The 288,358-nt window shown below is 33.6% G+C and overlaps 23 protein-coding genes, 1 long non-coding RNA gene, 2 other non-coding genes and 2 pseudogenes across 32 annotated transcripts; 17 read left to right on the plus strand and 11 right to left on the minus strand.

The window, feature by feature from the left end:
- The first annotated feature begins 12,189 nt into the window (after positions 1 to 12,189).
- LOC108202447 (disease resistance protein RPV1) lies at positions 12,190 to 16,578 on the plus strand. Of its 2 annotated transcripts, none has more exons than XM_017370829.2 (4): positions 12,190 to 12,816; positions 13,300 to 14,407; positions 14,524 to 14,805; positions 14,883 to 16,578. In XM_017370829.2, the coding sequence occupies exons 1-4, from the start codon at positions 12,317 to 12,319 to the stop codon at positions 16,389 to 16,391; spliced, it is 3,399 nt and encodes a 1,132-aa protein (XP_017226318.1). In that variant the 5' UTR covers positions 12,190 to 12,316; the 3' UTR covers positions 16,392 to 16,578. The 2 variants fall into 2 exon arrangements, with proteins under 2 accessions (XP_017226318.1, XP_017226319.1); XM_017370830.2 differs by having other exon boundaries at positions 14,524 to 14,796.
- Positions 16,579 to 16,982: 404 nt separating this feature from the next.
- LOC108202450 (uncharacterized) lies at positions 16,983 to 18,715 on the minus strand. 2 transcript variants are annotated; one of them, XM_017370833.2, is made up of 4 exons: positions 18,408 to 18,715; positions 17,782 to 17,888; positions 17,394 to 17,512; positions 16,983 to 17,250 (listed from the first exon to the last, which is right to left on the minus strand). In XM_017370833.2, the coding sequence occupies exons 1-4, from the start codon at positions 18,562 to 18,564 to the stop codon at positions 17,106 to 17,108; spliced, it is 528 nt and encodes a 175-aa protein (XP_017226322.1). In that variant the 5' UTR covers positions 18,565 to 18,715; the 3' UTR covers positions 16,983 to 17,105. The 2 variants fall into 2 exon arrangements, with proteins under 2 accessions (XP_017226322.1, XP_017226321.1); XM_017370832.2 differs by having other exon boundaries at positions 18,378 to 18,696.
- A 4,273-nt stretch (positions 18,716 to 22,988) lies between these two features.
- On the plus strand, positions 22,989 to 30,841 carry LOC108202449 (dihydrolipoyl dehydrogenase 2, chloroplastic). 2 transcript variants are annotated; one of them, XM_064084717.1, is made up of 16 exons: positions 23,067 to 23,507; positions 24,312 to 24,458; positions 25,288 to 25,422; positions 25,593 to 25,710; positions 26,367 to 26,491; positions 26,784 to 26,909; positions 27,002 to 27,082; positions 28,119 to 28,181; positions 28,274 to 28,348; positions 28,439 to 28,517; positions 28,609 to 28,709; positions 29,269 to 29,382; positions 29,454 to 29,567; positions 29,899 to 29,970; positions 30,267 to 30,322; positions 30,469 to 30,786. In XM_064084717.1, the coding sequence occupies exons 1-16, from the start codon at positions 23,202 to 23,204 to the stop codon at positions 30,545 to 30,547; spliced, it is 1,791 nt and encodes a 596-aa protein (XP_063940787.1). In that variant the 5' UTR covers positions 23,067 to 23,201; the 3' UTR covers positions 30,548 to 30,786. The 2 variants fall into 2 exon arrangements, with proteins under 2 accessions (XP_017226320.1, XP_063940787.1); XM_017370831.2 differs by lacking the exon at positions 30,267 to 30,322 and having other exon boundaries at positions 22,989 to 23,507; positions 30,469 to 30,841.
- An 834-nt stretch (positions 30,842 to 31,675) lies between these two features.
- LOC108200375 (GTP-binding protein SAR1A) lies at positions 31,676 to 34,143 on the plus strand. The gene is made up of 3 exons (XM_017368499.2): positions 31,676 to 32,008; positions 32,612 to 32,743; positions 33,733 to 34,143. Exons 1-3 carry the CDS (start codon positions 31,880 to 31,882, stop codon positions 34,048 to 34,050), a joined length of 579 nt encoding a protein of 192 aa, XP_017223988.1. The 5' UTR covers positions 31,676 to 31,879; the 3' UTR covers positions 34,051 to 34,143.
- On the plus strand, positions 33,419 to 33,538 carry LOC135149825 (small nucleolar RNA snoR83). Its single transcript, XR_010288035.1, has one exon. It is a non-coding gene; the product is annotated as a small nucleolar RNA snoR83 (small nucleolar RNA).
- Positions 34,144 to 35,721: 1,578 nt separating the features above from the next.
- On the plus strand, positions 35,722 to 41,542 carry LOC108200332 (probable protein disulfide-isomerase A6). The gene is made up of 11 exons (XM_017368442.2): positions 35,722 to 36,018; positions 36,985 to 37,069; positions 37,185 to 37,282; positions 37,647 to 37,702; positions 38,230 to 38,347; positions 38,529 to 38,556; positions 38,635 to 38,726; positions 38,938 to 39,094; positions 39,172 to 39,296; positions 39,527 to 39,626; positions 41,240 to 41,542. Exons 1-11 carry the CDS (start codon positions 35,858 to 35,860, stop codon positions 41,303 to 41,305), a joined length of 1,086 nt encoding a protein of 361 aa, XP_017223931.1. The 5' UTR covers positions 35,722 to 35,857; the 3' UTR covers positions 41,306 to 41,542.
- Positions 41,543 to 46,972: 5,430 nt separating this feature from the next.
- LOC108201910 (protein CURLY FLAG LEAF 1) lies at positions 46,973 to 48,176 on the plus strand. Its single transcript, XM_017370248.2, has 2 exons — positions 46,973 to 47,326; positions 47,519 to 48,176. The coding sequence occupies exons 1-2, from the start codon at positions 47,102 to 47,104 to the stop codon at positions 47,897 to 47,899; spliced, it is 606 nt and encodes a 201-aa protein (XP_017225737.1). The 5' UTR covers positions 46,973 to 47,101; the 3' UTR covers positions 47,900 to 48,176.
- A 1,546-nt stretch (positions 48,177 to 49,722) lies between these two features.
- Positions 49,723 to 56,099, minus strand: LOC108202940 (uncharacterized). 2 transcript variants are annotated; one of them, XM_017371580.2, is made up of 6 exons: positions 55,962 to 56,099; positions 54,961 to 55,092; positions 54,751 to 54,809; positions 52,871 to 54,643; positions 50,791 to 50,941; positions 49,723 to 50,521 (listed from the first exon to the last, which is right to left on the minus strand). In XM_017371580.2, the coding sequence occupies exons 2-6, from the start codon at positions 55,061 to 55,063 to the stop codon at positions 49,860 to 49,862; spliced, it is 2,748 nt and encodes a 915-aa protein (XP_017227069.1). In that variant the 5' UTR covers positions 55,064 to 55,092; positions 55,962 to 56,099; the 3' UTR covers positions 49,723 to 49,859. The 2 variants fall into 2 exon arrangements, with proteins under 2 accessions (XP_017227069.1, XP_017227068.1); XM_017371579.2 differs by having other exon boundaries at positions 55,935 to 56,093.
- A 1,283-nt stretch (positions 56,100 to 57,382) lies between these two features.
- On the minus strand, positions 57,383 to 62,613 carry LOC108203154 (uncharacterized). The gene is made up of 14 exons (XM_017371918.2): positions 62,365 to 62,613; positions 61,919 to 62,078; positions 61,536 to 61,793; positions 61,121 to 61,295; positions 60,442 to 60,503; positions 60,163 to 60,326; positions 59,881 to 59,978; positions 59,572 to 59,630; positions 59,358 to 59,492; positions 59,028 to 59,281; positions 58,780 to 58,939; positions 58,337 to 58,412; positions 58,199 to 58,249; positions 57,383 to 57,746 (listed from the first exon to the last, which is right to left on the minus strand). The coding sequence occupies exons 1-14, from the start codon at positions 62,415 to 62,417 to the stop codon at positions 57,526 to 57,528; spliced, it is 1,926 nt and encodes a 641-aa protein (XP_017227407.1). The 5' UTR covers positions 62,418 to 62,613; the 3' UTR covers positions 57,383 to 57,525.
- Positions 62,614 to 64,285: 1,672 nt separating this feature from the next.
- On the minus strand, positions 64,286 to 68,446 carry LOC108201140 (disease resistance protein RPV1-like). The gene is made up of 4 exons (XM_017369442.2): positions 67,105 to 68,446; positions 66,734 to 67,015; positions 65,716 to 66,627; positions 64,286 to 65,309 (listed from the first exon to the last, which is right to left on the minus strand). Exons 1-4 carry the CDS (start codon positions 67,993 to 67,995, stop codon positions 64,656 to 64,658), a joined length of 2,739 nt encoding a protein of 912 aa, XP_017224931.2. The 5' UTR covers positions 67,996 to 68,446; the 3' UTR covers positions 64,286 to 64,655.
- A 9-nt stretch (positions 68,447 to 68,455) lies between these two features.
- LOC135149394 (TMV resistance protein N-like) lies at positions 68,456 to 68,983 on the minus strand. The gene has a single exon (XM_064085094.1). It carries the CDS (start codon positions 68,981 to 68,983, stop codon positions 68,456 to 68,458), a length of 528 nt encoding a protein of 175 aa, XP_063941164.1.
- Positions 68,984 to 70,159: 1,176 nt separating this feature from the next.
- Positions 70,160 to 77,325, minus strand: LOC108200320 (protein PECTIC ARABINOGALACTAN SYNTHESIS-RELATED). The gene is made up of 11 exons (XM_017368432.2): positions 76,961 to 77,325; positions 76,076 to 76,126; positions 75,847 to 75,937; positions 75,487 to 75,563; positions 73,986 to 74,074; positions 73,000 to 73,119; positions 72,729 to 72,845; positions 72,494 to 72,637; positions 72,268 to 72,391; positions 71,627 to 71,818; positions 70,160 to 71,020 (listed from the first exon to the last, which is right to left on the minus strand). The coding sequence occupies exons 1-11, from the start codon at positions 77,225 to 77,227 to the stop codon at positions 70,661 to 70,663; spliced, it is 1,632 nt and encodes a 543-aa protein (XP_017223921.1). The 5' UTR covers positions 77,228 to 77,325; the 3' UTR covers positions 70,160 to 70,660.
- Positions 77,326 to 80,848: 3,523 nt separating this feature from the next.
- Positions 80,849 to 87,420, plus strand: LOC108202971 (uncharacterized). Its single transcript, XM_017371620.2, has 6 exons — positions 80,849 to 81,017; positions 82,026 to 82,297; positions 82,390 to 83,041; positions 83,144 to 83,343; positions 83,595 to 83,839; positions 85,323 to 87,420. Exons 2-6 carry the CDS (start codon positions 82,026 to 82,028, stop codon positions 86,777 to 86,779), a joined length of 2,826 nt encoding a protein of 941 aa, XP_017227109.1. The 5' UTR covers positions 80,849 to 81,017; the 3' UTR covers positions 86,780 to 87,420.
- Positions 87,421 to 88,816: 1,396 nt separating this feature from the next.
- On the plus strand, positions 88,817 to 93,657 carry LOC108201141 (calmodulin-binding protein 60 B-like). The gene is made up of 9 exons (XM_017369443.2): positions 88,817 to 88,910; positions 89,478 to 89,536; positions 89,623 to 89,698; positions 90,455 to 90,507; positions 91,050 to 91,504; positions 91,758 to 91,921; positions 92,020 to 92,229; positions 92,584 to 92,749; positions 92,906 to 93,657. Exons 2-9 carry the CDS (start codon positions 89,529 to 89,531, stop codon positions 93,361 to 93,363), a joined length of 1,590 nt encoding a protein of 529 aa, XP_017224932.2. The 5' UTR covers positions 88,817 to 88,910; positions 89,478 to 89,528; the 3' UTR covers positions 93,364 to 93,657.
- Positions 93,658 to 95,890: 2,233 nt separating this feature from the next.
- On the plus strand, positions 95,891 to 98,802 carry LOC108201955 (chaperone protein dnaJ 6). The gene is made up of 6 exons (XM_017370304.2): positions 95,891 to 96,193; positions 96,434 to 96,521; positions 96,625 to 96,698; positions 96,845 to 96,916; positions 97,724 to 97,805; positions 98,411 to 98,802. The coding sequence occupies exons 1-6, from the start codon at positions 96,083 to 96,085 to the stop codon at positions 98,446 to 98,448; spliced, it is 465 nt and encodes a 154-aa protein (XP_017225793.2). The 5' UTR covers positions 95,891 to 96,082; the 3' UTR covers positions 98,449 to 98,802.
- A 4,991-nt stretch (positions 98,803 to 103,793) lies between these two features.
- On the plus strand, positions 103,794 to 110,034 carry LOC108202626 (importin subunit alpha-1a). Its single transcript, XM_017371115.2, has 11 exons — positions 103,794 to 104,092; positions 106,031 to 106,127; positions 106,230 to 106,321; positions 106,409 to 106,540; positions 106,634 to 106,819; positions 107,166 to 107,329; positions 107,426 to 107,504; positions 108,261 to 108,389; positions 108,486 to 108,613; positions 108,926 to 109,339; positions 109,491 to 110,034. Exons 1-10 carry the CDS (start codon positions 103,877 to 103,879, stop codon positions 109,305 to 109,307), a joined length of 1,605 nt encoding a protein of 534 aa, XP_017226604.1. The 5' UTR covers positions 103,794 to 103,876; the 3' UTR covers positions 109,308 to 109,339; positions 109,491 to 110,034.
- Positions 110,035 to 120,446: 10,412 nt separating this feature from the next.
- On the minus strand, positions 120,447 to 123,717 carry LOC108201143 (amino acid permease 6). Its single transcript, XM_017369444.2, has 7 exons — positions 123,633 to 123,717; positions 123,292 to 123,516; positions 123,045 to 123,138; positions 121,769 to 121,962; positions 121,508 to 121,635; positions 121,169 to 121,396; positions 120,447 to 120,946 (listed from the first exon to the last, which is right to left on the minus strand). Exons 1-7 carry the CDS (start codon positions 123,715 to 123,717, stop codon positions 120,551 to 120,553), a joined length of 1,350 nt encoding a protein of 449 aa, XP_017224933.1. The 3' UTR covers positions 120,447 to 120,550.
- A 4,391-nt stretch (positions 123,718 to 128,108) lies between these two features.
- Positions 128,109 to 137,950, minus strand: LOC108202212 (amino acid permease 6). Of its 3 annotated transcripts, XM_017370607.2 has the most exons (12): positions 137,636 to 137,950; positions 136,154 to 136,351; positions 134,907 to 135,014; positions 134,323 to 134,471; positions 132,708 to 132,843; positions 131,058 to 131,921; positions 130,623 to 130,850; positions 130,024 to 130,117; positions 129,447 to 129,643; positions 129,190 to 129,335; positions 128,872 to 129,099; positions 128,109 to 128,661 (listed from the first exon to the last, which is right to left on the minus strand). In XM_017370607.2, exons 6-12 carry the CDS (start codon positions 131,239 to 131,241, stop codon positions 128,245 to 128,247), a joined length of 1,494 nt encoding a protein of 497 aa, XP_017226096.1. In that variant the 5' UTR covers positions 131,242 to 131,921; positions 132,708 to 132,843; positions 134,323 to 134,471; positions 134,907 to 135,014; positions 136,154 to 136,351; positions 137,636 to 137,950; the 3' UTR covers positions 128,109 to 128,244. The 3 variants fall into 3 exon arrangements, with proteins under 3 accessions (XP_017226096.1, XP_017226097.1, XP_063940257.1); XM_017370608.2 differs by having other exon boundaries at positions 131,058 to 132,843; positions 136,154 to 136,224; XM_064084187.1 differs by having other exon boundaries at positions 131,058 to 132,843.
- Positions 134,535 to 134,608, plus strand: TRNAT-AGU (transfer RNA threonine (anticodon AGU)). The gene has a single exon. It is a non-coding gene; the product is annotated as a tRNA-Thr (tRNA).
- A 2,307-nt stretch (positions 137,951 to 140,257) lies between the features above and the next one.
- Positions 140,258 to 141,751, plus strand: LOC135149195 (uncharacterized). Its single transcript, XR_010287428.1, has 2 exons — positions 140,258 to 141,266; positions 141,508 to 141,751. It is a non-coding gene; the product is annotated as an uncharacterized LOC135149195 (long non-coding RNA).
- A 2,841-nt stretch (positions 141,752 to 144,592) lies between these two features.
- LOC108201144 (kinesin-like protein KIN-14I) lies at positions 144,593 to 152,253 on the plus strand. Its single transcript, XM_017369445.2, has 21 exons — positions 144,593 to 144,827; positions 145,104 to 145,270; positions 145,383 to 145,526; positions 145,654 to 145,887; positions 145,979 to 146,050; positions 146,518 to 146,619; positions 146,711 to 146,797; positions 146,889 to 146,975; positions 147,067 to 147,144; positions 147,276 to 147,449; positions 147,532 to 147,613; positions 147,992 to 148,087; positions 148,171 to 148,350; positions 148,449 to 148,555; positions 148,658 to 148,836; positions 148,939 to 149,100; positions 149,220 to 149,473; positions 149,553 to 149,716; positions 150,255 to 150,407; positions 150,882 to 151,222; positions 151,874 to 152,253. Exons 1-21 carry the CDS (start codon positions 144,710 to 144,712, stop codon positions 151,986 to 151,988), a joined length of 3,096 nt encoding a protein of 1,031 aa, XP_017224934.2. The 5' UTR covers positions 144,593 to 144,709; the 3' UTR covers positions 151,989 to 152,253.
- A 651-nt stretch (positions 152,254 to 152,904) lies between these two features.
- Positions 152,905 to 155,488, plus strand: LOC108201145 (cytochrome P450 72A397-like; annotated as a pseudogene).
- A 708-nt stretch (positions 155,489 to 156,196) lies between these two features.
- LOC108203084 (probable protein phosphatase 2C 5) lies at positions 156,197 to 163,249 on the plus strand. Its single transcript, XM_017371810.2, has 8 exons — positions 156,197 to 156,398; positions 158,706 to 158,955; positions 159,070 to 159,241; positions 159,337 to 159,554; positions 159,622 to 159,729; positions 159,808 to 159,933; positions 160,016 to 160,248; positions 162,741 to 163,249. The coding sequence occupies exons 2-8, from the start codon at positions 158,737 to 158,739 to the stop codon at positions 162,958 to 162,960; spliced, it is 1,296 nt and encodes a 431-aa protein (XP_017227299.1). The 5' UTR covers positions 156,197 to 156,398; positions 158,706 to 158,736; the 3' UTR covers positions 162,961 to 163,249.
- Positions 163,250 to 171,081: 7,832 nt separating this feature from the next.
- Positions 171,082 to 176,207, plus strand: LOC135149395 (probable protein phosphatase 2C 5). The gene is made up of 8 exons (XM_064085095.1): positions 171,082 to 171,145; positions 171,822 to 171,913; positions 172,028 to 172,199; positions 172,295 to 172,512; positions 172,580 to 172,687; positions 172,766 to 172,891; positions 172,974 to 173,206; positions 175,699 to 176,207. Exons 1-8 carry the CDS (start codon positions 171,082 to 171,084, stop codon positions 175,916 to 175,918), a joined length of 1,233 nt encoding a protein of 410 aa, XP_063941165.1. The 3' UTR covers positions 175,919 to 176,207.
- Positions 176,208 to 204,254: 28,047 nt separating this feature from the next.
- On the minus strand, positions 204,255 to 206,971 carry LOC135149396 (uncharacterized). The gene is made up of 2 exons (XM_064085096.1): positions 206,171 to 206,971; positions 204,255 to 206,105 (listed from the first exon to the last, which is right to left on the minus strand). The coding sequence occupies exons 1-2, from the start codon at positions 206,969 to 206,971 to the stop codon at positions 204,255 to 204,257; spliced, it is 2,652 nt and encodes an 883-aa protein (XP_063941166.1).
- Positions 206,346 to 206,460, plus strand: LOC135149820 (small nucleolar RNA R71; annotated as a pseudogene).
- A 10,020-nt stretch (positions 206,972 to 216,991) lies between the features above and the next one.
- Positions 216,992 to 221,186, minus strand: LOC108201146 (topless-related protein 3-like). The gene is made up of 16 exons (XM_017369448.2): positions 221,107 to 221,186; positions 220,753 to 220,932; positions 220,317 to 220,430; positions 220,033 to 220,191; positions 219,780 to 219,957; positions 219,638 to 219,692; positions 219,404 to 219,501; positions 219,281 to 219,313; positions 218,939 to 219,094; positions 218,747 to 218,857; positions 218,465 to 218,644; positions 218,241 to 218,369; positions 218,052 to 218,147; positions 217,766 to 217,957; positions 217,526 to 217,692; positions 216,992 to 217,205 (listed from the first exon to the last, which is right to left on the minus strand). The coding sequence occupies exons 1-16, from the start codon at positions 221,184 to 221,186 to the stop codon at positions 216,992 to 216,994; spliced, it is 2,142 nt and encodes a 713-aa protein (XP_017224937.2).
- Positions 221,187 to 242,708: 21,522 nt separating this feature from the next.
- On the minus strand, positions 242,709 to 246,891 carry LOC108201148 (topless-related protein 3-like). The gene is made up of 16 exons (XM_017369450.2): positions 246,812 to 246,891; positions 246,458 to 246,637; positions 246,007 to 246,120; positions 245,750 to 245,908; positions 245,497 to 245,674; positions 245,355 to 245,409; positions 245,121 to 245,218; positions 244,998 to 245,030; positions 244,656 to 244,811; positions 244,464 to 244,574; positions 244,182 to 244,361; positions 243,958 to 244,086; positions 243,769 to 243,864; positions 243,483 to 243,674; positions 243,243 to 243,409; positions 242,709 to 242,922 (listed from the first exon to the last, which is right to left on the minus strand). Exons 1-16 carry the CDS (start codon positions 246,889 to 246,891, stop codon positions 242,709 to 242,711), a joined length of 2,142 nt encoding a protein of 713 aa, XP_017224939.2.
- Between the last annotated feature and the right edge of the window lie 41,467 nt (positions 246,892 to 288,358).

Raw genomic sequence — 288,358 nt, forward strand, 5'->3', positions numbered from 1 at the left:
ACAGTGAGGTTGCACACACAGTTGAAGAATTGACGGTTGCGAACACTTTGTCGTCCATGTCAGGGATAGACACTGTTGTTTCTGATCCTTTTAAGGGTCAAGTGCCTTCACAGGCTTCTGGGGGAAACTTGGATGAAATGCCACATTCTACATCCTTGTCTACCCCCCTGGGAGGAACATTCCCAGATCCTTCAAAGGACTCTTCACCTCTCGAAGGTGAACGGCAATCTGTTTCTGAGCCCTTCGTATCAGGAAGTGTGCCAGTTATCGAGGACTTGTCACAAAGTCATTCGCCGTCAAAGGCAGTTGTGGGAAACCAGGGTGCTTCGCCTATTCAAGGATCACATCCTTCGAGCCCTGTGTCTACCCACCCTGAGATTCCAACTCAGGATCCAACAAAGGACTCACTACTTTCGAGTAGTCGGCAACTTGTTTCTTATGACTCAGATTCATCTGACGAGGAAACCGAGGACGAAGGCTTACGAACCTTCATTGCACCTTCTGTGACCTCTCTAGAAGAGGCTAAGAAGATTTCACTTGCAGGTACATCAACTGATGCTGGGACTTCTTTGAGTGAGAGGGAAACACCAACAGAACTTGATATACAGAAACCCTCTGACCCACTGAGTGTTCTGGCTTTGAGTGAAACGAGAGAAACACCTACAGAACGAACAAGTGAGAACCCCACATCCCAACCTACAATTGAATCTGCTATTCCAACTGTATCTGTGACAGAATTTGAAGCTCTGAAATTCAAAGTTCAACACTTAGAAGCTGAGAATCTTGTTCTACGGGAGGAATTGGTAGAAATCAAATCAACAATGGAACAAAGGTTGGCTACCCTGGAGGCTAAATTGCTGGCATCTCAACCTTCCAGAGAGGATTACTCAACTGAGGGGGAGAGAGCAGCAGAAAAAGCAAAGGGAAAAAGGGTGATAACAGGGGTGTCTGAAGAACTAATTGATTCTGCTCTTAGGCATCAATTCAGTTACAGTCATCATGATGAATACATCCCTGAGTTTGTGGATGACAGGGTGATAAGAATGGTTGGTGCTGAGAATGATGATCTGGAAGAAGGAGAAATCCCAGACAATGAAGTCTTTGCTGATGAACTTGCATATCATAATGACATCTTCCCTCCTCAAGAATTTGAAATTGCTAATCCACAAGACATTGCTGAAGTTTCTAAGGATTATGCTGAGCAAAGGAAAGTAAGGGAGAAGTTAGAAAATCAGAGACGGATTCGAAGGGAAAGGAGACTTGCCAACTTACATAAAGATGGAGCTGAATGGGATGCTGCTAGATCTGTGTTTGACTTTCCAGAGGTCACTCAAGAAAACAATGATGACGAAGTGAAAGATATCTTTGACTCCTTCAGGAACAATTACAAGGACTTACATGATTATCACGAGGTGTTAAATGATATCATTTCTACTGTGTCTGTTGCTGTGCTTCCCAGAAGGGGATGGATGGTAAACATGTCATTTGAGCTACATAGAGAAGGCCATGGACTCAAGCATGTGTCAAGTCAGTTTCTCAGAGATCTATCTTTAACTGAGCTGTTTGTGGTAAGAAACAAGATCATCTCTACCGGCAGAAAGCATAATGAAGTATTCAGAGATATGGTGGAAGAATGGATCACTGATATTGGAGTTGAAATTCATGACAAGCCCTCAGTTATTAAGTACTTCAAGGATGGTATGATTCAGAGTATTGGACTCACTGATGAAGCACTATCAACATACAATCCTCGTATACTGAAATATCTGGAAGCTCAAGTCAGGGAGAAGTGCTCAAGGACTAGCAAGGGAAGACTAACTGCTGAATTGTTATATGCTTATCGTCTGAACTTTGCTGCTCTGAGAGATTTAGACTTATCAGCCATCAATCGTCAACCACCATATCCACTGCCTCCACTCAATCCTGAAATTCCTGAAAATCCAAAAGCACCTGTTGTAACCTACAATCCTACCTCTGTGATATTCAAAAAGAAGAAAGACTCTGAGGCCACTGCTATACCTCTGACAGAAATTGGAAAGTTCTCTTCCAAAAGAATCATTCGTGCTGTTGCTGCTGTCAAGTTATCAGTTGTGAAAGAAGATAAGAGTGTGCTCAAAGATTTAATTGATCTTCTGGAGATAAGGAAAGCTGTAGAGACTGTCCATAACACTTCAAGGGTTCGTGCTCATCCATCAAGAATCATCATGAAAATTGAAGGGATGGAGATGAATGTTACCTTTAAGAAGTTGAAGAAAATGGTTCATGTCCAGACTTTGGAGAAGATGAAGAAGAATCTAGAGCAACCTCCTCCTGAGAACACACTGGAGCAAGTGGCACTGAGTACCATCACTGCTAGGATTGAAGAAATTGAGAGCAAGCTCACTCAGAAGAAAGAGGAGGAAGCTGCAAAGAGAAAAGCAGAGCAGAAGCTGATTAATGCAAGAGCCAAGAAACCAAGGAGAGATTAGTTCAGACTAGAGGAACAATGGCTGCTTGTATTTACTTTTGATTTCTGGAAAATGTAAGATATAATCCAGACTGTACTTAGTATTATTTCCTGTTTAAAATAGTATGCTTTTTCATTGTGTCAGTTGAGTTATCCTCTTAAAGGATTTGCTTGTCGAACTCTAACAATCAAATAGGGGGAGATTGTAAAGCATAATGTAACGTAACTGTAATTACGATAACTCAACACAACGAAAGACAGGAAACAATACGTAAGTATAATACAGGAATCTACAGGTTGGAGATTCGATACGAACAGACAAAGACAATCAAGATATCTGAGACAAGCATCCGTCCACTGGAAGAAGTTCATTAATATGTTCAAGCCTCAGTGAAGAATAAAGTTCTATGTGTTTCTGCTATTAAGATTGCCTGAAGATCAAGTATCAAAGACCAGAAGATTCCAGTATATTTAATTTGATTATTTATAATCAAATTTATCGAAGCAACATCTAACCCGGATTGACTGATCAAGTATATTATCAAGCAAAGGATTCAAAGAATTATTTCAGTTCGAGTCGTTCGTGAACCAGACCAGTGCACAGGACGTCGGGACGTACGAAAGTATTCAGTGGATTCGATCAACGATTATTTGACCAAGTCAAATGAGCTATTCCTAAAAGTGGCTCAAAGGAATTAAAACTAAATTATATATTTATATATTTATATGTGATATTAATTTGATTATTACTTGAAGAAATAATTTATTCAAGTAATTATAAAATCAATTAATAAACTTATAAATATACATATATATATATGAAAAACATCTCCAGGTCAACTCTCAGTCTTATGAGAGATAACAAGGGACATCATAGATGGATGGCGCAAGTTGGTTTCTACACTTAGATTATTTCTAAGTGTCTTTGGCTGTGAACACTGAAGGAGGGTTCTTAGCGCAAGGTTTGACTTAGTCAAAACCTGCGCTAAGAGATCACCACTTGATACTGAGGGAAGCGCAAGTCCATCTCTGAATTTCTCTAAGTACTGCCTACAGTGAAGTTTCCAGTAGTGGAGCGCAACCTTTGACCAAGTCAAAGGTTGCGACTCTCATTCATATCCAAGCGCAACTTCATAATATGGCTAAGTCATTCACTGGGAGTTCAATACAGGCGCCAAGTTTGACTCCCTAGCGCAACCTTTGACCACAGTGGAGAAAATATGAATATAGAGCGCAACTTTCATATTCATATACTTATATATATATATGTGTATATGAAAGTGGCGCCATCTACTATATTCACTTGGAGTTAGTTTTATTTCTTCAAAACGAATTCGTCCAGGACGAACTCAAGTCGTCCAGGACGAACTCGTTAACCATGGTTAGTTGTTGGAAAGCCTATAAATAGAGGTTAATGTTTTCATTTGAAAACAACTACACACTTTGTAAGTGCACACACTATACACGTTCTCGAGAGTTAAATTAGAAGATCGTATTTATCGAGAGTTTGTAATAGAGTGATTGTAGTCTCTGCAGCCGACACTTGTGTTGGAATTTGTAGCACCCGAGGATTATTTCTAATACAAGAATATTCCCCGACTTGCTGGAGTTATTTATTTACGATTGATTTAACATGGACTGAAACAAAGATTATCCGCAATTAAATTAAATCGAAGAAAATTGGTACGACGTATTCAACCCCCCCTTCTACGTCTGATTGGACCTAACAACAATGATGCATGAAGCGGTGTGCAAGGCTCAATATGATTACAATCACTAAGAGAACCCGATGTAGTCATGGATACAGAGCCTAAAGAAAGTTAAATGGGCAATTTCTTTTAATATTAATATATAAAGCAAGATAGTTATCATTCTAAATTTTTTTGACTAATTAAATTTAATGTCTATATATATTTATAATCTTACTTATGACCTATTAACTTGTATTATTTATATTATTTTATAGTCACCGGTTCAAATTCATACTACACTAATAAAATTCAAAACTATTTCGATGACAAGTATACTTTGTCATTTAAGAGCTTCTTTAGCATATAACTTGTTTGAATAGGAATAAGTTTCGTTAATGTATAAGCGGCTAATGGTATAGTAGTAGATTGCATAACAGACATCATCAAAAATCACCATGATCAACTAGGTGTCGGACTTAGAACCGATGACAATGATGCACTAAGCAATGTGCAAGGATCAATATGAGTTCCATCACTAAGAGGAGCAAATGTAGATGGAACTATAAAACCCAAATAAATTTAAATGGAGGATTTTTATAGCTATTACTTAGTTTACCGTGAAAAATAAATTTTAATAGAGTTTTTTCTTTTTAATTTTATAGGATCATTGAATTTCGATAAAATCATTTATAGAATTTCAATAAAATTGATTGAATCCCAGCCTCTAGCCATATCTAAATATTCTAATCGATGTATGTGTTTGAAGCATTGAAATTTGAACTTATTATTGCCATATGACTAGTTCTTGAAATGAGATAGATATTGATCACTTTTATTCCATGTGCAGCTGTGAGCAAGTAGAGCCTTCATATACTTTTCAAGTTATAGTACCCTTGGACACGTGCTAAAGTAAGGATTTAGATGATATCTTTTGTAATATCTTGACCGCACTCACAATAAAGGTTGGCTCCTGACATAAGTAAATTTAAAAATAGTCTCGGCCTTCCCTTTGATTAAAAACAATTAGGATCTAACCCTATTTTTTTTACCATATATAAAAGTCATTATATATAATTTAATCACTAGGAGAGAACTTATGAAAAGTCAAGAGAGTTCCATGTACACACTTTTGAACCAGAAACCCTACAGTTGCATTCAGAGTAGAGTGTCCCCGGACAAAGACCGAGTCCGAGATCGTCATTTTCCATTCTTTACAAACACGTTTGTTCATACTCCTAAGGGTCAGGGCTGGTATCCCAAGAAATATATTATGCTATAATGATATGGGGGATATTGCATATTGGTATCATCACCTTTTTTCTTCTTATTTCTGCAAGCAATGAACAAAGTGGTACCACCCATGGAGGAACAAGAGATTTCTTTTCATCAAAGCCCAAGCTAATAAGGAATAGCAAAAACTAAACCTATCGATCACCATAAGAAGTGGAACAATGATTAGAGCTAAAGTTAAAACGACAATACTTTAGCTCTAATCATAACTTGTAAAACATGGAAAAAGAAAAGCTTGGTACACACAATAAAGTAAAACTCCAGGCATTACATAGAAATCACACTTTGGAAAGTAGCTCTCCTATCATACTTGATTAAGAGATTAAGGAACAATAACTAGCTTGGACACTACCAGCATCAATAGTACACAAATGTTTTTCACCAATAAAATGATTTCATTGAGGCTATCAAGTGAGATGGGGGGGACAGACTTAAGGCTTGTTGAGGGAAAATATTTCACTGATATTAAAGTATACCGTTTTTCCGGTATCCCCATCATCTGGAAACTCAAACCAAAATGAATCCCCTTTCCCCACATCATAAGCGATGCAGCACTGGGATGGATAAGTCAGGCGAAAAAGGATCAACTCACCATTCCTCAACCAGGCTATTGGTTTAATGAAGACATCGCCTTTTGAAAGTTCTCTCTCAATCAAAAGTCTTTGCTCTGACAAATCAATCTTATAAATCCTTTCCCAAACATGAGGATTAGAGATATTGAATCTCCACACTTTCCATTTGTAATTTCTGTTGCAAGACATTAATGACAGGGAATCTTCCATCCGAAGCAAAGTGTAGTCATAACCAATCTTTACATATGTTGTAGGGAAGTAATATATTGATTCAGTTTCTGCGTCGAAGGTAATGATGTCAAAGTAACAAGAGCCTGACCTTGTTGCGCAGTAAACATATCTTCCAGCACAGATTGTCATTGTCTTGAAGGATTTGCAGTAAAAAGACCGAACATCTATAGGTCTCCACTGATGTTCGACACCAAGTGATAAGACAAAACAAAAATTATCACTAGCGACAGTATATAAGCGCACAACCTTGTATATTCCAGTACTTCGATCCTGTGCGAAACCAGAAAACAGAAGCCATGCTCTTGGTTGTGGTGAAGGTGGTAGGTTCAGCTTTTTTCCACTTACAGCTTCCATAATTGACAATTTTGAAGTTCCTCTACTTTCTTTCACATATAGAAAACCTCCAGAAGTGGCAATAACGGTTTCAAACACTAGGTTTGTTGGATGGATGGTTACCGCATTAGTGTCATCACGGATCTCAACCAAATAGGACTGTGAAGTTTTACCATGTACACACTTTTGAACCAGAAACCCTCCACTTGCATTACGAGTAGAGTGATCCTTGACAAAGTTTGAGTTAGAGATTATGTAATTCCATTCTTTACAGACAAGTTTGGTCATACTCCGAAGGGTCAGGGCTGGTATCAAAAGAAATATATTATGCAATAATGAAGTGGGGATATTGCATATAGTGGTATCATCGGCCTTTCTCTTCCTGTTTCTGCTAGCAATGACCGAAGTGGTACCACCCAGGGAGGAACAAGAGAAGGAACAAGAGACTTCAACCATCTGAAGATTTAATAACAGCAAATCATACTTCTACTTTATAATTGTAACAAAATCACAATGAAATTTGATGAACACATTATTATGGACGCCTAAATTTATTCTTTACAGAATGAAACCCTAACATGGCAATAATATTAGTAGTCCAATTAATTGTTGCAGGGCATGAGAGAGGGACAAGGCCGTACTAAATCCTGGTATGGTTACTATAACAAAGATAATATCAGTCTGAATCATTTTTTACACTATAAGAAACTTTGAACTACAGATTTGCAAAATTATATTTGGGCTTACAAATCCGAGGCCTTGATTTCAGTAATCAAATGTTAGGGTATAGAAAACAAGATTGAACACCTTAATCTAGGATTTCCTTTTCAATAACTCAGGAAAATTTGAGTGAATAATAGCCATATGTACATACAGTTGGTAATAATCTATGAATTAAAGGGAAATTAAAATCCACATCTCATAACTAGATCGAGCTAAATTGAACATTATAGACCTAAAATATATGGAAGACTTCTTACCCTGGATGCTATTAAAGCGCGGTCAGTATCATTGAGAATTGGTGGTAGAGGTGGAGCTGGAGGTGGAGACCAAACCCTAGATGGATGCCTAACTGGGGATGGAGGTGGGGATGGAGATGGAGATGGCGATGGGGATGGAGATGGAGTTGGTGATCTAGACGGAACATACCTAGAGGGTCGTTCTTGTTTTAATTTCATGTTGTTGTGGGGCTTGAAATCTACAAACAATGAATTTGAAGGATGATAGAAATGTATGGAAGAACCTGGGTTTGTTGTGAAAGGTACAAGAGGTGTTTGGATTGCGATTTGGGTGTTTTATGAAGCCTACTAAAAGTTATACTCAGGGTAAGTGACAATAGCATATTATTGTGGTATATTTGTATATATTCATGTTTAACTTTTAAAATTGATAATGCTTAATCCATTATCATAAAACTAACGAGATTACATAATTAAATATTTTTTATATTTCAATTTAAATTGAGGTCATTAGTTGGCGTCTACATTTATTTTACGAAAAACTTTCTAATAATAGTCTTTATAATATTATATTGTTAATAATAATATATATCCTTACAAATACTAAATTTGTTCAAAACTGAATAATATTAATACATAAAACAACATAATTATAATTCAAATTTTTTGAATTATTAACTTGTAATATTTATATAATTTTATAATCTTACTTATGATCTATTAACTTGTATTGTAAATATTATTTAATAATCACACCTTTGAAATATATACTACACACTAATAAAACTCAAACATGTAACACTCTTTATCTTATAACTTATATTTCGGAGCCACTCTATTTAATTGTAACCATCTTAAATATTGTCATTGAATATATCTCTTTTTTCTATTACTATATCTCTTGTAAATATCCGTCGTATGTTCTCGTTAGTACGACATATCCACCTTCCGTCGTATGTACTCTGTTTATTAGCTAGAATTCAGGCCCAAACTAATAAAATATAATAAATCTTTTCCTATGAAAAGAACCATCGTGAGTTAACATATTTAGGTAATTAAAGACAAAAAATAAACGAAAAGAAAATGGTTTTCGATTCCGTCGTAACTACGCCGTCGTAACTTCACATAATTATATAATTATAGCCGTTTAAAAATGGAAAATAAATGAGAATGAAAAGTTTTATTTTTCCGTCATAATTAAACTGTCGTAATTTAACATACTTAGCTAATTAAAAAGAAAAATAAATGAAAATATAATAGTTTTCATTTTCGTCGTAACTACTCCGTCGTAAGTACACATAATTATATAATTATAGATATTTAAAAACATAAATAAATGAGAATGATTTTTTTAATTTTTCCGTCGTAAGTTTACATATTTCTCTAATTAAAAAAATAAATGAAAATAAAATAGTTTCCGGTTTCATCGTAACTACGCCGCCGTCGTAAGTTCACATAATTATATAATTATAGCCATTTCAAAATGGAATATAAATGAGAATGATATGTTTTATTTTTTTGTCGTAACTAGACCGTCGTAAGTTAACATATTTACCTAATTAAAACCCAAAAAATAAATGAAAACAAAATAGTTTTCATTTCTGTCGTAAGTTCACATGATTATATAATTATAGCTATTTAAAAATGGAAAATTAATGAAAATGATATACGTTTTACGGAATGGTCATAACTTAATAAAATTTCTGAACAGTTCACGAAGAACGGTTCTTGAGTGTGGCCCCGAGACAGAGAAAAGATACCACATTTTGAGTCCTCAATCTCATACTCACTAAAGACTTAGAATTTTTAAATCACCGTTGTTCGTGAACTCATCCAACGGTGGGAAAGGTGTGTGTTGGTTACCGGTTCCCCAGCAATCATATGCTGGGGACCTGGACCCTAAATAGAGAGTACACTATGAAAAGTAGCTCGATCTGCCATCATAATTGATTAAGTACAAAGAGCTAGCTAGCTAGGCCTTTACCACCATCAACATCTTCCATCTCATTGTAGGAAAAGAACATGCATTTGCTGCAGAAGCATGCAGAAGGATGAGAAAGTTAAGATTACTACTTCAGTTCACGGGTGTAAATCTCATTGCAGGCTTTGAAGGCACACTTTATAAATAGATTTGGCTTTGTTGGGAATATTGTCCCTTAAAGTGTTTCCCTTTTGAATTTAACCCGCACAACTGGTTCTACTTGAGTTGCCTAGCTTGCAGCAGAATGATGCACATGTGGGAATCAGGCAATGTTGGTACTATGAGTATGTTTTTTTTTAAGTATAAAATTTCGAGGGCTGTGACAGCTTGGTGGAGCTTGACGTATCAATTGGAAGTTTAGGGAGGCTTGTCTTTTTGAAATTGAGGGTTGTAGAAAGCTAAGAAGTCTTCCAGACACCATTTGCAACTTGAGAGCCTTGGAAGTTTTAAATATTGGTGGATGCTTTAGCGTCGAAGCATTGCCAGAACAATTGGGGAACATTGAATCCCTGAAAGAGCTCGATGCACATAATGTAGCTCTATCAAAATTACCAGATTCGACAGGACGTCTTAGTAAGCTTGCTAAGTTGATATTAACTTGTCACAGGAAGCCTATGACAATATATCATAAAGACCATCAGAAGCATAAAACACTAAAAACTCTTCCGGACACCATTTGCAACTTAAGAGAACTGGAAGTTCTTAGTGTTGGTTATTCAAGATGTCTGGCAGCATTGCCAGTAGAATTGGGGAACATTGAATCCCTGAAAGAGCAATATGAAATGTTTTGTACTCAAATAAACCAAACTATAGCTCACAATTTCCTACATTATATAATAAATTTTGGAAAATAATCAAATCGCCAATTTATTTATTTAAAATCTATCACTCATAACTCTAAAGTTATGCAAGATTAATTTTTAAGTTTTTGTAATTGGGATTGGACAAAAGACTACAGTTAAAAGTAAAGCATGAAAATAAAAATAAGCATGTTAGTAAAAAAATGAATATATATGGCATTATGATAAATTAGTCAAAGTCTATGACATTTAAAATAATTAATTAAATCTAGCTACGCTAATAGCAATAAAATTGAAATATAAAAATGAGCAGTTAATTGTTAACATGAAACATATAGTTGAGTTAGAAAATTTGAAATTTAAAATTATACGTAATATAAAATTGCATCGTATATTTCTATTAAATCATTATTTATTTTAATATATACTAAAAAAATTTTATGTAAAAATTAACTTAGTGATGTCCAGTTAACCTACTAACCAAATATATTATATTAATATATCATACATGATTAGAATTGATAAACAAGTTTTACTCTAGAAAAAGTGATAAACAAATCTGTTATAAACGTGTTTTTACCGTTTGTTGATATTATCAGAGGTTAAGCATACATTTTGGTAGTATGTTTGAAATATTTATGAAAAATATATGACGAAGATAAAGACACATAAGAAAAATTATCATTTCAAAAAAATTATATAAGAAAAAATATAACTAAAATAGAATAACATAGGGCTTTTTTGATAAATACCCAAGTTAAGGAAGATTTTTTTGGAAATACTATATCTTTTTAAAGAAATTGTAAAAATACAAATTTTCTAAAAAAAAAATTACAAAAATACAATTCTGCATCTGCAACCAAATCTGCAACTACGAGCAACCATACCTGCAACTACATATATAATTTTTAGAAAACAATTACTAGAATTATATTAAATTGCATAATAAGTTGCAACTAAAAGCTAGAAAAATAAGTGGACGATACTAATGTCGCAAAATCAACAAGTATGGTAACCAAAAGCAACCGACACCAGCCAAAACTTACGCTTCATCTCTCTATTTCTCGATTTCACTTCTCTTCCTCCTCCGCCTAAGCAACTACAAAACTACAAAATCAAAATCAACAACCATTGCAACCAGCAATCAATCTCATCAACCGAAAGTTTGAGAAAGAAGGCGATGAGAAAGACGAGATCGAGAGAATATAGGAGAGGATAATGAGGAGAGAGAGGAAAGGGAGAAAGAGACCAAGGAGAGAGGCAGGAGAGGCTAGGGCTGTAATTCGGGCCGAGTCAATCGAATTTCGAGCCGAGCCTAATTTGAGCCAAGTTTAATCGAGTCGAGCCGAGCCGGCTCGTTTAACTAAAGGAGTCTAAATCTCTGCCCGAACTCGACTCGTTTAATTTCATGAGTCGAGTCGAGCCGGCATGTTTAGCTAAACGAACCGGTTTTAACGAGTCGAGCGAGCCAACACGTATAATATTAGATTTAATTAAGCTTAAACCTCTACCAAAACTCGGCTCGTTTAGTTTCATGAGTTCAGTCGAGCCGGCTCGTTTAATTAAACGAGCCGGAACCTTTGCCTGAATTCGGCTCTTTTAACGAGTCGAGTCGAGTCGGGCCGAGCCCAATTAAACGAGTTCGAGCTGAGCGAGCTTGCAAGCCGTCCGACTCGAATTACAACTTTAGGAAAGAGAACGTATATTTGCAAATAAATTGTAGATTCTTAAAAAAGAAAGTAAATATGTAATTTTGGGAGAAGGTTATATTATTACAATTAAATTGTTAAGTATGTTTGATAAATATATAAAAATATTAAATTAAGCTACAGCCCAAGTCTCCCACAATTGTCAACAAGATAAGACCCTTGTTGATGTTTCTTTTATAGCCACTCAGTTGAGTCAATTGACTAAATCAAACCTCTAAAATATTCCTCATCTTCTATAAAGAAATCTTCTCTGTGCTTCAATATTTGTTATAATTGAAGCTCTGAAATTCTGTTCACTTAAATAATGGCTTCCACAAGTTATAATCAAACTCCTTCATCTGCTACTTCAGCTTCACTCCCCACTACGTGGGACGTTTTCTTAAGCTTCAGAGGCATTGATACACGATATACCTTCACTGATCATCTATACAATGCTCTAGATCGCAATGGCATTCGGACATTTAGGGATGATCCTGAGTTACGTAGCGGAGAAGTAATCTCAGATGGATTGCTCCAAGCTATTCACAAGTCCAAGACTTATGTTATTGTTCTGTCTGAAAATTACGCTTCTTCGCGCTGGTGCCTTGACGAGCTGGTAGAGATTCTGAATTGTTACAGCACCACGCAAAGATCGGTGATTCCTATATTTTATAACGTCGATCCATCGGCCGCGGGGCACCAAACTGGAAGTTTTAGGGAAGCGTTTGAGAAACATGAAACTCGTTTTGGCAAGGAAAGATTGGACAAGTGGCGAGTTGCATTGACCATGTTGGGGAAGCTCTCAGGCAAAGTGTGTAAAAATATGTAAGTACTACTCCATCCACCTTTGACGTTTTCGGATAATTTATTAACAGATATTTCCCGGAACTACTTTTTAGTTAGGTGGTGAAATTCTTTAAATTTAGTGTAACTGACTATGATGATCCCATCCATGACTCCATGTACTTAAAAATTGTCACCGATCAAAATTTCTTACTTGTTAAAGTAGTTGTTTTAGAAAGACCCTTTTATCAATTATTTCTTAAAAAATAATCTGATGAATAATTTGAATGTTAAATTCTAATTCAGCAAAAAAAAAAAAAAAGACAATAGTTTAGAGATATATCGGGTCAATTTATTTTAAAAAAATGTGCACAAAAGTTAAAATGAACAACTATTGTGAAACGGAGGTAGTACATATTCTGAGTTGGGTATAACTACTAAAACAGAGTTCTTGTGTTTGTTAAAAAAGGGAAAGTAGGTAAAAGGTTATTCAATGCAATTGCTCTAATAAGAATCGCGTTACAGGTATGAAGCTCAATTTATTGAAGAGATTGTTGGTGAGATTTTACTAGAAATAAACCCCAAGACTTTAGATGTTGCCAAATATCCAGTTGGGTTGGTTCCCCGTGTTAAAGAATTAGCAGCATTGTTGGGCAATGGTACCGAAGGTGTGATCAGAATTGGTCTATATGGTATGGGTGGAGTGGGGAAAACAACTCTTGCCAAAGCGTTTTATAATCACCTTTTGCAACGAAGCTTTGAAGGATGCTGCTTCCTAGCCAACATTAGGGAGGTTTCGGGAACAAGAAGAGGTCTAGAATCTTTACAACAGCAACTTATCAATGATGTTCTAAGAAGTAAGAGACAGACTAGAGTTTACAATGTTGAAGAAGGAACTATGTTAATTAGAGAGAGAATTTGTTCCGCAAAAATTTTGGTTCTTATTGATGATCTAGATGACATTAACCAATATGAGTCTTTGGTGGGACCTTTTGCTTCTGGAAGTGTTGTTATTATAACTACAAGGGATGAAGAAATACTTGAAAAAATTGATGTAGAGTCCAGATACCGATACAGAGTTAATGAGCTAGATGATGCGGAGTCACTGACACTATTTACCCGACATGCATTCGAAAATGCAGATGCTGACAACAGTTTCAAGCTATTGTCTACAGAAATTCTACGCCTTGCTGGTGGGCTTCCCCTGGCTCTGAAAGTTTTTGGCTCACATTTGTATAAGCGATCCAAGGTAGGATGGTTAGCTTACATCAAGAAACTGCAGAAAGTTACCGATAGCAGTATTCAGCAAAGACTAATGATTAGCTTGGATGCCCTGGAATCGGATGATCCTATGCTAAAAAAATTATTCCTTGACATTTCATGTCTTTTCCTTGGATGGGAGATAGAGAAAGTGGTTGAAATATTGGAAACTTATTATTCGGATGCAGATTATTATATTGATATTTTAAGGAAAAGATGTTTACTGTATATCAATAATAGAGTGTTGGGGATGCATGATCTGCTTCGAGATATAGGAAGGGAGATTAATGGAAACAACTCACCTGATGAGCCTGGAAAACATAGTAGATTGTGGGTATCGAAGGATATAGAAGATGTTTTGAAAAATCACGAGGTAATAATTTCATAATGTGTATCCAGAAATGCTTTTAAGTGAACCTGATGGTTTCACGTAATTTTATACAACTCATTTATTTGCTATGTTTTTATCTTGATCTATAAATTTGTTAGGGAACAGAAGCAATTGAAGTTATCTTCCATCGCAACGTAGGAAAAGAACATGCATTTGCTGCAGAAACATTCAGAAGGATAAGAAAATTAAGATTTCTTCAGCTCACCGGTGTAAATCTCATTGGAGGCTTTGAAGGCACACTTGAAAAATTGAGGTGGCTTTGTTGGGAATATTGTCCCTTAAAGTGTTTCCCTTCTGAATTTAACCCGCAACAACTGGTTGTACTTCAGTTGCCTTGCAGCAGTATGATACAGATGTGGAAATCAGACAATGTTGGTACTGTGAGTATGTTTTTTGCAAGTATGAAATTCGAATTAAAATTATGACTGAATTCTTCCCGTTTGCATTGCTTTTACAGACTTCACGGGTTTATGATAACCTAAAGACTCTGAACATGTCAAATTCTTCTTACTTGATAACAACTCCAGATTTTTCTGCGTTGCCGAGTCTTGAAACTTTAAATTTCGAGGGCTGTGACAGCTTGGTGGAGCTCGACATATCAATTGGAAGTTTAGGGAGGCTTGTTTTCTTGAAATTGACAGGCTGTAGAAAGCTAAGAAGTCTTCCGGACACCATTTGCAACTTGAGAGCATTGGAAGTTTTAAATATTGGTGGATGCTTCAGTGTCGAAGCATTGCCAGAACAATTGGGGAACATTGAATCCCTCAAAGAGCTCGATGCACATAATGTAGCTCTTTCAAAATTACCAGATTCGACAGGACGCCTTAGTAAGCTTGTTAAGCTGATATTAACTTGTCACAGGAAGCCTATGACAATATATCATAAGGACCATCAGAAGCATAAAACTCTAAAAACTCTTCCGGACACCATTTGCAACTTAAGAGAACTGGAAGTTCTTAGTGTTGGTTATTCAAGAGGTCTGGCAGCATTGCCAGTAGAATTGGGGAACATTGAATCCCTGAAAGAGCTCGATGTACATGATGTTATTGTTTCAAAAATACCAGATTCTATCGGATGTCTTATTAACCTTGTTAAGCTGAGATTTACCCACAACAAGAACCTTGAAACTCTGCCAAAAACCATTGGATGCCTGAGATCACTGAAAATTCTGGATATTTCTTACTGCAGGAGACTTATTGCATTGCCAGTAGAACTGGGAAACATGGAATCCTTGAAAGAACTCTATGCACAAAGTTTGGCTGTTTCAGAATTACCAGATTCAATTGGACACCTTAGTAAACTTGTTGAGCTGAGACTAAGTGACAACACAAAGCTTAAAACTCTCCCAGACGCCATCTGCAACTTGAGATCACTGGAAATTCTTGATATTTCTTATTGCAGGAGTCTTATTGCATTACCGGTAGAATTGGGAAACATGGAATCTTTGAAAGAGCTCGATGCACATGGTCTGGCTGTCTCTGAATTACCAAATTCGATTGGACACCTTAGTAAACTTGTTGAGCTGAGATTAAGTAACAACAAGGAGCTTACAACTCTCCCGGACACCATCTGCCACTTGAGATCACTTGAAATTCTGTACATTGATTCTTGCAGTAGTCTGACAGCATTGCCAGCAGACTTGGGGATGATTGATTCTCTAAAAGAGTTGCATGCAAGGTGTATATCGGTTTCAAAAATACCGGATTCAGTTGGACGTCTGACTAAGCTTGTTAAACTGATATTACGGGGAAACAAGAATCTTAAAACTCTGCCACACACCATGAGCAACATGAGATCACTGGAAACACTGGATATTGATGATTGCAGTGATCTGGAAGCATTGCCAGCAGAACTGGGCAACATTGACTCCCTGAAAGAGCTGAATATGAAAAATGTTGCTGTTTCGATAGTACCCGAATCAATCAGATATCTGCCCAGGGCTGGCTCGAGATATTCTATGACCTAAAGTGAACTTCAGATTTATTATAAATATTGTAGACCATCTATTTAGTTTAGTAACATTGTCAATTTATAGTTTATTAGTAAGACAATAAGCATTGTGGAACTTATATATTATTTCTGTAATTCTTTGTGGATGTAAGATCTATGAGAGATCAAATGACTATTCTTTTAATCAATTGTGTTCATGCTCATATTTCTTGTTGGGGTTCTTATTAGTTTTAGAACTTGCAACTACAAATAATGGCTTTGATGAAGACTGGTGTTATTCCTCTGTTCGATGTCGATGGCACACTCACAGCCCCGCGGAAGGTACTCCATTATTCCCCACAAACTTGTCCCAAATTTGTCATTCTCTCTGGAGTTTCAACATTTTACCTGTTTGGGCAACGAAGCTTCTGACTTCTTTTCATAAAAAACCGACTTTGTTTTTCTTGACTTGTTGTGTAAACAGCCCGAAGCACTTATAAAAAACTGAGAAAGCTAACTTTTGTTTCAGGACTTTTGTTTCTTTCTCAAACAGTTTAATTACTTATAAGTCTTAATTTACTTCTCACTTCTAATCCTTTACTTTAAGCATTATTAGATCAAGCCAAGGTAATTAAAGAAATTATTATTGATATATCGTATGTGCAAACACCTACATCACATAAACCCCATAAACAAACAAAATAAATTGAAGACAACAAAGTGTTGAGATATTAAAGAGCTTGATGTAGATTTATTCCTGTTTTCCACCAGCTGAACTAGCAGCCATGGCAGCCACCGGAGTTGACGACGGAGAGGCTTTCTTGGGTCGCTTAACGATTAAAACCGGACACTTGATGTTTTGTGCACAATGGTTGCTCACACTTCCAAGAAATGCCCTGCATTTCATATATCACATCATACATATGAATCTTCAAGACTGTTATGGCAATGACATTAATCATAATTTGACAAAAATATTTATCAAAATTTAACAAGGGAAAGAGAAAATTAAGTGCAAGAAAATGAGTTAGAATTTCACCTCTTCAAAGCACCGTAGCCATGACTGCCCAACACCACCATATCAACCTTGAGCTTCTCCGCCGCCTCGCAGATCACATCCCTTGCATCTCCACACTCTACTTTCGTCTCCACCTTAACCTTTTCATCATTCAATTCCACATTCCACAATCAATTAGACTATCATAAAAATCGTCCCATTTTTTTAACAAGCAAGCTCATAACCTTACAAACTAGTATCCGTTCTAATAATAATTCTCGAAATGAGCCAGACATGACTCGTTCACCCAATTATTGCCATAAAATACAGAAAATGACATGAATATGATTCGAGATGACCCGAATCCTGACACAAATAAAATCAAAAATAACACAAGGTACCAAAAAAACTCAGAAATTTCAAATTTTACCTGAGGATAGTCTTGGCAAAGTTTTTTAGCCTTGCGGATCACGGACTCCGCCACCTCATTACCATACCTCTCCATAGTATCCACAATATCTTGCGAAAACAAATACCCTGTTCCCATCATAAAAAAAAAAAAAAAAAAAAAACCTCAGCATCCAACATACTTATTTACCAAAAACACACTTCAAACCACTGAAAACATGCTCCCTCCGACCTGATTTTGTTGTCAACAAATTTTACGTGTAATTTATTACATTAACCTAAGGGTCCTGGTCCACAGCCATCGATGGCTGTGGACTGATTAACTAGCCTATAGTTTCTAGCGGTTAAGATTATAACAAAATTTTAACACGTCTAGCGGTTTTTAACTGCTAGACGGGAAAAATCTGTCTAGCGCTTTAACCGCTAGACGTCTTAAGAAAAATGTTATAAGTTTGGTCGCAGGATATTCATCCAACTGCCAGAAAACCATTGTTACTTAACCCCTCCCTGGCAATCATATGCCAGGGACCAGCACCCTTAACTTAATATCAACACCTTTCCAAAACAGAGAAATAAGAAAACAGAGACTAGAAAATCGGAGGGATCAAAAAACAATACCTTGACGCAACAAAATATCGGAGGGCCTACCTGTACCATCAACAGAAGGATAGACAGTTCTCGGAGGCTTAGCATAGAGAAGTATAAGCGTATCACTGGAAGAACAAAAGATGTTCTTCAAGCTCCAGGACAGCGCATAGCTGCTCTCTTCCCCCTCGTCTACGGCTACTATTATTTTCCTCTCCATCTTCACAAACTATTACCAACTGACTAACTGTGTGTTTTTTGTGTGTGTTTTTGTTGATTTGGATAAGCTTAGACCGGGAACTGGTGTTTATATACAAGTTGATGGTGGTGGTAATAAGGGAGTAGTGTTAGTTATATGAATACAGGGGGAGTATGAGTGTGGGCTGAAGGAAACTGCTGGCTGAATCGTGGTTTTGATGGACGGGTCCCACCAGGAACGTGTCCGCGGAGTGTAGTTTATCTTTATCATAAATGTTTCGCTTTCATGTCTATCATCTCTTATCCATTGCTGTACAAATTTAAGATATAAAAATATTAAGGTAATTCATCGAGCATACTACTTTTTGCATCTTATTTGCAAATATATTATTTTTTTCTAAAATTTTATAAATATATACTATTTTTCGGATATTATTTATAAATATATTTATTCACACAATCAATCAAGCAGGTTGCTTTTTAGATTGCAATATTTGGTCCCGCAAGGGTATTTGTTTTTCGGTCTTTGCAACAAGTTGCAACTTATTATGCAAATAAATATAATCTTCAAGATTGCAAACATAGTTGCATATGCAACCACCGTATTTTTGCAAATATTTTTTAGAACATGGTATTTTTGCAATTTGTTTTGAAAAGTGACAGTATTTTTGCAAAATATTCTATTAAACTTAGTTATTTATAAAAAAAATATCCTAATATCTATTATCAATTATAGTAATTTTCATTTTCTATATTTCATTGCTCTAAAATTATTATATATATTAAATCAGTATGATGAATTAAGTGTTATTTATATTTATTTAATTATAAATTAAAATTTTATAACTACTAACTTTTTTTTTGCTAGAATTATAACTACTAACTTAGTTAATTTAATTAAATAAATTTGTTGAATGTTGATAAATGAGTATGGTAATACAAAACCCCATTAAGTAGCAAAAGGACATTGTAGGATATACAATCGGTTAAATGAATTTTTAAATAGAATTTTAGACGATTTATACATATATGTGTGTGTATTATAAATAATTCAGGGATAGAATCTCTGCGTTATATGTTCATAAATAATAAAAAGATCTTATCTTATTATTGACATTTATAGTAAATATTATTAGTTTAAATTTAAAAATTAGCATGTCAAACTACTTAATCTTCTTGAGGTCTACTGGGGAGTGTTGTTAAAAATTGTTGTGCTGTCAGAAAAAACGTTGGTAAAAAAATGATGTTGTGGAAATCAGATAATTGTTTCGTAATTTATTTGGATATTTGCATATATTGAGTTATAATATAAAAAATAATATTTTTGATTAAGTTTGATAGTGAAATCTATGAAAGCACTCTGCAAAAGCTAAAAAGCATCTTTTTGCAAATGCACGAGAGCACATGATTTTTCTAAAAGCAGTTTTTGAACTAAAAGCTGATGTTCAAAATAGCTATTTTTAAATTTACCAAACAGTTTTTCAACTATTTTTCAGCAAAAAATATTGTTACCACTATAATAGCAATACCAAACGGTACTTTGATATGTTTAAAGGATGTGGTTGAATCTTTAAAATATGTAATCATCTAATTAGAATAAAATTAAAATATTTTATGATCCGATTTTGTTTACACAATCCCTTAGGGGTTGTTTGGTTCGCGGAGTGACGTCTGGGATTAGAATGAGAAATCGGGTTAGAATGGTATGGGTTTAATATATCATATCTGATATTACGTCTTTGGATGAGTGCTGGAATATATTCAGTTTTAAAAAATTAAATTATTAATTTATATTAATTAAAATTATTATTATTGTATATTTTGTATCATTGATTATTCTTGTATTAAACATTAATATTTAATTTTTTAAATAGAGATAAGAAAATCAAAAATAAAATTGATTCTCATACCTCCATCTTATACTCACCTCTCCCTTTGGGTATTAAAAATCTATATCTTAGAGATTTGAGGTATGGGTTTGAAAATTTATATTGTTTTAACCAAACACCATATATGGGTTTGGATGAATAAAACACATACCTAATTTCAGATATAATCCCATGGACCAAACGACCCCTTAATATGATTTTTTAAAATACATGAATAGATGAATGAAGTTCTTAATGTATTTTATTAAGATAATAATAATCTGCACTATGTAAATTATATATCATTATAATCCAAGTAATAATATCAAAAGTATAAAACTATGATCTAAGTCTCTGCTTCTTTGTCACACCATCCTTGATGACAGAAGTTGTTTGATTGAGATGATTTCATGTTTCAGTTTCAAGCACAATTTTTGACGAGAACCTTTAATTTCCATAACCAGATCCATCCTAGTGAACTCTTGATTACTTTGTACTAGCATTTATTGGAGGAGAAGGGACTATTAACCTACAGCGTATGTCCGGTGATAAAATTAATACTGTCAAGAATATCATCCGGAGCTTCTCAAACATACTAAAGAATCTACTCTGTTTTCCCAAGGTTTAGACCATTTCTATATTCATGAGGCATCAGAATTTTGAGAGTGAAAAGAGCTACGAAATGAGACTATTAGAGGTATCGAGGACCAATCCTGGTCTAATCTAAATTTGAATTTTGTCACAAATCATGCGACTTGAAAAGTAAAATCCGAATGCAAGATTTTTTTAAATTACTCCCAACGTGAATTCTCGACTCCCACTGCTTATATTTCTTAGTTCCCAAACAATCTATTATTTCTAGAATGACGAGCTCCTTAAGCACTTAACTCTTAGATCCGGTGTCATTAATTCAGCAACAAATAATAGAACTCGAACAATACATATAATTTGTAAAAGAAATCTTCTGACATCACAACTCTTCTCTGCAATCCACCTCCAAGCACACTTAAGTTTCATCTTATTATTCTCTTCTTCTCTTATTAATTATTTTTGTTAGGCAAATTATAATTAGTCATTATAAGTCAAAACACTTAGTATAATTTTGTATAAGTAAATGTAATTGATCAAAGGATAGCATACTATATGCAGTTTCTTTGATAAAGTAACCCATCAACGGACGAGGTATTTTATAACAAGTTTAGCTCTTTTCGTTTTAGTAGTTGATAAAATAGTTGATCAACAAATCTAGTTATATTTTTTATTAATAGATGTGTAATTAGGATGACAAATTATAAACATTATAAGTCATGAAATTTAATTAAGTGAAGTGAAGATCAACTACTAAATTTAAGTTATCAACGGATGAAGAATAATAGTTCATCAACTACTTTGAAGATCAATCAACAGCTAGTGAAGGTTGAGCTATCAACTGTTACTGTATGAAGCCATCCACATCTAGTCTAATAAGCTATCAATGGTTACTCAAATAACTTATCGATGATTGTTTTAAAATTTAGCAGTTGACAGCAACAATAGAGTTGAATAAGACAAGAGTCACATGGGTTGATTAGTGCAGAATAATTTGGAAGTCAAGACAAATTGTTTGACTTGATAATATTTTTGAAGAAATCGAAATTTTTCATTTCTACTCATATAAATTTAGAGTATTCTAACCCCCGACAATATAACTTGGTTGTATTGTAAATGACAATTGGTATCAGAGAAGTCTTCAAATATAGATTAAGTAAAAGGTCTCAACAATCAGCAATGGGTAGAAAATATGAAGGTATCAAGATTCCAATAATAGGAAAAGAACGCTACTTTCATTGTAAAGTAAAGATGATGATGTATATCTTGTCTCTTGATGCAAGTTATATTAACTACATTGACAAGAGCTTTCATGTTCTAGTAAAATATTAACATTGCATCAGACTAAATTGGTAAAAAGTCAAAAGATGAAGAGGTTCCCAAATCAATTGCAAAGTACACAAAAGAAGATGAAAAGGAAGTGTGTAAACATAATAATAGCAATGCACATTTTGTTTTAATGATTTGGATGCTGATATTTTTGAAAAGGTATTATCTTTTGTAAATTATCACAGCCAATAATATTTATATCAAAACAATCATAAGAAGCTGGTATTATAATTTCAGAAACGGTGTCAAAATTCTAAATCATTTTTTACTATAATTTAAAAGGGAATTTAACAAAAATACCATTTTTTGTAAGTTTTTTTTTTGCGATTTTACTATCTTTTAGAAATATTTGCAAAATATAACTTTTTAGAAAATATTTGCAAAAAATACGATCTGCAACTAGATACAATCAGATGCAACTTCGGTTAATTGGCCCCGTAGGGGTTGAAAGTATGGTTGCATCCGTTAGTAAGTATAATTGTATGCGGTTGCAACGAGTTGCATACAGTATTTTTGCAAATATTCTCATAAATTTAATATTTTTATAAAATATTTTAAAAAAATAGTATTTTTACGAAAAATATTTTCAAATTGAGTATTCACGAGGAAACCCATAATTTAAATGTATGTTAAATTGAAATAAACATACCGACAACACCACATAACTACCCAAAGTAGTTCGCCAGTTGATCAACTCTCATAAACCCCCAAAACATTCACATACGAAACTACAAAACCAAGCTGTACACTCCTCTCACTTTGTTCTCTCCGCCCATTTCTTTCTCTCCGGCGGACATCTCAAAGCCCCTCTCTCTCTATATCTCCATCTCTCTCCGCATCAAAAACCTAATCTCTCTCCCTCTCTCTCTCAAAAATGGCTTCACTCTCCATCTCTCTCTCCTCAAATCTCTCCGCCACAAGATCCTCAAACTCAATCTCTGATCTCTATCTCTCCTCCTCCATCTCTCCGCAATCGCTTCGCTTTTGCGGTCTGAGGAGAGCTGCCTTCACGCCTCTCAAGTCTTCCAGCTCGAAGCAATTGGTTTCGAAGCAATGTAGGGGGAAGTTGAGTGTGTGCGCCTCTGCGAATGGGACGGTTTCTGGTGGTTTTGATTATGATTTGGTTATTATCGGCGCCGGTGTTGGCGGCCACGGTGCTGCTCTTCACGCCGTCGAGAAGGTAGAATTACACAATTTTTGTGAATGTGATTCTGGAATTTAGGTGATTATGTATATTATACTGCTTGATTTTGTCATGTGTTTAGGTTGTTATCGGTTTAATTTTCGAATGCTAAATTTGATGGTTGTTGCATGATAGTGTTGGGAGGTGATCATGAGCTTAGATTTCGTAATTGCACTTAATTGAATGGTGTGTAGATGAATTATTAATTATTGTTCTTATCAGTTCAGCATTAGAGAGGTCCTTTTCGACTTTCTTTTATTTTTAATATGAAAATTTTAGTACGAATAGTGAAATGTACGTTTTATATTTATTGTTAATTTAGCTGTTTTTACTATTAAGCATTGCTGCATTAGTACAGATATTGAGTCTGGATATCGATGGTACTTTTAAGTTTAAAATACATATAATCTTTTTTTTTTTTTTGTGAAAATATAAACATTGAAGATTTATTATATTCCATTTCTTATTAACAGGAATAAGATATTATATATTAATACAATTATAGATATTGAAGTTATGGTTGTAAAATTTACTAGATTGTGTCATGCTATACACATTTTATATAGAAGAGTTTGTTTTGGGAGCAGAGTAGTATTTGTGTTTTGGGAAACTTAATTGGTAGTTGATCAAAGAAATAACAAAATTGCAGTATAGTCCATTAGTCCTAGTTAGTGACGATTGGAACAGATCCAGATTGACTGTGTCTAATTAATTGGATATGGATGATGACATTTGCACTGTTAGTCTGTTATATAGGCATGGACATTGAACAATAATCAGTAAGTGATCTATCCTTTTCAGGGTTTGAAAACTGCCATCATTGAGGGTGATGTGGTGGGAGGAACATGTGTAAATCGCGGTTGTGTCCCTTCCAAAGCACTTCTTGCTGTCAGTGGTAGAATGAGAGAGCTTCAGAACGAACACCACATGAAAGCTTTTGGTTTACAGGTAAGTCCTGTCGTCATGAGCAGCCTTTGATGTTTAGTTCCTATAATCTGATCGATATACATTGTTCATCTTCAAGACATAACTGAACAAGTGGTACATTTAAATCATTAATAGTTACTAACTATTCAGCAATTACTACCAGTCTACCACGTGAAAGAAGGAATCATCACCTATGATCTAATCACATGACAGTAATTTAACTGTATACTTTGGACTTGCAAACATGAACTCAGATATCAACTTGTGGTTCTCTTTAAGATAGTATTACTATATTTTCTTGCAACAGTCAAACTGAACAACTGCAGATTTTTTCCTTTAATATCCATCACCAATCAAAAAAGGCTGTCATTGTTTAAAAAGCATTGTATCACTTATGACCCCATCACTCTTTCTTCATCAGTTATATACTCCTCCCCTATCCTCTTATAAATAATTATCCTCCACATGCATTTCTACTTGTTTACTCCCTGGAGGAATGCTTCAAGAATTTCATGCTATGTTTTAGACGGTATTAGGGTATGGTACCCGATAATGTCCTTTTCATCAGAAGCTCAGAGCTGTCTAAGTTATATTATTTCTTATCAATTATTCCAAACTAACAAGTTCAGATCACATATACTTACTAGAGGTGGAGAAGTTTATCCCTACAGAGGGTTCTGGTAGAAATTTAGAAAATTAAAAGTACATAAACTTGGTATGTAGTACATGATACAATTGTCTATTCTCCTTTTATATTATCTCAGACTTATAATTCTTTATCTAATCTTCAGGAAGTTCTATTTAAAATATATGTGAAGATAGTTGATTTGGGTTACATGCTCCATTGCAGGTTGCAGCTGCTGGATATGACAGACAGGCAGTAGCTGATCATGCCAACAATCTTGCTTCCAAAATCAGAAATAATTTAACAAATTCCATGAAAAATCTTGGCGTTGATATATTGACTGGTGTCGGTTCAGTTGTGGTAAGTTGTACATTCTGACAAGTTGGTTAAGTAAATTTGGAATGGAAATCTGTAATACTAATTTCTGTATTTCTGATTTTCTTATGATTTTAATAATTGTAATGTATTAGAAATCAGTGGATATAAATTGTGATTCCTGTCCTTTTATGCATCTGTTCGTGATTATTTAGGGTCCACAAAAGGTAAAATATGGAAAAGCTGGACTCCCTGATACTACGATAACAGCAAAAAACATAATTATTGCAACAGGCTCTGTTCCATTTGTGCCAAAAGGAGTTGAAGTTGATGGTAAGTCCTATTAATTTAATCAAGTTATAATCCTGATATTCTAGCCTAGCTGCCAAAGTAACTGTACTCGAAATTAGGAACCATGTATTAAACTTCTGCTTTGAATATCCTGCTGAGGAAGATTATTCTGATCTTTGGCTATTCTTCTCAAATTATATTTATATAAATTGCTGCCAGATCTACCTATTTTTCTGGTAATGAGTGTCACTAGTGCTAAGATACGAGATATAAACAATATACTTGAAAGGAAAACAGATGCTTGAAAACATGTTACAATTTTGTTTTCGACTTGCTAATGAAAATATCCGTAACTATGATTTCTCAGTGAATATATATTGCTTAGGGGAGGTCATAATTTACCAATGATTCGTATTGTATGAACTAACTGTGTGTGGATAGGAAATACTGATATGTAGGATAACAATGGACGCACTACCTTCTTTAGTAGTGGCTTTGTAATTTATCAACAAAATAAGATGACATTAATGCATCAGTAATTATTCTAATACTCTGACTTTATTAGAATATACCTAAATACCAAATGGAAATTTCCATGTTCAGCCAAGAACATGAAAGACCTATGACAGTGTTTCTTTCATAATCTATGTTAAGTCAATATCTATTGTTTTTAATGGTTATGTAACTGAATAATGCAGGCAAGACTGTAATAACCAGTGATCATGCGCTCAAACTGGAAACAGTTCCTGAATGGATAGTTATTGTTGGAAGTGGTTATATTGGTCTTGAATTTAGCGATGTGTATACAGCACTTGGTAGCGAGGTAGTCTCCAAACATACTGTATGCTATGTAAATTTAATTTTGTTGCTGCCAGTAGTCACATGTAGGAACTTTAACATGGCAGAGGAGAAATATTGGTATTAATATGTAACTTTGAAACAAACACAGTGGTATCTGCAGTCTAGCACACCCCCACATAATAGACACCTTCATTCATGACATTGTTGCCCCTTCCATTTTTTTCGTGTTCCAAATTAAAATTGGGAAAAATTGAAGGCAAATGGGCTCCATATTTATGCATGTCACTGAGCTCACCAGAGGATGCTCTTTACAGGTTACCTTCGTTGAAGCCCTTGACCAACTAATGCCTGGTTTTGATCCTGAGATTGGGAAATTGGCTCAAAGGGTTCTCATAAATCCTCGAAAAATTGATTATCACACAGGTGTATTTGCAAGCAAGGTGATTTTTACTCCCCTTGTCTATGACTCTTTATTCTGTAAATAGCATTTAGCAAATTTTTTCTCATCATTGATTTGTACTCCCTTAAACAGATCACTCCAGCAAAGGATGGAAAACCTGTATTGATTGAGCTTATTGATGCAAAGACAAAGGAGCCAAAGGATACCTTGGAGGTAAGCTTTTGATGCTAATGCTGAAAGAAATTAACTTGGCCTCGTAAATGCTGACTATTTTAATGTTTTGGCAATAGATGTCTCCCATGTATATAATATATCTGATAAATTCACAAGGTGTTCATACCAAGTTGCTGCTTGTGATTTGGTGTATAATTACACAAAATAAACATACCCACACACATACATGGGGAGCACTCTCCACATAAATCTTTGATGAGGTATTGAAGTTGCTTGTTTGTTTCTGTGAAAATATTACCTTTAATTCTTCTGCCAAAAGCAGGTGTTGTACTAATGTGCCTAGACAGTAGACATTAAAAACGTGCAGTTATTCAGCTGTTTGATATTCGTTGATGTGTGATTAGTTCTTTGATCTCCTCTATTGGGATTTTTTTTTACATTGTTAGTAATATTTCTTTTATTTTGTCAATATGGAACAACTATAGCCATTTTGTCTAGGGGTCTTGTTAGGTGCATCTATTTGAACAAATTTGCTTATATTTGACCCATAATTGACAATGAAAACTTGATGAATGATGTTCCATTATATTTTTGGCCAAGATGGTTCCCGTGGACACTTTTGGATGTAGCGACATAGTGCAATGATGGTTATGATGGGTAATACTAGGGTGTTTGGTTTTCCGTTTATTCAGAAATCAGAATATAAGCTCTTTTTTCTTGGAAAATGAAGATGGTACCTGTTGTGGTACCTATCCCAAAATAAGTGCTTATTATTTCCAAACATGCTAAACCAAACACCCCAAACATGTCATTCATTACGAATAGTGCTCCATGTTCACGAGATATTACATGTATTCTGATCTTTAGGCAGTTGGGTTGCCCAAGTATTCTTTCTTTAACACAACAAAGATTTTACCATGGCCTGCTGATGATAGATCGCAGAATAATCCTCTCTTTAGAATTATAACTGCTTCGATGAATTGTTTGGTTATGTAGAGGTGCGTTTATATGTGTGTGTGTGTGTGTTTGTCTTTTGCTATCATTTAATACTTTTGTGTATGCTAACTCAATATAGGTTGATGCTGCCCTCATTGCAACTGGAAGGGCTCCGTTCACTAAAGGGCTTGGCTTGGAGAATGTAAGTAAAGATCGAAAGAAATGTGGTCTTCTATTTACGATTTATATCAGCTGATTCTCACCTGGCATTTTACTATTGTTGCTCAAATTCAGATTAATGTAGAGACTCAACGTGGATTCATTCCTGTTGATGAACGGATGCAAGTGATTGATGCAAATGGGACACTGGTATTATATAACTCTCACATCTCATTTCTCGCTCATATATCTGGTATGTTTTTATTGCATAGTTCACTGACAAGGGTCTCCAATTATTAGGTCCCTCATTTGTATTGCATTGGTGATGCAAACGGGAAGTTGATGCTTGCACATGCAGCAAGTGCTCAAGGAATCTCTGGTAGGCTCACTAAGCATTAAGCATACATTTTTTTTTATGCAGCCTTTTTTTGTGCTAGTATATAACACCTGCAATTACCTTTCTGATATAGTTGTTGAGCAAGTTACTGGACATGACCATGTCCTCAATCATCTGAGCATCCCAGCAGCTTGTTTCACTCATCCTGAAATCAGCATGGTTGGATTAACAGAGGTATATACCTTTTCATATCTGTTGGTCTTTCATCCTCCTACTTCAGATAGTGGACACTACCCATTATATATTGCTTTCACGTAGTTATATATTAATAAGAGGAACAATTTTGGCCTTTTATAATATATAAAGAATCCAGTCAGTGAGTTTGTTAAAGTTCTGATAATTTAGTGAAGATAGTGTTTATTTCAGAACACTGGTTTGGTGATTTTTGAATCTTGTTAACTCTATGTGGTAGCTTTCTTTTGAAAATCACTCACTTGGCTAAACCATTACCAGGTTTTGAGCTTCATTATTGTGCCTAGAACCAACAACAGTAATAGATCTATTATTTCTAAAAATTGAAGACAATTATTTTACCTCAAATAATTACATCCGTAAGTGTACCTGTTTTTTAATTCAATTCTTTTTGCTGGACGAATGATGCTAAAAGATGCTTAACATTTCGACAGTATTGTTTGGCCAACATATAAAATTAGTTTCTTTTATACTCAGAACAGTTTTTGAACATAAGCCTCTTTCTGATATATAGTTGATCACTTGCTATCGTCTTTTTTAGCCTCAAGCAAGAGAAAAAGCTGAAAAGGAGGGATTTGAAGTTAGTATCGCAAAGACTAGCTTCAAGGCTAACACCAAAGCTCTTGCTGAAAATGAAGGGGAAGGAATTGCTAAGGTGTGCTATACTTTGAGTGTTGAAGCTTGGTGTAAATTAAATTAGCATTCTAAAGCATATTTTTCTTTCAGTTGATATACAGACCAGACAACGGTGAGATCCTTGGTGTCCATATATTTGGTTTACATGCTGCTGACCTCATACATGAAGCATCTAATGCAATGGCTTTGGGAACACGCATACAGGTAAAGATCTGTCTTTACAACAGAAAATAACTGTAGAATAAATAGCATTCACAATGTCAGAAACAAAAAATGTCAGTGAAGATAAGAATTTTTTTTGTTTATAAAGATAAAATTTTATAGCTGAAAATATTTTGAGCCTTCCACAATCATATCTGTCCGTATGTTGAATGCTTGTTACTAGGCTAGATAGCATATCTCGTGGAAGGATAGAAGTTAAAAATATCATTATTACTTCTTCATCATGCTCTCTTAAGCCGGCAGTTGAAGATCCATAGTCTATCTTATAACTTAAAAATGTTTCTCATCAACTTTATAAACTCGCCTTCTGCAGGACATTAAGTTCGCTGTTCACGCACATCCAACCTTATCTGAAGTGCTTGACGAACTTTTTAAATCAGCAAAGGTAGTACCTCCTATACTTTTATAAGCATTTACCTAAGAAATATGTGCAAAAGAGATCATATAAGGATATGTAATATATAGTTCCTTCATCCGTTCAAGTCTGTCTTGTTTAAGTTTTTCTAGTTGAACCTATTAAGACAGTATAAATGTTATAGGGTGTTGAATCCTTTTACTCTCCAGTACAGTAAATCATCAGATGGTATAGATCGTATCTAATGATTGATGGAGTATGTTAGACCACCAACTGCATAAAAGAACCCCTTTATCATCTTATATTTGTGCCTGTACGAATTGCAGGTAAGGGGGACAGCCTCCTTAGCTACTGAACTGAGATTCTCTCACATTTTGCACTGGTATAATAGACCACCATTATAACACATTAATATTTTCAAAAGAAATATATGGCGTGACTATACCATGTGTCTCAACTAGTAATAAAAAACATCTTCTAGAGTGTATGCAACTTTAATTTACTGCGGGGTTTTCTTTGCTTTTGCAGGTTAAAGCTGGGGTTTCTAGTCCAGTTGGTGAGCCAGTTTCTGTCTAAGATTCCCATATTAGTACAGAAACATACATGATAGTTGTGTGGATTTTCAAAAAGTTGCCCATATTCGAGGACGATGAAAGCAGTTACATTAGGAGCAGTAGCACCTGAATTTCTTGGTTGTGTTTCCATAGTTGTGTTATAAACCTAGAAGAGGTTTGGAGTTGAGCTAGCATATTCTAGTTTCCTCTTGGTTAACCAAGAATTCAGTTTTGTCTTGGATAGTATTTTGAACTGTAAAGGATGCTATGTAACAGTGTCTATTTAAAATTATCAGACTTTTAAGTAACAAAAATATATAAAAATGAGCATATGATTTGTGTTGGTATTCTCTTCCTTTCTATATCTAACAAGTAAAACCTACAGCGATTTGTGAAATTCAAGCTTCTAGAGGAGCTTCATTTTCATGTACATATGTTGTGCGGCTCGAAATTAGTATTTCAGAAATTTCTGAGTCTTTCAATAAAAGTTTGAGCCAAAACACTTTTATTGAAACATTCAGCAGAAGAGAAAAAAGGTTTGACCTAAACTATGCACACAAAAGCATCTCTAATGATGTAGAATTTTTTTAAAAATCATAAATATATGCTATTAATAATATATGTTTTTTTGATAAAATAAAATATGTTATAAATAAAAAAATTGCTACATTTTTCTTCTCCTAAGGGTCATGATCAAAAGAGAATCAATACTTAAAATAATCTCTACTGTATAAGTTAATCTACTATACATCCGTCTAACATGATATACGAGATATATAAGTTAATCTAGTGTACATCCGTCTAATATGATATACGAGAATTATACAGCAACAAAGTTCATTTTAATATCACACTCAAATTTAACAAAATTTGTGAAGTTTGATTTTCAATCAAAATTTCAATTCTTTCCGATAGCAATATAAGATATATACATATACAATATTTTTTTTAATTATATAAATTGAATACGGTTGTTTAATAGTTAAGGACATCTTTATGAATATGAAATCTTGATAGTTACAATCTCACGTAAAGTCATTTTAATCGAATCTGAAAATCTCACTTAAATTAAATTCCCCCAATACCGTCACACAAATGAATCTCAACCATTGAATAGAAATCCAACGGCCCCCATTCATCCGATGACAACATAAATTAAAATCCCCAAATCCTATTGGCCCAAACACAACAAAGCCCACAACACTTGATTTAACAGTTAAACACCTATAGATACAGACGAACTACACTCCAGAATGAGCCAAAAAGAATGACACAAGTTTGAAGAAAAAGAATATCACTTTGATCTTTATCTGTTCTGGGCTCTCTTTAATTCCTCTCTTTGGAATTGGGTCGATCTGGGTTTTTGATTTTGTGGGTGAAAAATCATGTTTCTTGTGGATTGGTTTTATGGGGTTCTTGCTTCATTAGGGCTGTGGCAGAAAGAAGCAAAGATCTTGTTTTTGGGGCTTGATAACGCTGGCAAAACCACCTTACTTCATATGTTGAAAGATGAGGTCTAATCTCTCTCTCTCTCTCTCATCTTTTATGTATGTATGTTTGTATGTGTGTTTCTAGTGCATGTTTAGATAGATTATGGATTAATTTTTTGAGAGATTCATGTTTGTAAGTATGATTGATCATGTTTTTATGTTGATTGGATTGATGTTTTGATGAGTTATTTGATTGAAGAAAAGATTGTTAATGGGTTTTTTTTTGTTAAATTGAAATTCTAATTTTAATATCTTTTCGCCTTGCTACAAAATCAGAAAAAAAATATATAGCTGGGTAAAAATTTTCAATTTTTAACTACGATATTATCTGTTTGGATGGTTTAGTATGAATGGTATGTTGAAATTCAATATTAGCACATCAAAACTATGAATTTTTATTTATAATATTATATTTGCGAGCTTACTTTTTAAATTTGAGCTGATGAGTTCAGATATTATAAATAAGCTCATATGAATAAGCAAGCTTATATAACTAGCCCTTTTTTATATATATTACTGCAAGTGCAAACTATGATTTTGAAACATTGAGCCATTGGTGTTAAAAATTTTGAATAGTCTTATTTTGGAGGAACTGAGGAATTTCTAATAATGTGTTGTGATTGACAGAGATTGGTCCAGCACCAGCCTACTCAGTATCCAACATCAGAGGAACTGAGTATTGGAAAAATTAAGTTCAAGGCTTTCGATTTGGGAGGGCATCAAATTGCTCGCAGAGTTTGGAAAGATTACTATGCTAAGGTATTTCGATTTTTTGGTTTATTTACTAGCCGATGGTGCAAATTTTTGCTCAAAATTGTTATTATTGACAAAGTGCTGGTCAAGTTACAGCTACTGTGTTGACTGTAACTATAAACCATTTATTCTTCTTTTTGGTCCTTTCCATGATTTCTAATTGATGCTGTACATGTTAGTATGGTTTCTTTACATGGAAATCTAATGCTCTTGCCATGTTTTTTTTTTTCACCTCCTTAATTATAAAACCTTTGTGTTTTTACGTTTCTACATTAATTTGGAATCTGATTTTTCTTTAACATGTCACTTTAAATCATACTAACCTGGCTTATTTGTATGTGTCTTAAAGAGTATTGTTTCTTCCATAGTTTTTACTGAACTTGTGTTACATGGGTTTTGTATCTGTTATGTTGTTTATTGTATTGCTCTCCCAATCTCCCATAGCTTTTCTTGGAGTTCCATTCTAGCAAGATTGTTGCCTTTTTGCACCGATGTTGTGTATCTCTATGGTTGCTCGAATGAAGCCCCTGTATGTATTTATTACCAGGCATGTATTCATTTCCGACTGTTTGTTTTTAACATAACAGAAGTCACTACACTTTAGATGTATTTATAATTATAAGTAATATTTGTAAAAATTCTTTTTAAATATATATTCTATACATTTGTGGTGCCTTCATAATCCCAAGTAAACTCTCTAGTGTTTATTTGATTCATGGGAGGCCAACATAGACGATGGGAGTTCGCTGGTAGCACCTTTACCATTCAAGAGGTGTTCCAATAGTACCTCACCATACACAGAGTCTTTCGACTATATATTAGCAGATACTATGTGGTTATTAACAATTAGAGGATTATTTTTGGATTTGCAAGAGTTGTCTTATCATATGACTCGTATGATGCCATTTTATCTATGTCTTCCTGCGATTATATCCAGGAGCCAAATATAGATCTTCTGCAAAGTATTAATATCGGATGTATGCATGTATTGATAGGTGGATGCAGTTGTGTACCTGGTGGATGCCTATGACAAGGAAAGGTTTGCGGAGTCGAAGAAAGAGCTTGATGCCCTTCTTTCCGATGAATCTTTGGCTAGTGTGCCCTTTCTCGTATTGGGGAACAAGATTGACATTCCTTATGCCGCATCCGAAGAAGAACTTAGGTTCCATTTGGGGCTGGATAACTTCACAACTGGTAAGGGCAGAGTAAATTTGGAAGAGTCGGGTGTTCGTCCACTCGAGGTGTTCATGTGCAGCATTGTCAGGAAAATGGGTTACGGAGATGGTTTCAAGTGGGTTTCACAATACATCTAGTGTAGGTTTTTAGTTTGAAAAGACATCTGGTTTTGTTTTTAAACTTATAATGTCACATTCTCTCTTTATAAGTTTAGTTTGACTGTTTGTACTGCTCTGTCTCTCCCTCTCTCTTTACATGCGTGTGTCTCGACGTAACAAAATTTTCCAGCTTAATATACTTGGTTGCGTTTCCTGATCTGTATCGGGGAAAGCCAGTGGTATTGCAAGAGAGATTCAACTCGGCATGTTAGACCAACAGGATGATAGTAGTTTGGGTTATATACCATAGCATTACTGGTAGACATCAAAGCATGTTCTGGCGAGGAAACACAGCTGAATCAAACATGTATTGCCATTTTATGACATTTCCGGTGTTTTTTTTAAGGTTGTTTGTCCCTGATTCAGACTAGTAAGTTCCTTTATAAAGCAGAAACCCCGACGGCACTTGCGTAGTGTTGATGAAGCTACTCACACATCTACCAGGTCGCTAAACAAAAACATCCAACAGATTGAGTTTTGGGACTAGAGATTTTTGGACAAATCGATGACTACACAACAAAAAAATCTCTATTTCAGATCCAAAAATCTGGTCCAACTTGAAAAAGTCTAACAAAATTGATAATTGATACCAGCATCTGAAAATGTCCAGTTCAGAGAAGCCTAACAAAATTGATAATTGGTACGAGCGTGGATAAGATATCTTGTCGCGTTAAGAATCTCGATTTCGGGCCCAAAAATCTGGTCCAGCCCGGAGAAGCCTAACAAAATTGATAATTGATATGAGCATTGATAATTGATATGAGCGTGGATAAGATATCTTGTCGCGTTAAGAATCTCGATTTTGGGTCCGAAAATCTGGTCCAGCTCAGAGAAGCCTAGCAAAATTGATAATTGACACTAGCGCGGATAAGAAATCTTATCGTCTTTAAGTCTCGAACAAGACAAGTCTGTAGACTTTTTAACATGTCTTTTATTTTGCGTAAAAAGAAGACTAACAAAATTAACTCTAGTGCGGATCTAAAATATGGCCTGAGTCTCGAAAAAATATTACAAAACTAGTATAAATTTTAACATGTCTTCTATTTTATGTAAAGTAACTTGTCCCGATTCAAGTTAAAATCAAGATAAATTAGCCTAATATTCTTTTTTTCATTGGTCAACAAATCATTTAGTATAATCATTTTTTAATCTTTTCATATTTATAATATTTATCAACTATTCTACATTTTCACTATTGTTCTAATAATAATATATAATGAAAAGCTTCTCACTAAAATAGGAATATTATAATAACATTGTATCAATTGGAAAACCAAAAATATAATAATTCCATTGAAAATCAGTCATCAATATACTTATATAAAGGAGAAGTGAGGGGCATGTAGGTGGTGCCTCTTAAATAGCTCCGTTCTATTTTTGAAATTTTTTGAAATTTTTGAATGAAAAATATCAAAAATTAAAACTATTTTTTTTAGTTTCGCGTTTTTAAAGCGCTGTACAGAGTTTCCCCGTTCAGCGCTTTTAAAGCGATGTATGTATTAAAAATATATTTTAATCTTGATTGCTGAATATTTATCCAACGACCAGAAACTTGAATTTAACCGGTTCCGGCATACATATGCTTGGGACCGAATTATTTTAAGATAGCAAGTGTTTTTAAATATTTGGAAAAACAAAAATGATTAAGAACATCTTAAAGTAGTTCAACCATGAGAAGTGAACTATACACATATCAACTCGCAGAGTGAGTCCAAGTTGAATACACTACTAGTGTTACTTTTATCGCCATATCAATTTGATTATCAATTCAACAACAGACACAACAATGTATGCTTCATCATTAGCATTCGGAACCCTAGCTGCTATAATCTGTGTGTTATCATGTTTACACACGGCTTCTGCTGATGTTGTTGTTTTGACTCAAGATAATTTTCACGACCAGGTCGGTGCTGATCGTGCCGCTCTCGTTGAGTTCTACGCTCCTTGGTGATACATCTCTCTCTCTCTCTCTCTCTCTCTCTCTCTCTCTCTCTCTCTCTCCCTCCCTCTCTCCCTCTCTCCCTCTCCCTCTCCCTCCCTCTCTCTCTCTCTCTCTCTCTCTCTCTCTCTCTCTCTCTCTCTCTCCCTCTCTCCCTCTCTGCCTCTCTCTGTGTGTTTTGATCTGCTTTTGTATATGAAAAATCTGTTTGATTGATACTCATTTAGTTAATGTGTCTGCTCTTCGAGCCTGTTGATGTTGTACTTAGTTATGGGTTCTGTGTTTTGATTGATCTGGATCTGTGGAATTCTGGGGGTTTATGTTTAGAATTGTTGTGATTATCAATTGGTTGGTTGCTGGATAACGAAATTGGCTTGTTTAATTATATGCGAAATGCCACAAGTTGTTTTATTTGTGGACACTTTGTTTGGTCGGTAATTCATGTATGTTTACATGAGATGGATAGGTGATGTGGAGTGACTTGAAGGATTTTTTTTATTATTGGCGGAGAATAGGTGGTTTCAATAACTTGTTTTGAGAGTCCTATGTGATGCCCTGTAAAGGCATGACGTATAAGTTATAACTGGAAATAAGTGGATTACCGATTTACTTTGTTTTTCATTCTTAATGCCTATTGATAGCAATTTTTGGTTATTTTAGGGCGTGTGTATGGAATTTTTAGTAACGCCTGTAAACGCTTTTTGAATCTGATATCCCAATTAAAATGTTATAGATGCTTAATTATACAGCTCTTGTTGCGAGTATTGAATAGCCATGCATTTCATTCCAGGCCCACCAATTTCAAGGTGGAATAGTGTTTGTGATGGAGCTGTTTTCTTACTTTTATAAGTTTATTCAGACAGTAAACGTATACTGTTTCAAAATCTCTATAACATGATTGGCTTGTAGCTAATTAAGTTATAATTTTATTTTTGGATCCACTTTCCACTAGAATTCTTATTTACCTGATGCAGGTGTGGGCACTGTAAAAAGCTTGCCCCGGAGTATGAAAAGCTTGCTGCAAGTTTCAAGAAGGCAAAATCTGTCTTGATTGGAAAGGTCAGATCTTGTGTTGTTGATAACGATTATTTTGTTCAATTATATTTCGTTGTGATGGATTTCTGGGAAATAAATGTCTGGTCCTTTATGTTTTATGACTGACTCTTCGGTGCAGGTTGATTGTGATGAACATAAAGGAGTTTGTGGCAAGTATGGAGTTTCTGGGTACCCCACAATTAAATGGTTTCCAAAGGGATCTCTAGAACCCAAAAAGTGAGTTGTTTTATCAGATATATAGTTCTTAACTTGTTTTAAGATTGTGTTTGGGAACATATAATAAATTTCAAATTTTCAGCTGATGAATCTTAAAGGACATGAATTGAGTAATCATTTCAGATTCATAAATTTATGCTTTGAATGACTTGGAATTGAATCAAACCCAAATTAAAAAAAAAATGGTTATCTAAGCATGTCGTTTGTCCAAATCCATGATTAAAATGACTTCCAAATTTTAAACAAGCCATAAATGCACTTCCTTACAATATGATTCTCCTCGATTTTTCTTCATTTTACGATCTAAATTTCATGAACCTATATTTATTATCTGCCTTTTCTTATTAACTCATTTATTAAAAAGGTATGAAGGACCAAGAACTGCTGAAGCCCTTGCCGAGTTTGTGAATAGCGAGGGAGGTAATAGTCTTCCTTATTGTTTATAAATCATTTTATGGCAAATGAAAGTTAATTAACCTTATTGTTGGTTTTATCAATTAGAGTAGATCAAACTACTAGGTCATCCTTTTTTCACTGTTAAGCATAACAAACAGCTGCACTAGGCTTTTGTAGTTATAAGGATTATAATAGTAAATATAAGGATTATAATAGATTGGTGATTGTCTGGGCCGTTGAATTCTGAACCAATTATATTTTGTCATAGTGGCTTTCCTTTATCTAGGTATATTTCACGAACTTGCTCTTTTTCTGGATATAATCACATATTTTTTCGGTTTACGAATTGGTTACGTTTTTAATGCATATTTATATTGTAATTTGATTATAAGCACTAGCATTGATAAAGTCTATATGACATGATTGATAAGGATATTTTGATAGTTATTAATTGGCTGATGAATTATTTCGCTTGCAGCATTATGAAACATGGACATTCCTTATATTGTTCCATGATAATTATTGACATTTAAATGGTATTTCATATTCAGGGACCAATGTTAAAATAACTTCAGTTCCCTCGAGTGTAGTAATACTGAGTTCAGATAACTTTGATGACGTTGTTATGGATACAACAAAGAATGTCCTGGTTGAGTTCTACGCACCATGGTAAGAATACATATCAATTTTGTTTGATACATTGTTTCCGTATATTGATTTAGAGATTAATAGCTCAGACCATTCAAAATTATTTGTACTAAGAATCTGTATATTTTCCTGCGAATAAAGTTTTGTGGTTTGATTTAGCTACAACGTGTATAATTGGGTTGTGGCATGATATATGTTTCAGGTGTGGTCATTGCAAAAACCTTGCTCCTGTAAGTACTTAAGTGTTGTATTAACCAATTTCAGCGTATTTTTATTCTTAATTGCTGAATATATCATCTGCCGCGCAGATTTATGAAAAAGTTGCAGCAGCCTTTCACATGGAGGATGATGTAGTTATTGCTAATCTTGATGCTGACAAGTATAAAAATATCGGAGAGAAGTGAGTTCCGTTTTTTGTTACTTTAACTTCGAGTTTAGAATATTATAAAGACTATTTCTAGAATTAAGAACGAGGAGTATAATATTTCACTTTTACTCTTGAAGCTTTTTAGCCGTATGGCTTTTACTGACTCTGAGAATTGTTGTGAATTACTATGACCATGCGTTCCACCGCTTACTTCTATGACATTTGCATAACTCTGCCTATGCAGGTATGGTGTAAGTGGTTTTCCAACTCTGAAATTCTTTCCTAAAGGCAACAAAGCTGGTGAAGATTATCATGGCGGGAGAGATTTGAATGACTTCGTGTCTTTCATCAACGAGAAGTGTGCTACTAGTCGTGATGCAAATGGACAACTCACCTCTGAGGTTATATGAATTATAATTCTTACTATCACAATCAGTTGTACCGTACCAGTTACTTACTTCGTTTCAATGGAATACAGGCTGGTATTGTTTCAAGTTTGGACAGCATTGTAAAGGAATTTGTATCTGCTGACAAGGATGAAAAGAAAGCAGTTTATGCCCGTCTGGAGGAAGAAGTTGGGAAACTTGATGGTTCTTCTGCAAGGTTATTTCACTTCTGTGTGCATGCTTGTATATATTGAATTTGAAAGCTATTATTATGTTTCTTTCAAGCACTGACCAGTTAAAGACTTGGTATTACATTAGTTCTAGTTTCCAAATTCATCCGTGCATTATTACTTGATTGCCATTAGTTATAGATATATGGCCAGATCTACCTAAAATCTTCCAGGAGCTGTATGGATAAATATTAATACTTGATTGCCTTTTTTATAGATATGGCCAGATCTACCTAAAATCTGCTAAGAGCTGTATGGATAAAGGTTCTGACTATCCTAAGAATGAAATAGAACGACTGGAACGTCTTCTTTCAAAGGTATTCCTTAAATCTATTGTTTTGAGCTAATAATGTGGTTTCATCTCTTAGGTTTTCTTAAGTACTTAATGTTATTAGCTTGAGTTTTTTACCTCATTTTATGTTACTCCTTTAACACCGTGCATGTATTTATTGACATGTATATTTACCTTATAAATCTGAAGCGGATTAGGGTCGCTGCTTTATAGGTTTTCTTCCTGATTCCACTCACTTTTTGATTGATAAATTTGGTTAGAAAGCTGGGGTATTTGCCATTTTTTCTCACCATTAGAATGCTTAGAAACAAGAAGGAAACTTTATAATATTGCTCCCTTGTTTTCTTCTCTTTCCATTTAAAACCCATCAATTGATGGCTCAGGAGGAAACAATATTTGGTTTAGTAAGGGAAAAGGAACGCAGCAATGTAGTAATATGTGGTTTGCATAATTAATGATCTGTGGAGTTAGCCATGGAGGATGCAATCCTGCGGTAAGAAGAAAAGTAAAAGAAAAAAACGCGAACAATATAGAAATGTGAACTTTGAATCTCAAATTCCTTGGATCTCCAGAAACTATGTAAATCAAATTTAACCCTAAAATAACTGAGTAATTGAAGTAAACTAATCATATATTCTCAAAGCAAAAAGCTGTATCGTAACATTCTATAAGACTACAAGTTATGGGTGTATATAGGCTAGCCAATAACCTAAAGCTAATAGGAAACCAAAACCAGCTAGGAATTAGCCAATGTCTGAACCCTCCGGGACACCTTTAGAAGCCCAATCCAATAGAAAAGTACATCAAAATCAAATCCAACTAGAATTCTACTTCTTCCAAACTTTTACATATTGTTCATAAATATGTATCTATCAAATATAATCATTTCTTTATCCAAATCAACAATATAATTGTTTGTGGCAAATGCATTGCTATCTTTGTTGTATATAGGTTGAGAAGGGTTGAGAATCTGAGGTGGTGGCATTTAATATATTTTTCATGGGTCCAAAACAATGCTCTAGAAATCTTTGACGGGGTATGCGGTCAAGTCAGGAACTAGGGTTTCAAGGCAACTCCCAAGAAACAGTTCTTGAGCAGATATAAACTTAAGAACCACATAGTTTCAGAAATACCAACCTATCCCAAAATGCAAAGAAGTCTTTTACTGTCAGGAATTTTTGGCACTAGTCTGGTTCCTTTCCATGAAGGCATTAACACAATTATTTCAAGCTTAGTAGTTGGGATATAATCCACTTGATAGAAAGCTACAACTTCAACAGTAACTAGTCTGCTCCCAGGCCTCAATCAATACAGTATCTAAATATTGACTTAATCAGGGGAAGAGCAAACAAGGTTTTGTCTTAAAAGGGGATGACCCTTGGGTCTTATAAGTTTACATGTATTTATATTTTTTCAATGTTGTCTAGGTGCAAGTGCCACAAGGATTTTGTGAAATAAATAATTCCTGGATGCCTTGGATCTATAGCTACTATAACAGCTTGTACTTCTTTCAATCACTTTAAACAAGTGTTGTTTCTTTTTTGTTTCTTGATTTATTAATAAGCATGCCATGTTTTTCCTGATAGATAGGTGCTATACTTGTATCTATAACACTATAATCTTAATTTTTCAATGCAGACAATAACTGCAGCTAAAGCTGATCAATTTACACTTAAGAAGAACATCCTATCAGCCTTTTCTTAATAGCCAGTCAAGAGGAACCAGGTTTCTATTGCTATATAGCTTGAATGTATTCTTGATTTGCATCCGCATTTTGTTAAAATATGTCAATCGTTTTTCAGTATATGTATGGATTAGCTGAACACAGTTTAGGCTATTGCACATTGTGCACCGAGAATTAAGTTTAGAAGAGAGAGGATTATGTTGACTGTAGTCAATAATGTAAAATTATTTATAAATAGGATTTACTCCTTTAGTGTCCATTTTCTTTAAGTTGAATGCAGCTAGTGACTGGGCCACCCTCTAAAATAAATGGCTTTTGTGTATTCTTATTGCAAATGGAGGGTTTTGATTGGTAAATCAATCTTGTGGAGTTTTATCTAAAGGTGTATATAGCATAAACTATAGCTCCTGCAATGGGCCTTGTAGTACTTCTTTATACTCATCACATATAAGCTACAGTCGGGTGTTGAACAGAGTGCATTTTTTTAATATGCATGAATTCACTCTATTTGCTGTCAAAGGCGGAGTCCTTGAGGGAAAAACCTGGTAATGTCTTCATGTATCTTGTTGTTTTACCCCTAGTGGTGTGTGGGTAGTTTGGTGTGGTATACCTTACTCTTACTTCTACAAGGTGTATATAGGTTTCTTGCCAAGTTTTTGAACAAATATTTAATAATAAACTGATATATTGATGTATGAATTTCTAATTCAATGTGATAAGATCGGAGTAGGGTTACTATCATGCTTGCATCTTCAGTTGTCATGATTAGTTATATAATATTGACTAGCTTATGACCTGTTAATTCAAAATTCATAATATATTAGAGCATCTCCAAAGGGGCTATAATGGTTGGCTAAATTGGAACTGTAAGACATTATGTAAAATATGTTGAACCCATAAGACATTTTATTTAGATCTATATTGATTGATTATATCTTAAAAATATTATTATTATTATTATTATTATTTCAAGTTGTTATCCATATATTATTTTAATATGATAATTGATGATGTGACATTTGCTACAGATCTGTAGCCCTTCAACAAATATAGTATACACAGGGGCATGGCTAAAATTATAGACCAGGGAACTGTAGCGTTGGAGTGTGAGATTTTGAAGAGATTATGTATATTTTTTTATTTTTGGTATGCGAACTCATTTTTTAGCCGAGGGTTTTTCATGGTTGGAGTTCTTATTTTAGCCGATGGTTTTTCATGGTTGGAGTTCTTATAAGATTAAATATTTAATTTTGTATTTATATTTAGGTTTGTTTAGTTACATGTTTTGATTATAATAAGATGTGTATCTTAATTTGTATGTGTTTTTTAGTTATTTGCCTTTTAAATTAGGTCTAAATTAGGCCCATGAATGTGTTTGGAATAAGATGTTTTCATTCCCGTTAATATAAATTTTAAAATAAATTGAACTAAGAGTTGTGTTTAAGTTAGAATGTTTACGTGTTTTAGACCGCATCCGACCGTCCCCTTTTCTCTTATTTTTAGAGCATCCTAAAACATATTCATTGATTAAGGAGCTTACCCTGGATTTCTATCATCGTTTTTTTGGTTGATGAAAAGCTCCAATATTTTTTTGTTTTAGTCTATTTTTCTTTCACTTATATTGAGAGTCTTTCTATCAGGTATTTAGATTTTTTTGAAACTTATATTTTGGGTTCCGATCTCACCTTGGTTGAGATTTGGTTTTTTCAATGTCTGGTATCATAGATCACAAGGGTTTGTACCAAATCGCATCTATAATCAATTTTCTTTTCTGGATATGTTTAGACAAATCATACATGCATATTACATATTGCTGCTACAAGCCGTTGGAGTCTATCCAAAAAATTGCATGTACATGCATATTACCCATTGCTGCTACAAGCCGTTGGAGTCTATCCAAAAAATTGCATGCTGCAGTTGTATAATTAATCGGAGCATTGCAAAATATACTCGATTATGGTAGTTTTGATAAAGTAAATCTTAATTTGATCAATTTATTACTCTCACCGCCCCAGCAGGTTCTTAACGTTACTTTCTGGCACACATTTTGAGGCTTCTATAAAATATAGTTTCATAATATTTTTTTTCCCTGAATAAAAGTTTGACATTTAAACTTTTATTCAAAGAAAAATATATATTAAAAAAATGTTATGGAATGTTTTATAGGAGTCTCAAAATACGTGCAAACAGTGAATGTGTATGTATTTGTTAAAGCTAGATTGTGTTTGTAGATGGTGTATGATCTTTATTTAATGAACGATTCTAGTTAAAATAGGTTTTAAACTATAAATTGGTTCAAATACTGATCGATCGAACAAATTTTTTGATGTTTCAGTTTTAATAAAATATTATATACAAGTGAATATAATATGGGAAAATATGTTATAGTATATCTAATGTGATATAACATCTCTTGTCATTCAACTGTGCATTTAAGTGAAGTGATATCAACATTCACCCTCTTGCCAATAAATTTTGCATTCAAGTTGGGTGGACATCCATTGAAACAAAAATTAGAAAGAAACCTCTTGCCACAAACATTTGTTTGGTTTTACAAAAGTCCAATTGAAGCTTAAATTGCAAGAATACAAAATTATGAGATAGGAACAAGTGAAATATATATGGAGAGAAGGGATGAATTAGTATGAATGATATCATGAGGTGATGGTGGTGGTTTTAAATGAGGCCAAGGAGGTAGGGGGTGCTGTGAAGTTTCGAAAAGAGGGAGGGGGGTTGTAGTTCAAAGAATTGAATTAATAGATGAGAGAGAGCGGAAAAAGAGAGCGTTGATTGCTTTTAAAGATTTCAGTTGCATGGGTGACCTAATTTTGGATGTTGGAGTTATTGTTTATTTCTTTCATTTAATACACCCCAGCCATGCAATGCAAATTTTTATTCACCGGTTTTACTTGCTTCCTTATTTAATACTCCCATCCGGTTTAAATTTTTTTGTTGTAAATTTCACATATAGTATTAAGAAATCTTAATATGATGTCATATTGTTATTATCATCAATAAAATTGTACTCCCTCCGTTTCAAATTACATGTCCACTTTAAAAAAATCACATAGTTTAAGAAAAGTGGATTGTAAGAAAAAAGAGATGTATTAAGTCATTAATTGCACATAATATGTGGTGTATGGTTGATCTTGGAAATATAAATTAGAAATATGTGAAGAAGAGTTGATTTTGGAAATATAGATTTACATTGAAAGTTAAAGTGGACAAGTATTTTGAAACAATTTTTTTTTCTAAGGTGGACATGTATTTTGAAACGGAGGGAGTATTAATTATATATGAATCTAGTCAAGTTTTCATCCATTTTATTAGAAATTTATAATGTTTATTTAATAATTTTTTAAAGTTGTTTAAGTTAATGATAGTCAATGTTGGAAATAGTGATACAAAAATTGCATTGAACAACGAAGAATACAAATATTATGAGACATTTTATTGTGACAAACAACATTATTAAAATGAGGATATTTTGGATATCAAAGAAAGAAAAATGGAACATTTTATCATGACAAACAAGATTATTAAAATGATTAACATATTTATCTCTCCTCCAAACCCTAAAAAAAACCTCTCAAGCTTCTTCCTTTTGCCTAGCCGTCGTGAGGGGCTTCCATCGGTTTTCACCGGTGGAAAGCCCCAAATCAATTATTTTCTTTGTTTTGCTCTTGTTTTTCAATAATACTCCTCCCCAGATAAGGGTTTCTATCTTTCAAGATTGTATCTTTGTTTGATAAAATCCTTTTTGGGTGAGTTTTGTTCCCAATTTATTTGGGTTTTGTTTATTCTCTCCTTGTGAGAGCTTGGTGTGTTTTTTGGTGTGTTTTGGTGTGATTCAATGTTCAGGACGTTAGATCTGCCAGATTTTCAAGGGATCGATTCAGAGGTAAAGATTTATATGGGATTGCAGTTACGATCGATAGCTCAAACGGGTTTTGATGAAGTTTTGATGAAAGCTATATGTGTATATATCAATTTCAACAAATCGCTTGATTGTGTCTTTATAAAGACTAGATTAATCAGCGATATGATCTGTTTTATGTTTGTTCGACTCGATTGTTCTTGTAGATGCCGTATGGCTTTCCATTATTGAATTAATTTCTTTTTTTCAAAAAAAAAAAGATTATTAAAATGAGAATGAAGGAGTACCTTATATATTCGATTTTTCTTATGCATATTTAAATTGTTTTTCTATTTTTTGATTTTTCATATGCATATTAAAATTGTTTATTTATTTCAAGTGTTTTTTTTCAGATATCAAAATTTTTATCTAAATTTTCGTGGGACGTTTTGACCTGCCCTCTAATTAGATTTTAATGGATGAAAAAAGCTCTTCCCATCTTTTCAATTTAACAGACTCACGAGAGGTGAGGAATTAATTTATCCAACTTTTCTTTTTGAGGTACATATTCTTTCCTCTCTCAAAAATGTTAAATAAGAGGGGATGGGAATAACATTCCGGACATATTTTCAGTGATATTCATTACGACTTCAGGCTACAAAGACTAATAGTAGTATATAATATTTTCACAAAGGCACTGATTTAAATCAACCAAAAAATTATCATCTATAAAAGAAAATAACTAGTAATTGTATAAAGTAAAATAATGGTCATATCATTTTGACAATTAAATATACTCCGATCTTTTCTTAACAGAAATTTTTAATCTATAAAACTCTAATTTTTCAACAAAAACGAAACTTCGTATCCGGAATCATTTCGTGAACTTTTAAGCTCACAGGCTTACATCATGATTATTATTATATTTTAACTAGATACGTGAATGTGACCCATCATTCATCAACCTACGGGAGAAAACATCTGCATGCAATGTTAAACATGCGGCTACGGATAAAATATAATCATAACCCCTTAACTTTTTTATTTACTGCCTTTGCAAGTATATACATCTTTGATTTTAGAAGTGGGCGACACTCATTTTTATACAATTTTTTATACACACACGATGAAAAAATATTTAGATTTAGATTTGAAAAATCTATTTAAAATTTAGAGTTTTGCAGTGAATCATAGTGGTTTTATGATTTATTTTAAAAACTGGTTCTTTCTTGAGCGCAACCCATAATATATATTTTTAAATATTTATAAAATTATAACTTATTTTCAAAAAAGTTGTTTCTAAACAAAAATTCATTTTTATTCAAAAAAAAATATTATTAAAATAGTGCATAACTATATATTATATGAATTTTAAAATACATGTCGAGTTTTTTCTCGCAAAAACTATAAAAGGACGAAGAGGAGGTGCAGAGGGGTGAATTCAAAATTGACCCATAATTTAGCATATTTTAATTTTAATTTTTACACATATTATAAGATGTATGTATTAAACTTATAATTTGTATTATATATCCTCTCCCCAATCTCCTGGATTTGATGCGGGAAGAATGAGTCCATGATCCTGGAGCATTTATAATGAATACTCACTGTTATCGGTAAAACTATTCTACGTATGCTGACTCCATGTAAAAATTGTTTAAAAGAGTTTCTGAGAAAATATACTAGTCACCCTTCTGAAGCGCAAATAATTAAAGCTAAGCACAAACTACTAGCATTGTAGTAATTAGATCCAAGGAAAAGTTGGTTAGAAAACTTAAATGTCCATGCTTTAAATTGAGGGAGTTATATCTGCACACACCACAATCATAATTGCAAACCCAACTTCACTTCAATTTCTCCAACGTCATGCACTCATGGCCTTTAAATTCACCCCCTCTGCACCTCCTCTTCTCATTTTTTACTTGCTACCAACAAACCATACACTCTTATCAACTTAGGCATGGTTTGCATTCCTAAGGACTTGTCGAAAACCCGAAAACAGGTCATGGAGGAGTTTGAGATTTCCAGCAGGAAAAGAAAGCGCGAGGTTGAGCTTGAGCAGCCTGGTGAGGCTGTTGAAAGGCCTTGCAAGGAGAGGAACCTGATGAAACCCATGTTTGATATCAAGAAGTCGCTCCGCGAGGCTCCCTTGCCTTTGGAGTGGCAGCGGTGTCTTGATATTAAGGTAACGTTTGGATCACGGGATTTGGGATTTCAACTCGGTTAATTATGAGGACGAGATCACACAGAAAAGACGTGTTAACAAATCTCGTTTTCATTTTTGTTAACCAGGTTCAAATCCCGTGATCCTGATAAACGAGCCTTATATATAATTTTTTACAAATTTATGCTAACAAAAATTCTTTGATTTTTGCAGTCAGGTCAGCTATACTTCTACAACACAAAGACTCATAAGAGGACATATAGTGATCCCAGGATGAGCACCGAGCCGCCTCCTGATTCCGGCTGCATGAGCTTAGACCTTAAACTCAACCTGAATTATGGTTCAGCTGGAAAAAAACATGATGATGACAATCACAGCTCCAGCAAAACCTCCAGACCATCCGATGATCTGTTCGTGGACTTGCACGGGGACAATTTCACGAGCAGTCTCAAACGATATCCGTCGTGGTTGACAATCGAAGGGGATCAGAGGGAAATGGTGACTGCAGTGTGCAAGAAGTGTCACATGCTGGTGATCATGTGCAAGTCTTATCCAACATGTCCCAACTGCAAATTTGTGCATCCACAAAACTAAAAGACTCTTTCGAGCCTTGTTCTTAGGAGCTGCAGAGGCATTGCAGGGGATATAAACTAGTTCTAAGGCTCCATGCATCTTGATCATGAAGAGATATAAACAGAGGAAGTCTACTATAATTATGTAATTAAATGTACTAGCACTACTAGTATTTGCAGGATATAAAAATAAATTTTGTAAATGTTGTGCTACTCTGCTAAGGAATAGTTAGTTTACTATAATTTGATGCCCCTGTGATCTAATTGAATTAATTTCGACTCGGGCCATATTTAACTTATTGAAACCGTCAAACCAAATCAGACGTATCCGGTATGAGAAGTGCACAGACGTTTTTGGAGACTGTTTCTCTAAAAACCCCGACTTTCAAAAAAAGATATATTTGAAAAGTTACTGAAGATATTCAATATTTCGGATTTTTCGGTTGAAGGCTACCATGTTCTAACGAAGGGAGTTGGGGTGAGTTGCAGGATTTTTCACTGCTAGTGTAATAAAGCTTTAGAGGAATAATATATGTATATATATCACTGACAGCATAAATAAACTAAGCATCCACTGACCAAATAAAGAGAGATTTCTCTATTATCTACATAAGATTGGTTCCTTTTTTCCCAGAAAAAATTTATCAAACATCTGACTGTTTTAAGAAAATCAGAATGGTCCCAAATAGTCCAAGTGGTCCAGTAGAATTAAAGCAATGAAATGACATGGGCTCAGCTAGCTAGATTTGAGTAGTTACATCTGACAAGATATCATGAATGTGCCATACACAATTGAATCTATACAGCAGCCACATGACCATATCTGGAAGAACCTACTCATAACTTGGCTCAACCAGTATAGCTTTCTTTGCTATTTTAGAGGATTGGTATTCAATCCATGTCTCTAGTTCCATAAGCCCAGCATGCAAGCTCCAAACACCACTTGACTTGTTTTTTTGTAAACAGTCCAGTTCATTGTAAGATGATATTTTGTCGTACCCGGTGCACAAAACTTCCGCACCAGCAGGGTCTGAGGAAGGTCCTGCTTACGCAGAGGCAGACTTTGTGACCTGGCGATATTCTACTTCACCTCCCTGGAAAATGGTATTCGAGCCAAAACAGAATTACATGACAGGAACACGAAATACATCCGAACTAAAACAGAAAAACAGTAGCAGCATGCAGTAGCAGTACAACAATATGCGAAAACAATATATGGTTGACCATATACTCCTCTCAATGTAAATCTCCATGGACTATTGCATCAACACACAAGCATGAGATTTTTATCATGTTGGGTGGTATGATAGGAACTATCAAAGAGAACATGTAGACTAAATGTACAAGAGAAATCTGTCAAGTGGTGTGCTTCTCCCTACAGATGTAAGTTTGGGTCTTCAAAACTTGAAACCATGTTAGTTGTTGGGCAATACAATTGCCACCCTGCCACACACACACACACACACACATGTGTGTGTGTGTGTGTGTGTGTGTGATAATCATGAATTTATGATACTACTAAGTATTAATAACTATTTGTTCATTGAACAAAGCCTCAAGAACTGATATTTCTTATGCATGCTTACAACTTACAATGAAATGTAAAAGAAGTTGCATTCTATGTCACAATCAATAGGGACTACATTAATTAAACATAATTATCTTCAACAAGAAAAAATACTGAGACACTTGCTTTTTTATTATAAAGCACAAACATACAATTAAACAGTGCAATAATAAACATTTAGGATCACAAGCTCCTTGGTCCACATGAACTCAGATCTATCATTTCAGTTAGGACATACAGCAAGAAGTTATAAATCTGATGCAAAACAGAGTAGCATATAAAGAAACATTCTTTCTTCCAGATATATATATATTCTTTTTGCTGCTTAAAGAAATTGGAAAGTAAGAAACAATAGATAGGATTAGTTTTGCCTATATGTAACAGATAATGAAAGAACCTAAGAGGGTTTATCAATTCAAGACAACAAATCTATCATTAATTCATCAACTAAAGAACTTAATATCTCATCGCCTAGATCTAAAACTTCTTCACATTCTTCGGTTTCGAAGTCGACCCATTTTCCATAATGAGAACTCATGTCCTTGTCCACAATCTCATCCGTGGGTAAGTCCTTCATGCTTGTCAACCTGCTCATTTCTCTATGAAATTCCTCTGCCAAGAGGTCCTTCTTTAGAAACAACATCGTCAATTTACTCCATGCTTTGTGATTTCCGACAGATATTTGCTCACACCTGAATTCTAAGCATTCATTTAAGAAATCGAAGACGAGCTTCTGTTCAAGTTTATAATACTCATCCTCAGCTTTATCCGATCCAGTTTTCTGATTCTCCCAGGATGTAAAGAAATCTGCAGTTAAACAGGCCTGACCCAATACATAATCATCTAGCTGAAAGTCAGCATTGCTAAGTACTTCTATAGCATATACCAATTCCCAGTTCGGTGATGGCTCAAAATTTCTATAACCTGATGTACAAGCTCTATTCTTCCTTTCCATGGCCCCGACAGATAAGGAAGAGGCGGAATCTGAAAATTCCAGTTCTTCAAGGGAATGAGGATGTCGCGATGAGATGAAAGAGACCGTCTCATATGATTCAAGTGATGAACACTGCCTGTTGCCTGAAAATGAGGTCTCTGTGTTACAAATACTGTATATATCACTTGAACGTGCATAAATACTTTACTATGAAAGAACCAAATATGATCCCATTACCACTTTATGTAACCAAACAACACGCACCTACAACTTTACATAAAGAATTATACTTCCAATGACGCAGAAGTTTAGTTAATATACTATTCCGCTTTGATGAATTTAGTGTCTACTGGCATGCCCGCTATGTTGGAAATTAAATAGCAAATGAAAAAAAAAGTAAAAGAATCTGTACCATTGCTGGTATAGCTGATTTTGCTATCCAACGAATTGCAACTTCCACCTGAAAAAGAAGTGGGACTTGAGATTGGACTATCAGTTTCTTGCCCATATTCAGTTTTCTTGTTATTTCTACTATTGCTAATTTCTTCAAAGTCTTCAGATTCCTGAAAAGGAAACGAAAATCTGAGTAAACAAAAATCATCGCAAGAATTGAAGTCGACAACCAGAAGATAACAAATGACGGTCACCACAGTTCAAAAACAAACAGCACCTAGACATAGAGATGCACCCTCAATACAATAAGCTAGGGACTATCCTATTAGGTACCAACTCAATGAATCACAAGATCTTCAGTTTGCTTACAAAAATCTGGCAACAAATATTAACTCTATGCATAACAGCATTCTTCACTTGCCATTAATATCATATTTCTCCATACGATGTTACCATATAGTACTACTTAATAGTGCCAGCTAAAGGTTGAGACCTTCTACAAAAAGTAATAATACATGTAAAACATAATAACTGGAGATGAATAGTATACATAGATAGATATAGTCAACGGACAAGAATTATTGCTCAGAGGGCTCAAAACTCATCTGATAACAGACTGCAAATGTTATGCCATCTTTACAACATGAGAAAGAAGGCCAGGAGCTAACATATCTTTAAGATGTTACAAGGATTTATACTTCAAAGACTAGTTACAGAAATGAAAAAACATCAAGCTTGACCGCTTGACATGAAGTGAAGTAGGTCATGAATATGCAAAAAAACTGGTGCAGAAGTATGGAAACATTTATAAGCTTGATATTATGTTCAAGTTGGACCCTGAATAAGCTTTTGGTCCGGTCCACTATCAAGTAATCCCTCTAAACTCCCAAAATAAAACATTAAAGTATGAGTGACTCAACAACCGTTCTCCCTAAAGTTCAACTAACAGAAAATTCCACAACTGTTGCAACGTTAAAGTATAAGTGACTCAACAAACAATTTAGTGATAAAACTCCGTAGGAATATGTAACTAAAAAATTAGTCATTCGTTGTCCAAACAAGAACCGTAGCATGTAAGAAGTTCCTCTTGCAGCGACTTTAGTGACATGTGAGTTCAGTATGGTTACAGGACATCATTCCTCGTGCTTTTAGTTGATATATACTATATAGTGAGATTAAAGAAATACTTTGACCCTATTAAAAGTCTATTTCAATTTCCACCATCTAAACTTTGTCCTGAAAGTTCTTGAGCTTCACGAGGTCGTCATGGTAATCATCATATCAATACAAGAGTTGAACTAGGACACAGTAATGTGCTGCATCTACTTGGAGCTTTCTGAAAAAGTTGCAAGAAGCCTAAAACCAAAAATATCCAGTAATTATCTGTAGAGCTCCACTATTAGAGAATCTAAGTAATGGGGAACACAAGTGCGAATTATAGGGAAATTGGTATATGTGTCGCTACATTTTAATTACATCTAGTATAGAGGTATTAAATACACGTAAGGTCTAGCAATATAGACACGTATTGTCATGTTCATTTAAATAATAATAAATAAATTCCTCCCTCCTAACATGTGTCCTCCATCACTAAATATATTATTAAATCTAAGGATGAAGACCTGAGACTATGAAGGAAATATAGCATGTAACGTTTCTGCCACTAAAAATACAGACATCTCCTGTAACAATAATTAATAAATATTTTGAGCAAGACTTGCAACTATTGTTAATCTTACTCATTCACTACAGATGCACAGGCGCAATCACTACAGATGCACAGGCGCAACACTAACAAAAATAACCTAGAGGCAAAACATGTAGGGGCATCTATGTAAATAAGTAAAAGAGAACAGCAAACTCAGAAAAAGTATCCAACAATAGCAACGCAAGTGACTTATGCTCTATAGATTATTGAACAGATAAAAACTCTGTTATTATTTGAGACCAAATTAAGCATTTGACACGTATAATAATGCAGCAAAACACATTTGGTTCATGTATTCACTAAATTTAGAAAACCATTCCTTTTTCACAGCTTCACACAGCCATAAAGAGAAAATATAGCTTCAAATGACAATTTTAAATTGAAGATTTACCTGCCACTTTTGTTTTGCATCCAAAATCATCCCGTCTACTGAAGAGTGACTAAAGTCTTGTTGCTTTTCTGAATTATGTTTATGCAGATCAAGGTGAGGGTTTTTCCCATGTTTAGCATATGTGGAGTCTGTCGCACTGAGGGATGATGCTGAATCATGCAAGCTGGAAGCAGGACCTGAAAACTGACTGTGTCTGACCAAATTATTATCTGACGGTTCAACCCTGTATGCTAATTCCTTAAGTTTCTCCTCCAATAATATGCTTAAAGCATCACTACCAATCACATTCAAACCCAAAGAAGATAAATATGATACATTAGCAGGCTTATCGTCAGCAGGTACAACAGACAGGCTGCTATCCTTTTCTCTAAAGTGACCAGATGCCTGGGAACCTGATAGTGACTTCTTAATGGGAGACGTGAACGTAAATGAGACGACATCCATCCCACTTTTTGCATCAACTGCATCCCAATTCTTTAATCCATCAACTGATACATTACATTTTACAGACCTATCATCTTTGTTGATCAAAACATCTTTAATAGCATTGCTGTTATTACGAGCAACTGCACTGACAGGTCGTTTCTTTGCTAGAAAGCTTTTTGAATTAGAAGATGGGGTTTCCTTTCTTGTATCAGCTGCCACAATATTCTTCTTTCTGGAACCAGTTGAAGAACTTTCAGCAATTTTGTTGACTGGTTTGTTCACTTTAGAGGAGTTTTTGCTTGACGCCACTTTCCTGTCTAGCTGGCATGAAGTCGTTTGAGGTTTCAAACATATTGTTTCTTTGCTGGATGCACAATTCTGCTTCTGGTTATTCTGCTTAAGAACATCAGAAGTTCCGCTTGCTGAAGTTCTCCTCTGTACACCCTTTTCCATATATACTTGTTTCTTTTCAAGATGGTTAGGTTTGACCCCATTATCTCCTTTTCTGTTCAAACTTCTGTTACCACTCCAAGACGGTCCTTCTCTCATCTGAAAATTGGTCTTTGTTCGACTTGAAGAAGGAGTCTTCTCTTTATTCTTCAAACTTCTTGATCCACCTTGCTTTAGAGCTACAGAATGCCTTAACTGTGTATTTTCTAATCCTCTCTGTCCCCTTTCATTAGGTTGTCCTTTCATACACTTTTCAGAATTATTGTCCTTAGTTCTTTGATATTGAACAGGAACCTGGGGTGCTTTCTGTGCAGCCTCTAGTCTCTCTTTTAGATCGCGAATTCTTAAAGGAACGGACGGAGACCCGAAGCTGGTCTTACCCTTGGTAGTTGATTGAGGACTTTGTTCAAATATTCTCGAGGCCGCTTCCATGATGGAAGCTGGATTCTTCGTCAAAATAAATCCAGGACTCTTAATAGGGGACAACAGCCTACTGTGGGTACTAGATATGGTTCTAGCTGATTTTGGAGGCAAGATTTCAGTTTGAAATCTATCAATTGATCTGTTCTGCACCTTGTGCATCCTAAAATCTACCGGATTCCTAGAAAATCCATCCAACTTATTTCTTGTGTTACCATAATCCATGATATGATGGTCACTTTGAGTATCAGGTTGAGTCCTTGGGAAATGAGAATCCCGAAATGAGTAAGAATCATAATATGAAGAATCATAGGAGAGCTCCGAAACATCTTTTTTTGGCAAGGATTCAAGTCCCATAAGTCTAGCAACCACTCCAGGCACTTTTGTTCCATGCCCTTCTTCACCACTGACGGATGAAATGCAATTGTAATCGTGTCCTTGAACACTTGGACTAGGTCCTACCTCATGCATATTCATCTAAATTAAAGGCAATAAAATACAGCTTTAGCATATGTTCAACATTCACAAAGAAATACACAGGAGTGAATATAGAATAAGCTAAAAAAACAACAAAGTGGCACCACCTGATGAAGCCGTGATGCCTCTGAACTGCTGAAATTTTCTTTTCCTTGGTTTGAACATTCTGAACTCAACATGTCATTAAATTATTTTTTTTATGAGGATCAAAATAGATTAAAATATAGATGGATGAGCATAATGATGAAAATCAATTTCCCTGTGTAAATAATATATTCCTCAAAAGAAAAACAAATAAATATGTTGAACTGAAGTACCTGGCAATGCAGACTTATTTGAGAACAGCTTCTTCTTTGATTTGGCATTCCAATCAAACAACTGAAAAAATCCTCCCTTTGAACTTCGCCTCTCAGCTTCCATTTTCTCATCTACTATTTATACCACTTAAACTGCAACAGAATCAAATTGGCCATGTGAAACAGCAAATAATACCATACTCATACAATAGAGTTATAAAGATCTGACATTATGACCGCCGTCAGCAATCTTAAAGATAATAACTTTATTTCATATCTTTATAACAACATTGCAGCTCCTTCACTTACAAACCATAAAGAACACATGAACACCCCAAATCATAACACTTAATAAACACACCTTGTGTCAATCAACGGACCCAATGTAGCAACCAATCTTTAACTCCTATTCAAAACCTAAAATTCACAAGTTATTGCCTTTGTAAAGGGATTGAGAGGGCACAATCATGCGCATTTATATTGGGCATCCAGTACCTACAAGATAGCGGTTTAAAATCCTGGCCATTATAACTTATGAGCACTAAGAAGCCAAGAAGCCAGGGATCGAGCCTAACTTATGCAATTGACCATCTCCAGTATGAATTACATAAATCAACTTCCTAACAAAGAAACCAATCTAACAAATCTATACATTATAGCAGCACTTTAGGTTGCATACATCTACTTCTAGCTTTCAGCTCACAAGCATCCCAACTTTCAATACAAAACAAATTCCACAGAAACTCACATTTACAAAACATAAACACAATCTTAAAAAAATCAAGAAATCTCTGACATTATCACATCACACCTACCCACAAAAACCCCAATTTCAAGATTTCCAAAAAAATCAAAACTTCAGTCAACAAAGTCAAACCCACCTTCCACAACAAACACACATATACAAACATCAAAATACTTACAAATCTTGCAATGTAAGCACATTGTAACAAATACCCATCGAGTAAATCAAAAGAAAGGCCTAAATCACTCACCAAAATCAAATCTTGGGAAGAACCCACCTTTCAAATCTTCAAGAACAGCCCTTTTATCCACTCAATCTGGCTTGTGTGAACAGATGGGAATACCAAGAAATGGGGTTTTGAAAATTAATTAGAGAGAGAAAAGAGCAAGAAAGAACTGAAGAAAACAAATGCAAGTATACTTGTGTGTGTATATATATGAGGATGTGGGAGCAGAGAGAGTGTGTGGATCAATTTTAAATTAAGGGTTGAAAAATGAAAAGTGAGTCAAATATGTTGTACAGATAGATACATACTCATTGTTAAAGTATAATATCACAATCACATACTCTCATGTTTTTTTTTTTTGAAATACATACTCTCATGTTTTTAAAATATATCAAATAATTAATTTAATCAGAAAATAATTTTATTCGAAATAGTATATTGAAACAAGCAAAATAATAGATAAGTATTGGTTTGGCATGAAGATTTTAGACTTATTTAATTAACATAAAAATATTTAAGAAGAAAGATAGTGTCAAATACTTGCTTGCTCAGTTGCTCTGTGCCTCTGTGGTATCTTTTAAAATAATAATGTGGATGAGAAAATAATAAACAATATATGGATAAGCATATACTGTATATTGTGTATGTTATTTCCAACAAACTACATACACCATGTACTACAACGTTTGGCAACAGAAATGGGGCTTTATGAAGAATACAAAACACACCCATTTTTGTTTCATGAATTTTATTTTTTTCCCAAAATTTTAAACACTTATTTTAATGTCATCCAAAATACTCCATTCACTTCCCTGCATTATACATGTAGTCTAAATGGGTAGCAACATCTCACATGGCTTAAATTATTTCAATATCGGAGCCAAACTACAATTTGTCCGGTATATCATCAAAATTGACTTGCATGTGCAATTTAGTCAACATTGATCCCATGTTATAGGAGTACATGATGATGGATTACTTTCAACTTCCTAGATCTTCAGATCTAGCAAATTATGTATAATTTCTGGGAATTCATGATTGAGCATGTTTCTCATTAACATATTTTAATATATGAGGGCATGACTTATTCACAGAAAAAGTAATTCAAAACAAATGTTTAAAATAAATTCTATGTAAAAAGGCCTTATGTTATTCGGACTGCTCTTTTGCTTTGAGATACGCCGAATCCCTACACATAAACACGTCCCTACACATAAACACGTATTCATATCAGACATTTCTAACCGAGTCTCACCTCAAATTGGTCTCAGATTTTTTCATTTTAGGCTGAAGAACGAGAAAGTCCAAACTCCTGAGTATGATGGGTCCTGCTTGTACCAGAAAATAGCCCACTACATGAAATACTTGACAAGGCCTTACTATAAATTTCAAAACCAGATGACATACCAATCTTGAAATTATGTTTTTGATGAGCAAATATGCTAAAAGTAAGCAAGCTTAACCAAAAAAGATTCAAAAAAACATCAAATATGTTTTATTATAATAGTGAATATACAGCTACATTTCTGGAGAGAGCTCATATGATACATATCAGATTCATCTTGACAATTTCAGACTCTCTTATAGAGCCATTACATAGCTGTGGACTTGTGGTTTATATACATCTCAACACAAATAGTGCACATCCATGAGTTTCGACTGCTACTGATAATGTCTTCTTTATAATTCCATAATATTTATCTCTCCATATTTCATAGGCACCGCATGAGGAAATGGTCCAGTTACTGTATGGAAGTCCCTTCGACAGGTCTGACATCTTCACCGATATGGTGGTTTCATCGGGATTTAAATTGAACAAAGCAAGAAATATTTCACCTGGATAAGAAAGGAGATGATTGTAAGAAATTAGAATGTAATATCATTTGTAATGTAACGAATCCTGTGTCCAGCAGCCTGATATGGTCTTTCATTTTTTCGAACAATTAATTACTGATGCCAAATGAGTACTATAAGAGATTCCAAAGTCCTAGCTAAATATATCTTATATAGCGACAATAAACTATGTAGATGCAGTGTAGCATCTTGGAAAATGGATTGCATACTCGCTAAAATTGCAAGGCATTGCCATTTTTGTGCTAAAATTTACTTTGATATCTACAGCAGAAAAAAAGATCTTTTATATAGAAAATTTTCACTGGCCCGTCTTAGAAGGAAGAGCTGCAGCAAGTCGTTTTATTTGTTTGCAAGTAGATATTTTCATAGATTAGACATGTATGTATATGATAATTTGATTAGACATTTATGAACGTTAAACCAGATCTTCTGACCTTTCCTTCCGGTAGAAATCCAAGATCGGGTTCCCATGGGAACGACATTATCTACAAGAAAGATGAGGTAGATTTAGATATAACGAAATTCTAACATAGTGTACTGCTTTTCTGTAAATTATAATATCAGCTTCTTACCTTTAATTTTGGACATAGATGCACATAAACCAGAATAACTGCTAACAAGAGTTCCATTCTCGTCAAAACTCCACAACTGCAAAAATAAGACAAGTCAAGTAACACTTAAGTTATTTTATCTAACAGAGCGAAACTGTTGCGTGAAACAAAACACATAAACTGTAAAACTGTCAAATTTCATACAACATAAATTGAAGTTGCAAAATCTACAGCTTTCTACATTTTTTAAAAATATCTATAATGTATGTGTATATTATTCTTAGGGAATCTTATAGTTCTTTCTTTCCAGGATTTAGCTTAGTCAACATATTTGGTGAAAGGGCAATATAGCATAATTTAAGGGCCTTACGAACAAGATATCAATGTTCTATAATCAAACAAGCATCATTAGAAATGCAGTTAAAAATTGTGAAATTAAGCATAATTAGAAATAGCTTTTATACTTGGTTTGTATGCGGTCTGCAGGGTGAAAATGAGATTCGCGAGATCTCTTTTGAAGTAAGCCTCCGGTTTTGAGAAGCACTCAAGCAAAGTTTTCTTGTGTTTTCTGCAAACAGATAAAAATGGTGTTGATATCTGCGCTTGAAGGTCATCTGCTCGCCCCTGCATCAACATCCTTGCACTGTCATATACTTAAATAACTGAAACAAATAAACAAGAAGTCAACAGCAAGAGAAAGTAATAATATTACGATGTAGAAAAAGCTCCTCTCTTGTTTAGGCAAAAAGGTGCCTGATATTTGCTTCCGACGTGTCCTTTCCAGCACACTTGTTCTGGTTCATTATTAAGATATCTAGTGAACCAACCTTTTGCCGAAGCATCTTTGCAGCTTGTTAGCCTTAAACCAATTGATCCTGATCTGCCCACATTTTTCAGACTTCTTGTTTGGAAGTTAAGTCCTTTATATTTTATTTGGGAGCTGGATTGACTAGTAATATAAGGAAACTGCATAACACACTATTATAAGGCACAGTTTTATACATGTTTCAGAAAGAGAAGTTTTTGGGGGGAGTATACAAACCTGCTTGTTGTTTGAGCTGAAGGAGTTTATTTCCGAAAGAACAGGATGTGCAATGATTCTAATTGTGCTTTTGTCAATACTTCTCATATCCCCTCCAAACATTAGAGGGGATCTGGCCATAGACCACAAAGTCATCTGTCAAATCAAACTCTAGTATAACATTATTTTAATTTTAATTACTTGAAGGAAACACTACAATCAAATAAACAAATACCTGAGTTTTCTGCTCATTTAGAGAGAGTTTACAGTTTCTATATGGACCGTGGTTCACCCCTGTGCATCCATATTCAATTACAAGAATAAAAAAAAGTTAACTATAACAAGTTATTGGCGTCTGTTTATTTTAGTAGAAGTCGGACTATTAAATGACTTCAAGTCAGCATTTACTTATAATCACAGAAACTCTGTGATATTCTTTTGCAGAGCTGAGTAGATAGAATTAACAAGAGACGCCTTTTGGGTAACATATTTATTATAATCTTAGCTAGTAAAGCTCATAAAGCTTAATTGGTCAAGATTTTACCTGGATCAGTGAGCCATCCTAGTGGCAGCATATCTAGGTCGGGCCATGATTTCCCTGACAAGGCCTTGGCTCCTGTCATATGCGCAGCAGCAAAGTCTCTGACATGTAAGTCAGAAAATAAAATTTATGAAAATTAACACGCATAAATTATCTGAACGCATAGAAAATAAGGAACATAACTTATGCGCTAGTATGAAAAATAGCACTGCTGACTGTAAGAATTGTTATTCAGGCTGAACTGACAAATCATTATCAAACTGAAGAATGGAGTATCTAATGCACCTTGAAATGTCAAAATGGGATGCTACATCTTGCCACAAATCCCAATCATCTCCTGTTATCCTATACATGTTGACCAGATTGTTTATCTCCTTTGCCATGGTTGGAGTGACACCAGTTCCAGGAGACAAGGAATATATGATTGAGCTATTACGTTCCCGCCAGAACTGCATAAGGTAAAAGGTACACCTTCCTGAGTCGCATTGTAGTATGAGCATGTGAACCCCACTACATTAATCGAAAGATATAATTTCGGAGGGATGCAATTGCAATTCTTCGTACCTTTGAAGCGACTCTTATCTCACTGATATCCAAGTCGTCACCAAAGACACAGTCATGCTTCACTAGAAGGAAAAAGTATGAAAAGGAAAATAAAAAATGCAAATATCAGCAACTAGGCCATAAAAAGCAAATCTGAGTTGCGCACAAAAATGAAATATTAGTCCCTTATCATTGTAAAAGTAGCTCATTTTTTACTACTACAGTGAGGAAAGAGTTTTATTTATCTAAGCTATATAGATTAAGAGATCAACAAATTAATCTAGTTAACAAAAGAAGAAAAAGAAGACGAAAACTACATGGCAATGCTTTGTAAATTGTAATTGAAAGAAATGGAAGAACTTGTAGAAATTGGAGCATACTGGAGATATTTCGGTTGCAATTGTGGTTGTTGAACTCTTTTAAAAACAGTGTTAAAGATTCAACATCTAGAGCACATTTCTCTACTTTCTATATGTTGAATATTATTATCCAAATGAAAATCAATTTATCTTTTAACCAAAGGAATCAGAACAAGGTGTTGTTAGAACACATAATATAAAAGATACAAAGGAAAAAGCCATTTTGAGATGCCAAGTGACAAATGAAGCTCGTCAAGAGAATAGGCTAAGCTTAGAGAAATGTTGCTTTATATATCCTTATTCCAGTGATATACTCAGATATGCTATTGCTAACATATTACCATAGTCAACACCCCAATCAGCATACTGTTGATAGAGCGACCTCAAGAATGCCCTTCCAGCACCCAACTTTGTGTCAACGCTCATGAATCCATTCTTCATCCACTTACAAGCCCTCTCTTTCATTCCTATATCCTTAGCGTACCACTTCCTACCAGATTCTTCATAAGCTTTCCCCTAACCAGAGAAAACCTGAAGATTTTAGCAACAGTTGCAAAAACCAATATTTACAATTCTAAGAAATTAAACTTAAACTGTGAAACCTATTTATTAGAAACCTTGATAGAGAAAAACGGGATTCCTAGATATGTGAAGTTTTCATACTTTTAGATTTCTTAAACAAACATAAAACATCAAATGATTCTCTAGTGTTGTTAAAAAAAGAAGTGGAGAAACTGAATAAGTTAAGATCAATACCGTTCTAATGTCGAGGATAGGGGTGTTTGCATTAACCGCTTGTGTACTTATACCTCTCATTATATGAATCCCGAATTTCAAACCCATCATATGAACTATCTTGGCCACTTCAGTAAACCCCTTCCCATCTCTAGCTGACGGCCATCGTACCGGATCAGGGATCATTCTTCCCCATGCATCAATCACATCAAAACCAAGAGAATCAACGTAGGCTCCAGGCACAAGCCTTCTATACCAAAGGTAATCCACCACAACATACTACAATTTACATGAAATTCAGCCTTAGAAACTGTTAAGCGCTTTGCATAAAGCGACTACATTACCAAATTTTCAAAAAAGAATGAAGCTTTTATACAATTTAATTAAGCTTAAAGATCAAAAACCTCATATCCCGAAGGCCGCAATAACTTGTCAACAAGCACAGCATTCTGAAGGAACTCTTCTTCTGAAATTGTCCAACAGAATGAATCATAAGAATTCCATCCCCTAGGAGGTGTAAGAGCAACCTCTGTTGCTTCTACAATTTGGGAAATAGTAAAAACCCTGAAACATTCAAGTCCAAAACTGCTAAATTAGTATCAAAATCCAGAAACAAATCATATGCACTGACTAACTCATTAATGAAAAATTCCAAAACAACCACAAAAACAGAAGAAAATATCAAATGGGGTCCAACAAAATTGTGCCTCAGATTAACAAAATGTCATATCAACATCTACAATCAAGCTCAAACTGTCAAACACATTACCATCAGTACATAATCAAGCTGAAAAGAAACCAAGATTCTTACTAAAACCACTGAAGATCAAAATCAAGAATGAAAAGAAACCTGTGGAGAAGAGTGAGAGTGAGGAACAAACAGAAGGAACTGAGCTTCATCATCCTCTGCAACACTGAATTCTCTTGAGTTCAACTATAAATTTTGTATCGAAAAACCATCAATAATGAGGTACAGTTGGATAGTGAGTAGTAGTTTGGATAGGATGATGTATTTGATATGCTCCTACTAGTATATGTATGTAGAAGTGTAGATAATCTAGGATAGAGATGTTGAGCCACTATATGTTGATTGCAGAATCACATGAGATGTTTTTTAAGGATAATCTAATCAACTTGAACAAGTCATCATCATAACCAGTACTATTTAACTAAGTAATAAAGTTACACAGCAAAACAGCTGTTGTTGTTACTATATTATTCTGATCTTCGTTCATTTCTAAACAGTTTTTTTCGAAACGTTCACTTAATTGTATGTATTTCTAAAATAGTAAAATTTTATAATAAAAAAATTTGATTACATCCATTCACATGAAATATTAATTAATTCCATCATTCTATCTTTTTCCATATTTTCCTAAATTAAATTATATTTTTTTCTTAATTTACGTACTCCATATCATATATATTCTACTTTATAGGGAGTAATAAAATAAGTATTAGTACAAATTAGATGGAATGAACAGTTAACTTGGAAAAAGTACACAACAAACAGTTACACTCAACTGAACGTGTGCAACAATGGGGTTGTCTAACTTTTTTTTGACCAGGTAAGTATTTTTACGAAAACTAATTGATAAAATCAGCGATTTTGGAAAAAACGAAAATCTAAATATTTTTATAAAAAAATTCGTGATTAAATAATGGTTGGAATTTGTTAAAAATGACAGGTAAAATAAATGGTGATTGGCAGTTGTTGAAAATGGCGGTAAAAAGCGGCAGTAAAGAGTCAAAAAGAGGGTAACAAGAAAAGGGTCAGTCGGCGTGCAAAATGGCACTAGTCATGTTTGTTTTGTTTGGCTCATATGATGACTGACTTCACGTGAGTGTTAGTGTGTTACCCTGCTTTAACCGATTCGGAATCAAGTGACCTCATCTCCACAGAAATACAAATCGCCCATCAGGTGAGCATCGGACTTAATCGACAAAGTCATGAAACAAGGATGGATCGAAAATTAATAAGACGATAAATCGAATAATCAGATATTTAATCAGTTTGACGAGTTACGAAATAGAGATTAATTGTGATTAATTACCGACTTTAGAACAAAGTCCACCATAAAAGATAAACAACTCTTTTCACGTAGTACCGGTATGTTCTTATTCCGTGTTCAAATTATTAATTTTTTACCTGTTTCAAGAATGTTGATTTTATATAAAAAATTATTCAACGGGAGAATTTTTAAAAAATTATATTTAGTTGTTAAGTTTAATCAGTTGAAAGCAACTCAGACTGTTATTATGAATAAGATTTATCATACATTTGACTAATTTTATAATTACTTCAACTATAGAAAGAGTCTAGCTAAAATATGAGTTTAGCATATCAAAAATAAAAAATATAGTCCACCTGTCAAAAAATTCACATTCCAACCGACCAACCATACCTATAGCTTGTCTATAATTTTAGCCAACCTTCTGTGGATGACTAATTTGTCGAACTTCTACAGGTCTGTAAGAAATTAATAAGAAGATTGCATCATTTGTTACCATATTGAACTGATATATTCTATTTTTACAATCTAAAATATTAATATCATACTATTTTTAAATTATAACCAACCAATATAATCAATATCATTGAAGCAAAATATCTTACCGGTTGAGCAAATTATACATAATGTCTTATATGTCCACTTTAGCGTTATAGCCAACGCCATTGGAAATACGCCTCACCGGCCGTCATGAAGTTCAATTCCCAGCATGAAGCGAGAATGCTTTGCAGACGATTTAAATACGTGATGGTGGGATACAGTAAGAGGCAGAGTTGCTGCCAGGATCCTCTCAGATATTCTGAAATTCGGCCTGCGCGGCTTAGATTTCAAAAAAAAACCCAAAAAAGCAATGCAGTAAAAAAAATTACAAAAGTGTGTTTGCCCACAACAGCCATAAACAGCTGCATGACTAATAGATAACGAGTCATAAACAGCTACGAAATAGACATGAGCCCTGTTATTTGGTACTTGAAATTTTGTACAATCAGTAGCAATACCGACGGGCGTTGTGTCACTTGAAGTACCTTGAAATTTTGTTTCTTTAGAGTACATGTATATGATCCAGTTAAGCCCTCCTTTTAAGCTCGGGTTTGAGGAGAGCTGATAACCGAACATCTCTCACTATTTCCTACACAATCAAGCCTTGAATGCTTTCCACAGACTCGACCTCTAATGTATTTTCTAGTACAGCCTTCGCTAAAAGATCAGTATATTCATTAATGCAGCCTAGGAAGTACACTTGTGTCGTTGCGCGATGTCCCTGCGGATTCTCTGCCACTGGGATGATGTACTCTGAACTTTCATCACAGGCTGGTTGGATTTTCAGTCGCTTGGCTGGATGAATGTCAGCATGTTCTTCCTCTTCGTACACGAGATGGACACCGACCTCTTTCACCTCAAAACTGGGATAAAAAGTATGCGTAAAAACTGAAATACTGACCTCGTCTCCAGAATCCAGGTCATGACTATTGAATTCCCAGTGGCTTAACCATGTCATGTAGTCATCTCCCCTGGGAATGCCATAACAACTTGGACGATAAATAGTTATTCTATGCTTGGTCCTGTTATTAATCACCATATAGAAATATTGTCTCCTGTCTGAGACAAGCTTGTAGATAATGCAGGTGTTTAAGTATCGCGGTTTGGAATGCGATACGACAAAGGATATTGAAGGCGCATGAGCCTGACTTGTGAACCATACTGGAACACTGCTCCCAGGGTAAAAAATGCTGAATGATTTGCCCCTAAATACTTCTGTGCTGCGATGATTTTCGTATACTCCCTGTATAGATATCAACTAGTCAATTTAATCCTTATAGTGTCATTCTAATAAACCGTTTATGCTATGTAAGCTGAGTATGAACAAAATTTTTAGGAAAAAGGAGATAATTTTAGCTAGAGACATATATAAAATAAAATTTATTAGCTTACATTCCAGAGCATTGCTAGTTTGATATACCTGCTTGGATTGCAAAGTTGAGTATATTCAATTACACAGAGGGAGGGGAGGGGAGGGAGAGGGAGGGATAGTGAATTACATAGAGGGAGGGGGAGGGAGGGGGAGGGGGGGGGAGAGGGAGGGAGGGAGGGAGAGAGAGAGAGAGAGAATACACAGAGGGAGGAGGGAGAGGGAGGGGGAGAGAGAGACAGGGAAGAGAGAGAGGGAGGGAGAGAGAGAGAGAGATCACCTGGATTAGGCAGCTTGTTTCTTTGTGTGTGTAATTGTTGAGTAATCTTATCCGGATTCTTTTTCTGGATTCGACATCATAAATACCACAATCGTTGATGAATTCTGGATCAATATTTCCTATTGGTACAAATTTAAATACTTTTCCCATCTCAAGTAGTTTATCGCATCCCCATGGAAAGGCCAACCCTTCCAAAGACATGCCTGACTCAAATGTAATTTTCTCCAGTAAAGGGCAATATAAAGCAGACAACATTTTTATGTTTGGCAAGTCTTCGAGTGCTTGAAGCCGATTGCATTCCTTTAATTTAAGCCACTTGACCACTTTGAGACCTTTAAAGCAATCTGGTAGAAAGCGGATGGGGTTCCTACTTAAGTTTAAATACTCAAGGGAAGGTACCACACAGAAATCTTTAGGAAAAGCATTATCATGTAGATTGCAGTTCACCAAACTCAAACTAGTAATGGAGCTGCTCGGTAAAGAAGTCAATGCGAGCTGGGGACTTACTATTGGTTTTGAAACCAAACCCCAGATGAATTCTCGCCATGATTCTTTTCTCTGAGCGTTATGGCTTGAATTACTAAAATCAAGTCCATCAGCATGAAAAACTTTCAGTAATTTCATCTCTCTCATCCCTGCAGGTAGCATACCAAGATTGCAACAACCTGAGATGACCAGTGTCTCCAGTAGCTTTAGTCTGCCAAAATTTTTTGGAAGCTTCTTCAAAAGTCTGCAGTCCTTCAAATTTAATAACACAAGTCCTTCAGCATATCCAATAGATTCATCAATCTCTATTAGATTTATACAATCTTCAAGGATCAATTGCTCAAGAGCAGAGAGGTTTTTGAAGTCCGGGGTTTTCACTAAGCTATGGCAGTGGCTAAGATCTAAAAACTTCAGTGATCCAAGAAGCTGCAAGACAAAGATTAGAAATACAACGTTAACTTGATAACATATTGCACAACATCTTTTTCTTAAATTATATTTTGAAGACTGGGAAGATACTAGCAAGGATTACCATGTGTCCCTGGCCCAGATTTTTCAAATTACTACTTTGCATGTCAAGTGCCACTAAGCTTCTACAAGGGAAGTCATTTGGTAAAGATCTTGATGGGCATCCATGCCAACATAACCATTTCAAATTTTTTGGGAAGTCCTTGTAACCTCCACGAAGCTCTACATTATTGATCTTAAGTAGTCTCAGCTTGTGCATTATGGCAAAAGCTTCAGTTCTCAACTCCGTCGTTTGTGCATTAGTCATATTCATGTCTAGTGCCAGGCCTTCAATGGCTCTAGTACCCTGAAAAAACAACAACATTAAAAATATCAAGTATGATTATATTTTGACATGATAAAAAAATATATATAGTTGGGTAGTAGGATCCTTACTGTCTCATCTTTCAGTACTTCAAGGGAGTCTCTAAAATGCCACAGTCTACTCCGTTTCCCTGGATCTTTAGGTGATTGTTGACGAATGATTTCTCTACCCATGCTTTGAATTGAGTGATGCATTCTGAGCTTTTTATATTTATCAATCTTCAACAGGCATCTATCAATAAGATTTTCAATTCCAATTACTGTGTAATATTTACACTCATCCAATATTCCGACCACATAAGACTTGGCTTCTCCATTAAAGAAACACCCAATCTCAAGAAATAAATCTCTATCATGATCATCTTGCAAAGAATCATAGCTTATTCTCAATATCTTCTGAATTTTGCAGTGAGGAATAATTTCTAATTTTTCTGTCGCACTTCTCCAAACTTCTACCTTCTTGCCTTGTAGAGAAGCACCTAGAACCTCAAGGGCTAAAGGCAGACCTTGACATTGCTTTACAATCCTCTCAGACTGCTCCTTGTAGTGTTCCGGGGGGTGACTCTCCCGGAATGCATGCCAACTGAACAGCTCCAATGAATCACTAAAATTCAATTTTTTCACAGCATATCTCCTACAATGTTCATAAGCTTTCAGTAAATGCACATTTCGAGTTGTTATGATTATTTTGCTTCCCTGATGAAACTTATCACGCATCATCCCAAAAATTGCATCTAATTGTTCAACTTCATCCACATCATCCAACACTATCAAGAGTTTTCTCTGACGAATGGCTATTGGTATCTGAAGAACGCCATCATTTAGCGTGTTGATGGTTGGTGCATTCCCTCTGCAAATATCAGAAAGTAGTTGTCTCTGTAAACTCACTAAACCATCAAATCGTTCTGAATATTCTCTTATATTTTCTAGAAAGCTGCCTCCTTCAAATAGATGGAGGTTCATATTATAAACGTACTTGGCAATGGTTGTCTTCCCCACTCCACCGATACCATACAGTGCAAACACTTCTACCTCTGTGGAGCGATTTCTTAACCATTTATTAACCACATGTACTGAAGCATTAATCCCAACAGGATGCGGGGTGATGCCTACAAATTTACAAGTCACTTTATCCTTGATGACATTAACTATTTTCTGGATAAATTTTGATTCGTACCTACATAGAGGGAAAAAAGATTTAGAAAAAAAAAAAAAGTAAAGAAGGAAAAAAAAGGAAAAATGGTCTCAGATCCGACAAAATGGAGAAGTAATGCCCAGAATAACAAATTTGAAAAAAAATGGCCTCAAATACCAGTTATTAACGCCAGATAATCTAGCGTGGGCCCTTTTTTTGGATCGTGATATTCAGGGCATTAATAATAGATATAGTGATAATGGGGCCAACACCCGAAAAAAGTAAGTACTACCCGTTGGCTATATTTTGCAGAGGCATGCCTTCTAAGCTGGCAAGCTGAGAAAGAGCACTTCTCCATCGCTTTAACTTGTCCATCAAAATCTTCCTTTTGGCATCATCCCTTTCCTTGTTGAACCTCTCTTCATGCATACAAAATGCTTCGGAAATCAATCCAGATTGCTTGCGAACATCAGAGGGATCAACATGGTAGAACACAGGCAACAGAAGGCGCTTCGACTTGTCCCTGCACTCAAAAATCATCACAAGTTCATCAAGGCACCAACTAGAGAAAGCATAGTCTTTCGACAACACAACTATCCAACTTCCTGACTGCCGGATGCCCTTTTCTATCTCATATTCTATATCCTCTCCCCTCTCAATCTCCTCATGATCTCTGAAGACGATCAGTCCTTCATCGCGTAAAGCCTTATAGAGGTGGTCAGTGAAGGTTTTCCGTGTATCTTCGCCTCTAAAGCTAAGGAAAACATCATAACAGTAGTTTTGAGATGATGAAGCACAGGATTTTGATGTGTGCATGGCTGAAAATGTGACAGCTCTGAGTTTTTTATTACTTGGGGGTGAAGCAGAGGAAATGAGAATGATATAGTATATGTTATGCTAATAAAATTCGGGGACATTTTAATATAGGTTCCCACTTCCGCAACAGCGTATCAAAACTGCCAACTCTTTTCTTCGGTGCGTTCTCAGCCTCAACCTCAAGATAACGCCATTTTATTATTTACATTACAAAAACATAACTGTTTTTCTTATAATTTAGTACCTCTCGGTTCTTAAATATTCATTTTTTGATTTTTTGAAACGTATATCAAAATGCTTTGACTAGATAGTTAAACGTGTTATTTTCAAAATTTTCTTTTTCTGAACAAAAATATTACATCAATACTTTTATTCATAAAAAAATCAAAAATAACAAATTTAACCATGTGGTCAGAACGTGTGCTAATATATTACCACGGCCCGATCATGGTTCGATTTCGATTACAAAGCTCAAAACGAACCAAATGAGTAATATTTTGATACGCTTTATCTGTTTTCAATTTAATTTTCCTGCTCACACCAGAGAAAACTACAAATTACAATGAAGCCCAAACCCAAAATATTTTGTGAATAGACGAACTTTTTTTAATAAACTTACCGAAAATATGAAAGATGATCATGACAAACACCTTCAAGCTCCTTTGATCAAAGTGCGTGGATAGGCCCCTAAGGCCAGGCAAAATATTCCCTAGCTTCCTGTTTCTTTCTTGTTTGGTTATTCCAGTGGCTAGCTTAAGAAGGAAGAAGAGAACGGAGAAGAACACTTGTACCCCTGGTACCTTCCACTCCTAAGGCACTGCATGCCACGACCATTGAGTGGCTTTAACCCAAGTGAAAGTGCCTACAAATATTGCCATCTTCCTCATATGACGTCCCTCGCAAACTCAGAACCATGATCAAGCAGCCACTGAAGACCAATGTGTGACCAGATTACAGATTTTCTAGCATATAAGAAAAGGATGAAAATAATTTAGTATCTGGGTCATTCCTGCCTCCAACTATAATATGTTTAAGAGAACAAACCTGACCAGAAAATTAGAATAAACGAGTCCAGCCAGTTGGGGGTGCTGCATACTGCAAGTGTAGTAGAGTCAAGAATATATGTTGCAGGCTGACAGAAATCTACAAGGTTAGATCAGAAATGAAGAAGAGAACTGCAGAACTCTAGACAAATATATATTCATCAAAATCGTTTAACAAATTACAAAAAAGATTATTTATGTAGAGATCTCACTTTTCGATCCATTCTCAAGGATAATTAATACCCAAGGTAGATGCACACACCGCACTTCACTTGTATAACTTAATTAATAATTTACATCGATAATTATAATGTGCGAGAATAAGCCTTGTTCAGAATACAAGAGTGAACTGCGTCACTTCATTATCTATAATGGAATACTTTATGACTTTATAAGCAGGTAGTAGCCCACACGCATTCTTCTCCATAGTCCATACTTCTGGAGCACCAAGAAATTTAATCCACCAGAGGTATAGAGTAGATTAGCATCCACGCAAGTTCAGTCCAAAAAAATGAGCTGGGAGAATTGCTTCAATCTTTTGCAAGTCAAAGGGCACACGAACTAAGTGATGAAGGAACACTCTCTTCTAACTATCCCTGGGGCAGGTTTAGCAACAAAAGCAACTATATATATGTCACGTCCTGCACATGCAAGGTGTCAATGGATTTTCCCATATGTCATAGTTGGGGAAAGTTTCCTCTGGCAATCCAGTTCGTGTTTGGTGTGTAACAACTACATCATCTACAAAGGTCGCCCAGCCCATATAGGGGTCCCCTAAAGATTTTGATAATAGCCCCTTATCGGGTTTGATGGACTTCTGGCTGTGACCCATGTACCTACGGGCACCAATAATAAGTTTAGCAAAATTGCCGCCATGAGTCATCACGAAAACATCAGACTTCAAGCAAACCAAGAAATCAAGGGCAGCTAGGCTTGTTACGTGCTTCCTAAATTCATCCAACTCCTCCTTTGCAGCTAACTCTTCCTTTGTGACCTGTAAGGAAGCCAAGACAATACGTTAAGTTCATTGTTTAATCGGAGAATTAATGACATGAGGAATGAGAACTATAATGAGGGCGCAGCTGTCAAAAAGTTAGAACAGCTTTAAATAAATAAGGCATGTGATTAGAAACTGTACCCAGAAGCACCTTGCAGTTATAAGTTGAAGAGAGACAAAGTATAAAAATAATCCTGATATTAAGCTTAAATTAAGAACTGATTTTTGGACACACACTTTTTAGTGCAAGTTTCCAAGGTGGACATAAATTTGATTATCTACAGCTCCATTGCTTTGAACACTGGATGTAGAGATCTGATATATTACCAAGTTAATTGTATCCTTATAGTAACTTTGACTAGACTCTGATTCTCATAGAATCTTATCTTACCCTTAAAGTTTCTTTTGCTTCTGATCCCCAACCTGCCTATTCTACTTCTATTTTTCCTCGCCGTTGTATAATCCAAGCAGTAGCAGTTTTAAGCACAGCAAAATCACGAAATAAATACAATTTAACAGATCCTTGTGTATGACAATTTTTGGTAACTATTAGACATCCTAAAACTAGGAGAAGTGAATATGAATATCAATCAACTGTCTTACAAGATTTGGGAACATGTTACGCAATGGAGCCATTCGGTTTTGCCCTCCATGAACCTGCCCAGAAGCAACATATATTTGAGTTTCTTTAGGATAGCCCATTGCTCGAAGCATCACAGCCACTTCACCAGGCTCAAGAGGGCATCGACCTTCCTTTCTCTTTTGCAGGGCTAATGACCACAAATGCGAACCATCCTAAAAATCATATTAAATAAAAAATCAGATTCCAAACGTGGGATGAGGAACACAATTGAAGAAAGAAAAAATGTTTCTTATTCAATATTCAGTGCTTTAATATATTTAATGTTGAGAGCATTGATATAGTCATTTACTTTATGTTACTGAAACTCGAAAGGATCTTTGATTCAGACTTATTTTGCTCTACATGACCGGAAAGTTTATTTATTATTGACTCTAAAATTTCCAACTAAAATTTCCCTTTTTATTGGTAGAAATTATTACATTTTCACGACCCTTTTGCATTACAGAAATCCTTGGATTAGGGAATCATTCTGCGGTTATTTACTATAGACGTCCTAATTTCCATCCTCTTTCCTTACATTACTGGTCTTATTTCTTGTCCTACCTTTAATTGTGTGCATATTTTTTTCTTAAGCTAAAATATAATCTAATACTTTGTTCACCTTGTACCGTCGAGGCCATTCTTTCTTTCTGTACATCCCCATTAAAACTTTCTCCAACCTTGTCGCCACAAAATCACAGAATGACAATCCTACCATCCCTTTCTCAAACCTAAGATGTAGAGCCCTATCGAAGAAGAGAGAGTTCGAAAATTTGAGGATTGTTATGAGTGAATTTGGAAGTATGAAGGCTATTACACTTGCAGAACAGAAATACTTGTTCACTAACATGAAAGGATTGGTACTGGCTGTACGGTTCCTCATTCTAGACACAAGTTGATCGGCCATCTGCTGAATCTTGGGAAGAAACTGCAAAGCGTGATAATTCACCTTGCACCTCAACTTGTTGATTTCAGGAGGAACATTATCATACCTGTACAAGATGAAAGTTGAATACATATATAATTGTATAACAGAAATCTGGACTTATAGATTAATTAATTTTTTGTACGTATACGACTTACCCAAGACGGTCAACAAATGGTTTTAGGGACATAATCTTCTTTTCCTTAATACGGGGTAGTACATTGTCAATATAGAACTGTGCAGGTGCGTACTTGGGAATGTTTTTCACAGTCCGTCTACAATCCATCAAAACAAAGTTCTTTTTAAAAGACTATATGATCTGTTGCTGCTCAAACAAAACCAGAATGCAAAACGAAAATTTCTATTTGACATTTCTGAATAAAATTGAGTAAGAAGCAGTAATAGGTAAATGATAGTAATTTATCAAACCTTATACTGGTGAATAGCTCTGACTTGTCGGTGAACCACTCGGGAATATCCCGTACAATTTGCACATCATCCTTTAAGTAATCAATAAAATGATCGACATCAAATATATCTTCAAATTTTCTGCATGCATTCATGTAATACTATTTATGTTAACTTCATATCAATTAATAATGTGAGCAAATAAATCTAGCATGAATGTTTTGTGAAACAGGGTCACTTTTGATAGAAGAAATTAAGAGTCCCTATATGGTCCATACAACTTAGCACCTGAGATTTTTCCTATCAAATAGGTGATGGAATTGAAATTCTAGCAACTCTACAGACAAACCCTTCATTCTCGCTCATAATTTTGAAAGTAAGACACCGGTCATCTATTTTTTGAAATAAATATATCAAATCCAGAAATAGCAGATCGCACTTGATATATTTTAGCTAAAACCAGGAAAACCCCAATCTTAGAAAAGGTTATGGACTTATGGTGGTAATCAAAAAAGATACTTGCAACTTTCTACATGTTTCTGAGTTCCACAATTTGTACAGTGATAAAAAATGTAGTGTATTCAGTAACATTGATATAACAATAGCAAAATAGTGTTAGGGTTGTAACATAGAGCACCCTTACATAGAAAAAAAGTAGTATCTTTAAATCTCCGGTTTGACTCGACTAATTTGAATGGAAAAAATATTCAAGTGTATATTAACTCGTGAGATATTGTGTCATGACTGCTCTCATTCTTTGACGGACTGTTTGTGTTCATTCCTATATTATTGGACATGCTCAAAAGGGACTTGCGTTAAGCGTTATATTACAAAAAAATGTTTTATCTTATTTTTTCCAAAATGGTCAACGGGAATATTTATTAATTCTACCCATGCCTCACGGCTCACGGCATAAATCCTCAACCTCTTACTACCAAAAGGAGGGGTAGGCCAAAGCCGGAGATAACAGAACAAAATTGCAAAAGTTCTAATACAATATCACTAACGTTTGGTCTTTCCAAATCTGATCCTGCTTTAACACTGGCAAAATAAGTGTGGCATTCATTATTTTGGCCACAGCAACAGCATTACATATCTGCACAAAAGAAATACAACTCTTGTAAATAACCCTCAGCTTAGTTATTATAAAAATGCTAAATATGCAAGAACTTCACTGATAATCTGACATTTGAATACATTTTGGGGTAAATTTGACTTCCCCAACGGTAGGCACTAGGCATATTACACATAATGACAACAATGACATTGGAGATGCTTGCAAATATTTCCTATTAACAGCATTCTATATTTGGTTTTTGTTTCATATCCCAGCTGAAATATTTGCTCACTTCTCTTTTCACCTCTCTTCCCCTCTCATTTGTCATGTAAATTTTTCTACCTTTAATTGCTTTCCCTTTATTTATATATCACTTTAACTACAAAATTTGTTAGTTGTCTTCTATTTTCGAATTCCCTAAATCATCCACATGACAAAAATGAAGACAAATACAAATCCTATACACAGTGTTGTATTTGCGGGCGCCGGAAGCACCAGTTCATCATTCATCAAGAATTAGCAAAGTATGAAATAAAGAATCAAGCCATAGTCCAAAAATTTGATAATTATTAAAATTATTTAAAAATTCCATGATGAATATTTTGCTTTGCAGATTAAGGAGGACGGAAACTTCATGAAGAAGGATATGCAGCCTTAACTTCAAGACCAGGGATGGATCAATCTTATCTCCAGATGATAAGTGAGAAAATGGATAGGATGGGGTGTATACCTTTTAAATCAAATTGTTTTGTTTAATGTCTCATAAACTAAAACTGGCTAAGATCAATGTGGTGGAGATGTAAAAAGTTAATCGTCATCCATCAACTTCCATGCTTTATGAAGAATTAACTATTAATATTACGTGCTTAAAGGAAGCTACCTACTTATCATTCTTCACTATGAAGTATGAACATTTAAAAACCTGAAGCTATAAAAAAAAACTCGAAAAATCTCCCTAGAACTTAGATATATGCATGTTTACAGTGAAAACAGTATAAGAAATGATGGTTATATACATGCTTGCAGTAATAAAGGTTAATATTATATATACTGACAGATATATAACATAATTATCTGCTAATATAAGATCCATAAGAGAAATAATGGAAGATGAAGAAGAAAGAAACACGGCAAAGGAAGAGTATCAACAAAGAGTGGGAATACAAAATATCACCAAAAAAGTAAGAAAGAGAAAACTGATGAGTTCTCCTAGTCAACTTTTTGCACAAAGACTAGATGTTTTACGCAATGCAGAAGAAGATAAGAGTATGGACAAAGAAACTAATTTCCCCTACCACACTTTGGTTTATTCCATCAATGCACCCCCACGAATATTTAAGAGTCAAACTCCACTATCTTCGAGACTAAAAGGCTAGATAATATATGCAACTTAAATTTAAACATACAACAAATCCAAAACTAATAAAGTTGATCTGACTATCAAAACTTACAGCAATTCGTTGCTGGTTTAGCCCACCCTCTGCATGTATAAATATATAGCCATTTGTTTCATTCGCGGATGGAAGATCTGCAAGGAGATAATGAAAATGTGAAGGATTGAATATTGATAAACTGGAGTTCAGAGATAAATGCCCAGCACATCTAACTATTTCCATTTTTTACTGTATAAAGAATATTTTTTGTTCATGATATTAGTATGATAAGAACAGAACCCAAACGAGCATTCTTTTTAACATTTCAGTAATGCAGATGGTACCCGAAATAAAAACAAAAGCGTCGGTAATATAGATCTTGATAGATGCCATAAAGAATGATATATGTACAGTGTTAACATATTAGAGGTTTAGTACCTGCTATTGCATCAACACGTCGCTCAGCACATGGCTTCCATGAAGTCGTGGCTGAATGAGGATTCTCCCACAATGAAGGAGGCTCCTTAACCTAATATAGAAGCAATAATATCTATATTCAAATTGTGTGTCTATCTGTCTGTTAAAAAAAATTAATAGCTGCAAGTGGTAGAGAGGAAAATAAAATAAATTAATATGTGAAAGGAAATGATACTCCACTATAACTTACTCGTGGACACCGAAGAGCAATGCCATCTTTAATGCACAGGTATGGAGCACTCTAAAATCAAATGACACAACAGATTAAGTAGTGCTTTTTGTTAGACTAAAATGAATTTAACGTGAAAGGAGTATATTAGTTAAAAATAATAATCACATTAGTAACAAGCATGATATATCATCTCTGCTAAAATGAATCTATAATAGGACATGAACATAGATCTAATAGGTAAAGAAACCGAACAATGTTATAGTGTAGAAGGAAACGCGAAGTTCCCTATATACTATTGTACAGACCAAAACAAGTGTTCAGATTGAGGTGGGCAAAAGATCCAAAGTAGTGAGTCGCGAAATGAAAATGATATAAGATATCCTATGTCCAACTAAAAGCCATTTTGGTTAGGAAGATATGTACCCTAATTAAGGAAAGCAACCAAGTCAGTCATATAAAGTTGACACACACTAGGTAAGGTTGTACTAAATTTATCTCTCATCTCCTAAAAGTGGGATATTTTGTAAGGAGGAAGGAGTTCTGAGCCGTTTTTTTTTTACAGTCTGCTCTCTCTCTCTCTCTAAGCAAAGTTGCAGTCTTCTCTAATGTCTCTCTCCCCCTCCTTCCCTCCCTCTCTGTCACTCTCTCTCTCCCCTCCCTCTCTCTCACTCTTCCTATCCCTCCTCCACCTCCTCTCTCTCTCTCTCAGAGACACATATTCTAGTAGCACAATGTAATTGCATAATTCAGACTAAAATGCAAAACAACTAGTTAACTTACTAATCAATCAAAAAACAAGCCTAAGACTTTCCCTAACTTAATCACACACAAAATGTACCAACAATTACACATCACCACACCACAATCCAGTCCAACAATCACAAAACAAACTAAAACACTCACTAATCGATCAACGAGCGACGACAAGGAGACCAACGCAGCCAGCATTATCGCAACAAGCAGGAAAACAGAGATCTTGGAGCTCAGAAAATGAGAATGAGTTAACCTAGTCTCGTCATTCACGAAAAAGAAGCGGAAGCGATCTCTAGAGTGACGGTCACGGCCAACGTCGTTGGAAATGTTGCCTGGGGCTGTTAGTGGTGTGGTGCCTTCGTGTGGAGACGGCGTCGTTCGGCTGCCCACTGATAACGAGTGGCGGAGCTCCGCCATGCGTGACGGTGGTGAAGTGGTGTTTGTGAGATTTGGGTGATGTGAGTGTGATGGATGGAGAGAGATTTTTTTATGAATTAAGAAAATATATGATAGATATTGTAAATTTGAAATTCTACCTATCAAAATAAAATTTGGCTACGGATGTATACTTTATTTTTCAATTTAATTTACAGATTATATAATAAATTTTATATACTATGTTATGTGCAAGAAAAAAGGAATTTTTTTTATAATTTTGATATTATATCCATGATAATTCTAAAGATTTTCTCTTTCGCATTAGTGATAGGAAAGATATCAATTTTTAAAATTGTTTTATAAAATATTATTTTTTGGGTTAATTGGCAGTTTGGTCACTCAACTGACCACAAACTTGCAAGTGAGTCATTCAACTGAAAAAACTTTCAGTCAAATAACTAAACTTTTTAAAACTTTCAATCAGGTCACTTGCCGTTAGTGACGTTAAAAACTTGACGGAAGGATGAGTTGGCAAGATGAGTTGTCCAAATCAGTACAAGTGGCATGTACACATCAGTTATGTATTTTCACTCGACCCATAACCCAATTATATATATGAAACCTTTTTCCTAATTAACAACATAGAGTAAACTAAAATTAATTAATATACATCAACATCATCATCTTCACGCACGCAAAGAGATGGCTTTGAATTTGTACATCCATCGGAAGTGAAGTTATCTCGTGGGTCTTAATCTACTGTACAAGCTCCTACAAATCACTCATATCAACAATCAACAAAGCCTCCAAGAAGCTTGAGACCATGAAGACCAATCCCACTGTCTCAAAAATCTCAGTGAAAGAATCGAAGAACAAGAAGATCGATAAAGTGGAGACTATGTTGAAAGAATCGAGTTGCGACTTGTATGGTGCAAGAGGAGAGAAGTACGGTGCTTGATAAGATAAGATTGAGGAGATTTTAAGGGTTTTTTAAGGAGAGTGGGGATGATGGTGTGGGGAAGAAGAGGGGTTTTGGGGTTGAGGAGCTGAGAATTAAGGAGAATATGGAAGTGAAAAGTAGGGATGTTGTGGTTAGGGATGCTTCCCAATGGTTTAGGTGATCAGGATGGTGGTATTGGGGAATGGATTCATTCTTATGCACACAATGTGTTTGCTGAAATGTTTAAAAGAGATGTGATTGTTTAGAAATTGAAGGTTTATGACCTGATTTAATGGAGTGGATCGGGTCAAGTTATATGGGTATTTGTTGATGTGGTTGCTTATTTGGATCTTGTCATATAACAATTTAACGCATTCTGTTAAAGTCAAAGGTGAATTAACGGCCGTGAAAATTTGTAAATGTTTAGTGACCTAATTGAAAGTTATAATGAGTTTAATGATTCGTTTGTAAGTTTTTTGAGTTTGATGATCCACTTGCAAGTTGGGTGTCAGTTGAGTGATGAAAACGCCATTTAACCCATTATTTTTTTGTCTGTCATGTTTAAAATTACTAATCTTTTTTAAGATGATTATATGAGAGGATGAAGGCCCAAAATAATTGTTTTTAATAGTTGTTGCCCAAATTAACCAGGGGCGCGGCCGGGGCCGAAATTAACCAGACAAACAAGCGTGTATCTCATTCTCCGCATACGCATCTTATAGATGCGTGATATACCCTTCCCAAATTCTCGGCCCAAATTCAGATGCCTCATACTCGCATTTGCAGGATGCGAGAAAGCCCATAACGAGACCTAAGTCTTACTTAACAAAACAATATCATCACTAAAATCAACACGAGCATCTGCATCAACACTAAAATCACTAAGATCTGGGTCAACAAATGATTCAAAGACGGGATCAATATAACAAATATCAATTAAAATTCACCAACAAAGCCTATAAATGTCACTATATCACAATATATTCAAGCCAATTCAATATGAAAAGCCCTAAAAATGATATTAAAACTTACATATAGTCGAAGTTGATCTCCTAAATTGATATAGTCTTCATTGACGGTAAAAAATCTTCGAAAAGCACTGGCGACGGAGAGGATATAAGAAGGCACTTTGTTCAATTGGGCGTGAATTGTGTGTATATGTTGGGTTTGTGTGTATATGTTGGGTTAGTAGGATAGCGAAATAGAAGGGAAGTAGAAGCTGGGTTTTATTTTACATCATACTCGCATTTCTTGGATGCGAGGTCGTGTAGATAAATTGGGCCCCTACAGCGACCTTGGTTATTTCGGGCATCAAGTATATAAAATTAAGATATATAGGGCAATTTCTCTATATGAGATGCGTATTTATTGGAATGAGTGTTACATACAATGCGTGTTTGGATAAGATACTTTTGGTTTAAAAGCGGTAAAAGTCAATTTCCTCTTATTCTATGCCCGTTTGGCAAATTTTGAAAAGAGATTAATTAAAATAAAAGAAGTCCATGAAAAAAGCTACCAAACCTAATTTTTTTTCAGGTGTCAACTTCTTGTTAACAGAAGATGAACTCACAACTCAGCTTCTTCTAATGTTCAGCAACCAGTGGCGGACTTAGAATTTTTTGCTAGTGGGTGCCTTATATAAATGTTAACGAATATCAGGAGAAGATTTAGAGTACTGAGAAGCAGGGAGACGGTTAACGTTTTCTTTTCCACTCTTATTTTTTACTGTATATAATAGATTTAGGAGCAGCCAGGTGGGTTCCTTGGCACCCAGTACCAAGGCTGTAGGTCCGCTCATGTCAACAACGCTTTTCCCCACCTCTGTTCTCGTTGCAGCTCTTTAATTAACAAATCACTGGTGAAGATCGATTTTGAATATGCATCAGTACACATAAAATTCAAATACATATCCAAATATAAATTCAAAACACGGGGTTCAATGATATGATCGAAAAAGATCAATATCCACGCGATCAGATCAGATTGTTTTGACATACCAGATCACAAATTAACTAATTAAATTTTCTCCACTTTACCTCAAATGTGAATGTAATGCCATATTATATAACCATATATGATACAAGTTCAATATTATATTCTTTATGAATATTTTTGTTAAATATAAAAAACATAGAACAAGAACAAAATGTTTTGAAACAATATCAAAAAATTCCTATTTGTTAAGAAATAATATTATTTTCCAAACAAGTAGTTAAATCTACTTTCAAAATAGTTGTATTATTATGAATAAGTTAAGTTCTATGGAGTACACAAAAATATTGGAGTATTAGAGTACAAGTCTTAATTTTTTAGTTTAATCATAAATAATATATTTGATTATACAAATTTATATACAATCTATCATTTATAAGTTGTCTTGCACATAATTGTCTATCAATCTTTAATATCTTTCAACTTTAACAAGTATTAACATTATTGTTCTGCTTATTAGTTATATTGCAGAACATACAGTACTGAAGTCATTATTCTACCTTTTGATTACAATGCTTATGTTGTGTATAACATAATGTGCAGTTTATTAAATGTTTATGAATATTATTGAACAAAAAAATTGAAATTTAGATGAATAGATTACATTTTATCCAACTTTGTACTCCAATACTCCAATATATTGTGTACTACATTGAACTTTACTCTATTATGAATATTTTATTCAAATGTCATATTCTAATCTTCATTTTTTGGATAAATGAAAAAGCTTGTAAGCTTAATATACACACGAACATACTCAAAGTTGTATGTATAATCATCAGTCCAAAACCCTGGCTATACCTCTTTCAGCACCCAGGCCATCTTATTTCTATCTCATATACATATCATTTGTGCTTCTATATATCTATATATCTCTTCCTCTTCTTCTTCTTCAAGGTACAGTCTTTACTCTTATATTAAACTTTTCAATTTGTTCTCGCAAGTGGTTTTTTTCCTGATTGAATTGTTTATCAGTCTTGTAATTGTTTGTCATTTTATGGGTTTTGTGTTAATTTTGTTATGTTGGGTTGTATGATATTTGATGATTTAATATAAGAATGATGTTTTTCTAATAAAGATTGTACCTTTCTTGTTAATTATGGTGGCCCTTTTGATTGTTTGGATTGTATACGAGATTTTTGTGGGTGTGGAAGCTATTGGTTTTGAGGTGTGGTTGATTAGTTTGTTTGTATTGAAATTTCGAGGCAAACCATTTTCAAGGGGGTGGACATATTGATTATTTGTTGAAGTGATATAGGGTTGTATTTCTGGGTTTTGGGCCGTCAATTTTGTATCATTTTAAATCTCGTGCGTTGATTCTGCACCACAATATAAGCTTAATTGGGTATTAGACGGGTCCGATTAATACTTCTGCGTTGGAATATAAAAACTTCAAGTTCATAATTTATTAGTTCATATGCTAAAGATTCATGATCGTAATAGCTATACTGTCACAACTGTGCTACATTGAACTGGTCTAGGACTTGAATTGACCATAGTATGCGGCAACTGCATATCCGTCCGAAGTTGGAGTTATTTTTGGCAAAAGTGATCGTGATAATATTACCCAGCTCTAATATCTCCGGATATATTACTAGTACATTTTTATGTATGTATCACATATCTGTAAAGTTGAAATGGCCAGAATTTGTGCAAGGCATTACTTTTCTCTATCTAAGGCACTGGGATCAAATGTTGCTAACTTGCTATAAACATGTATTTTGCACGCTTATGTTGTAGAGTATACTGGGAGTATTTCCTCTCTCTACTGTCTGTATGCACTATTCAAGTTCTTATATTTGCTTTGGAACACCTGGGATTTCCTTAGTAATTAACACATGGAATGCTAGAAATCCCTTGTAAGCCTGATCAGAGTTTGTGTAACACTTTAACTTCTGTATGTAGATGGCCAGATGGGATGAAATCATGTCCCTTCCCGTGCAGAACCCTCCTATCTTGGAGTTTTCCTCTTCTGATCTTGTGTGGTCGAAGGTGGAGGGTTGGCGTGACAACATAGATAGAGTAGCTCGAATTCCCTTTGCCAGAGTAGACAATTTTCTGACCGGTGAAGCCTCTAGAAAAGATTGCCCGACAAAATTTCACCGCGAGGCAAGGAGGGTGCGCCCACCTGAGACGGCCTACAAGCCCAAAGTTGACGGAGTTCTTGAATACATTCTGTAAGTGTTGGATCTAGAATTACTCTTTTTTTTATTATACATCTGTACTTCTACTATATCTCTGATTTTCAATTGATTTTTAAATTATGTAGCTATTGGTGCTCTTTTGGACCTGATGACCATCGAAAAGGTGGCATTGTTAGACCTAGTAGAAAATCGTATGTCACCAAAAAGAAATCTGCTGGGCGTCCGAACACTAAGAGAGGCTGTACATGTCATTTCATTGTGAAGCGTTTAATGGCTGAACCATCAGTAGCACTCATTATATATAACCAAGACAAGCACATTGATAAGAAAGGTTCACCATGCCATGGCCCACAGGACAAAAAAGCTGCTGGAACTCGTGCAATGTATGCTCCTTGCATCTCGGAAGACCTTCGGCTTCGTGTCTTGTCCCTTCTACATGTTGGGGTCTCAGTAGAAACAATAATGCAGCGACACAATGAATGTGTGGAGAAACAAGGAGGTCCAAGTAATCGTGATGATCTTTTAAATCACAGGTTTGTTCGCAGGCAAGAGAGGAGTATAAGACGTTCAACATACGAACTTGATGTGGATGACGCAGTGAGCATGAGCTTGTGGGTCGAAAGCCATCAGAACCAAGTTTTCTTTTATGAAGATTTCTCTGTTTCTAGTCCATTCACTTTAGGTATTCAGACAGAGTGGCAGTTGCAACAAATGATTCGATTTGGTAATTGCCGGCTTCTTGCTTCTGATTCTAGGTTTGGAACACACAAGTTAAAGGTATGCTCTGCTCTTTATATCTTGTAGCTGTTTTTTGTTGTCAATGATGACAGAATGAATACCTTCTTTAATTAATGTGTTAATTTCTGCAACTTTAACCAGTACCCAGTCCATAGTCTGGTTGTATTCAACTCAGACAACAAGGCAATACCAGTTGCCTGGATAATAGCACCAAAATTTGCAAGCACAGATGCACACAGATGGATGAGGGCTCTTTACAACAGGGTTTGCACGAAAGACCCTACATGGAGACTTGCTGGTTTCATTGTGGATGATCCTTTGATTGACGTCTCTGCGATCAGGTAGACTTTTGAGCCCTTTATCCCTGAATAGCTTTTAATTCAACATTCAATATTCCCTTTCTCCGTTTTTTTTTTCTAGTAATTTTGTATACAAATTTATGATGCCCATGTGCTAACAATTTGACATTCCAAAAACTTTAAATGAGAAGGCTATCACAGGAAGCAGTTACCACTTATTTTATAACTTTACTATTTTTCATTACATTTTTTGTTAATATTGCTGCATTATAATTACTACAATCTACTTGCAGGGAAGTGTTCCAGTGCTCTGTTTTGATTTGCTTATGGAGGGTACGTCATGCATGGCATAAAAACTTGATGAAGAAATGTCCAGAAATCGAGATGCGTGCTGAAATATCAAGACTGCTGAGTCAGTCGGTGCAAAAAATCTGCAGAGGATCCGGAACTGTGGGGTTGTTTGAAGATGTCATGGAAGATTTTGTTGATGCCTCAGAATTTGTAGATTACTTCAAGGCAGTTTGGTACCCCAGGATAGGTTAGTTGCACCCAACTTTTAAAAGAAGAATTAATCTGTTATTTTTCTATAATAATCATTATATTTAGTTTATCCAGAACAATAAGTAAAAATGATCTGATTGGTATGTCGGACTATATGGTATCACTCAGCGACCAGTGTGATTATAAAGCAGGTTAGCCACTTGATTGGTGCTTTACTACAACCACCCATGTTATAGTGAAAAATAGAAGAATTTTAATATGTTCTGAAGGATTTACAAAGTTAACATAACTATGGTCTCATTTGTTTAGTTCTTAATAGAACATTTTACAACAATTATACTAGTTCCGATCAAATGACTTTAGTTTTATGTCTTCCCAATTATTCCCTAATAGCTGAAGCTTTAAGATTAAGAAATGAAGCCTAACGATTCAGAAAATGGAAGGACAATTTATGTTATGTTGATTACTTGATTCTGATGTAACCATGTACGGGTTTATATAATTCTTATTAATACTTTACTTTAGTTATTGATTTTATATTATTTATTATTATTATTATCATCTATATTCAATTCCAACACCAAAAAATAGTTTTTTTTCTTTCAATAATAAATATTAAGTTAACTTTCGTAGTTGTGAGGGATCGAACGTTAGTCATTTACTTAGTTCCAACACGGAACATGGCTATTTTACCCTTGACAACCTTTGACCAACCACATTAACTCTCAGGCTAATTATATATAGGATATAATAATATTTATAATTTTTATTAAAGATATTAAATATCATGAGAAATACTAAAATTATGATAGTAATGATTATTTTTGAGTTTTAAATATATACAGAAAAACTAAAAGTTTCGATTATTATTAAATCTTCTTTTTCAATGCTATGGTAACAATCTTCTTTTTTGATGCCATAATTATTTTAAAATCTTGACATAAATATTATGTATTTGAATTTAAAATTTGTTTTGTGAAATTCAAAGAGAAATTTTTTAAATATACTAATTATAAACTTCATATCAAATTTAAAAAACAATTATCATCCCCAATTATATTGTTTGTATGTACAATTTTTATATTTCCAACATAAGTTATTTTTATATTTTTGGATAAGCAACATAAGTTATTTAACTATTATATTTTTTGTATTATTACGCGAAAACATATTATTATGTCATTCACATGTTTGAAAATGTTATTAATCAAATATTATTATTATTCATAATCACTCAGAAATTTTAGTTATTCGGATTTGTTCATAGAACAGCTTTGATTTCAATGTTTTTGTTCATCTGGATTATCGGTTATTTATTTAATACATTGAAGAGATGTGGGTGGTTGCTGTGGGCTTGGTGATATGGTGTAGGGGATATTGATTTGTGCTCCAACATTGTTATCCTGCGTGAATACTCTTTCTTATGCACATATTGTGAAAAGTAGTGTATCGTGATGGAATCATATGATGTTGAAGTTACGTCTACACGTAATTTATTAACACTTTTATCTTGGGTCCAGGGCTGTGGACAACTTTGCTTAAAACTCTTCCACTTGCAAGCCACGAAAGCTGTGCAGCAATGGAGTTCTACCACAACCAACTGAAGCTAAGATTATATAATGAGAAAGAGCCTAATGTGTATTCCCGAGCTGACTGGTTGATCGATAAGCTAAATACTAAAGTGCATTCCTACTTCTGGCTTGACGAGTATTCAGAGAAGGATGACTTTGCACGTTACAGGAAGGATGAGTGGTTGAGTGGTCTCACAGCTTGGCGCAAATCCTTAAATATTCCGGACTCGTGTGTTCTTTTAGATGGTAAAATTGCAAAGGTTTTTGATCAAGAAGATCGAGATAAGTTTCATACTGTATGGAACCCGGGCTCTGAGTTTGGAATCTGTGATTGCCAATTGGCAGATTTGGGCAACCTGTGTGAACATGTACTGAAAGTTATCAGAGTACTTTATGATAGAGGGCATACTATGTCATCAGCTAGCATGTCGAAGTACAGTGAGGCATTGCTTAACCTGCTACGCTGCCCTCATGATTCATTGATCCGTGATCATGCTGTTTCTTTAGCAGTCTGGGTGCAGAAGCAGTTGGCTGCACAAATAGATCCAGAAAACAACCAGATTATGCTGGATCTGCAAGCAGCTGCTGGTGATGTGGCACATAATACATTTGAGATTAATCATGCACATGAGAACATAGTATCTAATATGGAAACTGACCTTATTGGATCTGATGTGTCAAACAGTATTATCAATGATTCAGGTGGAGACTTGAATGGTCAAGTAGCTGATGGAAGTGTTGCTATTGATCCTTTTGCTGCCGATCCTGACAGATATAGAATAATTGGAAAGAAGCTTGCCAATGAGAACATATTACCTAACAATGAAAATGGATTGTCAGATTGTATTGCTGATGAGTTTAGTGAAGATCTGATGAGAATGGCAGATGACATTGACATTTGTGATCCAGAATCCGGCAGAGTAATATCTCATGCAGAGATGGAAGTTGATCCGACATCCAACTGTTCTTCTGCATCTGGATTAATTACCAGTAATGGGATTGCATCTGAGGATATCTTTATAAATGAAGGAAATAGAGCTGTGGGTGACAAAGGACCTGACGTAACAAAAAATTTTCCTTCAGCAGATGTTATATTGGAAAACCTAATGGCTTATGAAAAGGATTTATTGGATAAATATCAAGAAGGTGTCATGAATGTGGTTTCACAATGTAACATAATCTCCCCCACAGAACTCGAATCACCAGCTCGAGGCGCAGCTGGTCATCAGACTGGTTTTTGCAATGATCAGGCTGAGCCATCAGTCATTCATCAAATAGGAAATGAGAAGCCTGAAGCAAATTTGACAGAAAAATCTCATGGAAGTATTATGGATGTGGATTCACGATTCAACACCAATTCTGGCGCAGCACTCAACTCCTCGTATCAACACAAGGTACTGCATTAGAATGGTTTGTGCCCATCCCTCAGTACATGAAAAAGGAAATGAAGTGACAGAAGTGCCATCCAGTTGACTTGCATCTTGTTGATGGTATCAAAGCTTCAGATCCAATGAGAGGCTTTCAAGTGAGAACTATTCAGCGTTTTATAGCAAGGCTAGATTCTCAAATGGGGAGGGAATGCAAGTTCTATATGATCCTAACCCTCCCTCTCCCCCTACCGTCTTTTAACAATTTGGTGCAGTCTTTTGCAAATGAATTTGAAGAATGGTGAACTGTGAGCTCTGGTCAGAGCCTCAGAGGTTATGGTGTTTAGCAGTCTCAGCAGACAAAAGCCCGTCGCTGAGCTGAAATTCATGGAAACTGGTACCTCCGGAAATACTATGTTCACTTGTCTTTATCATTAAATTGAATTCGAAAGGGTCACACAGACATATTCAAAACTTAAGATGTCAGAATCACACAAGTTGACGTGAGGGGGTTGGCAGAAATGTTACCAGTTCTGTTTTGTCTCGTTTCTTGGAAAATTGATATATATGTTTGATGAATGTGTACATCCGATTCATGTTTTAAATATAGCCATGAACATACCACATACCAAGTGATTTCATTGTGTCCTAAATATATATGTAGTGTACCCTTTGGCTGAGTTATTGTGCAATAATGTACCTTACAATTCAACTCCGGGCACCCGCTGCACCTGGTGGATGCAGGGTAGAGATTTGAATGCCCGAGTATATATTGACAACATGATGCAGGTACAAAAAAATTTTGCAAAGCATTTCAAAGTTCTTAGGGATAATTGTATATTGATATTACATTGATTGTAACACAACCTTCGCCAGATCAATCATGCATGCATGCATGCATGCATGAAGAACTCGAACTTGACCATCGTCTCCGGGCACCTTTTCAATCTCTCTAAAAACCGTAGGCAAACTTGTGACATTTGTCGTTTATCCAACGAACCCCTCTCCTCCAACACGTCTTAACTTTCCCTTCCATGTCGTAAAATTTGTACTTGATGACCCGCTTTCTTCTCTTCATGTCGCAAGGTTCCAGCCATGAATATTTGGTTTTCTTAGATTTTGCAGGTTTTTTCTTGGTGTTATGCATAATGTTATGGAGTGCTGGTGTTGGCATCGAACGATCTGGAAAAGGGTTGGATCGTACAACGAAAACATTGCTCCCATTGTAAGGCTTTCCATCATTGATGTAAATGCTCTTCTCAGCAGTGGTTTTATATGCCCGATGAACCATATTGTTATCTTCGCTTACTCTCATCTGTGCCGCGGGGTTGACGGACAAGGGGAGGAGAAGGGCTTGAAGGAGAAACGGAAGAGAAGAAGCTTGATGTTTAGTTCTGGTGGTTATGGCTATTTGTATCATGAATGTGGAGGCACTGGACGGCAAGTAATTTTAGAAGGGAGGCTGAGAATGTTATGCCATATTGGCAATGCTGGTTATTTTGTAGATTTAAGAAAAAAAAATTAAATTAACACACCCGTCTGCCAAATCACATGAATTATTATGACATGACCTTAAGGTGGTGATTTTTATTTTCCAAAGTAGAAAATAATTTTCAGAAAATACTGTGATTCGGTCCCTTTTCAAAAAATAATTAACTAAAAATTAAATATTTAGAAACGAAAAATAGAAAAATGAAAATACAAATAGAGTATATTGTCAAAAACTAGCTATTGATATATTAGAATTTTGTATATTAATGTACAAAATATAACTTCATTTTTTTAAAATATAGGAAAATACAAATATTCCTTTCATCTTCAACTCACCACATTTACCCTGAACATTCCAAGAAACACACTTGTTGTCTCCAGATGTTTACTCCTATGAAGGAAAAAAGAACACAATCCAACCTCACTTTCCCAGAATGCAGGATGGACAATGACAGTACCTTCGGATACTGCCCCTTCGATCGTGGCAAAACCCGCACGGATTTATTTTTCAAAATACAATAAATGGATATGTAATTATGTACATACAAATATGCATGCACACATGCATTCATGACTTTGCTGTGAAATTCAGCTTCATGGGGTCTTCTCACTGAACCCCTCCACGCGCTTGTGTTCTTCCACTGTGTTGTTTGCACCTTCCATCTACCTTCCTGTCAAGGTCCCTTTCTTCTTCTTTATGCTCCATTTTGTTTCATTAAATTGCATTATCAATTTTCTAACTGCTTATCCATATATTTTATGCATAGATTCTGTGTGTACTCGTTGGGTACCTTGATTTCCATCATTACGCGCTTATTTAAATTATTATACCTGATTTATTTAATGGTGTTTGTACTTGTTAAATTTTTGTTTATGATGCAATCTATGCACTTTTCAACATTTTTGTTGATTCCAAATAGTGAGATATTGTTAAACTATAAAAGGGTTGTACTTAATTTTGATAATGATGCTGAAAATTCTCGCGACTTTCTTCATTTTGGGAATTTGTGTGTAAAGTAACTGGAAGCTCCTATGTGCTTTCCTCAATTGGGGGTTTTGTCATTTCATAGCTGTTTCTGTTTTTGGTTGGACATTCTTAGTGAGCTTTATAAGTGAGGGGTTTGGTTGTTTTGGGTTACTTGTTATCGTTAGTTTTTGATCAACTGATATTTCTTGAGCTTGTTAATTATAGTTGGTTTGTTGTTGTTTTGTGATGGTTCCACCGAAACGACCTTCTGATGTGCAGGGTGATGACGAGTCTGATGTTCCTCGACATGATCCTAGACAACGGGTACCAATGGCAAGGTAGGCTGTCGGTTTTGAATATTTGGTTTATCGTTTTTTATGTTTGTTCCTTTTCAGTTAAGTATGAGGGCATGTTTTATGTGCAGTATATTGGGAGATGTTATGAGGGGAGTATCACAGCATGAAATGGAGACAACTCTGGAACCTTTTATTCGTAGAGTGGTAAGATTTGTATATGCTTTCGAAGTTGAGGCTTATATTTCTGTTCTAGCAACATCGTTTTGGTCTCTATCATTCATAGTTTGCGAACTTTTCATTTAGACGGGTTTTAAGTTTATGCTTTCTGTACCTCACTTCTTCCGAATAATGTTCATGTTTGGATCTCATAAAATTTTTTGAAGTCTTTAATGGAACAGTGTTTTAGTTGTCTGAGAAGCGACCAAAGAGCTACGCTTCCTGACTCTTTGAACATTCTTAACCGCTTATGAATGCCAAAATAAATACCTCATAGTGGCACGACCGCATGAGTGCCTATATCTGCCTATTTATGCTCAACTCTCTCAGTCCCCTCCCCCCGCCATCTCCGCTTCCACATATATTTGTATGCGTATATGTTATTCAGAATTTGGACTTTTTGAAAGTACAATGATACCCGAAGTTCACTAATTATAAAAAAAAAAAAAAAAGTTTCCTGTGCGTACTAGTTTAAATTCTTTTTATCATGATGCCTCGGTTCACTTTCTGAACTAAAAAATACAGTTGTATTGTCGTATACATTCACCTTTTCATACCCTTTGATATTGTTACTTTACTATATTGAGCACTTCATTAACTTGAGGCTGGAATTTGGAAGTGGTGACTTTTTGTGGATGATTATATCCGATTTTATGCATATACTCCATAAAGAAGAAACCAAAGACATATAAAACATGCCTTTTCTACTCAAAATGTCGTAATGATTTCATTGTTTGTTTCTAGGTGCGGGATGAGGTACAACTCGCAATTCAACACTTTTATCACTCATCTACAAGGTTTGGGTTAACTCTCTGATGATCTTTTGAATATTAGGTCGTCTCAATATGTAGAATCAAACTATATATGATTATGATCTTTATGAGATTGGTCAATGTGATGATTGTCTCTTGGCTTGAAACGTAGCTAATCGTAAATGCCTAAAGGTTTATAAGTTTTAATCATAATTTTCTTTATGAAAAATTGGTTGGATTATATTTCTATAGTCTTATCCTATCTCACTTGAGGAAGACCCAACTCTTGACTTTGAATTGGCCCTCTTCATCCCATCAACATCTCCTTTCTATATTTCATATATTAATTTCTTTTGTCAATTGAATACCCTTAAGAAGATTTGAATAGTTTTCAAAACCATAGCAGGTTATTTATTTACTTATGCGACTTTGCAGTTAGCAATTTTTAGATGCACAGGACAACTATAAATCTGAGCTTTTAAGAAGAAGAAAATAATAATAAATAGTGAAGAAATTAAATACAAATTATGAAGAAAATTAAAACAATACGAATAAGTTTTACAGTTTTGGCTTCCATGTCACTGCAGATCAAGGGTTTGGCAATTGGACTTTCAGCATATGTTTCCCAATAAATTTTTTACTTGCACCAAGGTTGTTTCGGTGGATGGTGAACCTATCAAAGTAGTTCTAGTGGACCCCAGCTCCAGAAAGACAATTACTTCGGGACCTTTATCTTCAAGGAAGATTGAAATTGTCGTTCTTAATGGTGAATTTGTTGCTGATGAAAGAGAGAACTGGAGTGAGGAGGATTTTAATCGCAGTATCATAACAGAAAGAAAAGGAAAAAGACCGTTGGTGACAGGGGATCTTATAATAACCTTAAAGGATGGAGTTGCTGATCTGGACAACATCTGCTTTACTGATAATTCATGTTGGATGAGATGCAGGAAGTTTAGGTTAGGGGCAAGATTGCAAGGGGGTTCCGCTGAAGTCAGAGAAGCAAGAAGCGAAGCCTTTGTTGTTAAGGATCATCGTGGGGAAGGTAATTTCTTTTTTTTTGCTAGAATGTTTTATTATGTTATTCAGACTTGATTTCCAGTTTATCTTTTGTTCTGATGTCTTAACTTCAGTTTAAAGCATATTGTGGTTTCTTGTTCCCGTTTTATGACAAAATTGGAGGATGTGTTTATGCGATAACATTTCTGTGCTTGCACTATATTGGCCAACTAGTATTATAAATTAAGGGTAAAGGAAACCCAATGATTATTTTTGAAACTAACTGGTTTTTCATCCAGCATACAAGAAGCACCACCCTCCATTATTAGATGATGAAGTGTGGCGTATGGAAAAAATAGCAAAAGATGGTGAGTACCATAAGCGATTAGTGGCGCTTGCTGGAATATCCACAGTGAAAGAATTTCTTCAAATGTATGTCACTGATCCTTCCTCGCTGCGCAAAGTAAGATTTCTGTTGTACTATCACATTTCAGATTCTATGATTGACATTTAATTTAACTTCTAATAAGTATTAGTGTCCTTGTACCATAAACTATATAGGTAATTGGTGGTGACAGTGGCATTTCAAACAAAATCTGGGACAAAATCATCGAGCACGCTACAACTTGTGTTCTAGATGATAAGATGTACCTGTATACCGGAGCTGCACATAGGGTTATGCTCGTGTTCAATTCCATCTGGAAGGTTATAGGAGCAACCTTTGACGGGCAAAATTACCAAAATCTGGAAACTCTAAGCTTTGCTCAAATGGTGCGTGCTTTAATCTTGATAACATGAACTAGAAACTTACATGTGTGCCTTCCTATTAGCAAGTCCTTACTCTAAATCAACTCCTTGTAAACTGCATATTCAAAGCGTCTTTTTTTTTTTGTGTGCTTTATCTAGTAAACAAGCAACACTCCCCTTTGTCATTTAGGCTTTTTAATTTATCTCATTTGCTTCTATTAGTGAATCTAGTGTCCAGTTGCTTCAAAAAAATGAATGGGTGAGTAATATAAGACCTCTGAAGTTTGAACCTCTTTTTTTATATTATTATTGTTATTGTTATTATTGTTATTATTATTTTGTCCTGATGAACAAATCGCTCTGATGGAAATTTGACAGCGGTTGGTAGAAGAAGTGAAACAGCAGGCCTACGAAAATTTAGATGATTTGGTGCCATTAAGTGAACAGCCTTTTATCGACCCTGTAACACTACTGCCAGGCCTTCATGAACCTTTTTACAGTTGTAGCTCTATACTAGATGCGAACAACCCAGTTGCAGATCAAGGTATAGGAATTGGAAACTATCAAGGCTTACCTTTTCAGTTCTGATCTCATTTACTATTTTATGCTGAAACAAGTTTAATTGTTTATTCAAGTAGTCAATTATTTGTAGTTTTTCTCTTCTCTATACCCAAAATTTACGAACAATTTCTTTACCAAGGCCATGTTCATGTGACAACTTCGACACAATATGCTTTTGAACCGGGTAATGGAGGTTCCTTGGAAGTTTCCCGGACAAATAACTGTCATCAGGTGCAGGCATTATGTCCTACTTTAGTAAACAGTTTCGAGATGAAAGATATTGGCTACGGACTCTATAATGAAGGGTACGACACTGATACTCCAAGTGGATCGTTGAACTCAGTTTTAATGACTGGAAATTCAACCGCTGATGACATTTCTAAGGTCCGAAATTCAACAAGGCAAAGCAATGAGCTTTTCCTAGCCTCCAGCAGTCAGTCAGCTGACTTTCTTCGAGCTGATACTGATCATCGTACTCCAAGCAATCAAAGACCGAAGGCAAGGTGGTGTAAGTTACGAGCTGTCATAACATGGGGGATATTCATCAGGCGGAATGTAGCTGCTAAAAGAAGAGCCAAGTCTTTGGGTTTAGAATAGCTTTACTCATGTTACAAAAGTTGAGCTGGTAGAAGTATACTCTGAAGTTCAGTTTTGGAAACAACTTGTACATATTTGCATTTTTGTTTTCCCTTTAACATTGGGTGCCACTGGATCTTTTTGTGCTCACAAAGTTTCTTTGTTAAGTAAATTATGCTCTTGTAGTATAAAGTCAGTTCAGTCACCTGTTTTAATCAGATTTTATAAACACAATTAATCCAATAAAATATTAAACTCAGATACCAAATTCTGAATTTATATAGATGATGATACGATTATTATTGTTACGCCTTATATTGAATTCTATTCAGGATAATAGATCGTTTTGATTTTTGAAAGATAAATGTTAGATCGTGTTGTGTTTATATCTGAAAATCATTATAAAACATAACATGATATTACGTTTTAGAAGCAAAACACTACATAAAATAGCGTTTACAGTCTCAAAATACTAGATCGTGTAACGTTAAGAAGTGAAAGAGCATAAATGTTAGGTAATCTCACTTTTAAGTTGTAAAGTGTTAAGTCGGGGACTTTTTCCCTAATAGTGGTTTGGTCTGTGTCTTCAGTTGTGTAATCTTTTGGTGGCTGAGTCCACAGGTTGTAAAACGTATCGAGATTTTAATATAACTATGTCGCTTATCAAAGGGGAAAAAAAACAAGAGCGGTTAGAGATTATAGCTTCTCCCTTTATTTACATGTATCTTTTCCTCTGTACAGTTTCCTGTTATAGTTGTTTCTCGAGCTATTAACCAAAAAATCCAATCAATTTGTTATTTTTTTGCCAAAAAATTTTTAAACTTTTATTTTCACGAACAACCCCAATCAACTTCACTAAATCTTTGAAAAAAAGTAACTAGAGTTACTTATAACTGACCTGAACTATAATCATCACATATCTTATGTGACAACATGATTACAATTAATTAAAAAATAGTAAATCAAAAATAAATAAATAAATAAAATTTTTTATTCAAGCCGAATAAAATCAGAGAACCACCCTCTCCAAAGCTGCTCACCACAAAAGAACCAGAACCAAGCCTGAATTTGGTAAATAATCCACCCCACACTACAAGAACAGACTAAAATAAAAATGTGGGACACTATATTTTTTATCACGTAATTTTGATTAAATGGAGCTTAGGAATAACATAGATCTGCTGAGCTCTTCACGCACCTTCTGATTAACATATAACCCCATTAATTTATGATAGAGATATGAAAATCTTTATATCTTCTCTATAATATGGGTTTATGAAATTAAAATATTATAATTATTAGTATTATTGATGAATAAGCGCTATTTGACGCATAAATGTATAAAAAGGTGTGAATTACGGAAAGATATTTAGACAAGTCAGATTGGTATATTTTAACCATAGTTTATTTTGTATTTTTAATATGATCCAAATAAAATTCACTGGAGTTTTTAGTGAAAAGAAAAGTTAAAAGATTTTTTGGCAAAAAATGACAAGTTGGTTGGGTTTTTTTTCTATTTATATTATTCTCTGTCGGGCTTGGGCCATTCTATGTAGGTCTGGGCTTCCTCTTAATGGACTAGGCCCAACAAGGGTAAACACCCTCTATTAAAATTTAAAATATATATATTTTTTTGTTTTTTTGAAACGAAAATCTACGTATTTTATTAGTTCATTAAAATCATAGTTAAAGAAGATTATATTTTTTCACTTTTATTGTAACTTAAACCAGAGATCAACCCTTTAATTGGACATGAATGTTATATCGTACTTTGTTATTTAATTTTATTTTTTATCATTTAAATTAGTGCTATACATTCAATTCGTTCAACCGCATTAACCGCAACAACCACCCGCAACCAATCCACGTATTACGATAACCATAAAATGTGGGTGGTCATGGATAAATTTTTTATAATCACTAATTTGCGGTTTGGTTGCGGATTCATTTTCTCAAAAACTGTAAAAATCCAACCGCAATCGCCAACAACACATTACATAAATCAAATTATTTTTATTATATATATAGTTATATATTTACATAGAAAAATTCACATAAATAAATTAAAATTATTAAAAGTAATGAAACATGAACTCTCTAGACTAGACCCAATATCATTTGCAATATATAACTCGACTACAGAATATATTTGTTATTTTTCATAACAAGACTTATTGTATCGAAACTAATATACACGACGAATCTGATATACTAAGCCCAAACCATTTATCGACGAATCTGATATCCTATACGATATCATAATATATTCATAAAGATTATCTAATATTCATTACCTTATAAATTTTATCAAAAGCGAATCAATCCGAAATGCTACCAAAATTAGCCAAAAAATTCATACCAAAAAGCTCTGAATCTAATAAAAACCCAGCCCAACAACTAAACCAGCCCGGAAAACCCAACCCAACCCAATGGCAGTTCTGTAAATAACCCCAACTCAGTGCCCACAAATTGTAGTCTAGACAAAATATCCCCCAAATCCACGTCTGCAAGTTCTAAAAGTAGTCTACCATTCTCGAAGTTTCGAACTGCTTGCATAACATACGTTACAAACCTTAAATATCCTCAACTTTCTTCAACTTTTTGCATCAGCATTATTCTCTCTCTCCGCTCAGCACATTTATATACACCCTCTTTTTCATGCTACTGTTACTCATCTCTGTGGGCTTTGTTCACAGTTTCATACATAATTAAAATAAGAAGAGAGAGAGATAGAGACTGCATGATGGAGGGAGAAGGAGGGTCCGGCGATGCCTGCTATTATTCGGTTCTGGGGATTCGTAAGGATGCCTCCTTCTCGGATGTTCGTGCTGCGTACCGGAAACTGGCTATGGTACGTGACGGAACCAGGATTTCGAAACAGTTTGTTCTGTTCTGTTATGTGTAGGTTTGGGTCACGGGATTTAACCCGAGATGAAAATGAGATTTTAATATGAATTGTATTAAAATCTCATTTTCATGGGAATTGAAGTATGGGTTGATTCCGTGATCTAAATATCTGTTTAATTAATTGAATTGATTCTTTATTTTAGAATAATATGTTTTATGTGTTTTTTTTCTGTTTTTATTGAAGCAATGGCATCCGGACCGCTGTGAGAAGAATGGATTAAGCGCTGTGGAAGCGAAAGAGAGGTTCCAGAAGATTCAGGAAGCTTACTCTGGTAGGATGATTATTAATTAATAGTTGCGGTTTTTTAATTGGAATAGTTTTAATAGTTTTGTGTTTGATTGACGGAGAATTAACGGTGTTAATTTGTGTTGTAGTGTTATCGGATGAAACAAAGCGAGCCATGTACAATGCGGGGATGCTCGATTTATATGTTGACGAAGATGATGAGGTATCCGATACAAAAAAGCTTAGATTTTTTGAATTATTTATTTAATTTTGTAGTTGATAGTGCTATGGCAATGTTTTATAGTTTTTGTTATAATGACTTGATGCTTAGACATTTATATCCCGTATATGGTTGATTTTCTGTGCCAGGGAATGAAGGACTTCATGCGTGAGTTGTTCACCATGGCTGAGAACTACCGAAACGACAACCTGAATGCGCAGGTATATGATTTTCTCTGTGCAATTTGATTTCTGTTGAATGCTGATCTAGTTGTTTTTTGTTGATCGATATTTTTTCGGATTATTAGATAGAGGAAGTGAATATTGAACTTACAGTAATTTGCATCACATTATTGATTGTTTCTTACTAGATATATCATATAGATGCATGTTTGTGTGACACTTTAAAAGTATTTAGCACCTCATTGTGCGATATGTAACCATTGCACGGAATTTATAATCATGTTATTTATCATTAATTAGGCATAACATGTTGTTTATGTTAGTTTTGCTCCTGTCATAACATATTATCATTGTAGCTCTATTCCGTATATAGTGCCACAATTTTTTTAGCAACAAAAGCGCATTGCGAGTCATATTTGAAACGGATATTAATTACATCTTATCATTGTAGCTATAGTTCTGTATACAGCGATGTTATTTTTGTTTGCATAAAGAACGCATTGCGTGTCATTTGAAACAGATTTAAAGAACGCATTGCGCGTCATTTGAAACAGATTTAAAGAACGCATTGCGTGTCATTTGCCCCAGATATAAATTGAATGTTGTGTGACTTTTCTTAACAGTTGATATAAACTTTTTCTCAATTCCTTTGCAAAGCCTTTCATTGTATTGTTTTTAGAGAGTTGAGTTAGAGAGTTTGTAATCTGCAGTATTTTTCTTGATGCATATTGATTTTTCTTGATGCATATTGCGCTCATTGATTTGTAACAAATTATACCATAGACTCACAACTAGCATCTTCTCTTTCAATTTCACACTTTTTAATGAGATATATATTATGTGCAGGAGAGCTTTGAGGATCTGCAGAAGACGTTTATGGAGTTATTCGGTGATGATCTTGCAAAGATGGCAGGAAAAGACAACTGCAGCTCAAATCATGGTTGTCACGTCGATGAGTCGAGGCGAGTCGATAGACCTCCCGCTAGTCGACTAGTCGACTAGTCGTGGACTAGTCGTAGACTGGTCGCTAAAAATATATATATATTTATTATAAATTAAAAATATATTATATACATATAAACACATACATATATTTGTATTATGTACCTTCCATAATATTTCATTTCAGATTCTAAGGAATTAAGAACCGGACACTTAAAGAGAATGATGGAAAAGCGAAAATAGTTAACAACAAAGCAAAGTACTCACTATCACGTAAAATATGTATCAAGTTCAAGCTCACAATTGATAAATATCAATTATGTGATACTGATGTGATGTGGCAGTATAGTAAACAAATAACAAAAATTATGCTGAATTAATTATTCAGAATGCAAATTACAGTAAAACAGTCGACTAGTCGGTGGCCCAAACTCGACTAGTCGACTAGTCGTTGACTAGTCGACCGCTTAGTCGACCAAGCGACCGAAATATTGACATTCACCTAGTCGACATTTTGAGTCGACATCCATTCACCGCTTAGTCGACTAGTCGTCGACTAGTCGCGACTAGTCGACCGACATGACAACCATGGCTCAAATGAGTTCAGAACATCTGGTCGGTGCCAGTGATGTTCTTCAGCCACCGGTTGAGTGATGTTCTTCATCCGCCGGTTGCGTTAGATTAACTTTTAAGTGTCTGTTGTTTCTTTCGTGTAGAGACTTAAGCCTTTATGTCAGATTTCCTTAAGAACTTTTAAGTGGTCGTGTAAGATTAAACTTAAAGTGCTTGTTGTTTCTTTCAAGTAGAGACTTAAGCCTTTATGTCAGGCTTGTTAGAAAACTTTCAAGTTTTTATCTCTGTTAAGCGTTTTTTTTTTACTTTAATTCTGCTATCTGTGAGATGCTTTGATTTGTTTTGGTTGGTTGATGTGTCGGGTGAATAGGTGAACATTATTTTGAGTTTTTGTAGAGTGCAAACGAGTCAAGTTGTTAAAACAAAGCCCGCTCGACTTGATTAATTTACAGCAGAGAATGCTAAGAAACTTGAGTTGAGTATTATTAGTGTTTGGCTGGAGTCGAAGTTAAGAAACTTGAGTTGAGTATTATTAGTGTTTGGCTTGAGCTCGACTCGTAATTGATGTGAGCTCGTCTTTCAATTCAAACTCCTTGAAACAGAATATTTGTGTGTGTGTCAGATGTTAGTTATCAGATGTTAATAGGCAAAAAACACCGAACTGATGACCAACTTTTACTTGGGTTACTGAACTCAAAATATTTTCAAACGGATCATAGAATTATATTTAATAAAAGTTAATTATAATTTAACTTCTAGTCAAATAACTGAATTAATAAAAACTTGAATTTAGATAAATAAATTTAGCATAGTCGTTGATTATCAGTTGACTTTAACGGAACCTGTTAAAAAAATATGAAGAATTTGGGAAAAAAAAATATAAAATTTGATTTTTTTTAAAAATATTAAAAAATTCTTTAAACTTCAAAAAACCTGAAAATTTTGAAAAAAATATATAGAATTTTTAAAAATAATATTAAAAAGTACAAACTTCAAAAAAAGTTAAAATTTTTGAAGTTGATTAGTATTTATATGAATTGATCAAAAACATTCCAGATTTTTTATCAGTATTTTTATGACTCGATCTGTATATATATTTTAGATTTTTTTTTTGAAGTTTTAAATTTTCCCCCAAATGTTTCCGAAGTTTTAAATTTTATTAGAATTTATTTTAGATTTTTTCCGAAATGTTACATTTTTCATATTTTTTTAAATAAACTTCCATATTTTCTAAATTTTTTAAAGTTTTAAGAATTTTTTTAGATATTAAAAAAAACAAATTTTTATATTTTTCTTAATTTTTTAATCTTTTTAACGGATTCCGTTAAAATCAACTGATAATCAACGGTTGTGTTAACGCCAACTACTTAAATGCAAGTTTTTATGAATTCGTTTAGTTGACTGCAAGTGAAATTTAGTTCAGTGATCTGTTTGCAAGTTTTTTGAGTTCGATGACCCAATTGCAAGTTGGTCATGATTTTAGTGATCTTTTTGCCTATTAGCCCGTTATCAAATATAAATCGATCCTTAAATATAAACTAAAAACCAGTGCACGGAGAAACAAAAATCCTAGCCGCACTGCCCCCTCTCCTCTCTATTAGGTTTGTCCACGCTCAAGTAAATCGAGGGGCTTCCACTGGTTTTCTCCGGTGGAAAGCCCCAATCCCTTCATTATCTTTTACTCTTGTTAGTTTTCTTTCAATAAGAGCCAATTTTTTGGGTGTTTGTGTGTCTCTCCTTTTGGAGTGTGTGTTTTGTCTCTCCTGTTGGAGTGTTTGGTTATGTTTCCGTCTAGTTATGGTTGGGTCTATTTAGTGTTGGATCTGTTGAGAACGAGTTTATTGATATTTCTGGTGATCTGCAAAAACTGTATCGAATCTGGGATGGTGGTGATTATTGCAAGAGCTCATCATTCACGGGTTTACACTTTCGGCATGTCTATAGCTGGTATCCGGCATGTAGATAGCTGGGGTGTCTTCGGCATGTCTATAGCTGGTGTCCGGCATGTAGATAGCTGTGGTACCGCTTCTCCAATCTCAATTTATGCGATTGGTGTTTCTGAACATTGGGCTAACAATGGTTTTTATGTGATATGGTCAATTGCGATGTTATTATTTTCAGAGGTGTTGGTGCAATTTGGATCGCTTGGGATGTCTTTGATTTCGTTTTTAGCTTCAAGAATTGTTAAATTCTATGTGTTAAACGATCAGGAAACAAATCATCTAATTATTTTTAGTATGTTATTTGTTTTACCACCTGGTTGTATTGGCAATTGGGGGTTTGTCCCGACTGTATTATGTTCAAGTTAATGAAATTTTCTTGCATTTGTAAAAAAAAAAAAAAAACCAGTGCAATTTAGTGGGAAAAAAGGTCTTAAATATAAACATAAAATCTGTACAATTTAGTGAAAGGAAGTCAAACTTGAACTTGACTCGTTAAAGTAGAATATGTGTGTGTACACAACCAATTCTTCAATACAAATCAAAAATAGTAGAATATGATATTGTAGTTTAGAAAATAGTGATTTGTATAACAAAAATTAGTGAAATAATCTAGATATATATAGAACCAGCTTCAGGCAGGGTTTGCACCACTATAATCATCTACTCGACGGTGGTGGTGCTGACATGATAATCTACATCCACCACTCCTCTTCCATACTCCTCCTGATTTCTTCCGGATCATTAATTTAAATGTAGCAGCGCTGTTGTTAATGAGCCGGAGGAAACTCCATAAATCAATTGTGGTGGATTTGGCGATGGCAGAGATAATGAAGGTGGAGATGAAGATGACGAAAATGGAAGGGGCGGAGAGCATGGAAGAAGTGGGGATGGAAATGACAGAGGCGGGGTTTGAGAAAGCGAAGGTGGAGACTAAGATAACGGCATATGGGGAGGTGGGGATTGAGATAACAAAGTATGACTTTTTACGCATAATAATAATATATATTTAAATTTTAGAAACACTTAGGAAATCTTAGAAAATATTATGTAAAGACATAATAACACACCAAAATCTGTAAATATGAAAGGAATTTCTTTCCAATAATTATATATCTAATATGTAAAGACACAACACTACATGATCCGTAAAAATGGAAGAATTTTTCTCCAATAAATGTTATAAAATGTAGAATAAAATTGTATTTTAAAATTTGATATACTATCCTTATTTATATGATATGTACAAATACGTATATATATCCAAAGTAAATCTTGATCTTAGAATTAAAAACAAATCAACAGTTATGATCATTGTACTCTCGTTCGTTCGCCCGTATAGGACTGATCTCTCTAGAATCCAACCCTATATATATTAATTTAAGAAATATGTCAATGTATAAATTTAAAATTAATTCAAAATCACAATTGAGTAGGATGTATTATTTTAAACCAATTATTGTATTCCTATATTTTTTTTTACTAAAAGTCAATTTCATAACTCAAATGAATAACTCTTATATAAAATTATCCAAGCTCACCGTCTAACAATTTTACTTATTGTTTAAATCGTAAGTTCACGTTTTAAGTTTACTAGTTCAGGGGATTTTTAGCTAACCACTCTAGATCACGAGGAGAAAAAAAACAATAACAACGAATCAGACACATCATATACTACACAGGAGCAAGTCCAACAGTGCCCCAAAATAGTATACTAGAATAAAATTTAAGATATTTGGCATAAAAATGCAATCCAATAGTGTCCTAGTGCCTGATAAAAAAAAAGTGTCCTGGTGGTGCATTAAAACACTAGGACAAACAACAAACACTATCACATTTGTCCTAAACTATTTTTATTCTTAAAATATTCACTTTCTTCCTGTTTCACACCTTTTCACACTTGTCTTAAATATAGTTGTATTCAAATATATTAATATTTTAGTATTAGGGCATGAAGATAAGGTATGTTGTTGGAGTAGATGTACGCGTATAGTGTCCTAAATAAATAGGACATTATATTTTATTATATATTTAAACTTTATACTAAGACACTCTTAGACCTTCTCTAAGTTCATGATGCTATAAGTTCATGATGCTCTTTGGGTCCCTCAGATTATTTACGCGTTGAAGAATGTATTGGGCACGTATTGAGATTTCAATAAAATATAAATTAATTTTAGTTTTTTGTAAATAAAATTCTAATGTCTAACTTCTATATAAAAATTTTAAAAATAAATTATTAAATTATGTTTTATATATATCATAAATATATAAACAATAAAAAAATCGTGAGTGCATCTCCAATGGAGTTAGATATAATAGTTGGCTAAATTGGATCCACAGGATATTACGTAAAATTTGCTGAAACTCTAAAAACATTTGTTTGGATGGTATTGATTATATTGGTTGACTATAATTTAAAGATAATATGTTATTAATATTTTAGATTGTTATATATAAAATATATCACTTTAATATTATAACGACAAATATAGCCCATCTATAGGAGGATGACTATAATTATAGATAAAGGATATTTATGATTGAAGCATAATTTTTTGAAAAGATTAATTATATTTTTTAATTTTAATATATAAACTCAATTTTTAGTCAAGACTAGAGCTGTAAACGAACCAAACTGTTCGGTGTTTGGTTCGTGTTCGAGTTCGGTAAGCTCGTCCGATAAGCTTACCTACCACGAGTTCAAACAACATTTTCCGTCCGATAAGCTTGACGAACCGAACCGAACTTTTAGGGTGCTCGATTTGTGTTCGGTTCATTAAGCTCGTGTTCGGCTCGAATTCGAGAAGCTCGTGTTCGTTCGACAATAAATAAAAATATTTATAATATTATATGTAAATATAATATATAATATCCATAATTTAGGTATTAATATTATTTTATAATTGTAGATATATTTAAAATTGATATTGTATATGTTGTAAATATATAATAAAATATTTGGGTTAATTTTTTTCATTAAATTAATTTAAAAATAACCTAAATATTATTTTAAAATATACATTGTTCGCGAACTGTTCGTATTTGGTTCGTTACCAAACTCGAGTTCGGACAAGAAAATTTGTTCAATAAAATTATCGAACATTTTTCAGTTCGTTAAGATTTTGTTCGAGTTCGGTAAGAGTTCGTCCGAGTTCGGTTCGTTTACCGCTCTTGTCAAGATTTTACGGTCGGAGATGCTCTAATGAAATGGATGACACCAGCCCAGCATTAAACAAAACACCCCATCCGGCGGCTAGGCGGTGCTCAATTATCCGTTAAAGTTAAACATTACACCACACAAACAAACACTATTCCACATTAAAACCGAATAGAATAAAAGTATAAAACCATTGTCTCTATATAAAATTTTCAATTTCAAACCGCATGGCATTTCCGTAAATAACTCCTCATCGGTGCCCCATTTCCCAACACTCCCCAACAATATATACAAACTCACCCACTAAACACACACAAACACAATTACAATTACAAATCCAATTGAATTATCGTCGTTAATCGAGATCTAGCGAGTTCCGTAACCATGTCGCTGCGACCGAGCGCGAGAACCGAGGTTCGCCGGAACAGGTACAAGGTGGCGGTGGATGCCGACGAGGGACGGCGGCGGAGGGAGGATAATATGGTGGAGATCCGGAAGAGTAAGAGGGAGGAGAGTTTGTTGAAGAAGAGGCGTGAGGGGCTGCAAGCTAATCAGCAGTTTCCGGTGCCTTCGCAGTCTGTTTCGGGGCTCGAGAAGAAGGTAGGGGCTGTGTTGTGTTGAGTTGTGGTGGTTTGATTGCCGTTGATAGAATTTGATTTGATTGAGACTTGTTGAGGTGGTTGCGTGATGATTGTGAGATGAAGATGTGATTTTGATACTTGTTTGTGCGTGTGGAAATGATTTGTGTTTTTGTTGTGATTGAATTTTGATTTGATTGGGTTTTGCAGTTGAGGGTAGTTGTAAGGATTTTGGGGATTGAGTGTGATTGAGCTTAATTGAGATTGTTTGGTGATTCATTTTTCAAGAAATTTGTGTTTAATTAGACAGCTTTCCTGAACAGGCCCTTTATCTGGTTGATTAATTGCCAGAGATGGTTTGAAATTTGTTTGTTTATATTTTTTGTTAAATTATGTTTTTGTGTGTATATTTAGATTTTGATTTGTGTATAAATTGGGGATTTTTGAATTAAGTGTGTTTTGAGGGTAATTGAGGTGGTTTGGTAATGATATTGGTTGAGTTTAGGGGATTTTTTGGTTTTATTGTATGAAGTTTGTAAATTGAAGTATTGAGTTTATAACTGAAGGGAAAAAGCTAGGTTTTTACGAATAACTAGGGTTGGGGTAGTTGTATGGATTTTGTGATCGAGTGTCCGGGTGATTTTGGTGTGAGAAACTTTTTTTCCTATGTGGACGTATTTTTGATGATATATATTGATTTTTTATGGTTCTTGGCTTATATTAACTGGGGATATCGGGTTATATATAAATTGGGATTTTTTGGGTGATATTTGCTGGAGGTATTTTATGTTGTTAATTGGAATTTTCAGGTCATATTAATTGGGATAATGGGGTAATAATTATTGGATTCTGGGATTGAGTGTGATGAGCTTCATAGAAGTTTTTTGCTTATTGATTGGTGAGAAAGTTGTGCTCTATGTTTAAATACATTGATTATACTTGGTCAAGTTTGGGTTTTTGAGTTATATTTATTGTATAATGTGTGGAAATTGAAGTAGTGGTTTGATAACTGGAGAAAGAAAATTGGGAATCTGATATGTTTCTAAGGTTAGATTAGGATTACGGACCTATGTGCCGTTATTAATTGGAAATGTGGTGGGTTTTTTTTATTGGGTTGTTTTGCTGATTTGTTGTATGAGAAAGTTGTGCTGTGTTTTAATATGTTGATATTTTGTGTTTAATTGTATGAATTGTGCTAATATATATTTTGTGATTTTTTGGGTTCAATAGCATGAATTGTGCTAATAGAAGTCTTGAACTCATTGGGAAGAGAGTTTGGTTTTTTTATTCAGATTTGCACTATTAAATGTAGTGAACATTTGGAATTTTGATTGGTTTGATATATAAGGTAGTTTTACTGACTGATGTTTAGTTGGTGGTTTTGAAATGGAATGTGATTGAGCTTACTTGAAATGTTTAAATAATAGATTGCACCCTAAAGTAATGTTTTATATACCTAAATTTATGGTGGTTAAAGATTTCTACTTTATATTATTATATAATGTATGCCAATTGAAGTCTTGAACTGGTATAGGGGAAGAATTAAAAAGAAAAAGGAAAAGTTTATTATGTGAGATAGATATGATGTTTCTTTTGATGTATAGCTTGGATGTTCATTATTTTCCACCCCTCACTGATTTTTACCCAAGTTCTCAAAAGTATTTACCTGATAATAATTGACATTAATAGCATTTGTTTGGTATAAGTTTTTTGATGATGGGTTTATATCTGGTCTAGTGTTATTCTTCTACTGTAGTTGGTGGTAGCTACAGCATCTACTGTCTCGGTAATTATATTTATAGCACACTTTCTAGCTGTTCAACTTGCTGTAAGTAATTATGTTATGTTTTGCCATATAATAGTGTTTTGGTATTGTAGATACATGCTTTTAATGTAATGTTGTGATTGAGATGCAACAATTTTTTTGGTTGTTTTGTTGACTTCACATTGGTTGCTGCAGCTAGAAAATCTTCCGGGAATGATTGCAGGTGTTTGGTCCGATGATAGTAGCATGCAGCTTGAAGCTACCACTCAGTTTCGGAAATTGCTGTCAATAGGTGATAATATTATTTTTAAACAATCTGATGTCTGTTGCAGATTTGATCTCTTGATTATCATGATATAAAATAATAACGTTTGTGTTTTGAACTTAATAACAGAACGCAGTCCCCCGATTCAGGAAGTTATTCAATCTGGTGTTGTTCCCCGTTTTATTGAGTTCCTCATGAGAGCCGAATATCCACAGCTTCAGGTATGGTATCCATCACTTCATTTATTATTTGGCGCTATTGCAGTCCTTGTATGAATTTGTACAATTTTTTTAATTTTTGTATTATAGTTTGAAGCAGCCTGGGCACTCACAAACATTGCATCTGGTACATCTGAGCATACAAAGGTTGTAATTGATCATGGTGCTGTTCCAATATTTGTTCAACTACTGGGTTCTCCCAGTGATGATGTTAGGGAGCAGGTACCTTGTTATGAACTACACTAAGAATTTTAGATACCCAAGTTGTTTTTATCTTTTTCCTTCTTGTGTTATTATATTTAATGATTCATGTAGGCTGTGTGGGCTCTGGGGAATGTTGCTGGCGATTCTCCGAAATGTCGAGATTTTGTTCTAGGTAACGGGGCTCTGGTTCCTCTGCTATCTCAGCTAAATGAGCATGCTAAACTTTCTATGCTTAGAAATGCTACCTGGACACTTTCGAATTTCTGTAGGGGCAAGCCTCAGCCTGCTTTTGATCAGGTTAGTTGGATTACCCTCATGTGAAATTTATATTGTGAGATGCTTTTGTGTATATACCTGCATAAAAACCTTTAACATTAATGGTCATAAAGCTTGCAGTTGTCCTACCAATAGATTCACTTGTCTCAGTTCGTGTCCAGGAAAAGCATGCAACACTGTCAATATTTTTGCATATCTAGTTCCTGTTTTGTTAAAGAATAAAAAAAAAAAAAATTCAACATAAAGTTAACAAAAGCGATGGAAGTCCCTTGATATTTCGTTAATATATGCTGCTGGAACTGCAAGCTTCATATTTTTATGTTTATTTGTACTCTCATTATCCATGTTTCTAAAATTACCTTTATAGATGAGACCAGTGCTCCCAGCTCTTCAGCGTCTTATTCATTCAAATGATGAAGAGGTGTTAACTGATGCATGTTGGGCTCTTTCATATCTTTCTGATGGTACAAATGATAAAATTCAAGCTGTGATTGAAGCTGGAGTCTGTCCTAGACTTGTTGAACTCTTACTGTAAGCTGTTTAATGTTTATGTTTATTGTAATTTTGCTTTGGATATCTGCAAGTTTGCTGTCCCCTTTAAATGTCAAATAACTTTTCTTGTTTCAGTCATCCTTCTCCTTCAGTTTTGATTCCTGCTCTTCGCACAGTTGGGAACATTGTGACAGGAGATGATATGCAAACTCAGGTACCACGTTGTTTTTTACATATGTTTTTAGTGTTCTAAACTCTAAAGTTTGTGCTTATTGCAAAATATATTCATTGATTATGTCTTGAAAGAAAATTGCTTGCTTAATTGGTTATTGTTTGGCAAATATAAAATTATAAAGCTTCTCAGTATTTGATAGTACCTCTTGTGTTGTAGATTTAATAAATGATGCATTGTGTATAGTATATATGTTTCACTCTTAAATGCCAAGTAACTAGACAAAAAATATTATGCACATAAGGTAGCACTCAAGCTTTTCCTGGCTAAAGGTTTAAAAAACTAAAGACTTGACATGACTTATTTATGATAATGTGAACTTGTGGCTGTCAATCTCTAGGATGTCTGACTATGCTAGCTAGAATCAGTAAAGATGTATAAGTAGGGGTGAGAATTAAACCAATAATGTAAAATGTCCCTCAAAGATAGAAAATCATCTATAAGACAATGACAAGGGATTTCCCAAAAGTTGTTCTGTATTGATTTTATGGGTTCAAACTTTTGCGATGTTTAATTTGTTAGCAGATGGTGTGCGTGGCAGCGTGTATCTGGTTTAATATTGATGCTTGCCTTTCTGCTTTATAAGGGTTTTTCCTGTTTTTCTGATATTGTTTGTCTATCACTGTTCGTAAGTATACCAGGTTTCCACACAGTCTTTATTTATTTGTTGCAAAATTTCATGCTCAATTCCTAGCCACGATAGGAAGATATGATATAATCTGTTGGTAATCTTAACAGTTTATCATCAATCATCAAGCACTGCCCTGCCTTTTGACCTTACTGACCAACAATTATAAGAAGAGTATCAAGAAAGAAGCTTGCTGGACTATTTCAAACATCACAGCAGGAAATAAGGAGCAAATTCAGGTAAGAGAAGCTGCAAATATTTTGAGTTAGTATAAACAAGGATGTTGACTTCCCTTCATCAATGTTTGTTTGCTTACAATATATTATAATTTGCAGTCTGTCATTGAAGCCAATATTATTGGGCCGCTTGTGCAATTGCTTCAAAATGCGGAGTTTGATATTAAGAAGGAGGCTGCTTGGGCACTTTCAAATGCAACATCTGGGGGTACTCATGACCAAATCAAGTATGGTATCCAATATGTTATTTCCTTAGATTTTTGCCAATGTTCACAAAGTCCCCGGTTTATTGAAAAATCCTCGATTAATCCCCGATTAACTCTTATAAAATATTTTGCCGATTTACCGATTACATTCCGATTTGATTGAAAATCCCCGATTTTTCGAGACATCCCCGATTAATCCGGAATCGGCAGGTTAACCAATTAGTTCCGTTTCCCAATTTCTCCAACCATGATATTTTCTGTTAATAACTACTTGATGAACCTTTATTTTTGATAAATCATATATTTAGTGTACACATTTTGTGTGATTGACAGATATTTAGTTAGTCAAGGATGTATTAAGCCAATGTGTGATCTCCTTGTGTGCCCTGATCCAAGAATTGTGACCGTCTGTTTGGAGGGACTAGAAAATATTTTGAAAGTTGGGGAAGCAGAAAAGAATTTGGGCCAATCAGGAGATGTAAATGTTTATGCTCAAATGATTGATGATGCCGAGGGGTTAGAGAAGATTGAGAATTTACAGAGTCATGATAATAATGAGATTTATGAAAAAGCAGTGAAGATTCTTGAAACATATTGGTTGGAGGAAGATGATGAGACTGTGCCCCCTGGTGATGGTGCTGTCCAGCAGCAGCAGGGGTACAACTTTGGAGGTGGTGGTGTTCCAGTTCCTTCTGGAGGATTCAACTTTCAGTGAGGTGTTATGTCTATCCGTAATACAGTGATAAGGTTTAGTTTTCTAACCTCTTTTTTCCTTTATAATAAAGGATTCATTACCTCTGTTCTGTACATTTACATGTTAGTGCTAGTTTAACATGGCTTGTTTGTCTCCCTTTATCTGTTTGTGTAATTTAACTAGCTTTTAATTGCTACATTGCAGGGTCTTTAGTGGAATTCCCGTGTATTCCGCAGTGTCTGGTATAATGCGTCTCGTCATTATGTATGGGTCCAGTCTGGTCATGGTCTAGCGTGATTGAGGTCGGTGCGCTTTAAGGTTTCCAATAATGGGCGAAAGAGAGGAAAGAACCGACCTTATGGAGATGTAAAGTCAGGATTCTTTCGGTTGGTTGGATACCGGGGGTCTTGTAGTCGGTCAAGTCAATTGGAAGTCGGAGTCAGTTTCTTGTAGTTGTATATGTGATTTTCAAATATATGCCGGATGATTTCACACTTTTTAAGTTCACCCGGCTTAAAATAACAAGAGTGGGGATTTTCTTAGTCCTGTGAGGCGGTGATATCACGGTTTTTTCTATTATATTATTTGTGTCAAATATAGGTCGGTTTGGTTTTGTTATGGCAGGGGATGATGCTTTATTTTAATGGAAAGATGTAAATCCCCTGTTAGGTTTTTTGGATAGCTACTGTTTGCAAGTTTTTCTGTGGAACAGAAAGGTATTACAAATTTGTCTGGTATTTATTGCTTATTTGCCTGGGCATGAATTTACATGGTCCCCTAAGAAATATAGTTCATATGGTCCCCTAAGAAATATAGTTACGTAACTATTAAAAAAAATTGTCTGTTCTCAAACTTTGTTACCCACTGTATCTTTGCTTAGTTTAAACCTGGGTTTTTGATTCAGTCTTTGAGGTTGAGCCTCGTTAGGGTTTGGTTTGGTTTTTGATGTAAATCCCCTGTTAGTATCAAACAAGGGGAACTCAGATACTCTGTCACTCATACGTTCAGAGAGAAAGAAGTGGAACAAAGTCACTTGACGAAAGAACAGAGAAAATATATTAATTAGACTAAATAATAAATAAAAAGGCTTTTTTTAATTCATAATCACGTTTTCAATCTTATTTCCAAAAATACTACCTTATCCAATCTTATTTTCGAAAATACTACCTTTTCTAAAATATTTTCAAAAATACTGTGGTTGTATATGCAACCATATATGCAACTGAATTCCTGATTTTAAGTTCTACCTCATCGTTGGAATATATATATATATATAGGCTCATGATCAAATAGAAACCACTCTTAAAATAAAAACTAGAAACCAGTTTCCCTACCATTATTTATAACTACGGGTATCACTAATTTATACTGCACTAATCACTGTTTTTATACAGTATGTAAACAGCGATTTTTACTATCAAAATTGAGAAAATTTACTTATCTAAATTATTGATAATTGATTATAGATGATTAATTTCATCCGTAGGAAGGTTCTTGGTGGTAGGTAGCCGCAAGGAAAATTGTATGATGATGGTAAGTAGTCGTTAGTTTTGTAAGTTATGATGGAAAGTGTATGTGACTATTGGTGATGATAGACAATGGTGGCAAGTCATAGAAACATTTGGTAATGGTGGTAAGAGGTCCATTATTATGATTTGGGTGAAGATGATGGTCATATACGTTGCATATATGTGTATTTATATATTTATATTCGCGAGATATGCTATATATAAATTAGTGATATGTTATGTACAAATTAGTGATTTCTGTAGTTAAAAATAGTGATAAAAAACTGTCCAGAAACTGGTTTTTAGTTTTTAGGCTAATTTGGTTTCTATTGGAGTAGGACTATATATATATATATATATATATATATATATATATATATATATATATATATATATATATATATATATATATATATCTATATCTCATTATCCTTATAATCCAGTTTTTAGTCACCTATCTTGCTGTAGTCCACCTTGTTTGTCATAGCCAGGAGCCTTTGTAAGTCTCAAGAGAGTGAGCAGTTTAGGTAAGGGCATTTAAAACATAGGTATGAGCCTACTTAAGGTAAGAGGGTATGCATTTAAAAACTGAAATTAGAAAGATAATAAGTTCAGTCTAGATTTTAATGAATAAACTTTTTAGAACTAGTTCTTCAGTAAGCTCAAGGTCATCTATGTCTTCGATCCCTCCTATCCCAGATTTTATTAATCAGGAAGAACATAGTTATGAAAATATTAGTCAAGAATTAGGGAATTGGAATATTCCTAGTGTTAATCCAAAACAAATTTATGAGTCAACATTTACTGATAACTTTAAAACAAACTATAATGTTAAAACTGTTGAAAGAATTTATGCTATTAACAAAGAACATGAAAACTGTTCTCTCTTAGATAAAGAAATAATTAAAAAATATAGAAAAAAAGGTTACAATTATATTCACATAGGATTAATTCAAGTTGCGGTAAAACCATTAACTATTAAAGGTATTAATTCTAGTATATTATTATGCTTAAGAGATGCGAGATTTTTAAACTATGTTCCTAGTATATTAGGAATAATGGAATCTAGCCTTCATAATGGACCAATCCATTTTAATTGCTTCCCTGACTTTACCTTAAGTCTTAATGATCCCCATTTATTAAAAGCTTTAACACTAAATATTAAAACTGCAGGAGAGATAACCCAAATGATTGAAGGGTCACAACCTTTAGCTTTAATATATAGAATCCATTATAAAACTATGAAAACAGATTTAAATATTCATTCTTTAAACAAAAGTCCCAAAGATAAAACTGTTTTAATTCAAGGAAGTACTAGTGAAGCTAATATTCAAGTTCCAAAAACAATCCTTTGGAAAGATATTAATCTCCCCAGTCAATGGATTTTAGAAAATGAAACACCCCAAAGACCAATAAATAATAATATAATGAATTTAGAAAATGTTAGACAATATTTAGATGGTACAGTTAGAATAAGTTTTGATAATCCAAATAGACCTCTAATCTTAGAAGAGTTAGTTGATTCATCAACAGCCTCCAGGAAAGATTCAGAACTATTAAGTAAACATAAACTTAGAGAAATAAGAACAAAAGGTATAATAAATGAAGGTCAAACAAGTTGTCCTTTTTATTCTACCAACAGTCAAGTAATAGAAGAAGATGAACAAAATTTATCTCCTACACATTCAGATTTTGAACCAAAACCAACTAATAACCAACTTCTTGTTATTAATAAAGAATTTACAGTTAATTGGGAAAATTTAAATGAAGATTTTAATTCAAAAAATAATAAAGAAAAAAGACACCAATTTAGGAATAACCACAATCATAACGATAGAGAAAAAATAGTTAATAAATGGAAAAAATTTATAATAAAAGAAAAAATAAATATTACATTTTATATATGGTATGAAAAATATTATGGTAAGTGTAATGTAATTACTAAAACTCAATGGAATAAAGAAGATAGATCAAAAGTAACTTCTAGCCATCCACCTGTAGAAAACATAATTATTCCAGTAAAAAATGACTTTGTTACTGCTTCCCCTTTTAAAATATCTAATGGGAATAATAGTGAAGAAAAGAAAATCATTGAACAAAATAATTATACTAATCAATGTTTAATAACCATAGGAAAACAATTAGACAAAATTGAAGAAAAATTTGAAGATAAAACTTTAATCCAAAACCAAGAAATTAAACTAGAAAAACCTCTATTAAATTTAACAAATAATAGATATGGTAAGGGATTACCCAACAAAGACCAAGAACTGGTAAAATCTATTGATAGGTTAATTAAAAAATTAGATAAACCAGAAACTAAAACCGTAGCTGTTTTAGGAAGAAATGAAGATAGTAGTGATAGTGATGAGTCTATTATCAGTAACATTGAAAATCAATTTAAAAAATTAAGTTTTAAAAATCCTAATCCAACTAGCTTAACAAAAAATTGGTACTCTAGACCAACTCCCCCAGATCTACAGTTTGAAGAAAGAAATTTAGATAATCAATTTTCTGTTTCCTCTAGTCAAACTTACGAATGGAATATAGATGGTCTTAGCGAACACGAATTATTAATAAAACTAAATCACATGTCCATGGTAGCTAACAGTTATTTGACATCTTTTAATAACCTAGGACAACCAGAAATAGTAGCAATCCTAGCCGGAGGATTTACTGGAACTATTAGAGCATGGTGGGATAAGCATCTTACTACAGAAACTAGAGATAGTATTATGTATGCTATTCAGAAAGATGATGAAGGGAATCCTATATTCGACATAGATATAGGAATGGGACCACCTGATGGAATAAATACATTAATATACACTATAATAAAACATTTTATAGGAACACCTAGTAATATCACAGAAAGAATTCATGATCAGTTAAGTAATTTAACTTGTCCTACTTTAAGTGATTTTAGATGGTATAAAGATGTTTTTACCTCAAGAGTAATGATGAGAGATGACAGTAATAATTCTTTCTGGAAAGAAAAATTTGTTAATGGATTACCAAATCTTTTTGCACACAAAATTAGAGAAGAATTAAGTAAAAACTTAGGATTCATTGACTATGATAATTTAACATATGGTGATATAATAAGTCAAATTCAAAAGACAGGATTAAAAATGTGCATTGATTCTAAGATCAATAAACAAATTAATAAAGATAAGGATAAAGCTAAATATGAGTTAGGAACCTTTTGTGAACAATATGGCTTACCACCAATAGCACCTTCTAGAAAAACTAAGCACCATATTAAAACAAGAAGTCATAAAAGAAATAATCTAGAGTATTATAAAAAACCAAAAACTTTTAAGAAAAGAAACTTTAAGAGTCATCCTAAATTTAATAAAAAATTTGACAAAAGTAAAGTAGTATGTCATGGTTGTGGTAAACTTGGTCATTATAAAAATGAATGTAGAGTTAAAGAAAAACTTAACCAATTAAATATATCAGATGAGAACACTGATATAATTTTAAATTTAATGCGAATTGAGAATAATTATAGTTCTGATAATTATTCTGGAATACCTTCCCACAACACTAGTGATACTGATGATAATAGTAATAGTGAACCAAATATAACCATAGGATGTAAAGATAATTGCAATAAAGATTGTTGTAATAAAACAGTAAATGTTTTAACAAAAAATAAAACATTAAATGTTTTAACTAAAGAAGAAGAAGAACAAAGTTTATTAATTGAGTTAATTAGTAAAATAACAGATCCTGAACTAAAGACTCAATACATAAATAAACTCAAAATATTATTAACAGATAATAAAGAGTTTAAAGATAATAAAAAATTAGAAAAACCAATGGTTAGTCTTAATAAAACTCTTGAAAGATTTAAAAGTCCTATTAAAGAAGTTACTTTAGCCAATTTAAATCAAGAAGTTAATAATATAAAGAAAGAAATATTTAATTTAAAACAAGAAATTCCTAAATTAAGACAGGAAATTGAAGATATTAAACCAAATTTAAAGATCCATGATTCTTCGTCAGAAGAAGAAAGAGAGGAAACTTCTAAAAATGATACAGAAAACAATCTAGTAAGCCTAGGACATTCTTTAAAAAGATTAAAGGATATCACTATCCAAAAATGGTATATCAATGTTAAATTAGTTATTAATAAATCATTTACCATAGAACTCCCAGCTTTAATTGATTCTGGTGCTGATTTAAATTGTATCCAAGAAGGGTTAATCCCAACTAGTTATTATGAAAAAACTAATGAAAGATTAAGCTCTGCTAATGGTAGTCAAATGGATATTAAATATAAATTATCTAAAGTTCATATTTGTCAAGACAACGTATGTTTCAAAACGTCCTTTGTTTTAATAAAAAATATGACTGATAAGTTGATTTTAGGATTACCGTTTATATATTTATTATACCCATTTACAACCACTACTAAAGGACTAATAAGTAGTCATTTAGGACAAAAAGTAACGTTTAAATTTACTACTGAACCTAGAGAAAGAGATTTAAAAATTATTCAAGAACAATCAATTTCTAAAACCCTTAATATATTAAATAATAAAAGAAACCATTTAAAATATTTAAAAACTGAAATTAGATATAAGAGAATTGAAGAACAATTAAAAGATAATTATTTACAAAAGAAAATAAAAATCTTTAATGACATATTAATTAAAGAAGTATGTTCTGATGTTCCCCATGCTTTTTGGCATAGAAAAAAGCATGTTGTAAAAATTCCTTATGCTAAAGAATTTAAAGAACATTTAATACCAACTAAAGCTAGACCTATCCAGATGAGTCATGAACAGATGGAACTATGTAAACAAGAAATAAATGATTTATTAAAAAAAGGATTAATCACGAAAAGTAAGTCCCCTTGGTCTTGTGCAGCATTTTATGTTAACAAAAATGCTGAAAAAGAAAGAGGTGTCCCCAGATTAGTAATTAATTATAAACCATTAAACAAAGTCATTGAATGGATTAGATATCCATTACCTATAAAGAAAGATTTAATTAATAGGTTAAGTCAAGCAGTAGTCTTTAGTAAATTTGATCTAAAAAGCGGATTTTGGCAAATTCAAATAGCTGAGGAAGATAGGTATAAAACAGCATTTACCACCCCTTTTGGTCATTTTGAATGGTGTGTTATGCCATTTGGTCTTAAGAATGCCCCTAGTGAATTCCAAAATATTATGAACGATATTCTAAACCAGTTCAGCCATTTCACAATTGTTTATATTGATGATGTTCTTATTTATTCGAATTCAATTGAAGAACATTGGAAACACTTGAATTCTTTTTTCAAAATAATCAAAACCAATGGGTTAGTTCTTTCTCCCAGTAAATGCTCGCTATTCCAAACTAAAGTTAGGTTTCTTGGTCATAATATTCAATATGGTCATATTAAACCCATTGACAGAGCTATTGAGTTTGCAGATAAATTCCCAGATGAAATTCTAGACAAAACCCAACTCCAAAGGTTTTTAGGGTCTCTTAATTACATAGGAGAATTTTATAAAGATTTGAGGAAACAATGCAAACCCTTATTTGAACGTCTACAAAGTAACCCTTCCCCTTGGACTCCAATTCATACTTCTATAGTCCAAGATATTAAAAAATATGTTAAAACTTTACCCTGTCTTGGTATTTCAAATCCTCTAGCTTTCAAAATTGTTGAAACAGATGCCTCTGAAATTGGATTTGGAGGAATCCTCAAGCAAAAATTAACTCCTACTTCTCGTGAACAAATTGTTTGTTTTCACTCAGGTGCTTGGAATATTACTCAGAAAAGTTATTCAACTATTAAAAAAGAGATTTTAAGTTTAGTTTTATGTATTAATAAATTCCAAAATGATATTTTAAATCAAAAATTCTTAGTAAGAATAGACTGTAAGTCAGCAAAATATATTTTAGAAAAAGATGTTGAAAATATAGCTTCTAAACAAATTTTTGCTCGATGGCAAGCTTTATTGAGTATTTTTGATTTTGATATTGAGTATATTAAAGGAAGTGAAAATTCTATCCCTGATTTCCTAACCAGAGAGTTTTTACAAACAGGAGAGTCAAAATGAGTGTTAGAGGTGGCAGTAATTCAAGAGGGAGAGGAAAATCTTCTCCAGTTAGTTATGCTAGTTCTATCAGAGGAGCGATTGTTCCCCATCCAGTAAACCCAGTCCAAGCTGTGGACATAGTAAACAGATATCAGATTTTGGGCCAAGTCCCTAGGCCTTTTAATTCAGTCTTAGCTAGTAAACCTCCAGCTTTTGACCCTTTTGGGCCTTCAAATGCTGCTAGTAAAATACCCCAAAAACCCATATTTAGTCAATATAGTTCTACTTCAGACTATATTGTTAATTTTGAAGTAAACTTATTTTTTGTGGAACATTTCATGGAACCAAAAAATAATCCAGTAAAACTTGCTGCCCAGTTCTTTCCTAAGGGTTGGCATTTTATTCCATTTGCTCCATATAAGTCATTATCCTATTATAAAGACATTTTAATTCAAACTGATTCCATAGTAATCAAGCCCATTTTAGACAGAAAAGATGATACCAAAGTTTTGTATCATTCTCTGTATATTAAACAGATTATTTCTCAATCAGAATTTTGTGATCATCCTTCAGATCTTCATTTAATAGAAAATAACCATTTCTGTTATTATGACTACATTGAAGCATGGAGTAAAGTATTCTTATACCAGAATCAGACTTTTAGTCATTCCTGGTTTATCCAATTTGACCATAAATTCAAAAGTCAGATTCCTCTATGGTTTACCCTTTGGTGGTCTAGATTTGGCCCTTCAGATGCCATTATTCCAGATCAACTTAAAGCCCAAATAACCCATTTTAGTAAACAAAAAGTAAACCCTAAATCTGAAGGTATCCCAATATTGCTTCAATTTTGTAGCAAATATAAAATCCCTTGGATTTTAAAATGGCAATATAACCTGAAGACTCCAGTTCAGTCAACAATTGTTTCCACAATGCAGTCGGAAGCAATAATCAGTCAACATAGTCAGATTAGTCATGTCTCCAGAACATTTTTCATTAAATGGTGGGATAAGTTTGATGTAAATCGGATTGTTGGTCAAGTTCAGAAGGAATTCCCTCCAATTCAAATCAGTAAAACTATCTCCAAAGAAAAGGAACATTGTAGTAGTCCTTCTGGTCCTTCAACATCTTTGGATTTTGATTCAGTCAGTAAATTATCTAATGATGAATTGAAATCCTTGATTCAAGTAATTAATGCGAGAGTAAGCAATATTGAAGAAGATGCCTCCGACAAAGAAGAGACAAGCTCCAGTCAAAATTCAATAAACAATAATGATCCATATAACAGCGAGTTATTTCAAGATTCACAAGATCCTTTTGCTATATGATAATGCGGAAGAAGACAAACAGTGAAAAGGCAATTCTACTATTCATGAACAGTAAAAGTGATTTTTTTCACTATTCATTTCACCCGAATTTTACTTTTGTAATTTTACTTTTGTAAAAGTAATTTTCTATTTACTTTGTAATAATTCAATTCTGGACGCTTGTGTCCATAGTGATCTAGTTTTGATTATTTAAAGAGATCTGAACTTCAGAAGAAGGCAGATTGAAATTGAGGTTGAGAGTTTTCATACTTTCATACTGTAAACACATCTTTGCTGAAGCGTCTGAAGCGTCTGAAGAAAGAAACCAATACTGAGTTACATTTGTATTTTGTTTGAACAATACAATTGTAATAGTGAGAACCCAGTCAAGCAAGACATGCTCTGCTGATCTTGTAAGTAACTTCCATATATATATTGAAAAATATTTTTAGTAAAAATAAATCTTGTTAGTTATATCCGCCTTCATGGCTGGTTTTTGTTAGTTATATCCACCTATTTGGCTGGTTTCACCAACCTACGGATGGTTTAAGTTTAAGATATGATATTTATATTTTGCTTATTCTGTTTATAAATCTATTTAGTTTATCTTATGCTCCCAGATTTAGTATTATTTACAATTTTTATTTTATACAACTATATTGAAGTAATTGATTTAATTAATAATGATTCTTTTGAACCTTTTGATGATTCGTTCCAGTAATCTCTGATAATTCATCACATCATCTGCTTCCGCCTATCTTTGGTATATATATATATATATATATATATATATATATATATATATATATATATATATATATATATATATATATATATATATCGACCCCAAAGATGAGGTCGAAAATGACATTTGAAAACTGAAACTTGAAATCAGGATTTGTAGTTGCATATATGGTTGCATATGCAACCACCGTATTTTTGAAATATATTTTCAAAAAAGTAGTATTTTTGAAAATATTTTAAAGATTTGAAAATAAGATTGGAGAAGGTAGTATTTTTGAAAAAAGAGATTGAAAAAACAATATACAAAATAATTCCCCTAAATAAAATATGGTGAATTTCAAATTAATTTCTAGAACGTTTTTAAATAACGAACATCATGTTTTAGTTGTCGATAAAATTACCAAAACGAAATTGAGCTCTACACTCACATAACCACACCGACTAAACTTCAACTATACCGACTAATATATTTCATATCTATCACAACATATTTACTACATTATTATATAAACTCTTTTTGGATACGTATTCCGGCACTCAAATAATAAAACATTTTAAATAATAATAATTTACATAAACTAAATTAAAATAATAATTTTATCTAACTTGGTAACTTAGCAAGTGATTGTAACATTTGAGAGTATGTTGCACCAAAGTCCATAACATATAATATATATCAATTTGCTCATAGGATTCTTTGTTAACCCATCCAAAACTTCATTCTAAGATTGAATTGTATACCTGCATTTACACCTTACGTAGGTTTGTAAAAGTTATACACTGCAATCTTTTCCTTTTCTTCTCTTGTGACATCCACCTCATTCATCACTTAAACGTCAAAATTAATTTGATTTAATGGAGTGTAATAATTTATGAAAATAATGTTCCAAGAGAGATAAAAAATTTGTACATGCATAGCATTTGGGAGTGAAATAAGTGAGCTGTTTGATAATTACCCCTTTCACTTTGTGATTTGGCTTGATAAAAATTAATATTATTCTCTTTTACATGTAACTATGAGCAGCGACACAACCAACATGGGACAGTGGTGTACTTGCCCTCACTGACCTTCATAATATACATATATATATCTGCTACACTTTTAATAGTGAAGGTACAAGTTCGAATCCAACTTGTGGGCAACAAAGTTGTTTTGTCGACAGAATTTTTTTTTCCCCGTAGGCTAAAATCCTAGCTCTGTCCCTGACTATCAGCAACTCTTTTCTGTAACCATCAATCAAACTCTTTAACCATATGGAAATTTTCAAGTAAAGAAAGAACTACTGCGTCATTGGAAAGCATGCATAACCTCACAAAATGATGACATTTGGATGTTGGAGTATAGATTTCGTTTCACCTTCATGTTCTGATACTGAAGAAAAAACTGATTTGATCATTTAAGTTTGTGCACTCGACTGATATTGCTGGTTTCAATTTTTCAGAAAAATTATGCAAACTATGGACAGCATATCTATTTGAAGATCGGAAATAATAAAACATGACACAACAAGAGTACAGAAATCCCGAAAAAAATACCTCATTCACAAACCAAAGGTTGAATTCTTCGTATCAGGTACCTTCAACAACATCATAGAAGCAATTAGATCCTATGAAAGGATAAGAAAGAATTGTGCTAAAATGAACTCAAGAATAGTGATGCTAGTGCCTCAATCTCTGAACCTAGACTTAACAAGGCCATGAACGGAACCAATAGCAGCTAGCAAAGACACGATCAAGCAAAATAAGTTCAACATCTGCAGGCAATTCCAGACTCTTGAAAATCTGGCAATTTTCCACTGTGCAATGTACATCTCTATTGGAAAATACACCGTCATTGGCCAAAATGTTATGGCGCCAAGAAGGCCCAAAAATTCACTGAAGAATGGGAATATCATCGCCAGGATGGTGGTAACAATCACATATATTGTCCTCCAGACTAGGCGAAAGAAATTAAAGTCATAGCAGCCATCAACGACTGAGTATTCCCTCGTGATAAATTTATTTTCTGGCCACTTGTGGGAGCTCCAGCTTTCCACAAACGCGTATATTGGCTGACAAGCTACCTGAGCATGAACGATGTATTGGTACGATACAAATTTAGAAAAATATCTTACATTTAATAATCAAAAAAACTGAAAATTTATTTTGCATTGTGTTGATTAGGTATGTGTTTTGATAGTGCAGGTGAAAAATCTAGCCTAATTTGTGCAAGTTATCAAATCAAAGTAGCATATCAGATACAAACATCTTCAAAGTACTTTGGCGAAGAAAAGGATCTTAAGTACCTGATAGCCCCCGAAGAGATGAACCGTAAGGCATATATTAGCAAGATCCACAATCCATAATGGCTTGAAAGAACTGAATCCTGCTAACATATTTCCTGGTACAGCATTTCCAAATGTAGCATATCCGATCAAACTAAAAAGCAAATAGAACTTAGTAGTTGCTGTGATTGCCACTGAAATAGCTTTTTTCATGACTTTCTTCTCCTGTGGACTCGATTTAATTGTGTCCTGTATTAAAATTGCAGAGAGATATACAGAAAATAAATGTAAAAAGGTTTACTTCCAATTGATTTGTTCTGTGTGCAGATGTTTTGAATATATAAAAGGAGCAAGACTTACTTGAATGTTTATCAGATTAGTAGAGAAAGAAAATGCAAAAGCGAGATCTCCTATGGCTGAAAGTGTTTTCCATAAGTTATCTTCTCCACCGGGTACTCCTGTCAGAGTATTCTCAAAATGTCCATGTCCTTCACACGCGCGTGCACAAATTATTTCTTTCAATCACGACGAGAGATAGAATTCTTTAAAATGATAGGTGACTATTTTTTTTTTGTTGCTAAGAATGAAGGTTTTCTCATTTAAGTGGATTAAGTTTAATACCTTGAAATATTTTTGTCAGAGACAGGGCAATGCTGATAAAAGCGTAAGCAAAAGACATGACAGCGGCAATTTTGGAGAGCAAGGCGAGCTTGCGGAAGTTTGGTATCTGGCTTAAAATGATTTGCACCATCCCATAGAGTATCATGAGCCGGTTTAATGCAGGGCATGGCTTCTTCCCACCGCATTTGATAGCCCTGACATGTATTTAACATTTTTGCAAGTGTCAGGTAATTTTTGTCAGTGTCAGGTACCGAGGCACATTACTGTAATCAGTTGTACTCAAGGCTGTAATTCGAGAAGCAGGCTCGAGCTCGAATTCATTTATCACTACTCTTTTCGGTTAGACTCATTTACAAACTCGAGTTCGAACACAATCTCCTGAATTAGTGCATGCTTGGCAAATACTTCTTTTGCCGACTTCTAGGTTATAAGATAGATTTGGTTTATTTGTACATAGGTATAAAGAAGTTATGAGTCAACGTTGGACGATGTGGAACAAATAAGTGATATTTTAGATTTTTTTCCCATGATTATGATATTTGTATTATTATTTGTTAAAATAGTGATAAAGGGCCATCACCTCTTTTTTTTAGTGATTTTTTTTATAAATTTGACTTTATTTTTTTTATCATTATATTAATAAATTTTGTATCTAATAAGTTGTAAATTTCAAAAAAATATCCAAACATAAAAAATAAAAATTATTTTTCACTTGTAAGAATAAATATTTCTATTAATCTAACCAAACGGGCAGGTGCAAGCTCACTCGAGCTCGAATCATTGAGATGATTTCAACATTAAGTTCATTATATAAGTGTAATTTTAAACAAACTGCTAGATCATATCGTTAAAATCATGCTCACTTAGCTAAACAAAGCTACTCCACTCAACTCATGAATTAAACGAGGCAAGTTCGATCAGCATCGCTTGCTCGTGTATCCTTAATCGAGCTGATCGACTCGTGAAAAAGAAAACTCAAGCTCGAACATGTTTACCAGAAAACTCGACTCGAATTTCAGCCCTAGTTGTACTTTATCTTTTTTATTTTTGGTCTATTCATCAGAGTTCTTGTTTGCATTGTACTTATCATCGGAGGAGATGTATTAACTAATTATTTCCACATCCAGGAGTATAACACAAATGCACAACAAAATTATTCAAATAATTTAGACATACAGTGTGGCAAATCAACAGATATTAGATGCTACTGCAGATACAGAACAAAGATAATGTGTTCTCTATAATGTCGGAACGATTGTACAAGTATAATGCTTACCGAATGCTGGTAGATGCTACAAAAGTGTATCCGACTGATAGTCCGAAAATAAAACTATACTGAAAAATTCCACAAAGCTTCATCTGAAGTCCTCCTGTATTCATACAGATCCAGACAACGTTTCACAAGATTATTACTCAACCATTTTGTCGAAAGGCAACAGATATATGGACTAATGGCCTATTTCAATGAACAAAGAATTAAAAGTAAATAAATCCTAGAAAAGAAAATTTGAAAGTCACATTACCTAGTCTGGACTTGACAGCATCCATGTAAGAGTAGCTTCTCTTGCCGGATTGGCATCGATAGCAATTCGCCAGAAGATGAGAAGTAAACAGAGTTATGATCGAAAAGCTGAGTAGAGAAATGGAGCCAGCAATCCATCCCAACTGAGCCACTGCCCATGTCAATGACAACACTCCTGACCCAAGTAATGTTGTTATTATATGTGCCACTGTTGTCACCAGTGTCCCTAAAAAAGTTAATTCACTTCAGACCACAGACACAGATAAAAGTAGTCGTACAAAGTGCACAAGACTCGTCCCATATATGTAATGTCTTACACGTCGTGTATATGTTATATCTTACCGGTTCTCTTTGGACGACCATCCTCATCGAAAATTTCTTCATTATAAATTTCATCATATGCACTTCCTCTTTCTGGACAACTCATATCTCTACCAGAAAAATGAACACATGGAATGCTAATGGATTTATATGTACTGTTTTGACTAAATAAAACAGATAACATAGAATTTTTTTTGTTATAATTGAGAGCGGTCCAGATATTATTAAATATCTAGATTTTATTCATAAAATAGTATCACGATATAACTTTTTCCCTTTTATGTTAATTAAGAGAAAGTATTATAATCTACTTTACTATTTCGTGTTCAACATGTTAGAAGATTTGGCAAACTATTAAGCATCTCGTATTCCATTTCCGCAGAGCTAAAATGAGTGAGATATTCATCGGAATCATTTCCACTGAATAATCGTGTTTAGCTACGAAAACCGGAACCTTTGACGGGTAAATTCTGAATGCCGACTACCAGAGAAATCGATAAATTGAATGCTTACACACTAATATGCGGACCACATTGATGCCAGATAAATCAAATGTTTGATTACTATTGCAATGTTGCCTTGAAGATATGTGTGATTCTTCCGAAAATTAAATTTCCAACCTCGAAATCTTCATACACGCCTGTGGAATGAAGAAATTCATTATGTTAATATACTATAAGTTAGAATTTGGCTTAATAGCGTTTTAACTCTCACCGGGGTGTTTACGGAGAAGCTGTTGTAGTTGACGATGAATCAAATAATGAACCATGCTTTCTCTGAAATTTCATGACTATATCCAAGTTTTGTAACTGAGCTTATCATTGAACCAAAAATTAGTATACCTACAAAACGAACCCAGTATTAACACAAATAGAAGATAGTGGACTAACAATGCAGACAAGAAAATCAGTCAAATACACACCTCTATATATTGAATGAGGTGTCAATGGGAACGAAAAGCACACCAATGGTTCTGACATCATTTTTCCAGAAATATTTGAGCATTCATATGATCTAGTTGATTTTTAAAATGATAAGTTCAACTACAAAATTGGGACATGGTCATAAAATCTACAGAAGAAGAATGTTTCATTATTAAATTCATAGTCAACTACAACAAATTCACACTCAAATCCTGGTTGTGCAACATTCGTGTTAGACAACCTTGATTTCAGTTTTATGTTAGCAACTTGCATATTAGCTACAAATATTTTTGATCATAATAAGATAACTTTTATCCATCACCAACAATATTCAAACATTCAAATACTATTTTCAAGACCTTTTAATCCTTAAAATTTGGGAGTGTAACGATTAGCCCTCAATATTTTAACTCCGCTGATTTAACTCTTAAAGTAACCCTCTTACTGAGATAAATGATTATGAACTGTGAAGTTTGTCTCTCCGTCATTTTATATTTTTGACTCCATCCGTTATGAGGGTTAATCAAAATATAATAAATACTTGAAAAATTAAATTGGCCGTAAGGCTTGTATCAGATATGGCACGGTGGTGAATATCGTAAGAGCTCATCTTTCACGACATAAAATTGTTCATGTTTTGGGGTCATTTGTTGATCCAATATCGGTTGATATAACTGATAATTCGGAACATTGGGCTACAGATGCTGCTGCTTATGTGAAGGTCAATTGTGATGCTACTATGTTCACAACTGATGTAGGTTGGATTGTTCGAGATTTGATTGTAATACTTTTTAGTTTAAAGAATTTAAATATTTTATTTGTTAAGCAATCTGAAAACAAAGCGGTTATATGTTTAACTCGTTTTTTGTTTCTTAATCAGGTTGTAATTGACAGTTCGAGGGTTTGTCTCGGCTGGGTTTCAGTTATCTATTAAATTCTTCACTTTTCGTCAAAAAAAAAAAAAAATGGCCGAATTAAAATATTAAGACGGTATTAGTTTAAATCCCGAATATCGGGGATTAAAAAGGAATGCTCAGTTGTTTTGTAGTTTAGGTACTTTGAATTAGAAAGTTTGAATGGAGTAATAAAATCGGTAAGTCTTAGTAGACTACAGAATTTATATTACCGACATTTTAAATTTTGGTATTTAGCTTAAAAATTATTTAATATAATATTAAGAACAAAAAAAATACATTTTAGAATAGATTATGTATACTTTTTAATGATATAATATTGGGCTTTTTATATTCATAACCACGTTTTCAATCTTATTTTCAAAAATACTACCTTCTCCAATCTTATTTTCAAAAATACTACCTTCTCTAAAATATTTTCAAAAATACCGTGGTTGCATATGCAACTACAAATCCTGATTTCAAGTTTCAGTTTTCAAATGTCATTTTCGACCTCATCTTTGGAGTCGAAAGATGAGGTCGAAAATATCGACTCCAAAGATGAGGTCGAAAATGACATTTGAAAACTAAAATTTGAAATCAAGATTTGTAGTTGCATATATGGTTGCATATGAGGTTGTATTCAGTTGATTCTATTTTAATCTAATGGCCCCGCCAGAGGCACCTATACATCAGTTGCAACTTACAGTTTTCCGTTGCACATGAGGTTGCATGCAACCTCATATGCAACTAAATGCAACTGAAAACTGTAAGTTGCAACTGATGTATGGGTGCCCTTGGCGGGGTCATTAGATTGCAATAGAATCAACTGAATGCAACCTCATATACAACTAAATGCAACCTCATATGTAACTGAAAACTGTAAGTTGCAACTAATGTATGGGTGCCCTTAGCGGGGCCATTAGATTGCAATAGAATCAACTGAATGCAACCTCATATGCAACTGAATGCAACCTCATATGCAACTAAATGCAACTGAAAACTGTAAGTTGCAACGGAGGTATGGTGTGCCCCTGGCGGGGCCATTAGATTGCAATAGAATCAACTGAATGCAACCTCATATGCAACTAAATGCAACCATATATGCAAATATATATATATATATATATATATATATATATATATATGTATATATATATATATATATATATAGGCCAACATTCCAGAGAGGGATTTCTTATATGGAGTTACATAGTGCGCCACTATAAACCATCAATTTTATTATAAATTCTGTTATAGAATACATATAAAACGTGATTCTAATATAGAGTATTATAGAATATATATATTTTAAGTAATTTAACACTTAAAATTTGATTAAAAAAAGTATATTTTCGAAACTGATTCTACAACAGAATAATTCTGGATGATTATTATTCTGTTATAGAATCATGTTGAGATATTACATAATTTTAGATAATCTTTGGAATAAAAAAATTGTATAACTTCATTTTCGGTTTAATAATCAAAATTTGCAATTATATTTCATAAAAATATAATAGAATATATATTATGTATATATTTATATTGGTGTGCTACGTAACTCGATATAAGAGGGTATGTTATGGAGTGCTATATATATATATATATATATATATATATATATATATATATATATATAATAGAATATATATTATGTATATATTTATATTGGTGTGCTACGTAACTCGATATAAGAGGGTATGCTATGAAGTGCTACCCTATATATATATATATATATATATATATGGATTCCATAGATGAGGTCGAAAATGACATTTGAAAACTGGAACTTGAAATCAGTAATTCAGTTGCATATGTGGTTGCATATGCAACCACCGTATTTTTGGAAAATATTTTCAAAAAGATAGTATTTTTGAAAATATTTTAGAGAAAGTTGTACTTTTGAAAATAAGATTGGAGAATATAGTATTTATGAAAATAAGATTGAAAAAACAGTATACAAGATAATTCCCCTATAATATTTTAATAATTTTTAGCTATATACTCCCTCCATCCCAAATTAGATGAGCTTGTTGACTTCGGGCACGCACTTTAAAGTTCATTGACCGCATAGCTACATTACTCATTTTTAAAATTTTATTTTAGCAAATAAAAATTTAAATATGAAATTTTCATTTACAAAAGAAAAAATAAAAAAATAAATTTAAGAACTAGTCGGTCAATGCACCTTAAGTTACATGCCCAAAATCAACTAGCTCATCTAATTTGGGATGGAGGGAGTAATATACATAAATTACTCTCAAAGTTGCATCAATTAATCACAAAGTACACTAAAAGTGAGCTAATTTAAAATTGACCAAATACTGAAATACTCCCTCCATCCCAAATTAGATGAGCTCATTGACTTCGGGCACGCACTTTAAAGTCCATTGACCGCATAGCTACATTACTTTTTTTTGAAATTTTATTTTTACAAATAAAAATTTAAGTATGAAATTTTCATTTACAAAAGAAAAATTTTAAAAATAAATTTCAAAACTATACGGTCAATGCACCTTAAATTACGTGCCCAAAATCAACTAGCTCATCTAATTTGGGATGAAGGTAGTAATAAACTAGAGCTCGCCGTTTACTTGCGCTGGTGCTAATTTTCGACCAAATGAAACCAAAATGATTGTTTACATGAAATTACGAAATAAAGAGTGAGAAATCTAAGATGTACTGCATAATTGATCTTGTTCTATTCAAATAGCAAGTCTATTCAAATCCCAGAAAGTTTGATACTTCTTAACATTTACCTTAATCAACATGATACAGATAACTAAATCCTAGAAAAGAAAAGAAGAAATTAAATTAAGGTACATGACGCAAGAGACTCGATGTCTGAACAGCCTTGACAAGGCCACGAACAGAGCCTGCAGCAGCAAGAAGAGACACTATCACGCAAAACAGGCTCAAAATTTGCAGGCCATACCACTTTCTTGAGAATCTGACAATTTTTCTCTGTGCAATGTACATCTCTATCGGAAAATACACTGTTAGTGGCCAGAATGTTATGGCGCCAAGAAGGCCGACAAAATGATTAAAGAACGGGAATAACATCGCCAGGATGGTTGCAAGAACTACGTATAGTGTCCTCCAAACTAGGCGAAAGAAATTAAAGCTGTAGCAGCCATCAGTGATAGAGTATTCCCTCGTAATAAACTCATTGTTAGGCCATTTTTTGAAGCTCCAACTTTCCACGAACGCATATATTGGCTGACTAGCCGCCTGTGTATGAAGTATGTATTGTGTGAAATAAAACTTCCAATATGTATATAATCTCAGATTATCAAAAAACAAAACAAAATTCTGTATTGCATGAAGTATGTACGGGCTCTGATAACATGAATAGAATACTTTGCATAGTTTTTCTACTAATAATTAAATTTAAGTGAAACCAGTAGAGATATTTTAACAATTCATCCATATCATAAGTACCTGATAAGCGCCAAAGAGATGAACAGCGAGACTTATATTAGCAAGATCCACAATCCATAAAGGCTTAAAGGAACCGAATCCAGCTAACAAATTTCCTGGTGCACTACTTCCAAATGCAGCATATCCAATCAAACCACAGAGCATGTAGAACACAGTAATTGCCAAGGTTGCAAGTGATATAGCATTTTTCATGACTTTCTTCTCCTTTGGACTCGATTTTATTGTGTCCTGTAATTACAGGGTGGAGAAAAAAGAAAAACAAATTATTTCAACATATTTGGTGTGTGTCTTCATCATTAAAATGTGTGGATGACTTGCCTGGATATTAGTAAGAATAGAAGCGAATGAATATGCAAAAGCAACGTCTCCCAAGCTGGAAAGAATGTTCCATACTTTATCTTCTCTTGTTAGACCATTCCACCCCACGGGTACTCCTGTCACGCTTCTCTCAGGAGTTGCATTTCCTTTAGATGTGCACGGCAATATATTCATCAAATCATAATTAGAGATTTATATTGTTAAAACAGAAATTGTTATTACAACTGTACAGGGGACAACTACATAAGTTTGAATACCTTGAACTATTTTGGCCAAGGAGAGGCCAATCCCGATAAAAGAGCAAGCAAAAGACATGGAAGCAGAAATTATAGAGAGAAAATAGAGCTCATTGAAGTTTGGTATTTGGCTTAAAACAATTTGCACCAGTCCATAGATTAGCATAAACCAATTGTTTGATGTGTGACACTCTGGCTTAGCACCGCACTTGATCGCCCTGACATGAAATCAGTACTTTACTATAATGTCATACACATTTCTATATATATAAATGCACAATCACTGCGGTGCCAGGAAAATTCCTTCAACAAACATATATGAAAGATGAAGCAACAATTCATATGTATGTTATAACCACTTTAGATGAGAGGTCAGCACTGAGATATTTGAGGCTTAGTCATATTTGGCTCAGGATACGTGTCTATATATAAATGATTTACAAATGTTGGGACTCTTTAGGAGGCTGGCACAAGACTTGTCTGCCTATAGCCAGAGTCACCCCTGTTTGGATGGCAGTGCATTGTTTTCACCTTTTACTGGCATTTTTATGATGAATTGTAAATAATTCAAGAAGCCAGATTGATATTTAATGCTTACATAATGCTGGTAGATGTAACGAAAGTGTATCCAACTGATACTCCAAAAAGAAGGCTATACTGAGCTATTCCACAGAGCTGAACTTGAAGTCCTCCTGCATTAATACAGATCACAAAGCCTTTCGTTAGATAATTATTTAACCATTTGGATTCTTTCAACTAACTGTACAATATTATTCCAACTTCAGCATTACAGAAAGAACAAGGACAAAAATTATTAACCAAACGACTATGTATACTAAGGAAACAGATAAAAATAACCCGAATAAGGGCATCTACCCAAATGACAAACAAATTTGCATGTTTCATCCATCTTATGAACAAAACATGTGGTTTAAATAAGCACTTCAGTCATATAATATAAATGTGTTGTCAGTGCATAAGAATAGTTGCTTCTGAACTCTAGGTGTATTTAGTTACAAAATGATATGTACTGTAAGCATGTGCCTATTCATATGAATTATCTAACTCTTTTTTTTCTTAATTTCATTGTATTTCTTTTTTCTGTACTTCAACTTTCAACTATTACATTAACTCTTTTCCTCAATGAAACTCCAAAACAACAATGAACTGGACAAAAAAAATACACATGCATATTACCTAAAGTAGACTTAACAGCGTCCATGTAACTGTAGTTTCTCTTTCCAGTTTGAGGACATCGATAGCAATCAGCAAGAAGATGAGAAGTATACAAAGTTATGAGTGAGAAGATGATTAGGGAACAAGTTCCAGCAATCCAGCCCAACTGAGCTACCGCCCATGCCAACGATAACACTCCTGACCCCATAACCGGTGTTATCATATGCGCCATTGTGGTCACCAATGTACCTACATAGTTCAATTAAAATCAGAAAACCTTGATCATCTACACTCATCAAATAAAATCTTAGATAAGACAAAGAAGGTCCAAGAAACATCTATATACACAAATTATAATAATTAGACTGTTTTCAGAGTTTGGATTCACAACATATTAACACAAAACAGACATTAATTCAACATGTGAAGCACAAGCTTCCCCATATATATATTTACCTGTCCTTTTTGGACGGCCATCCTCATCAAAATCTTCATCATCATAAATTTCAGTGTAAGCACCACCATCATAAATTTCAGTGCAAGCACCTTCTTCTACCGGAAAAGTCATATCTCTCTCTCCAAAAAATGATATAGGAACCTTATGGATGAGTTGTGTATATATACTGATTGTTGGTCCCATTAGGCAGAAATGGTAGAAGTTTTATTCGTTTAACGGTAATCTAGAATATACATACATTTATCATTCCAAATATGCACTGCATACTAATTTGTCACTGAGTATCAGAATTTATAGAAATGGTAGAAGTTTAGTAGAGTAACGGTAAACTAATGTATACTTTTTGGTATCTTTACTCCACAAATCTGATGGTAAAGAACATAATCAGGAAAATTTACAACAGCAATCAACGATACCTTTCTCATTAGCCTATATCTATACTCGCCATGATGTCATCCAGAAGTCATATACTTTCACTTATCTTCCAAGAAATAATTTGTTACTGAGTATCAGAATTTACAAAAACGCCTGAAGTTTTAATAGGTTATTGTGAAATAACGTATACTCTTTGGTATATTTATTCTCCAAATCTGACGTTACTCAGGATAACTTATGAAGCAAACCTTTCTCATTAACACAGTTCTGTACCTGCCATGATATCATCCACGAGTCATATGCTTTCCTTATCTTCGAAAAAAATTAGTAAGAAAGCAGTTAAACAATATGAATAAATAAACTTTACATTTGATCTTTGCATCTTGCCTTCTCTCGTTGGTCAGATTCATCTAGGTTCCCCGAGTAAAAAAAGCACAACTGGGCAGAGTCGGCAGACTAAAAACACGCTATTTGTTCTCATTCCCAATCTTTAAAACATTAAAGTTAATTGAAAAACAAAACTAATTATAGGCATACGATTTTATATTTAAAACGTCATAAAGTGCAACTGGTGACATCCAATGCGGAACTAAAAGAAGACATAAGGCTTTTAAATCTAGTTTCTAAATATATTGAACTGTAGTTGTTATGGTACAAAGATGTCCATTCTAAGCAATTTTTTGAACTTGCAGCTAATATTCCTCCCCTGAGAATCGTCTTCTTGACAAATAGCAGATTGGACAGATATAGTTCGGTACACAAACACATACACATTGCATGTTGCAAGAAACTTTAAGATGCCTTGACATGGTGTCAATTTCATGTATTCATGTTAAAGCACAGATAATCGTACTCAAAATAAGTCATGTCAATTTAAAGTTTTTTATTTTTTGTTTTTCTTTATAACCCTGGTCTACAGCAAATATAAGCAGAAGATTTTCTCCTAGACAAAACTGTTAAGGTTTAAATGTAGAAGTACTAGTTTATTGAAAGAAGGTAGATGCACCTAAGCCAAAATGTGGCGAAGTAGGGAGTTCAACAAAGTTAAACTATTTAAAAATGGTTTGACATGTAGTTGCATTAATGTAGACGTAGCTAACCATAGCATTCAAGAAACATATCAAATAATTAAATATATGAGAGACTGTTACCATTAATGATTTAACATTGCCAAGTAGAGGCTCAAATTTTGAAGTTTTAAAAGCAACGTTTATGGGCAATGAAGAATAAAATAGCAAACAACATGACTCTTACACTGCAGCATAAATGGATACGATGAATATTACTCTGAAGAAACAGAAAATAAAGAAAATCTAGGCCTTCAGACATTGAATAAACATTCAACAGTAACCGGTCATGCGTCTTGTGTCTTTGTATGTCATTGTTATTTTACCCATCATGCTTCTTTTTCTGCAATAAACAGATATCAAGTATTTAGATTTGGGAATGAATTTAATGTTGAAAACTATGTACATCTGTTTATGGAAGAAGATTATATAAACTGATAATGTATCCGGTCTAACACTGGAAGACCCAACACATCCAGATTTAATGTCATTCCAGATAAGTACAAAGTGAAGGTGAGATTAATTTGATTCATTGTGGGACTTTTGATCAACCGGCTATCAATGCATTACCAGAAGCGAAATTTAAACACCTTCACAACAAGCTCAGAATGCATAATAAGAGTGTCAAGGAGGAAAGCTGAAATTGTGATTTTCATATTAAGATAAATGTAAAATTATTCTTGTTGGAAAGAGAATACATAGAAGATACTTGTATATATATATATATATATATATATATATATGGTAAATATATATTTGGAATAAGAGAAGTATGAAATTTTTTGATTACATATCCTAGATGCAATACATGACCTTTACATAGTACAATGTATGAACTTCAAATATCAAAAGAGATCTACAGAGTAGTACAGACTTTAAATATTACTGTGTTTGCAGTATACAAGTAGTCTTATACATGATCTTTTACGATTAAGATCAATGTATAGCATTCAGCTATACCTAATGTCATTAGATCCAATAATTTCAAGAGCAGCTGAAGCATTAATTAAATCTCAATAGGGAACAACAAAAGACCATTTTCTCATATATTCAAAGTTTTTTCAGCATGTTCATTAACCAAGAGTCACTTCTGAGTTGAATTTTCTAAGGGTTACTTTAAAGTGTATGCAGACACATATTTTCTTGTTATGCTTCAATCAAACTAAAAGAGAACTTCAGAAAGAAAGTATCAGTAGAAGGTAGCTAGGTATTTTAACGTTTAATGATCAAAGCAGTAGCGGAAACTATTCTTTGAAGTTAAATTTCTTTGACAAAGTAAGGACGGGTCATCTTAACCTTTTCGAAGTGCTTCTTTAAGTGATCAGATTCAGCATCATGATAACCTCTTTTATCCCCTCTTTTCTCCTTATCTTATCATTGATCTTAAGGTGATGCTTGTGTTACCTATTCTCTTTATCCTTAATTTTTTTACCCTTCTATTTTTCTTCTCGTCTTTGGTCTCACTTTTCACTTTTCAATCCAATTGCAACCCTTCCCATTTCCTAATTTCGCGTCTCCAACCACATTTAGTAGGTGATGCCTGTCTGAAACGTACAAACTACAAAGGCATAAAATTTTGTGAGGTAACTTGAAGTGGTTTATAAAATCCAAAGCCCTTTTTTGTTCTCTTGGCCTAATTTTCCACAATATCAAACTGAAACAACTTTGCAAAATGGTAACATATGTAGGAGAAAATGCTTAAAATCTGCACGGATTTTTAACCTTTCCTAATCATAACAATCCTAGTGAGTCATTACAAGGTTTAGAACCACATGTATAACTGACAAAAGTAATAATGTGGAGATTAGTATAGAACCTGTACCAATTAACAAAGTTCCCTGCTTTCGAAAGTAACGTAACACAAGTCAAAAAAGAATGTCCTGTCTCTTCTCATCCTTTATCTTTAATGCATGCCTTCCACATTTCTCCCAAAACCTTCACAACACTTGCTATATTGATGAAGTAATATTCCTATAAAAAAAGTTTGTCATGTGACAACAGTGACATGTATTTGAAAGACAAAGTTTCTGTGTGGCTTTCATAGCTCAGTTGGTTAGAGCACCCGTTTAGTAAGCGGGAGGTCTTGAGTTCAACTCTCAATGAAAGCATTTTCAGTTTTCATCTTCATTTTATTAGCATAAAAAAGACAGAGATATTCATTTTATTAGCATAAAAAGCACAAAGATAGAGTACATGGCTGGGGGAACAAAGATATCCTCATATTCAAGCATTTTTCATTTTCATCTTAATTTAATTAGCACAAGAAGACAAAGATAAGGAACATGGTAGCCTCATATTCAGTGAGCACACATCTACTAGCATATCTTTAAAAAAGGAAATAATACCATTGTGGTCCTCAAATTCTGGTGAAAAGTACACATTAGCCCTTGAGGTACAAAATCATACCTCTTCGCCCTTGAAGTTTGTCACATATACATCCTGGACTTGGTCACCCCTGATTATATTGTTTTCTACAAGCAATTTTTGTTGAATGACTCAATGCAGCATATGTTTCTGTAAAATTATAATGTATCAGGACTGTTGTAGTGCATTAATTGTCCAATCAGGGCATGGAAACTAGGAACTAGATGTTAATTACAATCAATATCAGAATATTGTGTGCAACAGACACACAAGTGAATCCTCTCAGAAAACTGACAGTCATAAGTAGAAGCAAGTGGATAGCTCAGCGACGAAAGAATGGATTTTATTGATACAAACATTCAAATGCTTAGTATAAGTTAAACACGCATTTGAGTGCATTGTTACATGTCAGGAAAAGAAATTTGTAAAAATAAGAGTGAAATATTAGTCATTGGTTGTTCCATTTTCCTTATCTATGTTCCTTCATAATAAAGAAAATGAATAATCATTTGCAATGGTTAATCATATTTTTATACAGTGCCCCTTTGACCCATTAAATATGTACTCTTTTTTAAATGAAAATAAGTACTCATTTCTGTCAAATAAGGAATGTTAAACCCTTTCTAAATACTTAATTATAATTTATAAGTATAAGTATGTAAGTGTGATTATTTTTTTTTTCAAAAACAAGTCCTAATTTATGCAAAAAAGGGAAGACAAACACCACCATTATTGATTTTTTATATAAAAATTACGACTAATTCCACAAACCATTATACAACAAATTGTCTCAGAAAGCACTACATTCCTAAAGTTAAAATTGAAACTCGGGGGGACAAGAAGCCAACAACCAAAATACCGAGGCTGGTGTGTTCTAAAATGATCAGTTGATCACTAAAGCAACACAGATCTACTCAACCAATACTGCCATACAGGAGCCTTACCAGCTACCAAACAGAAAGGTTGAGGTTACAATGATGATTAACTTTAGTATAAACAAAATAGTAAAACAATATTCTCATATTCTTATATGCATTTATTTAAAATAGGAAAAATAAGTTCGAAATAATAAAATTATTAATATAATAATAAACCCACATTTGATATCAAATGGAAATATAAATATTATTGAAGAACAAAAAAACATATAAATAAGAGGGAAACTAAAAAGTTATTACAATATAAACAAATAATACATGTTCTGTACATGATATAAGCTATAAAAAAATATAAAAGGGTCAAAATATGTGAGTGACAAACTTTAGAGGCACAGAGGTATGATTCTATACCTTGAGAGCTAATATGTATGAGGGCCAAATTTGGAGGGTCAAAATGGTAGATAGCCTTGAAGAAACTTCATCTGTGGAAAAAAAAAAAGTAGCTTAAACAAAGTATAGTCTTACCTCTTCCAACCCTCTTGCGCCCATAATCTATCAGTTGATGTACAATACAAGGACAGAGCATTATCACCTTAAACTGTGGGGCCTCTGGCCACAAGGAAGCAAAGATTTAGTAACTATTTAAGACCCAAAACTTGTTTAACTTCAGAATTACATGCCCCTTGGATGAAATAAAGGTAAATTACCACAGGGAAATACAATCTCCAGCAAGTATATGATATTTGATGAATATTCAACTTTGTTTAATAATTTGTATCCAGTCTCAGACAAGATTTCTAAGTATTATTTGTAGCTACATGCCTACATCGGCATATCGAAAAACTGATTCAAAACAATTCGACTACCAAGGCCCTCTTTATCTTTGCAAATTACTACAGTTTTCGCTTTTTAAAGACAATATCATATAAAAGTGTTCATACAAACCACATTGACAATAGAATCTCCACCCTCCTAGAGTGTTGCAAGTTATATAACAATCTTTCTTTAACATAATCTTGCAAGATAGATTATAAGCTCCACAGAATTTAAAAGGTCTACAATCATATGTAACAAAATGTAGTTGCTTTTTGAGTCGAATTTGATAGTAAACAAACATTAGACCACAAAGCCAGTTGCCTTTTTAAGTCGAATTGACAATTAGCAGACACTAGACCACAAAGCCATATCGTTATCAACCATTCAATCTTACACTACATTCACAACAAGTAATTGCAACAATAAAAATCTATGAACCCGAACTTAAAGCATAATAAAAAAAAAATAGTACATATCACATGATGGGTCCTCGTCCCCAACACATGTATACCGAGGAGGCCTTATCCAACATACAGTTTTATAGCCATTGAATAATGTATTCAACGGCCAGGATTATAACAACATTTTTTCACAATCACGTCCAATGCTTTTTTCCATTGAACAGGTAAAATACTCATTTCAGTCGTCCAGCGGAAAAAACCGCTCAACAGTCAAATACTCATTTCTGCCCTCCAGCTAAAAAGACCATGGGTGTGAAAGAATTTTGTTATAATCCTAGCCCGATAAAATTATATGTTGGATAAGGCCTCCCCAACAAACGGGACCAGGATCCTTTGATAACATAAACCTCGAAGCAGAAACCGAAGAGGTAACTCAAGTCTTGGCTTCATTTTGATAATATCCGTGGTACAATTGCATAAATTGCTAGTCAAAAAACATGGATCAGACAGTGTAAATAACAACATTTTGATTAATACTGAAGCAACATAGAATTTAGCATAGTGGATCATATAAGCAAGAAATAAAATCATATTAGATATTAACCATGCATTACAAAAACGAATATAGAGGTACTTCGAAGTTTGAAGTAAGTAAAACGATAGAAGAAATTTTTACCGTTAATATTTCTGATTTGAACGGGAACTTTAAACCCTAAATTTCAAATTGAACTAATACCGTTTTAGTATTTACGAACAATGAAGAAAACAACATTGCAGGCGGAGTTTGCTTAGACCGGTACAGTCAACTCTGTGAAGCAAGTGTTCGGTTCTAGTTATAAACCATCATTTTAAGTCGCATATAAAATATAGTTTCATAATTTATTTTTAAATTTTTTTATAAAAGTTTAAACATTAAACTTTAATTTATACAAAAAATTAGTTTAAAATAATTTATCAAATTATATTTTATGATAAGATTAAAATATGTGCAAATCCGGTTCCTAACAATTGAGGGAGATGAAGGTAGTAACGTATTTACAATAATCAGACTCGATTCGGATAAGCCGGTTTTTGTACAAAGACCTTAATTTTCTTTTAAGAGTGTACACACATCCTTTCTTTATTTCTCTTTTCATATTTTTATATGTAATATAATTTTTTATTAAAAATAAATATATTTTCGATACGGTCAAAAAACTCAAATACATATATACATACATATATATATATGTATGTATGTATACTCCCTCCGTCCCAATCAATTCTATACAGTTTCTTTTTTGGGACGTCCCATCATTTCTATACATTCTCAAAATAGCAACTTTTTATAATATAAAACACTACTTCACCCATTGCATTCTCCCACTATCTCCATTCTATAATAATAAAAACACTATTACACCCACTACTTTCCTCCACTACCTCAAATCTATTATTAAAAAATACGTGGGTCCCACCACTTTACCCACTTTCCATCTAACTTTACTCATTTCTTACACTTTTTCTTAGTCTCCGTGTCCAATCCCAATGTATATAATTCATTGGGACGGAGGGAGTAAAAGATAACTGATATGTGTATCCATAATATAGACTTAATTTATATTTTCATACTTTGTATGCCTCGATTAATCTAATCCAAAAAATTTTATTATTAATTTCTAATAAACAATCTATAGTGGCTTATAAATTGTGCAAAATACATCGGTGTTGTTTAGGCTTATAAATTGTGCAAAAATACACTTGTGTTGTTTATTATATATGTGTGTATAGTATATTATATAGGGGAGGGTTCTGGTGCAAACTTACAAACTTTTTTTGTTCAACACATATATAACTTGAGTTCAACATTTTTTTAAGATATTTTGTTGAACATCGATTAAAATTGTGTTGCGGAAGTATAACTAGTTTTTCAATATAAGAACTAAGTTCAACTTATTATATAACTGATATTTATCTTTCGAGACCCTACCCAAACCCCAGAGATATAGTTTAAGCATCTCTATAAATATATTCAACACAATGATAATTGATGTTTAACACCTAATGTTGAACCCCAGTTACGAATGTGTTGAATGCACGATTTATCTGTGCGTTATTTTTAGAATTGTGATGTTTTTTCAATAATTTTCAACATGTATACTTTTTATAACTAAGGATTAACAGGTTGGGAGAATAAAGAAAATTCAAAAAAAAAGTTTGTAAGTTTGTAACTTAAAAAAAAAATTATTTGATCCTATCCCATATTATATTATATATATATATATATATATATATATATATATATATAATATGATAATATTATATATGTGTGTGTGTGTGCATTATACCTCGATCAAATGAAAAGTTATGATTTCTAGTATTGATGATAATATATTCAGATTTTGAGAAATTTATTTACTATTTATTTTAATTTTACAATTATTTTGTTTAATTTATATCAAATAAATAATAAACAAATTTCATAAAATCTGAATATATTATCATGAATATTAGAATTATAGCTTGAAAGCCTTTTATAACAATTTTTTACGAAACACAACCCAAATTAACCAGTGACGAAAAAAGTATCCTTTTTAACCAATAGAAAACGCAGTTGGAATATGCGTGTCTGACTGGTATGCTGTGCGCATCACATACATGCGTGTATCAAGAAAGTGATGTATTGCTGGCAACTATTTCAAATTAAACACTATATTAAAAATCATTGCACGCGCATATCAAAGATGCGTAAATACAGAATGCGCATATTGTTTTCCTATCTCATATTCATCAATTTCTTGACATCACGTTTGATTAAAATCATAGCAGACACATATCATACCAGGATGCTAATTAACAAATGAAACCTCCCAAGAACACACCCACTTCATTTTGAAGTGGGTGTGTTTATATATGTGTGTGTGTATTATACCTCGATCAAATGAAAAGTTATGAATTCTAGTATTGATGATAATATAATCAGATTTTGAGAAATTTATTTACTATTTATTTTAATTTTACAATTATTTTGTTTAATTTATATCAAATAAATAATAAATAAATTTCATAAAATCTGAATATATTATTATGGGTGAGCAAAACCGAACCGGAACCGAAGAACCGAACCGAACCGTGAAAATTCGGTCCGGTTCGGTTATTTTTTTTTTAAAATTTTGGTCCTTTCGGTTTTTCGGTTCGGTCCGGTTCTTTTGAAAAAATTTCAGTTCCGGACCGAATATACCGAACTATTTATATTAATTATTTAATATATTAAATATAATATATGTTATATGGTTTCATTTGTAAGCCACATCACCCAGTTCCCCATTCCCACTGCCAGAGACGCGATTAGCCGCCTAAACCCTAATCAAGCATACACGATTTATATTCAGACTCGGTATTATCATGTATGTTACTCTGGTATTCAGATGCTTGCGACTGGGATATGAGGAGGCTGTGACCCAATTCTTTCAGGAAGTTAGATCTGTTTATTTAATTAGCACAACACACTTGTAGTAAATTGAATATTGTTTTGTCACTTTGTGTTGGATCAAGAGTTTTTTGCTGATGGCCAGGCGTGCAGAATATTGAAGAATGGAGTCAGGTGCAGGCCGTAGGAGTGGAGTCTTTGTGATTATCCTATTTTTGATTTAAAAAGTTCGGTTCTTAAGGAAAGAACCGAATATTATAACAGATTTAAGCCAAACTCTCTCCCTCTCTCTCTCTAAAAAATTAGGGTTTGGAAAACCGCCGTCTTTTTTCAAGCTAGTTGAGGGGCTACCATCGGTTTCTCCTCCGGTGGAAAGCCCCAATCCCGTTATTTTCTTTCATTTTCGTTTTAATAAAACCCAACTTTTTGGGTGTTTGTGTGTCTCTCCTGTTGGAGTGTGTTTGGTTTGTCTCTCCTTTTGGAGTGTTTGTTATGTTAATTCACAAATGAAACCTCCCAAGAACACACCCACTTCATTTTGCACCCCGCCCCCCACCCAAAAAAAAAATAAAAGAGTAATAAATCAGGATTTCATAATATGATAGACATGTGTGCATGATATAGACAGAGGAAGGATAAGAAAGAAAATGGATGTTGAGATTGAAGGAGAGAGACAACATATGAGCGGGAGAGATAATAAATCGAGATAGCATGCACCGAGTCGTTTAAATCCGCAATCCTTGGAAGTGTGTATCTGTTATAAGGACCATCTTGATGCAGAAAAAAGAAGGCAAGATGTTGTTTCCAGTGAAGAATCTTCAGCAGATGAAGATCTTCTCACTGAAACCGATGGCGACTCATCCTAAATAGTTCATAATCAGGGACTTTGGCTGTCAAGGTAAGTCTGTAGTGCATCCATGTTCTGCACTCAAATTTGATGTGATATTAGTAGGAGCCTAGCCAGATTCTTGCTGTGACTATGTTATCTTTTCTTTATCCACCAAAAACAAATTCCATAGATTGTGCAATTTTATGACAACTATGTGCTCATGTATTCACTTTTTTATTTTGTTTCTTTTTTTTTCTGGGATTAGTCTATTATGTTGTTTCTTTTTTTGATGATCAATTCGGCACTGCAGGTTGATGGCAGTGGCCAGTGGATGTGTATCAATATGTGGGAGTATACTTGATGACAAGGATTTCATTGCCAAGCACACTGGAGTCTAGACCTATTCTGTTTTTAATGATATCAAGTTCAACAGAGTTTTTGACCACTGGAGGGCCACTTTCTTAGCTTTTGTAAAATGCATTTTATGTTCTGGAGTCTGGACTGTATTTGCATATTTTAATTTTAATCAGTTGTAATGAAGATTATTTTTTCAAGATATTCTCAGTTTTATTTTTTAGTTCCAGACTTCCAGTAGAATTGTAGAATCAGAGTTGCTTGAAAAAATTATATATGTTTAACCAGGCCTGGGTAAAACCCGGTCCGGCCTGATCCGGCCTGCAGGCCTTAAACAGTTCCTATAATTTGCTGACAGACCTGGCCTGGCCTGGCCCGGTTGTCAGTAAAGCCCGGCCTGGATTTTTGACAAAAAGCCCGGATATTTTCAGATCCGGATAAAGCCTGGCCTGCCAGGCTATTTGTGCACCTCTATGCGTGACCAATGAGGTAGAAAGGACACTTTACCCGAATATTGATATTATGGGCAAGTGCCATTTAAAAATATGTTATTCTAGTCATTTTCTCAGAATCATACTAACAGCCAAAAAAAATGTGTGGAACTCGATAAAAAATAAAATTTACTTCTCGAAAAGATATTAGATATATCTATTTGATATTTTTTATGATTTTAATAATTCAAATGAGACCAAAAATTTACTGTAATAACTTTAGATGGAGAATATTGAATCCATAAAGCAGGGGTGAGCGGCGAAATAAACAAAAACCTGCATTTGTTTATACCTTGGACAACACATGGAGTATATGCATGCACACAATCTGTTCTGTATTTCTGTTCATTAATAAAATAGCCTTCTAATCCTCAACTTTAAAGTAAACACAAACATTTTTAGAACCTGCCCTAATCATTATTCATGTTTGGAAGAAACACAGCTATATAGTGGCGGAATTATAATTTCAAATAAAATTTTCATACTTCATTAATTTCCGGCCTCAAAAGTAAAATAGTTATCAACTTTTAAAAGTCATTCGCCCAGGGTTGATCTAGGATTCGAATCTTGGGGGTACCAAATAAAATTTCGAAAAACACTTATATATTTTTAAATTTTATAGAGGCACTTCTATAATTTTGAAAAATTTAGAATGATGAAAAAGAGTTAAGTTCTATGGAGTACACAAAAACATTGGAGTATTGGAGTACAAGTCTTAATTTTTTAGTTTAATCATAAATAATATATTTGATTATACAAATTTATATACAATCTATCATTCATAAGTTGTCTTGCACATAATTGTCTATCAATCTTTAATATCTTTCAACTTTAACAAGTATTAACATTATTGTTCTACTTATTAGTTATATTGCAGAACATAGAATCCTGTAATTTATAAAAGTCATTATTCTACCTTTTGATTACAATGTTTATGTTGTGTAGAACATAATGTGCAGGTTATTAAATGTTTACGAATATTATTGAACAAAAAAATTGAAATTTACATGAATAGATTATATTTTATCCAACTTTGTACTCCAATACTCCAATATATTGTGTACTCCATTGAACTTTACTATGATGAAAAATATAAAACAAATAATTTAGGAAGAACACGTGTCCCCGGAACTCTTACTAGATACCTCCCTCCTGCATTAGCGTCTTATAAATTTAGTCGGCCTCCATCATTCCGCCACTGATCGTGATTCCCCTCCTATCCTAGACTAGGATTTTTTGGAGGAATGAGTTGGCTGGTTCTCTGGTTCACAGAATAAGGGGTGCTTATGACAACCATTTGCCTAAAACCTTGAATACTATAACAAATTAAGGAGCACTAGGAGACCATGAGGAGAGTTGTTTATACAATTTTGTTGATGTTCTCTGGACCCTAATGATATGTTTTCATCATTCTGAAGCCATGCTAGCTTTTTCATACTCTATATTTTACAATAAAGTCTAAACGTAGGAGAAGAAAACATGCTAGATCGATAGGATATTATAGTTTGGTATAAATGTCCGATTTCTTAAATTTTCGTATCTTCTTTCCGTCTTTATTAATATTAAGAAATCTAAGCGAATCAGGACAAAGATCACTAAGTTATTTCTTGAGAACTCATAATTACAAGGATCTGGATAAATTCTGCAAGTATAGATTGTGTTACTTCTGCAATACAAAAACAACTCCATCACATTGTCTGGTTGCTAGTCAAAGCTCCTTTGTCGTCTTGTGATCATATTCCCGCACATTTTATTATTCATTGTTTTAAGGAAAATGCTTGGTGCATATAATTATGTACAAAAACATGTACATAATGACATGTGACGGATTTTAATTGGATGGCCCCTGCATTTACACCAACCACCCCAATTAAAACCCACCACATCACTTGCCACATCATTATGTATAAATTTTCTGTACACAATTATGTGCACCTAACACTACTCTTATTTTAATTTAGACAATAAATTGATCTTTTTTTGACAACATAAAAATCATCAAAATATGTTACAAATATAAGTTGATTCAAAATTTCATATATCGACTATTGTGGAATCCGAAATCAACAATGACAGTATTTTCTTTTTTAATACGGAATTGACATCCTAACAGCCCGGGGTAGACTTGAACCTTGTTTCTACGATTAAGATTCAGTTTAACATTACAAGATGTTAATATCATTAAATAAGTAAATTGTTAATAAAAAATTATACTCAGTTCAATGTTAAACGATATTATTATCACTGAATTAGTAATTGCTAATAAGAAAATTATAAAATTTACTAGGATATACACTCAGATAATACTAAATATACACATGAGTATTCATTTGGCAACCAATACAAACCGTCAGCTCCCTACCCTAAAGGTTCGGAAATTGTGTGAGTCTTTTTCCATAAAATTAATGAAAAGAAAAGGAAGAAAAGAATAAAATCGAATAATAAAAAGCAAAACAAATCATACCCTGTTTTCTTTTATTGATCACCTCTGTTCCTTGAATCTTCCCCTTGTTTAGATACCAATAGGTGCATATATATAAATATGTCAATGTTAATGTAGGATTGCATGCACAGAAACTTGGCTACAACATTGCTACATTGTCATTCCTGACAGTCATGTTATTCTGAAATTTCGAGATTTTTGTCGAATAATTCTTTTCGATTTTCATGGAAAGTGAGGGGATTTTACAGTTTTCTGTAGCTTCTGTAGTGGGAGATGTTCTTCAAAAACATGGCAAGGAATTGCATGCAATAGACTTGGAGTCCAGGAAAGCCAATGAAGATTGTATGGCCAAATTTTCTTCTTTATATTTCTTTGTTTTATGTTATGTTTTTGTGTTTATTCCAATTTTTTTGATGAATTTTGATACTTTAATTTGTGGAGCTTCATAAATTCTATAATTTTCATTTTTTTGCTAAATAATTCATGGTTACACAAATTTGTAGTTTGTAGCCTGCAGGCTATATGATCAAGTTGTTTTTGATCATTGGCTAAACGGGGTTTTATGTTGATCGTAATCTTTAAAATCAAATTAATATTGGGGATATCATGAATTTTCAGTTGTCAATAGAAGTGAAGCAACACATTGGTTAAGGAAGATGATTGGAGTTGTTGCAGCTAAGGATTTGCCGGCTCAGCCTTCAGAACAGGAGTTTCGGTTAGGGTTGAGGAGCGGAATTATACTCTGCAATGTCATTAACAAAATACAACCACAGGCTGTTTCCAAAGTAGGGTTCATATTTCTTATCAATTTAAAAAGTTTTGAAACTTTTGTGATGTTTGTTGAAAATATGTTGTTGCACATTGTCAGAGTTTATAATTTGTCGATTTGAATGTTAGGTTGAAGCGCCTACTGATCATACTGTTATCATCCCTGATTTGAAAGCAAAGTCTACAAACCAATACCAAGAGAATGTTAAAAAGTTTCTTCTGGTTGCGGAAGAATTGGGGTTTCCAACTTTCGAACTCACAGATCTTGAAAAGGTGTGTTTATACTATTTCATTTTAATCATAAAAGGTGTGCATGACTTGATTGCATCAGAAGTGTCTGTAGGTATTCTTACCAAATGTGCTAATTTAATGTATGTGTTCGAGTTGGTTTGTGTTTCAGGGAGGGAATACTTCAAATGTAGTAGAAACTGTTCTAGCTATGAAATCATATTATGAATGGAAAGAGAGAGGTGCGTTAGGAACATGGAAATATGGTGAAATGTGGGACGCTGATAAGCAAGTTCCACGAAGAAGTACAGAGATACCAATCCGGCGTAGTCTATCTAGGATGTCATCTGGAGTATCTTTGGATAGTTTTTCTAGCGAGGGTTTTGGTCTTAACCCTACAGATATGGTTTGTGACATTCCTCTTTTAAAGTGTGAAATATATTATATGCAATAACATAGAAAAGTGCTGATTGTTTTGCCTTTCGCTATAATTTCAGAGTGGTGCAAGCCCCTTGCATATTCTCATCCGGGATCTTCTTTGTGATAAAAAGAGAGATGAAATCCCAATAGTAAGCTTTCATAAGTTCATTAATTATATGGTTGTAACTGATACAGAACAGGACTAGGATTGCCAGCATATTTGTCTCCAGTCACAGAGATGTGTTAGACTATGTTTTGGCAAGACTTATGCATTTTAAAAGGACAATGATACTAAATAATCCACTGTAAAGTGACCTTAACAGCGATAGCTTATTGTTCATACTTCTTAAGGTTAAATGACTACTCTGGACAAGTACATTCATAAAATATATTAAAAGTTTTGACTAGTGTAAGGCTTTACTAATGACTCTTTTTAGTATTTCTGGTAAAATTAGATGATTTCTGGACATGTGCCTATACTACTATTAAAGCTATAATACCATATGCCTATTCTATGATTGATTTGAATTTAAAACTTTAAATCTCTTTTCCAAGTTTGCGTCATGCTTATGGTCTAAGAGAAATAAGGGCTGATATATACCCATGTCAACTACAGATAGTGGAGAACATGTTGCACAAAGTCACGGAGGAATTTGAGCATCGCATTGCCAATCAAACCGAGCAGGCAAAAGAGAACCGAATACAAGAACATGAATCGGTTGGTCTAATATGCAACAGAAATTTTGCTTTAAAGGACATAGTTGCCGCACTGTTAATCTTCTAAATGTATCTATTTGGTGATTTAACAGATGAAACAAGATATTAGAGATATGGATGGTCCTTACAGCAGTCAAACCGAGCAGGCAAAAGAAAACCAAATACAAGAACATGAATCGGTTGGTATATTATGCAACAGAAATTTTTCTTTAAAGGACATAATCGCCACACTGTTAATCTTCTAAATGTATCTATTTGGTGATTTAACAGATGAAACAAGATATTAGAGATATGGACGGTTCTTACAGCAATCAAACTGAGCAGGCAAAAGAGAACCAAATACAAGAACATGAATCTGTTGGTCTATTATGCAACAGAAATTTTGCTTTAAAGGACATAGTTGCTGCACTATTAATCTTCTAAATGTATCTATTTGGTGATTTAACAGATGAAACAAGATATTACAGATATTGAAGGTCCTGACAGCAATGAATCGATCTCCAGTCCTGGTTCCGCTGAATCAAAGGTATCCTTATCTGATTAAAAATATAGTAATATCATATGCAAGCATTTTATTACTTCAGAGTTGCAGTTGTCTATCAGCATAAATGAATTTAGAATTAAACGGGAGTACTCTAACATCTCTGATTTTTAAAGATTGAAGACAAAGAAAGCTCAAAGTATGTGAAAGAGGAAGATTTCAATGAGAACTATGAACATGATTATGGAGGCATTACTCAGAATATGAAGCAGCTAGTCGAACACTACCAGAAGAATTGCATTACTCAGAGTATGAAGCAGCTAGTCGAACACCACCAGAAGAATTTACAGGTACTTCAGATGCAATTTCGATACATATGCTAATATAGACTTTGCGGTGGTAATGGCTAATGCCATTATGTCTGTAATGTAGGTGCTAAAACATGATCTCTATACCACAAAAGCTGATATGCAGAATTTGAAAATGAAGTATCAGGACGAGGTGCACGGATTAGGTATAGTTCAAACACAGCTAACTAAAAGTGTCCACACCCATCAAACCTCCATTGATCCGTTAATTCACCCATCAAACCCCATCGATTCGTTAATTCGTCAAGTATCTTATATGCAGCAATTAAAAATCAAAATAGCTGATCTGTCGAACACAGTATCAATCAAATTGATGGCCATTAATCCATCACCAACTTCATCAATTTTTGATGGAGTGGCTAACGTATTGATGGACCAAGAAAGAACTGTTGCATATTAATCTCCGTCTATCTGTTGATTCTTTTGGCGAATCAACTCTTTTGTTTCCCATTGGCACATATGCTCTAATGGCGCCCATAAATGTTGACACAGGAAAGTATTTAATACCTGACATGCCTTAACAGGTGAACACTTGCATAAGATAGCGCATGCTGCTTCGGAATATAGAAAAGTTTTAGAGGAAAACCGCAAGCTATATAATCAAGTGCAAGATCTCAAAGGTGACATGGCAGTCGCAGAAACACTAAATAACTGACTTTTTTTTTATGGTACTCTAATTTGTTTTCTTAACTTGTTCCTGTAGGAAGTATTAGAGTCTACTGCAGGGTGCGGCCTTTCTTGCGTGGAAATTCAAATCAAGGAAGCGGGACTGTAGCCAATATAGACAATGGAAAAATAACTCTTATCACTTCTTCAAAAAATGGGAAAGACGAGCATAAATCATTTTCCTTTAATCAAGTTTTTTCCCCATCTGCAACCCAAGGTCAATAAGGTCCCCAATATAGTAATTGTTTTCCGATACACTTTACTTGTCCATGGTTTATGTTAAGAAGCCTTGTCATTTGTTTCTTATTTGTACAGAACAAGTATTTTCAGACATGCGGCCTTTAGTTCAGTCGGTACTTGATGGGTACAATGTTTGCATATTTGCTTATGGTCAGACAGGATCTGGGAAAACATTTACCATGGTAAAATATTTAGCAGATGCTGTGTAAATCTGGCACCCAACTCTTTTCATGAAAAACTTGTTATTTTATTATGTACTTCTATTTGATTCTATTTTTCTGCAGAGTGGACCAGATAATTTAACAGAAGAGACCCTAGGTGTAAACTATAGGGCACTTGGTGATTTGTTTCTTATCTCTGAACAAAGAAGAAAGACCATTGCTTACGATATAGGTGTTCAGATGATTGAAATTTACAATGAGCAAGTCAGGGATCTCCTTGCCCCAGATGGTGCTAACAAAAGATATCCTTCGCAGTAGCTGCACATGTTTCTTAATTAAACATATTATTATGCAGTTCTAGACTGATTTATTTGAGTACTATTACTTCTTTAACTCCTGAGAACATTAGATATTCGTAACAGTTCACAAAAGGGCTTAAATGTACCTGATGCAAATCTTGTACCAGTTGCATCAACACTTGATGTTATAAATTTAATGAACCTTGGACACAAGAATCGTGCAGTTGGTTCTACATCCATGAATGAACGAAGTAGTCGTTCTCATAGGTATTAGAAGCATAATTATTAAATTACCAAATTAACATAGCCTTTACCTAACATGGATGACTTTTGTAAAACCTCATTTTAATATACTATTTCCTGCTGTAACTTTGGCATTTTTACAGTTGCTTGAATGTTCATGTTCGAGCAAAAGACCTGACATCTGGGTCGGAATTTTATGGCTGCATGAATCTGGTTGACCTGGCAGGAAGCGAAAGAGTTGACAAAACTGATGCTGTGGGAGATAGGTTGAAGGAGGCGCAACACATCAATAAATCCCTTTCTGCTCTTGGTGATGTGTTATCTGCTCTTGCCAATAAAACTGCTCATATTCCCTACAGGAATAGTAAACTCACACTGTTACTTCAAGATTCTCTTGGTAAGTCCACTTATTAGTTGACTGAAAAAAAAATACCTTTCTTCATGTGTGCTGTTGTAAAAGGGTGCATAATTTTCAGGGGGACAAGCCAAGACACTAATGTTTGTTCACATTAGCCCTGAATATGACGCTTTAGGAGAAACAATTAGCACACTTAAGTTTGCTGAAAGGGTTTCTACAGTTGAGCTTGGTGCTGCTAAAACAAACAAAGATACTTCTGAGGTCAAGGATTTAAAAGAACAGGTTACTTGACTTTATAATTAAAACTTCAACATTTAATTCTGGGATATGCTTATAAACCTTACTGGTGATACAATGTATACATATTCTATCCTATCATCCCTGTTACATTGCCACTTTTAAATCAGATGTATATGATTTCAAGATGCAGTGCTGGTAGTTCTCTGTTAAATCCTTGGCCTATAGCATAGTAGATACCCATCTCTTCCTTGTAACAAGAGGTTGAGTGTTCAAGTTTCAGTGGATGCATGAATATCTGAGTTTATATATCTTGTGACGGGCTGTTTCCAAAACAAAAATCATCTACAATAAGATATTGATGTAAAACTACAAAACATCCTGAAATTTTTTTCTGTGTCTTAATAGAATCTTACAAAATTGCAATGGAGTTTCACAATATAAGTAACTGATGATGTACCGAAGGCTATTTAGGTGCCTCTTTGTTAGTTTCAGTATCAAACTCACTATCAGCCCCTACTTAAATTAGTTACTTATTGTGAAGTTCTTAAGTGATGGTAACTATCTTGTTTTGTGATTGTAGATTGCTAAATTAAAGGCATCCTTGGCAAAGAAGGAGTCTGAAAATATTCAGCAATCGAAGTTAGTTAGGATGATGTCTGCCGGTGCTTCAATATCCAGTTCTAATTCTCAGGGTGGTGGGAATACATCAAGCGAGGAAGACGGATATTTGAAGGTAAGTTATAAGCTTCATCACATCCAAATAGGCACAACCAGTATTATATTTTGTGCTGAGGTTTTCTTAAGTACAGGGCTGCTTCTTGTGCCATGCAGATTGCTATAGAATGGTGTCATTAATTTTGTAGGCACATGTCCATTGGTGTGTTATATGTGGTTCTATCTATATTGTAGAAAGAAACTAAAATTTACCACTCCAATGGTATTCTATATCTTGTGCTAAAATAGAACAATACTATAATTTGTGCTATATTTAGAACAAAAGATAGATGGAGCTATAATTGCTACTTGCTAGAGAGTGAAGAGAGAGAGAGAGAAATGGATAAAAAGTTACTTGAAAGTTGGTTAAATTTATATTCAAAAGTGGGATGTATTCAGAAGTTTGTATTGAAACAAGATTTGAAACCAACAATTGGAGACATGGGGCTATTTTAGCACCAAAAATCACTCAAATTTTATATGTGGCGTGCAGGACAATACGAGTGCTTGGGCATCACCAACTGGAAGTCCTCAATCAAATGTAAAACCAGATTCTGGAAAATGGGTCGATAGGATCATGGTAAACAAACCAAACTCAAGGAAGATATATCCAGAACAACCAGATAAAAAACATATTATAAGAAGTAATAGCAGTTCCGAATATGAGATGAGCATAAATAGATATGATCTTGCTACTACAACTGATGAATCTGACATAGAAGCGGCAGCCAGTGACAACTCTGAGCCAGACTTTGCCAAAGTTACCACCATGACTGTCTTGGGATCAAAGAATAGGAGTCCAACTCCGAGGCAAGCAAAGACAACACCGATAAGGTACCATATGTTTCCTGAAATGGTAGTAGCATAAATGTCCGCACTTGTAATTTTTTGGCAAATCCCGTTTTTAATGCATTCTATGGGGTTAGGGATACTTGAAGAAAGGTAAAGTTCTCTTCACATGAGCCCCCATTCAGCTTATTTTCTACCTAGCATATAAAATATAGTTCAAACACACAAGCCCAGGACACCCTTTGCAAGCACCAACTTCACAATTTATCAATTGCCAAGAACGATGGGTGCAGGTACGGGTACGGGTACGGGGTAAATAATATGGGATACGGGAGTTCGTCATTTTCAAAAATATGGGGATTTGGATACGACATGTATCATAATTGTGTATATATTTGATATTATTAATGATAACTTTATGCGAATTGAATCAAATACATGGTATAAGCATATAAGCATCTAAGACACAATAATTTAGGTCTAATCAATTTCATTTTGTTGTAAAAATTGTGAAAAAGAAACGGATTTTGTGAGTATTAAAGTATCCCCATGAATCCGAGTATCTGATATGGGGGGCATTATACAGGCATTCATGGGGTTACCCATAAATTTAAAGAGAAAACAATATATATGTTGTGGCACTTCACGATGAAACTATGTACACACACATAATTATGTCTATTAATCTGTGTTCAGGACTCCAATTCCACAACCGTCAGTAAGGAAACCATCCAATGGAGCTCGATCTGGAATTCCAAAGACTGGTAGGCAACCTGTTGATGCGAGGAGAAAACAAGGTGGTGGGAAGTAAGACTAGCTAAAGAGATCCAGTTTTGTTTTGTTCAAGTGGTTTGCATGCTTTTTATGTACATATTGAGTGAGAGGTTGGCTATTTTGGTTACTTGCAACCACTACAATATATTTTTATTTTTGTAAGAATGAATTGACAGCTCTCTCACATCTTGCCATCTTGGCATTTATCGTGTATCAAAGTATTGTTAATGGCAATCCTTTTAGCTTTTATACATGTTGAAGATTTCAGATTTGTTGGCATGATCAATATGACTTATTTGATGAATGATCACATCTCTCTGTACATAAGTTCTTAAGTTATGTTATTATCCTTACTGTTTCAGATGGTCTTAACAAAGTTAATCACATAACATCTTTCTTTTTTTTTTATCACATAAGAGGATCAATGATAGATCAGGTTACTTGAATGCATCACTATCAGTTATGTTTTCAAAACTAATATGGAAGTATTTAACTATATTGATGGGGTACTTGTTATATTACAAAATCCTAACTAATATGGAAGTATTTCATAATAGTATAATAGTATTTATAAAATTCTAATCAATATAGTAGTATTTTTATAAAAATATAATAATTATTATAAAATCCTGACAAATATGGAAGTTTTTTCATAATAGTATATTAATTATTATTATTAAATAGAAAATATTTACATAACCAAATTTTGGTAGTAGAATATAGTCCATATTTTAAAAATTCCAAATTTGATATAAAATTATACCAAATGAATATTTGATATTAAATTTGGTCTCTGGTACTTTTTACATCATTTTGAAGTTGGATTGAAAATTTCATCTGATAATAGCAAAAGTAACAGATAGAAAAAACCTGCAGAAAAGGAAAACAGATGCTCAAGCTTTTCTGCTACAAAAATATATTTGAAAGGCATAGCTGGACAGAAAGTAAAAGAAATGGAATCAGTAGAAGGAACAATAATACTTGTTGCATGTACATTATTGATATGTGCATGGAAGACTCTGAACTGGATGTGGTTGAGGCCTAAGAAAACATGGCTTTCATGGCAACTCTTATCGTTTATGGTCAGGAGATCAGAAAGAAGAAATGTCTCTGTTAATTGAAGCTCTGTCAAAGCCGATCCCTCTGTCCCATGATATCGCTCCTCGGATCTTTCCTTTTATCCATAAAAATGTCTCCATTTACGGTATGTACCTAGCAAAGTTTAAAATATCCGAACATAAACATTCATTTTTGTTTTTGTGTTTGGATCTAGTAAAGGGCACGAGAGCCACGTAAATTACATGTTAAAACGAATATAAGGAGTAAGGACATTAACAATATACTTCCCTCTCATCTTTTTCTTTAACATAAATTTTTTGTGCTTAATTTTTTGCAGGCAAGAAATCCTTTATGTGGATTGGACCAACACCAAGGGTAATTTTTACGGATCCTGAAATGATTAAAGAAATTATAAATGATAATATTAAATATCGGGTGCCAGAGACAAACCCTTTTTTCAAGTTGTTTATACATGGCCTCGCGTTTCTGGAAGGGGATATGTGGACTAAGCACCAAAGACTTCTCAATCCTGCTTTCCATGCTGAAAAGTTGAAGGTGAAAATTACCTCTGCAACATCCTCTGTCGATTAGTTAGATAAGCTAAATGCCTTTATAAGTGCAACTGTATGATTAATTAGTGTGTACCAAATTAGCTAGCATTTTCAATTGGCCTATGGCACGTTGTTGAACGCTTCAGTAGACATGTAGACACGAGCCTGGGTGCGTTTTTAGTTTCTTGTGCTGATTTTTGTTGTTTTTCCAGTGTATGATACCAGCATTTGATTTCTGTTCCTGTGAGATGATAAAGAAATGGCAGGACATGATATCAGAAGGGAGAAATTCATGTGAGATCGATGTGTGGCCTTCTCTTCAAATATTAATGGGTGATGTGATATCACGAATAGCTTTTGGCAGTAGCTATGAAGAAGGAAGACTGATTTTTGAGCTACAAGTTGAACAAGCCAAGCTTGCTTTCCAGGCGGTGCTATCAACTTACATCCGTGGATCCAAGTAAATTTTTGATGTTAATCCTAACATTGCAAAATGCAGGAATTCATCTTCTCTAATTAACAACTAGTTAAGCATCTGAGTCTCAATGAAGCATGTTCGTCTAATCCTGCTTGCCTATCCAAAAAGACTATTAATTAGGATGAAAGACTAGAAGATGAATGAAATTATTATATTTTTATGCAGGTTTTTACCGACTAAAAGGAATAGGAGGATGAAGGAAATTGACAGAATAGTGCGGTTTATGCTCAAAGCTATAATTGATAAAAAGAAGGCGGCTATGAAATCAGGAGAAAGCAGCACTGATGACTTCTTGGGGATATTACTGGAAGCGAATGCTAAGGAAGTTGACCATGAAAACAAGTATATTGGGATGAGCACTGAAGAAGTAATTGAGGAATGCAAGCTGTTCTATTTTGCTGGCCAGGAGACGACCTCAACTTTGCTCGTGTGGACAATGATTTTGTTAAGTATGTACCCTGACTGGCAACACCGTGCTAGAGAAGAGGTTCATCAAGTGATTGGGGATGATAAAGTAAATGTAGATCATGTAAATCGGCTGAAAATTGTGAGTACTTCATTTTTACAGTTATGATACACTATAAATATTAGCACAATTTAAGCTTGATAAACTTAAACAGTATAGTTAATATCTCAAGGCCTTCATGAAAACAATTTCTCTACTCTTTATAGTGGGTAAATTCTGCATATATCAAGAAGAAATTAGTATGTTATTCATTATTAGTCCATCTAATTAGCTTTATGTTGTCTTGTATTTCAGATTACTAATTTATTGTATTCGCTATCCAGTTCCTATATCTGAAAAGAATTAGATAATAAAGCTCTTATATTGTTATAATTTAATTTTAAATAAAATAAATTATATCACAAATAAGTTAAGTTATCCAATCACTTAAATAACTTATAATCCCGATATCCAAACACTTGTAATAGCTTATAAGTCCAAACCAACTTATCACTTCTAATCCACTTCTTTATTTTAAGCAATAAGTCGCTTCTTTTAAGCTCAGCCAAACGGCCATAATTCTGTACGAGGTTTTAAGATTATACCCGCCAGTGCCACTACTAGTCCGAAGAAAAAGAGACGGGGTTACACTGGGGAACACAACTATACAAGCTAAAACGGATGTCGCGTTACCAACAATCCTAATTCATCATGACCAACATCTCTGGGGCGCGGATGCACATGAATTTAATCCTGAAAGATTCTCAAAAGGCGTCTTGAACGCTACAAAAGGCCAGGCAGCTGCATTTTTCCCATTTGGCATAGGGCCTCAGAACTGCATTGGCCAAAACTTGGCAATGCTGGAAGCAAAAATAGCTATGGCCCTGATCCTAAAGAACTTCTCCTTTGAGCTTTCACCGTCCTACACACATGCTCCGATTCGTATAGTTACTCTTCATCCACAACATGGAGCAAGCTTGATTCTGCATAAGATTTAATCAGCTTTGGAATTGAAGGAACTGGTGGAAACAGACTACAAACCATGATTCTCTGCATTATCAATGTCATCTTAGTTGCTTTATTTTCATTTGAATTTTCATTTTACATTAAAAATTTGATCCAAAAATATGACTTGCAGTTTTTTTGATCATATTCATGATTTATATGCGGACCTTGTCACTTGGGATGGAATGGGAATGAGTATATGCATCTCAAGCAAAGTTTTTGTTGTTTTTGCTTTAGAGGAATTTAGAGTACAAAAATATTTAGCAGAAATTTATTTTCATTTTCCAACATGCTCGAAACGAATAATAGATGGACTTGATCAATAAACTTTCCCTCCATCTATATCGTGAATATTAATTTCTGGACTTATTTCGGTAAAGGCGAAAAATCCTTTTATGTGGAATGTGGACGGTCACCAAAGATTATTATAGCGGATCCTGGAATGAATAAAGTGATATATCTAAATATCAGATAAATAATTTGTTATTCAATTTAGAAGGTACCTTTTAGATATTTTTATATTCATATATCATTAATTGAATGTCAAATAAATCCGACCCCTACCGGAATCAAATGTTAGTTAACAAAATTGGAATATTTATATTTTTTTTAAATAAATTGATTTTTTATAAACAGAACCCATTGACAATAGGCAATAGCTGTGCAGGAGGGTATAACCGTAAATCCACAAAGTCGCAAAGAAAAGGATTAGGACACAAGTGTGATTAACTAAGACTTCGCTGTCAGACTCCTCCGCATTTATCTCCCCGCGTTTCTCTCTCTTCATCTTTCTCTCTCAATCAAATCACAACCCATCTATACACACACCAGTTTGTACGTATACATCTCTCTCATTTCAACTCCATTAGTGAAGCTTGATCTCTCCTCATTGCACTACTTGCCTTCACTGTAAGCCCAGATTCTCTCTCTCTCTCTCTCTCTCTGTCTGTCTCGATATCACTCTAATTCTGTGTTTACTTTGCTTGATTTGTGTGTATTTATAGTACATTGTGTGATATGATTTCTAGATCAGTTGATTAATTTGTGCTAAATATGTGGTAATTGATGTTGACTATATGTTTAGCAAGGCTGTTTGACTTGGAATTATGTTGGTATTGTTGATGGGAGTGATTGGTTGTGGATTTTGTGAGGGAATGTTTTGATCAGGTTATCGATGAGAATGTGAAAGTTGATATGTGTGTTTCGATGATTGGATTTATGGGAAAGATGTGATAAATGTGTGTGTGTGTATGTGATTGTAAGAAATTGGGTTGACTATGTTTTTGGATCGGAATGGTTGGGGGGTTTGATTGGGTTGTGTTGATAATTGGATTGATTATGCGTGATTGTCATGAGGCAATATTTCGAAAAGTGTTCTTTCTGTGTGATGATTTTCTTTGGTAGGCTGAACTAGGTGACTTCTGTATGTGTCTAGTGTCTAGACTAAAAACTTCAAGTAGAATGTTTGAGTGAAATGGTATTCGGAGGGAAATGAACAACATATTATATATAGCACATTGGACAATTGTAAGTTCTGCCCCCCCCCCCCCCCCCCCCCCCACCCCCACCCACACACACACACACACACACACAGAAGAATTAGCTGTACCAAAGCACCTCCGAAATTAGGTTGTTGTGGTACTATTGCTGTCGGATCTTTATCTCCATATCGGCCTGATTTTCAACTTCTAAAAGATTGTTTCTGTATCATACCAGTTTCTTGGTGCACCTTAATTGAATATCATTTGAACCTTCGAAGCAGCCTGGTTTTTCTGACCCTTGAAACTTGATTCGATTAGCTCATCTGATGCACCCTAATTCTTGTTATCCACCTCCACCACCACCTTTGGAAAAATGTACCTCCTAGACTACCAATGTACTATCCACTACCACTAACACTACCTCCTCAATCTATAGATGTTTGCCCGGAATGCAAATGCCTTCGGATCCAGTTGTGCCATTAATTGAGCCTACTGGGAGAGTTGAAACGGAGGAAATTAGGAAGTTGTACAAGAAATAGAAGGGGGTAAACATATGTGTCACTTGAATGAATCTGAAAATAAATTGGTTCAAAACTCCAAAGTTGTGTCCTTTGTAGGGAAAGGGTTTGGACCAACCAGTGGCCCAAACATGAGTGGTGACAGGCTGCTTATGAAAATTACACAAGGAGGCAAACAGTATTTGTTGGCAAGATGAAATGAGTAGAGTCATTTCAGGTTTTAGATATTTCTCACAGTGCTGGACTCCGCAAAACAAAAATTTCATATTCTCACAAATTTACGTGTAATATATCTTTACTCACTTTCTTGATACAGTGAATGTGGAAATTAATGTTTGTGGTTTCGATGACTGGATTTGTGCAAAACGTGTAATAAGTGTTTGAGTGATTTTGAAGAAGACTGCTTGACTTTATGTTATGAATTTAAATTGTTGTTGGTTATTGGAATTTTTGCAGTAAATATGATGATTGAACTGTGTGCATTATCGCTCTTTGCACATTAGATTGGAAGTGCAGATTGAGCCAGTCATAAGTAGCTGTGAACCTGGTCCCATATATAGGCTCCAATGTATCAAAATTAAAATTAAAATCGCGAGAACCAAAATAAATCACAGAATTATCTATATCAAATTATCAATATACATATATGAATATGATTTTAAGTATATAATACTGTCCCATCACTCTCATTGTCACTGCCTGTACCGCCACCACCTCCATTGATCTCTACTTCCACTACCGCCTTCACCTCCATTTGAAACTCGTAGATCTGCAAGCAAGGAGAACCGAGTTAGCTTAAATTCGATGTTGAAGGGTCGTAGTTGAGATTGAGCTTCGATATCTCATGCTTTTTCATGCAAATGCCATATATATATGTACCAATTGCTATAATGGAACGAATACACCAAATATTCGGGGTTGCTATTTTTACATCAAATATCAGACTAAATATTCGGGGTTGGGTTAAATGAACCGAAAGCACACCCCTAAAGCTAATGCGTGTGTTGATTGGATAGATGATGTGTTTGGGTTAGTCTGGTGATTCAATGCTGTGCAGTAAATGTGATATTTAGTGTGTGTGTGTGTTTTGGTAACTGGATATTGTGCAGTAGTATGATAATCCATGTGTGTGAGCGTGCTTTGATGATTGGATTTTGTGAAATAGGGACCAATTATGTGTGTGTTTTAATAGTTGGATTTTGGTTTTGAAAATGCAGTGCAGGATATGATGAGACATCAAAGAGTAGAATGAGCCAGAATAAGGTTTTGAAGATGAGAACTAAGCCGCAACTTGTGCCACTGGGGACTTTGATTGGTCGTGAGCTAAGGAAAGAAGATAATGTGGAGAAACCTACCATCAAGTATGGACAGGCAGGCTTGGCCAAGAAGGGAGAAGATTATTACTTGATTAAGACTGATTGTGAGAGGATTCCGGGGAATCAGTCGACATCTTTTTCGGTCTTTGGGGTATTTGAACTTCTTTAACTATGACTTAAGCTTGTCCTTATATGTATGACTGACTACGTCATTGCTTAAAATTTTGTTCTAATTATAGAAAGTTTAATTGCTTTATCGTGGCAGATTTTCGATGGGCATAATGGTATATCAGCTGCTATATTTACAAAGGAGAATTTGTTGAATAATGTTTTGAGTGCTATTCCTGAAGGAGCTACTAGAGAAGAGTGGTTGCAAGCTCTTCCCAGGGCATTGGTGGCTGGATTTGTGAGGACAGACATAGAATTCCAACAAAAAGGCATACATTTTCTTTGTTTCTTAGTTATAATTTCCTTTTAAGGGTATATATTCTGTATTAAGTATCCTTATAGAGTTTCTGATAATATTTGATAGGGGAGACGTCCGGTACAACAGTTACTTTTGTTGTAATTGATGGGTGGACCGTAACTGTTGCATCTGTCGGTGATTCTAGATGTATATTAGATACACAAGGTGGTGTAGTTTCTCTTTTGACAGTTGATCATAGGCTGGAGGAGAACGTAGAAGAGAGGGAGCGTGTCACTGCAAGTGGAGGTGAAGTAGGACGGCTCAATCTTTGCGCCGGAAATGAGGTAAAATTATTCTCATTTTGTTATCCAAGTAGTCAAGAATCTTCAATGCCTATATCTTCAATTTCAGGTTGGTCCGCTTCGCTGCTGGCCTGGTGGTTTGTGCCTTTCGAGATCTATAGGCGACACAGATGTTGGAGAGTACATTGTCCCAGTACCTCACGTTAAGCAAGTGAAGGTTTGTATATCTACATTGAGCAATTTCGACTATTATGTGAGAAACCTTTTAATAGTGTGACATTCATTTGTTATCTAGCTTTCAAATGCTGGGGGAAGACTTATAATTGCTTCCGATGGTATCTGGGATACCTTATCATCTGATATAGCTGCACAAGCCTGTCGAGGATTGCCTGCCGAGCTTGCCGCGAAGCTTGTTGTTAAGGTAAGTACTATCATTTACCATTTTTAGTCTTGTTCACTATGTTCCTCGATTTTTCATTTAAAATATACTGTTTACCTTGTAGGAGGCTCTAAGATCAAGAGGCCTGAAAGATGACACTACCTGCCTTGTGGTTGACATGATTCCTTCTGATCATCCTGCAGTACTTCCAACACCGAAAAGGAAACAAAATTCGCTTACGTCATTGATTTTTGGAAGAAAATCCCTAAATTCAACAAGCAAAGGAACAAATAAGATGTCTGCTGTTGGTGCAGTGGAGGAGTTATTCGAAGAAGGTTCTGCCATGCTTGCAGAAAGGTAGATCATCTGATTTACTCCCCAAAAATTTATCTTTATTCATTTATTATTAATAACTTATCTTTAGCATGACCTTTTAAGAAATTGCATCCTTTCTTGAACTTAATTAATCAAAATCAATTCATTTCCCCTAGTTTCCATCAATGGAATTAAGACTTTTTATCTTAGTATACCTGTGGTTGATCATATATTAATACGTATTTATGACATTCTAGCTCTATTTCTAATTGAGGATCTCTTTTCAGCATGTTATTTGCTTGCATTTTTATGGCTTGGGTGTCTTTCACTCTTTCTTATGGCATGACACTAAGTAGATTTGAATTAGTTTCTGTCTAAATCAATGTGAATTTGACATCAAAATCATCATTATTATAATAACCAATACTGTAAGGAACAACTATATCTTACAAGCATTTACATGAGATTCTCTCACGTTGATATCCAAGATCACTTTTTTTAGGCTCCCCCTCGAGTCTTCAGTGGTCCACTTTTTTGAATTATCTGTGGTAGAAGTTTTGTGTGGTATCCATGACCACGTCCACCACTGCTGTGACTGAATATCAGTGTTAAACAAGTTTTGAATTCAAATTCACATAGTTCTTGGGACTTTTAAAATCCCTCCTCAAGAGTCAAAAGTTACATTGACATGCGAGAATGTGATAGCCAACTAAACTCTCATCCTCCAATACCCAGATACGCCCACCACCTTCTTAAGAACTTGTCCAAGTGTTAGTACTGAAAGTAACTGTGATTGGGTGATGTGTAGATTGAGAAGATAGAATGAAATCAGGAGTTTGTGGGGACTAGATTGGGTTTAAAAGGGCAGGGTGTCAGTTATTTTAAATTTCTGCACAGAAGGTACTTATGGGTTGCAGAAGGATGTTTACAGGGTTAGAGTGTCTCGTGATAGCAACATTTTAATGTGCATTAAATTTACATTTCCACCATAACTGACTCACACTTCCTAAACTGTCAAGTGCTGCTAACTCAGTCTGTTCTTATTAATTGCCAATATATCCCTGGCTTTACAGTAGGTACTAAGCCTCTATATGATGAATGCTTAGCAACTGGTTAAAAAATAAGGGAAGGACGAATAAAATAAATAAAACAACCTTTTTTAATAGAGAATTTTATCATCATGATGTCTAATTTTTTAGATAATGAAGATTATAGATGTCTATGTAGGTTCTACGTTCAACTATTAAATTTCCAGTATAAGAAGAGACTAATCTTTACTATAATCTAGATCCTAATGATAATCTGTCATCACAATAAGGAATCATCTATCAAATCCTAATATAACAAAACTACCGAAATTAGTTAAAAGTATCCGTCTCAACACATTAATATATTATACCTATATAAGTTTAATTTATTCATTTCCTTGCATATCCTATCATAATACTTGAGAGAATCCTCACAGAAATAGGCTAGAAAAATCCTCAAGGTCACTTACCTTCCAAATCTAGAAAACAACTAATTGTTTTCCTCTAAATAAATTTGATATTGCTGAATAACTTTTAGTTGTTCAAACACCATGTGAGGATATAATTTGGTTAGTACTGGTTTAGTGTTTAGTCTCTTGGTTTCCCATTAATAATTAGGGAAAATACAAGAATCGGGAGCCCGTAAGGGCCACTTTCTTGTTTGGTCCTTCCTAATATGAATGAACTTTCCATCTGTGGATAGCATGGTCTCATACCCTTATTAACATTAACGTATTTATCTTCCCCTTTTAAAGTGCTTATAATTTCCTCGTTAGCTCCCATAATAATCTATTGATTAGAGGAATTTATTTGAACAAGTTTACATAAACAGTGTGCATATATGACAAGCTTATATAAAGAAGTACCATTATGCATATGTATCTATTTGGCGTACTAATCATGCATTTGTATCTATTTTGCGTGCTAATATGCATATGTATTTATTTTGCTAGATACTATTTTATTATCTGCTAAGTCTAAATATGCATACTTGAGGGCAAAAGTATAAAGATGAAGTGAGGACCAATATTTTTATTGTTGAGTCAATATAAATTCAAAGTTCCTCTTTGTACTTCTCATCTTTGAGTCCTGTGTCGATTCTCCTTCTTACAATTGCCTTAATTTACATAAAGGGTCAAGGTGCTAATTTCAATATTCCTATGTTATTTTAAGTTGATTCACGAACCTCATTTATGTTGTTGTAGTTGATAAGCTGTCTGGTGTTCTGTGACCTAGAGTTCTTCATGGTGGTTTATGATATATGATATTAAAGAAATATGTTATGAATACCGATTTAGTCATCCAGGGCAATCAATGCATTATATAATAGAACTTGTTTGTAAACCAAATTTAGTTTTACCATAAAAAACAAATAGATTTATTTACCTTTTTGTTTAAGAGCAGAAGTTCTTGTCGTAGCTAAAATTTTCAAACTGTCATCTCAAATCATCTTTTTTTCTCCTTGCTATCATTCTTAATTTTATTTTTCTTCTCTATTGAATGTAGGTTGGGTAAGGACTTCCCTCTGAACTCGGACTCTGGTATATATAGGTGTGCAATTTGCCAGGTGGATCAGCCACCTGGTGATGGCTTGTCAGTTAACTCCGGGCCCTTTTTCTCACCTTCTTCAAAACCATGGGAAGGTCCCTTTTTGTGCACAAACTGTCGGAAAAAGAAAGATGCAATGGAAGGTAAGATTGGGACCAGACCCACAGCAGCAGTATAATCTGGTAACATAATGAATATTGATATTTTTTCTCTACCAGTGTGAGCGTGATTTAATTTTTTACAGGAGGAGTTTATTTTGATAGGTGTGTGAAAGAAATTAAATAGAAATAGGATGGGTAGGTTTTGCAAGTTCGTTTTAGTTCTGGCTTGTGTTCTTTGACTGTCTTAAAGCAGTAATGCTACATGATATATATGATTGCAAGTAAAAAGTTAGGGACTACTGAGTGTCTTCCCTATGAACCTTACTTGGGCTTTAATAAAGCTCTTAGTTGCTTCCTTGATCTCTATCTGATGATACAGTGTGTCCTGTTAACTAGTCAACAGATTCTATTGTACACATGCTTGGTTTTAAGAATCAAAGAAGGGTTTACTTACATATTGTTCATTTGTTAAAGAGATGTCTAATATCCTTCGGCTGCCTCTCATACAGACTATTAAACTTAGGATCAAGGACATTATAGGTCTGAACTGGAGGCCGATTGTCCATTTAGGCCAAGACTATATCTCCTTGGTTCTTCGAATGTAGAAAGATTATATTCTGAGAGGTACACAGTGCAACTTCTTGAATGCTGTCAATTATTGGTCACAACTCACAACTAAACTAGAATCATATATCTTTTCGCCCATTTGTTTAATTTGGGAATATTACAGGGTGGAAAGTAGGTTCAAGTGAGCCAATTTAAGCTTTCCATACATTTTGCTCAAAGCCAGCTTTGCATCTGAGCTTCATCATTTTAGCTGGCATATGCATTATCCAGAGGAACCGAACCTTAACTATTTGCATGCCTACAAAGCATAACAATATAGTTGATCCTAATCCCTAATCTCCGTTAAAAATTAGAAAATAAATATACAAAGACACTAAAAAAATAATTTTTTTGCTATTAAATTAAACATATCAAATAATAAATGAAGTATATTGAATTTATTTATCAAATCAATATGAAGTTACAAATTATTCAATGAATGTAAATTGAATGCTTATACCTGGGTTAAAAATTAATAAATTTTAACTGGGAGATGAATGTTTAGTCTAAATGGGATACAATTGACACAAACATAAAAAGATAAAAATAATAGATGACGTATGTAAAAATTAGATTTAGCAAAAATAAAATTATATTGGGGAAAATTTAACTTCGTCTTGGTAACAAATATAAGATTTTTCAAAATTTGGAATAAAGTTATATATTCTCCTATTTTGAATAGGAGAATATATAACTTTATCTTGGTAACAACGATAAGATTTTCAAAATTTGAAAGTTCCAAAAATTTAGGAACAAAGAACCTATTTTGAGTAGCAGTATCTTCCCCACTTTCACAATCAACCATTTTTTCATAAATAAAAGTTTCTACTTGAAGTATTTATTTGTATTAATTCTGTTAACACTTAGTTGTTTGAAGCCCGTAAATGGCAAATTATCAAGAAAAAAGACCGAAAGAGGGGAGACCAAACACTAATAGTGTTACGAGATCAGTTAGCCAAACAAACTGTCAAGGCATCAAGATTTCCAGGACAGTATCCATCAAGCACACATGCAAGCACACTAACACCATCGATGATTCTCAGCTCAATGCGGCGAAGAACAAGAAAGGAAAATGGTCGAAACTTCGAAGAGATATAAGCAATGTGTTTAAGACCAATAATATGAAGAAACATTCCACAATGGCCAAGTCACAGTCAGTGAAGCAAGTCTTGAAGATTGAAGAAAATAATGAGAGGAAGAAACCGGAAGAAGCTGCGTCGAAAAACGGGGTGAAGATGAGGAGAATGAGGTCTGTAAAGATGAAGCAGAGGGAAGGGGAGCCAGAAACCAAGGAGGGCAATCAAGAACTGTGCAAGAAGAGAATATTAATGGGAGGAAAATGTAAGCCATTAAATGTTTCTGGTGTTCTTCATTATGATCAAAATGGGATTTTGTTACCAGAAGATGTTCTGTAGAGTATGATTATATGTATCTTTTGTTTTGTCTAAGCTATGGAATATAATTTTCTTTACTTTGTTTTATTTAATGTAACATACATTCTTTAGCATCTGCATATATAGCTTAAATATGCTAATCATGCAAAAGCTATTGAAAGAACAGTCAGAATCATGTACATAATTGAATGAAATTAATGATTATACAAATATAATAAGTATGATTTTGCTATATTTATTATTTATTATTCTAATTAATAGTGTGATTAGTTTTTCTATAATATATTTGGTTTTTTAATTAAATTTTTGAATATAATTTCATTTTGATAACCAACTAAAAATATCAACAATACCTAACCTTGCAAAATAGTAATTAAATATATTTTCATTTATCTCGGACTAATACAATATAATTCGTATATGAGAGGTGTATGCATCTTACCGAACTTGAACAAAATCTTAACGAACTGAACAATGTTCGATAATTTTATCGAACAAATTTTCTTGTCCGAACTCGAGTTCGGTATCGAACCGAACCGAACACGAACTGTTCGCGAACATGTCGAACCGAACCGAACACGAACAGTGTATATTTTTAAATAATATTTAGGTTATTTTTAAATTATTTTAATGAAAAAAATTAACCAAAGTATTTTATTTATATATTTACAACATATACAAAATCAATTTTAAATAAATCTACAATTATAAAATAATATTAATACCTAATTATAGATATTCTATATTATGTTTATATATAATATTATAAATATTTTATTTATTGTCGAACGAACACGAACTTCTCGAACTCGAGCCGAACACGAGCTTAACGAACCGAACATGAACCGAGCAACCTAAAATTTCGGTTCGGTTCGTTAAGCTTATCGGACGAAAAATGTTGTTCGAACTCATGTTCGGTAAGCTTATCGGACGAGCTTACCGAACTCGAACACGAACCGAACTGAGCGAACTTACCGAACAGTTTGGTTCGTTTATAACCCTACATGAAATAGATGAATAGTTGAAATTAATTTAATATACTCATGTGTTATGATTATCTATAATGATAAAATCAAATATTGATGGACATGCACATATAAAAATTTAGTTATAGAAGTTGATTAGAGTTCAACTACACATAATATTTATTGTCTCCCTCCAAACCTTTTTATAATCTGTTTATAGATATTTATATATCTCAATTAGTATATTTCAATAATCTATCAATTATCTGATATTTAGTCAGCCTGTCAATCAACCATCTATTGTCATGTTATTATTTTATCATAGAAATTTTTCAATATGTAACATACGGATTTATTCTTTAAAATTTTATATGTGATTATTTATTTAATAGTCAGTTGTTTAAAATCGACCGATTTGACTTGTAACTCGCTGAGTACCCACAAGCAGACTTTTTTCCTTGCCAATTTTATATTATTTGAATGATGTCTCGATTTTGAATCTAACTCGGATAAAACTCGACAAAAGTCAATTCAAATTCACCAACTTGGATTAGACATTAAAAATCCAATACAAAAGTGGTTTAAAACTGAAAAGATTCGACATAATGACTCTAATTATTTAAGACTTGAAAAATTTGATATAGTATCAAAATATATAATATAATTTATCTTATATAATAGATATATTAATAATTTAATCTTCAAAATCAATTTATAAATGCATCTAATTTTTTATTTGACGATTAGTGTTTATTACTAGATAGACTCACCGAGTCAAATCAATATTTGATTTTTAGAACACTCACAAGAGAATTTAATTAACTTGCTAATTGAACATTATACGTAGTTTCAAGATAATCTTTGAATCATAAATCATGGATTTATGATTTTTTGTGTTGCTCCCACTCTCCTAACACATGTGATAGTAAATTTAAACATTTGTATTTTTTTTATAATCGGTTAAATTTAATAAATGAGTGATCATAAATAAGTGAAAAGTAATTAATATTAATATAGTACAAATATCTTAATTAATAATATTTAATATTTTCGTTCATATTAATCTTGTTGCAGTTAATAAAGGATATAATAGATATTTCATACCCAATTTGTTTGCTATTTTGCCTTTATTGTAATTTAACATATAATTTATAATATGAAATTTGGGTGGATAAGTTTTTTGATACAAAGGAAATAGAAAAGGGGACTAGAAATTGGGGAGGGAGGAAGTATAAAATATTGATTACATAAAATTTGCTTAATTGAAAGGCGTTGTATTATGTAGATACTAGCTTTTGATATAGTTTAAAAATAGTATTTTCAATTTTTTATAAATAATATATATATATATATATATATATATATTATATTAATATAAAAGTTTATGTGAAATTCAGGGGAACCGAACCTTAAATATTTTAATTCCTAGGAAAGTATAAAAATATAGTTAATCCTAATCCCTACTTTCCGTTTAGAAAGTAATTAATATGGATATTTATTGTATAAATATCTTAATTAACGATATTTGATAAATCCGTTCATAATAATTTTGTTGTAATTAAATAAGGATATAATAGATATTTCATATATACCCATTGTTATCTGCTATTTTGCCTTTATTGTAATTTAACATATAATTTATAATATTAAATTTATGTGCATGAGTTTTTTGATACAAAGGAAATAGAAAAGGGGACTAGAAAATGGAGAGGAAGTATAAAATATTGATTACATAAAACTTGTTTCATTTGAAAGGGGGTGTATTATGAAGATACTTCTGGTATATTTTAAAAATAATATTATATTATCATTCAATTTTTTATAAATAAAATATATTATTATATTAAATTATTAATATAATAGTTTATGTGAAATTCAAGGAAACCGAACGTTAAATATTTACATTCCTACAAAAGCATAAAAATATAATTGATCCTAATCCCTAATCTCCGTTCAGAAATAAAAAGTAAATATACAAAAGCACTATAAAAATAGTTATACTGCTATTAAATTATACATGTCAATTAATAAATAAAGTACATTGAATGTATTTATCAAATCAATATGAAGTTACAAATTATTCAATGAATATAAATATAAATTGAATGCGTTAGCTTATATATATACGGTGGGTTAAGAAATAACAAAATTTTAACCGGGTCATGAATGTTTAGTCAAAATGAGATAAAACTGACACAAGCACAAAAATATAAAATTATAGAGGACACATGTAAAAAATTGGATTTAGCATAAATAAAATAATATTGGGGTCTTAGTAACAAAGATAAGATTTTCAAATTAGAAAGTGCCAAAAATTTAGGAACAAAGAAACCATTTTGTGTAGTAGCCTCTTCCTCACTTTCTCAATTGGATAATATATAACTACGTCTTGAAACAAAGATAAGATTTTCAAAATTTGAAAGTGCCAAAAATTTAGGAACAAAGAACCCATTTTGAGTAGCAACCTCTTCCCCACTTTCTCACGATCAACCATCTTTGCATAAATAAAAGTTTCTACTTGAAGTATTTATTTGTGTTAATTCTGTTAATACTTAGTTGATCGAAGCCGGTAAATGGAAAATTCTCAAGAAAAACTACCGAGAGAGGGGAGACCAAACACTAGTAGTATTACGAGATCAGTTAGCCAAATGACAAATTCTCAAGAAAAAAGACCCAAAGAGGGGAGACCAAACACTAGTAGTGTTACGAGATCAGTTAGCCAAACAAACTGTCAAGGCATCAAGATTTCTAGGACAGTATCCATCAAGCACACATGCAAGCACACTAACACCATCGATGATTCTCAGCTCAATGCGGCGAAGAACAAGAAAGGAAAATGGTCGAAACTTCGAAGAGATATAAGCAATGTGTTCAAGACCAATAATATGAAGAAACATTCCACAATGGCCAAGTCACAGTCAGTGAAGCAAGTCTTGAAGATTGAAGAAAATAATGAGAGGAAGAAACCGGAAGAAGCTGCGTCGAAAAACGGGGTGAAGATGAGGAGAATGAGGTCTGTAAAGATGAAGCAGAGGGAAGGGGAGTCAGAAACCAAGGAGGGCAATCAAGAACTGTGCAAGAAGAGAATATTAATGGGAGGAAAATGTAAGCCATTAAATGTTTCTGGTGTTCTTCATTATGATCAAAATGGGATTTTGTTACCAGAAGATGTTCTGTAGAGTATGATTATATATCTTTTTGTTTCGTCTGATCAGTTATGGATTATAATTTTCTTACTTTAATTTTTAATGGTATTACTTTGTTTAATTTGAAGTAACATTTTAGCTTAAATATGTGAATCATGCAAAAATTAACATATAATATGATAGAAACACATGAAAACCTCTGCTAGAATGTCCAGGGAAAAAATTACTCATAATCAGAATCCTAACAAATAACAAGAAAAAAATTGAAAAATAAACTACTTGCAATTGGTAATAAGTATTGAGTTAATAAGTATTGAGTTAAATTATGATTTTCATGATAACAAAATCCTACAAGACCTATAATAAAATCCTACAAGACCTACACAGTGGTATTTCTTAATATACATATTCAACATTTTCTCAAACAAAATAAATACTTGTATGGCCATCTAAAACATCACCATCACGGGTCAATTCTATTAAACCAGTCTCTAAATGATCCTCCAATCCACCACTTTATGTCCAAACTTACGTGTGAACCGAATAACTTCCATAATATATGATGTAATCATTTGAGGTAGTATTGAATCTAAAGTAAAATCAATCATCAAATGATAGTGAAAGAATGATGATGAATAACATCTTTTTAAAAAGATCAATCAACATATACGTCACACATTGAGAACCAATAATCATATAAAAGTTAATGATAAGTGATTCGTCCGTCTCATGCTCAATTCTATTAAACCTCAGTTATATGCATCAATATCATAAGGATTAATATATTTTTATTTAGTTATGTAAAACTTGTGTATGTGGAGCAGATTACTAGCTCGACTAGCTAAAATTAGGCTTTTCATAGCCACAATCAGAGTAACTCATACAATAGATAGAAATAGATCAGCTAGGCAGACAACTATTTTGTGTATATGATGCATAAATATATATCATTTGTTAAAAACATAGCTAAACTTGAAATATGTTGGAAGATTAAAATAGAAGATGATATTAAGTTGTACAAATGACTAAATGGAAGATGCATATATTATATATCTTTGTAGTTCGACTCGAATGAATAAATTGATTGACCTAAATCAATAAATTATGGAAAGAAAGCCTCAAATCGTAAGCAGTCATATGCAAAATACTGTCCTCATCATAACCAATTTGCGCCAAATTCTTAATTAAGAAACCCCGGACAAAATAACCAAAAGCAAAATAAACAGCTACAACCAGTTGTGGAACTCTGACGAACTCGATTCCTGGTGGGCCAAGGCTAGTGTCATGATCGAGAGATAAGGGTTCCTTCTAACACAAAGGGTTGTAATTAAGGATCATATACATAAAACCTAAAATTACCAGAAACTGAAGTAGAATTGGATAAAGCATAAAACTTGACCTTGTAAAGATATCGATAAAGCAAAAAGTTTTCCTTCATAGAGTTTAAGGCTTCCGCTAACAATACCTGGTACTAGAACAACATGATGGTTTATAACCGTACCTTCACGCTTAAGCTGTGCCCCGGAAATTTCAGGTACTTGAAGTCTACCATAACCAAGATGATGTGGAAGATCCAACTGATTTTGAACTACTGACGCTGAGCTATCATAACAGAGCTATGAAAACTATCATGACGGGTCTATCAACTACTGAAATTGATAAAGTCTCTTCATGAACTATAGCTCAGTAAATGTGAACATATTGAAAAGATATCATAAAGGTTCAAAGCCTCTATGAAATGTGAAACTAATATACGCTTTGTTAAAATTCTATTGGTTGCTTCATCTTTTGCTTTTCATTAACTAGCTATTTTTTATTATGTGAGTCACTTTTTCTTTGTTTTTATATTCGTCTGATTGCTTACATTTCCCTTATGTAATTCATGTATGTGTAAATCAAAAAACAAGCTTATAGGGATTTTTTTATAACTTTGGTTGCAAAACATAACACAACCAATCCATATGTATTAAAATAATTGATACGGAATGACAATTACCTATTTCATTCTTTGTTTATGATATTATCTAGGTAGAAGTGTTGAGGAGACACATGATGTCATATTTGTTGGAAAATGGACCATGTTTCAAATGGGTGGTCATGAAGGTGAAAATCAACTATTTTCTAAGCTCCCTTCTCCTTATTTTGATGATGGTGAGGACCAAGGAAATGAGCACTTCTAATAACTCTTAAGAGATGTTATTTGTCTAGTAAAAGTTTTTCTTAACTAGAAATATTTTTTATTTATAATCACATCAATTAATTTTTTAAAGAATATATAATATTCCTAAAAATATGATATAAATTTTTTTTTATTGAATTTTCAATATTAAAAAATTCAGGTAAAATATATTTGTCAAACTTTCTTCATTCTATGTAAAATAATATTTTCAAACAGTATCATCTCAATCCATTACTTTTCACTCTTTTTTAAAATTTTGATTTATTCAATGATTTTTAATTCAAAAGAATGTAAAAGGTATTATTTTTTATATTCATTCTGATTTTCTTTTATAATAAACTTTTAATTTTTAAGAATTAAATTAAATAAAATTTTCAAAATTTTATTCATTTTATCTGAGATGATACGTCTTTGTAGTTTGGTCGTTAGAATTATTAAAATATATTTTATTTTCTTACTCGGAAGTAGGAAATCCTAATTAATTTGGAAGAAATTGAGCATATAGGATTTGATTTTTGCTTAAGTGAGAAGAAAATTCACTTGAGAGTGGAACATGAATTTTTCTTTGGCAATATTGAGTTCTAGACATTAAAATGAGAATGATTTGATAGCCCACACAAAGGTCATGGAATTAACTATCATTCTTAGATCGATCATCAAAAATTCTAGATTATTACTTGATTAAGACTGATTGTGAGAGGATTCCGGGGAATCAGTCGACATCTTTTTCGGTCTTTGGGGTATTTGAACTTCTTTAACTATGACTTAAGCTTGTCCTTATATGTATGACTGACTACGTCATTGCTTAAAATTTTGTTCTAATTATAGAAAGTTTAATTGCTTTATCGTGGCAGATTTTCGATGGGCATAATGGTATATCAGCTGCTATATTTACAAAGGAGAATTTGTTGAATAATGTTTTGAGTGCTATTCCTGAAGGAGCTACTAGAGAAGAGTGGTTGCAAGCTCTTCCCAGGGCATTGGTGGCTGGATTTGTGAGGACAGACATAGAATTCCAACAAAAAGGCATACATTTTCTTTGTTTCTTAGTTATAATTTCCTTTTAAGGGTATATATTCTGTATTAAGTATCCTTATAGAGTTTCTGATAATATTTGATAGGGGAGACGTCCGGTACAACAGTTACTTTTGTTGTAATTGATGGGTGGACCGTAACTGTTGCATCTGTCGGTGATTCTAGATGTATATTAGATACACAAGGTGGTGTAGTTTCTCTTTTGACAGTTGATCATAGGCTGGAGGAGAACGTAGAAGAGAGGGAGCGTGTCACTGCAAGTGGAGGTGAAGTAGGACGGCTCAATCTTTGCGCCGGAAATGAGGTAAAATTATTCTCATTTTGTTATCCAAGTAGTCAAGAATCTTCAATGCCTATATCTTCAATTTCAGGTTGGTCCGCTTCGCTGCTGGCCTGGTGGTTTGTGCCTTTCGAGATCTATAGGCGACACAGATGTTGGAGAGTACATTGTCCCAGTACCTCACGTTAAGCAAGTGAAGGTTTGTATATCTACATTGAGCAATTTCGACTATTATGTGAGAAACCTTTTAATAGTGTGACATTCATTTGTTATCTAGCTTTCAAATGCTGGGGGAAGACTTATAATTGCTTCCGATGGTATCTGGGATACCTTATCATCTGATATAGCTGCACAAGCCTGTCGAGGATTGCCTGCCGAGCTTGCCGCGAAGCTTGTTGTTAAGGTAAGTACTATCATTTACCATTTTTAGTCTTGTTCACTATGTTCCTCGATTTTTCATTTAAAATATACTGTTTACCTTGTAGGAGGCTCTAAGATCAAGAGGCCTGAAAGATGACACTACCTGCCTTGTGGTTGACATGATTCCTTCTGATCATCCTGCAGTACTTCCAACACCGAAAAGGAAACAAAATTCGCTTACGTCATTGATTTTTGGAAGAAAATCCCTAAATTCAACAAGCAAAGGAACAAATAAGATGTCTGCTGTTGGTGCAGTGGAGGAGTTATTCGAAGAAGGTTCTGCCATGCTTGCAGAAAGGTAGATCATCTGATTTACTCCCCAAAAATTTATCTTTATTCATTTATTATTAATAACTTATCTTTAGCATGACCTTTTAAGAAATTGCATCCTTTCTTGAACTTAATTAATCAAAATCAATTCATTTCCCCTAGTTTCCATCAATGGAATTAAGACTTTTTATCTTAGTATACCTGTGGTTGATCATATATTAATACGTATTTATGACATTCTAGCTCTATTTCTAATTGAGGATCTCTTTTCAGCATGTTATTTGCTTGCATTTTTATGGCTTGGGTGTCTTTCACTCTTTCTTATGGCATGACACTAAGTAGATTTGAATTAGTTTCTGTCTAAATCAATGTGAATTTGACATCAAAATCATCATTATTATAATAACCAATACTGTAAGGAACAACTATATCTTACAAGCATTTACATGAGATTCTCTCACGTTGATATCCAAGATCACTTTTTTTAGGCTCCCCCTCGAGTCTTCAGTGGTCCACTTTTTTGAATTATCTGTGGTAGAAGTTTTGTGTGGTATCCATGACCACGTCCACCACTGCTGTGACTGAATATCAGTGTTAAACAAGTTTTGAATTCAAATTCACATAGTTCTTGGGACTTTTAAAATCCCTCCTCAAGAGTCAAAAGTTACATTGACATGCGAGAATGTGATAGCCAACTAAACTCTCATCCTCCAATACCCAGATACGCCCACCACCTTCTTAAGAACTTGTCCAAGTGTTAGTACTGAAAGTAACTGTGATTGGGTGATGTGTAGATTGAGAAGATAGAATGAAATCAGGAGTTTGTGGGGACTAGATTGGGTTTAAAAGGGCAGGGTGTCAGTTATTTTAAATTTCTGCACAGAAGGTACTTATGGGTTGCAGAAGGATGTTTACAGGGTTAGAGTGTCTCGTGATAGCAACATTTTAATGTGCATTAAATTTACATTTCCACCATAACTGACTCACACTTCCTAAACTGTCAAGTGCTGCTAACTCAGTCTGTTCTTATTAATTGCCAATATATCCCTGGCTTTACAGTAGGTACTAAGCCTCTATATGATGAATGCTTAGCAACTGGTTAAAAAATAAGGGAAGGACGAATAAAATAAATAAAACAACCTTTTTTAATAGAGAATTTTATCATCATGATGTCTAATTTTTTAGATAATGAAGATTATAGATGTCTATGTAGGTTCTACGTTCAACTATTAAATTTCCAGTATAAGAAGAGACTAATCTTTACTATAATCTAGATCCTAATGATAATCTGTCATCACAATAAGGAATCATCTATCAAATCCTAATATAACAAAACTACCGAAATTAGTTAAAAGTATCCGTCTCAACACATTAATATATTATACCTATATAAGTTTAATTTATTCATTTCCTTGCATATCCTATCATAATACTTGAGAGAATCCTCACAGAAATAGGCTAGAAAAATCCTCAAGGTCACTTACCTTCCAAATCTAGAAAACAACTAATTGTTTTCCTCTAAATAAATTTGATATTGCTGAATAACTTTTAGTTGTTCAAACACCATGTGAGGATATAATTTGGTTAGTACTGGTTTAGTGTTTAGTCTCTTGGTTTCCCATTAATAATTAGGGAAAATACAAGAATCGGGAGCCCGTAAGGGCCACTTTCTTGTTTGGTCCTTCCTAATATGAATGAACTTTCCATCTGTGGATAGCATGGTCTCATACCCTTATTAACATTAACGTATTTATCTTCCCCTTTTAAAGTGCTTATAATTTCCTCGTTAGCTCCCATAATAATCTATTGATTAGAGGAATTTATTTGAACAAGTTTACATAAACAGTGTGCATATATGACAAGCTTATATAAAGAAGTACCATTATGCATATGTATCTATTTGGCGTACTAATCATGCATTTGTATCTATTTTGCGTGCTAATATGCATATGTATTTATTTTGCTAGATACTATTTTATTATCTGCTAAGTCTAAATATGCATACTTGAGGGCAAAAGTATAAAGATGAAGTGAGGACCAATATTTTTATTGTTGAGTCAATATAAATTCAAAGTTCCTCTTTGTACTTCTCATCTTTGAGTCCTGTGTCGATTCTCCTTCTTACAATTGCCTTAATTTACATAAAGGGTCAAGGTGCTAATTTCAATATTCCTATGTTATTTTAAGTTGATTCACGAACCTCATTTATGTTGTTGTAGTTGATAAGCTGTCTGGTGTTCTGTGACCTAGAGTTCTTCATGGTGGTTTATGATATATGATATTAAAGAAATATGTTATGAATACCGATTTAGTCATCCAGGGCAATCAATGCATTATATAATAGAACTTGTTTGTAAACCAAATTTAGTTTTACCATAAAAAACAAATAGATTTATTTACCTTTTTGTTTAAGAGCAGAAGTTCTTGTCGTAGCTAAAATTTTCAAACTGTCATCTCAAATCATCTTTTTTTCTCCTTGCTATCATTCTTAATTTTATTTTTCTTCTCTATTGAATGTAGGTTGGGTAAGGACTTCCCTCTGAACTCGGACTCTGGTATATATAGGTGTGCAATTTGCCAGGTGGATCAGCCACCTGGTGATGGCTTGTCAGTTAACTCCGGGCCCTTTTTCTCACCTTCTTCAAAACCATGGGAAGGTCCCTTTTTGTGCACAAACTGTCGGAAAAAGAAAGATGCAATGGAAGGTAAGATTGGGACCAGACCCACAGCAGCAGTATAATCTGGTAACATAATGAATATTGATATTTTTTCTCTACCAGTGTGAGCGTGATTTAATTTTTTACAGGAGGAGTTTATTTTGATAGGTGTGTGAAAGAAATTAAATAGAAATAGGATGGGTAGGTTTTGCAAGTTCGTTTTAGTTCTGGCTTGTGTTCTTTGACTGTCTTAAAGCAGTAATGCTACATGATATATATGATTGCAAGTAAAAAGTTAGGGACTACTGAGTGTCTTCCCTATGAACCTTACTTGGGCTTTAATAAAGCTCTTAGTTGCTTCCTTGATCTCTATCTGATGATACAGTGTGTCCTGTTAACTAGTCAACAGATTCTATTGTACACATGCTTGGTTTTAAGAATCAAAGAAGGGTTTACTTACATATTGTTCATTTGTTAAAGAGATGTCTAATATCCTTCGGCTGCCTCTCATACAGACTATTAAACTTAGGATCAAGGACATTATAGGTCTGAACTGGAGGCCGATTGTCCATTTAGGCCAAGACTATATCTCCTTGGTTCTTCGAATGTAGAAAGATTATATTCTGAGAGGTACACAGTGCAACTTCTTGAATGCTGTCAATTATTGGTCACAACTCACAACTAAACTAGAATCATATATCTTTTCGCCCATTTGTTTAATTTGGGAATATTACAGGGTGGAAAGTAGGTTCAAGTGAGCCAATTTAAGCTTTCCATACATTTTGCTCAAAGCCAGCTTTGCATCTGAGCTTCATCATTTTAGCTGGCATATGCATTATCCAGAGGAACCGAACCTTAACTATTTGCATGCCTACAAAGCATAACAATATAGTTGATCCTAATCCCTAATCTCCGTTAAAAATTAGAAAATAAATATACAAAGACACTAAAAAAATAATTTTTTTGCTATTAAATTAAACATATCAAATAATAAATGAAGTATATTGAATTTATTTATCAAATCAATATGAAGTTACAAATTATTCAATGAATGTAAATTGAATGCTTATACCTGGGTTAAAAATTAATAAATTTTAACTGGGAGATGAATGTTTAGTCTAAATGGGATACAATTGACACAAACATAAAAAGATAAAAATAATAGATGACGTATGTAAAAATTAGATTTAGCAAAAATAAAATTATATTGGGGAAAATTTAACTTCGTCTTGGTAACAAATATAAGATTTTTCAAAATTTGGAATAAAGTTATATATTCTCCTATTTTGAATAGGAGAATATATAACTTTATCTTGGTAACAACGATAAGATTTTCAAAATTTGAAAGTTCCAAAAATTTAGGAACAAAGAACCTATTTTGAGTAGCAGTATCTTCCCCACTTTCACAATCAACCATTTTTTCATAAATAAAAGTTTCTACTTGAAGTATTTATTTGTATTAATTCTGTTAACACTTAGTTGTTTGAAGCCCGTAAATGGCAAATTATCAAGAAAAAAGACCGAAAGAGGGGAGACCAAACACTAATAGTGTTACGAGATCAGTTAGCCAAACAAACTGTCAAGGCATCAAGATTTCCAGGACAGTATCCATCAAGCACACATGCAAGCACACTAACACCATCGATGATTCTCAGCTCAATGCGGCGAAGAACAAGAAAGGAAAATGGTCGAAACTTCGAAGAGATATAAGCAATGTGTTTAAGACCAATAATATGAAGAAACATTCCACAATGGCCAAGTCACAGTCAGTGAAGCAAGTCTTGAAGATTGAAGAAAATAATGAGAGGAAGAAACCGGAAGAAGCTGCGTCGAAAAACGGGGTGAAGATGAGGAGAATGAGGTCTGTAAAGATGAAGCAGAGGGAAGGGGAGCCAGAAACCAAGGAGGGCAATCAAGAACTGTGCAAGAAGAGAATATTAATGGGAGGAAAATGTAAGCCATTAAATGTTTCTGGTGTTCTTCATTATGATCAAAATGGGATTTTGTTACCAGAAGATGTTCTGTAGAGTATGATTATATGTATTTTTTGTTTTGTCTAAGCTATGGAATATAATTTTCTTTACTTTGTTTTATTTAATGTAACATACATTCTTTAGCATCTGCATATATAGCTTAAATATGCTAATCATGCAAAAGCTATTGAAAGAACAGTCAGAATCATGTACATAATTGAATGAAATTAATGATTATACAAATATAATAAGTATGATTTTGCTATATTTATTATTTATTATTCTAATTAATAGTGTGATTAGTTTTTCTATAATATATTTGGTTTTTTAATTAAATTTTTGAATATAATTTCATTTTGATAACCAACTAAAAATATCAACAATACCTAACCTTGCAAAATAGTAATTAAATATATTTTCATTTATCTCGGACTAATACAATATAATTCGTATATGAGAGGTGTATGCATCTTACCGAACTTGAACAAAATCTTAACGAACTGAACAATGTTCGATAATTTTATCGAACAAATTTTCTTGTCCGAACTCGAGTTCGGTATCGAACCGAACCGAACACGAACTGTTCGCGAACATGTCGAACCGAACCGAACACGAACAGTGTATATTTTTAAATAATATTTAGGTTATTTTTAAATTATTTTAATGAAAAAAATTAACCAAAGTATTTTATTTATATATTTACAACATATACAAAATCAATTTTAAATAAATCTACAATTATAAAATAATATTAATACCTAATTATAGATATTCTATATTATGTTTATATATAATATTATAAATATTTTATTTATTGTCGAACGAACACGAACTTCTCGAACTCGAGCCGAACACGAGCTTAACGAACCGAACATGAACCGAGCAACCTAAAATTTCGGTTCGGTTCGTTAAGCTTATCGGACGAAAAATGTTGTTCGAACTCATGTTCGGTAAGCTTATCGGACGAGCTTACCGAACTCGAACACGAACCGAACTGAGCGAACTTACCGAACAGTTTGGTTCGTTTATAACCCTACATGAAATAGATGAATAGTTGAAATTAATTTAATATACTCATGTGTTATGATTATCTATAATGATAAAATCAAATATTGATGGACATGCACATATAAAAATTTAGTTATAGAAGTTGATTAGAGTTCAACTACACATAATATTTATTGTCTCCCTCCAAACCTTTTTATAATCTGTTTATAGATATTTATATATCTCAATTAGTATATTTCAATAATCTATCAATTATCTGATATTTAGTCAGCCTGTCAATCAACCATCTATTGTCATGTTATTATTTTATCATAGAAATTTTTCAATATGTAACATACGGATTTATTCTTTAAAATTTTATATGTGATTATTTATTTAATAGTCAGTTGTTTAAAATCGACCGATTTGACTTGTAACTCGCTGAGTACCCACAAGCAGACTTTTTTCCTTGCCAATTTTATATTATTTGAATGATGTCTCGATTTTGAATCTAACTCGGATAAAACTCGACAAAAGTCAATTCAAATTCACCAACTTGGATTAGACATTAAAAATCCAATACAAAAGTGGTTTAAAACTGAAAAGATTCGACATAATGACTCTAATTATTTAAGACTTGAAAAATTTGATATAGTATCAAAATATATAATATAATTTATCTTATATAATAGATATATTAATAATTTAATCTTCAAAATCAATTTATAAATGCATCTAATTTTTTATTTGACGATTAGTGTTTATTACTAGATAGACTCACCGAGTCAAATCAATATTTGATTTTTAGAACACTCACAAGAGAATTTAATTAACTTGCTAATTGAACATTATACGTAGTTTCAAGATAATCTTTGAATCATAAATCATGGATTTATGATTTTTTGTGTTGCTCCCACTCTCCTAACACATGTGATAGTAAATTTAAACATTTGTATTTTTTTTATAATCGGTTAAATTTAATAAATGAGTGATCATAAATAAGTGAAAAGTAATTAATATTAATATAGTACAAATATCTTAATTAATAATATTTAATATTTTCGTTCATATTAATCTTGTTGCAGTTAATAAAGGATATAATAGATATTTCATACCCAATTTGTTTGCTATTTTGCCTTTATTGTAATTTAACATATAATTTATAATATGAAATTTGGGTGGATAAGTTTTTTGATACAAAGGAAATAGAAAAGGGGACTAGAAATTGGGGAGGGAGGAAGTATAAAATATTGATTACATAAAATTTGCTTAATTGAAAGGCGTTGTATTATGTAGATACTAGCTTTTGATATAGTTTAAAAATAGTATTTTCAATTTTTTATAAATAATATATATATATATATATATATATTATATTAATATAAAAGTTTATGTGAAATTCAGGGGAACCGAACCTTAAATATTTTAATTCCTAGGAAAGTATAAAAATATAGTTAATCCTAATCCCTACTTTCCGTTTAGAAAGTAATTAATATGGATATTTATTGTATAAATATCTTAATTAACGATATTTGATAAATCCGTTCATAATAATTTTGTTGTAATTAAATAAGGATATAATAGATATTTCATATATACCCATTGTTATCTGCTATTTTGCCTTTATTGTAATTTAACATATAATTTATAATATTAAATTTATGTGCATGAGTTTTTTGATACAAAGGAAATAGAAAAGGGGACTAGAAAATGGAGAGGAAGTATAAAATATTGATTACATAAAACTTGTTTCATTTGAAAGGGGGTGTATTATGAAGATACTTCTGGTATATTTTAAAAATAATATTATATTATCATTCAATTTTTTATAAATAAAATATATTATTATATTAAATTATTAATATAATAGTTTATGTGAAATTCAAGGAAACCGAACGTTAAATATTTACATTCCTACAAAAGCATAAAAATATAATTGATCCTAATCCCTAATCTCCGTTCAGAAATAAAAAGTAAATATACAAAAGCACTATAAAAATAGTTATACTGCTATTAAATTATACATGTCAATTAATAAATAAAGTACATTGAATGTATTTATCAAATCAATATGAAGTTACAAATTATTCAATGAATATAAATATAAATTGAATGCGTTAGCTTATATATATACGGTGGGTTAAGAAATAACAAAATTTTAACCGGGTCATGAATGTTTAGTCAAAATGAGATAAAACTGACACAAGCACAAAAATATAAAATTATAGAGGACACATGTAAAAAATTGGATTTAGCATAAATAAAATAATATTGGGGTCTTAGTAACAAAGATAAGATTTTCAAATTAGAAAGTGCCAAAAATTTAGGAACAAAGAAACCATTTTGTGTAGTAGCCTCTTCCTCACTTTCTCAATTGGATAATATATAACTACGTCTTGAAACAAAGATAAGATTTTCAAAATTTGAAAGTGCCAAAAATTTAGGAACAAAGAACCCATTTTGAGTAGCAACCTCTTCCCCACTTTCTCACGATCAACCATCTTTGCATAAATAAAAGTTTCTACTTGAAGTATTTATTTGTGTTAATTCTGTTAATACTTAGTTGATCGAAGCCGGTAAATGGAAAATTCTCAAGAAAAACTACCGAGAGAGGGGAGACCAAACACTAGTAGTATTACGAGATCAGTTAGCCAAATGACAAATTCTCAAGAAAAAAGACCCAAAGAGGGGAGACCAAACACTAGTAGTGTTACGAGATCAGTTAGCCAAACAAACTGTCAAGGCATCAAGATTTCTAGGACAGTATCCATCAAGCACACATGCAAGCACACTAACACCATCGATGATTCTCAGCTCAATGCGGCGAAGAACAAGAAAGGAAAATGGTCGAAACTTCGAAGAGATATAAGCAATGTGTTCAAGACCAATAATATGAAGAAACATTCCACAATGGCCAAGTCACAGTCAGTGAAGCAAGTCTTGAAGATTGAAGAAAATAATGAGAGGAAGAAACCGGAAGAAGCTGCGTCGAAAAACGGGGTGAAGATGAGGAGAATGAGGTCTGTAAAGATGAAGCAGAGGGAAGGGGAGTCAGAAACCAAGGAGGGCAATCAAGAACTGTGCAAGAAGAGAATATTAATGGGAGGAAAATGTAAGCCATTAAATGTTTCTGGTGTTCTTCATTATGATCAAAATGGGATTTTGTTACCAGAAGATGTTCTGTAGAGTATGATTATATATCTTTTTGTTTCGTCTGATCAGTTATGGATTATAATTTTCTTACTTTAATTTTTAATGGTATTACTTTGTTTAATTTGAAGTAACATTTTAGCTTAAATATGTGAATCATGCAAAAATTAACATATAATATGATAGAAACACATGAAAACCTCTGCTAGAATGTCCAGGGAAAAAATTACTCATAATCAGAATCCTAACAAATAACAAGAAAAAAATTGAAAAATAAACTACTTGCAATTGGTAATAAGTATTGAGTTAATAAGTATTGAGTTAAATTATGATTTTCATGATAACAAAATCCTACAAGACCTATAATAAAATCCTACAAGACCTACACAGTGGTATTTCTTAATATACATATTCAACATTTTCTCAAACAAAATAAATACTTGTATGGCCATCTAAAACATCACCATCACGGGTCAATTCTATTAAACCAGTCTCTAAATGATCCTCCAATCCACCACTTTATGTCCAAACTTACGTGTGAACCGAATAACTTCCATAATATATGATGTAATCATTTGAGGTAGTATTGAATCTAAAGTAAAATCAATCATCAAATGATAGTGAAAGAATGATGATGAATAACATCTTTTTAAAAAGATCAATCAACATATACGTCACACATTGAGAACCAATAATCATATAAAAGTTAATGATAAGTGATTCGTCCGTCTCATGCTCAATTCTATTAAACCTCAGTTATATGCATCAATATCATAAGGATTAATATATTTTTATTTAGTTATGTAAAACTTGTGTATGTGGAGCAGATTACTAGCTCGACTAGCTAAAATTAGGCTTTTCATAGCCACAATCAGAGTAACTCATACAATAGATAGAAATAGATCAGCTAGGCAGACAACTATTTTGTGTATATGATGCATAAATATATATCATTTGTTAAAAACATAGCTAAACTTGAAATATGTTGGAAGATTAAAATAGAAGATGATATTAAGTTGTACAAATGACTAAATGGAAGATGCATATATTATATATCTTTGTAGTTCGACTCGAATGAATAAATTGATTGACCTAAATCAATAAATTATGGAAAGAAAGCCTCAAATCGTAAGCAGTCATATGCAAAATACTGTCCTCATCATAACCAATTTGCGCCAAATTCTTAATTAAGAAACCCCGGACAAAATAACCAAAAGCAAAATAAACAGCTACAACCAGTTGTGGAACTCTGACGAACTCGATTCCTGGTGGGCCAAGGCTAGTGTCATGATCGAGAGATAAGGGTTCCTTCTAACACAAAGGGTTGTAATTAAGGATCATATACATAAAACCTAAAATTACCAGAAACTGAAGTAGAATTGGATAAAGCATAAAACTTGACCTTGTAAAGATATCGATAAAGCAAAAAGTTTTCCTTCATAGAGTTTAAGGCTTCCGCTAACAATACCTGGTACTAGAACAACATGATGGTTTATAACCGTACCTTCACGCTTAAGCTGTGCCCCGGAAATTTCAGGTACTTGAAGTCTACCATAACCAAGATGATGTGGAAGATCCAACTGATTTTGAACTACTGACGCTGAGCTATCATAACAGAGCTATGAAAACTATCATGACGGGTCTATCAACTACTGAAATTGATAAAGTCTCTTCATGAACTATAGCTCAGTAAATGTGAACATATTGAAAAGATATCATAAAGGTTCAAAGCCTCTATGAAATGTGAAACTAATATACGCTTTGTTAAAATTCTATTGGTTGCTTCATCTTTTGCTTTTCATTAACTAGCTATTTTTTATTATGTGAGTCACTTTTTCTTTGTTTTTATATTCGTCTGATTGCTTACATTTCCCTTATGTAATTCATGTATGTGTAAATCAAAAAACAAGCTTATAGGGATTTTTTTATAACTTTGGTTGCAAAACATAACACAACCAATCCATATGTATTAAAATAATTGATACGGAATGACAATTACCTATTTCATTCTTTGTTTATGATATTATCTAGGTAGAAGTGTTGAGGAGACACATGATGTCATATTTGTTGGAAAATGGACCATGTTTCAAATGGGTGGTCATGAAGGTGAAAATCAACTATTTTCTAAGCTCCCTTCTCCTTATTTTGATGATGGTGAGGACCAAGGAAATGAGCACTTCTAATAACTCTTAAGAGATGTTATTTGTCTAGTAAAAGTTTTTCTTAACTAGAAATATTTTTTATTTATAATCACATCAATTAATTTTTTAAAGAATATATAATATTCCTAAAAATATGATATAAATTTTTTTTTATTGAATTTTCAATATTAAAAAATTCAGGTAAAATATATTTGTCAAACTTTCTTCATTCTATGTAAAATAATATTTTCAAACAGTATCATCTCAATCCATTACTTTTCACTCTTTTTTAAAATTTTGATTTATTCAATGATTTTTAATTCAAAAGAATGTAAAAGGTATTATTTTTTATATTCATTCTGATTTTCTTTTATAATAAACTTTTAATTTTTAAGAATTAAATTAAATAAAATTTTCAAAATTTTATTCATTTTATCTGAGATGATACGTCTTTGTAGTTTGGTCGTTAGAATTATTAAAATATATTTTATTTTCTTACTCGGAAGTAGGAAATCCTAATTAATTTGGAAGAAATTGAGCATATAGGATTTGATTTTTGCTTAAGTGAGAAGAAAATTCACTTGAGAGTGGAACATGAATTTTTCTTTGGCAATATTGAGTTCTAGACATTAAAATGAGAATGATTTGATAGCCCACACAAAGGTCATGGAATTAACTATCATTCTTAGATCGATCATCAAAAATTCAACTAGAGTAGCCTATAAATCAACCTGGCCTAAAAGTTTCAAGGAATTCAATATATATTTGTTAGGATTTTATTTTTTTGTAAAGAATGACAACTCTTATATGTTAGTAATTTGGTCAAGTTGTATTTAGTACTTAAACTAGCTCTTATAGTCAAGTTTTTTGATATTAATATATATAATTTGATTTGTTATATTATTTTAGTTGTATTGTGTTTTCTCTTGGATTGCCAATTATTTATCATTCAAAACTTTATATAATTAGAAAAGTAGCTAAGTTTAATCGAACTTTTAGCGGTTAAAGAACGGGGAGACGAGTAATAATTACAGTACAAGATTTGATGAATAAAATTTGATGGTGAGATGCGGAGATTGATATGTTAATTTTGAGATTAAAAATCTTACGATTTTTTGTCAGGAAAATCTTACAACTAATAGGTTATATTTATATTTTAAATAATGATGAGACGGCGGCTAAAGGAATGATTCTAGATAATAGAATGAACAAGGATTTTATTAGCATAATAAGAATCACTTTTAGCAATTAAGAAACAAAAATTACACATATGTAATTGCCATTGTATCATTCCGTACAAACGATACTTATAAATATATAAAACAACAAATTGGCGCCCCGGAAGGGAAAGACAATAATATTAATCGTACGTTAACTGCTTATTGTTATTTATATTATATTATTGCATATAATATTTTCCATTGGTTTGTATGTGTAGATGTTGCATTGATGTAGAAAAAAGAAAATTCCTCACTAAAAAAACCACATTGTTTGCAAATTTGGTAGGAATAACACACCAAATTTCTACAATGGTGAAGAATGATACCAATATTCTAATTTTCTCAATAATAATGAATATGTGGGAAATTCATTTTATTTTTACAACTCATATTATGGTAAAAATTTGTGGCAATATACGTGCTTAGATATATGATAATTGTCCGACACATGACACACACTTCTAAATTAGATGTAATTGAAGTTCTATAAAGTTTAGAGGAGAATTTAATTTTTAATGAATTGGTAGACTTGTAAGTGTTCAATTATAGTTGACAAGGATGTGATATTGAAACTTTTGTTTTAGATGCGAAACCTGATTATGATGATTTTTTAAATGACTTTTCTAGCTACTTTGAATTTTTCAATTCTTTTATGTACGTACATGACAATCATAAATTTGTTTACACATTTTTATGCATCAAAAGTACATTTACACATCATAATTTTAATAAAAATTCATAAACATGTGCATCTATTTGGTCTTGAGAGACAACCCCATACTCTATAATTATTGTTTCTTTCATTTCTGCATGTCACGTTCAAGAAGGACATAATCCTTAAATTGTTAAATATTTTGACACTAAGAAAGACCATGCTCATTTTTAAGATGTCCACACAACACATATCTAAAAATTCAAATGATTATTGAGCATTGAACATAGTTTTAACTTTTAAATAATTCCAAAATGAGCACACAATTTTTTGACATGCCAATGCATAAACAATCACCGTTTGTATGTTTAATTTACTATATAATATCATAAGCAATTTGAGAGCAAACTTTTTAAAAAGACATGACGAATATTACAAACTAGACATCAAAATGTGAAAAAAGGAACTAATCAGCGCACTTGTATTGACAGTCTCAAATTTGATAAAAGCTTTTTCTTCTCTTCTTGCATGTGGAGAATAAAGTAAACCCAAAGACAATACAAATAAGCTGACTTATAACTTGAGAATGTTGTAATGGTTGCGCAGCGCACTTCATCTAAAAGACACACATGTTGGAATAATCTTTAATTTTTCTTTCATGTTCAATATACAAAAACGAGCTTGCTCAATCCTTGTGTTCACGTATATATATATACACGTAAGTAGTAGGATTTCTACACTTTTTATATGAGCATCCATATTGTGTATGCCTAAATATACACAAGCTGTCGAACCAAGTGAAGACACAGGTGCAAATTTATAAGAATCAGAGGGATACTAATGTGGAGCAAGCTAACGCTGAGTTGGCAAATAATAAGGTAGTGCGGTCTCAGTCTACTAATTAAGGTGGCACAAGTTGAGGCAGATAAGGCAGTGTCTATAAGAGAAGCGACTGTGCAGATGAAGGTGAAAAGCCAAAAGGGTTACGTGGAAAACCAAATCCATACGGACTTTATGAAAAAGTTGTCAAAAGGGTAGATTATCTTGTCAGATGGGCAAACAAAAGTTCGAGATGGGCACGATTCTTTCGAAGCAAAACGTGCTAAGTTTTAGTGGCAAATGGCAGAGAATTTGAAAGCCAAACCGGCTACGATGAAAGCAAGAGGGGCTAAGCCAAATGGGTTCATGACAAATTTAAGATTAAAATGGGTGAATATTGGAATAGTCTTAAATTTAGTTTTTTTTTTGAAGATAGTCTTAAATTTAGTTATAATTTATCTATATTATTTAGTTTATTTGAATGCATTAGAGCATCTCCAAGGGTGTTATGCATATTTATTAGCTATAATATGATATATAGATAATCATTTAAAATTATAGCTAAGAGGTCTTAGATTCACTCCCAATGGTGTTATGTATAATTATATTATCTAAAATTATACATAATAGCTTTAGAGGATTTACAAATGTAGCTACCCCAATTTTAGTTATCTAAATATTTTTGCTAAGAGGTAATGGTTGGAGTGCTTAACTTTTTATATAATATCTAAATAGTGTGACTATATGCCATGTACATAATTTAGCTAAAGGTTTTAGTCTCTTGGAGATGCTCTTAGTTGTAGCCTTACTTTTCAATTGTAATACATATATATTAGTTCTAATAAATGCGTTTTTTGTTGAATTGATAGAACTTTAATTTTTTATAATTATGTCTTTTACAGGTTATACTATGGAAATTCAGGATCAATTGTTATGTTTAATGATTATGTATTGTTATATGAGGAAGATTCGTTCAAGTAGTGTGCCAAGAATAAGAGATAACACCTCCTCCTACAAAGAGACATACACGTGATATTTACTCATATACATAATCGAAATTTCCTCAAACAAAAAAAATACTTGCATATTCAGCTAGCACACCACAATCACGGTCAATTCACAGCTTCAACGTAATGGTAAGGCCCGGTCTCTAAATGATCCTCCAATCCACCACTTTTTGTCCAAACTTTCGTGTGAACCGAATAACTTGCGTAATGATGTAACCATTTGAGGTAGTATAGAGTCCTAAGTAAAACCAATCATCAAATGACAATGAAAGAATGATAATGAATAACATCTTTTCTAAGTAGATCAATCAACATATACATCACTCATTGAGAACCAATAGTCATATAAAAGCTAGATGGTATAAAATTCGTCCATCTCATGCTCAATTCTATTAAACCTCAATTAGATGCATACATCAAAATCCTAGGGATTAATATATGTTTATTTAGCTATGTAAAACTTGTGTATGTGGAGCAGATTACTAGCTCGGCTAGATAATATTAGAGGCATTTAATAGCCACAATCACAATAAATCATACATTCTATCAATTATTCAGACAACTATTCCGTGTATATGATGCATAAACATTATATCATTTGTGAAAACATATATGGCTAAACATAAAATGTTGGAAGATTAAAATAGCAGAAGATAGTAAGTTGTACAAATTAGAATAAACACAAGAACAAATAAATGATATGTAGTGAAAAAATATATAAATTAAAGTATATGATATAATGTGCTTATCAGATATTAATAAGTAGTAGTGAGACTATGGTTACCTCTGTATTCTGGAAAGAAAGCCTCCAATCATAAGCATAATACTATCCTCATAACCAATTTGCGCCAAATTCTTAATTAAGGAACCCCACACAAAATAACCGGAAGTAAATTAGTCAGCTGCAATTAGTCGTGGAACTCCATGGACTCGGATTCCTGGTGGGTCAAGGCTAGTGTCATAATAGAGAGAGGGGTTCCGTCCAACACAATGGGCTGCAATCAACATTAAAAATCAGATAAACCAGATCATATACTTAAATCCTAACATGATCCTATAGAAAACTGACGTAGATTGGATAAAGTATAAAACTTGACCTTCTAAAGATATTGGTAAAGCACAAAGTTTTCCCTCGCAGAGTTTAAGGCCTCCGGTAATAATACCAGGTACTAGAACAAGTGGATGATTTGTAACCATACCTTCACGCTTAAGACGTGCCTCGGGAATTTCAGGTACTTGAAGTCTACCATAACCAAACTCATGTGGAAGATCCAACTGATTTTTAACTACTCAAGAGGAGCTACCACAATGGATCTATGAAGACATTCATGACCCGTCTCTCAACTACTTAAATTGATAAAGTCTCAACATGAACTATAGCTCTGTAAATGTGAATATATTGAAAAGATATGGTAAAGGTTCAAAGTCTCTATGAAATGTCAAACGAATATACTTTTTATTTAAATTCAGTTGGTTTCCTCATCTTTTGGTTTTCATTAACTAGCTCATGTTTTATTATGTGTGTCACTTTTTTTTTTGGTTTCATATCGTCAGATTGCTTACATTTCCTTCACGTAATTCATCTATGTGTAAATCAAAAAACAAGCTAGCTATATGGATTTTTTATAACTTTGGTGGCAAAACATAACACCAACCAGCCATCTAAGAGGAAGAGATCATAGACAGATTATGTAGGAAAATGATTGATATGGAATGACCAATTACCTGTTTCATTCTTTTGGAGCATTTTCTTCATTGTTTGTGATACTATATAGCAAACATATGATGTCATATTTGTAGGAAAATGGACCATGTTTCCTTGGGTGGCCATGAAGGTGAAAACTAACTATTTGATAGAGCATATATTTATATATGCTTTTATATGATTTTATTCCCATAATTGTGGTATTTTGTAAATAATCGGGTAATTACTAATTGATTTTAAGTGTTTAATGGCAGGAAAATAAATATTCCTAAGTTGGATGAAATTAGCTTATTTGGGCTTGTATTTGATGGAAATTCGGACTTTATAGGCTACCTGCACAGCAAATCTTATTTGGGCCATAACTTGAGTTCCGGACGTCAGAATTAGACGATTCAACAGCCCACGCGAAGATATCTTAATTGTCTACAAGTTTAAAGTGGTCCAGCTATCTAAAGACAAAAGGATCAGCCCAGAATCAGGCCTGAAAGTCAGCCCACGAATTTTGTCTCAGAATCCAACTTGTTTTAGGAAATCGGAATTGTTTTTCGAGGAAACCATTAAAACATTATTATTATTAGGGTTTTATTATTATTAGAAATCGAAGAGAGTGTATTGAGAGATAGAGAAAGCTTTGGGAGATAACTTGAGCAAAGATTGAAGGGATTCAGTCGAAGTTCGAGAGATTTCGTCAAGTTGTATTTTCTTACTCTTGTACTCTTTTGACATGATTTCAGTAATATATATATTCGTGTTTTCTTTAATTGTTATGGGTAACTAATCCTCTAATCCGAGGATTGGGGAGTATTTGTTGGCTTAATATGTTTGTTTGATCTAAGATTGTAGTTTCTCTATGTATGCTAATCTGTCATTGAGCGCTTAACACAGTTATAGGAGTCGCGAACCTGTAATTGTATTTGTAGGATTTATAATGAATCGGGAGAGGATTTATATTTCTTGTACATGATATGACAGACATAACTCAATTAATTAATCGGGAGATTATTAGGTGAGTTGTGAAATAGAAAATCCTTGGTTCGTGATAGCTTATAATTTGGATTTGATTGATCATGGGAGTGACTTCAAGGTTAAATTATAGGTATTATTTTGTATCTTGGGAGAGAACATTATAATCAATAGAAGGATTGTTTTTAGCAGAGTAGAGACTTGCATATCACAATTGATTGACATTCATTGTAGCCAACAAAGAAACCTGATTCTTGGATTGCTTTTTATCATCGTTAATTCACACTTTTAATTGCTTTATTAGTTTAATTTAGTTGATAGTAAAAACCAATTTATTCTCCAAACTTCTAAATAGAAAGGAATAATATACTTGATTTGATATTGTATTCAGTCCTTCCCTGAGAACGAACTTTTTTACAACATCTATTATTTGGTGTGTATATGATCGGTCTAAGGTCAGGACGCTTCTCAGTGTAAATGAGTTACGACCACCATAAGACTTCACCAACCAAATTGTTCACACATGCTTTCGATGGCTTATTTGACTGTGCAATGGTTGAGATCCCAAAAGATTTATGCACTAATACCCATTTAGCGAGTGTTGGGTCAGTAATCCCAAACCATGAAAGGCTTTAGGTTATTAGGCACAAAGTCCCTTCAGACTTAATTACTCGAGTATTAATGAGCCCAACCTAGTCAATTCTACCACCATTTTTTTTTTGTGAATACATGTATCTTTTTTTTTTTTTTTAGAAAGGCATGTATATCCCAAAGCTCCCCCTCACTTAAGAATTATAGACTCCAAGCTCAAAAGGGAATAGTCAAAATTCTACGCCCGGCTCATAGCTAAGACTCAAGAAATAAGCTAGTCTAAATCTCGCATCTAGAACAGTTATAGTGTAATTACAAGTTACCGCACAAGCAATTTCTAAGCATGCAAGACATCACATATGATCAAGATTACTAGCCAAGAAATTATGCAAATAAACTCATCATAGGAAATTGACTTGGTCGACAAACATTCATGGAATTGTGCAAATGCAAACTAAAAAGAAAATATTATAAAAAAAAAAAAATATGCATGCTAAATTAAACAACTATATGCTCTAATTTAAATGCAACTATCATGAATAGTCTAAATTTAAGACAAGGCAATATGCAATTTTAATATTTTTTATATATATAATATTATAATCCGTGAGAACACATCCCCACACTTGAATGGGTCAATGTCCTCAATGACACAAGAATTACTCTAAAAATCTAAGAAAGAAAACTCCCCTCAAAATCAAGGTGTATGATGTGGAAGGTGCCTCTGCATATAGGAAAACATGTCTCCCATTTGTTTCTCCATCCTCTCCAGTTGTCTCTGCAACACTGCAACCTGGTCCTTGAGAGTATTTTTTTTTCTGGCTCTATATCATGATCCTCCCTCCGTATTGAATCACGCTTGTGATCCACTTTACGCAGCCCTAAGAGGTTATGTCGACGCAATAAGTGCATACCAATCAAGTAATCGACATTGATAGTAGTGGGCCATCCATCTACCACCGGTAAATTGGTGGTAGTGCGATTCAATACACCCAACCTTTCAGCAATCCTGGTTACAAAACCTCCTAGAACAATAGCACCTGTAGCTCGCTTGGCTTGATACAAAAATCTGCTAATTAACAAGTTTGTCCAATCCACTAGTTGTCCAGCATAAACATGATATAGCAGAGCCAACTCACCCATTTGAATCTTGTTATTACTCTCTGCACGACCATATATAGTGTAGGACATGAGGCGGGCAAAATAGCGATACAAACAACTTACAATTTCTGAAGCTGAAGCCGATTGAGATTTATAACTTGCACTCTTCGGCAAGTTTGTGAGTGCTTGCCAGAATGGAGTAGCATATCCTTCGGGCAACTGCTGTGACTCAACCAATTGCCAACCAAACATATCAGCTAAAGCAGATTTTGTGATTTCATGTGGCACATTAGCTATCCGGAATGACAATGTATCATCATTAATAACAGTGAAGGAGCTCAAAAATTCATATGTAAGTTTCGCGTAGGAAGGTTCATCCATACTCATGAGATCACTCCAACCACTATCTGTCTGTTGGAATATTTATTTAATCTAAACTTGTGTTAAAATAAATTATTGTTAGCAGGTGGTTTAGTTTGTATCAGTTGTTACGTGTGTATTAGTAGTAGTATTAGTGGGCGTATTAGCAGGAGAGTCATGGGTAGTTGAAGTATTTTACGAGTCCACTACGCTAGTTGCTAGGATAGTTGCTATTTTTGTGTTACCATCTTGTGCTTGTAGTTCTATTTAAACTGCATGTATCTTGTTTAGTTTATTAGAAGAGAATACAATCACTACTAGAAAAGCGGGCATTTCCGACCAAAATTTCCGACCGACCAAAGTGGTCGGAAAAAAAGCGGTCATTTCCGACCGACTTACCGACCAAACGCGATCGGTCGTAAAAAATGGCGTCATTTACGACCGCCATTACCGACCGCACCAAATCGGTCGGTTATAATGGGCGTGGGTCCCACTCACCAACGTTCTTCAGCTGACATGGACGCCACGTCAGTAAAACCGACCGACCCATTTCCGACCGCCTGTGGTCATTTCCGACCACCTTGACTGGTTTAAAATAATTGGTCGGCTTTTAACTAGTTGTCGAGCTGTGATTGGCCGAGTGGAGACGAGGTGGAGCCCAGATTATTTCCGACCGATTTTGGCGGTCGGAAATGACCTGCTTTATTTCCGACCGAATTGAAACCCGGGCGGTCGGTTTTGACTTCTTAAAAAAACAATAAATTCTATTCGACTAAGTAAACTATTTAAAAAAAACTAAAAATATTGTACATCCGGAAAACCGACCACATTCAATATATTTCCGACCAAACTCATAATTTTAACACAGAAAACCGACCACATGCAACACATTTCCGACCAAACTCATAATTTTAACACAGAAAACCGACCAAATTTAACTCATTTCCGACCACAAACTCAAGTGCAGAAAACCGACCATTTAGTTCTGTCATTTCTGACCGATTTAAAACCCTGGCGGTCGGTTTTGACTTGTAAGAAAAACAAAAAAATTATTCGGCCAAGTGAACTTCTTAAAAAAAAATTAAAAAAATTGAAACTAGCTTTTAGTAAATTAATAAATTAATAAAAAATTATTCATCACTTAAAATTTGATTTTTAATTTTTTTTATTTCCGTAACAAAGTATAAATACTAACTAACTGATTTCAAATTAATTATTCAAACAACAGAAAAATGTAGAATCTTTGTGATATGGTCTAATTTAAGGTACTAATCATGATAGCAAAAGAAGAAAAATATAAAAAAATTTATAAAGACACTATTATGTTACGAATCATGCATTGCAGTGAATGTCGGAGTTCGAGGTTTGGATTTTATCAGAAGTTATCCTAGGGTGTATACTTTCGAAATATCAATTTGTTTTTTAGGCGATCCAACCATACAGATCGTAAATTAAGTAGTCATAGTAGTTGTATACCAAAAATCAAATCAATAGGATTTTATCCGTTGAGATATTATAACGAAAATATAATGTTATACTTTAATATAGACGTAGGGTTATTTTTTTATAAAAAAATAAATTTGTTTTTTAGGCGATCCAACCGTACGGATCGTAAATTAAGTACTCATTGTAGTTATATACCAAAAATCAAGTTAATGGGATTTAATCTGCTGAGATATTATAGCGAAAATGTTATGTTATTCTTAAATATGGATGTAGGATTATTTTTTTTACAAAAAAATAAATTTGTTTTTTAGGCGATCCAACCGTACGGATCGTAAATTAAGTACTCATCGTAGTTATATACAAAAAATCAAGTCAATAAGATTTTATTGTTTTACATATTATTGCGAAAATATTAGGTTACGATACTTAAGTATTGACGGAGGGTTATTTTTTTAAAAAAATAAATAACTTATTTAAATAATCCAACCGTACGGATATGAATATAATTACTCATCTTATATTGGTCCTTAAAATCAATAATTTTGAACATTAGTTGAAGGAATATTATAATGAAAAATTGATTTTCGAGTTACTTAATTTTGTAAAATAGATGTAGGTTTATATTTAAGTTCCTTTAATTTTATAACATTGTTGTAGCTGCTCTGGTGGTTGAACGCTGTACGCATAAGGCTGAGGTTGCGGGTTCGATACCCGAGATGTGTCTTTTTTTTCAACGCCTTTTATACTTTCCCGGGTTCAATTTTGGCAGAAGTTAAAACACCCGCTCTCTCAAAACGGAGCGTTTCACTCCGATCATCTCTCCCAACTCTCCCTAACTCTCTCCCTTGTACGTGCTTTTGATCTCTCCTACTCTCTCTCAACACTCTCTCGAATCTCTCTCTCTGTAAGTGCTTCTCTCCGTCTCTCGATTCTCCGTCTCCCTCTCTCTCCCTCTCCCTCTCCCTCTCCCTCCCCTCCCCCTCTCCCTCTCCCTCCCCTCCCCCTCTCCCTCTCTCTCCCTCTCTCCCTCCCTCCCTCTCTCTCTCTCCCTCCCTCGCGCTCTCTCTCTCTACTATGCTCATTTTAGGGTTTTGTATCTCTCTGTATATATATCATCAGTTAGGGTTTTGATTTTTTATGGCTCAAATTTGTTCAAAGTTGCTTTAATGTGGTTTATATATGTTTATATGTCCTTTAATCCGGCTCTATTTTAGTTGTCTTAGTTGTTTGATCTGTTTTATGAGATTTTGTGTTAATTAGTTTGTGTTTGTGTAAAGTATAGCAAATTAGTTTGTTTTTGTGTTTGTAAAATGCCTATGCATGGATTTTCTAGGTGTATCAGTTAGGGTTTAGATTTTCTGGGTGTATCAGTTAGGGTTTAGTTTGTGTTGGTGCAGAGGGCATTTGGGTATGGGTTGCATATACATAGTTGAGAGTTGTTTTATGCTCTTGCAAGTTGCTCGTAAACCAGTTTCAGAATCTACATTTCACTTTTGTCTCGAGTCTATTGTCCTCCTGAGTATCTCGCATATTTGTTTACACGTTTTATAGGACAAGACAGTGTTATGATCCTCATAAAGGACTCTCTGTTTTGGTAACTTCGGAGATTGGTAGGATAGCGTTAGTCTCGACTCTCTCTTGAACCATATGATTCAGCTTCATTTATTTTCCTCATAAGCGTATAGTATGAATCAATATGCTGCATTTTACACTGAACAGAATTACAGACATAGGATTTCTTAAAAGGATTAGTATATTCCAGTTGTTTGATTAATTTCTAAGATAATAATTGTGGCTTCCTGTTTGATAGAGGTTTTAAACTCGATGTCACTTGGCGTTTATATCAGTCTAGTGATCCCTTGTAGAAGTTAGTTACAGCTGGGAAGCATTAAGCACTCTGCAAATATTGTCTAAAATTCAATACTCATACAATAATGTAAAAATAGCAAGTACAAATAAGTGTAATAGTAGTATTCTCGTTTATAGCAAGTAAAGTGATGGAATCATAGTACATGTAAAATATACACACAGCTAAGTGAGATCCATTTGGTCTCATTTGTAAAATAAACAACTAGGCAGGATAAATGTGATGCCTGGTGAAGCGTTCAAACTTGAAACCTCGATAAAGACAACAGAGATTAATAATATTACTTTAATAATCTGCTCTATACACTTGTGTTTCTGTTACTTTTATACTGCAATATTAGGCTTTAATAATAACTTATGCCTATTATTACTATTAAATTAAATGAACACATTAATTTAATTAAATGATAATCCTTTAAGATATGCTTTTCTAAAAGTATAACTAGTACACCAGGTTCTGGTATTAAATCATAATTCATGCTGAGAACAGGGTGAAAAAGTATTTTATTAGGAGCATAACAGGCTAAAACTTAGTTCCTGCATTTTTTTTTTTGAAAAGCTTTAGTGATTTATCTAAAGTTTCCGAGATATCATTCATTTCACAACCATAAGGAGTGTCTTGTAAGAATGCTTGCTTAGTCGGAAGTTGGAACACCTGTAATCCCACATGCCTAATATGTAATCCATCTCTACTGGCATTGGTTTCTTGAAAAATCTCATCTTCCTCTGAGTTCCAGACTAGGTAAAATCTCTTTGTTTAGCAAAAACTCCGGTGATAATCTGACAAAAGCACCATAGCTTGGATAGAACTAACTTCATGAAGATGACTAATCCTAATTCTGGCAAACTCTCTCAAAGTATTGCAAGAACATCAATAACTGGTCTGAGGTACAATGACTCAAAGCTCATTTGCATTGTCTTCTTAACCGCTCAGGTACTGGAATTATTTATAACTCTTCCAGTGCACCTGTCAGCCCATGGCCAAACACAAATAATTAAAATCACAAGCTCAAAATGTTTGTTTCAAGAGCAAATATTAGTAGCAATATACCCTAGCTATGTCAAGTTCTTTAGGTAACAGGGTAGCAACTAGCAACAGACAAGACAACTCTAGAGAATATTGATTTGGTACTGAATTGTAAAAAAAGCTAAAATTTATGAGAATGTTGAAGATGCTGGCCCTTTTCTATAAATCATTTCTGGTTTAAAAAAATTGTTACACCGTATGAATTGTTGGTTTTTATTTATGAGTAAATTTGTCACGTGCTATACAGAAATTGAAATGGTATGAATAGTATCATTTCTATTTTTTGTGAGGATAGATGAATCTTACTATATTTAACCTATTTGTCTGGTTCTTTTGTTCAACTTTAGTAAATCAGGTAGTGTGACTGATCTTCTCTTAACAAAAATAACAAACCAAAACTTCATTTTAGTCTCAGCTGGTGTAATTATCTTCTGTTACTTGTTGGAATCAAACAAGCTGATTCTGTGGCCAGGGAGATTAATTATAACTAGAGATTTACTGTTTTTCAAGAAAAATATGTGATTGAGAAAAAAAATTTAACTGTTTTCATATAAAAGTTGCAGTCTGGGTTAAGTTAGACCATGTTCCCCGTGTTTGGCCGATATGATCCCCGGCCCCGGGTTAACTTTTTGATCTGAATGGTCATATGCTTAGTGAACTTTATCAGATTATGTTTGGTGCAGTAAGGTCAGTTTGTCTGTAGTAAGAGATCTATATACCCACTTAGGCACTTACACAAAATCTTAGCAGTATATTTGTCACAAACTTAAAGAAACTATGTAAACAGGCAGTTAATACACTGCTAATTTATTACTAATATCTTGTATAAAGTGAAAAGTAAGTACTCAATCAAATTCGTCTTTTGTTTTTATTTATAATGTGAAGTAAGATCCAAGGAAATTAATCCCCTGTAAATTGCTCTATGCCTGCATGAACTTTTTCATAGCAGAAACCTATATATATACATGTACTTCATACAAAGAGAGAGAAATGGATTAATTAAAATAAGAAACTTTAGACTTCATGACTCTTTAGTTTACTAAGTTTTTTCAGAGGAGTTATATGATATAAAAGATATGATCATCAACTGCTATATACGGTGATATAAATTTTTAATTATTGCAGGCAAAGCGGAGGCAACTAAGGATGTCACCGATGGTGAGAGTTCGGAGAATGACATTGATGGGGATGTCGGGATGATGATGGTGATGGCGATGAGGAAGATTGAAGTGAAGCTACCTAGCTAGATGCATTATTGGTAGGGATGCTGATTTTGTTAAAACATTGCTTTTGGCTTTTAATTGTTCAGCTGTAATGTATATGATTGTTGGCTTTTGTTGGCTTTTGGGTGATTGTTCAGCTGTAACATTTATGTCGTACTGAATTTTATAACTGTTCTTGTTTTGTTTAAATATATGAATGCTTGTTGGCTTTTAAATTGTGTCGTACTGAATTTTGATGGATTGTGATTCTTGATTTTGGTTTTGAAATTGGATATTGTATGTGCATTTTTTTGAAATTTTATCTCCAAAAAACCGACCAAATTTGCTCATTTCCGACCAAGAATGGTAAAAAAAACCTAGAAAACCGACTAGATGTATATATTTCCGACCAAATTCATATCTTAAAACCCAGAAAAACGACCAACTCATTTCTGACCAACTCATTTCCGACCATATGTATGCAATTTGGGTGGTCGGTTTTAGACCAGAAGCTTCCCCAATGGACCTGAAAAGCCATTTCTGACCAACTCATTTTCGACCACTGTGTGGTCGGTTTTAGACCAGAAGCTCATCCAATGGGCCCTGAAAAGGCATTTCCGACCAACTCATTTCCGACCACTGTGTGGTCGGTTTTAGACCAGAAGCTCATCCAATGGGCCCTGAAAAAGCATTTCCGACCGACTCATTTCCGACCACAATGTGGTCGTTTTTACAACTGGGCCCCACAGCTGAGCCCTGAACTTCTTTACCGACCAACACATTTCCGACCGTCATTGGTCGGTTTTGAGGCAATCCACGTGTATGACACGTCAACGGTGGGCCAGATTTATCTGATACAATCCACGTGTAAATGGACATGGAAACACATTTCCGACCGACAGAAGCGGTCGGTTTTATAACTCATTTCGGACCGATACGTCATTTCCGACTCGGTTTAAAGGGACCGACGTGGTCGGTCGGTCGGTGGTCGGAAATGACCTCAAAACCGACCGATTTTGCTTATTTCCGACCGATTTTGGCGGTCGGAAATGCCCGCTTTTCTTGTAGTGAATGTAGTCTTAATGTATCTTCTCCGTTTATACATTAAAACTGCTGTCTCTATATTCTTAATATTATTTTTATCAAATTGCAACATGGTATCAGAGCTTGGGGGAGTATCAAGGATTAACAGCCTTCCCTACGATTCCTTGGAGGGATAATGATTCATTTCGAGAAGAAGCTCATGCTGGGATGAAGCTGAAGGCCAGGAAGAAGTCCCAAGAAAAGCATCAACAGAGGGGCTTACAAGAAGAATCGTTTGTCATTTACAAGGGTTTGAAGGCGCAGAGGCCCATTCACCATATTTAACACTCACGTTGTAGCACTGGAATGTGGTCGAAATAGCGATGTTTACTCGGTTATTTTTGGGCTGTATTAAAAGAGGTGCAGGGAGTGTCAATATGTAGTGTGTGAAGGTCGGGAAACAGGAGGAGGTTTGGATGGTCGGAACTCTCGACTTTGTGTGGACGGTGTGCATGTATGTAGGTGTTAACAAGCTGATGAACAGGATGCCGGACGGGCAAAACAAAAGGCCATACGGGCCAGCCAAACAAAAGGCCAGACGGGCCAACCAGACAGGTTAAGTTGAAAGCCATACGGGCTCAGTTTAAAAGCCATACGGGCTTGTGAAGAATAACCATACGGGCTCAGAAGGATAGCCATACGGGCTTAGTTTAAAAGCCATACGGGCTTGTGAAGGATAGCCATACGGGCTCAGTTTAATAGCCATATGGGCTCAGATTGAAAGGCCACACGGGCCAGTACAGAAAGTCATATGGGCTCAACAAAGATCATACCACATGGGCACTGAAGAATTTGCCAGATGGGCATACAAGCTAAGTTTAGATTAAGGGAGAGATTGTTGGAATATTTATTTAATCTAAACTTGTGTTAAAATAAATTATTGTTAGCAGGTGGTTTAGTTTGTATCAGTTGTTACGTGTGTATTAGTAGTAGTATTAGTGGGTGTATTAGCAGGAGAGTCATGGGTAGTTGAAGTATTTTACGGAGTCCACTACGCTGGTTGCTAGGATAGTTGCTATTTTTGTGTTACCATCTTGTGCTTGTAGTTCTATTTAAACTGCATGTATCTTGTTTAGTTTATTAGAAGAGAATACAATGTAGTCTTAATGTATCTTCTCCGTTTATACATTAAAACTGCTGTCTCTATATTCTTAATATTATTTTTATCAAATTGCAACACTGTCAACGCTTTTATGAGTTCATGGTGTATTCCCAACACTTCCAAAGCTGATGAATCAACATATTTATTTGGTAACACAGGGCGTGTAGACAACACATCATAAAGAGCTTGTTGATCTGGGCCACTAAATTTAATAGTGGGATATCTATGAGTTTTAGATTGAGTGGTATGTGATTTGTGTTGCTTCTCTATTCCTGCAGTAACACGGAGTTTGTCAGTAGGGCTAGCAGAATCCTTCCTTTGCTTTTTTGTGATTGGTTGTCAGTGGAAGGATCGAGGAGTCATGCTAGCAGAGAAGAAAAGAAGCTATGTTGGCCGTCACCAAATCCTCTGTTTATGGGTCCTTAAACAATATATACACACGCTACCAAATACAATTATAAACCTAATAGAAATAGGATAATAATATATTAATCTATTACAAATAGGATTATAAGATACAAAAATTATTATTGATAATCTAATATAGGTAAAAGATTATATCTTACTAACAAAGGGAAAAAAAAATAATTAAATAAAAATAATATACATAAACAAATAATTAGTATTATTTATATTATAAAATATACAATTTACAAGTAAGTAAGTAAACAAATAATATTATTATTATTATTATTATTTTGGAAAAATAATAATCAATATAAAATATTCACATATATATATACATATATAAATATAATTAATTAATATTTTTTTAAGAATAACTATATATAATATATATATTTATATAATACAAATAATAATAATAATAATAATAAAAATAATGGAACCTAATATTACCAAAGTTAAAAAAAACAAAGAAGAAAAACAAAAACAAAACAAAACTACATTAATTATACAATATATAAGATACAAATATATATTACGTGACCAAAAAAGAAAACAAAAAAAAATAATAAAAAAATAAAAAAATAAAAAAATAACATGATTGCACGAAAGACCCAGAAGCTTGAAACCGTGGGTGTTATTTATGAAATTGGCGGGGCTGGTCACATGAGTACTCTCCACTCCATCCCAGAACTTCAATACCGTGTGTCTGATTTTTTTGATCGGCCAATCTCATCAACTATCTCTTGCGCCTGCTCTGTTTTTTTTTTTTGTTACCAGCCTGCTCTGTTCCTGTACAAAAACTTCACACAAAATCAAAACACCTTTTGGGAGTAAAACTAACACATAATATTTTTTTTTTGTTTTACATAGAAAATCTATAATAATATAATATAGATAAATAGATAACTAAAAACTTATACATAATAACCTTACAAAAATTTTGAGTTGCCTCTCAAAGAGCGCTGTCTTTAACGTCATTTAGCCGGACGCCTGTTCCGGATTAAGTTTTAGGATCAGTGAGAAGATAATGATCTCCTCCTTGTAACTTTTCTCCGATCAAATATGGTTTGAGCCTATGACCATTCACCTTAAAAGTTTCAGACCCCTCTCGAGTAATTGCCACAGTACCATACGGATACACTTTAACAATTTCAAACGGTCCAGACCATCGTGACTTGAGTTTTCCAGGAAAAAGTTTAAGTCTCGAATTAAACAAATGAACCTTTTGTCCAACTTCGAAATCTTTCTTCTGAATATGCTTGTCATGCCACAATTTGGTCTTTTCTTTATAACTTGCAGCACTTTCATAGCACTGGAGTCTCAATTCATCGAGTTCACTGAGTTGCAGCAACCTGTTTAGTCCCGCATCTTTTAGCTCCATGTTCAAGAATCTTGTTGCCCAATATGCTTTATGCTCCAATTCTACTGGTAAATGACAAGCTTTTCCAAAAATCAACCTATAAGGAGACATTCCAATAGGTGTTTTGAAAGCTGTACGGTATGCCCATAAAGCATCATCCAGCTTTCTTGACCAATCCTTTCTAGAACTCGTCACTGTCTTCTCTAGAATTTGCTTTAGCTCTCGATTTGAAATCTCCACTTGCCCACTCGTTTGAGGGTGATAAGGTGTAGCAACTTTTTGAGTCACTCCATACTTTCTCAAAAGATCTTCAATTAATTTATTACAAAAGTGAGACCCTCCATCATTGATAATAGCTCTGGGCACTCCAAATCTTGTGAAGACATGCTTTTGTAAGAACTTTTTCACCACTCTAGCATCATTGGTAGGACTAGCAATTGCCTCTACCCATTTTGAGACATAATCAACTCCCACCAGAATATACTTGTTCCCATAAGAGAGGATGGAAAAGGACCCATGAAATCTATCCCCCATACATCAAAAAGCTCAACCTCAAGAATAGGCTGTAGAGGCATCTCATTCCGTCTCGATATGTTTCCCGTCCTTTGACATCTATCACACGTGGAAACAAAATTTCTCGCGTCTTGGTACATTGAAGGCCAATAGAATCCTGATTGCCAGATTTTTGCAACTGTTTTCATGCTACTATTGTGCCCACCACACTCCAAAGCATGACAATGCTTGAGGATACTAGGAATCTCATCGTGAGGAACACATCTTCTCATAATCCCATCAGCACATTCTTTATAGAGTAGAGGTTCTTCCCAGAAGTAATGTTTTACATCAAAAAGAAATTTCTTCTTTTGTTGATACGTCAGATCTGATGGCACCAAACCTCCAACAATGTAATTGACAAAATCCGCATACCATGGTGTAGACATAGAGACAACCAAGAGTGCTTCTTCCGGAAATAATTCATTGATAGGCATATTATCATCTACCACTCCATCACCTTGGTCCAATCTTGAAAGATGATCAGCTACTAGATTTTCAGAGCCTTTCTTGTCTCGAATTTCCAGATCAAATTCTTGAAGTAAGAGTATCCAACGGATCAGACGAGGTTTGGCATCCTTCTTGGACATCAAATAACGAATCGCAGCATGATCCGTATAAACAATCACTTTAGATCCCACGAGATACGATCTAAATTTGTCAAAGGCAAAAACAACAGCAAGTAGCTCTTTCTCTGTAGTAGCATAGTTGATTTGTGCATTATCAAGTGTTTTGCTTGCATAATAAATCACGTGCATGCGCTTGTCCTTCTTTTGTCCTAGAACTACACCAACAGCATAGTCACTTGCATCACACATAAGTTCAAAAGGCAAGCTCCAATCAGGCGCTGACATTATAGGTGCCGAAGTAAGCTCTTTCTTCAGCCTGTTAAAAGAAACAAGACAACTATCATCAAAATCAAAATCACTATCTTTTTCAAGCAAATTACAAAGAGGGCGAGAAATTTTAGAAAAATCCTTGATAAAACGACTGTAAAAACCGGCATGTCCAAGAAAACTTCTAATCCCCTTCACAGAAGAAGGTGGGGGTAGCTTCTCAATCACTTCGATTTTGGCCCTGTCCACCTCAATGCCCTTACTAGAAATCTTGTGCCCAAGCACAATGCCTTCTTTCACCATGAAGTGACACTTCTCCCAATTAAGAACAAGGTTAGTTTCTGCACATCTCTGCAACACTTGAGAAAGATTAGTCAAACAAGTATCAAAGGAAGAACCATATACAGTGAAGTCATCCATGAAGACTTCCATGGTTTTTCCTATAAAATCAGAGAAAATAGCCGTCATAAGTCGTTGAAACGTAGACGGGCCATTACACAAACCAAAGGGTAGCCTACGATAAGCAAATGTGCCATACGGACAAGTAAAGGTTGTCTTTTCTTGATCCTCAGGAGCAATAGGAATCTGAAAATATCCTGAGAAACCATCTAGGAAATTATAATACTCATTACCTGCAAGTCTTTCTAACATTTGATCAATAAATGGGAGGGGAAAGTGATCCTTACGAGTAGCGTTATTTAATTTCCTATAATCAATACAGACTCTCCAACCTGTTACAGTTCTTGTGGGAATTAATTCATTCTTTTCATTTTTCACAACAGTCATCCCACCCTTCTTAGGCACAACATGAATAGGACTAACCCATTTACTATGTGGAACAGAATATATAATACCCGCATCTAACAACTTAGTTATCTCCTTTTTTTACCACATCTTGCAAGTAAGGATTTAATCTTCTTTGTCCTTCAATCACTGGTTTATGATTATCTTCTAAGTCAATCCTATGCATGCAAAGAGCGGGGCTAATTCCCTTGATGTCCTGAATTGTCCAACCTATTGATGATTTAAATTTTTTAAGCACATTTAACAATTTTTCAAGTTCATCATCATCAAGTAAAGAAGATACGACCACAGGATATGTCTCATTATCACCAAGAAAAGCATATTTTAGATTAGAAGGAAGAGGTTTGAGTTCTACCTGAGGTGCCTCTGAAATTGAAAATGCCATCTCAATCATTGGCATACCTGGTTTTTGCATCTCTAGTGTAAGTTTGTCCTCACCTTCATTGTCAGTTGGAGCTTGTTCTTCTTCCTCCAAGTCTACCTCACCATTCTTCACAATCTCATCAACTATGTCAACATTGAAACATGTAGCGTCAATTGAAGGCATCTTCAGTGCTTTGTTGAGATCGAACTCAACCTTTTCATCACCAACATTCAATGTGAGTTTCCCAGCTTTGACATCGATCGTGGTTCCAGCAGTAGCCAAAAATGGCCTTCCCAAGATTATGGGCATCTCCACATCTTCATCCATATCCAACACCACAAAATCACAAGGAATAAAGAATTTATCTACCTTGACAAGTACATCCTCTATGACTCCCAAAGGATGCTTGATTGTACGATCTGCCAACTGAAGTGAGATTCTTGTCTTCTTGAGCTCTCCAAGACCAAGCCTCTTGCAAATGGTGTATGGCATCAAACTTACACTAGCCCCCAAATCACATAAGGCTTTAATATTCTCCATCTTTCCAATAGTGCATGGCAAAGAGAAGCTTCCGGGATCTTTTAACTTTTGCGGAATTGATTTTTGAATAACTGCACTACACTCCGCATTGAGAGTAATGGTTTCCACATCTTCAAGTTTCCGCTTCCTAGACAACATCTCCTTAAAAAATTTGGCATATAATGGCATTTGTGCCAAGGCATCAGCAAAAGGAATATTTATATGCAATTGCCGAAAGGTTTGCAAGAATTTCTCATATTGTTTCTCCAACTTCTTGTTATGCAACCTTTGTGGGAAAGGGATTGGAGGAACATATGGTTTCACTGGTACCTTTGGTGCAATTTCATCTTCTTTCTGCTCATCATTTTCCTTTTCTGAAATTTCAGCCTCAGATTCAACTAGCTCGTCTTTCTTTGAAGGGCCCTTTTCATTACGCTTGACAACCTCGACTTCGGGCAATTCTCTTCCATTCCTCAAAGTGATAGCCTTGCATTGCTCATTACCCTTCAAATCTGGTTGACTAGGTAGAGATCCTTGCTCACGAACACCAACCTTATTAGCAATTTGCCCAATTTGAACTTCCAACATCTTTTGTGATGAAGCCATCTGATCAAGCCTTGACTCCACTTTTTCAAATTTGGTTTCCATATTGGCAAAAGCTCCAGTCGTCCCTTGTATCATCTTACTGAATGCAATTTCCCAATCAGCAGGTTCTTTCTTGTCCTTTGGTGGAGGTTGAAACTGTTGTTGATTTGGATACTGTTGACGTGGTTGGAAACCGGGAGGTTGCTGCTTCTGAGCTGCATATGATGGATTAACAGCATGATTGTTGTTGTAGGAAAGATTGTTGTTGGGCCTCTGATTTGGATTGTAATAAGAATTATTCTGAACAGGCCATGATTGTCTTCCTTGGATGAAAGCTGCTTCCTCTGGAAATTGTTGTGCATGTAAGTACTGATCAGTACCAGGATCATTATACCCTTCCATTGGAGTAGAAATAGCATTGACATTTGCCCTTTGTCCACGAACCTCCTGAGTAAGAGCATCCATTTTAGAGTGAGCAAGTTCATCATCTCAGTGTCTTGTGCTGATTTCACTGAGCTTGTACCACTAGGTGCCCAAGCATAGTTATTTGAGGCCAATTCCTCGAGAAGTGCCTTAGCTTGAGTAACAGGTGCTTTTTTAAAATTTCCTCCAGATGCAACATCCAAACTCAGCCGAATATCAGAATTTAGAGCTCCATAGAAAGTACTCAGAACCATCCACTTCTCGTAACCATGATGTGGACACTTTCTCAACAATGCCTTATATCTCTCCCATGCCTGATACAAACCTTCACCTGGTTGTGCTTTGAAAGTAAGAATAATTGCTCTCATTTGCTGAGTCTTGTCAGAAGGATAATATTTGGATAAGAACTCAGTAGAAAGATTATCCCAAGTAGCTAGAGTAGTATCTGAAAGCTGTTGAAACCATTCCAAAGCTTTTCCCTTTATAGAATAACGGAACATATGAAGACGAATTTGATCAGCAGTAACCCCATTGATTCTGAAAGAACCACACATTTGCACGAAGCGCTCGAGATGTCGGTGTGGATCCTCTCTCTCAATGTCTCCTTCAAAAGCTGAATTGCTCACCATCTGAATAAGACTGGGATTGATGTTATATTGAGTTGCACCAATCGCAGGAGTCTTGTACATGCAATTAGCAGGATTAGGAGTCTCATGATCCTGAATGGATGACTCATTAGGAACAATAACATGGAGATTTTCGTTTGCATTATTGTTATCAGTCATCTTGGCCTCCTCTTTCTTTTTCCTTGCTTCTTGCCTTCTAACTCGAAAAGTGCGCTCGATTTCTGGATCTGGTTCGAAATTTCCAACACTTTTCGATCTACGCATATATCAGGTGTACCTGAAACGAAACACCAATGAGATATATCTTGGAAACAAATTTAATAAAATCTAAACAATAAGAAATAATTAACCTAAACTTAATATCGCTGCCTTCCCCGGCAGCTGCGCCAATTTGTTGCAGTGTTTTTAGCAGAGTAGAGACTTGCATATCACAATTGATTGACATTCATTGTAGCCAGCAAAGAAACCTGATTCTTGGATTGCTTTTTATCATCGTTAATTCACACTTTTAATTGCTTTATTAGTTTAATTTAGTTGATAGTAAAAACCAATTTATTCTCCAAACTTCTAAATAGAAAGGAATAATATACTTGATTTGATATTGTATTCAGTCCTTCCCTGAGAACGAACTTAGCATAAAAACACTGCAACACTATTTTCCAAGCTCCTCCATCCTTTTTTTGATGATGGTGAGAACCAAGAAAATGAGCACTTCTAGTAACCATATTGGCACTTACATATCGACATCAGATCTGTATGTCCAACATTAAGTATTTTAACTAAAATACTTTGATAAACATTTTTAAAAAAATTGTACATATCTACCAACAATGGAAGAAATATATTAATTTAAAACATTAGTATGAAAACAACATTCATATGCATGAACAATTTTCAATATTATACACCAATTTAGAATGCATAAGTTTACAAGATGCAGGGGAGGAGTAGTTCACCAAATTATCCTAATTATGGAATGACAATCATTATCATAAAGGACACATAGGTAATAGATCTCAAAACGTTAACCTATAAAGTTGAGATAAGTTCCCAACAGATATAGACTATTTTTTTTATCAACGTTGCTTGTTATTCTCTGACAATTAAATATATTTTTAATATTCTATCATATATATATATGGCCTTTCAAAATATAAAAATTAAAGCATATAGTAATAATATTTTAAAATTTTTAAATTACCTATGTATTTAAAACAAAGAGTTCACTAAGAAAGTATTAAAATAAAAAATTATAAACTAGTTCTATTTGATGGAAATTGAATTTTTAAAAATAATTAAATTAACATCCTTCCATAATATATATTAATATTATACATTTTTTTTAATATGCATGCATATATCAATATAGAAGATTAAGTAAAAAAAAAATAATATTATTAAAAATATCAAAACCCAAACCAATAAAAAATATTCATGAACAGATTTTATAGATACATTTAATGATACAGATACATTCAATGATACTAAGACTAATGAATGTTATACTCATCTCTACTTCACCACATTCATCCTCTCTCTATCTCTTTTCCTCTCTCCATGTCTCTCTCAACCAATATTTTGTGGTGGAAGTAATATTAAGCAAAACATATACAATTAATTAAAAACAAAATAAATAGAAGTAGCACCTAATAAAACTCAATTAGATCCATCAATAAATACTCAATTGGATGTACAAATCAAAAGAAAGATTGACCATTTAAGCACGGTGGTATCTAATTTAACACCTCAAACAAATATTACAAGTATTAAAGAGGATTTACCTTAATGTAAAACCATGATTTGAAACTCTGCAAGCGACAAACCCTAGCCTGTAAAATAAATAAAAAATTAATTGGAGCCTTAGTTAAATCAACAACTTTGCTGGAATTCCACATCAACAGAGTAGTCAAATAGATGAATCTATTTAAATTAATCAATGCATATATATGATACGAAGTGACTAGTTTGATATACCAATGATATAGTTCTCTCTTAGCCAGAGATGGAGCACACCGATATAGATCTGCACGGATATGTGTAAATCCCTAATCAAACCCTAATCCAAGTGATCTACCAAATCTACAAGCGCAAATGTGTAGAAAATCCAAAATATTAATGAAAGACGGTTGAGTTGTGTGTGGAGTAGGGATGTGTTTGTGTGGGAGTGAGTCTAGAGAGAGATGGAGCAGACAGATACATATCTGATATGTAAATCCCCAATCAAACCCTAATCAAAGTGATCTACCAGATCTACAAGCCCAAATGTGTAGACAATCTAAAATATTAATGAAAGAGTGTTGAGTTGTGTTTGGAGTAGGGATGTGTTTGTGTGGGAGTGAGCCTGCTATGTATGAGAGATGAAGTGTGGGATTGTTTGTATGTTTAAAGGTGTATATGTAATTGGTTTAATTTTTTTGAAATACAAGTCTCACAAAATTAATACTTCTATCAATTCATAATCCCAACAAATTCTAAAAAGATGTGGTTTGTCTGGTAAAAGTTTTTGGTAGCTATTTTGCAATTTATAATCGCATCAATTATTCTTTTTAGACATGAATTTTTTTTCTAATAATGTTATTTCAATTTAATGTTGAATTTTAAATTTTAAAATTCCAGTTTAAATATATTTGTCAAACTTTATTCGATTTATGTACAATAATGTTTTGAAGTAGCCATCATCTCAATCCATTACATTTTAGTTTTTTAAATTTTGATTTTTTTAAATATTTTTTCAATGTATAAGAATGTAAAAGGTATTGTTTTTTCTATTTATTTCAATTTTCTTTAATAATAAATTTTAATTTTAAGAATGAAATTAAATTACTTTTTCAAAAATTTATTCGTTTCCGGTAAGATACATCCTTTTGGTTTGGTCTTTAGAATTATCGATTTTTTTTTTTTAGGATTCAAGAATCCTAAATTTGGAAAGAATTTATCATATAGCACTTGATTTTTGCTTTAATGAGAAGAAAATTCATGTTACTTAAGGTCCACACAACAATTTTTCTTTGACCATAGCCGGAGTTCTAAACATCAAATGAGAATGATTTGATAGCCCACACAAAGGACATGGAATTAACTTCAATTCTCACATGGTCAATCATCAAAAATTGAACTAGCTAGGTAGCCCATAAACCAACCCCCTGAAAATTTCAAAATTAGAATTCAACATGTTTTAGGATATTTTTTTATTGTAAAGAATAACTATATTAGTAATATTGTCAAGTTGTATTTTCATATTTTCATATTAGATAAATCCTTAAATTAAATCCATACCAATTGAAAACAATTAAAACCAACATTAAAATCCAAATATCCCAAACTAAGTTCACTCTAGCTACCACACAATTAACTAAATCCAGCAAATAACATCCAAAAAAAACAAACCCCAAGTTCAAAACCAAATAACAAGATTAAAAATCCATATTTTTCCTTAAAGTTACTCCCCATTAATCATTAAAAAGGAATAAAATTAGGACTCCATGCCATCTGCATCTAGGACATCTACATCGGCTTTGTCTAGACTGTCTCCTTTAGTGTCCACTGCATCTGCACTGATCTTCTGATCCAAGGAGCCACCAGCCACCATTTGTCTTGTTGATCTTCATCAACTCATTGAGCTGATCCAATAGCTGGTGTGAAGATTTCCGAGACCCTGCAGCAAGAGCTTCTCCAGAGTTTGCTAAACCAGACTGAAACCCCAACACAAACTCTTTCGAGAACTTATTCTCATTTTCCAAATCTTCAATCTTTTCAACTAACTACTCATGGTTCTCCCGGATCTATTCCATAAAAGCAATGAACAAAGTCTAAACACCAACAGTTGATGACACACCAACAACTAGAGGAGGAGGAACAACTGGAACTTCTCCATCAAGCGATTTCCTTGCTTTTAAAGTGATCTTTTTCATCAGTTTCAATTCATGGCTTCTTCATGAACTTCTCCAAACCAGCAGTTGATCGATTAACCCCCGACTGTTCGTCTCCGCTCTCCACATCGACAAGATTCACATCCAGGTCACTGTCGTCTTTGTCAATCAGTTTCTGCTTAGAGACGGCCTGAGTAGGAGTATGGGCCTTGATGTTTACTCTCGTTTTCTTTTGCATAGCTAATCGAAGGCCAAAAATAACTCATGATAAGTAGTTAAAACAAGATATAACGGAAACAAGTTATCAAATCTTATCACATAATACAGATAAATACTCATGCGACAAAATTGAAATGGAAACATATCATAAATATTCATGGATATGCACATAATCACGTTACAATTTTCAACAGAAAAATTCCCACAAATCAACATATATTGGACATAAAATTTATAAATAAAAAATTTAATTAACCACAAAAATCAATCCACATGCAAAACAAATAAAATTATTTTGAACCTTAAGAGCAAGCTGATAGTACCCGCATTAAGCTTATTAATTAGCTTGCTGACTACACATCGTAAACGCCCACTTACCTTCTTAGCACGCTGAAACGCTCTTCTGCTAAAGGCTTTGTGAATATGTCAGTTAGCTCCCAGGAAATGATGTCTAACATCAATGTGCTTTTTCCTTCAATGATTGACCTGATTTTTTGAAATGTTGATTGTACTTGTGTTGTCACTATATATAGGATTTTGCTTGCATTTGATTCCAAAGTCATTCAATTGTTGTCTCATCCATAGTATTTGAGACCATACTTGCATTTGATTCCAAAGTCATTCAATTGTTGTCTCATCCATAGTATTTGAGACCAGAAACTACCAGCTGCTAAGTACTTGTGTTGTCACTATAGATAGGATATGTTTATTATTATTGTTATTAATGATAATGATGTGAGGCGATAGATAAAACCTATCATCGATCATATATTCTTGTCTCTTTCAATGTTTGCATGTCCCACACATGAAAAACCACGAGATGTTCTTCATGTGTTACTTAAAATTCTCATGGCACCCAATTGAAGTTATAAGTGCACAATGACGGGCTGGCTGGCTTCTAAAATGAATAATATATAATAAATACTTTGGCTTTTAAATTTTACCGACCTAGAGAGTCCCTCTACAAGAGAAATCAAGTGTTTGACCAAAATATTATGTCAAATGCTCTTGAACATAACTAATATGATTGCATTCACTTGGTTTGAATGAAATAAATATAGATTAGAATAAAAACAAATTAATCTTAGTATGTTGTTCACATTAAGCATCAATAAACACAACCTAGAGAGATACTAAAATAGCAAGGTCCATTTTAGAAGCAGTATGCCTCTTTTGAGCAAACACTACAAGAAAAGTGGTTATTTTCGACCGTCAAATTATGGTCGAAACGTCAAAATAAATTCGACTAGAAATTCGACAAGAAATGGTAGAATTTATTAAATTTGACCAGAAATGGTCGAAATTAATAAATTCGACCATTTATGGTCGAAATTAGTTGAAATTTTTTTGGGCGGGAACTCCCCCCTTTATTTTGCACTCAAAATTTTCGACCAAAAAGAAAATGGTTGAATTCATTTCTATTTTCGACGAACTAAATTTGACCGGGAATATTTTCGACCAAATTTGGTCGAAATAATTAAATTCGACCGGTTATCTTCGACCGTTTTTATTTTCGACCATAAACGGTCGAAAATAGCCGCCCGTCGAAAATAACCTGTCGAAAATAGCCGCTTTTCTTGTAGAAAAACTTGTTCTTGTTTTGCTCAACATTTATAGCAAAAGTTTCAGGATATAAGGCACACTGTTGTTGGGTCCATGACTTTTCATTTGGACTAAAGTGGAGTATGCTTGATAAATGAGGACATGTATGGGTTCTTATAACATTAGTGTTTGATCCTCATACATGTTCATTTAAACCCATCAGAAATTGACTTAGGCTAATGATATTTTCATATGTCGACTTAAGCTATTGATATTTTCATATGTCGTCAAATTTACACAAATATCTCAAACACAAGTGTTACTTAAACAGCTCATAACGAATTCTATCTTTGGTATTAGTTTATTAGATGCATTACCAAGTTATTTAGGTCTTAGTTTACAATAGATATTTTCATATTTTGTTTGATATTGCTGAAATTACCTATGCATTTCTAGACTACCGAGATTTTTTTAGTAATGAATAAGATTAATCTCAATAATTTTTTTTTACGTAAATAAGACTATTTCAGAGAATTTTAATAATTCTGATAGAATACACACACACACATATTTAAAATACTTTTATTCTCACATATATAGTATTTTGTAAATAATCGGATATTATCAATGAGACTTTAATGTTTTACTCAACAAAATCCTTATGCTAGAAGAAATTGAGCATGTATATGGTTTAATTTTTGTTTAAATTAGAAGGAAATTTTTATTTAGTTGAGAGCAGACACAACAAATCATTTGTAGGACATTTTGGGACACAAATGTAGTTCAAGAAATGGAAATGAGATGATTTGACCGCCCACACAAAGAGAGTGGAATTACCTCCGATTATAACATGGTTGATCATCAAAAATTCAACTCGATCTGCCCTCACCATAAAAAATCCAACTCGAGCTGTTCAGAAAAAGACTTGATAGTCAGGTTATGGATTTCACAATTTGAAACAATTAATTTTAGAGTAATTTACACTTTGCACCCCAGTATTTTGAGCGCTTTTTTATTTTAGACTTAAATAAATTTTCTTAGCAAAACACCCAATGTTTAATTCTCACTTCAGTTTGCACCCTTTTGACCATCGTACATGATTTATGGTGTGTGTGTATTAATCTCATCCTGAGTAGCTATTAGCTATTGGCATTATCCAAGAGTTATGGAGTATTTTCTTTTTTGCACTTATTATGTTTGTTTACTTGTATTTATAGTCCACGAAAGTCCCTTAGCTGCAATATGCAATAGAAGTCAATTGCGTGACCGCCAATATTTCATGAGGAATGTTTTACGTTCACTTCAAAGAAATGAAATAAGAGCAGAAAGGATTAAAAATTAATTAAAAATTAGAAGAGAAATAAGAATGTATGCGACAATAATAAGCGAGCATTAACGAATCTAATCAATTTTTAAGACGAATATTGTTGAGAAAATAGTGAAAAGTGAATGAAGCATTATTTTCAAAAAATATGAGTTAAAATTCTAGTTCGAACAATGTAGAATGAAATGATGAAATGAATGTAAATTATAAATATTTCTTCAACTACCAGGAGATAAAGTATAAATTACATTTCATTCTTTTGACATTCCAATCAATTTCCACTGAACCAAGCTTAAGAAATAAGTCATTGGAACAAACTGAATAGAGGCATCACTCTCACCCGTTATTCCTCTTTACCTTTGTTAAAAAGGAGCTTAGTTAATTGCTTACCAAAAAAAGAAAGTTATCCTTAATTTCTTGATCTTCAGGAACCGGTGATTAGAGAATGAATATATATTAAGACAACCAACAAAAGAAGTACCATTTTGTAGAACCGGTATCTCGTTTACATAGAGGTCAAGCACAACTGCTGAGCTGTAGGAAAAAAAAATTATAAGGGAGACGTTGAAATTTTTTTATAAGGGAGACGATTAAGGAATAATACAACAGCTTGAGAGAAATAGCTATTCTTGTAGAGCTCTCATTCATATAAACATCTTCGGAGCAAATTCTCTTCTAATTCAATGGCTTATAAGAATACATCCCACCAAAAGACAAGATGCTGCCAAAAGAAGTATAAGCTTATTCAAATGTACCACAAAAGAAAACAACTATGGAACTCTCTAAAACATAATCTCCCATGCATATTTCCTCTGAGAAGGCGATAATTCACCAATGGTTTCAAGTATATCACCAAAAATCTCATCTTTGCACTTGCTCGGCTGTGTGGTTACTTGTGGATGTCAATGCATGTACTCCTATTAATTGCAAAACCTTTGTCGGCTGGTTTAGATACACTACAAGGAAAACAGCACCAGACAACGGTTAACACTGCATATTAGAGTTTAAGAAGTTTTGCTGATTATTTGTGTTTGTTTTGAAGTAGAATACGTTACAACTAGGAGAAAACATTGTTTTTATAATTTTTTCTTAAAAATGGAGAAAAAGGTAATTTGGAATCACCAAAAACATGTAACCAAACCAAACCTAAAAAATTGCAGCGGTGATTGTGTGTCAGACAACAAAATCGAATATATAAGTTGAGTTGGACCATCCGTAGTGCATAATCCGCCTCTTATATTTATCTTTGTGGATTCGTTGGCAACTGATGAGGATGAAAACAAAAACCCCAACCCTAGTCTTCCTCAAGACCTAATACACGACATACTCTCAAGACAGTTCGTGTCGTGTATCTTCGTGTTTTCGTGTCAAAGACCCTAATCCCGAAGCCGAACCATTTCAGTTTCATGTACCTATTCTGGAACACGTACACAAATCTGTTTATTTTCGTGTTAACACGAACTGTACACGTTAAGTGCACAAATTTCGTGTACCTTCGGTGTACCACGAACAATCCGGAGATAGATGTACACGAATTATTTTACTACACGTTTGTACACGAAAGTACACGAATTTTAAATAATAAATTTGTTGCTTTCAATTTTAGAAAATATAGTATATATATCTAAAATTTAATATATATATATATATATTATTAAATATAATATATTTATAAAAGTTTAATTATTTATTGAGTTCGTGTACTTTCGTGTCGTTCATATAATTGTATTAATAAAAATCGAACCCGACACTAAATTTACCATGTATTTTTCGTGTTTGTGTACCATATATTAAAAACCAATCCCAAACTTTTCGTGTCGTGTACCAAATTGTCAGGTCTACTCACAAGACTTTCGGTGTAGACTCTTTTACAATTCAGGTCAGTTTGCAAGTCCTGGTTGTCCTTGATTTCTAGTTCAAGTTCACTACTAGAATTACTACCTACAACATCGGTGCTTAGACATCGGTTGGTCAGACGACCGATGTTAACGTCATTTAAGACATCAGTTTGTTATTAATCGATGTTATTGTGAAATTTAGACATCGGTTGATAAAATAACCGATGTCAATAATTATTTTTGAAAAATGAGAATTATGAATTAGGCATCGGTTTAGGACGTAACCCGTTATCTTTTTTTCTTAGACATCAGTTAAATTTTTAACCGTTGTGAAATTATATTTTTTTAAAACTGAAAAAAAACAAAAGCTACAAATTTACTCCGTTTATTTCACACAGTTAACCAAAATGTATTCCCCGCCCCTCTTTCCCACGTAACTTTGAAAAACATGTTCCCTCCCGACATATTCACTCTCCCTCCTCCCTCCCGACACATTTCACTCTTCCTCCCCCTCTCGTTGCTCCTCACCTCTCACTCCTTCACTCCGCCGGCTGGCGGCCACCACCTCCGCCGCATCTCTCACATTTCTCTGGTGTCTCTCATATCTCTCACATCTCCGCCGCATCAAATTAGGGTTCCAATTGAAACCAAAATTGGATGAAGCACCAAATTGGTGCTTCGAGAATCACCTAATTTCTTAACCTGAAGCACCTAATAGACATCGTTTTTTATTTAACTCACGATGTTAAAGACTATAAATTACTTGTGTATGATATGTTTTACTAGGCTTAATGCACCTAATATTGATCTTGAACTAGTTAATTTTATAACCAAAATGGGATCTTAGACATCAGGTACATCCTAGAAGCTCCGTGTAAGCCCGATTTTGACATCGGGTTTTAGCCGATGTCTTTGCACGGGTACCTTTAACATCACACGCGATCGAAGACATCGCTCGGTTTTTACATAGACATCGGTTTTTAGCCGATGTCTAAGGCCTTTTTTCTAGTAGTGGTTTTATCAAAACTCATCTCTTGAAATCAGCACTACCTCTTTCTGGTGATAGTTTTCTTGCCCGATCGATTCAAGCTCGATCGCCGAAGGTGCCGTTCTTGCTAACGACGCCTCGTTTTATTGTGGAAGGCTATGGACTCAACACCTACGGTGAGATGTGAAATACTTTTAGAAAGATAGTTTCGACTGGACTCGAGGATTCGTATTTTCTTTGGTATCTTTCTGTATTTGTTCTTCAGTTTTATACACGATCTGTTATTCGCACACACTTTTATTTGATTATATTATTTGCAAATTGTATTCACAAATACATCCCACCAAAAGACAAATGCTGCTAAAAGAAGTATAAGCTTATTCAAATGTAACACAAAAGAAAACAACTACTCAACTCATCTCTAAAACATAATCTCCCATGCATCTTTGCTCTGAGAAGGCAGATAATTCAGGGATGGTTTGAAGTATATATATCACCAAAATTTCATCTTTGCACTTGCTCAGCTGCGTGGTGACTTGTGGATGTCGATGCACTCCTACCATTTGCAAAACCTTCCTCAGGTGGTTTAAACACTTCCCACTTCCCTTCTGGCTCGAAGGGTCCAATGACTTTCACTGATCCATCTGTCAACCCTACAGCAAATTGATAGGGATCCTGTGGATGTGCTGCAACCACCACCGAATACACAATTTGACTTCTGCAGACATAATAACGTTATGTCAGATACGGACTACAGCTGAATGCCTGGAATTATATATCTTTAATGACATGATATTAACAAATTTTCTACCAGTGAGAAAGGTGAGGTGAATTTGATTATGTTTAAAAACTTCTATTTAAATAAATATATTCCAACATCTTATTTATAAAATATGGATCAACTCATGAAGTAGTTTTTTCATTGTTAAAAATGCATCAAATAAGTGTATATGGAAGTTCAGTCGGTTTACTAAATTATCTTGTTAATTAAAAAAAAAGGCTGCATGTAAAACGCATTACAATTGACATCTTACGTACCCTTTTAGCGATAAGTAAACTGAGGGGTTAAGATGGCATCTTAAACTCAGCCTCTCTGCATCGAAGATGCCAATACTGCCATCACAAAAAGAGGCATAGACTAGCATGCTGTTGCAGGAGAATGCTGCAGAAGTAATTTGTGCTGAAAGGGCATCCTGAGGGATCCACTGCAAGAAAAACAGAAATTAAAAATAACTGCGGTCTTAAAAAAAACTTTGCACATGTGGTTGTGTCATGTACCCGTTGAACACGATCCACATTTTCTGCATCATATAGTGCAAGTTGTGTTCCATGTGACACCAGAAATTGAATTTCATCATGATGGAGTTGTACTCGTGTGTCACCGGTACATGCACTACATGATTCAGAAGTAGTTAGTTGCAAGGGAAAAGAATTTTTCTTCTCCCATGTATCAGTGCTCCAGATACAGATCTGAAAAGTATAAAAGAAATAACTACATTAGTTGCCCTACGTACATAGAAAGGATGAGATATATGCCAAATCAAATCAAGAAACTTTTGCTTACATGGGCATCAGCTCCTGAGGAGATCAAGATATTAAGTTTCGTGGAGAAGGCTAAACCTGTCACCCGGTCCTGGTGGCCTTTCAGTATACATTTCACCTACAGAACAGGATGCTATCAGAATCCATTTTGGTCTAGTTGTTAAACTAGAAGAAAAGAGACATAATAATATGAAATACAATTAAGCATTACCTCGTCACCCCGAACATTGTAGATGTGGATAGTGGAATCATCCATTCCAACAGCTACGTAGTTATTGTCCCGAGGAAAAAATGCCAGGAAGGTCGGTACTGGTGGAGTTGACATGAAAGTAGTCATTACCTACATATCAAGACAGGTGATAAGTTAAATTAAGGGTATGATACATTAATGTAAAGAGATGAATTGCAGAGTTTATAAACATAAAACATATATACCCCGTAGGTGAGTGCATTGAACACTGAAACCTTTCCGCCACAAGCAGACATGACGTAAGAGTCATTCTTTGTGAGGGCAATGCAGGGAGAAGATTTCTGGAGGTCAACACCTGCAATATCATTGGCCATAAGTAAACCGCTACTTGGCTTCCACAAATGGGGAAGTTCTTTTGCGGTGGCCTGTAAATCCCCAAAAAGATCATGTCAGGTCCTCCAGATATGTCAAGTTAATACATATTTGAATGAAAGAAATGAAACAAGAGTGTATTATATTTTCATCACCTTTCCACTTGGATTGTTTTCATGGCGCACCCACTTATACAACATCTGAAATCCACTTGATCCAAGCACCAATATTCCAGTGCCGGCATTTGTATATAAAAGCTGAGAAACCTGATTGTAGAAGTTTCAGACATAAAAAGTCCTAAAGCAGATGTATATGTGAGAAACAAATATTAGAATAATTTAGTGAACCTTGTCTCCAGCATCTGAGGCATTCAGTGTTACCAGCCGACATCGAACAGGATGATCAATCTTCTCTGCTGTTAACTGCCAGGGTGTGGTCTTATTGACTGCATCATCCACGGGGTTTAATATTCCCTTATTTTTACCAACAGCATCAACCTCATTCTGGCACGAGAAACTAATCAGTCTTGTAGTCAGTATTTATAAACAAACAACTCTATATAAAACAGATTCCCCGGTGAGAGATCCTCCTCCAATTTTGCAGAGAAACAAATTGCAAGGATTTATATGTTAAGTAATTAATACAGTGTTGACCTAAATAGGCAACTTCAAGAAAGATAACTGACTTACAAGAGTTGGCAAGGGCACACCCGGGAAAGCAACCTGTAAAGAGAGCATCATCAGCAGCCTTGAAGTCAGGGAGCTTAAAAGGCTAAAATGAAAACCCAACTAAAGAATACTCTCCACCATTACCTCCTCAACAGGCTGTGCAGTCCGCAAATGCTTGAGTAACTGATACTCGTCCATATCTAGCCTAGCTGGAGCAGTGACTGTGCGGTTCAGAGTAGATACTATGCAACAAAAAATTGGCACATCTCAAATGAATATACTATATATATGTCTGTGGAATGTGGATTTATATATGGTGTTCCGAAAGTGCAGCATATAATTATCATTTTGGTAAAACATTTAAGAATAAACCCTGACCTTGACCCTGACCTTGACCTTGATTGGAAATAGCTGATGCAGGAACTGGAAATGGCTGCATATGTTTGATAAAAAACAAAATGGTTTTAGTATTCCTCTATAAAACAGAACCATCATAAAATATCAGGATTAAAAATCATACAGTATAAACTCCGGGCCGCGTGAAGGAGGTGGGATTGGCACTTCCAGCAGCTGGAAAATTGACAGGTAGAGTTGCAAGAGAACCCTTTGACAGTCCACATGTATGGTCTGTGTACAACGTCTTTATATTGTCCGGATAAGGCCTATTGTTTCCGCACAAGTGGTGCTGCCAGTTCAAACTGTATACACCGGCAAACCTATATTCATGATCTCCAACAAAGATAACACAATCTATGACAAATTTAGAGCCATACCTCTGGTTGACCAATGTTCGCAATCTTGCTGACCGCAAGCTAGGGAACTCAAGCTTGCCGTTGAAGACTGGATTAGCTCCAATAATCTTCTTTAGCTCCATCATCATTGTCCCACGAGCTTCTACCATGTTACCGTACTTTGATAGGTGCTCATTCTCCCTAGCAACACAAAATACATTTTACTTAATTAAAAAATACATATTACTTAAAGAAAATTGAAAATTATCAATGTTAAAATGACAAAAAACCACCAAGAGTGTACGAAGAAAATCATCATATATTACCTGAAATTATCAAGAGACAACAGCAGAGTCATATCTCTATATAAATCATTTTTAACCCGAGAGAATACTTTTAACTCATTCTCCAGGATATGAAGTGCTTCTATCTTGTCTTTCCTATATATCAAAGCACAAGTACAAAACATTACTAATATCAAACCAACTAATTAAACTCAAATAAAAAGTGTAGTACTGTTGTGTTGGGATATAATAGTCTTTTGACTTTTTTACACGTATTTTTAAGAGTTCTGAACGCATATTTAAAATTATTTTTTTTTAATTAAAATTATTAGTATCATATTTTTATTCGGAAAAAATAATTTAAAAAATAATATTTATAAGTTTGCCATCAAAACTCTTAAAAATACATGTGAAAAAAAGTCAAAAGACTATTATATTCTAAGAGAGAGAGTAATTAAGATCGACAAATTCAATTCACCTGTCAAGAGCCTCCAAGTATTTGTGTTTTCGAAGCTCGAAATAAATCTTCACGGAGAATCTGTTGTCCTCTACATTGGTAAATCCGGACAGGTATTTCTCAACTTCATCCCATTCACCAGCCAGAACTTTTTCCTCAAAGTATCTTATGTTGAAATAAAACCCTGATTCTTTCTCCAAACTAAAGAACAGATTTATCATGCATTACGAAATATAAATTCATTTTGCACAAACCAGAGATTCCATATAATCAAAAGACAATGGATCTACGAAAGATTTGTTATAAAAGTTGAAGGGGTTATATTTATTATCATCAGTCAAATACAAATACTTAATTTACATCATATAGATTTACCTGCGAGCAGCCTCTTTGAAGTTCTCCTCCCGGAGGAACTGTAGCACAATCATCACCAAGTCTTTGTTCAAAGAGGCCATTCTTACACCAACAGAGAGAGAGTTAAAATCGAGAGAGATAGTTGAAAATGAGAGAGATGTCGAGAGAGATGAGAGTGATGAATGAGAGAAGATGGTGCAGCCTTTTATAGTTTATAGTGCCCTGATGTTTATTAGTAGCACGTGCAATTACAATATATATATACTTAAATTTCGTTATGTCAATTTACTAAATAGCCGATATAGACCAGTTTGACACCTACTTGTTAGATGGACAGTTTGGTAATTTGAGGACTCAGTGCCTGGAGATAGCAATGTGAATGTGGCTGTAGCAAACTGATTGTGTTTTAGTGGTAGGCCCTCGAAGTTTTCATAAATACCTATACAATATCCCACAGATGCTACCATAATCTAATTGATTACCCCTCGGTCTCATGTTATTTTGGTCCCACATTATTCACATTCAAAAGTTTCAAATTTATCAATTAACTTTTTCAAGACCCAGCTTATGAGATGAAGTCACATATTATGGGCCTGGCCTATTTGTTTTGAAGAATCAGAAACTACTCTCAACTTCTGTTTTTCTTATTTCGTTTTTATAAACAATTTTAAATACTTTTAAGAAATTGACAATGCTAGTTTATCCCTCAAAACTTTTATTTATTTTCCAAATACTTTATTAACTTATTTACTTAATACTTTTAATCCAATTTTTAACTTTAAAGTTATAACTTCTATTTTTCTTTACCCGTTTGTATAAATAAGTAAAAGTACTTTTAAAAAGTTGAGATTGTTAGCTTCGCCCTCAAAGCTTCTACTTGTTTTTCAAACACTTTATCAACTTATATACTTCTTACTTCTAATCCATCTCCTTACTTTAAATTAGAAGTCAGCTTTTTTTTTTTTTTTAATTTACCCAAACGGCTCATATAACCGTCCAATTGAATACTAAATTACTAGTTAGCGAAACATAATTCGATTTGAATTTTACAAGAAATTGGAGGGATATAATCTATTAATTAGTGAAATATGTTAGTTGACAAATCAAACCTGAGTTGGATTTTCTTAAAAATTTATTGATTGCAGTTGATCTATTAATTAATGAGATAAATTAGTTGGTAAAATAAAATCTAATTAGTTGGATTTTCTTAAGAAATTATGAAAGTGATTAGATTCAGTGCATTCATTTGTGACATAAATCCGGTGGTGGCCAACAGAATTTTAATTGCAAGTTCTAACCAAATTGGTTAGATTTAAATATTTGTTGTAGGTTGTTAGAGCATGTCCAACGTAATGGTCAGCTAAATTGAATTTATAAGATATTGTTTAAAATTTGTTGAATTTGTAACATATTTTGTTTCGATGGTACTATCTATATAGATTGCATGACTATGTTTCGATGGTACTGTCTATATGCTCGCGGTGGTGGTTCTTGTAACTTTCGACTTGTTTCCCGCCTATTATCTTCTAGACTTACATCTTCCAACTGTTTCGTAAATGATTAATATAGTTAAACAATCAGGTTAGTTGATTATTGTTTTTGTTCCAACAACAATGAGTCAAGAGAAAATAGTGCTCGAATGCCCAATTCCTTTGTTCTGCACTTGATTTAACGTATACGTGGTAGTTATTTTCATTTTTTAATAACAAAAAATTTATCCACTTATCTTTGAAATTGACCGTTCATTTTATTTTGATTCAATGGTGTTCGTACTCAATCAAACCGGTTATTTTCTCTCCAACCACGGGTCCCATACTACCCCCCATAAACTGAAAATCCACAACCCCAAGTGCTATGGGGAATGTGATCTCCAAAGACTCCAAAATATATAGACTCCAAGACCCCAACTCATTCCTCTATTACTTCTACTACATCTGGACTCTACTAACAACCTAAACAAATGCGATTGACTCGCTCTTTAGTGCAAACATGCTCATGCACACACAAAGCAAACATACATACTGCTTTATTTAAACAAAATAAATAAATAATAATAACTAAATTTAAGATTATTTCAACAATCATTCCCTTAATCTTAAATTTGTCATCAACCTATATGACTTAGCCATCTGACTTTCATGCTCGTTTGGCTTTCAACTTCTCTGCCCCATCTGTCCATCTGACAACTTTTTCATCAGTCCATATGACTTTCAACTCATTTGATTTTTCACGTAGCCCATTTGGATTTCAACCTTCATCTGCGGAGTCGTTTCCCTTATTGACACTGTCTTATCTACCTCAACATGTGCCACCTTAGCAGACTGAGGCAAAACTGTCTTCTTCTTTGCCAACTCAACATTAGCTTTCTCCACCTCAGTATCCCTGATTCATATAAATTTGCACCTCTGTCTTCACCCTAATCTCTTCCTTATTCCCTTCTCCTTGCCTTCTAGTCGACAAAATATTTGATTTTGTATCAATCTTTGCTGCATTCTGTAGTGTCAGTCCCTCTTGTTTCTTGGCTCCAATTGCACCCTTCATCTTGGCCTCTGACACATCAATCTCAGTCTGATTAGCCACCTCCATCTGCGTCTTCTAGCCTATATAAGAAAAGTACTTATATCTAGGAACATCCACAAGCTGCTTCACATTGACATTATAAAATATGAAGACTAAAGTGATCCAATTCAAGTTGCATGCACCTTATCAAAAATCTCCTCTTTAAACTGTACAGTCCCCTTAAAGATCTCCTCCATTGTCATCGAAGCAGCAAGAACCTGAGTCTCCCCCTTGATCATACCTATCATTCTCTCTCAGCAGCCTTCTCTGGCAGCAACCAGAACTCTTTTGATAATAACAAAACCATTCTTCTTGTATGCTTTTATTGCTGAGACTTCTCTAGGGTTTCTTCCCAACCTTGGACCTTCTGAGATCGAGCTTCTTCTGGAAAATCAAATTGCTATGTCACAGAGATCAGAAGCTCTGATACCAAGTGTTGAAAATATAAAGATATATAATATATTTGAGACACACTCTCACTTTTAACGAAAATGTGAATTTAAGAGGAGAAAAATAAACTGTATAACTTGATTAACTTCCTCACTAAACATCTAAACAAAACATCTAAATAAACTGTAACTAAACTCTTATTATTTCACTACTACTCCCACTACCCCTGGACTCCTGTAACAATCTAAAGAAACGCGACTGACTCGCTCTTTGCTGCAAATATGCAGTCATGCACAACGTCAACATACATACCGCTTTATATATTTAAACAAAACAAATAAATAATAACAAGAAATTTAAAATTATATTCCATCACATTTTTATAGACTATGTGACAAAGTGTCTCATATATATCTGATGTTCTCACGCCATGTACTCTGAGTTTCTTTTCGATTTTTTTTCATAGAGTTTCAAGAACGAATAGGGTAGGCTTGAGAAGGGGGAGTTACCAAAGTTAGAAGCATTGGATTTAAGTTAGTAGAATGATATTCCATTTGACCTCAATTGGGAACTTATTATGCATGCTATTATAATTTTATATAAAAAAAATATAATATCACATTTATTCTTACTAGTATCAGCTTTGTATGTCACATTTTTGATAAGATTTGGCTCTCAAATGACAGACAGTTGATTAAAGAAAAAGACATTTTTCTACTCATAAAACTACAGACAGCCGCGTATAGATGTCACAAAAGAAATCTTAAAAGAAAAAGACTAAGATACTATAAGTGTTTTACATATCTATCATATAAAGATCCTTTCTATTTTTCACACAAGTGTGTTCTAGTTTCTAGATCCTAAAAATTAAACATGGAGCCAAGTAAATGATAGAAACGCATAGAAACCTCTAGTTACTAATGTCGAAGAAAAAAAATGTACTCATAGTCCGAATCCTAACAAATAACAAGAAAAAATTAAATTAAAAAATAAACTACTTGCCATTGGTTATAAGTATTGAGCTAAATTATGATTATTAATTATTATAACAAAATCGGACAAGGAAACCCACCCGTGGTGTTTCCTAATATACATAAATCGACGTAATTGCCTGTCGAGCCAGCACATCACAATCACGGGTCAATTTCACAACTTCAGCGTAATGGTAAGGCCCAGTCTCTAAATGATCCTCCAATCCACCACTTTTTGCCCAAACTTACGTGTGAACAGAAGCATAGAGTCCTAAACAAAACCAATCATCAAATGGTAGTGAAAGAATGGTAATGAATAACATATTTCTAAGAAGATCAATCAAGGTATACATCACATATTGAAAACCAATAATCATATAAAAGCTAATGATAAGAGATTAGTCCTTCTCATGCATGCTAAATTCTATTAAACTTCATTTACATACATCACAATCCTAGGGATTAATATATTTTTATTTATCTATGTAAAACTTGTGTATGTGGTGCGGATTACTAGCTCGGCTAGCTAAGATTAGAGCCATTTCATAGCCACAATCATAGTAAATCATACAAAAGATAGAATTAGATCAACTATGCATAAAACTATTTTGTGTATATGATACATAAACAGATATCATTTGTGAAAAACATGGATAAACTCTAAATGTTGGAAGATTAAAAGAGAAGATGATAGTAAGTTGTACACATATGACTAAATGGAAGATGCATATATTATATATCTTTGTAATTGGAGATGGATGAATAAATTGATTAACCTAAATCAATGAATTGTTTCATGTGTTAGAATAAACACAAGAGCAAATAAATTATATGTTCGAAATAAAATATATAAATTAAAGTATATGATATAATGTGCTTATGAGATATTAATAGGTAGTAATGAAATCATGGTTACCTCTGTATTGTGGAAAGAAAGCCTCCAAGCATAAGCAATCATATGCGTAATACTTTCCTCATAACCAATTTGGGTCAAATTCTTAATTAAGGAACCCCACACGAAATAACCAATAGCAAAATAGTCAGCTGCAACTAGTCGTGGAACTTGACGGACTTGGATTCCTGGTGGGTCAAGGCTAGTGTCATAATCGAGAGTGAGGGGTTCCGTCCAACACAATGGGCTGTAATCAACATTAAAAATAAGATAAACCCATCATATACATAAAACCTAACATGATCCTACTAGAAACTGAAGTAGAATTGGATAAAGTATAAACTTTGACCTTCTAAAGATATTGATAAAGCACAAAGTTTCCCCACACAGAGTTTAAGGCCTCCGGTAATAATACCTCATCCTAGAACAAGTGGATCATTTTCAACCATACCTTCACGCTTAAGCTGTGCCGCGGAAATTTCAAGTACTTGAAGTCTACCATAACCAAGCTGATATGGAAGATCCAATTGATTTTAACTACCGAAGCTGAGCTACCACAACAGAGCTATGAAGACTATCGTGACGGGTCTCTCAACGACCAAAAATAATAAAGTCTCTTCATGAACTATAGCTCAGTAAATTTGAACATATTGAAAAGATATCATAAAGGTTCAAAGGCTTTATAAAATGTCAAACTAATATACTTCTCATTAAAATTCAGTTGGTTGCCTCATCTTTTGGTTTTCATCAACTAGCTCATGTTTATTATGTGAGCTAGTCACTTTTTCTTTGGTTTCATATTCGTCTCATCGCTTACATTTCTCTTATGTAATTCATGTATGTGTAAACCAAAAAAACAAGCTAGCTATAGGGATTTTTTAAAACTTGGGTGGCGGAACATAACACCAACATGCCATATGCAAGGAAGAGATCATGGACACATTATGTATCAAAATAATTGACATAAAACTTGGGTGGCAGAACATAACACCAACATGCCATATGCAAGGAAGAGATCATGGACACATTATGTATCAAAATAATTGACAAGGGATGAGCAATTACGTGTTTCATTCTTTTGAAGCATTTTCTTCATTGTTTATGATAATATATAGGTAGAATTGTTGAGCAAACATATGATGTCATATTCGGAGGAAAATGGACCATGTTTCCATGGGCCGCCATGAAGGTAAAAATGAACTATTTTCCAAGCTCCTTCATCCTTATTTTCATGATGGTGAGAACATGGGAAATGAGCACTTCTAGTAACCATATTGGCACTTACATGACATCTCTATGTCCACCATTAAGTATTTTAATTAAAATACTTTGGTAAATATTCTACTAAAAATTGTACATAACTACCAACAATGGAATACATATATATTTAAAATATTAGTATGCAAAAAACATTCAAATGCATGAATAATTTTCAATATATATTATACATCAATTTAGAATGAATAAGTTTACAAGATGCAGGGTAGTAGGTCACTAAATTAACCTTAAGGAATGACAATCATAATTCATAAAGGACACATAGGTAATAGATCTTAAAGTATAAAGTTTCGATACAAAGTCTATATTCAAGTTCCCAACAAATATAAACCACTAAGTTAAAGCTATAGTTCATTAACTAGTCTTTAAATAATCATAATTTGGACAACTTGATTAAAACATGTCATTGTTATTGTTATTGACTTTATTTCGTTTCTTTATCAATGTTCCTTGTTATTCTCTAACAATTAAATATATTTTTTATGTTTTATCTTATAAATAATTGGCCTCTCAAAAGTATTGTAAAATTGAATATCAAATATTGTAAATAATATTGTTAAAAATATCAAAATCCAAAGACAATAAAATATATTAGTTAAACAAGATAATCATGTAACAATATTCATGTAGAGATTGTATAGATACATTTAATAATATCAAGACTAATGAATTTTGTACTCATCTCTATTTCACCAAATTTATCCCCTATCTCTCTCTCTCTCCCACTCTCCATGTTTCTCTCAACCAATATTTTGTGTCGATTTAATATTAAAAACACCATTGAGCATAAATATACAAGGGCTTTTTTTATTCATAATCACGTTTTCAATCTTATTTTCAAAAATACTTCCTTATCTAATCTTATTTTCAAAAATACTAACTTCTCTAAAATATTTTCAAAAATACTGTGGTTGCATATGCAACCATATATGCAACTACAAATCCTGATTTCAAGTTTCAGTTTTCAAATGTCATTTTCGACCTCATATTTGGAATGAGGTCGAAAATGACATTTGAAAACTGAAACTTGAAATCAAAAATTCAGTTGCATATATGGTTGCATATGAGGTTGTATTCAGTTGATTCTATTGTAATCTAATGGCCCCGCCAGGGCACCCATACATCAGTTGCAACTTACAGTTTTCCGATGCAACTAAATGCAACTGAAAAGATTATTGTGGCTCGCATTGGATCCAAATGATGAGGTATAGTAGAGCTAGATGGATCTTAATTATTTGGGAGTAGAGTTAAGTTGATTGGTATATATGGATGAGAATAAATAGAGGAGAAAATTCTAGTTTGAACAACATGCCACCAGAAAGTGAATTTACATGTTTAACACCATTAGAAAAGGGCTATTGGAGTAGGATTCTTCTAATTTATAAAAATAAATGTAGGTTCAATTTTAATTAAATCAATCAATATTTTGATACATAGCACTGGAACAGTAAAAAATACTGCGATTCATAGCTAAAACTAGGATAACATTTTTGAGATAAAAATAATAAATATGATAAATAATTGTTGTAATTAGAAATGGGAGGTGACATAGTAACTGGCTCGTTGATCTAGCATCAATGTAAGATTCCCCATATTTTAGCAAAGTACGGACATTTTTAAGAAAATAAATAAAGCTTATGATAATTTCATTGCCGGTGAAAATACTCTAATTAACCTATGTTAGATTCGTTCTTAAAATTGATAACATTGTTTATATGGAAACTAAAATATCGGCTTGTGAACATTAGACTTCTTCAAGAATTTGATAACAATGTTAATAATTAAATTTATAAAATTGCAAAATAATAAATATTTAAATTGGTGTCTTCAATTTAACATAACTATATTTGCTTATGTAAGTAGGAATTTTTCTCAGCTCATAGATGCACAAGAAGTCATGAAAAGACCCTTATGTGGTCAACAAAAACTCCACTAACAATTGGGCTAAACTGAAGGAACACATATACAAGATAGCTACTGAGATGCAAAATTGGTTTACAACTACTTAGCCATTCCCAGAAGGTTTACAACTACTTAGCCATTCCCAGAACTCTCAGTGCAATATCTTTAAAAATAGCACTCAAGTTTAGAAACCTGTGGTGTGGGAATCTAAGTTACTCAGACTCGGGTTCGAAGTGTCCGACACAACACATATCCGAGTGTCGGATTCGTTAATCTCGAAAATTTAGGACACACGGACACCATCCAAATTCGGTCATGGGGACATGAAAAATTTTGAGTAAATAATATTTTTTATATGTTAAGAATAAAAAAATATATTTTTATTCATTGTTATTATATTTGATGTTATTTTGAGAAAATATTATTTATGTAACTGAATTTTAAACTAAAACAAACAGCTTATTTGAAAAGTAATTGTAATGTTGGAAAGTGATTGTATGGTGATAAAAAGCATATTTTAACTGTACACGAATTCAAAAGATAAGTGTGAGTGGATGACAACTACTTACGCTTATTATATTCAAAATGAACATGGACTAAATCAAGTCTACATACATTATATATTCAAAAAAAAAAAAAGTCTACATACATTATGCTGCTGGTCTCTAGTATATACAAACATATACATATACATATTCTTCTTTATTCTTTTTTTCCTTTTCATCTCTCAGTCTTCTTCTTCTTTTCTTTTTGATCTTTAATGTCATCTTCTCTTCAAAACCACTTATCTCTAGCGAGCTTTGATTTAGATTACTCCAACGACCTTCAATTTTCTGGCGATGGAAAGAAGTGTCGGATTTTGAATGGACGAATCTTTCCCGTAATACGGTAGCCGGAGTTGACGAGTAGGAGTACCACAGGTGGGATTCCTACCGCAATCTGGAATATAAATAAATAATACAATGATGATTAATATATAGTTGTACATAATTGAGTTAAGAATATATACTAATTAGATGTGTTATACCAGTAGCCCTTGATATTTGATTGGAGCACATTCTTCATTGTTTCGGAAGATTGTAATGGAATGTTATAGTTACCTGAGAAAATATCAGTTTATAATTTTGTTTAACATATTCAATAAGTAATGTAATGACAACAGAAAAGTTTTAAATATCAAAATTTTGAGCTAAATTACATAGACAGAGTAATAATTATATAATATTAGATTCATACTTATAGGTTCATTGATAATATCAATATGATATCTTCACATCATGTCAAAATAATTGTAATAATATATTTATATTTTTATTAATATCTTATTTAAGCTAAGAGGCATAATTGACAGTTTATATTTATCAAGAATTAAAGTTGAATATTTTCAAGAAACTGACAAAAAACATTTTAAAAGAGATTTTTTAAGAACGGTTGTTATTAGAATAGGCACTATTCTTTATTAATATCAATGTCCATACACACACACACACATGTATCAAATAGATATATAATACAATCATACATATACATTTGCATATATAAGAATCATATATAAACACATACCATAAACTTTTGAAGAGCAAAAGGATGGGGAAAGAATAACAAATAATACACACCCATCTATCAAATGGACAATACCATCATTCCAATAATGATCAATGGATGGAGAAAGAATAACAAATGATCCACACCTTTGAATGTTTTTGATAGTGGTTTTAAGAATGAAAACAATAATGAGAGAAAAATTTATATAACTTAATTTAGTGTTTATAATTTTATATTCATCACCTATAAAATAAAGTGTTTATACAGATGCATAAGAAGTTTCCTGAACCCACCGGAAGGTGCCAGGGGTGGGTAAATGATGGAGAGCCCAGACAACCCAACTGCATAATGCACAAGTCAAAATAGGCCCAAATTTTTTAGGTCCATTACATATCCCATAGGATTATGCTCATTATATACTTTTTTAGTTTAATTAGTTTGTGAAAAATAATATTATTATATTATACTTGTCTTGGAAAATAAATGAATTATAAGTAGTTATTTTTTAAATTATTAATTTGTTCAAATTTGTTCACATTTATAATCTTAGTATACTTGTGGTATAAACATGGATGAGTTTATAAATTCACAAGTAATTTATAAAATTCATTTTAAAATAATATTTCTACACTATATATGTATGTATACTTGGAACACTTATTTAATAATTGAATAAAAAAAGTAGAATTCTTAAGGTTGCATACAAATTTTTTTAGACAATTTTTTGTTTTTAAATATTAATTAAAATTTAAATTGATGAATATATGCACTGTTCAAAATTTAATATTAAATATAATTTCAGTTTCAAACCTCCAAATTGCTATATTAATTGTGTGTAATGAATGTTTATATGTGTTTGTGTGTGTGTTGTTAGCACGTGCATGTCATAATTCAACAAAAAATCCTTATACACACATATTAGGAATAAATATTTCTAATTTACCGATAAATAAATAAAAGTTTAATTTTTATCCAACTATATAAAATAAATTAAGTACATAGATTTGATTGTTGTAATAGCTAGAGTTATGAAAGTCTATGTTGTAGGAGTCCTTGTAATTAACTTAAAAAATTTTTTTAAAGTTGGGTAAGTCTTAGTCATGAGGATATTCTTGTATTCTCTTTTTAGCTTATATTTCACTTGTATCAGTTGGATGGACTGGGCTATCGTTAAGATCAATTGTTCTTGTGTAGTACTGTCATGTCGATGTTGTACATGTCTTGCTTAAACCACCAGTACTAACATGAATATGAATATGCAATGTTTATTTACTTTAAACTAAATTAGAAAAAGACAAGGAGATGCTTTGAAAGCGTTGGATAGTATTCAACTAAACAATACAGTGCATATAAGCAAATTACAAAAGGGAATGGATAAAAACTAGGAAGGAAATAACTTCTCTCCTACTGACTCTCAACTGCTAGAATTATCCCACTACTCTCTCACAATCAAGTAACGACTCAGTATATATACCGCTGATATTTTTCAAGAAAAAGATAAAACTCACCATCTTGAAAACTCGATACTTTCACTATTGAGCTTGACTGCATGCTATATTCATATCTAGTTAGAGAATATAGTTTGAGTTGTAAGATCATTATCTCTTTTATCAAAATTTTGCAATTGATAGTCACTAAGACTAGCGGGATTCTTGGTTACGGACAAGGGAGCTAGGTAATTTAGTCACACTAATTCTGAGGTGTATAGGGTTCGAGGAATAGAAGAATTCAAGGAGTGAGGAATTCAGAGGTTCAGAAATAGATTGCACATGGGATGTTAGTGTCGAGCTAATTACATTTTGTTCAGGATAACAGCAAGCTGCTTTCATTGGCGGTAAAAATGGAGATATTATTATACTATAATTGTTAAATTTTTCAGTAATAATATATTGTCTTTGTTAAAAATAAGCTAATTTGTAATTCTCATGAATTATCTCTAAGAGTTTAGATGATTCTAGTTATGAGTAATGAGTTATATATTCAATGTAAGCAATGGAAGGTCTCCTGAACTTATTCATGAACCTTATTAATGATCTAATCTCATAGTCTTCGTAGTCTATCTATATAAAGACTAGATGGATCACTTGTAAATAAGTCAGCAAGCAATAATATATAAATTAGAAAAGCTTTCTGCCTTCTTCCTTTATCAATTCTGATCCCAACAAATTTGGTATGAGAGCCTGGTTCATTCCAGACCTCGAAAACACTTAAATTTCATAAACCCTCTTATATATATAATGACAGCATCTAGTGAAGCGTTATTCAACTATGCACAAAGCAATATTCCTATTTTTAATGGTGAAAGCAATATTCACATTCGTATGGGCCGGATGGGAGGGAATAGCACATGATTCAAGAATATTAGCTGAAGTTGCACTTAACCCCGACTCTGGCTTCCCAATTCCTCCACCAAGTATGTATCTTTTAATGTTCAACTATATATGAATATATTTTATATTAATAAATAAATAATAAATTTTAAAACTTTGATATTGCAGATAAATATTATCTTTGTGATGCAGCATATACACGTGGTTATTTAACACCATACCGTAACACAAGATATTGGCTAGCCGATTTTCGCCGTCAACGTGCTTTGACCAAGGAAGAAAAATTTAATCACGCCCATGCAAGATTGAGAAATGTTATCGAGCGTGCGTATGGTGTATTAAAAGCGAGGTTTCCAATCTTGAAACAAATGGCTCCATATTCATTTTCCATGCAGCGAGATATTGTGATTGCTTGTATTGCAGTTCACAATTTTATTAAAAAAAAAGAAACTAGCAGACAAATACTTTGATCAATGCGATGAAAGTAGTGATGGTGAAGAAAATGAGGAAGACATGGAAGGACCAATAAATGAGACACAATGGGGATCTCAAGCTACACAATACATGAATGATCTTCGAGATCATATTGCTTTAAAATTGTAAATTTTTCTAATTGTTATGCAATTGTGTTTCAAGACCTTGTCTTTGCAATAAAATTTAGACAATAACATTGACGTTTTCTATTTTTAACATTTAACAGGATATATTTGTAAATTATCATCATCCAGATAAATCAGCACAAACTCAAACAAATAGTATCATTCATTCAGAAACTCAAATTCACTGACCATCCAGATCGTCCAGATGTTCTCTTATCCAGAACCTTTGGTTCAGATTTAACAAATGACCCCTAAGTCTTGCAATTGAGTGTTTTTAGGAGTTCAGTGAAAATAAGGAGACGTGGTATACTGTATAGGTTGATCCTATTTTCTAGTCACCACCTTGGAAGTAGTTAGTTTTGTTTAAGACCTTATATTATCTTGACATGTATCAGTTGTGAGTGTCATACCTGAACAAAACTCTCTTTGAGTTTCGACATACAAAAACGAGCTTAATCAATCCTTTTGTTCACGTATATGTATACATCAATAGTAGGATTTCTACATCACACAAACCCACACATATGCATGCATGCATACATACATATATATATGTGTGTATCTATTAGGCCTCAAGTACTCTTCATCTGATTCAATGGATGAGAAAAATCTAGATATCTTATAATTTTTTTTATAATTGAGAATTACGTGTCTCTATGTATAAACTAATAGGAACATATATATTTAGGTAAATATTTATAATGATTTTAATTAAAACCATAATTCAAATAGAAAAGTTTTGATATTATTAACAGGAACGTGTTGAGAAGTTTAAAGTTGAGGAGGTGAGAGTACCCAAATTACAAACATCATTTGGGGTGGGGTGGGGTGGGGTGGGGGGGGGGGGGGGGGTTAATGTATAATTTATATGAACTAATTTTATTTGAAACAAATCCTTACCATGCATGATGCATCACAATTATATCATACCTCTTTTGTCAAAAAATAAATAAATTATATCATACCTCTAAGATGAGAGAAAAGACAATATACCAAATATGTACTAGATATCCATATCTTTTTGGTTTTAAGTAATATGAAGTTTCATGTTCTTTTAGTTCATCTGTCTTTCATACACAAGAATTGATCGAAAATAAAAATAAAATAAAAGGAGTTGTTAATAGTACTGAATTACATGCACATATCAAAAGGGAGATTGATGGCCCACTCAACACAAATATTTAAAACATGGTAGTACTAATATATTACTCATGTTTTACTTATTTCAAACTTGAAAATTAAGCAACCAATTAGGTGTTGGCCAGATGATGGAGCATGGTTATGATGTACACATTGAAAGAGATATTTTTCTTAATTTATAACAAAATGAATATAAATGTGATGTGTTTAAATAAAAATTTGCAAAAAGAATCTTTCCACTTCATTGAACAATATGCTAAACACATGGTCATGAGAACTCAAATTGATGAATGGTGGATGTGGCATAAACATTTAGCCATTTTAACATTCATGCACCTTAAATTCTCAAATAATATAGTATTATGCCTGACTTGCTAAAGTTACATTATACAAGATAATAAGATACAGAAAGCTATATTTATATTATATATATATAGACACCACCACATCCAAGATTTGGAAATGAGAATGTATAAAGGTGTACCACAAGATCAACGACGTTTTACATCTTTAAACGGCTTGATCTATATAGTTGAACAAGATAATGATCTAATTATTTTTATAGAGCATGCTGTGGAGGAAATTTATATGTTTTTATCCCCTTTTGCTCTCAATGCCACCTAGAGCATATACTCACTTCATATAAATGTGTTAATACCAGTGAGAGAAAACAAAAAGAAGAGAGAAACTCAACTAGCACTTCCTTAAAAACCATATTGACTGGAATATTATTATGATCAAATTTCATTTAACATTCAAATAAATCGAATAGAAGCCACCTAGCCTAACCATGCTAGAATCTATGGAATTATGTAACCTCATCCCACATGATTTATGTGTACTTGTAGTTTAGATCGGCTATCAAAAGAAGGCTCATAATTGGACAATTCATCATATAAGAAACAAAATGATCTATTTATCCTTACTAGTATCATCTTTGAATGTCACATCTTTGATAGGATATGTTTCTCAAATCGTCACATATTGACAGTTAGTTAAAGAAAAAGGTATTATTTTACTCATATAACTACAAACAACGGTTTAGGTGTCACAAAAGAAGTCTAAAAAGAAGAACACTAAGATATTAAAAGTGTTTTACATATGTATCATTTAAAGATCCTTTCTATTGTTCACACAAGTGTTCTGGTTTCTAGATCCTAAAAGTTAAATATGGAGCCAAAAAATGATAGAAACACATAGAAACTTCTATTGATGTCCAGGAAAAAAAAAATACTCATAGTCAGAATCCTAACAAATAACAAGAAAAAATTGAAAAATGTACTACTTGCAATAGGTAACAAGTATTGAGCTAAATTATGATTTTTATTATAACAAAATCATACAAAGAGACATACACGTGATATTTACTCATATACATAATCGAAATTTCCTCAAACAAAAAAAATACTTGCATATTCAGCTAGCACACCACAATCACGGTCAATTCACAGCTTCAACGTAATGGTAAGGCCCGGTCTCTAAATGATCCTCCAATCCACCACTTTCTGTCCAAACTTTCGTGTGAACCGAATAACTTGCGTAATGATGTAACCATTTGAGGTAGTATAGAGTCCTAAGTAAAACCAATCATCAAATGATAATGAAAGAATGATAATGAATAACATCTTTTCTAAGTAGATCAATCAACATATACATCACTCATTGAGAACCAATAGTCATATAAAAGCTAGATGGTATAAAATTCGTCCGTCTCATGCTCAATTCTATTAAACCTCAATTAGATGCATACATCAAAATCCTAGGGATTAATATATGTTTATTTAGCTATGTAAAACTTGTGTATGTGGAGCAGATTACTAGCTCGGCTAGATAATATTAGAGGCATTTAATAGCCACAATCACAGTAAATCATACATTCTATCAATTATTCAGACAACTATTCCGTGTATATGATGCATAAACATTATATCATTTGTGAAAACATATATGGCTAAACATAAAATGTTGGAAGATTAAAATAGCAGAAGATAGTAAGTTGTACAAATTAGAATAAACACAAGAACAAATAAATGATATGTAGTGAAAAAATATATAAATTAAAGTATATGATATAATGTGCTTATCAGATATTAATAAGTAGTAGTGAGACTATGGTTACCTCTGTATTCTGGAAAGAAAGCCTCCAATCATAAGCATAATACTATCCTCATAACCAATTTGCGCCAAATTCTTAATTAAGGAAGCCCACACAAAATAACCGGAAGTAAATTAGTCAGCTGCAATTAGTCGTGGAACTCCATGGACTCGGATTCCTGGTGGGTCAAGGCTAGTGTCATAATAGAGAGAGGGGTTCCGTCCAACACAATGGGCTGCAATCAACATTAAAAATCAGATAAACCAGATCATATACTTAAATCCTAACATGATCCTATAGAAAACTGACGTAGATTGGATTAAGTATAAAACTTGACCTTCTAAAGATATTGGTAAAGCACAAAGTTTTCCCTCGCAGAGTTTAAGGCCTCCGGTAATAATACCAGGTACTAGAACAAGTGGATGATTTGTAACCATACCTTCACTCTTAAGACGTGCCCCGGGAATTTCAGGTACTTGAAGTCTACCATAACCAAACTCATGTGGAAGATCCAACTGATTTTTAACTACTCAAGAGGAGCTACCACAATGGATCTATGAAGACATTCATGACCCGTCTCTCAACTACTTAAATTGATAAAGTCTCAACATGAACTATAGCTCTGTAAATGTGAATATATTGAAAAGATATGGTAAAGGTTCAAAGCCTCTATGAAATGTCAAACGAATATACTTTTTATTTAAATTCAGTTGGTTTCCTCATCTTTTGGTTTTCATTAACTAGCTCATGTTTTATTATGTGTGTCAATTTTTTTTTTGGTTTCATATCGTCAGATTGCTTACATTTCCTTCACGTAATTCATCTATGTGTAAATCAAAAAACAAGCTAGCTATATGGATTTTTTATAACTTTGGTGGCAAAACATAACACCAACCAGCCATCTAAGAGGAAGAGATCATAGACAGATTATGTAGGAAAATGATTGATATGGAATGACCAATTACCTGTTTCATTCTTTTGGAGCATTTTCTTCATTGTTTGTGATACTATATAGCAAACATATGATGTCATATTTGTAGGAAAATGGACCATGTTTCCTTGGGTGGCCATGAAGGTGAAAACTAACTATTTTCCAAGCTCCTCCATCCTTTTTTTGATGATGGTGAGAACCAAGAAAATGAGCACTTCTAGTAACCATATTGGCACTTACATATCGACATCAGATCTGTATGTCCAACATTAAGTATTTTAACTAAAATACTTTGATAAACATTCTTAAAAAAATTGTACATATCTACCAACAATGGAAGAAATATATTAATTTAAAACATTAGTATGACAACAACATTCATATGCATGAACAATTTTCAATATTATACACCAATTTAGAATGCATAAGTTTACAAGATGCAGGGGAGGAGTAGTTCACCAAATTATCCTAATTATGGAATGACAATCATTATCATAAAGGACACATAGGTAATAGATCTCAAAACGTTAACCTATAAAGTTGAGATAAGTTCCCAACAGATATAGACTATTTTTTTTTATCAATGTTGCTTGTTATTCTCTGACAATTAAATATATTTTTAATATTCTATCATATATATATATATGGCCTTCCAAAATATAAAATTAAAGCATATAGTAATAATATTTTAAAAATTTTAAATTACCTATGTATTTAAAACAGAGAGTTCACTAAGAAAGTATTAAAATAAAAAATTATAAACTAGTTCTATTTGATGAAAATTGAATTTTTAAAAATAATTAAATTAACATCCTTCCATAATATATATTAATATTATACATTTTTTTAATATGCATGCATATATCAATATAGAAGATTAAGTAAAAAAAATAATATTATTAAAAATATCAAAACCCAAACCAATAAAAAATATTCATGAACAGATTTTATAGATACATTTAATGATACCAAGACTAATGAATGTTATACTCATCTCTACTTCACCACATTCATCCTCTCTCTATCTCTTTTCCTCTCTCCATGTCTCTCTCAACCAATATTTTGTGGTGGAAGTAATATTAACACCATTAAGCAAAACATATACAATTAATTAAAAACAAAATAAATAGAAGTAGCACCTAATAAAACTCAATTAGATCCATCAATAAATACTCAATTGGATGTACAAATCAAAAGAAAGATTGACCATTTAAGCACGGTGGTATCTAATTTAACACCTCAAACAAATATTACAAGTATTAAAGAGGATTTACCTTAATGTAAAACTATGATTTGAAACTCTGCAAGCGACAAACCCTAACCTGTAAAATAAATAAAAAATTAATTGGAGCCTTAGTTAAATCAACAACTTTGCTGGAATTCCACATCAACAGAGTAGTCAAATAGATGAATCTATTTAAATTAATCAATGCATATATATGATACGAAGTGACTAGTTTGATATACCAATGATATAGTTCTCTCTTAGCCAGAGATGGAGCACACCGATATAGATCTGCACGGATATGTGTAAATCCCTAATCAAACCCTAATCCAAGTGATCTACCAAATCTACAAGCGCAAATGTGTAGAAAATCCAAAATATTAATGAAAGACGGTTGAGTTGTGTGTGGAGTAGGGATGTGTTTGTGTGGGAGTGAGTCTAGAGAGAGATGGAGCAGACATATAGAGATCTGATATGTAAATCCCCAATCAAACCCTAATCAAAGTGATCTACCAGATCTACAAGCCCAAATGTGTAGACAATCTAAAATATTAATGAAAGAGTGTTGAGTTGTGTTTGGAGTAGGGATGTGTTTGTGTGGGAGTGAGCCTGCTATGTATGAGAGATGAAGTGTGGGATTGTTTGTATGTTTAAAGGTGTATATGTAATTGGTTTAATTTTTTGAAATACAAGTCTCACAAAATTAATACTTCTATCAATTCATAATCCGAACAAATTCTAAAAAGATGTGGTTTGTCTGGTAAAAGTTTTTGGTAGCTATTTTTTAATTTATAATCGCATCAATTATTCTTTTTAGACATGAATTTTTTTTCTAATAATATTATTTCAATTTAATGTTGAATTTTAAATTTAAAAAACCAGTTTAAATATATTTGTCAAACTTTATTCGATTTATGTACAATAATGTTTTGAAGTAGCCATCATCTCAATCCATTACATTTTAGTTTTTTAAATTTTGATTTTTTTAAATATTTTTTCAATGTATAAGAATGTAAAAGGTATTGTTTTTTCTATTTATTTCAATTTTCTTTAATAATAAATTTTAATTTTAAGAATGAAATTAAATTACTTTTTCAAAAATTCAATGGCTTATAAGAATACATCCCACCAAAAGACAAGATGCTGCCAAAAGAAGTATAAGCTTATTCAAATGTACCACAAAAGAAAACAACTATGGAACTCTCTAAAACATAATCTCCCATGCATATTTCCTCTGAGAAGGCGATAATTCACCAATGGTTTCAAGTATATCACCAAAAATCTCATCTTTGCACTTGCTCGGCTGTGTGGTTACTTGTGGATGTCAATGCATGTACTCCTATTAATTGCAAGACCTTTGTCGGCTGGTTTAGATACACTACAAGGAAAACAGCACCAGACAACGGTTAACACTGCATATTAGAGTTTAAGAAGTTTTGCTGATTATTTGTGTTTGTTTTGAAGTAGAATACGTTACAACTAGGAGAAAACATTGTTTTTATAATTTTTTCTTAAAAATGGAGAAAAAGGTAATTTGGAATCACCAAAAACATGTAACCAAACCAAACCTAAAAAATTGCAGCGGTGATTGTGTGTCGGACAACAAAATCTAATATATAAGTTGAGTTGGACCATCCGTAGTGCATAATCCGCCTCTTATATTTATCTTTGTGGATTCGTTGGCAACTGATAAGGAAGAAAACAAAAACCCCAACCCTAGTCTTCCTCAAGACCTAATACACGACATACTCTCAAGACAGTTTGTGTCGTGTATCTTCGTGTTTTCGTGTCAAAGATCCTAATCCCAAGCCGAACCATTTCAGTTTCATGTACCTATTCTGGAACACGTACACAAACCTGTTTATTTTCGTGTTAACAAGAACTGTACACGTTAAGTGCACGAATTTCGTGTACCTTCGGTGTACCACGAAAAATCCGGAGATAGATGTACACGAATTATTTTACTACACGTTTGTACACGAAAGTACACGAATTTTAAATAATAAATTTGTTGCTTTCAATTTTAGAAAATATAGTATATATATCTAAAATTTAATATATGTATATATATATATATATATATATATATTATTAAATATAATATATTTATAAAAGTTTAATTATTTATTGAGTTCGTGTACTTTCGTGTCGTTCATATACTTGTATTAATAAAAACCAAACCCGACACTAAATTTACCATGTATTTTTCGTGTTTGTGTACCATATATTAAAAACCAATCCCAAACTTTTCGTGTCGTGTACCAAATTGTCAGGTCTACTCACAAGACTTTCGGTGTAGACTCTTTTACAATTCAGGTCAGTTTGCAAGTCCTGGTTGTCCTTGATTTCTAGTTCAAGTTCACTACTAGAATTACTACCTACAACATCGGTGCTTAGACATCGTTTGGTCAGACGACTGATGTTAACGTCATTTAAGACATCAGTTTGTTATTAATCGATGTTATTGTGAAATTTAGACATCGGTTGATAAAATAACCGATGTCAATAATTAATTTTGAAAAATGAGAATTATGAATTAGGCATCGGTTTAGGACGTAACCCGTTATCTTTTTTTCTTAGACATCAGTTAAATTTTTAACCGTTGTGAAATTATATTTTTTTAAAACTGAAAAAAACAAAAGCTACAAATTTACTCCGTTTATTTCACACAGTTAACCAAAATGTATTCCCCGCCCCTCTTTCCCACATAACTTTGAAAAACATATTCCCTCCCGACATATTCACTCTCCCTCCTCCCTCCCGACACATTTCACTCTCCCGCCCCCTCTCGTTGCTTCTCACCTCTCACTCCCTCACTCCGCCGGCTGGCGGCCACCACCTCCGCCGCATCTCTCACATTTCTCTGGTGTCTCTCATATCTCTCACATCTCCGCCGCATCAAATTAGGGTTCCAATTGAACCCAAAATTGGATGAAGCACCAAATTGGTGCTTCGAGAATCACCTAATTTCTTAACCTGAAGCACCTAATAGACATCGTTTTTTATTTAACTCACGATGTTAAAGACTATAAATTACTTGTGTATGATATGTTTTACTAGGCTTAATGCACCTAATATTGATCTTGAACTAGTTAATTTTATAACCAAAATGGGATCTTAGACATCAGGTACATCCTAGAAGCTCCGTGTAAGCCCGATTTTGACATCGGGTTTTAGCCGATGTCTTTGCACGGGTACCTTTAACATCACACGCGATCGAAGACATCGCTCGGTTTTTACATAGACATCGGTTTTTAGCCGATGTCTAAGGCCTTTTTTCTAGTAGTGGTTTTATCAAAACTCATCTCTTGAAATCAGCACTACCTCTTTCTGGTGATAGTTTTCTTGCCCGATCGATTCAAGCTCGATCGCCGAAGGTGCCGTTCTAGCTAACGACGCCTCGTTTTATTGTGGAAGGCTATGGACTCAACACCTACGGTGAGATGTGAAATACTTTTAGAAAGATAGTTTCGACTGGACTCGAGGATTCGTATTTTCTTTGGTATCTTTCTGTATTTGTTCTTCAGTTTTATACACGATCTGTTATTCGCACACACTTTTATTTGATTATATTATTTGAAAATTGTATTCACAAATACATCCCACCAAAAGACAAATGCTGCTAAAAGAAGTATAAGCTTATTCAAATGTAACACAAAAGAAAACAACTACTCAACTCATCTCTAAAACATAATCTCCCATGCATCTTTGCTCTGAGAAGGCAGATAATTCAGGGATGGTTTCAAGTATATATATCACCAAAATTTCATCTTTGCACTTGCTCAGCTGCGTGGTGACTTGTGGATGTCGATGCACTCCTACCATTTGCAAAACCTTCCTCAGGTGGTTTAAACACTTCCCACTTCCCTTCTGGCTCGAAGGGTTCAATGACTTTCACTGATCCATCTGTCAACCCTACAGCAAACTGATAGGGATCCTGTGGATGTGCTGCAACCACCACCGAATACACAATTTGACTTCTGCAGACATAATAACGTTATGTCAGATACGGACTACAGCTGAATGCCTGGAATTATATATCTTTAATGACATGATATTAACAAATTTTCTACCAGTGAGAAAGGTGAGGTGAATTTGATTATGTTTAAAAACTTCTATTTAAATAAATATATTCCAACATCTTATTTATAAAATATGGATCAACTCATGAAGTAGTTTTTTCATTGTTAAAAATGCATCATATAAGTGTATATGGAAGTTCAGTCGGTTTACTAAATTATCTTGTTAATTAAAAAAAAAGGCTGCATGTAAAACGCATTACAATTGACATCTTACGTACCCTTTTAGCGATAAGTAAACTGAGGGGTTAAGATGGCATCTTAAACTCAGCCTCTCTGCATCGAAGATGCCAATACTGCCATCACAAAACGAGGCATAGACTAGCATGCTGTTGCAGGAGAATGCTGCAGAAGTAATTTGTGCTGAAAGGGCATCCTGAGGGATCCACTGCAAGAGAAACAGAAATTAAACATAACTGCGGTCTTAAAAAAAACTTTGCACATGTGGTTGTGTCATGTACCCGTTGAACACGATCAACATTTTCTGCATCATATAGTGCAAGTTGTGTTCCATGTGACACCAGAAATTGAATTTCATCATGATGGAGTTGTACTCGTGTGTCACCGGTACATGCACTACATGATTCAGAAGTAGTTAGTTGCAAGGGAAAAGAATTTTTCTTCTCCCATGTATCAGTGCTCCAGATACAGATCTGAAAAGTATAAAAGAAATAACTACATTAGTTGCCCTACGTACATAGAAAGGACGAGATATATGCCAAATCAAATCAAGAAACTTTTGCTTACATGGGCATCAGCTCCTGAGGAGATCAAGATATTAAGTTTCGTGGAGAAGGCTAAACCTGTCACCGGGTCCTGGTGGCCTTTCAGTATACATTTCACCTACAGAACAGGATGCTATCAGAATCCATTTTGGTCTAGTTGTTAAACTAGGAGAAAAGAGACATAATAATATGAAATACAATTAAGCATTACCTCGTCACCCCGAACATTGTAGATGTGGATAGTGGAATCATCCATTCCAACAGCTACGTAGTTATTGTCCGGAGGAAAAAATGCCAGGAAGGTCGGTACTGGTGGAGTTGACATGAAAGTAGTCATTACCTACATATCAAGACAGGTGATAAGTTAAATTAAGGGTATGATACATTAATGTAAAGAGATGAATTGCAGAGTTTATAAACATAAAACATATATACCCCGTAGGTGAGTGCATTGAACACTGAAACCTTTCCGCCACAAGCAGACATGACGTAAGAGTCATTCTTTGTGAGGGCAATGCAGGGAGAAGATTTCTGGAGGTCAACACCTGCAATATCATTGGCCATAAGTAAACCGCTACTTGGCTTCCACAAATGGGGAAGTTCTTTTGCGGTGGCCTGTAAATCCCCAAAAAGATCATGTCAGGTCCTCCAGATATGTCAAGTTAATACATATTTGAATGAAAGAAATGAAACAAGAGTGTATTATATTTTCATCACCTTTCCACTTGGATTGTTTTCATGGCGCACCCACTTATACAACATCTGAAATCCACTTGATCCAAGCACCAATATTCCAGTGCCGGCATTTGTATATAAAAGCTGAGAAACCTGATTGTAGAAGTTTCAGACATAAAAAGTCCTAAAGCAGATGTATATGTGAGAAACAAATATTAGAATAATTTAGTGAACCTTGTCTCCAGCATCTGAGGCATTCAGTGTTACCAGCCGACATCGAACAGGATGATCAATCTTCTCTGCTGTTAACTGCCAGGGTGTGGTCTTATTGACTGCATCATCCACGGGGTTTAATATTCCCTTATTTTTACCAACAGCATCAACCTCATTCTGGCACGAGAAACTAATCAGTCTTGTAGTCAGTATTTATAAACAAACAACTCTATATAAAACAGATTCCGCGGTGAGAGATCCTCCTCCAATTTTGCAGAGAAACAAATTGCAAGGATTTATATGTTAAGTAATTAATACAGTGTTGACCTAAATAGGCAACTTCAAGAAAGATAACTGACTTACAAGAGTTGGCAAGGGCACACCCGGGAAAGCAACCTGTAAAGAGAGCATCATCAGCAGCCTTGAAGTCAGGGAGCTTAAAAGGCTAAAATGAAAACCCAACTAAAGAATACTCTCCACCATTACCTCCTCAACAGGCTGTGCAGTCCGCAAATGCTTGAGTAACTGATACTCGTCCATATCTAGCCTAGCTGGAGCAGTGACTGTGCGGTTCAGAGTAGATACTATGCAACAAAAAATTGGCTTATCTCAAATGAATATACTATATATATGTCTGTGGAATGTGGATTTATATATGGTGTTCCGAAAGTGCAGCATATAATTATCATTTTGGTAAAACATTTAAGAATAAACCCTGACCTTGACCCTGACCTTGACCTTGATTGGAAATAGCTGATGCAGGAACTGGAAATGGCTGCATATGTTTGATAAAAAACAAAATGGTTTTAGTATTCCTCTATAAAACAGAACCATCATAAAATATCAGGATTAAAAATCATACAGTATAAACTCCGGGCCGCGTGAAGGAGGTGGGATTGGCACTTCCAGCAGCTGGAAAATTGACAGGTAGAGTTGCAAGAGAACCCTTTGACAGTCCACATGTATGGTCTGTGTACAACGTCTTTATATTGTCCGGATAAGGCCTATTGTTTCCGCACAAGTGGTGCTGCCAGTTCAAACTGTATACACCGGCAAACCTATATTCATGATCTCCAACAAAGATAACACAATCTATGACAAATTTAGAGCCATACCTCTGGTTGACCAATGTTCGCAATCTTGCTGACCGCAAGCTAGGGAACTCAAGCTTGCCGTTGAAGACTGGATTAGCTCCAATAATCTTCTTTAGCTCCATCATCATTGTCCCACGAGCTTCTACCATGTTACCGTACTTTGATAGGTGCTCATTCTCCCTAGCAACACAAAATACATTTTACTTAATTAAAAAATCATCAATGTTAAAATGACAAAAAACCACCAAGAGTGTACGAAGAAAATCATCATATATTACCTGAAATTATCAAGAGACAACAGCAGAGTCATATCTCTATATAAATCATTTTTAACCCGAGAGAATACTTTTAACTCATTCTCCAGGATATGAAGTGCTTCTATCTTGTCTTTCCTATATATCAAAGCACAAGTACAAAACATTACTAATATCAAACCAACTAATTAAACTCAAATAAAAAATGTAGTACTGTTGTGTTGGGATATAATAGTCTTTTGACTTTTTTGCACGTATTTTTAAGAGTTGTGAAAGCATATTTAAAATTATTTTTTTTTAAAATTTCTTTTTTTAATTAAAATTATTAGTATCATATTTTTATTCGGAGAAAATAATTTAAAAAATAATATTTATGAGTTTGCCATCAAAACTCTTAAAAATACATGTGAAAAAAAGTCAAAAGACTATTATATTCTAAGAGAGAGAGTAATTAAGATCGACAAATTCAATTCACCTGTCAAGAGCCTCCAAGTATTTGTGTTTTCGAAGCTCGAAATAAATCTTCACGGAGAATCTGTTGTCCTCTACATTGGTAAATCCGGACAGGTATTTCTCAACTTCATCCCATTCACCAGCCAGAACTTTTTCTTCAAAGTATCTCATGTTGAAATGAAACCCTGATTCTTTCTCCAAACTAAAGAACAGATTTATCATGCATTACGAAATATTAATTCATTTTGCACAAACCAGAGATTCCATATAATCAAAAGACAATGGATCTACGAAAGATTTGTTATAAAAGTTGAAGGGGTTATATTTATTATCATCAGTCAAATATAAATACTTAATTTACATCATATAGGTTTACCGGCGAGCAGCCTCTTTGAAGTTCTCCTCCCGCAGGAACTGTAGCACAATCATCACCAAGTCTTTGTTCAGAGAGGCCATTCTTACACCAACAGAGAGTTAAAATCGAGAGAGATAGTTGAAAATGAGAGAGAAGAATGAGAGAAGATGGTGCAGCCCTTTATATAGAGCCCTGATGTTTTTAGTTAGCACGTGCATTTACAAAATATAGGCTTAAATTTTGTTATGTCGAATTTACCAAATAGCCGATATAGACCAGGATGACACCTACTTGTTAGATGGACAGTTTGGTAATTTGAGGACTGAGTGCCTGGAGATAGCAATGTGAATATGTGGCTGTAGCAAACTGATTGTGTTTTCAGTGGTGGGCCCTCTGAAGTTTTCATAAATACCTATGCAATCCAACAGATGCTACCATAATCTAATTGATTACTCCTCGGTCCCATGTTATTTTGGTCCCACATTATTCACATTCAAAAGTTTCAAATTTATCGATTAACTTTTCAAGACTCAGCTTATGAGATGGAGTTATGTATTATGGACCTATTTGTTTTGAAGAATCAGAAACTACTTCCAACTTCGGTTTTTCTTATTCCGTTTTTATAAATAAGTGGATGTACTTTAAGTAGTTGACAATGCTAGTTTATCCCTCAAAACTTTTACTTATTTTCAAATATTTTATTAACTTATTTACTTAATACTTTTAATTTACTCTTTTACTTTATAGTTCTAACTTCTATTAATTTTCTTGACCCGTTTGTATAAATAAGTAGATGTACTTTTAAAAAGTTGAGATTGTTAGCTTCGCTCTCAAAGTTTATACTTGTTTTTCAAACACTTTATTAACTTATATACTTCTTACTTCTAATACACCTTCTTACTTTAAATTAGAAGTCATTTTTTTTAAGTTTACCCAAACGGCCCCTATAACCGTCCAATTCTAGTTAGCGAAACATAATTCGATTTGAATTTTACAAGAAATTGGAGGGATAATCTTTTAATTAGTGAAATATATCAGTTGACAAATCAAAACCTGAATTGGATTTTCTTAAAAATTTATTGATTGTAGTTGATCTATTGATTAATGAGATAAATTAGTTGGGGAAATAAGATCTAATTAGTTGGATTTTCTTAAGAAATTATGAAATTGATTAGATTCAGTGCATTCATTTTGTGACATAAATCCGGTGGTGGCCAGCAGAATCTAAATTGAAATTTCTAACCAAATTGGTTAGATTTAAATATTTGTTGTAGGTTGTTAGAGCATGTCCAATGTAATGGTCGGCTAAATTGGATTTATAATTAAGATATTGTTTAAAATTTGTTGAATCCGTAACATATTTTGTTTCGATATGGTACTATCTATTTTGATTGCATGACTATATTTTATAATATAGGCCTAAGTTCTGTGGAGACCGTAATTGTTTGGAATATTTGGAGTCCTTCATCCTGACCCTCCATTGAACTTGCATCTAACGACTGTGAGTCTTTCATTTTATAATAAAAAAAACCACTTACCGTATAATACATTTGCACCGTACAGAACTTTTATAACTGTTAGCCAGGGTAGTAGTAGCGCTAATCCCGGATAACTGGTTTCTCCCTAATTACAAGTTCATCACGATCTATATCTACAAATTTTCCTGCAGTTGCTCGCATTGGTGGTTCCTGTAACTTCCGACTTGTTTCCTGCCTATTATCTTCTAGACTTACATCTTCCGACCGTTCTGCAAATGATTAATATAGTAGAACAATCAGGTTAGTTGATTATTGTTTCGTTCCTACAGCAATGAGTCAAGAGAAAACAGTGCTCGAATGCCCAATTCCTCTGTTCTGCACTTGATTTAACGTATATGTGGTAGTTATTTTCATTTTTTAATAACAAAAAAGCTTATCCACTTGTCTTTGAAATTGACCGTTCATTTATTTTGATCCAATAGTGTTGGATGTGATCTCTAAAGACTCCAAATTTAGACTCTAAGGACCCCAACTCATTCCTCTATTACTTCTACTTCATCTGGACTCTACTAACAACCTAAACAAATGCGATTGACTCGCTCTTTACTGCAAACATGCAGTAAGCAAACATACATACTGCTTTATTTAAACAAAATAAATTAATAATAATAACTAAATTTAAGATTATTTTAATTAACAATCATTCCCTTAATCTTAAATTTGTCATCAACCTATTTGACTTGGCCATCTGACTTTTATGCTCGTTTGGCTTTCAACTTCTCTGCCCCATCTGCCCATTTGACAACTTTTTCATCAGTCCATATGACTTTCAACTCATTTGATTTTTCACGTAGCCCATTTGGATTTCCACCTTCATCTGTGGAGTCGTTTCCCTTATTAACACTGTCTTATCTACCTCAACATGTGCCACCTTAGCAGACCGAGCAGACAAAACTGTCTTCTTCTTTGCCAACTCAACATTAGCTTTCTCCACCTCAGCATCCCTGATTCATATAAATTTGCACCTCTGGCTTCACCCTAATCTCTTCCTTATTCCCTTCTCCTTGCCTTCTCGTCGACAAAATATTTGATTTTGTATCAATCTTTGCTGCATTCTGTAGTATCAGTCCCTCTTGTTTCTTGGCTCCAATTGCACCCTTCATCTTGGCCTCTGACACATTAATCTCAGTCTGATTAGCCACCTCCGTCTGCGTCACTCTTCTAGCCTAAATAAGAAAAGTACTTATATCTAGGAACATCCACAAGCTGCTTCACATTGACATTATAAAATATGAAGACTAAAGTGATCCAATTCAAGTTGCATGCACCTTATCAAAAATCTCCTCTTTAAACTGTTCAGTCCCCTTAAAGATCTCCTCCATTGTCATCGAAGCAGCAAGAACCTGAGTCTCCCCCTTGATCATACCTATCATTCTCTCTCAGCAGCCTTCTCTGGCAGCAACCAGAACTCTTTTGATAATAACAAAACCATTCTTCTTGTATGCTTTTATTGCTGAGACTTCTCTAGGGTTTCTTCCCAACCTTGGACCTTCTGAGATCGAGCTTCTTCTGGAAAATCAAATTGCTATGTCACAGAGATCAGAAGCTCTGATACCAAGTGTTGAAAATATAAAGATATATAATATAAAAATATGAATTAAAGGGGAGAAAAATAAACTGTATAACTTCCTCAACAAACATCTGAATAGAAAGAAATTTAAATAAAAAGAAATTTCACTACTACTCCCACTACCCCTGGACTCCTGTAACAATCTAAAGAAACACGACTGACTCGCTCTTTGCTGCAAATATGCACTCATGCACAACGTCAACATACACACCGCTTTATTTAAACAAAACAAATAAATAATAACAAGAAATTTAAAATTATTCCATGTACTCAAGCCATGACTCTGAGTTTCTTTTCGAATTTTTTTTTATAGAGTTTCAAGAAAGAATAGGGTACGCGCGGGTTGAGAAGGGGGAGTTACCAAAGTTAGAAGCATTGGATTTAAGTTTAGTAAAATGATATTCCATTTGACCTCAATTCGGAACTTATGCATGTTATTATAATTTTATTATATATAAAAAAATATAATATGACATTTATTCTTACTAGTATCAGCTTTGTATGTCAGATTTTTGATAAGATTTGGCTCTCAAATCGTCACATACTGACCATTAATTAAAGAAAAAGACATTTTTCTACTCATACAACTACAGACAGCCATATAGATGTCACAAAAGAAGTCTTAAAAAAAAAGACTAAGATATTATAAGTGTTTTACATATCTATCATTTAAATATCCTTTCTATTTTTCACACAAGTGTTTTCTAGTTTCTAGATCCTAAAAATTAAACATGGAGCCAAGTAAATGATAGAAACGCATAGAAACCTCTACTAATGTCCGAGGAAAAAAATGTACTCATAGTCCGAATCCTAACAAATAACAAGAAAAAATAACATCAAAAAATAAACTACTTGCCATTGGTTATAAATTGAGCTAAATTAAGATTTTTATTATAACAAAATCGTACAAGGAGACCCACACGTGGTATTTCCTAATATAAATAAATCGACATTTTCTCAAAAAATAAGAATTGCATGTCTAGCGAGCACATCACAATCATGGGTCACTTTCAGAGCTTCAACGTAATGGTAAGGCCCAGTCTCTAAATGATCCTCCAATCCACCACTTTCTGCCCAAACTTACCGTGAACCGAAGCATAGAGTCCTGAGCAAAACCAATCATCAAATGATAGTGAAAGAATGATAATGAATAACATCTTTCTAAGAAGATCAATCAACGTATACATCACTCATTGAGAACCAATAATCATATAAAAGCTATTGATAAGAGATTAGTCCGTCTCATGCATGCTAAATTCTATTAAACTTCAATTACATACATCACAATCCTAGGGATTAATATATGTTTATTTATCTATGTAAAACTTTTGTATGTGGAGCAGATTACTAGCTCGGCTAGCTAAGATTAGAGCCATTTGACCATTTCATAACTTGTGTATGTGGTGCGGATTACTAGCTCGGCTAGCTAAGATTAGAGCCATTTCATAGCCACAATCATAGTAAATCATACAAAAGATAGAATTAGATCAACTATGCATAAAACTATTTTGTGTATATGATACATAAACAGATATCATTTGTGAAAAACATGGATAAACTCTAAATGTTGGAAGATTAAAAGAGAAGATGATAGTAAGTTGTACACATATGACTAAATAGAAGATGCATATATTATATATCTTTGTAATTGGAGTGGGATGAATAAATTGATTAACCTAAATCAATGAATTGTTTCATGTGTTAGAATAAACAAAAGAGCAAATAAATTATATGTTCGAAATAAAATATATAAATTAAAGTATATGATATAATGTGCTTATGAGATATTAATAGGTAGTAATGAAATCATGGTTACCTCTGTATTGTGGAAAGAAAGCCTCCAAGCATAAGCAATCATATGCGTAATACTTTCCTCATAACCAATTTGCGCCAAAGCCTCCAAGCATAAGCAATCATATGCGTAATACTTTCCTCATAACCAATTTGCGCCAAATTCTTAATTAAGGAACCCCACACGAAATAACCAATAGCAAAATAGTCAGCTGCAACTAGTCGTGGAACTTGATGGACTTGGATTCCTGGTGGGTCAAGGCTAGTGTCATAATCGAGAGTGAGGGGTTCCGTCCAACACAATGGGCTGTAATCAACATTAAAAATAAGATAAACCCATCATATACATAAAACCTAACATGATCCTACTAGAAACTGAAGTAGAATTGGATAAAGTATAAACTTTGACCTTCTAAAGATATTGATAAAGCACAAAGTTTCCCCACACAGAGTTTAAGGCCTCCGGTAATAATACCTCATCCTAGAACAAGTGGATCATTTTCAACCATACCTTCACGCTTAAGCTGTGCCCCGGAAATTTCAAGTACTTGAAGTCTACCATAACCAAGCTGATATGGAAGATCCAATTGATTTTAACTACCGAAGCTGAGCTACCACAACAGAGCTATGAAGACTATGGTGACGGGTCTCTCAACGACTGAAATCAATAAAGTCTCTTCATGAACTATAGCTCAGTAAATTTGAACATATTGGAAAGATATCATAAAGGTTCAAAGGCTTTATAAAATGTCAAACTAATATACTTCTCATTAAAATTCAGTTGGTTGCCTCATCTTTTGGTTTTCATCAACTAGCTCATGTTTATTATGTGAGCTAGTCACTTTTTCTTTGGTTTCATATTCGTCTCATCGCTTACATTTCTCTTATGTAATTCATGTATGTGTAAACCAAAAAAACAAGCTAGCTATAGGGATTTTTTAAAACTTGGGTGGCGGAACATAACACCAACATGCCATATGCAAGGAAGAGATCATGGACACATTATGTATCAAAATAATTGACATAAAACTTGGGTGGCAGAACATAACACCAACATGCCATATGCAAGGAAGAGATCATGGACACATTATGTATCAAAATAATTGACAAGGGATGAGCAATTACGTGTTTCATTCTTTTGAAGCATTTTCTTCATTGTTTATGATAATATATAGGTAGAATTGTTGAGCAAACATATGATGTCATATTCGGAGGAAAATGGACCATGTTTCCATGGGCCGCCATGAAGGTGAAAATGAACTATTTTCCAAGCTCCTTCATCCTTATTTTCATGATGGTGAGAACATGGGAAATGAGCACTTCTAGTAACCATATTGGCACTTACATGACATCTATATGTCCACCATTAAGTATTTTAATTAAAATACTTTGGTAAATATTCTACTAAAAATTGTACATAACTACCAACAATGGAATACATATATATTTAAAATATTAGTATGCAAAAAACATTCAAATGCATGAATAATTTTCAATATATATTATACATCAATTTAGAATGAATAAGTTTACAAGATGCAGGGTAGTAGGTCACTAAATTAACCTTAAGGAATGACAATCATAATTCATAAAGGACACATAGGTAATAGATCTTAAAGTATAAAGTTTCGATACAAAGTCTATATTCAAGTTCCCAACAAATATAAACCACTAAGTTAAAGCTATAGTTCATTAACTAGTCTTTAAATAATCATAATTTGGACAACTTGATTAAAACATGTCATTGTTATTGTTATTGACTTTATTTCGTTTCTTTATCAATGTTCCTTGTTATTCTCTAACAATTAAATATATTTTTTATGTTTTATCTTATAAATAATTGGCCTCTCAAAAGTATTGTAAAATTGAATATCAAATATTGTAAATAATATTGTTAAAAATATCAAAATCCAAAGACAATAAAATATATTAGTTAAACAAGATAATCATGTAACAATATTCATGTAGAGATTGTATAGATACATTTAATAAATCAAGACTAATGAATTTTGTACTCATCTCTATTTCACCAAATTTATCCCCTATCTCTCTCTCTCTCTTCCACTCTCCATGTTTCTCTCAACCAATATTTTGTGTCGATTTAATATTAAAAACACCATTGAGCATAAATATACAAGGGCTTTTTTTATTCATAACCACGTTTTCAATCTTATTTTCAAAAATACTACCTTATCTAATCTTATTTTCAAAAATACTACCTTCTCTAAAATATTTTCAAAAATACTGTGGTTGCATATGCAACCATATATGCAACTACAAATCCCGATTTCAAGTTTCAGTTTTCAAATGTCATTTTCGACCTCATATTATAGATTCCAAATATGAGGTCAAAAATGACATTTGAAAACTGAAACTTGAAATCAAAAATTCAGTTGCATATATGGTTGCATATGAGGTTGTATTCAATTAATTCTATTGTAATCTAATGGCCCCGCCAGGGGCACCCATACATCAGTTGCAACTTACAGTTTTCCGTTGCATATGAGGTTGCATGCAACCTCATATGCAACCTCATATGCAACTAAAAAGATTATTGTGGCTCGCATTGGATCCAAATGATGAGGTATAGTAGAGCTAGATGGATCTTAATTATTTGGGAGTAGAGTTAAGTTGATTGGTATATATGGATGAGAATAAATAGAGGAGAAAATTCTAGTTTGAACAACATGCCACCAGAAAGTGAATTTACATGTTTAACACCATTAGAAAAGGGCTATTGGAGTAGGATTCTTCTAATTTATAAAAATAAATGTAGGTTCAATTTTAATTAAATCAATCAATATTTTGATACATAGCACTGGAACAATAAAATTCACCATATATCCAAGTATGTAATATATATAACTGGACGATGAAAAATATTGCGATTCATAGCTAAAACTAGGATAACATTTTTGAGATAAAAATAATAAATATGATAAATAATTGTTGTAATTAGAAATGGGAGGTGACATAGTAACTGGCTCGTTGATCTAGCATCAATGTAAGATTCCCCATATTTTAGCAAAGTACGGACATTTTTAAGAACATAAATAAACCTTATGATCATTTCATTTCCGGTGAAAATACTCTAATTAACCTATGTTAGATTTGTTCTTAAAATTGATAACATTGTTTATATGGAAACTAAAATATCGGCTTGTGAACATTAGACTTCTTCAAGAATTCGATAACAATGTTAATAATTAAATTTATAAAATTGCAAAATAATAAATATTTAAATTGGTGTCTTCAATTTAACATAACTATATTTGCTTATATAAGTAGGAATTTTTCTCAGCTCATAGATGCACAAGAAGTCATGAAAAAACCCTTATGTGGTCAACAAAAACTCCACTAACAATTGGGCTAAACTGAAGGAACACATATACAAGATAGCTACTGAGATGCAAAATTGGTTTACAACTACTTAGCCATTCCCAGAACTCTCAGTGCAATATCTTTAAAAATAGCACTCACGTTTAGAAACCTGTGGTGTGGGAATCTAAGTTAGTCAGACTCGGGTTCGAAGTGTCCGACACAACACATATCCGAGTGTCGGATTCGTTAATCTCGAAAATTTAGGACACACGGACACCATCCAAATTCGGTCATGGGGACATGAAAAATTTTGAGTAAATAATATTTTTTATATGTTAAGAATAAAAAAATATATTTTTATTCATTGTTATTATATTTGATGTTATTTTGAGAAAATATTATTTATGTAACTGAATTTTAAACTAAAACAAACAGCTTATTTGAAAAGTAATTGTAATGTTGGAAAGTGATTGTATGGTGATAAAAAGCATATTTTAACTGTACACGAATTCAAAAGATAAGTGTGAGTGGATGACAACTACTTACGCTTATTATATTCAGAATTCAAAAGATAAGTGTGAGTGGATGACAACTACTTACGCTTATTATATTCAAAATGAACATGGACTAAATCAAGTCTACATACATTATATATTCAAAAAAAAAAAAAAAGTCTACATACATTATGCTGTTGGTCTCTAGTATATACAAACATATACATATACATATTCTTCTTTATTCTTTTTTTCCTTTTCATCTCTCAGTCTTCTTCTTCTTTTCTTTTTGATCTTTAATGTCATCTTCTCTTCAAAACCACTTATCTCTAGCGGGCTTTGATTTAGATTACTCCAACGACCTTCAATTTTCTGGCGATGGAAAGAAGTGTCGGATTTTGAATGGACGAATCTGTCCCGTAATACGGTAGCCGGAGTTGACGAGTAGGAGTACCACATGTACATAATTGAGTTAAGAATATATACTAATTAGATGTGTTATACCAGTAGCCCTTGATATTTGATTGGAGCACGTTCTTCATTGTTTCAGAAGATTGTAATGGAATGTTATAGTTACCTGAGAAAATATCAGTTTATAATTTTGTTTAACATATTCAATAAGTAATGTAATGACAACAGAAAAGTTTTAAATATCAAAATTTTGAGCTAAATTAAATATCAAAATTTTGAGCTAAATTACATAGACAGAGTAATAATTATATAATTTTAGATTCATACTTATAGGTTCATTGATAATATCAATATGATATCTTCACATCATGTCAAAATAATTGTAATAATATATTTATATTTTTATTAATATCTTATTTAAGCTAAGAGGCATAATTGACAGTTTATATTTATCAAGAATTAAAGTTGAATATTTTCAAGAAACTGACAAAAAACATTTTAAAAGAGATTTTTTAAGAACGGTTGTTATTAGAATATGCACTATTCTTTATTAATATGAATGTCCATATACACACACACATGTATCAAATAGATATATAATACAATCATACATATACATTTGCATATATAAGAATCATATATAAACACATACCATAAACTTTTGAAGAGCAATAGGATGGGGAAAGAATAACAAATAATACACACCCATCTATCAAATGGACAATACCATCATTCCAATAATGATCAATGGATGGAGAAAGAATAACAAATGATCAACACCTTTGAATGTTTTTGATAGTGGTTTTAAGAATGAAAACAATAATGAGAGAAAAATTTATATAACTTAATTTAGTGTTTATAATTTTATATTCATCACCTATAAAATAAAGTGTTTATATAGATGCATAAGAAGTTTCCTGAACCCACCGGAAGGTGCCAGGGGTGGGTAAATGATGGAGAGCCCAGACAACCCAACTGCATAATGCACAAGTCAAAATAGGCCCAAATTTTTTAGGTCCATTACATATCCCATAGGATTATGCTCATTATATACTTTTTTAGTTTAGTTAGTTTATGAAAAATAATATTATTATATTATACTTGTCGTGGAAAATAAATGAATTATAAGTAGTTATTTTTTAAATTATTAATTTGTTCAAATTTGTTCACATTTATAATCTTAGTATACTTGTGGCATATACATGGATGAGTTTATAAATTCACAAGTAATTTATAAAATTCATTTAAAAGTAATATTTCTACACTATATATGTATGTATACTTGGAACACTTATTTAATAATTGAATAAAAAAAGTAGAATTCTTAAGGTTGCATACAAATTTTTTTAGACATTTTTTTGTTTTTAAATATTAATTAAAATTTAAATTGATGAATATATGCACTGTTCAAAATTTAATATTAAATATAATTTCAGTTTCAAAACTCCAAATTGTTATATTAATTGTGTACAATGAATGTTTATATGTGTGTGAAAGTGTTTGTCCTAAATCCAATCATGTATGATGAGTTAGGAAATACTTTCTTGTATTCGTATTTGATTTCATTAATATTAATAAAAGACTTGTTTTGATTTTATTATGGGATTTATCTATTTAAAGTGTTTTAAATAAGATGTTCCATAGTTTGGAGTAAAGCTTCTAGAATTATAATCAGATTATAATAGTGAGATCTAGAAGATGATAACTCTGGACTTAAACAGTTCCTGATCATAGGATAACTAATCGGAAGTTAGTAAATCCGCAAAGATTGGTACATACTGTGCTTGCTCCCTTGAGGAGGATGTCTGTTCTCATAGGCATTTGTGTGGTGACACTATAGCCAGTATGTAGGTGCTTATTGGGGAATAAGTTCACTGAACATGACTCGATAAGTTGAATAACTAATGGAGATTACTCACGTGTCAATAGTTATTCACTGAGTGATAGTTGTACAAGTATCCTAAGACTTGAGATCATTAAAGTTATCTTATATATAAAGAACTGTGCTTTGGTTTAGTCCTTAGTCTCAAGGACAACCATTAGGACTATTCTGGGCATAGGGATTTATGTATAGAGATAGTTAACGTCAATAGAGGATCTACCCCTTCCTGTATAGGAAGAGAATATCCTATGTTATTCTTTCTATGCAAGTTCTGGAATCTCTGGCCAGAGTGTATGAAATTAGAAAGGAGTTTCTAATTTGCATTAATATGAACTTCGCATTAAGAACAAGAAATCATATGATTAAATTTGATAGGCTTGACACGAGATCCATGCCTTGTATTTAATCGGGATAATGTAAGGGTAGAAGGAATTAATTATACGGTAACTAGTCACTGACAGGTTCTTGTTATTCTAAGCAGAGAATTCATATTATCCGGATAGTCGCGATATGTTGAGAAGCATCACTCACGATGTAGAATAAATATAATTAATCAGTTAATTATATTTAGTGAATTTTAGAATTCATATAAATAATTAATAAAAGGTTTATTATTATTTATTTCTACTACCGGCATAATATTGAACCTACAGGGTCACACCATAAAAAGATTAATTTATTGATGAAGGGATTTTTTGAGAGAGCATGTTATTTTCTAAGGAGTTTAGAAAATAATAATAATTAAAATAGTTTTAATTATTATTTAAACATTTTATAAGATAAAGTGTGGGATTTATATATATTAATATATATTGATATAATAATTGTGTAAAACCTAGGAGGGCCCTATATAAAGAAAGAGATGAGAAGGCTTTAGACAACTGGGGTTTTGTGAAAACCTAGTAGCCTCCCTCACCTTCTTCATCTCTCTCTCTCTCAAAAGTAGAAGGGCTCCATCTTTATAAAAGCTTCATCGAAGGATTAATCTTGGTGGATACCGGTAGAGTGCTTCACGCATTGAGAAGCAACTGCTAGGACCTCTCTTTGTCTTCCTTGGATCGCTTTTAAAGGTTAGAATTCGATTCTAAAACTATTTCATAAATCGTATGTGTAATTTATGTGTCTTTCTATATGCGCGATTCATGATTTACGGATTGATAATTGTTATATCATGCTTCCGCTCTTCCGTAAATTCCTTCAATGGCATCAGAGCTTAGGTTGTATGCATATAGATTCATGATAAAAATTTCAGATTTTTATTCATACGTATGGATTTTTAAATTGATTTTATGATTCGAGGGCTTTATTGATTTAATTATGAATTAAATCGTAAATCTTTTTAAAGGCTTGTTTCTTTTCAGATCTGGGTTCCTTGTATTTTTCTGAAAATTTCCATATTTTTTTTCGAAATTTTCTGAGGTCAGAAACTATTTTTCTTGAATTTTTTAAGTTTAATTCTGCCTGAAAATTACTTTTCTGATTTATGACATGGATCTGCCACGTGTCGCATTCTGATTGGCTGGGAGTGTTGACTGTGCAAACGAGTCAGCAGCTGACGTCAGCGCTGGTGGGTCAACTGCCAGGTCAGCGCCACGTCATCTGATGACGTGGCGCCACACCAGCACTGCCTGCCACGTCAGCACTGACGTCAGCGCCACGTCATCAGTTGACGCGCGCGCTTGATTTCGTTTTTTTTGGTTTTTCCGGGTGCGTCCGAACTCCGATTGAGACGTGTAAGGTACCGTTGGATTTTTTTTTCGAGACGCATCTGATGGAATAAAGAAACAGATTTTTTTAAATTGTTTAAAAAATATTTACAGCCCTTGGAGTGTGTTGAATGCCTTGTTTGATGATATTTGATGCATCCCATTATTTGCAATCTTGCTTATAATTGTGTAACATGCTATAATAAATCCATACATCATTATATCAATGTGTAACATGATTTTATTTGCATGCTTACTTGTTTATTTAATTTTATATATGAGATATATGCCTATGTTTACCATGCGATGATAGATTTAGGTGAACTTAAATGAATATAAGGCGTGCTCTAGAAAATCTAGAATAGGAATCGTTTCTTGCCTTAATAAAAATATTATGATTACAATCATGAGATTCTTGTGTTTATGAAACACTTAATTAAATATGAATTTTCAATATTGAGAGAAAGGATGGTTCTGTCAAAAGCGGATTTCGATCTGTAACAAAGGGGTATTAAGTGACGCCTCTTGACAATGCTCCCCCCGATCTGGGAATCATCCAATTATCGATTATTGATTTGAAATATTTAATTTAAAAGGAAGAATCTCTTTATAATATGATTATGATTGTAATATAATATAATCCCTCTAAAATTAAATAATATCAAGTAGTAATTGGCCAATGACACAACGGGCTTGTGTCGGTCATAGCCTTCCAACATGGTAGAAAGTAGTTCTTGTTTTTAAATCATTGTCGTTTCGTGCTACAACCGAGGGCTTTGATTTCGAAATAAGAAATACTTGTCTATTACATAGAGATGTGTACATTGAATTAGAATCTACTGGTCGTTACGTGCTGCAGCCGTGGGCCGTTGGAAACTGATTTAATTGTACGAGATGTTGGGTTAGACTTGACTTAGAATATTGAGTTTGTCGTGCTACAGCCGTGACTCAATTATTCAAGAGGCTAAAGTTTTATTAGGGAATAACATAAGATGTAATTGACAAGAGTTGTCTGCGCGCCTATTGAACGTCGCATGACGTTTCGTGCTACAGCTGAGGTTGTGTGATGGAATGTAGGATCCCTATTCCCACTAGCATTATGAATGCTTAATTTTTCAATTAGGGGGTTGTATAAATTGGATAAACTAGTGGGAGCCACTTATGAATAAAGACCCAATTCATATAGTGTTTTTAAATGAAATTGAATATTTGCTAAGTGTTGTTATGTGTTCATCATTTACAGATTTACTATATACATTATGTCTTCTGCACTATCACTCCGTAGCATTCTTGATGCTAACAAGTTGACTGGTCCCAATTTTGCTGATTGGCTTCGTAACTTGAGAATTGTTCTCAAGTCTGAGAAGTTGGACCATGTGATTAACTCACCACTGCCTAAGGCCCCTGTTGATGATGCACCTTATGATGAGCATCAAGCTCATCGCTCGTGGATGGATGAGGCAAATGTTGCCCAGTGTATTATGTTGGCCTCCATGAACTCTGAGCTTCAGAAGCAACATGAGTACATGGATGCTTACACTATACTGATTCATCTACAAGAGTTGTATCATGTTGAGGGGAGGACAGCTCGATATGAGATATCGAAAGAGCTGTTCCGTTGTAAAATGGCAGAGGGGACATCTGTGAATGACCATGTGCTCAAGATGATCAATTTGATTGAACGTTTAGGACAACTTGGTTTTGTCATGGATGGGGAGCTAAGCCAAGACTTGGTCTTGCAATCGCTTCCAGATTCGTTCTCGCAGTTTGTTGTGAACTTTCACATGAATAAAATGGATGTTAGCTTGCCTGAACTCCATAACATGTTGAAAACTGCTGAGTCGAGTTTCCCTTCCAAGAAGAGTTCTGTTCTTCTTATTGGTGAGGGTTCTACTTCCAAGAAAAGGAAGAGGGCCCCTCCCAAGAAAAAGAAGAAAGGTGGTGAGAATAAGACTAATCCAGCGAAGGCCAAGGTTGACCCCAAAAGCACAGCTGTTTGCTTTCACTGTAACAAGTCGGGGCACTGGAAAAGGAATTGCAAGGTTTACCTTGCAGAATTGAAGAAGAAGAAGGGTAGTGAGACTACCGCTTCTGCTTCAGGTATGTTCATGATTGAAGTGAATATGTCAATAAGTCAAATTTCTACTTGGGTATTAGATACCGCCTGTGGTTCTAACATTTGCAATTCATTGCAGGGACTAAGGAGAAGTAGGACTCTTGGGGAAGAGGAGGTGATTCTACGAATGGGTAATGGAGCAAGAGTTGCTGCTGAAGCTGTAGGATCATTTCATTTATATATGCCTACGGGCAAGACTATTGTTTTGAATAATTGCTACTTTGTTCCCTCGATTATAAGGAATATTATTTCTATTCCCATGTTAGACTTGGATGGATTTTCGTTTGTTATTCAGAATAATAAATGTCTAATTCAAAGAGATAACATTCTTTATGGAAGTGGTAGTTTAAATAATGGTCTGTATATATGTGACGTAGAGCATAATTTACTACAAATTGAACGTACTAATAAAAGAAAAAGGGATGATGAAAATCTCACCTTTTTGTGGCACTGCAGACTTGGTCATATTAGTGAAAATAGACTACGGACATTGCAAAAGGAAGGGATACTTGAACCCTTTGATTTTGAATCATATCCTACATGCGAGTCTTGTCTATTGGGCAAAATGACCAGATCTCCATTTAGTGGACATGGAGAAAGGGCTGCGGATTTGCTAGGATTGGTACACACAGATGTATGTGGACCAATGTCTACACAAGCCATGGGTGGATTTTCATACTTCATTACTTTCATAGATGACCGATCTAGATTCGGATATGTGTATTTGATGAAACACAAATCTGAAGCCTTTGAAAAGTTCAAAGAATATAAGAATGAAGTAGAGAAACAAACCAAACGTAGTATTAAAACTCTTCGATCAGATCGAGGTGGTGAATACTTGAATGGAGAGTTTCTAGATTATCTCAAAGAAAATGGTATAGTCTCTCAGTGGACTCCTCCATATACTCCACAGTTAAATGAGGTATCTGAAAGGAGAAATCGAACTTTGTTAGACATGGTTCGGTCCATGATGAGCTATGCGGATCTTCCAGTATTCCTATGGGGTTATGCATTGGAAACCTCAGCATATTTACTGAATAAGGTGCCTTCCAAATCTGTTCCTCAAACTCCATATGAGATATGGAAACAAAGGAAACCAAGTCTTAAGCACATTAAGATTTGGGGATGTCCAGCTCATGTCAAGAAAGTTGACCCTGATAAGCTGGAATCTCGATCCATAAAATGTAGCTTTGTGGGATATCCTAAAGAGACTTTAGGGTATTACTTTTACACCGATCATAGGGTGTTTGTCTCCAGACATGCTACCTTCTTGGAAAAGCAGTTTATCCTTGAAGGGAACAGTGGGAGCAAAATTGAACTTGGTGAAGTTCAAGAAGCACAAACTACTACGGTTCAAGAGGAAACACCTGTTCAGACTGAACAGCCTTCTGTGGAACAGCCCCTTCGTAGGTCAGGGAGAGTGACTCGCCAACCTGAGAGGTATTATGGCCTTGTCATTGAGAATGACAATGAGTTGTCTTTCATTGATGATGACGACCCTATAACCTACAATGAGGCTATGAGTAGTGTTGACTCAGAGAAATGGAAAAGTGCCATGGAATCCGAAATGGAATCTATGTATACCAACCAAGTATGGACTTTGGTCGAAGCGTCTGAGGGCGTGAAGCCTATTGAGTGCAAATGGGTATACAAAAGAAAGATTGGAGCAGATGGCCAGGTGGAGACCTATAAGGCCAGGCTCGTGGCAAAAGGATTCAGACAAAGGCAAGGAATTGACTTTGATGAAACCTTTTCGCCTGTAGCCCTGTTAAAATCAATTCGGATTTTGCTTGCAATCGCTGCTTACTACGACTATGAGATCTGGCAAATGGACGTGAAAACGGCCTTCCTCAATGGGAAACTTGAAGAGGAAGTGTATATGACACAACCAGAGGGTTTTCTTTCCAAAGGAAATGAACACCTAGTGTGTAAGCTACTACGAACCATATATGGTTTGAGGCAAGCTTCTCGTAGATGGAACATCCGTTTTGATGAGACAATCAAAGAGTTTGATTTTATCAAAAACATAGATGAACCATGTGTCTACAAGAAGGTTAGTGGGAGCGCGGTAACATTTCTTGTATTGTATGTGGATGACATACTTCTTATAGGAAATGATATACCGATGCTGCAATCAGTCAAAGTGTGGCTATCAAAGAACTTCACTATGAAGGACTTGGGAGAAGCGTCCTACATTCTCGGTATGAAGATCTATAGGGATAGATCTAGAAGAATGATAGGTCTTACCCAGGGTACATACATCAAAAAGGTGCTTAAAAGGTTTAGCATGGAAAACTCCAAAAGAGGTCTCATACCGATGAGCCATGGAGTATCTCTTTCTGGAAAGATGTCTCCTAAGACACCTGAGGAAAGAGAGCGTATGAGTAAGATTCCTTATGCTTCAGCAATAGGATCTATCATGTACGCGATGTTGTGTACTAGGCCTGATGTTGCTTATTCAATTAGTGTGACGAGCAGATATCAGTCCGATCCAGGTGAAGACCACTGGAAAGCAGTGAAGAACATCCTTAAGTACTTGCGAAGGACTAAGGATATTTTTCTTGTTTTTGGTGGTGAATCTGAGTTGAAAATAGAGGGTTATACCGACTCTAGTTTTCAATCAGAAAGTGATGATAGTAAATCCATGTCAGGGTACGTGTTTACTCTAAATGGTGGTGCGATTAGTTGGAAGAGTTCCAAACAGTCTACTACAGCTGACTCCACAGCGGAAGCAGAATATATAGCTGCAAGTGAGGCTGCAAAAGAAGCCGTTTGGATGAGGAAATTTGTTTCTGAATTGGGAGTTGTTCCTAGCGTTGAGGAGCCTATTGTGTTGTATTGTGATAACAATGCAGCAATAGCACAAGCCAAGGAACCTAGGTCTCATAAAAATTCCAAACATGTTTTGCGACGCTTTCATTTGATTAGGGAAATCATTGCAAGAGGAGATGTCAAGATTGAGAGAGTTGACACACATGACAACGTAGCAGACCCACTCACAAAGTCATTATCTCAGATTCACTTTGATCGTCATAAAGAGAAGATGGGTATTAGATATCAGGGAGATTGGCTTTAGTTCAAGTGGGAGATTGAAAGTGTTTGTCCTAAATCCAATCATGTATGATGAGTTAGGAAATACTTTCTTGTATTCGTATTTGATTTCATTAATATTAATAAAAGACTTGTTTTGATTTTATTATGGGATTTATCTATTTAAAGTGTTTTAAATAAGATGTTCCATAGTTTGGAGTAAAGCTTCTAGAATTATAATGAGATTATAATAGTGAGATCTAGAAGATGATAACTCTGGACTTAAACAGTTCCTGATCATAGGATAACTAATCGGAAGTTAGTAAATCCGCAAAGATTGGTACATACTGTGCTTGCTCCCTTGAGGAGGATGTCTGTTCTCATAGGCATTTGTGTGGTGACACTATAGCCAGTATGTAGGTGCTTATTGGGGAATAAGTTCACTGAACATGACTCGATAAGTTGAATAACTAATGGAGATTACTCACGTGTCAATAGTTATTCACTGAGTGATAGTTGTACAAGTGTCCTAAGACTTGAGATCGTTAAAGTTATCTTATATATAAAGAACTGTGCTTTGGTTTAGTCCTTAGTCTCAAGGACAACCATTAGGACTATTCTGGGCATAGGGATTTATGTATAGAGATAGTTAACGTCAATAGAGGATCTACCCCTTCCAGTATAGGAAGAGAATATCCTATGTTATTCTTTCTATGCAAGTTCTGGAATCTCTGGCCAGAGTGTATGAAATTAGAAAGGAGTTTCTAATTTGCATTAATATGAACTTCGCATTAAGAACAAAAAATCATATGATTAAATTTGATAGGCTTGACACGAGATCCATGCCTTGTATTTAATCGGGATATTGTAAGGGTAGAAGGAATTAATTATACGGTAACTAGTCACTGACAAGTTCTTGTTATTCTAAGCAGAGAATTCATATTATCCGGATAGTCGCGATATGTTGAGAAGCATCACTCACGATGTAGAATAAATATAATTAATCAGTTAATTATATTTATTGAATTTTAGAATTCATATAAATAATTAATAAAAGGTTTATTATTATTTATTTCTACTACCGGCATAATATTGAACCTACAGGGTCACACCATAAAAAGATTAATTTATTGATGAAGGGATTTTTTGAGAGAGCAGGTTATTTTCTAAGGAGTTTAGAAAATAATAATAATTAAAATAGTTTTAATTATTATTTAAACATTTTATAAGATAAAGTGTGGGATTTATATATATTAATATATATTGATATAATAATTGTGTAAAACCTAGGAGGGCCCTATATAAAGAAAGAGATGAGAAGGCTTTAGACAACTGGGGTTTTGTGAAAACCTAGTAGCCTCCCTCACCTTCTTCATCTCTCTCTCTCTCTCAAGTAGAAGGGCTCCATCTTTATAAAAGCTTCATCGAAGGATTAATCTTGGTGGATACCGGTAGAGTGCTTCACGCATTGAGAAGCAAATGCTAGGACCTCTCTTTGTCTTCCTTGGATCACTTTTAAAGGTTAGAATTCGATTCTAAAACTATTTCATAAATCGTATGTGTAATTTATGTGTCTTTCTATATGCGCAATTCATGATTTACGGATTGATAATTGTTATATCATGCTTCCGCTCTTCCGTAAATTCCTTCAGTGTGTGTGTGTGTTGTTAGCACGTGCATGTCATAATTCAACAAAAAATCCTTATACACACATATTAGGAATAAATATTTCTAATTTAGCGATAAATAAATAAAAGTTTAATTTTTATCCAACTATATAAAATAAATTAAGTACATAGATTTGATTGTTGTAATAGAGTTATGAAAGTCTATGTTGTAGGAGTCCTTGTAATTAACTTAAAAAAGTTTTTGAAGTTGGGTAAGTCTTAGTCATGAGGATATTCTTGTATTCTCTTTTTAGCTTATATTTCACTTGTATCAGTTGGATGGACTGGGCTATCGTTAAGATCAACTGTTCTTGTGTAGTACTGTCATGTCGATGTTGTACATGTCTTGCTTAAACCACCAGTACTAACATGAATATGAATATGCAATGTTTATTTACTTTAAACTAAATTAGAAAAAGACAAGGAGATGCTTTGAAAGCGTTGGATAGTATTCAACTAAACAATACAGTGCATATAAGCAAATTACAAAAGGGAATGGATAAAAACTAGGAAGGAAATAACTTCTCTCCTACTGACTCTCAACTGCTAGAATTATCCCACTACTCTCTCACAATCAAGTAACGACTCAGTATATATACCGCTGATATTTTTCAAGAAAAAGATAAAACTCACCATTTTGAAAACTCGATACTTTCACTATTGAGCTTGACTGCATGCTATATTCATATCTAGTTAGAGAATATAGTTTGAGTTGTAAGATCATTATCTCTTTTATCAAAATTTTGCAATTGATAGTCACTAAGACTAGCGGGATTCTTGGTTACGAACAAGGGAGCTAGGTAATTTAGTCACACTAATTCTGAGGTGTATAGGGTTCGAGGAATAGAAGAATTCAAGGAGTGAGGAATTCAGAGGTTCAGAAATAGATTGCACATGGGATGTTAGTGTCGAGCTAATTACATTTTGTTCAGGATAACAGCAAGCTGCTTCCATTGGCGGTAAAAATGGAGATATTATTATACTATAATTGTTAAATTTTTCAGTAATAATATATTGTCTTTGTTAAAAATAAGCTAATTTGTAATTCTCATGAATTATCTCTAAGAGTTTAGATGATTCTAGTTATGAGTAATGAGTTATATATTCAATGTAAGCAATGGAAGGTCTCAACCTATTCATGAACCTTATTAATGATCTAATCTCATAGTCTTCCTAGTCTATCTATATAAAGACTAGATGGATCACTTGTAAATAAGTCAGCAAGCAATAATATATAAATTAGAAAAGCTTTCTGCCTTCTTCCTTTATCAATTCTGATCCCAACAAATTTGGTATGAGAGCCTGGTTCATTCCAGACCTCGAAAACACTTAAATTTCATAAACCCTCTTATATATATAATGACAGCATCTAGTGAAGCGTTATTCAACTATGCACAAAGCAATATTCCTATTTTTAATGGTGAAAGCTATGACTTCTAGAGCATCCAGATGAAAACGTTATTCATCTCTCATGACTTATGGGACTTGGTTAAAGATGGCTATGAAGCTGGAGCAACGCAAGAAGAAATTGCATCCTGGTCAGCGGCTAAGCAGAATGAATTTAAGAATAATAAGAAGAAAGATGCCAGGGCTTTACTCTTTATTCAGCAAGGAGTCAGTAAAGCAATATTTCCACGTATTATGGGTGCAAAAACGTCAAAAGAAGCATGGAATCTTTTGCGGAATCAGTTTCAAGGCTATGAAGCAGTAATTTCAGTAAAGCTGCAATCGCTATGGAGAGAATTTGACAACCTGCAGATGAAAGAAAGTGAAAGTATTCTGGACTTCTTCTCTAAGGTGTCAACAATCATTAATCAGATTCGAAGTTATAGAGATACTTTATATGATTAAAAAGTTGTTCATAAAATTTTAAAAAGCCTGCCAGCGAAATTCGAGCATGTAGTAGCAGCGATTGAAATTTCTAAGGACTTGTCCAAATTAACGGTGGATGAACTTATGGGCGCTCTTGAAGCTAACGAGGAAAGAATTCGCAGATGATTCTCAAATCAGCCCCTGGAGCAAGCATTTCAAGCAAAAATCAGCATAAGCAACAAAAATGGTGAAGTAAATCAGGAGAACGAAGCACGAAGAAACTACGGCAGGAATGAAAATACTAGAAGAAGGAATCAGAATTTTCAAGGAAGAGGAGGAACACGAAATTTTAATCAAAGAAGCAACTTCAACAATTCCAAATGTATCTTCTGCAAGCGATCAAATCATGAGTCGTCAAAAAATTGCAAATTCAGATGCAAAAGGTGCAAAGTTTCTAACCTTTCTCAGAGAGACTGCTGGTTCCAAAAGAGAACTCAAGCAAATGCAAATTTTTCGTAGGAGAGTGAAGAGACACATGTGACTTTTTCATGTATGAATGACCAGCAAGTGCAGCAAAAGAAGTGGTATATTGAACCTTGTCTCCAGCATCTGAGGCATTCATTGTAACCTGCCGACATCGACATCGAACAGGATGATTAATATTCTCTGTTGTTAACTGCCAGGGTGTGGTCTTATCGCATGCATCATCCACGGGGTTTCTAACAAACTAATTTATTTTGGTTGAGGACTATAATCAAATAAATTTTCACCATGATCAAGTTTATAATCTTGACTCGTCTCTGTAAGGACCTCAGTTTGCATTAATGTTTTAATTAAGCTGTCTATGAGTTATACATGGTATGTATTTTCACTTCTACAATGCCAATGTTTTATTGAACACTATATTCATGAGAGCTAGAAGAGACATGGGTGTATAGGTAGTAGGGATGTAATATTCCACAATAAATAATATTACAAGAGTTTGTACTGACTTTCCCTAACCACATCCATGCATATCACTTAATAACACCAAAATTAGGTGCATGCTAATGGAGTCTCAGAATTTTTTAATAACCAAACTAATTAAGTAGTTTAAAAATATTAAACATATCAGAATACCTCAATGAAATAAGTTTTCAAGTTTTGACATGAAAGTCTAGAAGAAAGAAAGTGTCCAACTAAACTAGTTCCCTCCCATGTTCTTTACTTGTGTATAAAATTACTAGCGGGATCTCGTGCGGGTATGTGACTGAGAGGGTGTGGATAACATGAGCATGACAAAATCGGAAATTCGAGATTTCATAATGGGTTTTAGGATAAGGTTCAAGAAGACCCCATTAATAAGATTGAAAAGAAATGAGAGATTATTGTGGCTCGCATTAGATCCAGAGGATGAGGTATAGCAGAGTTAAGTTGATTGCTATATATGGATGAGAATAAATAAAGAGAGGAGAAAATTCTAGTTTGAACAACATGCCACAGAAAGTGAATTTACATGTTTAACACCATTAGAAAAGGGCTATTGGAGTAGGATTCTTCTAATTTATAAAAATAAATGTAGGTTCAATTTTAATTAAATCAATCAATATTTTGATACATAACACTGGAACAATAAAATTCACCATATATCCAAGTATGTAATATATATAAGTGGACGATGAAATATATTGCAATTCATAGCTAAAACTAGGATAACATTTTTGAGATAAAAATAATAAATATGATAAATAATTGTTGTAATTAGAAATGGGAGGTGACATAGTAACCGGTTCATTGATATCAATGTTAGATTCCCCATATTTTAGCAAAGTACCGGACATTTTTAAGAAAATAAATAAACCTTATGATGATTTCATTTCCGGTGAAAATACTCTAATTAACCTATGTTAGATTTGTTCTCGAAATTGATAACATTGTTTATATGGAAATTAAAATATCGGCTTGTGAACATTAGACTTCTTCAAGAATTCGATAACAATGTTAATAATTAAATTTATAAAATTGCACAATAATAAATATTTAAATTGGTGTCTTCAATTTATCATAACTATATTTACTTATATAAGTAAGATTTTTTCTCAACTCATAGATGCACAAAAAGTCATGAAAAGACCCTTATGTGGTCAACAAAAACTCCACTAACAATTGGGCTAAACTGAAGGAACACATATACAAGATAGCTACTGAAATGCAAAATTGGTTTACAACTACTTAGCCATTCACAGAACTCTCAGTGCAATATCTTTAAAAATAGCACTCGCGTTTGGAAACATGTGGTGTGGGAATTTAAGTTACTCAGACTCGGGTTCAGAGTGTCCGACACAACACATATCTGAGTGTCGGATTCGTTAATATCAAAAATTTAGGACATAGGGACACCATCAAAATTTCAGACACGGGCACAGGGACATGGCAAATTTTGAATAAATAATATAGTTTTTTATATGTTAAGAATAAAAAAATATATTTTTATTCATTGTTATTATATTTGATGTTATTTTGAGAAAATATTATTTATGTAACTGAATTTTTAACTAAAACAAACAGCTCATTCGAAAAGTAATTGTAATGTTGGAAAGTGATTGTATGGTGATAAAAAACATATTTTAACTGTACAGGAATTCAAAAGATAAGTGTGAGTGAATGCCAACTACTTCCGCTGATTATATTCAAAATGAACGTGGACTAAATCAAGTCTCATACATTATGCTGTTGGTCTCTAGTATATATAAGCATATACATATACATTTTCTCCTTTACTCTGTTTTTCCTTTTCATCTCTCACTCCTCTTCTTCTTCTTCTTTTCTTTTTTATCTTTAATGTCATCTCGTCTCTCTTCAAAACCACTTATCTCTAGAGAGTTTTGATTTAGATTACTCCAACGACCTTCGATTTTCCGGCAACGGAAAAGAAGTGTCGGATTTTGAATGGACGAATCGGTCCCGTATACGGTAGCCGGAGTATACGAATCGGTCATATTGATATTATTAATGAACCTATAAGTATGAATCTAAAATTATATAATTATTACTCTCCCTATGTAATTTAGCTCAAATTTTTGATATTTAAAACTTTTTTAGCTCAAATTTTTGATATTTAAAACTTTTTTATTGTCATTACAGTTACTTATTGAATATGTTAAACAAAATCATAAACTGATATTTTTTCAGGTAACTATAACATTCCATTACAATCTTCCGAAACAATGAAGAATTTGCTCCAATCAAATATCAAGAGCTACTGGTATAACACATCTAATTAGTATATTTCTTAACTCAATTATGTACAACTATATATTAATCATCATTGTATTATCTATTTATATTCCAGATTGCGGTGAGAATCCCACCTGTGGTACTCATATCACCTATAAAATAAAGTGTTTATATAGATGCATAAGAAGTTTCTTGAACCCACCGGAAGGTGCTAGGGGTGGGTAAATGATGGAATGCCCAGACAACCCAATTGCATAATGCACAAGTCAAAATAGGCCCAATTTTTTTAGATCCATTACATATCCCATAGGATTTATGCACATTATATACTTTTTTTTAGTTTAGTTAGTTTGTGAAAAATAATATTATTATAAACAAATTATTATATTATACTTGTCTTGGAAAATAAATTAATTATGAGTAGTTATTTTTTAAATTATTAATTTGTTTAAATTGATAATTTAAAAAGTTTAGAGAAGAATACAATGCTTAATGAATTGGTAGACTTATTAAAATTTGATGAGTATGGTAAGAAGGATGTGATAATTGAATTTATTTATTTTTTAAAATATAAAGATCCAATCTAAGAGGTGTATGCGAGTCCTAATTATGATGATTATTTAAATGACTTTTCTAGCTACTTTAAATTTTTCGAGTCTTTTGTGTATGTGACCATCATAAATTTGTTTACATAGTTTTATGCCTCAAAAGTTCATTTGTACATCATAATTTTAATTAAATTTCATAAATATGTGCATCTATTTGCTGTTTTACCTTATTAGTTATAATATCTATATCTGTATAAATTAAGCTAATGACGTTAAAGAAGTGCTTGACAGACAACCCCATACTCTATAATTACATTTTCTTTGACGCCACAAAAAACTTGCAAATATGGAGTGGATGATGAGACTGTTATCACCTGATTGTGATAATGTTCGTACATTTGTTGGCATGACGATACAACCAAGAAGGACATAATCCTTGATTTGTTAAATATTTTGACACTCAGAAAGATCATACTCATTTTTAAGATGTCCACACAATGCATTTCTAAATATTTGACTGGTTATCGAGCATGGAACATAGTTATGCATAATTATAAAATGGCCACATAGTCTTTTGACATGCCCATGCATAAAAATCACTATTTGTATGTTTAATTTACTATATAATATCATAAGAAATTTAGGAGCAAAAGTTTTAGAAAGACATGACAAATATTATAAAGTAGACATTGAAGTGTGAAATGGATTATTATAACTTAAAATTATATCTAATAGTTTTTTTGGTTCAACAAATCTATTGAATGATACTTAATTATTTATAACTTTTCTGCTAAAGGGTGATGCTTGGAGTGCAACTTCTTTTACATATTATCTAAAAAGATCGACCACCTCGATGACACATGGGATGACACATAGATTTTTATCTAATAGTTTTCAACCCTTGGAGATGTTCTAACACTATTTATTGTCAAAATTGGCATAGATGATTCAACTTTTATCTTCATTGAAAGACATAAAATCTCATCAATTTAATGTCTTTTTTTTACTTTATAGAAACCTTTTGAAAATCTCTCTCCACTTGCATCCTCTTTCGAATCTCATATAGAAATGTTATATATTATATGTTATTATAAAGAATTCTCATATACAAATGCATCTGTGTGTGCATATTTTAAATTTCTATACAAGTCCGAGTCCCACGCAAGCTAACTGTGATTGAGTCATTAAAATGTTGTCTTAATAGACACCATGGTTTTGGAGTGCACATACTCGTCGTTGTTGGTTTCTTTGCATTTTAAGGTTTTCTTCTCCTTTTGTATTTCTAGCTTCTTCGACCTTTCAATTTTATTCTCAAATCTAATTCAGTATATGGAAGATTTTATTTACCAATTATATATCTGATTTAGTATGTAACTTACTTTCTTGTTCCTTTTTAACCATCAACCCATATGCAAATATTTGGATCATCACGGGGGGACTAAAATTTTTGAAAACCTTTCCAGTGTGTAATAAATAGGTGACGTTAAAATTTTGTGTGGCTTCAAATATTGATGAATGCTATAGTGATTGTTTTCTATCTTAGAAATCAAGTGTATGACCAATATATCATGTCAAATGTTCTTGCACATAGATAATAAGATTGCGTTCACTTGGTTCGAATGAAATAAAGATAGAATGGAAAATTATAAAGAAAATTATAGGACAAGAAGAAGCTATGTGGCAATAATGAGTGAGCTTGATTTTACGACGAATATTGGCGAGAAAATAGTGAAAAATGAATGAAGTGTTACTTTCAAAACATATGGGTTAAAATTCTACTTGCAAAAGTGTAGAATGAAATGATGAAATGTCTGAATATTATAAATATTTCTCCAATTACCACGGAGGTAAAGTATAAATTTCATTTCATTCCATTCAATTCTAGGGAACCATGCAAGCTTAAGAAATAGGTCGTTGGAACGAACTAATAGAGGCATCACTCTCACTCCTTAGAGCATCTCCAATGGCGTTGGCTATAATCGTTGGCTAAATTGGACCTGTAATACATTATGTAAAATTTGCTGAACCTGTAAGACATTGTGCTTCAATGGTATTGGCTGTATTGGTTGGCAATAATTTAAAAACAGTATGTTATTAATATTTAGATTGTTATAAATGTTGGTTTTGAATATAGGATTCTAGTATAATTTAAGTATAAAATATAGAATAGAACATAACAAAGAATAGTAAAACTATTTTTCTGGGAATATTTGTTGTTCTGATATATATTAAAAGAGATTACAAGCTTCTCCATTTATAGTAGGAGAGTTCAGATCATCAAACAGTTACAAACTTTTCAGTTCCATGGATCACACTTAATATGAGGCTTTACATATTTCTCTACAAATACATTTTCAGGTTCTATGTATGTGTGTTCTGCCTTCCATCAGAATACAAAGAGTTAAGTTTATCCAACATATTCCTCCCTTAAACTAACTCTTTTCGATCTTTCATTCCCATCAACCTTTTGTATGTTTCAAACAAATTTCTGGACGCAAATGCACATTCTTCTCCTTCACATGCTCACGAATAAAATGAAATCTAACATCAATGTGTTTGCTCCTTTCATGATGTACAAGATTTTTGGCAAGCTCTATTGCTCACTTATTATCAATTCGAACTTCAGTAGATTTTTGTGGTGGACAACTTAATTCACTAAGCAACCTTCTTAACCAAATAGCATGACACACGCAGCAAGAAGCCGCCACATATTCTGCCTCGCACGTTGATAATGAAACTATAGGTTGCTTCTTAGAATACCATGTAAACGCCGTATCTCCCAGAAAAAACATATATCCAGTAGTACTTTTACGATCATCCACATCTCCACACCAATCACTATCAGAGTATCCCACCAAATTGTAGTCTATTGTACTAGAATAAAACAATCCCAGTGACTTTGTTCCTTGAATGTATCTCAGAATCCTTTTAATTGCTTTCCAATGTGTTGTTGGAAAGTAATTCAGAAAATTCTAGAATACATTATGAATGTTCAGATTCATGTATATGCAGGTTCATGTATCCTATATATGTTCATGTACTGCATTTAATTATGCATCTAGAACCATCTAAGATGTATCTATATATATCATATCCTATATGGCTTTGTATGATAGACACCAAAACAATAAACAATCTTATATATCAGACCAGACCATATTCCTTTATACCGCTGCTTGTATAACAGTGGTATCAGAGCCATTCTAAACACTATGGCTATGCCTACAAACACCTTATTCTTTTACTCTCCAAGTCAAGTTCCCATTTTCGATGGTGAGCACTATGACTACTGGAGAAGTCAGATGCAAACATTCTTCATTTTTCAAGACATCTGGGAAGTAGTTGAAGATGGTCATGAAGAACAAGATCAGGCTTCTTTGACAGACCAGCAGCTAAAACTTTACAAAGGGACTGTGAAGAATGATGCTACAGCCCTTCGTTACATACAACAAGGCGTAAGTAAGACCATCTTTCCAAGGATCTTTGGCATAACCAGGGCAAAGCAGGCATGGGACACTTTGAAGGATGAATTTCAAGGATCAGAAAAAGTCATTTCCATCAAATTGCAGTCCTTGTGGAGAGATTTTGACAATCCATCAATGAAAGAAACAGAAAAGGTATGCGACTTTTATACAAGAGTTGCTGGAATAGTTAATCAAATCAAGAGTTATGGAGAAACTATTGCAGATAAGAAGATTGTAGAAAAGATTCTTAGAAGTCTTCCCCAGAAATTTGATCATGTTGTTGCAGCCATAGAAGAATCCAAAGATTTGTCAAAACTTACCATGACAGAGCTCATGGGTTCTCTTGAATCCCATGAGAAAAGAATGACAAGATTCTCGGAACAACCATTGGAGCAAGCATTCCAGTCTAAAATCAGCTTTTCACGAAAGAAAGATGGAGGACAAAACAAAGGAAATCAAGACCAACCAAGACATTTCAGATTTCAGAGAGGAGGAAGATCAAATTCGAGTCGAGGACGTGGCGGAGGAAGATTCTATCAGCACAACAAAAGAAGAGAATATGATAAATTCCCTTCTCGTTGTGATATTTGTAAGAAGACCAATCATGACGTGAAGGATTGCTGGTTTAGACAGTGCACTAGTTGCAAAAATTCTGATCACAAGTTCATAGACTGCCCTAGAAAGAAAGAAAATGAAGTTCATTTTTCTGAAAGTAAGGATGATGCTACAGAGCAGCTATTTTACACTTGCAGCAGTTCAAAAGAAAAGGAAGGAGTTTGGTACATCGATAGCGGATGCAGCAATCATATGACAGGGGTGAAGCAAAATTTCATTTCGCTGGATGAAAGTTTTAAGTCAAACGTGAAGCTTGGAGATGGAAAATATGTAAAAGCTGAAGGCAAAGGAGAAATCGCTGTTCAAAGTAAACAAGGTAGCACAAAATTCATTAAAGATGTTCTTTATGTTCCTTCACTATCTCAAAATTTGTTAAGTGTTGGACAGCTTGTTCAGAAAGGGTATATGCTCAATTTTAATGAAAATAGTTGTTCCATTATCGACAAGAAAGCAAATCAGCTGATTACAAAAGTTCAAATGACTTCAAACAAAGTGTTTCCATTGTTCATGGACTGCAAAGAAGATTTTTCTATGAAGGCAGAAGTTCCAGACAAGTCCATGCTTTGGCATTTCAGATATGGTCACTTAAACTATCATAGCCTGAAGGAACTTCACATCAAGAATATGGTGATTGGGCTGCCGCAAATTAAATTAAGCAATGGAGTTTGTGAAGGATGTGTCTATGGCAAAATGCATAGGCTTCCATTTCCAAAATCAGCTTGGAGGGCAAAGACTCAATTAGAACTTATTCATGCAGATATTTGGGGACCAACAAGAACACCGTCACTGAATAGTCGAAGGTACTTTTTATTATTTGTCGATGATTATACTCGAATGATGTGGGTTTACTTTCTTACTCAAAAATCAGAAGCATTTTCAAAGTTTCTTGAGTTCAAGGCTTACGTTGAAAAAGAAAGTGGCAAGGAAATTAAGTGCCTAAGAACAGACCGTGGTGGCGAGTTCATTTATAAACCATTCTGGAATTATTGCAAAGATAATGGAATCCGGAGGCAGCTTTCAGTTCGTAGAAGTCCTCAACAAAACGGCGTGGCTGAGAGGAAAAATCGAAGCATTGCTGAAATAGCAAGAAGCATGATGAAGGCAAAAGGATTGCCCAATGATTTCTGGGCAGAAGCTGTTAATTCTGCTGTGTATCTTTTAAACAGATCCCCTACTAAGGCAGTCCTGAATATGACACCTTATGAAGCTTGGTTCGAGAGGAAACCAAATATTAATCACTTAAAGTATTTGGGTGTGTTGCATATCATTTCATTCATTCTCAAGATAGAGAAAAGATTGACGAGAAAGGAAAGAAATGTATCTTTATTGGCTACAGTGATGAATCTAAAGGCTACCGATTATACAACCCTGACACCAAGGACTTCATTATATCAAGAGATGTGATTTTTGATGAATTAAGGGCATGGAAATGGAGCAAAGAAGCTGAGCATGCACAATCAGAATTTAGTAATATTGAACAAGCAGGAAAAGAGGAAGAAGATTATCAAATACCACAAAGCGAAGATTCTGATCACGAAGAACCAGATGAAGGCTTTACAGTGTCATCAACCACGGATACATCAGTAAGAAAAATCAGATTACTACAAGATGTCTATGATGCTAGCAATGTGGCTTTTCTTGCTTGTGAACCACAAAGCTTCCAAGATGCAGTCAAAGAAAAGGAGTGGAAGAAGGCCATGAATGAAGAAATAAGAATGATCGAGAAAAATAAAACATGGCAGCTTGTGAATAAGCCAAAAGACAAAGAAGTCATTGGGTTAAAATGGGTTTTCAAAACTAAACTCAATGAAGATGGCTCAATACAAAAACATAAGGCAAGACTTGTCGCGAAAGGCTATGCACAATGGCCAGGGATTGATTTCAACGAGACATTTGCACCTGTTGCCCGTATGGAGACTATAAGAACTATTCTGGCACTTGCAGCTCAAATGAGGCTATCCATTTATCAAATGGATGTAAAATCAGTGTTTCTTAATGGAGAGCTCAGCGAGGAAGTATACGTTGAGCAACCGCAAGGCTATGTCATCAAGGGACAAGAAGATAAGGTGTATCGTCTAAGGAAAGCCTTATACGGCTTAAAGCAAGCACCACGAGCTTGGAATAACAAAATTGACACATATTTTCAGATTTGTGGTTTCAGAAAAAGTCCAAGTGAGCCATCGCTTTATGTAAAGACACAAGGTATAAATGATTTTCTGGTTGTATGCCTCTATGTTGATGATCTAATTTATATGGGAACAAATCAGAAAATGATTGAAAAATTTAAAGGAGCAATGATGAAGAACTTTGAGATGACGGATATGGGTATCATGAAGTATTTTCTTGGCATGCAAGTGAAACAAGAGCTTGGGAAAATATTCTTTCATCAAGAGAAGTATGCTACTGATTTACTAAAGAAGTTTCGCATGGAGGAATGCAAACCAGTAGCAACCCCAATGAGTGTTAATGAGAAGCTTTCCAAAAATGATGGTGCTGCAAAGGTAGATGAAACTTTATACAGAAAACTTGTTGGCTCACTCATTTACCTCACAAACACTAGGCCGGATATTGTGTATGCTGTAAGCATCATCTCAAGGTTTATGAGTGAACCAAGTAAACTTCATTTTGCAGCTGCTAAGAGGATTCTAAGATATGTCAAAGGCACAAAAAACTTTGGCATTCTGTATCAAGGAAGTAAAGACAATAAGCTGGTTGGATACACAGATAGTGATTGGGCAGGTTCCCTGGACGACAGAAAAAACACATCAGGCTATGGTTTCTTTGTTGGAAAGAATATTATTTCATGGTCATCTAAGAAACAGAAAACTGTTGCATTATCAACAGCAGAGGCCGAGTATGTTTCAGCTACTGATTCAGCTTGTGAAGCTATTTGGCTCAGAAGAGTGCTAAATGATTAAAGGCAAGAACAAGTCACTCCCACAACAATTTTCTGTGACAACATGTCATCAATTTCAATGGCTAAAAATCCCGTATTTCACAGTAGAACAAAGCACATTGAGATCCGTCATCATTTCATTAGAGAACTGGTTGAAGACAAGAACATTGAGTTAAAGTTTTGCAAGACCGGAGACCAAGTGGCAGACATTTTTACAAAGCCTGTATCTCGAGATAAGTTTCTCTATTTCCGTGATAAGCTAGGAGTACTGAATTTGTCAGAATTAAGGGGGAGTGTTGGAAAGTAATTCAGAAAATTCTAGAATACATTATGAATGTTCAGATTCATGTATATGCAGGTTCATGTATCCTATATATGTTCATGTACTGCATTTAATTATGCATCTAGAACCATCTAAGATGTATCTATATATATCATATCCTATATGGCTTTGTATGATAGACACCAAAACAATAAACAATCTTATATATCAGACCAGACCATATTCCTTTATACTGCTGCTTGTATAACATGTGTCTGCTTTGGATTTTCCATAAATCTGATTACTACCCCAATGCTATATGCAATGTCAGGCCTTGTGCAGGTAAGATTTGCATCCACCGAAGCTCCTCCCTCAAATTTAGAAAGTTTTGTTCCCAGTTCCATGGGCGTTGCTACTGGATTACAATGTTCCATTCAAAATTTCTTTAGAATACTATTAGCATATGTTAGCATATGCTTCTTGAGAAATAAAAATACCTGTCTTATCTTGATTCACCTCAATGCCAAGAAAGAATCTCATCAAGCCCAAGTCAGTCATCTCAAATTCTTGAGTCATCTCCTTTTTAAAATCTTTAATCAGCTCTTCATTGTTCCCCATAAAAATAAGATCATCAACATAAAGTGCAACAAGTAATATATTACCTTTCTTTTCTTTGACATATACAGCAGGCTCATAAGGACATTGCACAAAACCATTCTTCCTGAAGTAGGCATCAATACGAGTGTTCCATGCTCGTGGTGCTTGTTTTAAACCATAAAGCGCCTTATACAATCTCAACACCATTCTTTCTTTTCCTTCCTTTATATATCCGGGGGGCTGGTTTACGTACACTTCCTTTTCGAGCACTCCATTTAAGAAAGCAGACTTCACGTCCATCTGGTAAATAGGCCACTTCCTTTGAGCTGCTTGTGAGATCAGGAGTCTTATTGTTTCCATTCTTGCCACAGGTGCGAAAACTTTATCATAGTCGATTCCGGCCTTTTGACGGTAGCCCTTTGCAACTAACCGTGCCTTGTATCTTTCTATTTCTCCTTGAGCATTCATATTCTTCTTATAAATCCATTTAACATCGATAGGCTTACAACCTTCTAGAGGTTGCACTAGTTCCCAGGTTTTGTTCTTTTCAATTGCCTTGATTTCTTCATCCATTGCAGCCTTCCACTTCTGTTCTTTTACTGCTTCTTCAAAAGGAACATTTTCTGCATCAGCTACTAGACACACCAGGTGCACCTCATCAGTTCTTTCATATAAATCTTACAAAGTTCTCATCCTTGGATTATGGGGCTCATCTTCATTTATTTCTTCATCTTCTGGTGCATCAGAGTTTATTGGTGAAATTTTAGAAATTGGAAGAACACATTCCTTTGGTTCTTTTTCTGGTTCTTTACTCCAGTTCCATGCATAGTCCTCTTGTACTTGTACGTCTCGACTTATATCCACTTTCATAATGACAGGATCAAGAAGTCTGTAGGCTTTTGTCTTCTCATCATATCCAACAAATATATATTTTTTGCTTTTGTCTTCCAATTTTGTTTTTTTTTGATCTGGTACATGAGAGTATGCCAAACTCCCAAAAACTTTCAAGTGAGATACAGTAGGCTTCTTTCCATTCCATAATTCCTGAGATGTTTTATCTCCTAAAATTGAGTGTACACAGCGATTGTGAATATACATTGCACACTGAACAACTTCTGCCCATAGTTCCTTTGGCAGTTTCTTGCACTTTAACATTGATCGAACCATGTCTAAGATAGTATGATTTTTCTCTCAGCCACGCCATTCTGTTGTGGGGAATATGGGGGGAATCTTCTAATGCCCTGTTCTTCACAGTATTCCGTGAAAGCATTTGATGTATATTCTATTCCTCTATCTGAACGCAATGCCTTGATATTCTTTCCAGTCTTTTTCTCCACCACCATTTTGAATTTTTTGAACACTTTTAATGCCTCAGATTTTTCATTTAAGAAATAAACCCATGTCCTTCGAGAATAGTCATCAATAAATGTAAGAAAGTACCTCTTGGAGCTATATGACTTGGATGTGATAGGACCACAAATGTCCGTATGCACCAACTCGAGAGGCTTTGTGGCATGATAGATGGCCTTCTTTTGGAAAGAATTTCTTGTCTGGTTTCCTATTACACAATCTTCACAAAAACTTCCTGAAAAATCCATGCTTGGAATTCCATGAACCATTCCTTTGTTTGACATCTCTTTTAGACCACCATAGTGTAGGTGTCCAAGTCTCCTGTGCCACAAGGTTGCTTTGTCCTCCATCTTTACTTGCATACATGTCTCTTGTATGTTCTTCAAATTCAGTTTGAACATTCGATTTTGAGACATCTCTATGTGTGCCATAGTCCTGCCATTTTTATCCTTCTAGATCATGACTTTACCTTCCATCAAAATTGAGTACCTTTTTTCATGTAGTTGTCCCAGGCTAAGAATATTGTTCTTCATGTCGGGAACATAATAAACATCTTCAATTCTGCCTTGTCTTCCATCCTTCTGAGAAAAACATATTTCACCCTTTCCTTTAACCTCAATTTTTGATGAATCTTCAAAAGAAACAAATTCGGAATCGATTTCTTTTAAATCAGTAAAGAAGTGCTTGAGTCCTGACATATGATTGCTAAACATTGATTGCTAAACATATGGTCATGAGAACTCAAATTGATGAATGGTGGATGTGGCATAAACATTTGGCCATTTTAACATTCATGCACCTTAAATTCTCAAATAATATAGTATTATGCCTGACTTGCTAACCTTACATACGATACAAGATAATAAGATACAGAAAACTATATTCATATTATATATATATAGACACTACCACATCCAAGATTTGGAAATGAGAATATATAAAGGTGTACCACAAGATCAACGACGTTTTACATCTTTAAACGACTTGATCTATATAGTTGAACAAGATAATGATCTAATTATTTTTATAGAGCATGCCGTGGAGGAAATTTATATGTTTTTATCCCTTTTTGCTCTCAATGCCACATAGAGCATATACTCACTTCATATAAATGTGTTAATACCGGTGAGAGAAAACAAAACGAAAAGAGAGAAACTCAACTAGCACTTCCTTAAAAACTATATTGATAGGAATATTATTATGATCATCAATATTTCATTTAACATTCAAATAAATCTAATAGAAGCCACCTAGCCTAACCATGCTAGAATCTATGGAATTATGTAACCTCATCCCACATGATTTATGTGTACTTGTAGTTTAGATCGGCTATCAAAAGAAGGCTCATAATTGGACAATTCATTATATAAGAAACGAGATGATCATCTATTTATCCTTACTAGTATCATCTTTGAATGTCACATTTTTGATAGGATATGTTTCTCAAATCGTCACATACTGACAGTTAGTTAAAGAAAAGGTATTATTTTACTCATATAACTACAAACAGCGGTTTAGGTGTCACAAAAGAAGTCTAAAAAGAAGAACACTGGGATATTAAAAGTGTTTTACATATCTATCATTTAAATATCCTTTCTATTGTTCACACAAGTGTTCTGGTTTCTAGATCCTAAAAGTTAAATATGGAGCTAAAGAAATGACAGAAACACATAGAAACTTCTATTGATGTCCAGAAAAAAAAAAACTCATTGTCAGAATCCTAACAAATAACAAGAAAAAATTGAAAAATGTACTACTTGCAATAGGTAACAAGTATTGAGCTAAATTATGATTTTTATTATAACAAAATCATACAAAGAGACGTACACGTGATATTTACTCATATACATATATCAAAATTTCCTCAAACAAAAAAAATACTTGCATTTTCAGCTAGCACACCACAATCACGGTCAATTCACAGCTTCAACGTAATGGTAAGGCCCGGTCTCTAAATGATCCTACTAATCCACCACTTTCTGTCCAAACTTCCGTGTGAACCGAATAACTTGCGTAATGATGTAACCATTTGAGGTAGTATAGAGTCCTAAGTAAAACCAATCGTCAAATGATAATGAAAGAATGATAATGAATAACATCTTTTCTAAGTAGATCAATCAACATATACATCACTCATTGAGAACCAATAATCATATAAAAGCTAAATGGTATGAAATTCGCCCGTCTCATGCTCATTCTATTAAACCTCAATTAGATGCATACAACAAAACCCTAAGGATTAATATATGTTTATTTAGCTATGTAAAACTTGTGCATGTGGAGCAGATTACTAGCTGGGCTAGCTAATATTAGAGGCATTTAATAGCCACAATCACAGTAAATCATACATTATATCAATTATTCAGACAACTATTCCGTGTATATGATGCATAAACATTATATCATTTGTGAAAACATATATGGCTAAACATAAAATGTTGGAAGATTAAAATAGCAGAAGATAGTAAGTGGTACAAATTAGAATAAACACAAGAACAAATAAATGATATTTAGTGAAAAATATATAAATTAAAGTATATGATATAATGTGCTTATCAGATATTAATAAGTAGTAGTGAGACTATGGTTACCTCTGTATTCTGGAAAGAAAGCCTCCAGTCATAAGCATAATACTATCCTCATAACCAATTTGCGCCAAATTCTTAATTAAGGAACCCCACACAAAATAACCGGAAGTAAATTAGTCATCTGCAACTATTCGTGAAACTCCATGGACTCGGATTCCTGGTGGGTCAAGGCTAGTGTCATAATAGAGAGAGGGGTTCCATGGGCTGCAATCAACATTAAAAATCAGATAAACCAGATCCTTTACTTAAATCCTAACATGATCCTATAGAAAACTGACGTAGATTGGATAAAGTATAAAACTTGACCTTCTAAAGATATTGATAAAGCACAAAGTTTTCCCTCGCAGAGTTTAAGGCCTCCGGTAATAATACCAGGTACTAGAACAAGTGAATGATTTGTAACCATACCTTCACGCTTAAGACGTGCCCCGAGAATTTCAGGTACTTGAAGTCTACCATAACCAAGCTCATGTGGAAGAAACAACTGATTATTAACTACTCAAGCTGAGCTACCACGATGGAGCTATGAAGACATTCATGACCCGTCTCTCAACTACTTAAATTGATAAAGCCTCATCATGAACTATAGCTCTGGAAATGTGAATATATTGAAAAGATATCATAAAGGTTCAAAGCCTCTATGAAATGTCAAACGAATATACTTTTTATTTAAATTCAGTTGGTTTCCTCATCTTTTGGTTTTCATTAACTAGCTCATGTTTAATTATATGTGTCACATTTTCTTTGGTTTCATATTCGTCAGATTGCTTACATTTCCTTCACGTAATTCATCTATGTGTAAATCAAAAAACAAGCTAGCAATATGGATTTTTTATAACTTTGGTGGCAAAACATAACACCAACAAGCCATATGAGAGGAAGAGATCATAGACAGATTATGTAGGAAAATGATTGATAGGGAATGAGCAATTACCTGTTTCATTCTTTTGGAGCATTTTCTTCATTGTTTGTGATACTATATAGGTAGAATTGTTGAGCAAACATGTGATGTCATATTTGTAGGAAAATGGACCATGGCCATAAAGGTGAAAACTAACTATTTTCCAAGCTTCTTCATCCTTTTTTTGATGATGGTGAGAACCAAGAAAATGAGCACTTCTAGTAACCATATTGCCACTTACATATTGACATCAGATCTGTATGTCTAACATTAAGTATTTTAACTAAAATATTTTGATAAACATTCTAAAAAAATTGTACATATCTATCAACAATGGAAGAAATATATTAATTTAAAACATTAGTATGAAAACAACATTCATATGCATGAACAATTTTCAATATTATACACCAATTTAGAATGCATAAGTTTACAAGATGCAAGGGAGGAGTAGTTCACCAAATTATCCTTATTATGGAATGACAATCATAATCATAAAGGACACATAGTTAATAGATCTCAAAATGTTAACCTATAAAGTTTAGATACAGAGTCTATATTGAAGTTCCCAGCAGATATAGACTATTTCTTTATCAATGTTGCTTGTTATTCTCTAACAATTAAATATATATTTAATATTTTATCATATATATATATATATATATATATATATATATATATATATATATATATGGCCTTTCAAAATATAAAATTAAAGCCTACAGTAATAATATTTTAAAAATTTTAAATTACCTATGTATTTAATACAGAGAGTTCACTAAGAAAGTATTAAAATAAAAAATTGTAAACTAGTTCTATTTGATGGAAATTGAATTTTTAAAAATAATAAATTAACATCCTTCCATAATATATATTAATATTCTACAATTTTTTAAGATGCCTGCATATATCAATATAGAAGATTAAGTAAAAAAAGATATTATTAAAAATATCAAAACCCAAACCAATAAAAAATATTCTTGAGCAGATTTTATAGATACATTTAATGATACAAGGGCTAATGAATGTTATACTCATCTCTACTTCACCACATTCATCCTCTCTCTAGCTATCTCTCTTCCTCTCTCCATGTCTCTCTCAACCAATATTTTGTGGTAGAAGTCATATTAACACCATTGAGCAAAACATATACAATTAATTAAAAAATAAATAAATAGAAGTAGCACCTAATAAAACTCAATTAGATCCATCAATAAACACTCAATTGGATGTACAAATCAAAAAAAAAAAGATTGACCATTTAAGCATGGTGGTATCTAATTTAACACCTCAAACAAATATTACAAATATTAAAGAGGATTTACCTTAATGTAAAATCATGATTTGAAACTCTGCAAGCTTCAAACCCTAACCTGTAAAATAAATAAAAAATTAATTGGAGCCTTGTTAAATCAACCACTTTGCTCGAATTCCACATAGTCATCAAATAGATGAATCTATTTAAATTAATCAATGCATATATATGATACGAAGTGACTAGTTTAATATACCAATGATATGGTTCTCTTAGCCAGAGATGGAGCACACAGATATAGATCTGCACGGATATGTGTAAATCCCCAATCAAACCCTAATCCAAGTGATCTACCAAATCTACAAGCCCAAATGTGTAGAAAATCCAATATATTAATGAAAGACTGTTGAGTTGTGTGTGGAGTAGGGATGTGTTTGTGTGGGAGTGAGTCTAGAGAGAGATGGAGCAGACAGATATAGATCTGATATGTAAATCCCCAATCAAACCCTAATCAAAGTGATCTACCAGATCAACAAGGTCAAATGTGTAGACAATTCAAAATATTAATGAAAGAGTGTTGAGTTGTGTTTGGAGTAGGGATGTGTTTGTGTGGGAGTAAGCCTGCTAAAGTGTGGGATTGTTTGTATGTTTAAAGGTGTATATGTAATTGGTTTAATTTTTTTTGAAATACAAGTCTCACAATATTAATACTTCTATCAATTCATAGTACGAACAAATTCTTAAAATATGTTGTTTGTTTGGTAAAAGTTTTTCTTAGCTATTTTTTATTTATAACCGCATCAATTATTTTTTTTATATATGAATTTCTTTTCTAAAAATATTTTTTCATTTTAATGTTGAATTTAAAATTTTAAAATTCCAGTTTAAATATATTTGTCAAACTTTATTCGATTTATGTACAATAATATTTTGAAGTAGCCATCATCCCAATCCATTACATTTTATTCTTTTTTTAAATTTTGATTTTTTTAAATATTTTTTCAATTTATAAGAATGTAAAAGGTATTATTTTTTCTATTTATTCCAATTTTCTTTAATAATAAATTTTAATTTTAAGAATGAAATTAAATTACTTTTTCAAAAATCTATTCGTTTCCGGTAAGATACATCTTTTTGGTTTGGTCTTTAGAATTATTGAATTTTTTTTTTTTGGATTCAAGAATCCTAAATTTGGAAAGAATTTAGGGGAATTATCTTGTATACTGTTTTTTCAATCTTATTTTCAAAAATACTACCTTCACCAATCTTATTTTCAAAGTACTACCTTCTCTAAAATATTTTCAAAAATACTGTGTATATATATGGATTCCAAAGATGAGGTCGAAAATGACATTTGAAAACTGGAACTTGAAATCAGGAATTGTATTCATGGTTATGCACATAATCACGTTACAATTTTCAACAGAAAAATTCCCTTAAATTAACATATATCGGTCATAATATTTATAAATAAAAAATTTAATTAACCACAATAATCAATCCGCATGCAAAATAAATAAAATTATTTTGAACCTTAAGAGCGAGCTGATAGTACCCGAATTAAGTTTATTAATTAGCTTGCTGACTAGTACACATCGTAAATACCCACTTGCCATCTTAGCATGCTGAAATGCTCTTCTGCTAAAGGCTTTGTGAAGATGTCGGCTAGCTGATACTGTAGCCACAAATATCAGCTTGATAGAACCTTTTGCAACATTGCCTCTCTGGAAATGATGTCTAAGATAAATGTGCTTTTTCCTATAATGATTGACCTAATATTCTGAAATGTTGATTGTACTTATGTTGCCACTATAGATAGGATTTTGCTTGCATTTGATTCCAAAGTCATTCAATTGTTGTCTCATCCATAGCATTTGAGAGCAGAAACTACCAGGAGCTAAGTACTTGTGTTGTCACTATAGATAGTATGTTTATTATTATTGTTATTGATGATAATTATGTGAGGCGATAGATGAAACCTATCATCATATATTCTTGTCTCTTTCAATGTTTGCATGTCCCACACATGAAAAACCATGAGATGTTCTTCATGTATTACTTAAAATTCTCATGGCACCCAATTCCCAGAGAAGTTATAAGTGCACAATGAGGGCTGGCTGGATTCTAAAATGAATAATTTATAATAAATACTTTGGCTTTTAAATTTTATGGATCTAGAGAGTCCCTCTACAAGAGAAATCAAGTGTTTGACCAAAATATCATGTCAAATGCTCTTGCACATACTCCCCCGTCCCCCTCATTTGTCTACATTGGGGGACAGGGGCTCGGCACACATTCTAATGCTTTCGTAAAACGTAGTTCGATAAATTATTTTGAACTTTTTTTCTTACGAATAAAAATTTGATATTTAAATTTTTATACAAAAAAGAAAATTATTAAAAATAAGTTATAGAATTATGTTTTATATGCGCCTTAAAATGCGTGTCGAGCAGTGTGAAAAAACTGTAAAGAAATGAGAGGGACAGAGGGAGTAACTAATAAGATTGCATTCTCTTGGATTGAATGAAATAAATATAG

This window comes from Daucus carota, chromosome 9 (assembly GCF_001625215.2).
Source record: "Daucus carota subsp. sativus chromosome 9, DH1 v3.0, whole genome shotgun sequence".
NCBI classification, from domain to species: Eukaryota; Viridiplantae; Streptophyta; class Magnoliopsida; order Apiales; family Apiaceae; genus Daucus; species Daucus carota.

Excerpts from the sequence above, each read along its gene's own strand:
- LOC108201143 (XM_017369444.2), bottom strand. The coding sequence starts at position 123,717 with ATGAGTTGTCCAGAAAGAGGAAGTGCATATGATGAAATTTATAATGAA. Across the intron at positions 121,397-121,507 it reads CTAATCTGATAAACATTCAA|GACACAATTAAATCGAGTCC; the intron begins GTAAGTCTTGCT and ends ATTTTAATACAG. Across the intron at positions 120,947-121,168 it reads ATCTCTTCGGGGGCTATCAG|GTAGCTTGTCAGCCAATATA; the intron begins GTACTTAAGATC and ends GTTCATGCTCAG.
- LOC108202971 (XM_017371620.2), top strand. The coding sequence starts at position 82,026 with ATGGCCAGATGGGATGAAATCATGTCCCTTCCCGTGCAGAACCCTCCT. Across the intron at positions 83,344-83,594 it reads ATTGACGTCTCTGCGATCAG|GGAAGTGTTCCAGTGCTCTG; the intron begins GTAGACTTTTGA and ends ATCTACTTGCAG. Across the intron at positions 83,840-85,322 it reads AGTTTGGTACCCCAGGATAG|GGCTGTGGACAACTTTGCTT; the intron begins GTTAGTTGCACC and ends TCTTGGGTCCAG.
- LOC108202449 (XM_064084717.1), top strand. The coding sequence starts at position 23,202 with ATGGCTTCACTCTCCATCTCTCTCTCCTCAAATCTCTCCGCCACAAGA. Across the intron at positions 26,910-27,001 it reads CAGGTGTATTTGCAAGCAAG|ATCACTCCAGCAAAGGATGG; the intron begins GTGATTTTTACT and ends TCCCTTAAACAG. Across the intron at positions 28,710-29,268 it reads GCATGGTTGGATTAACAGAG|CCTCAAGCAAGAGAAAAAGC; the intron begins GTATATACCTTT and ends CGTCTTTTTTAG.
- LOC108201144 (XM_017369445.2), top strand. The coding sequence starts at position 144,710 with ATGGAAAGTGAGGGGATTTTACAGTTTTCTGTAGCTTCTGTAGTGGGA. Across the intron at positions 146,620-146,710 it reads GAATACAAGAACATGAATCG|ATGAAACAAGATATTAGAGA; the intron begins GTTGGTCTAATA and ends GTGATTTAACAG. Across the intron at positions 147,450-147,531 it reads ACCACCAGAAGAATTTACAG|GTGCTAAAACATGATCTCTA; the intron begins GTACTTCAGATG and ends TCTGTAATGTAG.
- LOC108202626 (XM_017371115.2), top strand. The coding sequence starts at position 103,877 with ATGTCGCTGCGACCGAGCGCGAGAACCGAGGTTCGCCGGAACAGGTAC. Across the intron at positions 106,541-106,633 it reads GTGATGATGTTAGGGAGCAG|GCTGTGTGGGCTCTGGGGAA; the intron begins GTACCTTGTTAT and ends TGATTCATGTAG. Across the intron at positions 108,390-108,485 it reads GAAATAAGGAGCAAATTCAG|TCTGTCATTGAAGCCAATAT; the intron begins GTAAGAGAAGCT and ends TATAATTTGCAG.
- LOC108202450 (XM_017370832.2), bottom strand. The coding sequence starts at position 18,564 with ATGGAGAGGAAAATAATAGTAGCCGTAGACGAGGGGGAAGAGAGCAGC. Across the intron at positions 17,889-18,377 it reads CGATATTTTGTTGCGTCAAG|GGTATTTGTTTTCGCAAGAT; the intron begins GTATTGTTTTTT and ends TGATGGGAACAG. Across the intron at positions 17,251-17,393 it reads GGCTACGGTGCTTTGAAGAG|GGCATTTCTTGGAAGTGTGA; the intron begins GTGAAATTCTAA and ends TATGAAATGCAG.
- LOC135149394 (XM_064085094.1), bottom strand. The coding sequence starts at position 68,983 with ATGCACACATCAAAATCCTGTGCTTCATCATCTCAAAACTACTGTTAT.
- LOC108203154 (XM_017371918.2), bottom strand. The coding sequence starts at position 62,417 with ATGATGAAGCTCAGTTCCTTCTGTTTGTTCCTCACTCTCACTCTTCTC. Across the intron at positions 60,327-60,441 it reads AGATAAGAGTCGCTTCAAAG|TTCTGGCGGGAACGTAATAG; the intron begins GTACGAAGAATT and ends TACCTTATGCAG. Across the intron at positions 57,747-58,198 it reads GATTTCTACCGGAAGGAAAG|GTGAAATATTTCTTGCTTTG; the intron begins GTCAGAAGATCT and ends TTTCTTATCCAG.
- LOC108202212 (XM_017370608.2), bottom strand. The coding sequence starts at position 131,241 with ATGGGACCAACAATCAGTATATATACACAACTCATCCATAAGGTTCCT. Across the intron at positions 129,100-129,189 it reads CTATTCTTACTAATATCCAG|GACACAATAAAATCGAGTCC; the intron begins GCAAGTCATCCA and ends CTGTAATTACAG. Across the intron at positions 128,662-128,871 it reads ATCTCTTTGGCGCTTATCAG|GCGGCTAGTCAGCCAATATA; the intron begins GTACTTATGATA and ends CTTCATACACAG.
- LOC108201148 (XM_017369450.2), bottom strand. The coding sequence starts at position 246,891 with ATGGCCTCTCTGAACAAAGACTTGGTGATGATTGTGCTACAGTTCCTG. Across the intron at positions 245,909-246,006 it reads TTGTCTCTTGATAATTTCAG|GGAGAATGAGCACCTATCAA; the intron begins GTAATATATGAT and ends TTGTGTTGCTAG. Across the intron at positions 244,087-244,181 it reads TCAATGCACTCACCTACGGG|GTAATGACTACTTTCATGTC; the intron begins GTATATATGTTT and ends CTTGATATGTAG.
- LOC108200320 (XM_017368432.2), bottom strand. The coding sequence starts at position 77,227 with ATGGCGGAGCTCCGCCACTCGTTATCAGTGGGCAGCCGAACGACGCCG. Across the intron at positions 76,127-76,960 it reads CGTCGCTCGTTGATCGATTA|AGTGCTCCATACCTGTGCAT; the intron begins GTGAGTGTTTTA and ends ATTTGATTTTAG. Across the intron at positions 71,021-71,626 it reads GTAACATGTTCCCAAATCTT|GTCACAAAGGAAGAGTTAGC; the intron begins GTAAGACAGTTG and ends GCTTCCTTACAG.
- LOC108201140 (XM_017369442.2), bottom strand. The coding sequence starts at position 67,995 with ATGAACCTCCATCTATTTGAAGGAGGCAGCTTTCTAGAAAATATAAGA. Across the intron at positions 67,016-67,104 it reads AAGTACTGAAAGATGAGACA|GGTACTAGAGCCATTGAAGG; the intron begins GTAAGGATCCTA and ends TTGTTTTTTCAG. Across the intron at positions 66,628-66,733 it reads ATCTGGGCCAGGGACACATG|CTTCTTGGATCACTGAAGTT; the intron begins GTAATCCTTGCT and ends TTTGTCTTGCAG.
- LOC108200332 (XM_017368442.2), top strand. The coding sequence starts at position 35,858 with ATGTATGCTTCATCATTAGCATTCGGAACCCTAGCTGCTATAATCTGT. Across the intron at positions 39,095-39,171 it reads ATGGACAACTCACCTCTGAG|GCTGGTATTGTTTCAAGTTT; the intron begins GTTATATGAATT and ends AATGGAATACAG. Across the intron at positions 39,297-39,526 it reads CTTGATGGTTCTTCTGCAAG|ATATGGCCAGATCTACCTAA; the intron begins GTTATTTCACTT and ends CCTTTTTTATAG.
- LOC108202447 (XM_017370829.2), top strand. The coding sequence starts at position 12,317 with ATGGCTTCCACAAGTTATAATCAAACTCCTTCATCTGCTACTTCAGCT. Across the intron at positions 14,408-14,523 it reads ATGTTTTGAAAAATCACGAG|GGAACAGAAGCAATTGAAGT; the intron begins GTAATAATTTCA and ends TAAATTTGTTAG. Across the intron at positions 14,806-14,882 it reads AATCAGACAATGTTGGTACT|ACTTCACGGGTTTATGATAA; the intron begins GTGAGTATGTTT and ends TTGCTTTTACAG.
- LOC108203084 (XM_017371810.2), top strand. The coding sequence starts at position 158,737 with ATGAGCCAGAATAAGGTTTTGAAGATGAGAACTAAGCCGCAACTTGTG. Across the intron at positions 158,956-159,069 it reads CATCTTTTTCGGTCTTTGGG|ATTTTCGATGGGCATAATGG; the intron begins GTATTTGAACTT and ends TTATCGTGGCAG. Across the intron at positions 160,249-162,740 it reads TCTGCCATGCTTGCAGAAAG|GTTGGGTAAGGACTTCCCTC; the intron begins GTAGATCATCTG and ends TATTGAATGTAG.
- LOC108202940 (XM_017371580.2), bottom strand. The coding sequence starts at position 55,063 with ATGGAAGCTGAGAGGCGAAGTTCAAAGGGAGGATTTTTTCAGTTGTTT. Across the intron at positions 50,942-52,870 it reads ATGCAAAACAAAAGTGGCAG|GAATCTGAAGACTTTGAAGA; the intron begins GTAAATCTTCAA and ends TTTCCTTTTCAG. Across the intron at positions 50,522-50,790 it reads AATCAGCTATACCAGCAATG|GCAACAGGCAGTGTTCATCA; the intron begins GTACAGATTCTT and ends CCTCATTTTCAG.
- LOC108201955 (XM_017370304.2), top strand. The coding sequence starts at position 96,083 with ATGATGGAGGGAGAAGGAGGGTCCGGCGATGCCTGCTATTATTCGGTT. Across the intron at positions 96,194-96,433 it reads CGTACCGGAAACTGGCTATG|CAATGGCATCCGGACCGCTG; the intron begins GTACGTGACGGA and ends TTTTTATTGAAG. Across the intron at positions 96,522-96,624 it reads GATTCAGGAAGCTTACTCTG|TGTTATCGGATGAAACAAAG; the intron begins GTAGGATGATTA and ends TTTGTGTTGTAG.
- LOC108201141 (XM_017369443.2), top strand. Across the intron at positions 90,508-91,049 it reads TTTTATCACTCATCTACAAG|ATCAAGGGTTTGGCAATTGG; the intron begins GTTTGGGTTAAC and ends ATGTCACTGCAG. Across the intron at positions 92,230-92,583 it reads CTCTAAGCTTTGCTCAAATG|CGGTTGGTAGAAGAAGTGAA; the intron begins GTGCGTGCTTTA and ends GAAATTTGACAG.
- LOC135149395 (XM_064085095.1), top strand. The coding sequence starts at position 171,082 with ATGGGTGGTCATGAAGGTGAAAATCAACTATTTTCTAAGCTCCCTTCT. Across the intron at positions 171,146-171,821 it reads TTCTCCTTATTTTGATGATG|ATCGATCATCAAAAATTCTA; the intron begins GTGAGGACCAAG and ends TATCATTCTTAG. Across the intron at positions 172,513-172,579 it reads ATCTTTGCGCCGGAAATGAG|GTTGGTCCGCTTCGCTGCTG; the intron begins GTAAAATTATTC and ends CTTCAATTTCAG.
- LOC108201146 (XM_017369448.2), bottom strand. The coding sequence starts at position 221,186 with ATGGCCTCTTTGAACAAAGACTTGGTGATGATTGTGCTACAGTTCCTC. Across the intron at positions 219,095-219,280 it reads GTGTGCCCTTGCCAACTCTT|AATGAGGTTGATGCTGTTGG; the intron begins GTAAGTCAGTTA and ends TTCTCGTGCCAG. Across the intron at positions 217,958-218,051 it reads CCTCAGGAGCTGATGCCCAT|ATCTGTATCTGGAGCACTGA; the intron begins GTAAGCAAAAGT and ends TATACTTTTCAG.
- LOC108201910 (XM_017370248.2), top strand. The coding sequence starts at position 47,102 with ATGGTTTGCATTCCTAAGGACTTGTCGAAAACCCGAAAACAGGTCATG. Across the intron at positions 47,327-47,518 it reads AGCGGTGTCTTGATATTAAG|TCAGGTCAGCTATACTTCTA; the intron begins GTAACGTTTGGA and ends TGATTTTTGCAG.
- LOC108200375 (XM_017368499.2), top strand. The coding sequence starts at position 31,880 with ATGTTTCTTGTGGATTGGTTTTATGGGGTTCTTGCTTCATTAGGGCTG. Across the intron at positions 32,009-32,611 it reads TTCATATGTTGAAAGATGAG|AGATTGGTCCAGCACCAGCC; the intron begins GTCTAATCTCTC and ends TGTGATTGACAG. Across the intron at positions 32,744-33,732 it reads GGAAAGATTACTATGCTAAG|GTGGATGCAGTTGTGTACCT; the intron begins GTATTTCGATTT and ends ATGTATTGATAG.
- LOC135149396 (XM_064085096.1), bottom strand. The coding sequence starts at position 206,971 with ATGCGTAGATCGAAAAGTGTTGGAAATTTCGAACCAGATCCAGAAATC. Across the intron at positions 206,106-206,170 it reads CACCTAGTGGTACAAGCTCA|GAGGTTCGTGGACAAAGGGC; the intron begins GTGAAATCAGCA and ends GCTCTTACTCAG.